Below are 288,358 nucleotides of genomic sequence, written 5' to 3'. Positions count from 1 at the left end.
GGATATTAACACCTTATCAGATATTTCATTGATGATTATCTCCTCCCATCATTTTAGTAAGTTAGTCGTGATTGTTGGGAGTAAACTACAAAAATTTATAGTGTTTTCAGTTCCATAAAGCATCTACTATGCTTCCTAGCCACGTGATATGGAGTCTTTGCTTCAGGGGATCTTACAAATTCTTTTTGTAAGATCGGCAGTCCAACATAAATGATACTAGCCACATAATTGTTTAAATTAAACTTAATTTTAAGATAATTGTAGATGCACATGCAGTGGTAAGAAATAATACAGAGAGAACCCATGTACCTTTCACCATACTCCCCACATGGTAGCATCTTGCCAAACTGTAGTACAATATCACAACCAGGGTACTGAGACTGATGCAGTCAAGATTCAAAATATTTCCATCACTGCAAGGATCAGTTATGTTGTCCTTTTGCAGTTAAGACCACTCCTCTTCTGCCCCCACCCCGCTCTTTAACCCTGGCAACCACCAATGTCATCTTAATTCTGTGTTTTTGTCATTTCAAGAATGTTAAATAAATGGGATCATACAATGTCTAACTTTTGATGATTGCCTTTTTTTCAGTTAGCTTAATTCTGTAGAGATTCATCCAGGTTGCATGTATCAGTAGTTTGTTCCTTTTTATTGCTCAGTAGTATTCCATGGTATGGGTATATCCCAGTTTAACTATTCCCTCCTTGAAAGACATCTGGATTGTTCCCTTCCTTCTTCCCTTCTTCCACCCCTCCCTCCCTCCCTTTCAGGTTTCAGCTATTATGAAAGCTGCTAAAACATTCATATGCAAGTTTCTGTGTAAATATGTTTTGGGGTTTTTTTTTAGAAGATTTTATTGGGGAAGGGGAACAGGACTTTATTGGGGAACAGTGTGTACTTCCAGGACTTTTTTTTCCCAAGTCAAGTTGTTGTTCTTTCAATCTTAGTTGTGGAGGGCGCAGCTCAGCTCCAGGTCCAGTTGCAGTTGTTAGTTGCAGGGGGCACAGCCCACCATCCCTTGCAGGAGTCAAACCGGCAACCTTGTGGTTGAGAGCCCACTGGCCCATGTGGGAATCAAACCGTCAGCCTTCAGTGTTAGGAGCACGGAGCTCCAACCGCCTGAGCCACTGGGCCAGCCCTTGTGTAAATATGTTATGATTTCTCTTTGATTAATGCCCAGAAGTACAGTGGGCTGTATGGTAATTGCATGTTTACTTTTATATCTAACTGCCAAAAAGTTTTCCAGAGAGGCTGTACTTTTTACATTTAACATTGTATGAGTGATCCCATTTTTCCACATTCTCACCAATATGTGCATATCACTATTTTTTATTTTAGCCATTCTTATAGGTGTGTAGTGATATTTCATTGTGGTTTCAGTTTGCATATCTCTAATGGCTAATGATGTTGAATATCAGCCATCTATATGTCCTCTTCAGTAAAATGTCTTTGCTTATATTCTAATTGGATTATTTGCTTTTTTATTGTTGAGTTTTGAGAATTCTTTATATATTCTAGATCCTAGTCCTTTGTTATAAATGTGCTTTGTAAATGTTTTCTCCCAGGACTTTTCATGCTTTTAATAGGGTATTTTGCAGAGAAAAGGTTTTAAATTTTGATGAAGTCCAATTTGTTTTAAAAAATATTTTATGAAGTGCTTTTGGTATCAAGTGTAAGAACTCTTTGCTGAGCCCTAGATCTTGAAAGTTTTCTCCAATTTTTTTCTAAAAGCTTTATAGATTTATATTTTACATGTAAGTCCATGAACCATTTTGGGTTTACTTTCGTATAAGGTATAAGACCTAGGTTGAGGTTCATTTTTTTTTGTGTGTTTATGGATGTCCAGTTGCTTCAGCATCATTTATTGAAAATGTTGTCTTTCCTCTGTGATGGGCAGAAATGGGCTGTGGAAGCAGTATCACTGCATCTGTGTTCTCTCAGTTGCTGGGCCAAATTATGGCTTTCATGGGCCCGAAGCACTTTTTCCTTCATAGGTCCCTTCCTCCATAAAAATTATGAAAAATTAGATCTTACAACTGCATTTTTATAAAGACAAATATAACACAGCTGGGCTCATTATTGTATATTCATTATTGTCACATTCATTTTTTTTTCAGCTCTAAAAGAAACTAAAATTGAAACATTTTTGTCATGTGCCTAACGGAGAAGACATTTCTGTTGCCCTCTTCCTTCGCTTCTAAGGGACCAATCTCCTCTCTCAGAATGTTACTCTAGCCACCTGATTGTTGTGGGAAACTTAGCCTCTAAATTTTTCACAGTTAAAATGAAGTTTACTACTTTATTTCCAAGAAATTGGTACTGTTCTCAGATGCTGAAAACATTTGCAAGTACTACACCCAAGAATGTTATTTTAAAAAGGCTAGAGGTCTAAAATATTTGCTGATAATAATTTCAGTAAACTTAATAGGGAAATGTGAGTGACTGGCACAGCCGTGCAATTAAAAAAGGATGAAGAATCTCACCAGAGATTACCACCACACCAGAGTGAAATTTAATATTCAAGACTTTAAGATTTCTTATTTGACTTCTATTGTATTGAATATATATAAGCAAGATTACATGTAGCAAAATATATATAAGCAAAAGATTACATGTAGATTACTGATAGTTTAAATGATAAAATCATTAGTTTACAGATCATAGCGAGCTTTCTCGACCTTCAGTCATCCTGATGTCCCTGTGAGATAGCTAATACGTAGGATTTCTGTTTCACTGAGAAAACTGAGATTCCAAAGGACTGAATAACTTGCCCAGAGTCATACAGTTTCTGATAGATCTATGATCCCAACCCTGGTTTTATGACTCCCAGTTATATTATCCTTTCTGCCACTTTATCCATAACTGCCATTCTACTATCCTAATGATGATAATGACATTGACAATAAGAATAAATAGTAGTTGTAGCTATCCCTACAACTACCCTCTGAGATAGAGAAGTGACTTAGTAAGCCTTTCCTCTTAGGTTTCCTGGGTCCAAATCCTGACCATGGCGCTTGCTAGTTGTATAACTTTGAGCACATTTTATAAACCTCTTTTTGCCTCAGTTTTGTTATCTCTAACATGGTACTACTAATTGTACCTCCTTCCAGGATTGTTCTGAATATTGAATAAGTTAACACTAAAGCACTTGGAAAAGTAGCTAAACATAGCAGACCTACGTAGGTATTTATTGTTGTTTTATTATTATTACCCCCATTCTCTTGTATGATCCTCGTATCCTTCTGATACATAAGTATTGTCATTGGTTCCTAATGGTTAATAAGGCCCAATACATCTGCCTTAAAAAGATGATTTCAGAAATACAATTTTTACTTTTTAAGGACAAGTGATTGCTATCAATAAAGAGGTTGAGATGCTTTGTAGCAGTGGTTCTCAAAGTGTGGTCCCTGAACCTACGCATCAACCTCACTGGGAACTTCTTAGAACAGCAAATTTTCAGACTTACTTGATTTCCTCATTTGTAAAATGAGGATGATTAATGGGAAACTTTGTTGAGAGAATTGATACGATGCATGTAATGTACTTAGCATAGTGCTGACACGCAGTACGTGCTCAATAAACAGTCATGGTTCCTATGCCGATTCTTACCTATAGCCATACTTCTTTTATTGTTTTATCATTATAATTTCCTCATCTTATTTCTTTTAGATGGAGCCTATTTGTTATGGCATCCTAGACTTAATGGGCCTCCTAATTCATATACAGTTGACCCTTGAACAATGTGGGTTTGAACTGGGTGAGTCCACTTATATGTCAATTCTTTTCAAAAAATACTGTAAATGTATCTTCTTTTCCTTATGATTTTCTTAATAACATTTTCTTTTGTCAAGCTTCCTTCAATAGTAGGCTATTAGTTGGTAAGTTTTGGGGGAGTCAAAAGTTATACTTGGATTTTCAACTGTGCCAGTGGTTGGTGCCCCCAGCCTCTGCGTTGTTCAAGGGTCATCTGTATAAAATTTAAGAAGTTCCATGAGTTTTGCTTTTTTTTCCCCTTCAAAATATCTCTAATTGTTCTTTTGTTTTTCAAAAGCTTTTAAAACATTTATTTTTTTCTGTACAGGATGAATCCGTTGCACTTCATAGATAAATAGTTTCTTAGATTTACATTTTAGCACCAAACTTAATAATGATACAGAGAGGCCTGTGTCCTAGTAGCCTTTTATTTTTTATAACCAGGAACAGGCCGCTGAGTGTTCCACAATTGCTAGAAGAAGAAATGAAAATAAAACATGAATCTTTTGTCAGTAGTTCTCATGTGGAAGGGGAGTTCTTATAACAAAAGCTTAAAGGCAATCTTTTAATAAATCAAGAAATTGTGCAGAGGAAATTTTGATTTAAAAAGCTGATTTTAATTACCAGAGCAAATGAAAATATTTCATGGGTGATTTTGGGTGCTTATGGAAAATTTTACTAATGTCTTGGTGAAAATATGAAAATATGACAATTTTCTGTTGATGATTATCTGGCAAAATGTTCTTTTTCTTCACCTTCCCCTCCGCTCATCTTCCTTCTTCCTTTTTTCCTAGCTCTTATCAGCCAAAACCAATGTTCCCAGGTCTCCCAGGATAGCAGTTTACTTGTTATCTTCCACTTCTCACTGTCATCCAGGACCTGTTTAGAAAATGGTAAGATCCCTTTACCCACCCAAATCAGAGTTGACTTTGATGAGCAACCAAAGTGAGAATCACTTCCATTCCCTGCATTTGAAACCTTTCTCCCTGTCATCCTCTTAGTACAGCCGCAGTCAGAGACAGACATTTAAGTTCATGGATTCCAAGTCAAACTTTTGAAAGGTATCCCCCTCTAACTCATCTCTCCTGGTTTCTCCACTCTTGTACCCTGGGAGTTTTTTCTTCATGGTTTTGAGAAACCAACTTGGGTAACAGTGACATGCATGTTTCTAGAAAATCACCCCAGGGCCTGTCTATCACAAAAACATACCACCTAGACTGAAAAGCAAGGCTTCTGTGTTAAAAAGCAAAAATAGATTCTTAAACTGTTTACATATTATAAAGGAGAACTCCCAGGGAAGATTATGATTGCACAAATCTAGAAAGAATACTGTCTATCTCTGAAGGAAGTTGTAAAAGGGAAAAGGTATGGATTGTTAGGAAAAGGGAACCTTGTCATTCCTTGGGACACGGACATAATGTAGTTAACTGGTGTGTGACTCAGAGAATGAGGAGGACATGGGCTGACGGCTGTGTGTCTCATATATTTGCTTTTCATGACCTTTTCATCATAGTCTTAACAACCTTAAAAACTGTTGAAAGGTTCTGCTTTTCGAGAATGTGCTTAGGGGTCAAGTGTTCCTTCCACATCTCCCTGTTCCCTGCATATTCTGCTGAATTTGATGTATTGAGGGATCAAAATTTAGGATTGGAATGGTAGGACAGATACTGAGGAAATAAACCTGGGTGCACATTCTAAGAACAAGCTCAGGAAGTACGGCAAAACAACAAATAGGAATAAAGTAAATCATAAGGTAACAAGAGAGTTCAGCATGAACATGTCCCAGAATCCAAATGGTTGGGTCAAGTCCAGTGACAGGAAATCTCTCAGCAAACAATTGACTGGCAACCAGGTGGTCAGCCAACTAGATGGTCTGTGAGCAAGGAGCAGGGCCTTGGTCGTTGAAGGGCAGGACTGAAATCCCAAGCTGGGAGGGTGGAGCCAAGTAAAACATTATCTAATCCTAAGTAAACTGAGATGGAGTTTGTTCAGTCCTTCCACTCTAAAGTTAGGATGGTTCTCAAGATCCAACGGGGGCGAGCCTGAATGTGATTATGTTAGTAAGAAACCTTTCGATAGTAAGCAACAACTCACAGTAGCTTAAGCAACAAGAGAATTATCTGCTCATATCCTGGAGGGTAGCTCACAAGATTAAAGGAAAACCTGAAGGAACAATGTACCAGGCAGGATGTGGGTTCACCATAGCAGGGACTTTTATTTTCCCATTTCTGCTTGACTGAATTCTACAGTTAGTCTCATTCCACATGGTGAAGATGGTCACTGCCAGCCCTAGATTCACCTGCTCCCTGCTTAGGAAAAGAGTGGCCCAATCATGGTTGCCTGGGAGATGGAGTAATATTATTGATGAAACCTGAGTCATTGGCTTATGGGTGGCAAGGAAGTATAATTGTCGGCCCATCTTGAGTCACACGGGATAGGAGAGGGATGATACCTCAAAGGAAGGGCAGTCAAGTAGTTCCATAGTTTTGGAATAGAAGGTAAAGCCTATCTTAAACCTATGGCTAGGGTGGGGATTGGAGGTGAAAAAAAAAATGGAGAGAAGCCACAATGCCCTAATTCAAAGTTTCACCTGGAATTATGGCCAAATGAAGAGCTAATGGCTAAGGCAAAAGACCTAGATTTAGAATAAATAGTAGACCCATTCTCATAACAGCTAATGTTTTAAAACACTTATACATAGGGAAACAATTCTGGAAGAAGCTATGCCCAACTGGTAACAGTGTTTGTGTGGTAAGAGTCCATGTCCTCCTTCCCCTCTTTCACATCTTTATTTTCCAAATTTTCTTCTGTATGTAATTTACTGGTTTACTGGTGTGGGGGCAGAGCCCCAGAAAGTAGTTTGCAGGCTCTCAGCCTCACATAGACAGGTGCTGGCTCAGGTAGTAAATGGCCAACTGTGATTGCATGGCCATCAGCTGTGGCTAGTTGGCCGTCAGCTGTAACCAGTGAGCCATTGGCCATATAACTGCTGTGGCTACGCTAGCAGAGAGAGAGAGGGAGAGACAGAAAGAATGGGGGCCAGCAAGAAGATGGCGGCTGGGCTGGCAAGCCTGGATGGCGGTTTGCGGACAGTGTGGATCCAGCCTCCAGTGAGAGTATAGTGCCGCCAGAAAGAATATACTGGTATGACTCCCCTACCTATGGCTCCTTGTGTGTTCCTTTTTGGCCTCACCATATCCTGCGTTATGTGGGGAGCGGGACCAGAGACCCTACAGGTCGCCCGGCACGACAAATGGCGCAGCGAGCAGGGTCCCCCGCACGACACTGGTTTACTGTTAAATGGACTAGACTTGGTAGGATGGAATAAAGAAATGGTCCTTGAGCTTCTGTGGACCTTTCCACATGTGCACTACACGGGTAGAATTTTACAAGGGAAGAATGTTAGAACTGAGAGGCCTTAGAGATGATCTCATTCAGTGCTCTCATTTTGTAGATGCAAACCTGAAGCCCAGAGATGCTAAGTACACAAACTGGTTGGTGGGAGAGTTGGGAACAGGACCCAAGTTTATAGACTGCTGATATGGGGGATGGTGAAGAATGTGGCCTGTAGGGGTACAGAGTGTGTAGGGATTCTTAAAAGGCCTCTAATACTTCAGATGTCATCATAGGGGTTTAATTCCTTGGGGTTGAAGACTTGATCCCATTTCAGAGCAAATCTCTTTAAAGAGAGGTAATTCTTAAGCTGATAATTACTTAGATTTGAATATGAATCGAATTTGCTGCCTTTTTCAAGTAGACTTTGGTAGACTGATGGTTTGATAGGATTTACCCAGTGAGTACTGACTCTGTAAATTTTGAAATATCCCTTTTGTGTTGATATATGTCCTATTTTTTTAAGGTTGGATCTTTCAACATCCTTCCTCAAAATCGGAAATTCTGAAATGGGAGACAGTCCTCAGTATTGCTGTGAAGAAACTACAGGGAGCCATAATTCAAATGTAGGGAATTCTGTGCAGTCTTCAGAATCATATACTTTTATGAAGCATATGATACGGTAGATAATACAAGAAGAGAGGCAGAGCCTATGGGATCCTGGACTAGTCCTATCACCTTGCCTATTGTATCTGTAATATGAAAAATACATACACACACAAACCCTTCTTCTCCCGGTAACTCATGGAAAAGTCACTTTATGATACATGATTTATCAATCAGCTTTGTCATACGATCAGTCCAGGATCATGTGTGATGACGCTGGGGAGGAGGGAGAGAAGAAAAGTAGTCAGGGAAAGAAAAGCCAGCTGTAAGCAAAGTACTATTCTAAAGAAACATAAAACCAGTCCTTGGGTTCAAGGAGCTTGTCACCTAAAATGGGAAACTAAACATCTCAGCAAGTGAACAACCAACCGAGGATAGATCAAACACTCAGGAGGCGATAACAACAATAGCATTAAACAAGTAAAAAGTATTTTTAATAATAGCATAATACTATCAGAAGTAGTTTCTTCAAACAAATGGGTTTAGAACCAAGAAGAGATGGCTTGGCAGAGTTGATGGCAGAGGAGAATTTAGCTGGCACAGGGCAACAGGGTAAGTAAGGTGTAATTATACATGACCCATAGTAATAAACTGTGTCAGGGGAGTGGTTCTTTTTAACAATCAGAATTGCTAAAGTTGGTAGAATTAGTTCCCAAGAGATCTGTCATATACAGAATCCAGCTTTAAAAAGAGCACAGGTAATTTTATAATATGTGCATTATAAAACATTTCTGTAAGAAAAGCAGCCAAATCTTAACATCCCCTGGTTACCGGGGATAGAAATACCATGGAGATTACATGAATGCTTGTTAGATGAAATGCAGTTTTAGGCAAATCTGAATTATCAGCCTTTTTACCCTCCCTAATTTCTACCACACTCACTAAACATAACATTATAGAAGTTTAATATCAAGTTAGACCCAAGAAAATTTAGGGCAGGAAGAAAGAACTCTTTGTGACCCCAGTGGCAGGTCCATGGTCTAGACTTTGGCTTTATCCCAGGAAGTCTCATCTGACAAATGCAGTAAACCCTCCCATCCTAGACCAGATCCCAAGGCACTCCTTAGAGCAGAGCATATTCTCCACACTGTGTTGACCTAGCCTTTTGTTTCAGTTTGAATCAGACCTCTGGGCCACAGCTGGTGAAGCTCTAGTCCTCTGATTTTACTCAAAATCACGTGTAGACCATGGTGGTGCAAAAGCACTAGCCTGGAAATCCTGGCCTTCTAATTCTAATCCTGACCCTGCCATTCCTGAGTTGTGTGACCAGGGGTACAAGGGTCAATGTCATGTAAATGTCTAGAGCCCAAGCTTTGGAGTCCACACAACTCTCATGCTCCCATTTGCCCACTATGGGATTTGGGGTATTTACTCAGCTTCTCAAAGCCTTACTTTCTTCATATAAAATGGGTCCCTACTAGTATCTATCACATAGGGTTGTTGAAAACATTAAATGAAATAATGCAGCTAAATAACTTAGCACAATCTGTAGAATACTTTAGTAAATGCTCGATAAACAGTAACTATTATTTAGCCATTATTGTTTCCTTTTCTGTACGTGGGCTCCTTCATCTGTAAAATGGGATTAGATATTGTACAAGCATCCTTCCATTCCTACAGTTAGTGGATGCCCCCACCATAAGGAAGTTAGCTTAGTACTAGATTCTTAGGCCTATTTGACTTGAGGTGATTTGAGGTATAGTTCCCTTTCTATTCCACCCTCTGTTGTAGAGTGTTCTGGATATCAGAGGGCTGGCATAATTGGGTAACTTCTGACTTAGAGAAGGACTGTATCCTTAAGTCCTGGCAATGACTTTTCCTGGAAATCACCACACACCTGAAACTTCCAAGAGACCATCTTGTGCAAGTATTAGGGCTGCTTTGTTGAACTAATCAACTTGGTGATAATCAGCACCTGTTGGAGAAACCCGAGGTCTACTTCTGGTCCTTCAGCAAGAGGGGAGTAAGGCCACTGCCACTGCCAACACTTTGAGAAAAGACAGAGAAGAGGCGGTGGGTCTTTACTGGCATGGGAGGCTGATTATTCTTAAAACAATGACTAAAAACTCTTTGTCTAGGAGCCTGTCAAAGGGATGAGAAAAGGAAGCACTGCTTTTAAAAGGGTAATGGAGAATTTTCCCGAATTACAGCTGTCTACTCTGACTATTTAAATAATGTGGCATTTATATAATGTAAGAGATTTTGCACTGGAGATTTTTTTGCACTAGAGCTTTTGTATCTTTAATTGTTGGCCTTATTGGTAAAGAGGTGGAGTGTGCCTTTTTTCTCCCAATGATTATAGGTATTTACACTTTAGAGGTATACTTACCTTTCTTTTTAAGAATAATCCAAAAGGTCCATTTGTGGAAAGTCACAGAAAAATAGAATCATGTCTAGGCATTGAATGAAAGGGCCAAGGTGTAGGCTTGGAGAATGGTAATTAGACTCGCATTTCCAGTTGGTTTATAAATATGTGGTTTTAAGCTGATATTCTGCCAGCCTTTCATGCTTATAAACGGAGAGGCATGCATGTGTTTTGGTGTGGGGAAGAGTGGCAATCTATAAATGCATTGCTTTTGTCACATTGTTCAAAAATTTTGCCCACCTCATTTTTGACAGTGGGATACAGCTTTATGAGAATATGAGAAAAAAAGGAAGGAGCAGCAGGAGGAGGGAAAGCAAGAAAAGACACAAAGGGGAACAGAGAGAAAGCTGTTAATCAAACATTTCCATTTTCCACTAATGGGTGGCCAATTTGTCTCTTGCCCACACTCCTGGCTCTAGTTCCTTCCTCCACAAGATTAACTGAGAAGTGCCCCCTCCTGCCTCTCTGAGAGGGGGCAGGGACGCTCGCTGCTGACTAGGGACTCCTGCCCCCAGTAGCTCCCATGCCAACAATGGTGTGGCTATTATACCTCTCCCACCTTTCATTAATCAGCTGTACTTTTTTCAGTTACTTATTTTTAATCCTTTAAAAATTTTCCTTTCAACATGGCTCTTTCCACACCCCAAATCCTGCACTCAACCAATAAATGCACGTGCATGTGCACACATACATGTGTGCGCACAAACACACACACATCACATCTTCCAAATCGTCCAAGACCCTCCTTGAGATATGCCAGCTCAATTTTAGGAATTTTCAAGTGCACCTTAAAATGATAAACATTGAGGAATCTGTTTGAATCTGCTCTGAATCTGAACAGACTTGCTGAGGGCAGCCTTAGTCATTCGTTGTTGCTGTTGCTGAGATTTGCTTGTTTGTTTGTTTTGAGTCCCATTCTATGTCCCTGTTGGGAATGCCCAAACTGCTAACTTCTCTGAGAAGGTGGCTTCTGCTTCCCCTCGTTACAGTCCTGACACTTCTGATTATTCTCAAATATTGGTCGTGGATCTGCCCAATTCCATGTCCACATTCTGTCTTAATAACCAAGAAGCCCAGCAGCCCCGCGTTGGTAGCTGGGATCACAGAGTAAAAGCAGCCAGGTGGTATTATGCAGGTGATGTTGATCTCCAAGAGAGCTGAGACTGTCTCTTTAATGTATGACCTCTTCTTTGCCAGCTGCCGTGGAGGCTTCTCATGGCCTGTTGCCAATAGCTATTACTTGGCATCCTTGGGTACATGAGTGTGTGCACGTGTGTGTGTTGGGGGGGAAGCTGGGCAACAAATAGAAAGGTCTGCTTCTTGGCTGACTCTCAGATACAGAAATCTGGTGGGTCTGCATTTCACACTATGCCCATAGCTCCTGTAGCACCCAACACTAGGAATGTGGGGAGCAGTATTTGAGGTGGAGAGAGCAGAGTTAGGAGTGGATTTGCATGACATTGAAGCCTGGCTTTACCATGTAGCTGCATAAGTCGGGCACTCTCTTTAGAATGGAAATAGATAGCACCTTTCTCATGAGTTTTGCCTGTGTAAGACACCTAGTGGATATTTGTGAATGGTTAAATGAATGTTCTAAGAGACTACCTTAATTTCAGGGTCTCAGTCTAAATCCTAGAAGCTTGGTTGTTTCATATTCACCTACCCTTCCCCTTTACTACCCTATTATTAATGAATGTTTAGGGGTGTGCTCCCCCACCAAAATGTAATGAAAACAACTAGCATTTATAGGGTTGTCCTGCAGGGCGGCTTGCAGTGTCTCAGCTCCTGCTCCCCACATAGACAGGGGAATCACTATATTCGCGCTGGCGGCTGGGTTGGAGACACAGGAAGCAGGAGCCACACTATCCACCACACTGTCCACAGCCCACCATCCTAACTGCAATCCGCGCTTGCTAGCCCAGCCACCATCTTCTTGCTAGCCCCCATTTTCTGCTAGCGTAGCCACAGCAGTTATATTAGTGGCCAGTGGCTCACTGGTTACAGCTGATGGCCATCCAATCACAGTTGGTGGCCATTACTACCTGAGTGAGCACCTTTCTATGTGAGGCCGAGAGCCTGGACACTGCACTCCTGGCTCTGTCTCCACAAGGGTGCATGCTAAATACGGGGTCCATGTCCCAAGGTCTGTGTGCATTAACTAGAGATGCTTTACATTTCTGTGAGGTATTGTTATCCCCATTTTACAGATAAAGAACCCAAAGCTCAGAGGAGTTTACTACTTTGACTACTTTCTACAGTCCCGAGTGGTAGTGCCAGGATTCATATCAGTTCTTGTCCAAAGCCTGTGCTGTGTCTTACTGTTCCTGTGGGGACAGGGCTACTTATCAGTCCTGCAGCCCCTGGAACAGTGCTTCACACACTGTAGGGGCTCAGTAACTATTTAAGAATGGCAGACACTCAGTAAATGCTTGGCTAAGGCTTTCAAAATCCAGCTGTCCTGATTTAAAGAAAGCCTGTTAGGTGGGTGGTAAAGGTGAGATTACAGAGACCCTGAACAGCTGTTTGTGCTCCTCCAGTCCTTGCTAAGACCAGGAAAGTATCCAAGTCTTGAATTCTTTTCTTTTGAACAGAAAAACAGAAAAAGCGAACCTGAAAAAAGAGAGATTCAACAAATGACTTATCCTGCGTCACTATAACGATCCTAAAGAGGAGGTGAAGGTAAGTCACAGTCCCCAAGGTGCCCGATGTTTCTGGCTGGAGCTGCTGAAGAGGAAGCCTCAGATGCCAGCAGTCAAGCAGGCTGATCCAGAGATGAAAAAGTTCCCTTACGCCCTGATAGAGGGTCCCTCTGTGATCTAATATCCTTGGGAAATTCCAAAGGGAAAGAAGGATGTGATGGAAGGGGTGACAGGCAGAGCAGGGTGGAAGTCAACCCGAAACAGAGGTTGCGACATTCTCCAGTTTACAAACCTTACTTTCTTTAAGGGAGCCTCTGCTTAGAGCCAATATTTGTGTTGAGCCCCTGAGTGCTCATGTGGTTCAGAGAAAATGAGCTCTTCTTGGTTTGCTTTCCTGATGGTAGAGAGGACACATGGGGCTTTCGCATCTAGAGAATCTAGTTTAGAGAGAAGAAAGATTTTGTAATAAATGACAAATTCCTATAAATCCGAAATGAAAATGACTTCAAGAGTCTATCATAGTTTTGTGGAGGTTGGTACAGGGAGGTTTTGTGAAATTGGTCACACATCCATACTTACCTCTTAGCCCTCCTTTGCCCCTGTCTGTCCCGTGTACTGGAATGACCTTCTCAGGCAATGCTGAGTACCAATGGGTGACTTTCGTGTCCAGTGATTCTGCCATTAACAGGATCAGTCTGACCAGACTTCCCTGTTATTATTCACATGATTGGTTTCAGAGAATTTTGGGCTGAAATGAGGGGGCAGATAATGTGAAAGTATGGGAAGAACATGCAAGTAGGAGTCAGGGAACCCATGTGCTGGCCTGGCGCTGTCATTATTGCGCTCAGTGATGTGGGAAATCAACTCTCTGGACTTCTGGTATGTTATTTGTAAAGAGCTGATTAATTAAATAGACTACAAGTTAACGGCATTCTATATAAGAATTATTATTAGCGTTATTGTTATTTTTATCAGTATCGGTTCCTTGACCTTGATTTTATCTATCCTTCTGGCCGTCTAGCTGTCTGCCAGAGTTCTTCTGCCCTCTCTTGGGGTGGTGTGTATACCAACATATTCAGTGACGTACCAAATCAAGTTATTCTCGGAACCTTTACACCTTTTGGATGTGGTAGCGTTTCTTTTCCTAGTGGGTACGTGAGATTCCAGAGAAACTCAAATTTATGGGTAAGCTAAGAGGTGGAGGAAGAGCTAAATCCTGACAAAGGGAAGGATGGGAAAGCAATCTTAAATGGTCAATCTAATTGGGAAATCAGGTAAGGAAAATGAAACATACATGTTGTGTTCATAACTGTTCCATGTACAGACTTGCAAATCAGAACAGGCAAAAAGACCATGGGTCTCAAAGAACCCAGTTGTGCCAGAAGATATGGAGATTCATATAGGTCCATGAGGGACCTATATGAAGGCAAGGCCCCAAGAATGCACAAGGTGGGAACTGAACGAAGGAGACTGTTATTAAGATGAGTCAGGTGTCCACTGGGCCAACCTAACCCCTTAAGAACGAGATACACTGGCAGGACCCCCATTTCACATCCCATGAGGAGTCTCATGTCCTTCTAAAGATGGCTTCAAAGTTCTTAGGGGTTATAATCTCATGGTTTCCTCTAGCTTTGACACCCCACCTTCTCTGAATCTTGTTCTCCACTCTGTCTTGTATCTGTGGGGTTATTTTGGCTATCTCTTTCTTGATTTGAGCCACATGGGGAATTTTCTCCGTGTTTTTTTTTTTTTTCCCCACACTTTAAACACTGTTCACCAGAGGTCTCTGTGAGAGTAGTAGAATTTCTTCATGATTAGAGTCACATAACTTGGTTTGAGTTACATAACATTCCCATTAAGCATGACAAGTACATGAACAATATAAATACTTGGAAATTATGTATTTATATTATATTACATATAAACAGTGAAGAACACACAGCAGTCGACATAGTCATTTAACAAGGAGTATATAGGTATCATTTTTATAATTGGAAAAACAAATATTTTTAAAATTCATACATATACATTTTATTTACCCCATAGTATGGTTGTGAGACCTAAATAAGAAAAATTACCATGGACGTTGTTAATGTTTTTTAAGATACATTAATAAGATATAGATAGGTAAGTTCTAGAGGGGATGGAGATATTTATGGCATAGAATGTAGTGATGGTTTTACAGATGCATACTTATCTCCAGTCATCAAGTTTTATACAATAAATATGTAACAGATTTTTGTGTGTCAGTCATAACTCAATAAAGTGGCTTTTTGAAAAGATAGATGATAGATGGAGAGAGAGGAAGGAAGGGAAGCAAGGAAGGAGAAGGAAGAGGAAGGAAGGAAAAAAGAAAAGGAAGGAAAGAGGGAAGGAGGGAGGGAGGAAGAGAAGGAAGGAAAGAAAGAGAGAAAGATACAGAGATCGGCGGGTAGGTAAAGAGCTGAAAAGTTCCTACGAAGCAGTGATTCTGAGTGGCAGAAGAGGGGCAGAGGCTATGTGGGGTGGGGAATTTTGAGAATCCCTGAGTATAATGGGAAATACCAAGGTTTAGAATGTGTGCACATGGGACAATGTACAGGCAGGAGCAGATTGAGAAATACGGTCATAGGGAGCATGAAGGCTGGGGTTTTATAGGATTACTGCTCTATACTGCTTTAAGAAACGTGCTACCGCATAAATATTTCTTTGTAAAGTCAGAGATAGTTAAGTATAGAGATGTAACACTTCCCAAGAATGGGGCCTGACTGGGAAGACCTATCCTGTTCTCTGTAATACCAGTGATTTCTCTTCCTCCTTGGGAGTTGCTCATGAGGATCTTAACCTCATCCTCTTAACCCAGTGCATTCCCTGAACCTAATCCATGCTTGATCTAAAGTTCTTCCTGATTTCCACCATAACCCACAGCCTCCCCCGACTCCAGTTGCTTCCGTCTCACACCTCAGAAGCTCAGGAGGAGGATGGTTAGGGATGCAATTAAGTGTCAGTGAGGGTGAGGGGAAGGCTGAAGGAATCAGGTGAGAATGTCAAAGTGTCTACCGCCAACCAAGCAGAGCCTGGAGGTCTCTTCAAGACCACCTGATAGGGGCTGGCCCGGTGGCTCGGGCAGTTAGAGCTCCATGCTCCTAACTCCAAAGGCTGCCAGTTCGATTCCGACATGGGCCAGTGGGCTCTCAACCACAAGGTTGCCAGTTCGATTCCTTGAGTCCCAAAAGGGATGGTGGGCAGCGCCCCCTGCAACTAAAATTGAACATGGCACCTTGAGCTGAGGGGCTGCTGAGCTCCTGGATGGCTCAGTTGGTTGGAGCGCATCCTCTCAACCACAAGGTTGCCGGTTCGACTCCTGCAAGGGATGGTGGGCTGCGCCCCCTGCAACTAGCAATGGCAACTGGACCTGGAGCTGAGCTGCGCCCTCCACAACTAAGAATGAAAGGACAACTTGAAGCTGAACAGCACCCTCTACAACTAAGATTGAAAGGACAACAACTCGACTTGGAAAAAAGTCCTGGAAGTGCACACTGTCCCCCAATAAAGTCCTGTACCCCTTCCCCAATAAAAAAATCTAAAAATGAAAAAATACCACCTGTTAGTTTCCTAAGGCTGCCATTACAAACTACCATACATTGGGTGGCTTAAAACAACAGATATTTATTACCTCATAGTTCAGAAGGCCAGAAGTCAGAAATCAAGGTGTTGGCAGAGTTGATTCCTTCTGGTGTCTCTGAGGGAGTGTCCATTCCATGCCACTCTCCTAGCTTCTGGTGGTTTCCGGCAATCCCTGGTGTTCCTTGGCTTGTAGACACGTCACTCCAATCTCTGCCTCCAACTTCACATTGTCACCTTCTCTGTGTGTCTCTCTGTGACCTCTCCTCTTATAAGGACACCAGACATTGGATTTAGGACCGACCCTAAATCTAGGATGATTTCATCTTGAGATCCTTAACTAATTACATCTTTATTTCCAAATATGGTCATATTCTGAGGTTCAGGTAGACATAAATTTTGGGGGGGGGGATACTCTTCAACTCACTATAATTACTATTCTTCTGTTTTAACCCTCCTTTGTGACATTACTGACCCCCATACCTCTTCCTGCTCTTCCATGTGCTCAATTTCAATTTAGGTGGTGACTTATATTTAAAGCACCTTAGATGGAAAATTTGAACCAAAGACACATTGAATATATAAATGTAACAAATTAAAATGCATGAAATGTGGACTTAGAAAAACATTTTCTGGCCCTTGGATCTTTAGGGCGAGATGGACGTTGTAACTTATTCATAAGGCAGTTTCTCAGTAAACGAAACCAGCATGTGGGTAAACTTACCCTCTAGATTTGCTGAATTTGGACTTTTTGAATGAGCCCCAATCACATATTTCCCCATATCCTATATTTTGACTTCTCTTGATTTTAAGACCATGGGAGTTTAGAGTTAGGTCATCCGAAGAGCAAGGAACTCCCCCCCCATCCCCCACCCCCGCTCTTTTTTAAAAATCAGTACCTAAATATGCTTTTGTGTGTTTCTGCCATATTTAGCATTTCTGATGAAGCACCCACCTTCTCACTGTTTCCTTTTGTTGGCTGTTTTTATGACCCAAATCACCTGTCAAAATGTGTCAGCAGCTTGCCAGCTAAGAGAATGCAGGTCAGCAAAAAGCTAAAAGAACTGAAAGACTAATGCTTGATTGTAAAGATTCAAATAGATTAATGGGGACAGCAGAGTGCCTCTGTGAGTGGCATGTAAACACCTGCCCTTGAAGTGGAAGAGCCTTTCCCAACTTTGATGTTGAGATGAAAAGAAGATGACAGAATCTGGAAGCATTTCAAAGGTTGAGAAAGAACATACTTTCCTCTCCCAGCCCTAGTAGTTGAACAGTTTCGAAAGGAAGATTCAGAAACACTGTGTAATTCTGTGGCATTTTAATTTGAACATCTTTTCTGTGACACTACAGACAAGGTAGTGTCAAAAGTAGCAATTGCTTTTATGAAGAACAAATATATTTTTACTTGATTTTCCAGGGATTGCTGAAGTGAGGTTCTTTGGAAACAATTTCTGGTGAGCTTGCTGAAAACATCTACCCTTACTAATCCTAGTATGTGTCACTTTAAGCCGAGAGAGCACTTTTCCATGTTACTTAATAGGAACCCTATGTTTAGCTGTAATCCCCAACTGAAGAAATGGAGGCTCAAAGAAGATACATACCTTTTCTAAGGCCACATGATAGAGAAAAACATTCCAGACTAATTACCATGGGTTTTGTTTGTTGTTTTTTCTCTTTCCAACCTTTAACACATTGAGAGAAAAAGATGTCTGAAGCTGAGTACACACTTTGTGAGTATGAGTAGTTGTTACGATGATGATGGTGGCAGTGTGGTTATGAGCTTGGGCTTTGGGGTTTGATGTGTCTGGCAGTTCGATGTATGCTGGAGCAACAGGGCAACTGGGCCATGTGTCTCCAGTATCTAGCAGGCTTGCTCAGGCTTCTTCACATAGTGGCTGGGTTCCAAAAGCAGTAAGAGTGAAGACGAATCCCAGTGCCTAAGCACTTTTCAAGCTTCCTCTACCATCATGTTTGCTAATGACTTGTTGATCAAACCAAGTCACATGGCCAAACCTAGATTTAGGGGATGGAGAAATAAGACTCTTACTCTTCTTGGGATAGGCTGCAAAATATTGCAGCCATTTTTTTGCATTTGATCACAAGGGCAACACCTGACACTAAATTATTACTTCTCTCTCTACCTCTCAACTGCCTCCAATTCTATTTTGATCAATCATGTATAGTAGAATTTGAGAAGTGTAAATATACATAAGCTGAAGGAAAATGCCAGTTTTAGTCTGTTAACCACAGATACCCCCTCTCAAGGGTATTTATGAGAACTTGCAAGGCTTGATGGTCTTCTTTCTCCTGGTTTTGGTCCAGATATTCTTATATTCTCACCTGGAATTCTGTGTCATCCTCTGAATCTTTTCTACATCCTGTGTTGGTCCAGCTGGATTATTCCCTCCCTTTTATCTTAGGTCTCAGGTACGTCACCTACAACTATCGTGAAGTTCAGACCCTATGAAGTCTGTATTTATATTGCTTTAGTGATTTCTGTTCCTGTTTGGTATTCTGTATGATCCCTCACTTCCAGTACCTTCTGCAGATGTGAATTCTTCATGTGCACATTAAAATGTCTGTAAAATATCTCCTAGAAAGTAATCCTTATGACATGGTGGGAGTAATTTCATGGACTTCCTCAGATACACGCCAAGTGCTTTGAAGACGTTTCCCTTTTAAAACTTGATGATGCTTCTTTTCTTCACCATAAAGTGTTTTGTAGCTATAGCATTTGGAATTAATAGCTTTCTACTTGCTGCCTTATCCATGGGTTTCCCTATTAAATAGTCATGCTGACTTCCACATAAATGGTACTGCCCAATGAGAGTGTGTGTCAGAATAGAACGTGGTGACTTGGAGAGTTTCAGAAGATACTTCCTGTTCAGGCCCCTTTCCAACGTCATCTCCTGTGACTCACCCCCTTGTTTACTGGCCTTCTGCCTCTTTTCATGTCCTCTTTGTACATGTTGCTCCCTGTGACTGAAAGCTTTTGTCCCAAGTCTTTATACATGATTGCCTTCCCCTTATCTTTCATTCTCAGTTTAAATGTCACCTCCTAGAAGACACCTTTTGTTTTGTTTTACATAGCTTTATTGAGAAAAAATCATATTCCATAGAATTCACCCATTTAAAGCATACTATTCAATGGCTTTTAATATATTTACAGAGTTTTGCAACCATCACCAAAATCTAAAGTTAGGACATTTTCACCACCCTAAAAAGAAACCTTGTACCAATTAAAGTCACTCACCATTCCCACACCCTCACCTCCAACACTAGAAAACCACTGATTTACTTTCTGTCTCTATAGATTTGTCTATGCCAGACATTTAATAGAGATGAAATAATACAACCTCTGGTCTTTCATGACTGGCTTTTTTCACTTAGCATAAAGCTTTCGAGTTTCATCCATGTTGTAGTATGTATTAGTACTTCATTCTTTTTTATGGCCAAATAATATTCTACTATGTGGCTATACCATCTTTTGTTTCTCCATTCATCAGTTAATGGACATTTCATTTGTGTTGTTTTCACTTTTTGGCTACTATGAATAAGGTTACTGCGAACATTCATGTAGAAGTTTTGTGTGGACATAACGTTTTTATTTCTCTTGAATAACTACCTAAGAGTGGAATTGCTGGGTCATATCGTAACTCTATTTTTAACTTTTTGAGGAATTTCCAGACTGTTTTCCAAAAAAAACCTTTTTTGACTACCCATGTTAAGAAGCTCTGTTCTTCCCTTTTCATTATTTTAGTGATGACTTTATTTATTTCTTAGTACTAATCATAATGTGACATTACATTTTCATTTACTGGGCCTGTGCAACTAGAATGTAAGCTCATTTATGGGAGAGACCATGTCTGCCTTCTTCATTGCTTTATCCCTGATACTGAGTATATGCCTAGTATATAGTGAGTGCTTAATAAATATTTCAATGAATGAACAAGACTTTGGGAATATTTGTGTCAGGCTATTGGTGGTGGGGATGGGGAGGCTGGGACAGACAGGATTCTAAGAGAGCTAACCATAGATATTTAATAAAAGGGGTTGCAATAGATTATTTTTTGCTAAAAGTGGAGTTAGCATGCTTTATATCAAGTAACAGAAAAATCCCATTCCAAATTGGAGATAGAATGGGCTCTAAATATAGTACAAGTTATGATTCAGTGATATCATCAAGGACCAAGGCTCTTTTCATCTCTACCTTTGGCTATCTTGGCATTCTTTCTTTCAAGGTGGTACCCCTGGTTGTTACTAGAGACACTCACTACATGCTCCTTTTCATGTCTAGCAGGGAGAAAAAATCCTGTTTTTCAATAATAAACTATATGTCCTTCCTTATAGTCTCTTTAAGCCAATTTATTCACAGGCCCACTCCTGAACCAAAAACAGCTATCAAGGGCATGCTATGCACCTATGGGCTTAAACTATTCAGTATCTACCCCTGTAAATTGGGATGGATTCAGTGAAGGGTGAAGAGCTGAATGAACAGGAATTTGTTAGAAAGGAAGGAAGGGATAGAGAATGGATGCTGGGTAGGTAACAAATAGAGTAAATAGAACTTGATTCGCGTCAGCAGCAATCTCTCAGGATATGATCAGATGGGAAGCAGCAGCTTTTCCAATGCTGTGGTGATGTTCAGTGGAGGAAATGAGGGAGAATTATCTAGACAAGCGCCTGGCAAACTTTTTCTCTAAAAGGCCAGAAAGCAAGTATTTTAGGCTTTGCAGTGCATACAGTCTCTGTTGTAACTATTCAACTCTGCCATTATAGCATGAAAGCAGCCATAGCCAACATATAAACAAATTGGCATGGCAGTGTTCTAATAAAATTTTATTTACAAAAACAAGCAGCAGGCCAAATTTGGCCTGCAGGTTGTAGTTTGCCTATTTCTAGCCTAGACTATGGACAATATCACACAATTTATCCTCACTATTGGAAAAACAGCTCAGGACCCATGTTTTCCTGAAGTTGGGTTGGCATTTTCGTTCTTGTATGTACCCTTCTAGAAGGATACTAGTTGATTCTCTTGTAAGCCTGAAGATTCAGTTCATAGACACTTAACATTTATTGAGCACTTACTATGTGTCAGGCCCATTTGCACTTCATTTTTTATATAATTGTTCTCTTGTTGCTTTCAAGATTTTTGGTATGTCATTGGCTTCTAACAGTTTGACTATGATGTGTGTAGGTGTGGATCTCTTTGAGTTTATCCAATTGGAGTTTGTTGTTGTTGCGCTTTTTTAGATGTGTAGATAAATGTTTTTCATCAAATTTGGAAAGTTTTAGGCCATTATTTTCTTAAATATTTGTTATGCCCATTTCTCTCTACCTCTTCTGGTACTCCCGTTGTATTTATGTTGGTGGCCTATAGGACTCTGAGACTTTATCCATTTTTCTTCACTCTTTCCTTTATGTTCTGCAAATTAGATAATCTCTATTGAGCTATCTGCAAGTTTACTGATTCTTTATTTTGCCAGATCAAATAGGCCTTAGGGTCCCTCTAGTGAATTTTTCATTTCCATTATTGTACTTTGCAATTACAGAATATCCATTTTTTAAATTTCTATCTCATTGTTGACCTTCCCTGTCTGATGAGACATTGTCATCATACTTTCCTTTCATTAAAAAAACATGATTTCCTTTAGTTTTTAAGAAACATATTTATAATAGCTGCTTTAAAGTTGTTGCCTGGTAAGTCCAGTATCTGGGCCCAATAAATACAGCTTCTATTTCTTGCTTTTTTTGTTTGTTTGTTTCTGTATAGAGGATACATTTTCCTGTTTCTTTGCATGTCTTTTAATTTTTACTGAAAACTAGACATTTTAGATAATATAACATTTATGGATTCTGATTTTCTCCCCATTACATTAGTATATCTTGTCTAATTTTGTCTCATAAATACCCTTATTATGTGATATAATGTGTAACTTATCCAGACAAAAATAATTTCCTTTGGGAGCTAGATTTCCCTAGTGTTAGTACCTAATAGTCTGACTCTAATAGTCTGATAGGGTCCACCTAATTAAGGTGTCAATATGTAATGACACTTGGGACAGTGTGAAGATAACAAAGAACTGGTAGAGAGGGTGTAAGCTTATAGTCTATAGTGATAAACTCCATATCCTCCTCTACAATGTACTGATACAAAGTCAACTGCCAAAGATGTTCTGAGGCATCTGAGATCAGTGTTCAGTTTTATCTAAGAAGGTGAAAACATCTAACCTGAAGGACTGAGGGCTGAGTTCAGTGCAGGCTGGATCCTACTGCACCTGACTCTGGAGTACCAGATTCTGCTGAGATGTCCACTTCTTTTTTTTTTTTTTAAGATTTTATTGGGGAAGGGGAACAGGACTTTATTGGGGAACAGTGTGTACTTCCAGGATTTTTTTCCAAGTCAAGTTGTTGTCCTTTCAGCTTTAGTTGTGGAGGGCTCAGCTCAGTTCCAGGTCCAGTTGCCATTGCTAGTTGCCCACCATCCCTTGCGGGACTCCATCCCTTGTGGGTCTCAAGGAATCAAACTGGCAACCTTGTGGTTGAGAGCCTGCACTCCAACCAACTGAGCCATCCGGGAGGCAGCTCAGCTCAAGGTGCCGTGTTCAATCTTGTCGCAGGGGGCGGAGCCCACCATCACTTGCAGAACTTGAAGAGTTGAACCAGCAACCTTGTGTTTGAGACCCACTGACCCATGTGGGAATCGAACCGGCAGCCTTCGGAGTTAGGAGCATGGAGCTCCAACCGCCTGAGCCACTGGGCCTGCCCCTGAGCTGTCTACTTCTTATATCAGAGTCCTTATAACTGGGTCTGTCTTTGCTTAAGTACAATTTATTAATGTTGAATCCTTATCAATTGATCCTTTTTTCTTAATTAAAACTTTTTTTGTTGCATTTTAAGATTTTTATTAAAATATAGCTAACATACAATATTATATTAGTTTCAAGGATACACATATGTCTCCCTGTCTTGGCTGGGTGGTCTCATGTAGTAGGTGTCCTGTGGGGCCCAGTGGCACAGTCTCCCTTGTCACCTGCTCCAGGTACTCCAGGAGTGTCCCCTGTGTGGGTTGCGGGTGCTCTCCTGTTATAGTTGAAACTTTATTGCCGGGAGACATAGCAGATCTATCTAATACATAGGAATAAACACAGAGAGGCAGTCAAGAAGAGAAAAGAAAGAAGTACGTCCCAAATGAAAGAACAGGAGAAAACTCCAGAAAAAGAACCAATTGAAATGGAGACAAGCAACCTACCAGAGACAGAGTTCAAAACAATGGTTGTAAGGATGCTCAAGGAACTTAGTGAGAACTTCAACAAAGAGATAGCAGCATAAAAAAGGACATAGAAACCATAAAAAATAACCAGTCAGAAGTAAAGAATACAATAACTGAAATAAAGAATCCACCAGCAGACTAGATGAAGCAGAGGATCGAATCAGTGATTTAGAAGACAAGATAGCAGAAAACACCCAATCAGAACAGCAAAAAGAAAAAAAGAAAAAATGAGGATAGTTTAAGAGACCTCTGGGACAGCATCAAGTGCACCAACATTCACATCATAGGGGCACCAGAAGGAGAACAGAAAGCAAGGGATTGAGAACCTAGTTGAAGAAATAATGACTAAAAATTTCCTAACCTAGCGAAGGAAATAAGCACTTAGTGGGTGGGATTGACCCCCAGGCTGACTGGCTGTGGGGTTTGGCCATGTCCACAGCGTATGGGCTGCTGTACGGGAGACTTACCCCACTGAGTGGGATTCGCCCCAGCAGGTTCTGGTGCCTATTGAGACCACCCTTTGTGTGTGCCACTTTGGGACTAATTGGGTAGTGTTTGCTGTAGTCTGAAGCCAACCTCCAAGTATGTTGGTTCTGGAGCCTCTTGGGAGGGGCTCCTGTGCAGGCCATGTCAGCCACCACCTGTGACTGGTCGAGGGCTACCTGGTAGGAGCTACAAAGCGATCCTCAGTGGTTTGCTGCCTGTGCTACACCTGGAGGTGCGTGGAAGAGGCCATGCTGTGAACCAGGGATGGCTGCCACTAGTACCAGGGTTGGGGTAACTTTGCAAAAAGCCAGGGCACCTGGAGGCCTGCTGTCACCTGCCAGCTCACTTGCGGTTCAGCTGCTGAAAGAACCTTGTGCGGTATGCAAGTTTGGTGAGGCAGGATGGGGTCTCAGGGAGTCACTAGAGTGGGAAGAGTTGTGGTCACCAGGTTAATATAGACTCTGGTTTGGTGCCAGTGCTGGGCCTGGAGCAATTCAACAAAAGTCAGAGCACATTGAGGCCAGTCCCTGCCCACCTGGGGCCCATGGATTCTGATAGTTTTCCTAGAAAGAGAGCAATGAGGAAGGGGCTAGCTGCTCAAGAAAGTGCCTCTGATGGTGCGTGAGTTGGGTGGGGTGGGGTCCCAGCTGAGGCAATAAGGCAGAGCAGTGGATCTCACCAGGCCAATCAGATACAGATTTGGCCTGTGGGGGTGGGCTCAACATAGGAAAAATGGCTCCTGCCTGCTGGCTGCACAGGAGGAGGACTTCTCACCAGAAAAATGCCAACTGTCCTCCAGTCTTCCCCCTAAAGCCACACTCCTCAATCTGCCCCATATGTCTCTGAGGCTGCCAAGTCACCATCCCTTGGCTGGAGCCCAAGGTGAGTGCCTGCGAGCGAGTGAGTCTGTGTGCGGCCGTTTAAGAGGGCATCTCGGTTTCCCACAACCTTCTATCCCACCCGAACAGTTGGAATCCCCATTGTTTTTCACAGCCAGATGTTTCAGGAGCTCCTCTTCCCAGCACCAATACTCTGGGCTGGGGAGCCTGATGTGTGGGGCTGGGGTCTCTCACTCCTCTGGGAAAACTCCACGGCTGAGGTATCCTTCCTGATTCTCTACCACCACAGGAAGGTTTGGGGCCTGTTCCGCATCTCTGCCCCTCCTACCAGTCTCGATGTGGCTTCTTTATGTTTTTAGTTATAAGACTTCTGTTTGACTAGACTTCAGATGGTTCTCCAGGTTGAGTGTTCTATAATTTAGTTGCAGTTTTAATGTATTCATGGAAGGATGCAGGCATGGTGTTTATCTACTCTGCCATCTTGGATCTCCCCTTATTAATTCATTCTTATGTGAGCCTTTACTTTCCTCCAACACTCTGCAAATGTTGGCTCTAGCTAAGGGTTGCTGAAGAGCTCTGCAACTTTAACCAGAGAATTTACTGTTAAATATACATATACATACATATATATATAATATAATATACATACATATAATATATATATATATATATATATATATATATATATATATATATATATATATATATGATAAAAGTAATTCATACATGTGGCAAAATTTTTTTTTGGAAAAAAGTTCCATTTTTTCCAAGTAAAATTACAATTGTGTTACATGGAAATTAAAAATTTCCTTTCCTCTCAACCTCTTATCCCTTCTGCCAATGTATCCAAGACAAAGTATTTTTTAAATTCTTCAAAATAGAGTTCACATTCACATATACATGCATATATACACGTTTGCTTACCTTTCTTTCTTTTTATGGCAGGCATTTTGAATTCCTAGTGAAAAAAGTACTTCTTGTCCTGAAGTCAGCTAAAAATAGAGTCCCCATTTGTTAGGCCCTATGATAATTCCATTGCAACACCATTTACACATCCTCAAAAAGGAAATAAGCACTCAGCTAACAGAAAACTGATAACTGATAAATAAAATGTGATATATCCATACAATGGAATATTCCTCAGTCATAAAACAATGAATGTTATAACATGGATTAACCTTGAATGAATTATGAAAAAAACCAGTCACAAAAGACTGTATATTGTCTGATTCAATTTATATGAAATATCCAGAACAGGCAAATCTATATCCACAGAAAGTAGATAAGTTGTTGCCAAGGTGCCAACGGGAGAGAATGGGGAGTCGCTGCTAATGGGTTTGTGATTTCTTTTTGGGGTGATGAAAATGTTCTAAAATTGATTGTGATGATAGTTGCACAATTCTATAAATATACTAGAAATCACTAAATTATATACACTTTAACTGGTGAATAGTATGACATGTGAATTGTAGCTCAATAAAAGCTGTTATATTTAAAAAAAAGACAGAGCTCAAAGTATTAATATATAATTTGCTGTCTTGCGTGGTTAAAGTAGATGTCATTATTTCCATTCTGCCTATAAGAAAATTGCACCTAAACGTGATATTCTTTGTTTACAAATTTATGAAATATTTTTAAAATTCCCCTGGTAATTGAAATAATATTAAAAATAAAAGCTTTAAATAAAAATTGTAAATAAAAACAATAATAGGGCCACATGATTTTTGAGATCTTCTTTAGTACTAACTTACAGACAGATTTACAGAATTACAAGTCAACAAAATTAAAGTTGAAATAAAATTACATCCCAAGTCTTTACTTTCTGGGTAGAAGCCAGATGTTCAGTGCCCTGGTCAGACTTTATTACAGTATTGCCCAAGAGTATAGTTTACACTGGGAAATTGTCCCCTTGATTATTTGTTACATAAAATTAAATGTCCAAGATGAGAAATCCATGAAACAAACAGGAGATGACAAATTTTCTTCCGACTTGTGGTTGCCTTCCTCGTCTTCTCCCTGTGTTCTTTGATAATAGTAACTAAGTAGATGAATACAACACCATCTGCTGATGATATTTTGGGAACTTCACAGAAGCCCAAAATGCTAAGCCTCACAGTTAAGTCCTGCCCCTGTGTAATTTCATCCTGGGCACCACAGACCATTTCTTGGCAGAGGGTACTGTCTGCTTTCAGCAGAAGTCTCAGAAAGAGAAGGCAAAAAAACAACAAAAAACTGCTTCCAAAGGGATTTCATTATATTACTGTTAATGATCTTTTAAACCAATCTTTTTGTGCATCTGTTGTCCCACCAAAGGGAAGTCTTGGTGAGAAGGCTCAGCAACTAGCACCAGCAGGAAGATGAATAAAAGGGGTGTGTGGCCTGGGACCCTTGTTGCCAAAATCCAGTGTATAGGGAAAGCCACGCAGGCAGGAGGCAGCTGCTGTAGCTCAAGCTCCTACTGCAGTGTGCGGGTGCGTGGTTAGGGTTTTCCCTGAGGTTCCTCACAGGAATGAGAACAGCTGAAGGCTGGACACCCAGGGTGAGTGAAAGGGCAGGCTGTTCAGGAAAGGAATGTGCCCTGGGTGTCCAAGAGTTGGGACTTCTATTTCTGCTTTTTTCACTGGTTTGGTCGCTTTGCTCCTGCAGCCTGTTAGACTGCAGTCTCCTCAAGCCAAAAGCACCCCTTTTATACTGTGAAGTGTTATTGTTCCATTAAATGGTATGCCCCTTGTTGAACTTTACATTAGGCTGCAGGTACTAACCTCCCTTAGCCTGTTTTCTCATCTGGGAAATGGGACTCATAATGCCTATAGATGGAGTTAATAATAAAAGTCATTACCTTCAGAGAACTTATAAGGTTCCTGGCTCTGTTCAAACTGCTTTACAGGTATTAACTCAGTAAGTCCTCACAACAGCTCTGTGAGGTAGATGCTGTTGTTAACGCCATTTTTAAGATAAAGAAACGGAGCCACAGAAAAGTTAAATATATTCCACACAATTAAGAAATGGAAGAGTCAGGTTCAATACCATTAACTGTCTGGCTCTACAGTGTTTGTTACCATCGAGCAACACTGCCTATTTAAAACATGTATTTAAGACTTCGCACATACTGTGTTTCCCTGAAAATAAGACCTAGCTGGACCATCAGCTCTAACGCATCTTTTGGAGTGAATGCTCCAAAATGCTCCAAAAGACGCGTTAGAGCTGATGGTCCGGCTAGGTCTTATTTTCAGGGAAACACAGTAGTAGGCTACCAACAAATGTTATCTATCAAAGTAATTATTAGCATTGGACTGAAAATGTTCTGTGTGCAGAGAGAACACCTCACTCTGGGCATCCCAAGATATTTAACAGTGTCTTGCATCTAATAATTACCCAATATGTATTTATTTAATTGAATCCATTTCGTCAGTGCAATTCAGACTTTTATTATGCCCCTTCCGTGTGCCAGGTGCTGTGCTGAGAAGAGAGAAGACCTAAAGATGATTTAGACATGAATACATAGTGTGATGCTACTGAGCCGAAAAAACTAATAAAATACTAAGTTGCATTAACAGACATATAAAGGATAGGGCAGATAAAATGGACACATGCTTGTTCTTCACCACCCAGAGCCCATCTATCCAGACTTAGATGGTTCTTGAATCCCATTGTGTGTCTCCATCTCGCTCACCTCTGCCCTAGCCCAAGCTATCATCCTCTCTCCTGGAGCACTGCCATGACCTCTTTTCTCCAGCATTTACTTTGGTTCCTTTGACCATGTCACCTCTTTGCTTTGTTATTGAACCCTTCCATGACTTTTTGCTTTAAAATACATGATACGCCTTAGGAAACCCTGCCCATCTGGCCCCTGCCTGCCAATCACTGCAACCTCATTTGCACCACTCTGGACTCTAGCCACACTGGCTTTCTTTCAGTCTCTTGAATGCAATGCGCCAACCACCTTCCTCATTGCCCTTTGTATATGTTGTTGCATCCATTGGGAACACAGTTCTGGGTCAAATTTCCACCCCTGATTCAATGAACTGCAGCCAAGGCAGCCTGGTATATAATCATGGCTGGTAGGACCCATTCCTATGATTCTAGGTGAGGGGTGGTGAAGTGGGAGGCGATGTATCTCCGAGAAGGGAAATATTGATCAGCTGAGAGGTATATACTCACCTTCCCTTCAAGGAAGATATTCAGGTATAGGCAAGGTGACCATCCTCTAAGAATGTGATAGGAGGAAGTCCTGTTCTTGTAAAGGCTGTGAGCTGGTGACTTCCATCGCCTCTGCCATGTCAGAGTCCCTGAATTTTTCTTCTGAAGGAGTCATGTTTTTGTCTTTTTTATAGCCAAATAATATCAATGATGTTTAATCAAGATGGAGGCAGGGTGATCAGCAAAAAAGGAAACATTGTACAGGAATGGACGTGGCCTCCAAAGGGAAAACTTGATGATCCAGTTGAAATTTGGGTATCATTTTACAATTTATCATTCTTCTAATCATTTCTTAAGCTGTGTTAATAATTTATTTTGAGTTTCTAAAATATGCTATTGGGGAAAAGAGGATTGAGAGGACTAAATTATTCAGTTTGGCTGTCTACACCACCCAATTGATCTGATAAATATTTCAGTTCTTCATTTCACTTGGCACTTTGCTTATTTGGTCCCTTTCTTGATAGATTCGGCTTTGCTAAGCAGCAGTTACTTTAAACAGTGGCTTTAAAAAATTATTAGAGAAGCATTTTGTGCCCACTATAAAAGCATTTTAAAAATATGAAAGTATACAATGTTCAAAGTAACAGTCTTCTCAATCTCACTGTGCATTAATTACCTCTGTTAATATCTTGGTGTGTAGCTCTGTAGGATCGAGGATCAGAAATTCAGATAATGTAAGAGTGAGCTTGCCAGGTGGCACTACTGTGAATCAGGAAGTGTGTGTCCCCTGAAGGGGACAGCCTCTATCCAGGGCCTGAAGGCTGTTGCCACATAGGAATATAGGCTTGGGCTTGCTATATTTTATGATTTTTAAAAAGCCATAAGTTCAGATTTTTTTGGTGAAATAGCCTGATATGTAAAAGTTGGCAATTAATTCATACTCTGAGAAGACTAAACCAAATACTGTGAGTGGCCACTCTGTAACCTCTGTGGTGGGCTTTGTCAGTTCATATATAGTTACTGTGTGTGTGTGGTGTGTGCATGCTGCATTTATATCCAGGGCCACTGTTGTGCAGGAGACCCTGCTTGCTGCGCCATGTGTCATGCAGAGTGTCAGGCGGGGTTTCTGGTCCTGCTCCCCACATAAGAACACAGGATACGGTGAGGCCAAAAAGGAACACCCATGGAGCCATAGGTAGGGGAGTCACACCACTATAGTCTCATTGGAGGCTGGATTCACACGACATGCGGCCTGCTGTCCTCTTTTCCGCCAACCGACCGACTCCCCTCGACTCCGCCGTGCAATCCGCGCTTGCCAGCCACCATCTTCTTGCTAGCCCCCATTTGCTGCTAGTGTAGCCACAGCAGTTATATTAGTGGCCAATGGCTCACTGGTTACAGCAGACGGCCAACTAGCCACAGCTGATGGCCATCCAATCATAGTTGATGGCCATTTACTACCTGAGCCAGCACCCTTTAGCGTGAGGCCGAGAGCCTGGAAACCATCCCTGGCTCTGTTCCCACAGCCACTTTATGTGATACACTGCACAACCAACCTGGGCACCATTTATATAGAGCTGTGCTGTTCAATATGAAAGCCACTAGCCACATGTGGTTATGGAACACTTAAAATACACTGTGGATGTAAATACCAGATTTTAAATACACCGGATTTTAAAAACTTAGTACACAAAATGAGAATGTAGGGGTGGCCCGTTAGCTCTGTTGGAGCGTGGTGCTGATGGCACCACGGTTGCTGGTTCGATCCCCACATGGGCCACTGTGAGCTGCGCCCTCCTTACAAAAAAAAAAGAGACTGTAAAATAATAATGATTTTTATAGTGGTTATATGTTAATATTTGGATATATTTAGTTATAAAATGTTAAAATTAATTTCACCTGCTTTTTACTCTATTTAATGTGGCAACTACAAAATTTAAAGTTACTTATGTGGCTCACGTTATATTTCTACTGGAAGGCTCCTGTGTGAAGAGTACCTCCAGGTCTCTGTTCTATACAATTTACCAAAATTATCTATGGTGGCCTTGTGTACTACATAAACTATTTAGATTGCCATTTTAAGAGAAGTATTGCTTAGTTCTGGAGGGTTAGGGAAGTAAAAAACAGGTAAAGAAACTGTACCAGGCAAGCCTGCATGTGCAAGTTTCCTGTCACTCAGGAGTCAGGATTGCCTTACCCTTTATCTAAAAAAAAAAAATCAGGAGTTGTTCATGAGGTAGATTACTTAGTTCAGATTACCTCACCTGGCAGCCTTCAGGAAGCAAGGGAATGTAACTTGTAATCAAACAAAAGTCCTTGCAGGCTTATAGCAGCTGACTTAATTAGGACAATTCATCTCCACAGCCTTTTATTTAATTTATTTATTTGTTTGTTTGTTTTTAAGGAGGGCGCAGCTCACAGTGGCCCATGCAGGGATTGAACCACCAACCCCCCACAAACCTTTTAAATAAGCTGTACAAAGCTGCAGATGTCCACTTAAGCTTAAGAAGTTGTTCGTTTATCATTACTTTTCCATACTTGTCATTTATAAGATCTCTCTAATAAGTTTCACAGTAATACTATGACTTGTAAAACTTCTAAGCTCTTGGCAGCCCCATAAATGACATCAAGGGAATCAGATGTTGATCAGATGTTATCAACGGTATTTTACAGGAGAGAAGGACTGTGCCTCAGGGCTAGAGTTAGGACTCAGAAGTACCTGTAAATAGGCCCAGAATTTTCTCAATCTAAAATGAATCTGACTTTCTTTATAAGACAGGACCACATTAATTGCAAAGAGTTTCTCCACACTCCTCTTCTTTCCCTCAATAAATTGTGACAACAAATGAATCTGCAGCACAAAACTGAAAATCCATTCCTGACCTAATGGAATTAGACTGAAGCTGTCGGTTAATGTTGGACCCAAATATCCTTACAGGCTATGTAAATGTCTGATTTCCACCTGAATTATGAGTATGATGTGAGAATTCTGTGCAGGAAATGACAATTCTTTCTGTTGCCCCCAGGTGAATAAGTTCATTACTGTGAAGATTTCTGGGCATTTTGCCATCACCTTGGTCTACAAATGGCATCCCCAAAGTCTAAGGCTATCTCTGGCACCTGTAAAATGCAAATCTTTTCCTTTATGCTTCCCTGAGGCGGTAGGTCCGAGGTTTCTTGAATCATCTTCATGATAGCACCTCTGCACAGACCATAGCAGGAACAATGCTGACTAATTTTAGATTCTTAACTTTTAGTATTTCCTGGTAATTTCTACAATACGGATGCTACCATAGCAGTTTATGGACCTTACCTGAAAAATAACTGAGTTTGGGATGAGGAGAGGTTAGAAGGTAAAGATAGAGTTGAGAGAAAAAAATGAACACCTAGTTTTTTCTAAAGGCGTAATTCCTAAACTTTGGGAAATTGATTTCCTGTGTCTTAACTGATTGAATTATTTGCATTTACATAATCTATGATTTCATAAAAATAGTGTGGGGTTCATATATAGTTTTTCTAAAGTGAAATTAAATCAGTATATGGTTATTTTTTTTAAAGGATAAGTAATGTTCCAAAGAAACTTGGAAATACTAGAGGATTGTTAAAACTATGGCTCAGAATAACTTCTCTTAATCATTTCACTCTTGCACTAAATCTCTGTTGAGGAATTTTAGGCTAGAAGTTTTGTCGAGGTATCTCTAAAATTAGTATCTCTAAATTTCATATAGTTAAGTAATGAGCTAGCTTGATTGATTTTGATCAAACTTTTGAAGCTTTTAAAATTTTGAGTGCATGTATGTAAATGGTACTCATATTACAGAATGTGTATGAGCACATATAAAAGATCTTTATTTTTAGGGACAGGCATCAGAACTGTGTTACTCTAGACTTACCATGGTTATTTCACATATGCTGAAGTGCAGGGTCTTCTGAAAAGCAGTGAGACCCTGCTTTCAAAAAATATATTTTTTTGCCGTAAAAAGTGCCTTTATATCATGCTATCTTACCTCCCTGGGTTTATATGAGCCATGTCACCTGAGTTTAAATCTTTCTCAGTCACTCCCTGATGTCAATCCCATCTCCAAAGAAGCAAGGGAGTTATTCAAGGCCTACAAAATGAAGTGCAAGCAAGTGAATTCTACAACACAAGTCAAAGACGAAAGTGTGAAATAGTCACTCTTTTGATATTACAGGCAAAGGTGGATTTTAGTTTTCATGTTATTTTAGACATTGGTTTCTCTTTTGAGATAGGTTGGATTTGTTTTAGAAAAAGAACCAAAGAGTCAAACTATTAAACACACATAGGCCCATTTATATAATTACCAGAAGGAGCATGTGCTGACTTCTGTTTGTTTAACATCTTAACCATTTTTACTCGTAAGTGCATGGTTCAGTGGCAGAAGTACACTCACATTGTTGTGTAATCATCACCACCATCCATCTCCAGACTTTTTCATTTTGCAAAACTAAAACTCTGTACCCATTAAACAGCAATTTCTCATTCTCCCCACCCCACAAGTCTCTGGCAACTGCCATTCTACTTTCTGTCTTTATGAATTTGATTATTCTGGATACCTTATGTAAGTGGAATCATACAGTATTTTTCCTTTTGTAACTGGCTAATTTCACTTAGCATAATGTCTTCAGAGTCCATTCATGTTGTTTCATGTGTCAGAATTACCTTCCTTTATAAGGGTAATATTCCATTGTATTTCTATACCATGTTTTGTTTATCCATCTGTTGATGGATGCTTGGATGGCTTCCATATTTTTGCTACTGTGAATAATGTTGCTGTGAACATGGGTGTACAGATATCTCTTTGAGACCCTGCTTTCAATTCTTTTGAATATATTCCCACAGGTCATACCCGTGAATGTCTCATCTCGTCAACTCCATTTACTGTCTCTCTGCTAGCAAATTGTGTTTTTTAGCAATTCTTAGAGAATTTTCTCTCAATTTCATTCTATTAAAAAAAAAACAGTAAAGAAATTCACTTCGGTTTGATTAATCAACTTAGTAAATATGTCATGGGGAGAGGCTTTGAAAATCGAGGAATCAGTATGGGTTTTTTGATGTCCAAGAGATTTTTGTGACTAGAAAAATGTAATCACTTTAGTTTTAAAATAAAAAATCATTTTATTGGAGTGACTCATTAAACACCCAATTTTCGTTAAGTTTTAAGGCCATTAAAAATCTACTTATTCTATCTATAAATTCTACTAAGATAACAATAGTCTTTATTATTTTGTTGATTAATGTTTGATTAACTCAGTTGAACTGATTGATCTTTAACAGTTAGACTCAGTACAACTTAATGAATAACAATCCCTTATATATTTTAAAGCACATTTATATTTTAATATATTTTACTCCCCTTTAAATACCTCAAATGCATGTTTATAAACCTAACAAGCAAAATATTCTCAAGTTCTTAATTTTTGTGAAGCAAATAAATTAAATTTAGGGGAATCTCAAGTTCTCTTAAATATTCCAACTATATTTTTGAAATTAGTCAAATTATTTTAAACTTTTAAACAAGTCTAAAATCAGTTAACTCAATTTAAATAGAAAATCCAAGGGTAATTTCTCAGATTCTCTAGTTTACCAAAATATCTTTACTATTTCAATGATAATAAATACACGAGATTATCCCAATGATTCAAAATTCATACATACACATTAAAGTTTTAATTTACTTGATCTCTCTATTTAAATTCTAAACTGTTCTGGGGGGTTATTTATCCAGCGGCTTTTTGAGGCTGAGACTCAGAATCTAAGACATACATTTTCAGGTGATTTTTATCAACATTTCAGATAGTTCTCTAAGTCCTTTTTAGAGTCATTATGAAAAGAGGGTTCAAGTTTGCACCCTTCAGACAGGGTGTATTCCCAGGTTCAACTTTTATTGCCTGACTTCTGTAGACCAAATTCTCAAAACCCTCTTCATCCTCTTTGTTAATCTTTTCATGGGTCATTGAATTCTGTACTCTCTTCACATTCTTCCTCTCATAGCTTCATCTGGCTCTGTTGTAACAACTAAAATTATGTAAACGACACATGGAGAATGAGTTAAGGATACAGTTGTGCATATGTTTTATATGTAAATATGTAAGTGTCCATGTAATTATGTATACTTAACGAATACATGTAAAACTGAATTATCAACAATTTTTCTAGTCACATAAGCCCATCCAAAGTGAACTACTTTATATACCCAATTTACTATGAAAAGTTCACACATACTGTTCATTATAACTATATATTTTATAGTATAATGTCCTCATGATGTACTTTTTTGAAACTTTCTTCTGCTAAACAGAAACTCAATATTACAAACATAAATTTTCCATTTATGCTCCGTAATACTCTGTGCCTATAAATAACATAACCCTCAGGCTGTATCATGTTTACCCATCTAGTTCTTCCATTGACGATGAGCACCTGAGCATAGGAAACGTAGCTTATTCTTCCTCCATTTTTGTTGTGGTAAAATATACATGACATAAAATTTGCCATTTTAACTATTTTTAAATGTATAATTCAGTGTCATTAAGTACATTTACAAGGGAACATGATTTTTATATATTATATCTTTAGTATTAGTTTCCGGCACAATGCCTGGCCCATAAATGACACTCAAACATTTGTTGGACAACCTACTGAATAAGAGAATGAGTAAATGAATGAATTGATGTTTTATAATCGTATAGTAAATAGTGTCTCTGTCTCTGTCTCTCTCTGTCTCTCTGTCTCTCAGACTTCCTGTTTTGAAGCCTTCATGTTTAACAAGCCCAGTGGATACAGCTACATTTGATCCAGTAATGGACATGGACATAAGACCTATGTCTGACATTGCGATGGTTATTAACTTAAGACTGCAGAGAAAGGCCAAGCACATCCTGTTTAACTGGCTGGATCACTACAGATTTGCTTTGGGTCAGTTATGGAATCCATTGTGTTGCTCCACATAACCTGTTCCCATTGTTCAGACTTCCAGAGTACCAACATTTAAATGCCTCTTCCTCCCAAGGTTCCCAAGGTGATGAGTTTGTAAACTGTGAAGTGCTATCCATATAAATTCTTACCATGGATCCAGGTGATTGGCCATAGCAAGCAAATGAAAGGAGCCAACCTTAATTTTATTTCCTTTCTCTTTTTGGAGAGTTAATCTATTTGGCCACTTCTGTGTTTTTATAAGAGGAGGTATTTTCATACTCATTTTTTGGATCAGAAAATACTCTTACCCCCCTTAACCACCACCACTCAGCCTTGTAACCAGAACCTCAGTCCTTGCTAAGGTCTTTTGTTCAAATGCTGTGTTGAGAAGGGGCCTGTGTCCTCACATTTAAATGTGCTATTGTAATGTCAACTCAGAGTTGGTGTTTGATCACAGTCTATCAACAGTTTCAGTTCCTGACTGGTGATATAACACCCTGAAGTCTCATTATTCATGGTGGATAGGTTCTATAGTATCTCTGCAAACACTGAATGAGTGAATATTGGACCATTGCTCCTAGGGGAAATACAGGGTGAGGTTCCTGTGAGCCTCTGGTCACAATATTTTTGTTAGACAACCAGTACATAACCTTTTATTACATAGCCAACCATACATAACCTTGTGTTTCTGGCTAAAGACACCTTATTTAACAAAAATTGTTGATACTGCTGAAGTAGTTGGTTGCCGGTCTTGGCCGCTCACAGCCACTCACTGCCGGCCACCGGCCCCTCCTGGCAGCTCATGGCAGCTCACAACCTCCGGCTGCTCACCGCAGCCCAGCTTCAGGGAGAGCCGTTGTTCACAATCTTAGCCGTAGAGGGCACAGCTCACTGGCCCATGTGGGAATCAAACCAGCGACCTTGGTGTTAGGAATGCAGCACTCCAACTGCCTGAGCCACTGGGCCAGCCCAGACTCAAGCATTTGAGCGTCTTCACCCTGCTTCCTAAGAGGCTACCCATTTAGCAGAGGAATTTAAATCAAGGCTCAGTTTGTTTTCATCACTTCAGTGAACACATGTTTCAAACCTGACCCTAGGCCAAAAATGCTTGACTCTGTTTGGTGATGATAGACAAGGGTCAGGAGTTACTGCTTCCCCTGGCTTCTTGCACAATTCTGAGATAATGTGTCCTTTTTTCTTCATCAGCATAAAAAGCCAAGTCCTCTATGCATCTGTATCTCTGGGAATAGCTGCCAGACAAGGATACTTCCTACCTCAGGCAGAGAAGGCCCGGGTGTCATCTCTGTCCAGGTCTAAGTGGCCTGGGGGAGGGAGGTGTCATTAGAGGAGTGGGTTGATTTCTACAGTGGAATCTACACTGAGTGGCAGCGTTCAGAAGCCATAGGAAAAGCCTTGCCTCCTCCCACCACATGTAGTACAAACCAGCTGGGCAGACATCTGCCAAGACCCCCAGGAGCTCAGAATCCCTAGAGCTCCCAATCCTATTATTGTTTCTGTAACATTTGGTGGAGACGATAAATTTAAAGAAAAGTGGTAAATGCCACAGGGGGAAATATTTCCTGTATTTGAAGCATCGTCAGTAGACTTCACTAATGCCACTAAACAAACAGTGCGACCAGACACTTGGCCATGGAATGAATTCATTCAACCAGTAACTGTCATCTGCCACCTAGGGGCGTGCAGGCGCAGTCAGCAGTACAAAGACTTGGTCCCTGTCCTCCAAGGACTTCAACGTCTGCAGAGAGAGATAAGAAGGTATACCATTGATTAATGGAAAATAGGGAAGCAAGTGCTATCAGAGCAGTATAGCTACCATGTTGAAGAAGTTTTTGTGAAATGAGAAACGTCTAAGTTTTGCTTTGTCTTGTGCACCTGAAACTAATAAAATAAAATTAAAAAAAAAAAAAAAGAATTTGGATTTACACCTACAAGCCTAAAAAAAAAAAAAAAAGAAGTTTTTGTGGAGGGACAGATTTCTTAAAACAGGATTTTTTTTTTCAAGAGCCTTTGAATAGGATCTTGAGTGACAGGGAGAATTTGGATATGCAGGTAGGGAGGGAAGGGTACCCCAGGTGGGGCGATGCATAAGAACAGTGATGATTCAATGTCAGGGATGGTTAACATTTACTGAGCTCTTACTGTACACTGGGCACCATGCTAAACGCTGTACTTGCAGGATTCCATTTAACATTCCTGACACACCTAAGGGATAGTGACTATAATTAATCCCATGCTGCCCTCCCTACCTCAGAGGCACAGGGAGTGAGCAGCAGGACTGGGATTTGAGCAAAGGGACGGTGCAGGCAAATCAAAAGAGTGATGAGCAGTCTGGTTTGGCTAATGCTTAGAATGTGGAAGATAGGAAAAGTGGGTCTGGGATTAGATCAAGGGTGGCCTTGACCCCAGACTAGAGCTGGAGGCAAATAACAAAATTAATCAAATCCTTTAAAATCTGCAGTGAGGAAGAAATCAGGAACTGTGGGAGGCAGCTTTAAAATGTTTATTCAGACTTTCAGATTTGCCCAGAGAACTCAAAACCCAATTGTTTCACATTTAAATGTAGAATTATTTTTATTCCTCAGCTACACAAGTTACAGTGATATTTGAAGAAATTAATATCAATTCAATAAAGGCTTCCTTTATTTCTGCAAAAACCTAAGTGAAACTTTTAAATGTACGATTGAACTCTAAATCTTGAAATAAAGCATAAAGGCCTCACCTAACCCAGTATTTACCTAATCCAGTATTCACTTAACCCTTATTAAAAATAAGCACTATGGGGCTGGCCCGGTGGCTAAGGTGGTTGGAGCTCTGTGCTCATTACTCTGAAGGCTGCTGGTTCGATTCCCACATGGGCCAGTGGGCTCCTGCAACTAAGATTGAACACGGCACCTTGAGCTGAGCTGCCGCTGAGCTCTTGGATGGCTCAGTTGGTTGGAGCGCGTCCTCTCAACCACAAGGTTGCTGGTTCAACTCCCACAAGGGATGGTGGGCTGCGCCCCTGCAACTAGCAGCGGCAACTGGATCTGGAGCTGAGCTGTACTCTCCACAACTAAGATTGAAAGGACAACTTGACTTGGAAAATAGTCCTGGAAGTACACACTGTTCCCCAATAAAATCCTGTTCCCCTTCCCCAATAAAATATTTAAAAATACTATGTAATTTTACTAACAATTGTGACCCCAATAAATTTAAATTAAAAAAATCTTTAAAAATAAATAATGCATGATAAAACCCATCTTATGATAAGCACTATACATGATAAAACCCATCTTATGAGAGGTCACTTCTCCATATAGTTTCCATGTTCTAGTTCAATTTCCAGCCAAAACCTATGCATGGAGGACAGGTTGACACCTGGTAGAGGGACAACAGCATAACGTCCTGATAACACACTGCAGAGTATACTAGCTATGCAACGTGCAGCAATCATGTACCTCCTAAACTTCTGTTTCTTTGTAGAATGGGAGTAATAATACCAACTTCCCAAGATTGTGAAAGAATTAAATGTGATAAAGCATGTCAAGTTTTTAGCACCATGTCTACCACCCTATGACTCCCCAATACAAGACAGTAAAGGTTATATTCAGCCTGTTAGTGAGAGACATACACTGTTTTATTGTGTGCTTAGAAATTCTGATTGACTCTCTCTACCTGTCATGGTGCACATTTGAAGTTAATATTGTCAATGCAACCCACAAAATGCAAGTTATTGAATACAGCTGAGAAGAGCAATAAACAGACAAAAAATGCATCCACATAAATTTAAAACCAAAATGTTTTAATAAAGTTCAGTAACTGCTGAGTTTTTACACGCAGAGGTTATGCATAAGAAAATGCGGATTATATAGTAATGTTTGGATATCTTGAAATACCGAAAGAAATGAACAGATGCACAAACATATTTACATTTAGCTTGAGGTCAATTAACAAACCTATGAAGTCCCTACATAGTACACATTCTAGTTCCAATTTCTCCTTTTTTAGGCACAAGTTGCCACATTCTTTGTAATGGTTCTCAGTCACCACTGGTGGTGTTGAACAGAAACAAGTTTAAATATCCCTTTATTTACAGAACCACCCAGCCTATCAGAGAAGTATGCAACTTGCTTCCAAGAATGAGAACAGAATTTTGAAAGCCCAGATTCTTACTCATAAAATGTGAGTGGAGAAAAACAAATAGTGTCTGTTCAACACAGTGCACTGTTTCATACAGAATACTGTTAAGGCTAAAGCAGTCTATAAATTAAAATGAATATTCAGTTCCAGGGTTTACTTTGAGCACTGTCTGCATAAATGCTGTTTCGCAAAGGAAACAAAATCAGCCCAGCGTGAGACAACACGTAAACAGTGTATTTACAGTTTTACCTACTATAGCGTCTATATGATGGCAGTTTACAGGTGAGGTAGTATTAATATGTCCTTTCTCTAATGTTTTATGCTTTGTTTCTAAATTTTGCAGAAAGTACTTTTTTAAAAAAATTTTTTATTGGGGAATATTGGGGAACAGTGTTTTTCTAGGGCCCATCAGCTCCAAGTAAAGTCGTTTTCAATCTAGTTGTGGAAGGCGTGGCTCACTGGCCCATGTGGGAATCAAACCAGTGACCTTGGTGTTATGAGCACCATGCTCTAACCAACTGAGCCAACCAGCCACCCCCAGAAAGTACATATTTTAAATCATAACATTTGTGGTCCACATTGGTGAACATTTTTTTTAGCTGAATACCAGGAGTCATTTCCATTTTCACCCTTCCCCAAGTGAATTTAGTATATGCCTGTCCCTTCCATAGCTCAGGTGCCTCAGGGGTTGGCCCTGGGTGGTTTAAGGGAATGGAATTTCTCATTTATTTGGCCAGTCATTGGTACATGTGGGGAGGGGAGGAAGTGACGCGAGACATTTTTAATCCTAGGCTTTTTATTTGGAATGCTAGGGACAAAAACCCCTACTCTTTCTTGGTAGTTGCTCTGAATAGATGGGAGGCCCAGAACTATCTGAGCATCTGTTTCTGGCTCAACAGATGAAACTGATGCATAAAGAATGAGGGAGATGGATGCACATGAAGTCACTGGGTGGCGCCTCCCCTGAGGTCCTACCTCTAGATTTCCAACTGTGGGAGCCAACAGGTGTCCTTATTAAGCCAGAGTTGCATTTTCTGTTAACTTGCATCCAAAGAAAAGTATCTTAATTAATATAACATGTGATATAATAGGGCTTATAGGGCTTTTTTTTTTTTTAGTATTTGTGTTGCCAACGCCAGCATGGCTTTACAGGTTTTTACCTTTATTATCCTTTTATGCTCATTTTAGTAAGGTTTTACTGTGTTGAAGTAAACCTGAATGTGTTCAGTCTACCATATCTTAACTAAATGTATTTAATTCTTTTTTTCAGAGTTTTTTATTCCATCATTAGTCACCTTAATGATTCTAAACATACCTATTTTTTAAATACGTTTTAGGTTTGTCCTATTATTTTTATTTTGTCTATATTGAATCCATCTTTTGATTTTGTGGATTGTCTTTCTTAGAATTAGCTTTCTCATGTATTTTGGAATTTTGGATTCTAGACTCATCTTGAGTAGAAGGTTTCTCTCTCGATTTCTCTCTCTCACTCTCACTCTGAGTGTGTGTGTGTGTGTGTGTGTGTGTGTGTGTTTACCCCTCCCTCTGGTGGGTTTTCAGTTGCTGCCATCCAAAACCTTGAGGTCTCACATTCAGAACCAGTCAAATAATGGTGGGGAGCTGTCCTGCCCCATTAATATTAGGAATGCTGCAGACCCAGATCCCAAGCCAGCAAGCAGCGTGGCTTAGCCCTGGTTGGGAGGCTCTGTTTGTATTCTCTAACCTGCCTGGGCATGAAGCGTCCTGGGAGCCAAGCCAGAGGAGACAGCAGCTGTTCTAGCCTCGTGCAGAGTGGTGGGAGCCCTACCCTGGTCCTTGGTTTCAGTAAGTGAGCCAGGCAGCATCCCTCAACACCTCATCACCCTGCTTTGGGAGGAACATTTTATTCTGTTTTCCTAAAGAGCCAAATTCTTGCCCACTTTTGCTGTTTCTAGCCCCGGAGCCAAGCAAGCCTATGGCGTTAGCCCCACTAACATATTCAGTTTCTATCCACAGAGGTGCTCATCTTGGTTTAGATGCTGCTTTGTCCTTTTAAATTGCTTTTTTTTTTTTTTTTACCATTATTGCAATATGTTTGAGGCAGGAGGTTGGAGGGAATGCTCAAGGCAACAACTTGAAATGTCTTTTTGAGCAGAAATCTGTACAGAGGGTTGTAGCTTGAAACCTGACTTTCTGTGACTTTACAGCACACTAGCTCACACGTTAGTATTACCCAGGGAAGCTCAGAATGCCTCTCCAAGGGCTCTGATATTGGTACACTGTGTTCACCTGAGATAGGCCCCTGGGAAGGCGAAGGTGGGGTGAAAGAGTAAGTGGTCACAGGAAAACAAGAGAGTGTCACTGAGGCTGCCATTCCTGGCAGCCTGTTCTTTCCAGGGTGGAGATCAGAGCTGTCATTCAAAACACACGATTTCTTTGATGCTAGCCCCCTGCCTCCCGCTCTCAGAGCTCTCTGACACTGCCCAGCCCCTGGCAAAGGTGGTGTTGTTAATGCTTTTGCTGCTCTTTATGGCTCATATTGTAGAGCAAACTATATGTGCCAGAAGTTCTTTGATTTGATCATTGTGCTCTTTGGGGTGTAAGATAGCGAATTCTGGAAATGGTATTAATATATCTGAAGAAGAAAAACAAAATGGGAGAACTTTTAAAACCTTTTATGAAGTGATCATAGGTAAGATATTGTGGTATTGGCACCAGGCTAGTTAGACCAATGGAACAGAATAGAGAGCCCCAACCAGACCCATGAACATATGGAAACTTGATATGCTCATACAATAGGGACAGCATTACAAACCAGTGAGGAAAGAATGGCTTACCCAATCAATGGTAATGAGAAAATTGGTTATCTATATCTATCTATCTATCTGTCTGTCTGTCTGTCTATCTATCTATCTTTCTATCTATATTAGATTGCTACTTCTCATCATAAACTCAAAGTAGATTAAAGAGCTATATATGAAAAGCCAAATAATAAAACATTTGGAAACCAAAAGGAGAATATTTTTGTAAACTTGAGGTAGAAAATAAATTCCTAAACCAAACACACAAAAAACAGAGAGGGTTGATAAGTTTAACTACATTAAAATAAAAGTATTCTGTACAAAAATTTCATTGCAGCAGTTCGTAATAGAAAATTGGAAACTACCTCAATGTCCATTAACAAGAGAATGCCTAAGTTGTTGTGGACAACTGTCATTTGTTTTGACCATCAACCTCTGAACCAACTGTCTTTCTTTGGGGACTCCCTTACCTGCTGAGACAGAGTGCCTTCCACTATAGATGCCCCAAATGCCAGATTCTTGCTTTCCCAGTGCCCTCTGAAGCCAGGGCCCAGGCAAGTAATCCAGGCTCCTCCAATCCAAGCTTGCCCCAGACTTCCAGGCAGCTGCCGGGGCTGCCCCGACCCTAGGCGGGAAGGGGCAGCCACTCCGCGTGGCTTCCAGAGTTCTTGCACCCGTGTCCTGGGCCAGCAGGGCCAGCGGCAGAGCAAGCTGTAGTCTGCTCAGCAGCTGTGGCTGTGGCATCCCCACTGGACATTTTCCCTGGTAGTGGAGGCTGCAAATCCTATTCCACCTTTCCAAAGATTTTCTGAGTTCTTCAACAAAGTCCTTCGTTTTTGTTTGTTTGCTTAAATTAGCCAGAATTTATTTCTGTTGCTTGCAGGTAAAAGACCTAACCTGATAGATTACGGATTATGATATATTTATATAACATATGTAAGAATGGCATTTAACTCTTTAGTGCACTGACAAGTATTTTAATGTGTTGGCAAATAAAATTCTGTCCAAAATTAAATTTCAATGCTTTACTAAAGTAGCCACTTTGGGATATACAGTGTGAAATGCTATTTTTCTCTTTGTCTGTATTTGCAACAAAAAAAAGAATTTAATCAAATTCTAAAATAATAATAATAGTAAAGTAGCCACTTTCTTTTTTGGTATTTTTTTCAATGATGTCTTTCTGTCCTTTCAGTTCTTCAAATATGATTTCTATCATTATATTCCTAGGCTTCCTCTTCCCATTGAAAGCAAGGATGCACAGTTTGCCTCCCAGCTGGTTTGTCCTGCGGTCCTGAGGAGGACTCTGTGTGGGAAGGAAGGGGACATGTGCCGATGCAGCGTGGATAACATTCCTGAAGTGACAGACCTGGAGTGTGATTACCTAATAAGCCACCAGCGGTCCTCTGTGGATCAGATCGTTATAGTCTATGTGTTATCAGCTAAGAAGAAGGACAAGACTATAAAAGAAGTAGCCAAAGTGTGTAGGAAACAGAATAGAACTAGAAGCATGCCTTGCATTCAGGTGAGTGTCACGTGTATAAAGACAGACTGTGGAATAATGTTTACTTGCATGTCATAATACATTTCCTCAGCCACACAAAGATCATGGAAGGAACCCCACCCTTTTAACTGAGTTATGACCTTCATATAATAAAGGTCACAAATCTTAAAGGTATATAGTTTAATGAAATTTTATGTACGTGTACACCTGTACAATTACCACCCAGTTCAAGATATAGAATATTCCAGGCCCCAAAAAGCTGCTCCTTGCTCCTTCTCAGTCAATAATCCACCCACCTAGGTAACCACTATTCTTTTTTTTTTAATTGGGGAACAGTGTGTACTTCCAGGACTTTTTTCCAAGTCAAGTTGTTGTTCTTTCAGTCTTAGTTGTGGAGGGCTCAGGTCCAGTTGCCGTTGCTAGTTGCAGGGGGCACAGCCCACCATCTTTTGCAGGAGTCAAACCGTTAACCTTGTGGTCAAGAGCCCACTGGCCCATGTGGGAATCGAACCAGCAGCCTTCAGAGTTAGGAGCACAGAGCTCCAACCGCCTGAGCCACTGGGTCGGCCCCGGTAACCACTATTCTGACTTTTATCACCATAAATTAGTTTTGTCTGTTTAATCTTCTTATATGTGGAATGACACAGTGTGCACATTTCAAAACACACAGTACATTTTTATGCTTCCTCTGCCAGAGAGCAGGAATGGTAAATACCAGTCATGCCCACATCCTGTGGTTCTGCATCCATGGCAGACATTACATCCATCACTCTTTTCAACTGAGCCTAGACGGGGCCCTAAATTCTTTTTTTCTGATTGCACTCCAAGTAGCCACTCCCAGTTGATCTGAGTAAGCACTCATGAAACCTACATGACAGCCTTTACCCTCAACACATTTAATAAGTCTCGCTGTCTTATCGATTCTATCACAGTGACATTTTTTCCCTATTTGTCCCTTTTCAATCCCATTGCTTCTGCTTATTTTAGGCCTTCATCACCTCCCACCTGATTTTCTCCAACAGCTTCTCTGACTAATTTTCGTGCTTCTGGTCTTGGCCCCAATATTTCCTACACATTGCAGGGTGTTCTTTTTAATATCCCATCATGATAGCATCATTCTGCTTACAACTCTCTCAGGACTTCTCTTCAGGTCATGTCCAAGTTCCTTACCTGACATTGAGGGCCCACTCCCATTGAAGCAATCCCCACCCTGCCTGTTCAGTTCCATACCCCAACCCCAGCGATAGCCCCAGAATGATTGCAGAGCCCACGTCTTATTCTTCAGCAGATTGAAGAATGTGAAAGCCAAGGGCTTGGGCCACATTATCCCTTGTAGAACTGCTTTCAATAAGTTGCCTTTTAGGATGTTGCCTTGAATATTCCCTGAGCTTCTTCTGAGGGATGTTACATTATTTGCCACAGGCCTGGTGTCCCCTGTATGAAGCTCAATGTGAAAATTGTCTCTGAATGACAGGCTAGAAAGCTTTACTTCCCATGGGGATCTGGTATGTGTCCTCTTCCCTGGTAATGAGATTTTGGGTGCCCAGATGGGTTTCTCTTTTCACTTTGCCTTAAAGTATAGAGCAAAGTTTTAGACTGAATTTTAACAATAGGGTAGGAATGTATGGACCACTCATCTGAAATCCATTTCTTCTTTTGGATTCAGAGCTTCTGTTTATATTGAAATTTTCTCATCATAACTTGTATAATTTATAATTTTTCTCTTATACTATACTTACTTCCTGTAAACCACCTCAGTTCTTTTGCTAGAAAGGCAGAGTATAAACAAACAAATTTAAGATGTAAGTTTTCACTAAGGAAATATTATTTTGTCCAGCAGAGCTGCAAGCAACCTTGCAGGGAGGTGACATGTCATTTTGTAACTCTGAATAGTAAAGAAAGAAAATCTGGACATAACTAGGTACCCTACGCTTCCAAAAAGTAGATTCTTTTTTAGATCATAAAAAGAAAAGAACAATCCTGTACCAGAGACCTTATAGGGGATACAAAAAAGAATGGGGAAGGTTATAAAACACAGAAAACTCACCCAAGAACTTCAGAATTTTCCAGAATGGTTGTCTGGCCTTCATTCTCACTCATTCCACCTCACCAGGGAACGGTGGCCTCCTGTGTGGTGCTGAAACTGTTGAGCTGTAATTGAAAGCGGAACAGCAGCGGGAGTTCTTTGGATTCTCGGGTGGAAGCTTCAAGGGTATAGACAAAGGTCCTAAAAAGGTGGCCTGAGCCACAGAGGATATGTGGTGGGTTCTGGGAGCACCAATTCTGGGAGTAGCAGCCCCACTCTCCCACCCTGTTTTGAAGCTGGATTCCTCTGCCAACAGGCTGGAAGTTTCTTGATGACAAGACAATGTCTCGTTCACCATAGAGCCCCAGTGCCTATCATGGGCCTAGCACATGGCTAATACTTAAGACATATTTTTCAAATGAGTAAATGAACCAGTGAATGAGTGAGTGATTCTTCATCCTGAGGGCCAGATATGGGGGTGTATGGTCACTGCTGATTCTTTCTTGGTCTCATGGGAGGTGCTTCTGGGACCATCGGCTTGTGAACTGAGCTAAGTCTCCCCTGAAGAGACACACAAGCTGAATGGATGAGAGACCAAGACTTCAGTCAAGATTTCAACTCCTGACTGGAACAGCAACAATGTACATCAAATCCCAAGGGCTCTAACATCCTCAGTGTAGACAGTGCCTGCTCCCCCCATGCCTGGCATCCAGTAGACACTCAGAAAATATTTGATGAACTGATCAGAAATGGCAAAGTCAGAATCAAATCCAGAGAGCAAATATTTATTGAGTGCTCACTGTGTTACAACCACTGTTTACCTGGAATGGCATTTAATTCTCAGAAGCACCTAAATGACTGGCTCTCTGCATGTGCGTCCATTGCACACAGGTCAATACTTGAGACACAGGATAGTCCGTCACTTGTCCAAGGCTACTCAGGAAGTGATTGGGGTTAGCCCAGGGAGTCTTACTCTGGGACCCACACTTGTAAGCACCACACTAGGCCATGTAGCAGTGTGGAGTGGGCACAGCAGCAGCTTATAAGCACCACACTAGGCCACGTAGCAGTGTGGAGTGGGCACAGCAGCAGCTTACGGGAGCAAGAGTAGAATCGAATGAGGTGACTGGATGGGGAGGAAAGTGCGCTCAGGTACGTGGGGGCAGGAGGTGTGGAAGGGGCTTCCTATGTATTTGGTAGACATAAAAGTAATTAAAATGATGGGTTACTCAAGGAGTGTACAGAGAGTGAATGGCACGGGGCAAGATTGGAGATATTAGTACAGTAGGTGTTTAGAAATCTAATATAGAAAAAGTTGTATATGACAAAAACTAGGATGGAAGACAGAGAAATAGGAAGGAAAAAGACAGTGGGGCCATAGAAGCTCAGGAGAGAGTTTGAGTAGGGGGACTGTTCAGTAATTTCAAATGCCATAAAGAGGTCAAGTGGTCTAAGAAACATGAACACGCTCACTGGCCTTGGCAATATAGACGACTCTGGGGAACTTATTAAAGCATTTCTAATGGAGTGGTGGGGATCGAGTCCAGACATTCTCATTCAAAGATGCAAGCCCTGCTGAATAGAGCAAAAGATTTGTTACCTGGCATTTAATAATGTCTTTACAACTTTTTCTTTTTTGTAGAGTCATTCGGATCCCTTTCGATTTCTCAACTACATCATCTCTTCATCCAAATTTACTGGCACCAGTTGTCCACTTCTGGTTCAAAGGCACAATGTCATTCCAGGAATTTTTTTGGTATGTGCTTTGAGGCATATGACTCTTTTAACCTACTATTGTATATGACGCTTGCATAGCTTAGAGACCATCCACAGAAGTGCACAAAGGCTAGAGAGAATGCAGGAACAGATCAGCTCTAATCACAACCTTCTCCACTACAGGTCTTCTTATAACTGCAGGTTGTAACTGCAGGTCTCATAACTGTTAGATTATCCATACAGTTAACACTGATTTGGTCACATCATCCGCCTCATGAGTTGATACGGGTTATAAATGCTAAACTTTAATTCTTGTATTTAAGAAGCTTATAACCTAACTGAGGAGATAAGACACATAACATCCACAATTTAAGACTGAATGTAATAACTACCATAAGCGAGAGGCTGGTCAGGTAGGGGAAGCATGAACTTTGAAAGACTGAGTCCAAACCTTGGTTCCCGACTTGCTTCCTGTGTGACCTTGGGCAAATTACTGAGCCTCTCTGAGCCTGTTTGTTTCTTACAAAAGGAGGAAATGATAACTAATTCATAAAATTGTAAAAATTCAGTAAGATAATGTGCATAAAGTGCTTGTTTCAATTCTTGGCACATTGTGGACACTTAATAAATGTTAATTCCCTTCCACCAATTTTTCAGTTCAACAAATGTTTATTGAATGTCTGCTCTGCGCCAAGCACAGCACAGGGTACAAAGATACAAAAATAAAAAAGCCACAATCCCTACTGACAAGGAAGTCCTAGTACAGTGGGGAGAGCTGCCACCTGAGGCTTCCTGAGAACTGTGGAATGGGGGCTGGGCTGTGAAGGTGAGAGGGATTTTGATAGAAAGAAGTAGGAAGGAGGAGGAGAAAGAAGCTCCATGGAGAGGGACTACTATTAGTAAAGTTAAAGGTTTGGAGCACAAGGTACCTGGAGACCTGGTTTTCAGTCCTGCACCTTCCACTGTAACCAGCTGTACGTGTTTGGGTTAACTTCGTCTGGAAGAGGAGAGGACTGGATTAGATCAGTGGCTCCCAACCCTGGCTGATGCCTTAGGTGCATGAAACAATAATGATTTCTGGGCCTCATCCTAGAACAATTAAATCAGAATTTCTATGGATGGGACCCAGCATTCTCTTTACATCAACTTTATTATGATTCATTTTACATGCAATGTAATGCACTCACTTATAAATGCACAGTTCCAATGACTTTTGACAAATGCATATACTCATATAACCACCCCCACAATCAAGATAGAAAACATTGCCATCACCTCAAAAAGTTTCTTTCACCCTTTAGCTGTAAGTCCTTCCAACTTCATCCCCAGGCAATCACTGATCTGCTTTATGTCCTTATCGATTAAGTTTGCCTTTTCTAGAATTTCATCTAAAAGGATTCATACAATGAGCATGCTTTTGTCTGGCTGTGTGAGATAGCAGTGTTCTTTAAAAACTTCCCTGGATGATTTTAATGAGAAGCAATGGACTGGATGATCTCTTAGGACCCTTGCAGCCTAAAAACTACGATGATTTATTTCCTCTGCTAGTCTAGAGGTACTTTATAGAAGTTGCATTTTAGGAATAGCAAATACAACTGCTGTCGTTGTAACAATTATGATAATGATGTCGTTCTAATATTTTTGGAGCTTTTTTCTATGTGCCCAGGTACTGTGCTAACTTATTCATATGTGTTTTCTTGTCTAAATCCCCACGGCCACCCAGGGGATAGGTACTAATAGTATCCCTGATAATACAGGTGGAAACTGAAACTTTAGAGAGATTAAGTAACCTGTGGAAGGTCAAGAAGCTAGCAAGCAGTGGGGCCAGCACTCAAACCCAAATTTTCTCACCATAAACAGAGCCTTTGCTTCTAATCGTAAGACTACTAGAGCTTCTACAAGGTGAAGTCTCAGCCCCGCTACTGCAGACATTCTTAGGAAGGGTAAAGTGATACCAGATGAATGCTTTCAGCTTGTGGATGAGTTCCAGCTGGGAAGAAAAAACTAAGGCATAAAGCAAAGGGCCTCTTACCATATTATGAAAAGTAAGCTAGTTTGCTGCAAGTGGCAAATTACATTTTAGACAAGAAAAAGAGAGTCAGGACAAGGGAGATGGGGCAGAGGTCACATATGGACATGTCTTTTGAGATATATACTAAATAGAGAAAGCAAGAGTAGCTCATCCACTGGTTTCGCTGTAGTAAACTGAGTAACTTCCTCAGATTTCAATCCACATACACACAAAAATCTATTTTCAGATTTCAGTATACACATCACTGTCACTATGAACAATGAACAATGAGCCTTACTCTGCGGTGAGGAAGTCGTCCCACAGTACCTGGCAGGTGATCAAATATCACCCTGTTCCTGCAAGCCTGTTTGATCCTGTGCATCTTGGCAGACTCACTTGGCTGGTTTACAGTCTGTGCTTCCTATAAATTTACTGGTGGTTTAAAGAAAAAAAAAGAAAAACCCATCAGCACAATGGCAATGTTTGTCCTCCTTAAACTGCACTCACCCATGACAACCAAATCAAAGGCTTGTCAGCTGAGGTCCTCCCAGTTCCCTGTAAGAGAATATTAACAATTATTTGTGATCACTGAAAACAAACAGGTTCCCTGGCTGTCAATGTCTGGCTGTCCAGCCAAAAGCAAGGCTAAGGCCTCAGCCCACCCAGTTGTCTGTCCACTGGGTGACAGTGTTGATCCATCTGAAATAAATGTGCTTTTTCCCTGGGCCAGCAAACTCTGGGAAAGATTGCAGCCCGGTGCTGTTGTGAGGGCCCTAGGGACTGGCTCTGCCCTTCTTCCCAGAACGAGGCAGAATGATTCTGCTTCCTGTATCTTTCCAGGGAAAATGTGGGGTGAAGAATTGTTCTGATGTTACCATGTTGAGCTGGGTTTCTTTGGGCAAAGCAGTACAGACAGTGGATGTGATTGTCCATAATAAATGAACCTGCATTTTCCTGATAATTTAACAAAGGCAAAAAGCTTGTAAAGAGCGTTGTGAAAACTAAGCTTAGATGCATCAGGATGTATTGCTTCTTTAACAAAGGTGTTCATGCTTATCCAGAAGTGGTAGTCAGTGCACAGGATGTGCATTACCCAGGGCTCTGAGGAGGGACAAGACTGTCTTTGGGGAATGTTATTTCCAAAGTACCAGGGCATTTTTATTAAGTTGGTGCAAAAGTAATTGTGGTTTAAAAGGTTAAAAATAACTGCAAAAACCATAATTATTTTTGCACCAACCTAATATATTATCCTGTCTGTTCTAACGTGTTCTCTTGTCTTCAAGAGGAGAAATAGAGAAGCAAGAACAAATACTGTAGTAAGATTTCATGTGGTCAGTGGAAACGATGGAGGTGTGTTATAATGCAGTACAGGAGAGGGAATGATGGCACCAGCCACATTCCCATTTTAAAAGGACTTCTGGAACGGATTATGTTAGAAAACCGAGGTACCACTGTATTTTATTACACTTACCATAACAAAGGTTTTAGTTTGATATATATATATATTTATTTATATATATGCATATATGTAAATATATACTAATATTCTATATTTTATATATATATATATAAAAGTATACTAAAAACTAAAGTAGAATTTTCTTATGGAGTTCTACCTGAGTTCTGAGGTTAGAAATATGAATAAGTTGTCTGGCTGCAGGCGGATGGAATCAGGTTCTCACTCCCTGGGACTCACGATGACAGTGAGCAGCAAAGAACAAAGGGCTATAGAGGAGAGAAGGTGAAGCCCTTGAGCTGTAAGTGACTTCCCTGTCTGCTCTTTGGTCCTTATCTACCACACCTAGACAGCCTATTTAGAGCAAACTGTAACCACAAACATTTTGCTTTTCTCTTTAGTGCATACTAAGGACATTTTATCAGACAGAGTTTTGGTGTTCTCTACTCAGCAGGGATCAAACATTGTATGAGCAGAGAGGCCCTGGGCAGGGCAAGTTGACAGCTTTCTGGGATTCAGGAGGGCAGACCAGATTCTCCTGGGAAGCAGACCCAACCTGGCCTCTGTGATGTGTCTGCTATCTTCACCAAAGAGTCACAATGAAAGCAAAACTAAAAAGAGAATGGGGTAGAGGTGTGTGCACCCACAGGGGCTCCAGGTACACTCTTACCCGTGTATCGCTGTAGAGGTGTGCACACATGCATTCATCTTCCTATTAATCTACCCTCTTAGTTTTCTAATCATCGTGTCTTGGGAGGGTTACATGGCTGTTCCATGAGAAGTCACACAGCAGATTCAGGGGACAGTGGGGCGGGGGCGGGATTCTATGCTGTAACCCAATTTTTGGAAATGCAGAAAAAAGCGTAGAGAGATAAACATCACCCACACTCCTACTACTCAGAAATGAACACTGTTAATGGTTCCATTATATCCTTCCAATGTTTATACATACACACGTGCATACACACACACACACACACCCTGAATTAGGGTCTTGAGGTACATATAACATTATGTATTGTTTCTACCTCCTTTTACAGCAGTATCATGTATGTTGGCTGAATAATATTTCATTATATGGTGGTACCATGCCTTATTATTTAATTTATCTTTTATTGCTGGGTATTAAATTATTTTAAAGAACATTTGAAAATTAGAGCTGTCTGATGTTGGAATGCATAGCCTTGCAAAGCAGAGAGCTCTCCTTTTCAGTGTCTAGAATATCACTTTTTAGAGGATATGTCAGAAGGAATGCCTACCCCAAGGGGATGCCTCCTTTCTATTCTCTGACCCCATTTCTCTTGGCAATTATTTTCCTTCCTAGGATTCACCCTCTTTCCCTGTGCTTCACAATCTCAACCTTGTCGATGCTGGCCATCTCCTCCCCTCTCATTAGGATGCCAGATTCAGAAAGCACTGATTTTGAATCTGCCATAGGACTTCGGAGCCAAGGAAGAGAGTCCCTTTTCTGGCCACTATGACCAGAGATTCTCCAGGCCCAATAACCTTTTGTGTTTAATAACCGAATAGCTTGGCATCACATCATAAAAATATCCTAGACCTTTAATGTTCTTAAAAATGGGATACTATTTAGGATGAGCACAAAAAAGAGCAGCAGAAGTTTAAGTGTGTTTAAAAACAAGGAAAAAGTCTCTAACGGGGATGCCCTGTATGTACAATAGTATTAGTATGTGTAAGTAACGAGTGAAAATAATTCTGTTCTGTCATTAGCCATAAAGTTTAGCAGCACTGGATTACTCTCTTGAGATGCTCAGGTCTAAATTGGACCACACTGGGGCAGGGGCTCTGCTTTCCTCTTTTCATTGCATCGTTTACCGTTGTAGCTACAAAGTCAGTATTTATACAGTTGATTTGTGACAAAAGGGTAAATTTAATATTTAGGACCTCATATCAAAAGACACCCCTAACTTTATCCAAAAGCCAGCATGTAGCTTTCATTTCCTATTTATAGACCACTGTTTAATCTGTATAAGTAAATGTAGGCCTGTGATTTAAGTTCAGACAAAAAGATTTGTTGGACATATTTGAGCAACTCTTAACATCAATCAAAGGGAATAACCCACATTGTCCCGCAATGATGTGTTTATGGAGAATTATAAACACAATTCTAAATGCTTCTAATAAACCACTGACTTGCAGAGCAGCTGACTGACCCACTGCTGCTTTCTAAAGTACTGATTTGCCCTTTTCTCAGCTTCTCCCAAGCTGACTGTAACTTTGCTCTTGCGCTGAGAAACAATGTTCTTTATTTAGAGTCACACTGTCTAGATTTTAGGGGGAAAGAGACCTTTAGATCAAAGTCTTTGTTGGATATTAAATTTCTTTAATGAGCCCTTTCCCTCCATGGTTTTCTGCTTTGGCATTGGATTTGACTCAAATTTAGTACAAATGACCAATAATAACTTCGATTAAGCAGCTTATTTTCATTTATAAAGCATTCAGTAGATCTCATTTTGTTGAATTCTTATAACAGTTCTGTGAGGCTCTCAAATCAAAGGGTATTTATCTCTTTCTGCCTGAGGAAGTTGAGTTTGAGTGGTGAAGTGGTTTACAAAGGTTACACAGCTAACCAGTCCTGTGGCTGTGTCGGCAACTTCCAATCGACCACTCTTTCTACTGCACATCAGAAATAAGAAGAGGGAATGTAAAGTGATGCCGACATTGTGGGAAACAGTATGTGGTTTCTCAGAATATTAAAAACAGAGTTATATGATCCAGCAATTTTACTTCTGGGTATATACTCAAAAGAACTGAAAGTGGGGACTTGAACATATGTTTGTTTCATAGCAGCATTATTCACAATGACCAAAAGGTGGAAACAACCTAAATATCCATCTATGGATGAATGGATAAACCAAATGTGGAATTTACATATAGTGAAATATTATTCAGCTTTAAAAAGGAATGAAATTCTGATACGTGCTATAACATGGATGAACCTCGAAGACATTATGCTATTTGAAAGAAGTGAGACACAAAAGGACAAATACTCTATGCACTCATGTGAGGTACCTAGAATAATCAAACATGTGGAGACAGAAAATAGAAGCATGGTTACCCGGGGCTAGCTGATGGGAGAATGTGGAGTTCTTGCTTAGAGGGTACAGAGCGTTGGTTTGTGACGATGAAAATGTTCTGGAGACAGATGGTGGTGAGGGTGGCACAACAATGTGAATGTAGTTAATTCCACTGAACTGTACACTTAAAAATGGCTAAAATGGTCACTATTGTTATGTATATTCTACCACGTAACAAAAAAAAGCAGGGGGGGTGAGGCGGTGTAGGAAAAGCAGCAAACCTTGATTCTAGTCCTGTTTCTACCTCTGACTTTTGGGGTGACCATAGATAATCAACCTTTCTAGTCTTCAATTTCTTTATCTGTAAATCAAGGGGGATTGAATAGGTAATCTTTAGGTACCCTTCCAACTCTAACAGCCATCAGAAAACTGTGTGTCCTGAGGACAGAGCCGTATTGGGGTTCCACCTGAGTGTTGAACTCTGGTGGAAAAGCGATCTCTCAAACAAGATAGAGAAAAACTGCACATGCTTTTCAGAAATGAATGCTAGATTCGCCAGGCTTATTAAAATACAGGCCTGTAGGAAGTCTAGACAAAAGGTCTGGGTGCTTTCTGACTGACATACATACTTACATACATATATACATAAATTCAGGCACCAGGTAGAGTCTAGAGAAGCTATGAAGTTGGTGAAGCTAATTATCTCAAATTTGGTGGGTAAAAATCAATCTCGTATACAAATATAGTTTATAATTTTAAGTAAACAAAGATCGTTTTAGCAAATGTAATTTCCGATTACAAATATTTATCATCTCAAGAATACAAGTCAGTAAGTAGTCTTTCTTTGGAACCTTCACCGCAAACCTCTGTATGTTACCAGAAACCTCTTTGCCCTTTGTATCCTGAGAAACTCAACTTCACAATAACAAGTTACACAATAAGTATAAACTTTGTGGTAGCTTATATATAAATATTCATAATATCCTTCCATCTTTTTTTTAAATTTATTTTTCCATCTTTAAGAGACCTGTTTAACTTTGTTCAAATTAATTTTGTTCATATTCTCTATTGTTTAGCTGCAGAACCCTTTTTAGTATACATCTTAACATTCCACAGATGTAGTGTTCGAAATAACATCATCTAGGATTCTGCTTGATAGGAGAGTGCTGCAAGCATGGAGTGGAGGTGGTTTTCATGCCCCCGACCCCAGTCCCAATCCCCACTTGCCTTTCCAGTCCTTGCACAGCCCTGGGCCATCTTACGTGCAACACGAGAGCACCCTAGGCAGTGACGAGCCATCCAGGTGGGCTATGTCCATGTCAGGGGAGGTTTAGGCTAGGGACATAGATGGGTTCACGTGGGGATCTGTGCTGCTGCCTGGGCAGAGTGACGCGGGTGTGGGGAATCCTTTTTCTGAAATCTCTCTGTGATGTCCTGGCTTGCTAAGTATTTGCCTTGTCACATACTTTGCTTTGTGGTTTGCTTCCATAATAATTTGTAGCCAGTGTTGAATTAAGGAACAGAGGGCTTAGAATTTTGTCTCCTCACTGAAAACCAGAAAGGGGAAGGATGAACTGCGAATAGGAAAATTAATTCTTTGATCTGGATTACGAAGGGTTCAAGATATTTCAGAGAGCATGTCTGGCCGAGGCCCCTTCCTGGAATGTTGGCAATTCTTCAGTGTGCTGCCTCGAGTCCTCTGTGAGCTCTCTACACATTCACTCTTTCTCACAGATCTCCGCAACTATCCCTGTATGCTAGTGACACCTAAATCTCCATCACCAGTTCAGACTTCTCACCTGAGGCCATGGATCCATAGAACCCAAGTGCTTACTGGACCTCTCCACTTAGAGGTAGGGGCAACCAGTCAGCCTATTGTCACATGTCCAGGTTCTGATCTTAGAGGCATATTTGAACAGTAGCGTACATAGCTTCTGCCTGCATCCCTCACAAAACACTTTTCTTGTAAAAGACTCTGGGAGCAAAACCAGTATCTACCAAGGAAGTATAAACATCTGATTGAGATTGATATTTCTTATCCTTTCTGGAAAATGGTAATGGTTTTGTGTTTTAAAAGCTAACCTACTTTACTAATCATTTTAAAAAAATGAAGCAGCACAGTGATGAATTTTTTTATATTTGATGAAATGAGAGCGTAGGCTTTGAGGTCGGAAACTTGAGTTTGAATCTCAGGTCTGCCAGTTATTTTTGTGGCTTGCCTCAGTGTTGTCATCTGTAAATTGGGGAGAAAATCATCACCTCTACTGTTGGGATGTTGTGAGGATTTAATGAGTTAGCACATCAATAGGACCTGAATTGAATGGCTGGATTTAATTTCAGTAAAGTCAGTCTTGACCTGTTGCTCACAGAGATGACGTGAGAGTGTGTGTTCAAATGAAAATGGGTGTTCTGATGAGAATGTATGTTCAAATAAGAAAATGTATACAAATACTATTGGTAAACCAAAAACTACTGTGTAAGTTATTATTTTTTTGAGGAATGGGAGTCACACTGTCACATGGGTTTGGAGCTCAGTCTTTAAGACTGTGACCATGATGGTGGTGGTAGAGTAGTGGTGGCGGGGATGGCGTGTGTGTGTGTGTGTGTGTGTGTGTGTGTGTGTGTAGAAATGAAGGCTTCAAAGCACTCTTTATGGAGCCCCTGGCCAATTTTTTTAGTACTATCTGAGCCACAGCCTTTCCCTCCATTGTGACCTTACTTTTTCCTAGGGCAGTAGTTCTCAAAGCTGACTGTCCACCTGTGGAGCTCTTTAAGAAATACCCCCTAGAGGTTCTCATTCAGCAGATCTGGATGGACCCTAAGTATCTATATTTTAGTAGACCCTGGAGTGATTTTTTTATATGCAACCAGAGTTAAGAGTGGGTCATGGCACTTGGCCTCTAGGAAGAGATAAGAGCAGCTTATCTCAGGTCTGTTTTCTTTTTCCTCCACACTTGCTCTAGATACTCTCCCCCAATCCTGGGGCCATAAAAACCCTTGGTATGCTGATGACTCCCACAGCAGTACCTGTATGTGCGATGTTTTCCCTGAACTGCAGGTTCCTCTTACCTCCAACTCTCTATTCAATATTTCCCTCAGACATTTAATAAATAGGCATCTTGACTTTCCCACATAGAACTCTTTATTTTCCCCTACCAGCTGCTCCTCTCCATGTCTTCCTCATTTCAGGAAATGGTTCTCACCCAGTTTACTCAGACCAAAAATACTGAAATCAATCTTTTTTTTTTTTTTTTTTTTTTTAAAGATTTTATTGGGGAAGGGGAACAGGACTTTATTGGGGAACAGTGTGCACTTTCAGGACTTTTCTCCAAGTCAAGTTGTTGTCTTTTAATCTTAATTGTGGAGGGTTCTGTTCAGCTTCAAGTTGTTGTTCTTTCAGTCTTAGTTGTGGAGGGCACAGCTCAGCTCCAGGTCCAGTTGCCATTTGTAGTTGCAGGGGGCACAGCCCACCATCCCTTGCGGGAGTCGAACAGGCAACCTTGTGGTTGAGAGGACGCACTCCAACCAACTGAGCCATCCGGGAGCTCAGCGGCAGCTCAGCTCAAGGTGCCGTGTTCAATTTTAGTTGTAGGGGGTGCTGCCCACCATCCTTTGCGGGAGTCCAGGAATTGAACTGGCAACCTTGTGGTTGAGAGCCCACTGGGCCATGTGGGAATCGAACCGGTAGCCTTCGGCGTTAGGAGCACGGAGCTCTAACCGCCTGAGCCACCGGGCCGGCCCCTGAAATCAATCTTGACTTTTCTTTTTTCATACCCTCCTTGCAATCTATCTGCCAGTCCTGAAACCTCTGCCATCCTAACATATCCAGAATCTGACTATTGGCATTATCTTACTACCACCGGGCATCATCTTATTTATTGCCCTGTTTCTGCCCTTGTCCCCTCTACTGTTTGTCGTCTACGTAGCGACCAGTCAGCTTTATAAAACCTGAATCAGATTATGGCTCTGCCTGCTCGGAACCCTCTGATGAGTCCTCATCACACTTGAAATAAAGTCCCAGATCCTTTCTAGGGACGATGTAATCTGGACCCTGGCTATTTCTCTCTGCCCACCCATCGGCCCCAGCGTCTCTGGCCTCCTCGTTGCCCCCTCAAGGCCTTTATACGCAGTGCTCGCTTTGCTGGCTATTCTGCAGATAGTCGCATGGTTTATTCTCACATAATCAGGCCTCTAACAGAGGTCACCCCCTTTCTGTTCTAAGAGTGTCCTGGTCCTTTTCACTCTCCATTCCTTACCCTGCTCTATTTGATTCATGGCGCTCATCCCTATTTGACATTTTATCCATATCTACTGGTTTATTATCTGAACCCGCCCACCGAGGGCAGGGACTTTTTCCATTTTGTTCATTTCTGCATCCCAGTGCTTAGAAAAGGGCCTGGAAAAATAGTAGACTTTCAATAAACATTTCTTTGACTGAGTGAATAAACACTCACCATTCGTCCCAACCGAAATGCCAAACCCATTTTTACTTTGCTTTGTCCCTTTCAGTCATCACCCAAGTCTTTGTCCCTGCCTTTGACAAGACCCCAAGCTTTTCTACAAGGCAGGGATTTCTCAACAAAAAGATAAATATTGGAGACCCCAAAGGAAAAGGCTATCTGCTGAGAATCATACCTTTTCACTGAACTAATGCCCTGAATCCTGGCAACAATCCTCTGAGGTGATGTTGTGTTTTCATTTTACATACAAGGAAACCCAGGCTTCAAGATCACACCGTTATAGCGAAATTTGAACCCAGGTATCCTGACTCATAGTCCCAAACGGGGAAAATGAATTCTCTGTTGGCAACACTGGGGTGTAGTTCATGGGTATGTAGGATAGGAAATTGTCTCCTCTTTGTTTTTCTATAAAGGAGACTTTTCAGGATTCCTGGGAGAGTGTGGGAGATCTCTACTTGGTCTACTAACACGTATCCCTTTTCTAGTCTCTACTTAACTGAAAGAGTTGCTGCCTGGAAGTGTCTGGGGAGCTTTCATTAGGTTAAGTGGTAAGTGCTTTAGAGGGTAGTCGGGATTGCTTTGCTTTCATTTTAGTCATTGGGTCAATATTAGGCCACACGAGGCTAATATATTTTGTTTGAGAGAGCAAATCAGGGACTGTTTGCTTGATTTGAGTTGTTTGGAAAAGTCTTTCAATTACACTCAATTCAGTTCCTAGAACAATGGTATATAACTGGTGTTATTTTTAATATTTAACCTCTCACCATAGTCGACCAGATGAAGTTGGACAGACGATCCCACAACTAGAAAAACCAGAATATCTTTTCAGTGTACAACGTGCTTTTGCAAAAATATTCTCGCACCAACTTCCTGAATCGTAAGGAATTTAAACACCGAGGACAGTGGTGTGTGTGAGGGAAGTGTCTAAAAAATGAGATTATAGAAGTTTTAATATTTGAGTGAACAGTGCACAGAAGAATTAATTGCCCATTTAATTGACTTTTATAGGAATCCTGTGATAAAACTAAATGCAGACTGGGGGGATTGTACTTCTTAAAGTGCTAATTAGGATTCTTCTGTGTGTGTGTGTGTGTGTGTGTGTGAATGTGGTGACTTATGCAGGAAAATAAGAGAAAACTGACAAATACATAGAACACCTAATTTGAAGTCAAATAGACTTTTTGGAGAAACTAATGATTTTTTCATGCTAAGAGACTTGGGCTCTTGGGCTAAATATTTAATTTATTTAAGAGCTAGTTTTTCTCATCTATAAAATGGGATTACTTACCGCACAGGGTGATTGTCATGTCTAATACAAAGAAGATATTCTTTATAAAATGTATTCTTGTATTTTCAAAATATATTCATTTCTAAGGTATCTTGGGATACCTTATTTTGGTCTCTGTATTTTGACCAACTTATTTCTGCAAGAACAGAACACTGCAGCCTTGCCTCCTTTTCTCTAAACCCTAGGTTTAGCCTAAGGGTTGATGGCTAGCATATACGCAGAATGAAAAGCTTCTTTAGTATCTGAATATAAACCCAAAATAACAATGAAACCCTGCAACTTCTCAACTTCTTAAATTACACTTTTTCCCCTATTACACAAGTATTTCATGTTTATTGTGAAGAAGAAAATGGCTACATCACCCATATGACGTAGAGATTATCACTATAAATTCTTCAGATCTTATAAAATATTCACATCATAGACTGTGTAATCTTGTCATTGGCTATTATTACCCATGTATCATAGCTTAATCTTGCAAGTTCAGGCAAGGTAAGTGGCCTCATGGCTGACAGCCAGGCATGGATGCTAAATAAAGCCAAAAAATAGTGTTTAAGAGCAAAGAAACACACAGAATTGCATTTCAGCCAGCGTTGGCTATGGATTGCCCTAGATAGGAAACAAGAGATAGGTTCTTTTGTTACTGAAATGAAGCCAGAAAATTCTATTCACACAGAGAACGTTGTAATAGGACATCTCTTCATGATGAGATTATTGCTATCTAAGGGGAAAGGAGTAACATATAATCATAGGCAACTGTTCCTTTTGAATTCTTGTACTCCTCTTAAGTACTTTTATTGGATTGCTTTAAGATAGAAGGTATTCTTAGTTCTTAGGTCAAGTTCTGTGCTGGAACCAGATACACTGCCCTCCCACCCCCCACGCCTGCCACCTTTTATCCTTTCTAATCTCTAAAAGTTGAATTATTTCTCAAACTCCATCTGCTTCTATATATAAGGTCTCCTGCATTCTGGAACAGAATGACAAACTTGGCTTTACCTACTCATGTTGTATTTCTTTATTAAAAATATAGAGAATTTGAAAATGTTAGTGGTGGAAGATTTTAGAGATCTAGTCCAATTCATAAATCATAATTAATGTTAGTTTTTCTTATAAACTGTGGCTTAATATACTTAAATGATTTGCCTGAGTTTTAGAGTAGTTTTGTCCATAAACCAAGTCTACTGATTTCGAAATTCAAGAGCGCTCTACTCTCTCCTAGAGGTTAGCTGCAAAATGAAATATATCCACAAGCAGCCTATCATAATGACGAAGAACAGATGTTGGTATCTTTTAGAAGTGGTTGGGATAGTGCTTCTGCCATTTCTTGTAGGACTGAGTGAGAAATCTACTGAGCCTGTTTCTTTATCTTCAAACAAAATATTCAGGTTCTAGGAACATGTTTGATGCCTAATATTATTTTGCATATACAAATAAACATTTTCTCATAGGGATACAAGATCACCCTTCAAATAAATAGGACCAATTTTCACGTGATCGGACACTAAAAATATTCTAGTAATTTTTACAGATGTACATTCGGGGAAAATTACTATTTGCCAACTTTATTTTCAATGGTTATAGCACATCTGCTGAAGACCTTCAAAAGCAAATTGTGAAGACAAGGAGTGATTATCATATGGGCTATTTCCTACGCAGTGACTTCAGAATCTGGTAGAGTAACTACCCACATTCTACCTTATCTCACATGTTTAATTAATAAATCCCAGACAAGGGCCAAATTTCAAGAATTGCCTTTATGAGTATTTATTCCTCAAACTTTTCTGGAGTTAGTTTATTTATTTAAAAGTTCAGTTCAAAAAATAAATAAATAAATAAAAATTCAGTTCAAGGAATGCCACTTTCTCTTTCACCAGCAAATATTCCCAAGACTGTAAACTAAGGTTACAAAGATTCATACCAATAATTCAATTAATTACACAGGACAAAGTATTATACAATTAATGTTAACATCTTTCTTAGTTCAGTATGTCTTGTGTCATGAAAGTCATATTAAGTCAACAAATATGATTAGAATATATCCAATGGCTGACAGTCACTTTGAATGGTGAAAATGGAGCTTTTAAACTTAAGCTGCTGTTTTCATTCTGATAAATTATGTGAGGCACTTGAATGATTAAACAAACAAAACTTAGACTAATGAATCCAAAGCTTTCTTAGAAAACCGCTGTCTTCTGTGGGTACATTATTAACAGATTCTGAAGAAAAATAGCGCCAGAAGAGAAAAAGAGTATTTACCTTTGGCAAGTTGATGCATGTTGCAAACACCAGAATAAAAAGGGTACACACAAAAAGATACAAAGTACAGATTTTATTAGACTTCCTAAGCTTAGAGGAACAACAACATAGATATACACAAACCTGCTATTGGGTTCTTATAAAACCTTTAAAAGTTGACAAAAATTCAATATAATAAAGTATGTAAAGCTATCAAAGAAAGTACTGTGTTAGAAAAGGTCATAACCTCAAGTATTCAAGAAGGGTAAGAAATGTGCAGTTCTACTATATAAGACATAAGTAGTCAAAAAGTAAGAATTAAAATATCTCTGAAAGAATATTCTCAAATGATATTTAAAAACATACAGCTTAATACTCCAAAAGTATCTGAAGTGAAGGCAGACTTTAGAAACTATGTAAACAAGCCTGAAGTCCGGAAGACAGTTCATAAATTCCTATCTTCAGTGTTCATATTTAACAATGTTAAGAGTGTGCAAAGGCCCTCCAAATACTGAGAATACTTATTGTACATAAACATAACATGGGTTCACGCATTTCAGGCTATGTCAAGAAATACAGTTTACTATGGTCACCGATTAGTTCACTGATACAAGATTATGATGTTAGAATATCTTCAGATTTGGGTGAATACAAAATTCCATAAATTCTGGAAGAAACAGAATACAAGCCTCACTTATTTAATTCTATATAGTTCATTAAAGGAAAATGAATGAGAAGAATTGAAGCATAAATTAACACTGAATTTCCAAAACAAAAATTGCACTTAATCATTTGGCTTTAAAAGGAATCAAAATCCAAAGGTCATTAGATCCAGTCTACTGTTTTATTGAAAGAAATATTATATACACATAGTAACATGTATAGTGTTTTGATTTATACAAACAGAAAACATTGTGCCAAAAGGAAAACAATGAGAGAGAAAACATAAGATTTAAAAGGCAAAAATAATAGAACCCGTGGGATGAACCACCTCTGTAATGTAGTACAGAACTAATCCCCGGACTGATTTCTGCAGAATGAGCTCATAGTCCTATTTTAAAGGCTAACCCACCGACCCATTTTTTCTGGTGTAACAAGGCTTGGAGGAATGTGTTTTGGGCTCCTTTCACATGTAGAGTCCCTGATTAGTCTGCAGTTATTTCAAACAGGGCCTAAACCTATTGAAATGCCAGTATTACCAAAAGTATACATTCTTCATTGTATATCATAACCTTTGGATTTGGGGTCTTTTCATGCCTTTTCACAAATCCTTTCCTCAAAATGAAACAAAAACATGTACGTGGCCATAGCAGTGTTAATAGCTTTGGTGTTAGGTCATGTGATGAATCAACTGGAAAGAATATTTAAAAAATCAAGAGCAGCAGGGAATGCAAAGAAACTTACTGAAAACTTAATTTTGCAAAATATTTGTAAAGATGTGAGCAGTCGTGGCCTATTTCCACTCTATCATCCTAGCTTGTTTTCATCAGCCATAGCAGATTCTAAAATGTCGCCTACAATGAGTCTAACAAGGGATGGTATGTCTACAAATGATGCTAAGGTTCTTTACAGATCTGAACCTCGAAAAGCAAGCTCAAAGCAATGTGATGGCTTCAGTAACAGATTAAAAGAAAAAGGCAGTCTCCAGAAACAAGAATTTAAAATCACGTAGCAATGGAGCCCTGCAAGGAGCAAACACCAATATCTTTCAGAAACTATGAACGATTGGTTAAATGAGATGGACACAACACTGTTGAGTAGAAAGTCTTTGAGAAAAACAAAAACAGAAATCATTAATTTGGGGAGAATGTTTTTTGGTGGCTAAATTGTTTAACCTAAAAATAGAGATCAGATAATAAAAGTTACAAGTACTGTTCTCCTCACTGGCAGTTAATAATAACCATATTATATATCACATTTCTGTTGTAATAAATTACTATAATGTCAACGTCTAGTAAGACTTTATCTTGTTATCTAGAGTCATCCCTCTAATTTTAGAAGCATTAACTAACCAATTCTTGTTAAAAATGTAGACACACATACAAAAAAAGTGAGTCTTCGTGAACATATGATGTCTAATAAGCCTCAGGTTATCTTCAGTCTTCACACTCTTGACGTTCCAGGAATGATGCGCGAGTTTAGGTTGGTTCTAGGATAGGCCCAGGGGCCTGGTTTGATCTGGGATCCCTGGGACCATACCTAGAACAAACCCAAACAAAACCAAACTCCTTGGGAGTGCTTTCAGTTCAGGTAGACTTCTGGACTTTTCACTCATATGGACCTCCACGGCTGTACCAGGACCATACGCCAGTCTTTAAAGAATGGGAGTAACATTTCTGGAGCTCTCTGTACATTGCCAGATACTAGTCCTGTGCCTGAGTAAACATTATTTAAGTCATAGTATGAACAGAAGGTACTACATGTTGGTGTGATAAGTACAGAAAATACTTTGATTTAAAAATGGAGTTAATTTAAGAATTTACTTGGGAGACAAAAAAAGAATATGTAATTTATTAGAATATTATAACAATAAACTTATAAAAGACATGTTTTAGTTTTAGGAAAAAAACTGTTCAATGATAAACTCATTTATAGGTACCCAACCTTTAGGAAATTAAATACTACAAAAGTGAAAAATCTCAAGTAAAAAATACTAAAATTATCCCTTATTTTGAAAAACTCTTAAGATATAACTATGAGCGGAAATACATATTTCTACAATAGTGCATGGAATATACCCACTTTTAAAGTGTATTCAGAAGTATACACAACTTAAATACTGTTCTATTGCAATAACATGTTTGATATGTGCCAAGTGAAATTCAGTAAACAGGTATGAAACAAAGTAATTTAATTGCTGACAGTTAAAATACAGATAAAAATACCATACGCGTTTTAATTTACTACACATTTTAGGAGAGCCATAAAATCAACTCCTTATTCATGTCCTGCTTTTGTAGAAGTGAATCCTGGAATCAGTTGGTCCTCTTTTGGGTTTGTAGCAATTACAATGAGTAGAATCACTTTCCTCCTACAACTACACTTAAAGAGAAGTTTTCTCCTTGTATCACCAGCCCAAGTTTGGCATCATGACTATCTTTTCTGTAATGGCAGTCTCGACTCAAGAAACTTGTTTTGATTATCTATTTTTTAATGAATATTGTATCATAATGCCCTTCCAGTAGCACGAATGACCAAAAGCTGGTTATGATGCACGGTCATAAAAGAAGTAGACTGATTTTCCAATTACCCTGTTTATGACGGAGGGATGAATCAACATATGGTGACTAAAACACAGTCAGCTTGTTGGGAAAACTAAGTTGTTAAATGCTAGGATATCCCCTTGTAGACAGATTTGGATTTTACTTACAAACATTATAACATGCAAATTTCATATTTATTTTTCATTCAAGAGAGAAAAATCATCATGCTTGATTACTTAACACATAATCTAAACATGCAAAATATAGAATGACAGCAGGAATTTAGTCCTTCAAATATCTGTCAGTATCATTAGATCTAACACTGATAACGTCTGGCAAGCTTTTAACATACAATTAATTAAATAAAAATAAAGATATTGTTTTAAAAACTTTCAGAGTAAATTATTTGTGGTTAAATTAATTGCCTAGAGTCTAAAACCTTATTACTTTCCAGTTCTCTTGTGATATCAATAATAAAAATTTTCTTATTTTCCAGGTCTCAACCTACTTCATGCTTTAAAACTGAAGATACATTTCTCTAAAAACAAAACCAGAACAACAAAAAACCAGCTCACCTAAGAAATTCTTAGCAGCATGTGGTATCCAATTCAAATAGTAAGTACTATAGAAAATGCTCATTGAGTGGACTGGTTTTAATTGGAGCCAAAAAATTAGAGGATAGAAATATAGAGAAGGTTAAGTATGAAAAAATGGTTCCTTTTGTACAATAACTGCTCTTCTATTTTGAGAACAGGTATCTATTCTAGTAATTTCACTTTCAAGATAGCAATGAAACAGGTACTGAAGTAATGTCACAAAATCCATGCACTTAAGTATAATCCAATTTTGGGGTGTTCACTAAGTCAATTTTACTCTTACTTTATACATTAGTCTAGCTGTGTTAGTCACCTTGTCTCTAAAAACCAAAACAGACTAAGGAGCATTATGAAGACAGAGAAAGGCTATTGCTACAGGCACACTTAGGCAAGCAATAATATAAATCAAAGGAATTGGAACTATTAGAAAACAAAAACAAAAAATGCATTGCAGAATGGAGCCATTTAGTAACGGGGCATATAGCTCTCAATGCCTAATTATTCTATCATAGTATAACGATTGTAAATAACCATTTTGACATCAAAAGTTTAAAATGTATTTCGTATTTTGTTTAAAACAGCAATGCACATTAAGTTTTTAAAATATCTGCTTCAGAAATTATTCCAAAAAATTTTAATGCTGAAAGAGACTTAAGCTCTATAGAAAAATGGGATATTTAGAATGACTCATTCCCCAAATATTCAGTCTACCAATTCTTACTAAATTAACCATGCATGTTTAGTCTCAAACCAATAGTTCTAGAATATAAATCTTGGTGAACAGAGTTGATGTCACATTTATAGTGCTCTAACTTCTTAAGTCTGTATACTCTACTAGGAAAAATTAAGAAGTAAAAATTAGTTTTCCTAAACTATACACAATGATTAAACAAAGATGATAATCAAATTTTCTTTTATAGCTGAATTCATTAAAGGAGAATCCTAGAAACATCAATATATAAAAACTGAATTAATACTTCAAATATATGACAATCACCTATTCCACCAAGTGTTTTCTTTGGCAATTTATTAGTAAAGAGGCAAAGCAAAAGTATTCTAAGTAGCCAAACAGATACCACAACGTCCATGCACTTCACTGACGGAAAACCCCCTTGGCCTTCTTTTCAGTCTACTTACTCTTATTTTAGACACAATTCTAGCAAGCTTGGCAATCTGGTTTCTCAGTCCACAGCAGATTAGAAGCAGCAAATTAGGGGCCTAGTGCAGGAGGCAGGCATACAAGACAGCAACAAAAAGTGACAGCTGATTACAAGGGAAGACAGAGAAACTGTGAAGAACCGACATAACTCAAAAAGCATAGCAATGCAGTATCACATAGTAAAGGGGCATTATTACATATCTCAGTAGCCCCTGAGGGTGAATTTCTGATTATCACCCTATGATAGAAACTGATGTTCTTCAAGATAACAAAGAAAAAGTTAAAATTATATTCTAAACACTCTAGAAAAAGTGGAGAAGTAGAAAGTACATTTTAGAAAATTTCCTGTTATACTGTTAAAAAATTTAATGCTTAAATGGATTTGTCTCAGTTACCTGAAAAATTAACTTATGCAAGTTAGTCACTCATCAAGTACAGATAAATGAATTGCTACTTAGGGCATTTTTCCATATGTTCTCTTCTAAAATGTCTGTAGTTTCATTTTCTAATATAAGGGTGACTTGCAGAGATATATTCTTATAAATATAATTGAAAGAATAAACCAATCTTCATGCTTTGTCTGGTTGTCATTCATGGCATGATACCTACTTTAGTTCAAATAAAAGTTTACTTAGCTGAGTCATACCACAGTCTTATGGTATTTAGTTGTCTCCTTTTGTTTAAGTATAGAAATAATATACTATGATTAAACCAAATCAACTGAATGTTTCTTCCCACATGATTTCTAATAATTTTTTCAAAGTATTTCATATTTTACATTACTGATGGTGTGTAAGTAAAAGTCTGTTACCAGAGTGAAATGACCTCCAGGGTCCCTACTGTTTAACACTCCATTGATTTATAATTTTGTGAAATGTGTCAGAACTTGATTCTTTTTATGCTTTAACATTAAAAGCTTTACGCCTTTTATTATGTGAATCAGACTATTACTTTTTTTTAAGAAATTGAGTTTTTAATATTTGACCTATTTTACGAACATATTTATAACCAGATCTTGTTTTTCAGCTTCAAATGTTTTATTTTAAAGTACTTCTAAGAAGTCAGAAATCTCAAATATCATTTAGTAATCTGGAGAATTTGGATTTGCTGGAAAAATTCCCCGTGAAGTTATTACGTCAGCTGCACCCATAGTTTTCAAAGGATGGAACTGGGATTTAAACTAGTGCCTATCCTTCTGTATTAGACCATTCAGCCCATATTCTTAAATTTCCTGTGGTGGCCTGTTAGCTCAGTTGCTTAGAGCGTGGTGCTGATAGCACCAAGGTTGCTGGTTTATTCCCCACATGGGCCAGTGAGCTGTGCTCTCCTTTAAAAGAAAAAAAGCAAAGCCATATTCTTAAATTTCCTTAGTAATTTGCCTTAAATGTTTCTCCTGACTTGCTTGTCTCCAATAACTTCAGAAATCAAACGAATCAATGCCTCAGTTCCTAATAAAATATCTTTAGATGCTGTTAAGTACAATTAGATTTAATAAGGACTTAACGTATGAAGTCAGATAATAGAGACACTTGTGAAAACAAGCAGAGGACTGCAAATCAAAGACCAGCAAGAGTCTGGCACTAGATAGGCCAGATGGTATGTAGAGTTTTTAATGAAAGCTGAAAAAAAAAATGGATTTAAGATATGATAACTGTCACCAGATCATTTATTGCTATGACTTTCTTAACTGTAGGCAAAGGGTAAAAACCCTGTCTTCAAGACTAACCTAAATAAATAGCCTCTTCCATGCATTCTTACATTAAGTACTAGGTTTAAAACAACTATGGAAATGTTCATATTAAAAACCTGTCAGGATATTACTCCTAACAGTAATTATCCTGTCAAAATACCATTGTAAAATTTGGAAAGCAGTTACAAGATTTCCCCACAAAATATTTTTCCCAGAGAGCTTCTTTTGGATGTGGGATGGCAGATATTAAAACTAGTCAAAAGCCTGATAAGGCAAAGAGAAATATTCTTAGAAAAGTAACAAACAAGAATACCTACTTATGTTACATTGGCCTATATGTTTTATTTTCTAAGGTATTCATGGCAAGAAGCATAAAGTCCTAGACAGACGTCCTTAGATTTTACTGGGTATAAACATCACCAAGGTCTCAATCCAAAATGACCAATTAAGAATGATTGGGAGATGGCTCTAAATATGCATTTAAAAAACATAACACCTCCATTTTATTTTAAAATAAGTGCCCTATGAAAAAAACAGAGAAACACTGACTTTCAGACTATTATGAGAGAAAATTAGGAATTTTCACAGAGAAGATACTATTTTATCTTGGAAATATTTTAAAAGATGGAAGAAATTTTGAAAACCACACACACCAAAAAAACAATTAAAGTCCAAGATCCTTGTATCATGATTGCACCAAGTAGAATTTTTACTGAACTAAGTGACAACTAGTGAATAAAACAGGTCAGACTGAAAGATTAGAAATTCACCTTAGAGAGCATTGAATAAAACTGATACAATATTATGAAGATATTTTCCCCAAACTGGTGTGACAAAAATAAAATATAATACAAAAAATTAAAAATTATTAAACTAATTCTTCCTGTGTAATGTTATAGATGAAGAGAAAGATTACCAAGTTTTTCCATAATTACTTCTTTTAAGTCCAAGGAAAAAAGGAGTTGACAAACTAATTTAAAAAGAAAGTAAACTCAGAAAATCATTTAAGAACATAGTAGTCAGTTACAACACAAGATTTTTTTCCTTGAAATTTAGCTAACTATTTTAAGTGGTAAATTAGGCCCACTCTTAGGTATTGCTACTAAAAGCTTAATTACAGATAAGTTTCAGAATTTTTGGTAACTGGCGGAATCACTTATAGTGCGTACAAAGGATCACTATTTATATAAAGCAGAAACAAGTTTTTCCTCGGAATAATAAATAAACTTCTTTTGATTACTGAAAAAAAACCACCCCTTTGGTATACAAAAATTTACTCACTTGAAGTACTAAGTTATAGGAATTCCAATGTTGTTGTTAACTCTCAAGATGATCTAGATTTATCACGTCATTTTCTTTCTAGGGCACCAGCATAAATTGAGTTATTTATTCCTACATTTTCCCCAAATAACATCTATAAACTATGTCAGTGCATAGGAGGTATAGGTTTCAGAAAACAACATACTCCTAAAAATATCACTCCTTGAAAATGTAATCACAACATAAAACGAAACAGATAAAACTGGACAATTTGGAAAGCAACCTCTTTCAAGAGGTAGTTTGTAAATGAAATATTAAGGAGACAAGGATGCTTTCCAGGAAGCTGACAGGATGTTTCCAGAGTCTTATTCAGGTGGAGACGGGATAGCCTCAGGCTAGAAATCAGCAGGTGGTGACCTGTTTGTGTTAATGGCACCCATTATCTCTTAGGCAAACTGATAAAAAGAACTTTCTGCAAAGTTGGAGATGAGGCATTGGACCACAGGGATCCCACTTCATCTCTTTTAGTTGCAACAAGAACAGAAAAAGATAAACACAAAAAATTAAAAGGGTAATTCTTAAAATGGTATAATGTTCTTTAAAAGATTAGGAAATCTTAAAATTAACTACTAAATAAACATATGAACAAGGAAACATAAGAAACGTGTCATAACCCAAGTACTTTTGAAACTACTTTTTAGTACCAAACCCCAGTACACGTTAATTGCACAAACTCATTTTTTTATTCAGAACCTGTGTCTTTGTTTTAAGACTTGATATAAACAAAAATAAAATACAAACAACTTGTTATTAACATAATAGTTGCAGTTATTAACTGCGAGAATACAGTAGAAAGGAGTCATATTAAATGTTAATGTTCTTGCAACAGAATTATCCCAGTCATTTTATGGCAGCAAATTCTGGCAAGAAATGATTAATTCATTTGTTATTAAAAGTACTTAAAGAATTTCCAAGATCGATCAATTGTGCTGCAAATAAAACAGCAATTTATTCAAGAGCCCTTACCTTTCACTTATTTTCCTAAAAGATCTGCCATACAGGTTAACTACTATTTCAGATCAGTTGTTCAAACCAGGGTTCTTCCTGTAAATTCACATCTTAACTTTATATAGAGTAAACTCACACTCATTTTCCCTTTCCAGTGGAATATCTAGTCTTGAAGCTAAAACACTGTCATAAAAGAACAATTTAAAATCCTTCATGTAAATCTTGGTTCTTACTTTTCTTCTAGCTCATCTTTATTTTCTTGTATGAGGTGTTCATCCTCCTCATCACCGAAAGTCTGTTCCTGCATAGTGGTAAAGGAGAGAGATCTAGCAGCCACTTCAGCAGCGAGGCCAGCAGTGAAGGTAAAATCTGGTGACAGCTGCAGCCGCGCCAGCCTCTGCCTAATGAAGGGCTGCGGTGTGTCCCTGGGAGCTGGATGGGCAGCAGCCAGGCCACCAACACCTGCCTGCTGAGAGTCATCCTCACTGTCACATGGGTGACACACGCTTTCTTCAGCTCCTTGCAGGTAGACTTCATTTGCAGAATTGTCGTTCTTTTTACCATCTAGAGGGTTTTCACATAAATACTCAGTCCTACTACTTATTTCATTGTCAGCTGTGGAGAGTTTACTATTTTCTTCTTCAGTATCATTTTTACCAACTTGCCCCGTATCTGAATCCATTGATGGTTCTGAATTACTTATGGGTTCCACTGGGTCTACAGGAGACAAGGATTTCAACACAGCTTCAAAGGAAAAAAAAAGAAAGAAAAATAATAACTAAGGACGATGATTTAAACTTTAAACTCCCAGTTTTTTTTCTTATAAAGAATAAATAAAGGCTAAATAAAACTTTCTAGCAAAATCAATGTAAATCCAGAGAACTTTGTAAGAGATAAAATGCCTAAGAAATGAAATGAGATGGGGTTTTAATGAAGATTTAAAAACACCTCACATATTCTGTCCTTCAAAATATTATAGCAGTGGTTCTCCAAGTGTGACCCCTAGCATCACCTAGGAATTTGGCAGAAATGAACATTCTCAGGGCCCAACCCCAGACCTACTGAGTCAGAAACTGGGAGTGGGGACCAGTTATGTTTTACAAGCCTTCCACTTTGTTCTGATGTATACTAAGTTTTGAGGACCACTGCATTAAAGAATAAGCAGCATGGTTTTCACGGATAATGTGTCAGATAAAAGGCCTAAAAGTAATTCAGATAATCCTATTTTCGACACATATATTTGTAAGTAAAACAGCATAGAAAACAAAGGCAACATACAATTCAACCTACTTGCCAAACACCTAACAAGACCCCGATGAAAGTAAAGCCATTAACTTCTACACATTTTGTAATGTCACAGGAAAACATAAAATGAAACAAAATCTGCATTCAAGATCAACTACTGTACAAAGCATAATACATAAATATAACACATATCCATACGGCAGAAGTTGTCCTCTCAAGGAAAATGAAGTTTTATTTAGCCCCTCTTGATGTTAGTAGGCAGTGGGTTGCTTGCTAGGCAGTCTCTCCTCCCAGTATGAGGGGTTAGTACAATACAATACATTATGAAGCATGGCGGAAGAAAAAAAAGTGCGTCTTGAAGATCTGGCGTTTATTAAAAAATAATTTTGTAAAACATGTCCATTTTCAAGAAACAGATCCCTATGCTGCAGTATCTCCACTAGAGAAGCAGCAACAACAGAAAAAAAAATGGCCACAGCAGGTTCCAGTGTAGAATTTCCCTCTCTAATTCCATTCGGACTTTACCCCTGTAGGCAGAGATGAAAACAACTCTGGAAGATGTACTGAACATTTTCATGGGAAAAGCATTTCACGGTATCAGCAGCTCTTTACTTATTTTCACAAACTAAATCAGCATTACTGCTCTTTCAAATGCAAACTATCAAAAGCACATACCTGAAAAAGAGACACATTTCTCTCTTCGTTCTATCTTTGCCCATACTGTCAATAGGGTAATTTTAAAACTACATGAAGAAATACTAAATAATAAAGGATACAAGTTTATATACAATGCTATTTTCAGTCTTCATGTGCAGTTTTAATCTATAAATCAGCTAGTTCGTAAAGAACGTAACATATTAGAAGTTGACTGATATTCATGATTATTGCTAATGAAATGGGAGATCCAGTCTGTGTAATGTGACACACAATCTGACAAGTTTGTTAACACTGTACTTAGAATATAAGGAATGTAGGGATTATTGTTTCTTGATCTACATGCTAGGGATACAGCAGTAAACTTGTTGAATGAATAATTTGCTGAATGAATATTGTGGAGGATAATAAAGCCCTTATTTAAGGAGACTAATTTAATTACAGAGATTAAAAAGTCAAATGCATAGAAAAATAATAGTGCCTAAAACATAGCACTCTTAATCTCTGATTTATGTAGGCCTAATAGATAAACAAGCAAGTCACAGGAACTCTGTTTTTACTACTGTTTCTAGGAAGTTCCTAACCTATTATACACTTCGCTGCTCAAGACTTCCCTTCATTTCACTACAGTGTCCCTCTGGTGTGAGGGTCTGTGTGGTAGGAAGGCTGGCAGGGCTCGAGTTGTCAGAGGAGGATTCAGAGAGAGAGACTGGCAGAGAGGACAGCTTGGTGGAAAAGACAGAATTCTTGGTAAAGGAATCAGCATGAATGTTTTTCATGAATAACAACCGCAAGTTTTTGGAACTATAGTCTAAATGGATAAATGTAACTAGAGGAAGGTATCTATATCAGAAATTGTGGGAAATACAAAACTGATGGACTCATATGATGGAAAGGCTGGACTTGAAACCAGGAAAAGGAGTTTAGATTTAATACAATAAAAAAGGGGCCACCACTATAGGTTTTTAGGATATAGAACCATTATCAATATGCTGTACGAGAAAAATCTGGAAGGCGTATGCAAGGATAGAAGCTATCTTAGAAGCCTAGAAGCTATCTTCTAAGGATAACTTAGAAGAAAAAGGTATTGAAAATGGAAGTCAGCTAAGAGGCTACTATAATACATGAGCATAATCTAATGAGGACTTGGGCTCTAAAGGACGTCAGTGGGAAGAAACGGGAACAATAAAATCAAGAAATGTACATCTAGACAAGGGAGAATGGTAGGGCTCCTAAGAGAAGAAAAGAGAAATCCTAAGGAACTTTCCAGAAGTATAGGTAATGTATAAATTCTAGTGAAAAAGAGAAAAGGAAAAGAAGGCAGTGGTTTTGAGGCTCCATATAGATACTCTAAAATGGAAGGGAAGTCCCACTCTACCTTCTTAGAAATCTGTAAGAATTAATTCCTCAACTAGGAATTAACTAGTTTGTTATTGTCAAGTACTAAGCTTCCCCTCCTCCCATGAAGTTCAAAGAAGGGTGGGAAACATAAAGGAGGTGCAGGATAGTCTTCAGTATTACCCATCATCCCCCTTGGTCCAAATCCAGTATGGTGACAGTGCACTGAAGCACCTTCTGTGCTCCCATCTACTAAAGCGCTCCAATCAATTAAGTAACCTTAATGATGCAGCGAAGCAGCCTACCTCTTAATTCGTTTGTTTCAGTAGTGAACACAGTCATTAACTGTGTTTCACTGAGGTGTACTTATAATATCAACAAAAAGAGAACAGAGTTTAGAATCTTAAATTCATTAAATTTGAAAACAATCTGATTTATTCAACTCACTGCCCATTCTAAACCAAATTTAGTAAAAAAACAAATAACTGATGAAACGTGTGATTTCATATTCCCAGTTTGATTATATACCTACTCTTATTGATCAAATTTATTTTGTGTCTAGAACGAAAAGTGCTATACTTACCGATGGATCCCTAAAATTATAGCCATAAGAAACCTATACTAAAATAAGATTCTCAAGAAAACAGAATCCTACATTGAAATAACCTTTTACTCTGAAGTCAGTGCTTACCATGGTCACTAAATAGAAGTTGCTTCCACTTTTGCCTCTCTGCCTCCGATGCTTTGAATCCTAGCACAGATTTTAATTCTTGGAGTACCCGCTTGGACTCTTCATGCTCACGCTTCTCTCTCTCTCTGTCCTCTTGAGACAAGTAATAAAAATCATCCTTTCTGAAATCACTGTCCATATCTATATCATCTACATAAGCTTCTAATTCCTAAAAATGAATAAAAGAAAAAGCACTTTACTTCGAGCAATTTCCTAGTAGTATTATTCATTGACTTGCACCTACCCATCACCAAGATTTAAAAAGCAGGGCTGTTGGCACAGGTCATTGAAGCACAGTTGGGCAAACAAAGCAAATATATACATAAATCGAAATCTTAAAAAATCTTCACAGTTGATACTAAAAAGGGTTTTGGATAAGAAAGTTTAATAACATCAATCATTACTTTCCTACTGGGATACCATTCTGTAAAATAGTCAAGATTACAGTTATTCACTGTCAAAACCAATCAAAATTGGCAGGGCTGGCGGTTTGGGAAGGTGGTCAGGCATGTTAGTCTTCTTGTGGTAGACATTTCTGGCTTCCCAGGAAGTCTGAACACTGTTCCGTGGATTGAGGACCACCTCATCTATGGCTCTCCCTATCACCAAGGCAGAGGGCAGGATCCTTGCTTACCCAGCCTCCCTCGTAGTTACGGTTCAGGCAAATGACTTGGGATGCTCTAATCACAGGTACCTGGATCAAATCTGATTCAGAAGTGGTGGTTCCATAGTGTAATGGTTAGCACTCTGGACTCTGAAATCTGATTCAGAAGTTTGTTATATAAGAAGCAGGCAACTTGAGGAACCCATTCTGGTAAGGATGGTGGCAGGTCAAGTTTCCAGAGGCAGAGGTTCTGAAGGTAGCATTGATGGAGCAAATGGTAATGTCTGAGCCCAGTGAATTGGCAGTTACGTTGCCACTGGAACAGTTCTTTTGAGTGATTGGAGCTCTTTACCCCAGCGTGGTTCCAGCCTGGTTATCTGGCTGTTTGAAATACTCTGTCAGCTATCTAATATTCTTTAAAAAATTTTCTTGTTTGTTAAACTAAGTAAGGTTGGTCTTCCTTTGCAATTAAAAATACTGAATAGACTATATGACCTCAAGAAAAGAAGTTTTCCTTAGGATGAACAAAATACTCTTTGTTAATATCTAATACAATCATTAAAAAATTGTTTTTGAAAGTGAGGTATAACATACATTCAGTGAAATGCACAAGATAAGTGTACAAGATTTTTACATATGTATACATGCTGGTAATCACTGGTCAGATCAAGATATAAACACATTTCCAGCATCCCAGAAGGTACGTTTCCTATGGCAATAACTTTTAATGTGTTGAATCACTTTTAAGTGTCTAATGAATGGACAATTAGATATAAATAACAGGAAAATCTGCTGGTAGATTCAATGGATTAAAAGTCAAGGCACTAAGAACTAATAATTTGATATATATTCAATACATTACCTTGTGATTTTGAAGCTCATTAGAAATATACATTCAACACTTCTTCAACAATTAACCATGTCACTTACAGAGAAAGGTAGGTAAGCTCTGTATGTGAAACTCTTCTTTAGGGGAACAAAAAGCAATTTGCACCCTTACCTGCTCCTCAGGGATTGGATCTTTGTCTGCAATGTGTAGAGTAGGCTGCAGCAAAGGTACCACAGTACAGCGTGGGTTTTCACATGCTATTTCAGGCTTGCCTTAAAAAGAAACAGGCCACACAAAAAGAAGTAAACATCTAATTAACAACCAAGATATAAAACAGTCCATCACCTCAAAACGTTTGTTTATGTTGCCTCTTTATACCCTATTCCTCCCCCCATATTCAACTCCTAGTAACCACTGATGTTTTCTGTTTCTATTAAATTTTACTCTTTTAAGAATGACATATAACGGGAATCATACAGTAAGTATGTAGTGATTAAAGTCTGGTTTTTTTCGATTAACATAGTACATTAGAGGTTTCTCCATCTTATTGATATATCAGTACTTTATTTCTTATGAAAGACAAAACTAGAGAATAAAGAGCATGAAAACTAAATGCCATGTGTGATCTGGATCTGGACATTAAAAAATATTATTGGATCAATCAGTGAAATTAGAATGGGGTCTGTGGATTAGACAGCAATATGGTATTCCTGATTTAGATGGTATACTGTAGTTATGTAGGGGAATGTCCAGGTTTTTTTTAAAAACAAGCTAACAGAAGTATTTACAGGTAATGGGATTTCATGTCTGTAGCTTACTCTCAAATGGTTCAAAATAGTACCACCAAAGGAATTTATAGACAGATACACAGAGAGAGAAGGCAAATATGATAGAATATCAACAACTGGGGAATCTGGATGAAGGGTACTTATAACTACTCTTGCGATATTCCTGTAATTTTGAAATAACAACAAAACAAAATATGGTTAACTGAAGCACTTGCTTAAAAAATTCAACATTTAAAGTTGTGTAGCCATGGCCACTATGAGTGTTTTAGTGAGAAAAGTTTGTAAATTATTTCTATCTTAATTCATACCATTATCACGTATGAGCAAACACCACATATACAGAGTAGAATTAAGAAATGGCTTATCCCCTACCCAATGATTTGGAGACAATTTTAACAATCATATTTAAGTGACTGACTAAAATTCAACATCTCAGAATATGCTAAGGGGTGGGGTGAGGGTATCTTTTAACACCCAGTGGTTTTCTGAGTGTTTCTATTTACAGAAAATGAACTCAGAAGCTCCAGACTGAAGTCATTTCAAAAAGTTTAATATGCATAAATATTTGTACCAAGTAAAAGTTTTATTTCAGATTTATCCTTTGGAGAAAAAATTACTCACTATTTACATTTGAAATATAAAGAAATCTATTGGTAACATATGAGTAATTAGCATGTTAACATTTCATTTGAAAAAAGTTAATGCTTTTACTATCTAAGGACTTAGCTTGTTTAAGACATTAAACAAAGTATTACATATCTAGCTGTAAACAAAACAATGATTAACAGAATGATAAAGCATTAATAAACATCTTTGGCAGCACTACAATTTCTATACATAAATCTGATTAACCTCATCATAAAGGTCCAAGGGATGAACATGGTAGTGGTCTATGGCACAAGTTTAAAAATTGATATATCAAACATTTACAGTGAAATTAGTAAAAACAAGTATAAAATCTGGGTCAATGAAAGCAGTATTGTGGAAAATTTCAAGATTGCCTTTTTACCCAGCAGTACAAGGCACTCTGACGTTACCATTAAGTAATGGCACTTAGACATTGTAGACCCCTAAAAACAAATATGCAATGCCACCTCTTTGTACACTATTTGATAGCAATTGTACACTATTTTGGAATGACTGAGTATTTTACTTAAAAGCAAAACTCAATTTCTGGCTCCTGAACATCAAACTCATTACTACTCTAACTGGAAAAGAGATTCTGGAAGTTCTAAAAATAAATACTACTATTAAAATCTATCCCTTCATTTAAGTTTTTAAAAAATGAGGTACATGTGCATATTTTGGCAACATGTAGAGTAAAAGTGGAACAATACAGAGATTAGCATGTTTCCTGTGCAAGGATGACATGCAAATTCATGAAGCATTTCATATTTAAAATTAATAAAAATAACAACGATACGATTCAGGAAATTTTCATATCATATTCATTTTCTATTAATAGAATAAGAGCCAAGACTATATTCAATGTCAATGTGTACATGTAAGTTCAACTTTTTCTTTAGTAAACTAAGGAATTTTGTCAAGTCAGTTTCATGAGGACAAGAAATACACCTAATAAAATCCTACAAGAGGGAACAAGCGTGTCTGATAAGAGTATACAAAAGACCGGAAGGGTGATGTGGCTGAGGCTTCGCCAGCCTCACTATGTCTGCCATTTTCAATTTTCAGAGTCTGTTGACTGTAACCTTGCTGCTTATATGTACCCGTGCTTATATCCAATCCTTGGCACCCAGCCTCCCGGACAGAAATAAAACTGGATTATGGGGTATATTTTGGAAGTGTGCCAGAATTGGTGAACGGCAGAGTCCTTATGTGGCAGTATGCTATATAGTTAGTGATGGCCTTCAGCATCCACTTCGTACAGTAGCTTGGAAAAATGCCCGAATTTAATTGCCATCAGATTTCAATAGGAAAAGGGGAATATCTTCAGAAAATGATGGAAAGAATGGTTAACTCTTTTATTTCTGAACATTGGATGAGATAAATTTCCAGCTGCTGTTCTCTGTTTTTGTTATTGGACCAATGTTCTATATAAATAATTAGGATGTAACCATTTAATAATCAAAGAGTTTGTAACAATCAATCTCAGTACTGTTACTACAATATTACATTCTGTAAATGTCATTCTGTCTTGTCAGCTGCCTGTTTTTAGTGAGGTGTCTGTAAGGCACATAGCAGAAAACAAAATTGGTAAATTATTCGAGTTCTTTTCACTGTGAATTGGAAATGATGTATCTTTATAGAATGAGACCTTATATTGGACTAGCTTTTTATTGAAAAAAAGGTTCAATTTGTGTTGGTAAGGATTGCATTCATATTTAATAATGAATGCTTTTCCTCTGGCCACACCATTTTGAGCATTAACCGGAGTACCTCTACTCTTAGCAAACTCTAGTGCATTACAGGTTTTTAAACTATTTAAAATAAGTCTATGCAGTTCTTAACAAAGAAGACAAATGAGATGTAATTTAAAAGTGATATTGAGAAAATGTTCATATTTAGCATAAAAGACTTTAGAATAGCTGACTGGTGTTGTAGCCACTGTAACCTCTCTGGTTAAGTATGTATAAATGTCATAATCATAAATTTGACCAACTAATTGTCATTCTCTAAATAAAACTGCATTCTTAGAATGAAAAGAGCAAAATAGAACAAAAAAAGTATACAAAAGAAATCTCATAGGTACCTTTCTTACCTGTATTTCTTCGTAGCAGTTTGTCCACCTGAGAAATGGCCTCTTCCCAGCAATTGTTGCTTGCTTGAACATGGGGCTGAATTAACTTTAATTTCTGTTCTAGGACTTGATAAGCTTCTGACAATAGTTCTTGGGTTTCTTTCGTACAAACAAGCTTTTCAAGTTCATCTTCAAGAATTATTACCCTGAGTAATAAAGAAAAACAGTGTTATCATGGAGGTTTCTAAAATACAAAATGGAAATTTTTTAAGTTGCAAGGCTTATTTAAGAAATAAGTTTACAAGACAAAAAAAGTTTTGGAGATGCAAGGTGGTGATGATTATACAACTACACACACACACACACACACACACACTTAATGCCACTGAATTGTATATTTAAAAATGTTAAATGGTGAATTGTTTGTTATGTATATTTTACCACAATTTGAAAAGCTTATAAACAATATCCTAAATTTATTCAACAAATATTTCTTGCATACATACTAGGCATTTTATGAATTGAAAGATAAATTTGTCTCCTACTTATAAGAAACTTATAACTGAATCAGGGAAATTATACATACAGAGGGTGCCAAAAAAAATGTATACACATTTTAAGAAAGGAAAAAACTGTATTAAAATTGTAATACTCAATATATACCGTTAACAAAAGATGAACACAAGTCATGTATAGACATTTTTTGGCACCCCTGTTATATAAATATAATACAATATCATAAAAAGTTATAACTAACATTATATTTCCAATTTACAGATGAGGAATTAGGCCCAGAGAGCTGAAGGAACTTGCCCAGAGTCATCCGGCTGGTAAGCTATAAAGTGGGTTAAACCCAGGCACAAAAGTATAAATACCAGAGAGATAAAGACAGTGTTATAAGAATTCAGAAGAGGGGGAATTTACTACCAGCAATGGGTACAGATGGAATCACTAAGAAAGAGATACTTTCGAGGTAGCACTGAAGGATGGATAAAATTTCAGCATGTAGAAAAGACGAGGAAGGTTGTTCTAGATGGAACATGGGAAAGCCAATTTATACAGTCCGGCTTGAAGGAAAAGAGCGAGAAATAAAGACAGAAAAGCAGACTGCAATCAGGTCACAGCAAACTCTTCCTACAGAATGATTTGTATAGACTTTAGTCTAAGCTGCTATGAAACCAGTGCAGATTTACCTCCCTTTAAGTGAGAAAGCAAACATATGCCTCCGAAACCATCAGGCAGTGAGCACTTTGGAGGCGGGAAGAACAGTTAAAGGGTTAATGCCCTAGTTAGGCAAGAGGGAACAGCAAAGGGGCCAAGCTAGGGATAGGAGTGAAACGCAAAACAATTTTTTAGGTAACACTTTTAAAAGTTGTGTGTGGCAGTGCTCTAGAGCAAATCAGATATAATGGTTAGTGACTGGTATACTCCCTAGTTAAGGTATTTTAAAAGGTGATGTTTAGTATATTTCATTTTGGAACAGGAAACATCCCATCATAATCCACAATCCCTGCCCAAGGCACAAAGCTCCGCTTTTTCATTTTCATGTCCATCCAGTGTAGCCCTCTCCCTTGTCTGAGCCACCTTCCCTCATTCTAATGTATTCCAATTATGCTCTGGACATTTCTTATTCTATTGCCAAAAGTTAATTCTTTAGAGATTCTGGCTTTGCCTAATAAACTGTGCCACTGGAGTCTGGTTCTCCTCTGATGATGATCGAACCTTTGCCGCCCACTCAAGTAGAGACTGCCTTACCTCCCACATTCTTGTGGGCAACAGGGCTGAGTCAGGTAAGCGTTCACCTGCTTTCTTAGAAGCAGCTACTGACCACTGGAACATCCTTGCCTTATAGTTTCTTAATTTCTTCCTTTGCCCTCACCTTTACACCAGCCTTATATACCTATGTCAGCCCTTGAACTGATGGGCAAAAACTTGTATCTTCTCAAAATGTCTTTATGATCTTAATTTCCTATCCTTGCACAACACATCCTTCTTCACTCCAATAAACTACTAGCCTTTTGATTTTACTGAGACTTCAAGTCCTTTGGACCCATTTTTTTTTTTTTAAATCTTACAAAATTGATTGTTGCCCTCTCCCTTCTACTTCTTGCCTGGCATCCAGCGTCAAGTAGATAAACTACAGTCTTATCAACTCATTAAATTCCTATGACCTACCTGATTACCAGCACAGCAAGAACCCAACCATTAGATCCAGTCCTCCACTACGAGTGTCTGTTACAGGCAAATCTCACTGGAATGACGGGACGCTAGATTTTACCGAGGCAGAGGACCAACAGTATCATGCAAAGTAGAAGATCAACAATATAAACAATGGACCTTACATTTTACTATTCAACTTGGGCCAAAAACCTTATCCTATGTTACAGAAAAAAGTCCACATCTGCTATAACTTATTTAGAAAAATAGCAATATATTATTCTTCAACTCTATATAATAATACCTCTTAGAATTTCCTGTTCCAATGCTGGCAGATGTTTCTCTTAGATTGCAGGTTGCAGTTTAAGCACCTACTTAAAGAGAGTTAGAACAAGCTCATTCTTCCTACATTTCTCCATTGCAGCTTGCAAATAGAATAAACATCTGCTTTTGTCCTATCAGCCTAGGTTTTCTGTTGAGATCAGGAAAAGTAAAACTATAAATAACTCCCCCAAATTATAGTTCTTACAAATTGTTATTTCTCTGCTACCTTCGTAGCTATAAACCATCCTTCACTCTGCATGCCTGTTTTGCTGCTTCTCTCTAGCTAGGACACAAGCCAACAACCACACTGGCACAAGAATGAAGCTTGCTAATCATGGGGGCATTTCCTTACATGGCTTCTGAACTTACTCATTCAGTAATGCTTTCAGATGGAGCTGCAAGCTGCGTACTGCTGTGTGAACGTTATTCAGTTCTCTTGACTTCTGTTGCGTTTTGGATAAACGCTGGGGTACTGACTGGTGCTGAGTTTCAAAGTACCGATAGAACTCATAGCTGCGCTTAAGCTCGTCCAAGCAGGCAGCATGAGCATGAGGCAGACCCTGAGTCACATCGGATAAAATACGGTGAGGCAGAAGTGCTGGAGTAAGTAAGGGTCCGGGAGGTGCATTCACTGTAGAAAGTAATAGGGCTAACCGTCGGAAGAACTCTGAACTCTGTGCCACCCAGAGTTGGAATAAAACCTAAAAAAAAAAAAAAAAAGAAAAAAGGACTAGATCAATGAAAAATATTGGCCAACAGAAATTTAACTTCTGGTTTACATTTTCCACTTTATCCTAAGTAATGAATAGAGCTGAGCTTGAACTAGCTCTATTAGCCACGCATTTTATATCAAATTATGTAGTCATGGCACATGGGAACTTCTGATCCCAACATAGTAGGAAATACCAGTATATGATTTAGTACAGTTCTACCCTAGCAAGGAAGTGTTGACGGAATGAGACACTCTATTAGGAGTGAATGTGGATGAATTATTTAAAAATGAACCCAGAGGAGAAGACAGTAGGAATATGGACCTATGTAAGTCCAAAGAAATGAGTTATTGATGGATCAAGAAATAGCATAAAAATCAGTTCCGGAGTGTTCATGCCTAGAGATGTCTGGCACGAGAAACTACAAAACCCATTCCTGAGATACACCCTGAATCCAGGCAGCAAAGCATTTTCCAGATACAGTCCTGTTCAAGAGGACAGTATCTTCAAGGGACTCGTGCTTTGGGGAGGTGCCCACCCCCCCGCCTTGCCTGGCCTCATCCTTGTATTTAATTAAACAAGCCCTTTTTTAACCCCCCCCCCAAAGGACAATATCTTCAAAGCAAACACACACACACACACACACACACACACACACACACACACACGAGGAAACAATCTAATATGAACAGGAGTTAGCAGACAACAAAGAAGACTGAACCAAATTAGATTCCAGTTTTTCATAACCAGGAAAATGGACATTATTTAGACTGTTTTAGTAAATGAATTTTAAAATTATGCAAATAATGAATTAAGATAATTTAATGTAAACTTATTTCACCATTGATGTACTTTTTAAAAATGAACAAGGCCAAAGACATCCTTATTTAGGAATTCTTGAATATAAACAAGCTTACCTCATAAATCTTAAATTTCGTGACTACAATGACTTTATTTATTCTTTTATTTGTTCATTCAACAAATATTTCTTGAGCACCTATGATGTGCCTGGCAGAGTTCTAGGTGCTGATAATACAGTAGTGGAAAAAACAAAACACAAAACAAAACCCCAACCTGATGGAGCTTAGATTAAGTAGAGGGGTACTAGATAATAACAAGAAAAAGACAGTTTCTTGTCTGATGGACTATGGGGAAAAGTACAGCAGAGAAGAGGAATAGTGAGTATGTGTTTATGTGGGTATGCATGGGGCCAGGGAGGATGGCGTGGCCAGGAAGTCTCTAAAAGAACTGTAATCTAAAGGAATTGAGCCAGGAGACTATCATCAGGGGAGAGCGGTCAAGGGAGCTGGAGCTTCAATTGCAAAGTTTTGTAGTAGGAGTGTATCTGCCACATCTGAGGAACAAGAAGGTCCATGTGGCTGACAGTAAGCGAGGGGGTGGGGGAGGTGTCGTAAGTGGTGAAGTCACCGAAGTACCTCTGGCTTTTCCTCTAAGAGCAGTGGGAGCCACTGAAGGGTTCTGCGCTGCAGGTGTAAGATCTGAGTTGTGCTTTACTGGGCTCATTCTGGCTGCTGTGTTGAGACGACAGGGAGGTGAGAGTAGAAGTGAAGAACAGTTAGGTTACTGTGATAACCCAGGTGGGAGTCAACGGTAGCTTGGACCACAGGGGTTAGTGGTAAGAGGTGAGCAGTGGTCAGACTGGATATATTGTGAAAGTAGTAGAACCGAGAATCTCTTGATGGATTTTTTAATGAAAGAAAAAGTGGTATCAAGGATGATTCCAGAGTTTTGGGCCACAGCCATCAAAAGAATCATGTTGGCATAGCTATTGCCACTTTAAAAAAGATGAATTTATTATTTAATCACTACCACATTACCCAATCAAACCCAAACTCAAAAATACACATTTTTGTTTGTTTGTTCTTTTGATAGAGAAGCTGCTCTAGATTAGGGGGTAACATCATTTAGGGGCAAATAGGAAACTTTGATGTACAGCATTTTTACAAATTGTGGACTTACTTTGTTTAAGCAGGAAACATATTACTTTATAATAATTTTAAAAACTAGTTAAAATTTTAAACAAAGAAAAAAGAGGAATAAGAACTCTGTCCTAAATATTTTATATATGTCTTCTCAGGATAGTCGCTCTCCTAAGTTTTCCTGAGGGAAGATATAGGAACAATAAAAATAAGTCCAAAATGTATTTTCTTTATGGGACAATGAAGATTATAAAGGAAAACAAAAGGCTCTGATTTACTTGTAAACCATCTTTCTCTACATTAAAAAAATATATTTAATTAATGTCACTCATTTGAGAGAAAATTTTCTTTTAAAATTTAACTTACAAAATCCATTTTAAAATATTTTTTCTGGGTACAATGGCAAATGTACAAGGGGACAAACCACAGTTTTTGGATATCACAGGGGTTTTCAGCAATTTAGAAACTACTGATCTCAAGGCTTCTTTCAAAGGCTGACATTCCTGGTAACAATGCAACACAATCATCAAGTCTGATTATAGATTAGTTATATGTCAAAATAAAGCAAAAAATCAAAATACTCAAGTTAGTCTGATTTGTAAAACAACATGGGTAAGCAAAGGATCCAGCTACAACCAGCAGCAGGGGTGGGGAGAAAACAGAACAAGCCTCACATTTTAGAGTGGGTCACGTAAGATGCAATTTTAAAAATCTGCTAACTTTTATTATCACTTGCTCTGTCCCAGGCATTGGACTAGCAAATATTTAATCCTTTGGAGGTAAGCATTATAATTATCCCATTTTTATAGACACAGAAACAATGATTTACTTGAGACCCCATCAGCAGTTAAGTGATGGAGCTGGAGTCAAACCTGCAAAATCTGACTCCAGGGGCTTTACTTTCTCTCTTTGCTGCCTATACTTAAGCAGAAAATAAAATTCAGGATCTAACAAGCTTTTAAAACAGTATATCAAAAGCATAAAGAAATAGGGAAATCACTGAGAAATCTTGATGAGTAAACAAAAAATAATTTTAAAGGGAAATGAAGAAATTGGACCATAATTTTCTCCAAATCCTTCTTCAAGAATAATAGCTATTACCACTTTTGGTACTCATTATACGACAAGCCCTGCTGTAGGTCTTTTGTATGTCTTCTCATTTAATCTAACACCTTGAGGGCAGGTATGGTAACCCCTTTTTACAGATGAGGTAAGTTCAAAGAATAACTTATTCAAGGTCAAATGGCTAGTCAGTGTCAGGGCTAAAAATTAAAGCCTAGTTCTGCTCAATTCCAAAGTCCCTGCTTTTTCTTCATTAAGAATCTCTCAAATTGTCCTTTGAAAATAACTTTTCCCATTACAGAGTAAAGCATGGTCATGGTATTGAATCTGGAAGTAAATGGAATTACTTATCTACACTGCTACCACCCTAAAGAGTAGCTATCAGTATCTTGGTATTTTCTTCCAGTCTTTTTTTCAAAACAGAATTGTGGCTATACTGTATATGCATTTATGTATCCTGATTGTTTCACTGCTTTTAACAGACATTTCTCCAAGTATTTATAAAATCTTCACAAGCAAGTTGTACGGTAGCTGCTACACAATGGTTCACCAAGTGGATTTACCATAATTCATCAACCATTCCTTTATTGCTGCACATTAGGCTGTGTTCTATTTTTCATTATAAACAAAGGTAATAAGCAACCCGATACATAAAGCTTTACTATATTTGGAGTCATTGCCTTAAGAAGGATTTGCAGAAGTGGAATTACTGATTCAAAGCATGTATCATTTCTAAGGTTCTTTGTAAGTTAAACTGCATTCTGCAACAACTTAGGGAACCAAGGAAACCTATAAGAAAATAATTGTAGCTTAGGCAAGAGATGATGGCAGCTAGGACCAGGATGGTAGGAAAGGTCATGGAAAAAAAGTAAATGAGTTTAAAATATATTTTGAACGTAGAACTGATACAAAAATCTGACAGACTGGATGTGAGGGGTAAAAAGAGGGTAAGATGGATGGTACCTAGGTTTCTAGCTTAAGAAGTTGTGTGTTGCCATTTATTGAGATGGGTTAGAATGAGGGTAAGAATAAGCCAAGGCAAATTTCAAGTAATAGGAAAGAGAAATAAACAAACAAGAGAATCAAAACATTTATGTGGATCTGAAAATTTTAAAGACATTACAGTTTATACAGTCTCAAAACAAAATGGATCTTGATAAATATGCTGTCAACTACACTTGTACTGATTTTCATGGTATCAAGTGAAGTTTTAAAGACTAGAAACAAAGAAATATCTAAGTGCAGTTTGCTAAATACTGAAAAGAAATTTAAAGATATCAAAAATACTACTGGAATCTTAGTGCACACACTTGTTTTTATAATATGCTCTCACTTTTGTTTTAGTTTTATTTTTTTCCTACTACTAATTCCAAAACAGTTTACTAAATGAATGTACCATAAATCATCACCAATCTCATTATTACTGACCTTTTATTTGCTGCCGTAGTATCATGAGCATACTTTGAGTATGAGTATATCTTTGGTTACTTGAGGGGATGGATCTGTAAGCTTAAAATTGCTGCAGTAAAGGGGACACAACTTTGTGAATACTGACTGGTATTCACTGTTATAGTGAAGCAGTTTATATTTTCACTAGTGTGTGAGGTCTCTCTGAATCTTCATTGATAATATCCACTTTCAATATCCTTGGCGAAATGTTTACTTATTATTTTTATTTGCATTTCTTTTATTACTAATAAGTTTGAAAGTTTTATCAGTCATTGGTCATTCCTATTCTTTTGTGAACTGGCAGTTCACGCATCTATCTTCTGTAGGTTTTACATACCTTAGTGCTCTTTACATAGAAAGAATTCAAACGCTTTGTTATAAATAATTGCATATTTTCCTGAGCCTGTTTACATTTAAAGTATGTAGCACTTGAAGTTTAGAAGTTTAATTCTTATGTAGTCAAATATATTCTTTTCTGTGGCTATTAATGTATGAAAAAATTCTTGTTCTGAACAAGAATTTTAAAGATTTTCCAAAGGAAGATGTAGATCTTGTAAGTTCTTCACCCATGTTTGTTGAAACCTGGCTAGTAAATAAAATCACTCATATTAGTTTCCTATTAGAGTAAACTCACTTATCTCTAAACTCTAAGAATTTTAAGTATTTTAATATCAAACTGTAAGTATCTTCTTATCCAATCTTTATGATGCTCTCCGCTTTTAAAGGCAGCTTCACAAACATCAGTAAGGCTATCACAGTGATGGAAGGCACCAAACAATGGCAGGTGAATTTACGGTGCACCGTTTATGGTCAGAAAGTACAGGCACTATCCAAGTCCATCTACCTTCTCTTAGCCCTTCCTTCCCTTCCACAAATGGCTTACCTTCAGTGCAGGCAGGCTGAAGCCATCAGTCAGGTTATGCGCTTCCTCTTCAGAAATCTGCTCTTCACTAAGTCCCAGCCCCAGCTCCTTAAAAGGCACCACACAGATGTAGTTGGTTACATTGTCACTCTCAGAGTTCAGGGGGTAGGTTAAATTAGGTTAAGGCAATCAACAAAGCCTCTGCATTAAAGCTTAATAATGGGCACAGTAAAACTGGCCAAAGTTGTCTTTTCTAATCTTTATTCTGAATTTTGACTAGAGGAGATTGACATCACTTTAAAAGAAACTAACCTTAAAATCCAATACATTAACATATTCAGATATCTTACAAATACTTGTCAATATTTTTATATCTAAACAATTAAAACTTCAGTTTTTTATAAGTGCTAAAGGGCCAATTTAGTTACTTTTGACAACTATCTTTTGAAACTGTATTGTGCGCTTTATTGTTTCCTGGCTCAGCCCTTACCACCCGCAGTATGTATTTCGCTTTTCCGCCCACCCTGCATACTGCAGGGCATCATTAGCGGGCCATCATCTGAAAATACAGAACTACTGATATAAGTAACAGCCTGCTCTATCTATCTACGTTGTTTGCCCTAGATAAACCCAGTTCTGTTTGACCCAGTTCTGGTTCTGATTTCCTCTTCCTCATGGGCTACTATCAATATTACTATGTGATTTCCCCCCTTTAATTGTTTGTTTTTTTAAAGAATTATATCCATATAATTCTTGATATTCAACTATTCTTAGATTTCTACCATATTCCTATTTGGTCATGTTATAATAATCTTTTGATATAGTGTCAGATTGAATCTATAAATATTCTGTTTAAATATTTTGTATCTCCATTTATGAGACTGGTCTATAGTTTTTCTTTGTAATATACATCATGTTTTGGTATTGAGATTATATAGTTATCATCATAAATAAAAGATGTAGGGGAGGTTTTCTAACCTTTTCTATGGTCTGAAATAGTTTTTCCAAAAAAACTATAAAACCATCTGGACCTGGTAGTTACATTTTTTTATTCATTTAATTTTTGAATAAGTAATATACTCACAGGATTTAAAATTCATAAGGTATTAAGGAATACAGTAAAAACTGCTTCCTACCCGTCCCTTAGCCACCTAGTTCCTCTACCTAAAGGCAAAAGCCACCGTTACCAGTATCTTCTGTATCCTTCAGATAGTTTATGTATACATACATAAAAGCAAGTACAAACATAAATGTGTATGTATATGGGGTTTTATATATATAGACACACACACATGTATCCCCTCATACACACATATACACAATCCTGGCTACACACAAATGGAAGGGTAATATAAGGTAGTATAAATACTGCTCTCTGCACTTGGCTTTGTTTTTCATTTAATGATATAACTTGGAGATCATTCCACAGTAATGCATCAAGAACGTTATCATTTTTTATAGATGCATATTTTCCCTTGTTTACATATAACCAGGTGCTTTCTTTTTTAAATGGAGTGTTTTTTTTTTTGCTTTTTTTAAAATCACCTCTAAACCCTTCGGTTTTTAAAATTCTTTTTAGGTCAGTTTTAGAGATTTTTGATAAGAAATAATCCATCTCCCCCTACATTTTCAAAGTTGTATATACCAGCCCCATATAATTATTTAAATTTCTTCTACATCTATGGTTATAGGTCTGTTACTACTAGTTTTATATGACACTCAGGCATGCGAGGGTTTATGTATCTTACTGGTCTTTTCAAAGAAATAGTTGGTGGCTTCTTTCCAATTCTAATTCCTTAAGGTTTCTTATATAGAGAATTTGACCTGGCCCTTGCCTACCTCTTCATCTCACCTCACTTCACCTCCCAGCTTACTGTGCTCCAGGCATGTTGGTGTTATTTCTGTACTCCCATCATGCTGAATTCACTCCTGCCACCAGATCTTTATACTGGCTGGTCCATCGAACAACTGAAACTCGATCTTGCTCCTCATTCGATAGCAGTTTAAATGTCAGCTCCTCAGAGAGGCCTACCCCTACCATTCAATCAAAAGCAGCAACTTACCAAGCACTCTCTATCTTATTCCCCTGGGGTTATTTTTTTCTTTTATAGCAAATATCTGAAAATCTTGTCTGTCCACTTTCTTTTCATTACCTCATCCACTAGAAGGCAAGCTCCATGAGAACAAGGATGTTGTCTGTCTTGTTCATTGCTAGGTCCCCAGTGTCTAGATAAGTGACTGGCACAGGGAACTCATGCAATGTGAGGTCTTTGTTCGGCTACCCCTCTTTGTTCGCCGCCCCTCACTAAACTATAAGCTCCCTGAGGCAGGAAGCATGTCTATTAAGTTTACCACTGTATGTCTAGTGAGCAGCATATTGCTTGGCACTGAGCTTATACTCAATAAATATTCACTGAATGAATAACTACTTGCAGTTCACATGCCACGCTGTCATTAGTTCTTTCAGTATCTTTGCCTCCTTCTACTTGTAATGCAGACTCTTACATCCTCAGGCCGACTCCCACTCATTCCTTGGGGTAAACTCAGGTGTCACTTCACTGAAAGCCTTCTCTGACCCCACAGGCCAAGCAGACTGTCTTCCTATGTTGGAAGGCAAACTGGGCACTCACACTGTGTTATGAACACTGGCTTATGTATTGACTACACTTAAAAAATCCTTAGAAGTAAATAGTACAAAGTTTTCTCTCTGTCTTCCTAGCCCGTAACAGGCATGTATTTATTTAGGCCTGGGTGAACTAAATGGACCAATTCTTGACTAAAATTGAAATGCTTTCTCTCAATTTCCAAAGAGGTAGTACAGTATAGTAAATATACATATACATACATACATGTATATATAGAAAGAAAAGGTTTTATATAAGTCCTACAGTCAAGACACAATTTTACCTCTTACTAGTTGTGTAACACTGAGCAAATCACAACAAATGGAGATTGTAGTTTTCTCATAAAGTGGAATATAAGAAAATTTAGCTGGAAAGGTTTATATAAGATAATGATAGAATATAAAGCACTCTATAAACTTTCAGCATTATGTAATATATTTTATTTTATTACAGGTGTAGTCTTTGCATTCCATTTACTCATAATTCACTTATTAATCTTAACTAAAATAAAGATCTTATGTACTTTTATTTCCTGACTAACAAGACTAATTTTCTGATTTAGAAAATTTAAGTTGTCAATTTATTTGTCATAAGTCTTTGACTACTTATTATAAGCCAGACACTGTCTAAGCACGTTATATGCACTAATCTATTTGATCTCAACAAAAAAACAGATTAAGTTATTGCTGCCATTTTAAAAATGAATAAAGTGAGATAGAAAGAGTTAAGAAACTTGCTTAAAGTTACCTACGCAGTAACTGATACAGCCAAAATTTAAACATAGATGATCTGACTCAAGAGCCTCTATTTTTTGAAAGGGGAAGGATTTCCTGTTGCTAGTTTATTTCCATGTCATGACACAAATTTACCACATTCAGTAATTGAAAAAAAAAGTCAGAGTTAGCAAAGTCAAGTTCTTTTGACTTTATTCTTTGGACCAGTAAAGGGAGGGACTTCAAATTTTTTACTTGTTAAGATAAGCCACATGAAAGCAGAAGAACTATCTTCCTGTCTGTTATTGTCATTCCCCGAGGAATGCATTTCCAGTTTTAAAATAGAAGTGATAATGGAAATTAGCTTCACAAGAGGCAATCACAGTTCATAGTTAACTTTTACAGGATGCAACTATAATATCTATATTCAGGACTATGGAAATATTGCTTATTCTTGCATATTGACATAAAAGGATATTTTTTCAGCATATATAGGGTTGCGAGCCTTGCTGCTTGAAAGTTGGCTCTTACAGTTCTGTAGACAGCTTTCCGAAGCCCGAGGAGATGCTGACTGGGATGCTGTCCAGCTTTATTAAATGGGCAAGCAGCACTGACCCTGTCAAGCAAACTTGAAAAGTAAAATGTGATACAACTGTACAGGTGTCCTAAAGTTTTTGTTTCCTAAATCCACAATTCTATTAAACTTAGAAAAAAATTCCTTTTCCATGATTTTCATTAGAAAGTGATTATAAATATCCCAACTCATAAATAGCCAATCCCTTTTACATATATAGCCACCAGGAAAAAAAGCAAATGAAAAATTAAAATCCCAGAGTAAAGGCTTCCTCATATATGGGGAAATAAAGAATTTTAGCTGAAATATAGTAAAAATGTAGGAATATTTATGTAAGAAATTGCAACTTTTTTATATAGATTCTCTACTTGGTAAAATATACTAAAGTGGTACTACTTTACATTTATTTTTCAAAACCTGTATGTACAGTAAATATGAAAGCCTTAATTATAAACACTTTCACATTTCTTAATATGCGTTTACATATGTTCATCAGTCATATTTTTGGTCACTTGTACAGAACAATCAAATACTGTACAGAAATGCATTCTGTACATTCATAAAAGTAGGGTAAAATGACTTACCCACCTGCTGCCACTGGCACTTACCTACTCAAAATGAAGTAGGGGATGCAGAAAGATAACAGGACCAGTGGCCAACAGGGGAATGCGAGTAGAAAGGCAAAGTAAGGGTTACTATGTAGTAGCGTAGCTACTCTCAAAACTGTTGAAGAGGAAGCACATTCCAAAAGATAAATGGGGAATACCTATTTACAACAATGACATATAATCAAACTACAAATGATTAAATATTACATAGTTATCAGATAATAGTTTTTTTCACCTAACCAGTAACCTCTCCCAATAGCAAAACAAAATATTGGAATTTATAATTTTTACACTATAACCACAAATTTGTAAAACAAGACATCAAACACAAAACTTTAAAAATGATAAGCCAATCTATTTTAAAATACATCCAGGCATTAAAAATCTATTAAAAAAACAATAAACAATGACTGATAGGCTTATTTTAAAATAAGGGAATGAGGCAAAGAAAGGTTAAATTATTTGCTAGAGAGGACAAATTGAGGCAGAAGGAAACAGCACTCACATTTTCAACATATGGCTGTTGTTTGTGCTCTCTTCTATTTACTAAATAAGTTTTAAAAACTAAAAATATTATGACTCAAGATTTATTATTCCTCATAATTTTTTTTCCAATCAATTCTGTTAGATGACAAGTAAAGCGCAATTTGTTCCAACATTTCTTCTGCCTGTCTGCATCTGAGCAGACAGAAGTCATAATCGAGGTAAGTCATGTCTATGCAGCCCACTTTCGCTCTTTATGCCTATTCATGCGTAAAAGCTGGACAATGATAAAAGGCACAGAATCCTCCAACGTGCCTGAGCATTAACTGGACATGTAGCCACTTTACTTAACCAGTCAGTCCTCTCAATAAACTACTGTGCAAGTCAAGAATGAAATGCAGCTCTTTCAGATTCTTGGCTTGATTTTTAACTTTTAAAACTTGTCATTCAAACAACTTAATATTTGCTAAGCTCTATCATCAAGAAGTGGAATTTAACTACAATGGAAGGACAAAAATTAAGAGACAGTGAGGACTGTTACATTTTCAATTGAGCAGAAAGAGACGTAATAAAATCTCTCCTGTGTCTCAGAATTGTTTAAATACTGTTCTGGAACACAACAGAGTGAAGAATGAAATGACTACTGGAGATTCTTCCACTTCCCTGTTGCATGATTTTTCAGATACAGCTTTTATGTTAAGACTGTTTCAGTAACATTCTAGAGCAGAGCAGTGAAGGATATGGTGACTACCAAAGAGTCTCCACTTCCCCTTTTCATGATTTTCCAGATACAACTAATTAAGAACAATAATTACTCTTCACCATATACTTACTTTCTCCCACCTATAGATTTCAAAGGTTACGTAAGTTACATAAATTATTAAATACAGTAAAACTGTCATCTGTTAAGTGTTTAGCAGGCAGCTTTGCGCTGGAAACAGGCTTTAGCATCAGATGGAATGGATGTGAACATTTGCTCTTCCATTTATAATTGTATGCCTTTAGTTGTATGCAAAATTACCTAGGATAGTACATGGGACATAATTGGTGCTCAGTAAATATAACTTTCCCTTAATTAATAGAATAAATAGTCTATCCTGTAGCTTAATACAATTACAGCTAAACTGGTGAATATTTAATTTCCCATTTGCATGATATTGTGAGAGTATCAATGCCGTAATAGCCAACATTTACCTAAAAAGTATTATTCTTATTGCAGTGATTACTTTCTAAGTTGTATAAATATCTAATTACCATGTTGTACACCTGCAACTAATGTCAACTGTAATTGAAAAATAAAAAGATAAAATTTAAAAGAATAAAAAAAGTATTATTAATACATGGCAAGATTTTTCAAAATGAATGTCAGATATATCTACATTTAAACAGAGGAAAGAGAGCATCTGACAGGCAATAAAGGGAACAAGCATTTACTGGGTAACTTTGTATGGTAAATTCAATGTTAGAATCTATTTATAATCTCATATAATCACATGGTAACACAGAAATAATCATGATTCTCAAAGCACTTGGTTTCTCAAAGCAGATAAGCAGAATCATACTACATATTAAACCTAGCATATAATACATTTATTTCTTCACTTAGCAGTTAGTTGACTTTAATAAGTACTAAAGAGAAGCCTACTTTTTTCTGTAAATGCAACACAGAAATGAAAATAGATAATAAATATTCTAATTTAACTATGTAGTAGAAAAGAATTATTTAAAAATAACATGAAAAATGAACTCACAGTGTAAATCCTCTGGAAATGACTTCAGTTTCTTGAATGAGACGTAACGCTTTTCTCACAAGGTTAGTAAAAGCTCGACTATTTGTTGCTGTATCTTCCAAACGGACATTGTATTTTTTTAGGGTTACTTGTAGTTTGGCTGTCCTCCATAATCTCAGAGCTCTTATGATCAGATAAACAAATAGAATCACTCCCCATAGCAGCCAGGAAGATACAATCCACCAAGTGGGAAGCATAATGAGCAAACTAATGAAGGCAAACAGCACTGAGACATCCCTATAACACAGAAACCAAGAAAATGATATCCATAAGACTAGAGAAAGATGAGTTACTTTACCAGTAATTTAGGTTTACTACAATAGATAAAATGCTAGCTTCTTTGTAACGCATGCCTTAAAAAATATGATGTTTAAAAAACTCATGTGAAATAATTAAAAAATATCTAGCAAACAGACATTAGTGCTTAGGTACTAAAATCTGAACTAATAAGTTTAGGTAAAGGACATAAGAAATAGGTACCTTCTGAAATGACCTTTTTTTTTTTGCTTTTTTAGGTTTGGATTCTTTAACCTAAAAATAAATTATAGATTTAAAAATTCAATTTTACAAATTTAAAGGTAAAAATAATTTTTACTAATTTTAATATTAAAATACTTTAATATTCAAATATAGTATAAATTCCTTTTCCCTAAAATCAGACTTTAATCATTTGAACAGCAATGTATAATATCAAGAAAATATAAGGATTTTTCCAATTAGAAATAACATATACTTGATGAGTAATTGTTTTGAATAAAGTCATCTAATTTTAAATAATCATCATTACAAATTTGGAATATATATTGTAGATCATAATACGGACAAGCTTTGTACTTTTATGCTGCTTTAACTAAATTATGAAATTTTTTAACCATTACAAATCTACAGATTAAAATACATCTTTTAAGCAATGAAGGCTTTGATGAGAATGTGTATATATAAGAAAGAGGTGAACACAAGGGAGGTGTGTCTGAAAAACAACATCAACAATACCTGAAGACAGTTACAGTCAAACTACAAAGAAAATCACATGTAAGAATGCTTCTTAATAAATATTTTCCTGCCTTAATTTCTCTTGGAATTCGTTACTTTTAAACAATGCTAGTAATATCATAAAGCAAAATCTCACCAGATACTTGTATGCTTAATCACATTTGTGGCTAAAGAAAACTTGAAAGTTGTAAAATTCTTAAAACCTATGGTTCCTTCTAGCAGCTCAAGTTCTTGTATTTTGAAAGGATAAGATGCTTTACTTCATCAAGATGGTATGAGTGACACAGATTTGGAAAACAACATACTTTGCTGTCTGTTACACTATGAGGCAGAAGTCAGTGCAACAGGAAGACAGATAAATTCAGAATACTAAGGGCAATGAATGTAATTGCCTGTATAAGTTGAACCGTCTGAGCATTGATTTAACTCATTTAATAGACTAACTTTAACGGGAAGAGGACATTAACAGTTCTGGATATATAATCACTTCTTACTATTCTTTTTTTCTTAAACAGATGATGGCTTCGGACTTCTTCATTAGACCCACATATTTGAAGTGGTCGAAAAGTTTTAGGATAGTTTGAATCATCAGACTAGGATCTCTTCTCAGCCAACAAAGCAAGAGGTAACCATTTATGTCCATGTCCCTTCCTAACCTTGTTTTCTCTACAATGTGATTATGATATAATCTATTAATTATAAAGAAAAATAAAGAACTAGCTAGGCCTGCGTGCACACAGGTATATTTACGGGTAAGAGCAATTCTTTTGGCACATGTTATACCTGTTTATTGGGCTGTTAAACACAGAACTAATTATACTGAGTTGAAAGTATATAATAAACAAATTGGATTTTTTTTCCAGTTTCACTTTAAATAGTATGTACTTCTGGAAGGTACTTTTTTTTAAACCTGTGGTATGTCATCACATTAATTACAATCCTAAAATGTATGGAAGTTTGTAATGCCTTTGCAGTGGAGAGCACGACGATGGATTTCCTCTGCTGATACTCTGTATGTAAGCAAAGGATAGATGTTTTTTGGACAGTACCAAATATTAGGGGTTGCCAGGGAGCGAAGTGTTGGAAGGTGTCCATTTTCCTGTTGTTGAGGTTGCCCTGCAGACAGGATACTGGGATCAAGTAGCTCAATTAACTCCACATCCTCTTGTAACAGGACTTCCTGTTGCAGGATGGTATGTAGTGAGTCGAGTCGGAATCCAATATCCTTGCCATTAAAAGACCGGAAGAGAAGTATTAATACATACATAACTTTTTTATTAAATGCTAAACTCCTAATGCACTAATAAAATTTAGAGGTGTTTATTTTCAGTACACACTCCAAGAAGAAGAAGTAACAGTCCAATCTATCTTTTTATTTCTTTCCTTTAAAAAAAAATAATCTTTTTATCTTTCCTTCCTTTTTTTCAGTCCAATCTATCTTCAGTATGTTGTGTGGGGCTTTCTTTTCACTGTAAATATGAAATAGTACAGATTAAGGTGGATATTATTGAGCTACCAATATACTACTAATATAAAATTTTGATAGAGATGTATAGTAATTACAGATTAACAAATCTGCCTAGGTAGGCTTAACTGATTAAATTGTTGAAACACAACATGGAAAAGGTAATCCTGTAACACAGATGCTGTCCCTGGATACTGTAACAATATGTCTAATATCTCAGAATTACATCAGCAGGATCGAGGTCTTCTAAAGCTGGACCTTTAGATTCTAAAAATACATCATTAAGGAATGAAAGGCAAAACCACACTAATACGTGCGTGGCATTTATAGTTTACAAAATGCTTTCACGTGTACCAGCTCACTTATTCCTCCCTCTTTTCTTTCTATCCATCTATCAAAAAATATCTTATACATACCAGGGACCATGCTTGACACCAAGGACACAAAAAAAAGAACAAGACACACAAGTCTCTACACTTACAGAGTTCACAGTTTAATGAAGAAGACTTTAAAGTAAACAGTTACTACATAATGCCCAAAGAAGTGCCATGAGATATTATGAAAAGGACATAGAGGGGCCAAAATTTGCAATGAAGTCAGAGAGAGCAAAAGAAGTGATGCCTGAGCTGCGTCAAAGTATGAACAAGAACTGAGCTGATGAAAGAGTTGCAAGAGTGGGCTGACACAGAATAAAGCTTCTCTAGAACTGCCAGTCATCAATATTCGTTTTGTGCAGAGTGTATGTGCGGGAGGTCAGAGGCGAGGTAGCAACGTTAGAGCAGATCGTTTAGTTCTCACAGGAACCCTGTGACATATGTTATCCTGCCCTCCATTCTTATAACGTAGGAAACTGAAGCCCAAAGAGACGAAATAGTCCAGAATTCTGATTTCAAATCCTAAGTGTATACAGTCTGCTCCATCAGAAATTTAAAGTTTTACTTCGTATTAAATTTAGGAATAGAGTGATCCTATTGTAACATAAAAATAAAGAGAACTTTTAAAGTTCTTTAGCAATTAAAGTAGAAGAATCAGGCGCAGGGTTTGAAAGCAGTGGGTTTGCTCTCCCTAGTTGGGGAATCCTTCCCACACCAGAGTCCAGCCCTAGCTGATCATAATGGGGACTTAAGTAGGAACGCAGTGATCCATACATCAAACTACAAGTACACATCCGGTTGACTGTGGGTTTTATGGCACTGTTAGAGAAGAGCGTTTTTAATATTAGGTCTCTTTTGGTACATATATATTTATTTTCACTGATCCAAAACAGAACGCCACCTGAATGGAATATCGATCTTCCTTTTAGCCTGGTGTGGCTTTCTCACCATCTACTGACACACTGTGCATGTACCTCTCAGCCCTTTTCTGTCTCATATGTGAGCAATCACCTCTCTCTTCTTACAATCCTGATTCTAACATTAAGAACCACTTAATTATTTGATGTCCCACCCACTTTCATAAAGAGATAAAAGCACAGCTCACTTTATAGTACTGTTGGGTGGAGGGGGGAAGCAAAAGGGGCAGGAGTGGAGCAGGGTAGATTTTCAAGTAATCTTTAAAATAGATCTTCACATATTGGTATTGTTATTTGGTTTGGAACCCCAAAGCAGACATAAACATACGCAAATACAAGTATTAAAAACCAAGCTTTTGCTGCAAAAGCTTTAAATCATACCTTTTACGAGACCTCTCTACACCTATATATATATGGGTAAATTTAAAGAAGCCTAAATAAATGAAGGCTGAGGCTCACAGAGACAGGAAAGCTATTAAGGCAATGGGAGCTTTCCCTCTGCACAGACCATGATAAAGACATGTACTCACTTTCTTCAGCACCACTCCTTAGCATTAGACCTGTCTCCAAAATGGGGATAATGTTTTCCCCAAACAAATGTGCTTTGAGGCAGTATTAATAGCTTTGGAAATATTTGATTAAAGAATGTGACAAACTAACAACCTACAATCATCTACACATAAAAATAAACTTGAAAGGGACCAAGATACTCCAGATAACTAAAGCAGTATTATCTTAATTGTTAGATTGCCTCTACAAAGGAGTAACTTGAACTACAGTCTGATAATTATAGCTATAAAATTGAATTAGATTAATGAATTAATTTTCTTAAGGATAAATTATAAAAGATTACTCTTTAATTACAAAACTAAGAACTGTAGAAACTATGGAAACTGTACAATGTGGCAAACAAAATACTGGAGAAACAGATACCTACTAAATGAAGACACATGTCACAACAGCTCTATTTGGACTCAGGGCCAAGTCTCAAACATATGAAGACATTTAAAAGGTACTAATTTGATGGACGTAACTATTAGTAGGCATGATCTACCTAGCTCTGTGCTTCAGGGAGGTGGACCCTGCGATCTCTGGCTCCCCCTCAACAGGTTTGAATGCAAGACCTAGTTAGTACCTAGGTTTATATCCTGGTTCCACAACTTAAGCAGGTTAATAACCTCTCTGTTCCGGTTTCCTCACCTGCAAAATAAATGGTATCTTCTTCATAAGGTTGTTTTAAGGTTTAAGTAAGTCAATATTGTAAAATACTAAGAGTATCTGGTACACAGTAAGCAGTATGTGTTAGCTGCTAGTGTCAGTACACACGAAATAATTAAAATACAATAAAGTAAAGCACACATAATATAATACAAAGCATAGCATAGATAATTATTACGAGATTGTTGTAGAAAATAAGAGATCTGGCGAGCTGAAGTTTCTGGGAAAGGCCATGAGGAAGAGTTAGGACTGCTTATTGAAAAGATTCCAATAATAGCAAAATGGAAGGAACTGCACCACAGTATAATAGCACAGACATAGACAAACAGAATAGGGGTGGAACAAAGGAAAAGAAAGATGGGGTTGGCTGATGAAAATATCGGTGGTTAAGGCTGGAAAGGTAGCTTAGGGCCAAATTATGTAGACTCTTTTATGGCGAAGTGATGTATTGGATTTGATAGGATAGATAATGAGAATCTTTTTAGGATCTAATCAGAGAAATGGCATCAGAAGGTAACTTAAGAAAATTTCTGCCTGGATGGATGCAAAGTGTATGAAAAGCACAGCTAAAGAATAAAGAGATTTCTATTTTTTCCCCTAGGGATGCAGAAAGGAACTTATTTATGTGCTGATACACTTCAATGATCTTATACATTTTTTAACATATATAGTGCTGTTTGATAAAGCTGATGACGATCTAGTGAGATAATGTGTGAAAGCACTTTACAGACTAAAAAGTGCTTAAAAAGTGCTAATACCACTAAACTACCAATATAGTTGCTATAAGTGATTTCTAATCTTTAAGGACTACCTTAATAAAAATGAACAATGGCAAAGTGTTCAGATATCATGGAGCAATTGCCAGTATTTATATAAAATGAAAGAGGGATTGGTTCAATATCTGTATAGTTAATAAAAATTTAAATATGTCACAATCCAGGGGAAAAAGTCAAGCAACCTCATGCCAGAAGCCAACTGGGTAATTCCTTGTCCCATTACCCATAAACTATTCCTTAGGTATGCACGTCTTACAATTTTCCATAATTTAGGCACAAAAGGAATACATACAGAAGCTCACACTTACAGTGAAGCATCACACGAAACATAGCCAATGACAAAGAACCAAGAATGGAAATATTGGGACTATGCAGACTATGATAAAAACCACAGAAAAATGTATATGGGTCCATACACCTTACCACAGTCCTAGTATCACTGAAGAATGAGAATAGCTCCACCTGGACAGAGATGATATTCTATGTAGATGACAAGACACTTCATTGACCTTCTCAACATACCTACAAAGATGAAACCCTGAACGGAGAACTGGCCCTTTTGGATTGCTAAAAAAGTAATTTTAGTCAGTCAAAACATAATAATATTCAAGCTAGAGATGTACTGCATTTTAACGGAAAGAGCCTTGGGCTTTGAAACCAGTACACCTGGTTTCAAATTCTGACTCTATCACTCTCTACCTGAACATTCTTGAACAATTTATTTAATAAGTATTCTTAAACCAAACTAAGCTGTCTGAACCTCAGGCCCTCCGACTGGTAAAATGCACTCAACCTCATAGTGTCTGATTTCAAAATCAAAATGTGAAAGCACTTTGTAAACATTTCTTTATGAATGATAATTTACAGGAATGATAATTATCATCTTAAGGTCACAGGCCAGCAGAGGATCCTGAAAACCTCCTTACCTGTAACCTGATTACCCTATTAAGACTCACGAGAACATCATAATTCAATTTTTTAGCTATACTACCTGGATTTTGTATTGTTAGGATGTAAAAACTTGAAGTACTCCTTCTTGGGATTCAGGGGGTCAAGCAACAGATACATTACAGCAGAGAGAGAGAGAGAAAAAAAGCAAGCCTCACTGCAGTCACAAAGACTCTCGATGCTGACTATTCCAAGTCTTTGGGAAATTCTGTGATTTATCAGTCCTGGGAGACTAATAAAAGTTAGATTATTGAATCACCCCAAAAGTCAATATACCTTAATAGCCCATTTCCTCTGATATGAAGTTATCAGAGAATGGTAGATTAATGATAAATATATTAGGGAAGAACCACTTTCGATTTTGCCCAGACTTGGTAAATCATAGGCTATGGGATAAGGATAGAGACAGCCCAGTTCCTAATAAAAAGGGAGAAGATCCCACTTATAGGTAGATTTTCCCAGGTACTGAAAAAGGGTCATGTGAACAAAGAGGAATACACACAACTGTTGTCAAGAACTTAGTACAGAAGAGACCTTACAAATAATTACAAACCAATACAAGAGGAATAACTGTCAATGGAGGAAAATGGCAGCAGGAAATTAGTAATCTAACAAATATGGTTTTGATAACTACCAGAATATTTTATTCTAAGTGGCTAATAACCTCTTAGAACAACTATGAAACAATACTAATAAGTACAAATTCAAAGATTTCTAAAAATTGAAGAATTTTTTTTTTTTTTAGGTGATACAAACAACTTTATTTAATACTTCATGAAGTAGACAGTCTCCTTTTGGAAAACTGCCCAGAATATCTAATCAAAACCAATCACTGCCCAAATCAGTAGCAAAACAAATTCTGATTCATTGATTCTCTAAGAAACTGGAGCCCTGAAAATTGACAAAAAAAGTACAAAGGACACTTACCAACTTGTGAAGTAAGTCATCTTTCTTATTGCACTGAGAAAAAATCCAACTTTTGATGGTTTTAGCCACTTTTACCAGGATGCCCTGCTGAAATGAATTACATTGTATAGGATTATTAAACCACACCTAAACAGCAGAAAAATTTCGAATAATTTACATCTACTTAATCAAATTTTTTATCAGGAAAAGGGAGAAAACAATCATCCAGGTTATGTGTTTTGTCAGTATGTCTCAGCCTCCTTATTAGCGCCCAAATTTACTCCCACATCAGAATCACCCTTATTCTATTTTAGTTAGAAACATATTCCCGGGCCCCCAAAGAAAGGTTCAGACTCAGTACGTTTGGAATGAGGCCTGGAAATATGATTTTTAATGAGCAGTCAGAAGTCATCCTGAAGCAGCCCGTTTATCTTAGGTACACTATAATCGATGGCAAGATGATGGTGGTATATATCTCAAAAGGAAAACCATAAGGTACGCTAACTTCTCAAATATTAAGAACATTTCACTCTACAATACTAAGGTACAAAGATTATTTTTATCAATTTTAGAAAAACTGCCTCACTGAAATAAAAGTTAGATTATTGAATCACCCCAAAAGTCACTATACCTTAATAGCCCATTTCCTGAGCATGCCAGTAAATGGAACTTAAATTCACTGAGTGATTACTATATCCCAGGTACTGAAAAAGGGGCATGTGAACAAAGAGGAATACACACAACTGTTGTCAAGAACTTAGTACAGAAGAGACAGTACAAATAATTACAAACCAACACAAAATAAGAAAAGGTGTGGGAAAAGAAGAGGTCAAGAGGAACTAACACTGGAACTAAGCCCTGACAGATGAGTAGGAATTTAACAACAAAGGAGGTTAGAACAGGCAAGGGAATGGGATAATTAAAGGAGAGAGCCACGGGAAAGCATGCCACAGGGCTGGTGGCCTAGTCTGGGACAGCTAAATCCCAAGGGAAGGAGGGAATAGTAATCAAGTTAAAAAGGTACACTGAGATGAGTTTTAAAGGACTTTGGTCTTATATGCCACAATAGTGTAGATTTTATCCTCCAGGCTGAGAGGAGCCACCAAAGATTTTTATGCAAGAGAATGAAACAATAAAAATCAGCTTTTTAGAAAAATAACTGGCAATAGTGCAGAGGCTGTACTGGCAGAGAATGACCAGTCCAGAAGCATGATTAGAAGGATATTAGTCCAGCGAAATAATGGCATAGGCCTGAAACTAGGATAGCAAAAATGGTAATGAATAAGGGGTAGATTTTTAAAGACATAGAAGTTGACTTGATACATCATTTAGTGACCAAATCAGTATGGGAGTGATGGGAAATCGTAAGATAACTAAAAGGGTGGTAATTTGGGAATACATGAAAAAATATTTTGTTTGTAGGGTGCCGAGGAAAGACACTATTTTAGATATGTTGAAGCTGAGTTTCCTGGGGCACACGCAGGTGGAAATGTCTCACAAGCACCTGGAACTCCACAAATAGAAAGGACATAAGTATCCAATGAGGGCAAGAAAGTAGATGAGATTGCTCTAAGAAAACAGACTAAGCAGAGAAGAGGCCTGATGCTCAAATTTATGGAAGGAATGTTTAAGAGTAGTTACCAGAAATGCTTATGTATTTGACAGACATGGAGCAGTTATTGTCTGTTGCTAAGGTTCCAGTGCAGATACAAGAAAAAGGGGTCCTCGTGCTTTCTGTCTGTCTGACTGTGGTAGCCAAGACTGAATGGGGGAATCTAGGGAAAAAACATGGAGATAGTTTTTGCAAGTCAGAAATCACGTTGTAAAAAGTGAAGAGCCTGTTTTACTCCAAAGAGGAATCTTAAATATGAGTTTACAAGAGAAATGTTGGAAAATGATTCTCCTACACCCTTGCCTTCTGATTGATTCCACTTTTAAAAGCCTAAGGGTTAAAAGTAATTAAAAGCAAGCCAGTGATTCCTAAAAGAAAAAAAAAATCATGGGAAAAGAAACCAGAAAAGTATACAGAAAATGAATATTCATGGTGAGAATACCAGTACAGATACTCAGTAAGTGCTTTCACAGTAAAAAAAAAGTTTTAAAAAAGGTGATTAGTGTTAATGACTGTTTCATCATGAACTCATACAAAAATCTGCTTTCCAAAGAAAATAATTTGTACTTCACTGCTTGAACAGAATTTTGAGGGCAATTCTAAAAATATATCCACCAAGAAGGAACTAAATAGTACAAGTCTCTAAAATTTAGCTGCCTCAGATTTAGTAAAACTCCATTTTAGAAAAATATATAGCTCATACAGTTGAAATGTGTTAAGACTAAGACCACACAAACTTTCTAGACATGTGGTAATTTTGAAAAACATCCTCTGGCTATGCTTTTTACTGTTCCTCAATTTCTGAAGAAATGACATTTTAAACTCTCATTTTATTTATTATAAATTAATAATAACATTTCTACATGTAAAAATACCTGTCCTAAATGAAAAGGATTGAAAAACCCAAGAGATCAATGCTCACCTCCTGCCCCAAGATTATCCCTTGACCCTTTCTTTGTCTTTTGTGGCCAAGTAATCTCAAATCCAAGTTTTAATCTATAAATAACCAATTAGATATAATCTAGGTTTTCCTTTCAAAACCCTTCCTGGGAACATTCATATTTGAAAGGGGCAAGAAGAAAGGCTTTAAGTAGAGAGAACTAGCAAAACTGGTTCTGATCTCTGTGAGCTTTCACTTCCCTATCTCCTGTCTTGTGGGTATTAGTCAGAAAACAAAACAAAATATTTCCGTGGGATTTACTTTGCTGTTGTAAATGGGCCCAGCTTGGTTACCTCACACTTTAGGGGTTTTCTAAGAACAGGAGAAAAGACTTCTATTACCGTAGAGTAAATGAGCAAAACTTTAAAAGCCTCCTCCTGAAAGTAATTGAGTCTTGTAATAAAACATTGATTAAACCAAGAAATTAGGTAACCTGGTTATATTTTTTCTATTAAATTAGAATTCGGTGTGTTAAAACTGAAACATACTGGAATATTTTCTTTAGTAAATATGTCTAATAGGACATAAATGAATTCATTAGTTAATTCATTTTGTAGAACACAGTCAATGGAGATTCTTCTGATATCTCAGCCTCGTAATGCTGTACATCAACTCTGAGATATTTACTGCATAAAAATATGTAATACTGCAGATATTAAGGGCATCAGAAATTGAGGTATTATCGACTCCATTGCATATCCTTGAAAATGTTATAAAATATCTTACTAAATTGCTTTCTTATAGTTTGTGCTCTTTTTAAAAAATATATTTAAAGGAAAAAAAAATTCCAGTTAACATAGGAGTCCTAATAGGGTTCTCATTAAGGTTTTTTTTTCTGATCCCTTCCAGATAATGTCAATATTTAAATAAATATTTTAATCCTCAACCATATTCATTTCCATTCATTATACAAATTACCCATGAGATTGTCCAAATCAGCAAGGATTCACGTGTATCTAAACAGACAATTTTATACTACTGATGAAATATAAAATAAATTATTTCCAGTGTTGGGGAGGACATGGAGGCACTTACAAGGTGTTTTCTTATTTTTGTTTTTTTGTAAAGAACAAAAGATTAAGTCATAGCGGATGAGCATGCTTTCTTACTTTTGGCAGGGCTCTTGTAGGAGGCTTTTGTTGTCCCTCTGTGCATTTTTCTGGTTTTGGTGACAGAGAAGAACATATTTCAAAGTCTGTGTGTCCCAGATCCTGTAAGTACTGGTAAAGTGGAGAATTCTGAAAAAGACATTTTAAATAAAGCAAATTTTAAGATCATTACTATTTCAAAAGTTTTAGAGGCCAAACGCAATACCAAACTTCACTATTATGACTAGTATACTCAAATTCTTTAAGGCTTAATCTATAAAGAATTTAATGCCATTTAACATTAAAAAAAAAAAAAAAAGCCTCAATAATTCAACAGAGGGGCCCCAAACAGGGAAAACTCTAAATAAAATACACAGATTTTTTTGAGTGAGGACCAGCAAGGAAAAATGAATTTAGGAATATAAATAGATTTGTTGAGCAATAGCTCTGCCCACATTTTTGTAGTATTAGATTGCTTCATAACAGCCAATCCTGGCTATAGATAGCTCCTAAGAGGACCTAGAGTGAAAAACAGTTATTACTTGAAGCCAAGTAGAATTAGGCAGTGATTATACTGTATTAATTGTAATTTTATCATACAATCATATTAATTTATTCAAGCACAAATATGTATTATCTACTTTAGATAATACATACAGTGCCCGGCATGGTAAACAAACTTAAAACTTCAAGAAAGTTACCTAAGATAAGCTTATATACAAGTATATGGCAAATAAGACAGTGTTGCTAACAAAAGCATTAGAACAGTGGTTAAAAACAAACTCTGGAGTCAGAAAACATAGGTTCAAATTCCAACTTTTGCCGCTTACTAGCTGTGTAACCTATGGCAATTTATAGTCTTCATGCTTCAGCTGTCTCATCTAAAAATCAGAACAACAATACCTACTTCATAGGGTTCTTATGAGGACTAAACAAAGCACTTAGAACAGTTCCTGGCACATACATGGTCTGACACTTAAATTCGCAAACTTGTAGCAACGATGTTGCTAACCTTTTTTGGTATCAGAGGGATTATTCATTATGAATTTGTACCAACTCGACAAACAGTTAACCAAGTTTATTATTTGGAAGTGCTGAAAAGGCTGCGTGAAAAAGTTAGAAGTCCTGAACTTTTCACCAACAATACACGGCTCTTGCATCACAACAATGCACCAGCTCACACGGCACTGTCTGTGAGGGAGTTTTTAGCCAGTAAACAAATAACTGTATTGGAACACCTTCCCTACTCACCTGATCTGGCCCCCAAAGACTTCTTTCTTTACCCAAAGATAAAGGAAATATTGAAAGGAAGACATTTTGATGACATTCAGGATATCAAGGGTAATATTATGACAGCTCTGATGGCCATTCCAGAAAAAGTTCCAAAATTCTTTTGAAGTGTGGACTAGGTGCTGGCATCGGTGCATAGCTTCCCTAGGGGAATACTTTGAAGGTGACCATAGTGATATTCAGCAATGAGGTATGTAGCACTTTTTCTAGGATGAGTTCACGAACTTAATTGTCAGACCTCGAAATAAGCACTCAATTTATACTTCAGCTTCAGCTAAGCTATGTGAAAAGAGCATAGGTTTTGGAACAGATTAAAAAAAAAAAAATCACCTCAATCCCCCAAACAAAAATACCATCATCACTATTGAGACCACTCTTTCTGGGTGAATAGCAAGTTGGTGACATTTAAAAACAAATGTTGATTCCATTCAACAAAAATGTAATACTTTAAAAAGACTTTATGTTAGGTGTTAGAGATACAACCACGCTAAAAGAACAACAAAAAAACCAGCAACATAGATGACATAGTACATACCATGTGGCAAAAGCTTAACTAGCATTTTCAAGCATCATCTGTTAAGGTTCACAACAAACTCTGAAAGGTATCATCATCACCACTATTGTTATTCCCATTTCATACATGAGGGAACAGTCACTCAACTAGAGAAAGTAGGCTAGATCTAACTCCAAAGCCAGCAGTGAAATATTATACTCTACTACCTAAAATTATAAACAGTACCACCTATGTCGAGAGGAAGACACTAAAGACGCTTACTTATAGCTTAGTACAGAGACACCAAGCAAATTAGTAATTACAGGAATGTGGAGGCCACGGACTTTCCATCCTAGAACCATGGCCGTTTGTCCATAATCTCGCAGAGACGGCCCCGGTGCTGGTAAACACTGTTGTGATTTACTCGAAGCCTCAACTGGCCATATGCCAAGGTTGAGCTGGTTTCTCCAACCCCTGCTAAGATCCCTACAGCTACTTATAACTTGAAAAAAATAGTCAGTAGTGCTTAAACTGGAAGCTTCAAATAGCTCACAGGTAAGGAAGCTCTGCTAAATGGTTTGGCGGCCAGAGGTGTGGATGTGGTTTTATGTGGGCGAGATCATAGGCAACGGTGGCATCTTGGTTATGTTTGAAGACCAATCGTTAACATCCGTTTCTTTTGGGTTTATTATTTGAATGTTCTTGGACATGTGTGATCAGACTGATATTTGAATCAAATATGTCAAAATCAATATCTTCTATATCAAACACTGCATGGAAGGTCACATTTTCTCTTGACACTAATTTGGATTGTCTTTTGATTTAATAGCATTAATATAGTGCTAAATGCATGTCTTTGCTTAGCCTGAAATTGGAAAGGATATATGTGAATATACCAACCTGGTATATGTATGTGTATTTATGAGGATAACATTTTAATTTGAGGATTGGAAATAATATATTTGACTTCCAGAAAAGTTGGGGAAAAGGCCTTGAGAAAACTAGAACTTGCTACAGTAGGAGAAATAGTAATATCATGTACCAAAGTTAAATCATGTCAGTAGTATAAAGAATAAAATCAGAGAAAGAACTTTGACAACATCTATGTCTGTAAGATGTTGGGATACTTGCTGGTATTCTGAGTATCTTTATAACATCTTTAATGCCAGGACAGAGTGAATGAGAGCCATGACTAAATTTTTAATCTAATTCTGATATGTGCATTATTATTAGTCTATCTGGTTTTATGATTTTTAGAACCTATCTTTGCAAAAATAAAATGCCCTATGGATATTTAAACAGGGTTATAACTCAGTATCATTCATGGGTCTAAAAATTATATTATGTCCTGAAATAAATAGAAGTGATTGGTTATCAAAAAAATAATTACAGGAACGTATTGGTTGCTATGGAAACAGAGGAGTGACAGCTAAATTAGACCAACACTTTTAGGTAATATATCCTTGAGTTTGAAAAAATGAGGACGAGTGGGAATTTGCTGGACTGGTAGCAATTTGCTGGCTATCAATTTAAGAGAACGTGAATGAGTCAAATGACCTTCTTTTAAACTGTTTAATCTCTTTTGCGAAAAACATGCAAAAAATTATAAAATAAGGAGGAATGTTTCTTATCCCTCTACCATATTTAAAATCTCTGGTGGCACAAATGGTTAATCTTTTTATCACCCACAATGGATCTTCAGATATTGCCCTGAATTACTCAATCTGTATTTTCAGACTGAACTGTGAACCCCCAAGTGGCAAATGAACAAGAATGCTAGTTCATTCCGGCTGACCTTTTGAAAAGTTTACATACTTTAAAAAAAAAGAAAAAAAACAACAACTTGTTTTTAAGGCAGAATACTTTCTTCAAATGAACTCCCATGGGGAAGAACAATAAATTAGATGGATCAAAGTGGAATTACTCTAATTCAAGAATCATCAAACTTTTTGTATAACAGGCCAGACAGTAAATATTACTATAGGCTCTGTAGGCCATATGGTCTCTGTCTCTGCTAATCAACACTGCTGCTATAGTGCAAAAGCAGCCGCAGATTAATTAATTAATTAATTAATACATAAACCAATGAGTATGGCTATGTTCCAATTAAACTTTATTTATGGAAAAATTGAACTTCTTATAATTTTCATGTGTCATAAAATATCATTCTTTTGATATTTTCCCAACCATTAAAAAGTGTAAAAACTATGGTTGGGACAAATATGGCCCAACAATCTCATTTGCTGACGCTTGTTCTAATTGAAGATGCAGTCGAGATCATGAGGCACACTCTTGCCGGCTAACTGTTCTCTGGGAAGAGGCTTGGGGGTGGGGTGGGCATGGGGCCAAACTTCTTTTGATTCCAATTGTATGTCCTTTCTTACTGTACACTTAGGTGATGCTGTGATAGCACTGACTTGAGTCCCTTTCTTTTCCAGTTTATGTCACAGCTCACAAAATAACAAAATGGAAGATCTGTAGCAGATTTTTTTTTAAGTGACTAAACAGAAGAGAAAAAATGAATACTTTGTTCTCCATATATGTTCTGTACATCGACTAAGAGCGTATATACTCAGGATCACCATTATCAGGAACACTTACTATTTCGTATTTCACAAAAATAGTAGCATTCATTGTTTACCTTGTATACTACTGATAATGTCCAACAGTCTCATTTGACACAGTAATTCTACCAGTAGCACATTCTGCCATTTTCCCAAATATAGACCTTTTGGTGGGTTTTACAAGCTTCTTGTCAAAGGTGTGATATATCCACTTGTGTTCTGCAACTCTACATGCCTTTCTTTCTTCCCCATCTTCAGGTGACAGAATTAATCACTTTCATCCTAGAATGCAGTTTTACAGTTCTGGGAAATTCTGGCTTGCCAAGACCATCACTGTGCTTTGTTTCATGGCTCTATGTAACTAAGTATTTGACAGAATTTCAGAAAAGACAACCTTTGGAGACTACGAATGAAAGTACTGCAGGTCTGATAAACTATCATTCCAGTAATCGTATTTCTTATTTTCACTTTTGTCTTTTTGTCTGTTAATGAAAATCATATCACTTTCTAACATATAAACTTGAACTGTATGAACACTAAAACTTTATTTATTATGCTTATGATGGTATTCTGAGTTGCAGCATTTTACTGTTTTATTTATACTTTTATGCTTCAATCACTTTTGAGCCAAAGAAAATTTAAAATTCAACCAATGATAACACAAATGAAAAACAAACATCCCTTGGTTAACAAGCCAAGATGAACTAACTGACCGAGATAGACCTTGAAGCACATAAGCAATTTTTAAGAATGCAAAGGGATTTTTAGTAAAATTATTATTTTATGTTAATTATAAAACATTTGGGGGGATAAAATTACTATCACTGTTTTCTCTGAAACTGCCAAATAACGTGTGTACTATGTGATAGATCTCAAAAAAACCACACCATGACCAGTGGTTCTTCAATTTTTTTTTTTGGTCTCCAAGCCTCCCTGTAGTCTTAAAAATTATTGAGGGTCACAAATAACTTTTGTTGATGTGGCAGTGTAACAATATTTATCATATTAGAAATTAAAACGGAAAAATTTTAAGTTATTAATTTACTTAAAATAACAAACCCATTATAACACTAATGTAAGGAACATAAATTTTAATGAAAACTTTCTTTTTTCCAAAATGAAAAATAAAAGAATTGAGAAGAGTGGATTGTTTTACATTTTTACAAATCTCTTAACTGTGTGGTTTAATAGGAGATAACTGGATTCTTATATCTGTTTCTGCATTCAATCTGTTGACATTTATTGTTTTGGATGAAGTATATAAAGAAAACCAGACCTTAAACAGATGTATAGTTGGAAAGGGTGGAGTATTTTAATAGTCTTTTCTAATAATTGCATTATCAAAGAATAGCCATAACAAAACTCTACAAGTGATACCGTGTTTCTCTGAAAATAAGACCTAGCCAATCAGCTCTAATTCGTCTTTTGGAGCAAAAATTAATATAAGACCCGGTCTTATTTTACTATATTATAAGACCGGGTCTTATATAATATGATGTAATATAAAAAAAGTTAATTTTAATATGGAATATCAAACCATTTGATGAGCCCTATGTACTCTACATGCATGAGAGAATGAGAGTGAAAAAAGCAAATCCTGTCTTAGTATTAAAACCTGATCACCCAACATAAAGTAATTTCTTTTTCTTTTTTTCTTTTACAGCAAGATGAGGCTTCCTACTGCAACAGTTCTAACCACTATATTTGAAGGTTTGGGCCTATTAGGCCTATAAACTAATGCACAGAAATGTTTATGTTTCATATAGTGAGTATCACTATAAGTTGATGGCAGCTTCAGAAGGGGACTTTATTTGTGGAGCATAAGGCAGAGTAGGTGGTGATAGTTAATTTTCTCTGTTATAACTTTTTCCCTTGGTTTAAGCAAAATAGAACCACAAGTGTTTCAGTTAAGTTGTTTTATTGAAGAGATATTATCAGCACTGAACTCAAACTATAATTTTGTAGTATTGGAGAATGTCACTGCTGCCAAAAGAAATAGGAGAAACCTCAGACACAGCATGTGGGAGCTTCTCCTCAGGAAATCCTTGTGGCTCACAATTCCTGTAAATTTTAGCTGACAGAAAACACACATCACAGTACCAGAAAGAATTTTGCTAAATGAAAGATAGCCAAGAGTCTTCGGTTGTACTAAGATTGTTCGGATGGCCGAAACATAGTTTTGTAAGAAAAATAAACAAAAATAGACAGGAAACCCCAATGTTTTTGCTGAACAAGCACTTCAAGAAAATAACTCATTTAAATCCTATACTACCTACACTTCATGCCCCTGCTCCCCATTAAAGATATCAGAACCCACACTAATGGATATATATAAATAACTCTAGCCTCTGCACAAATGGCATCTTAGTGGTTTCCTTTGGCTATTGACACACCTCTGTCATTGCTATCGGCCCACGACCAAACACCTGCACCAGGCTAAGTGAACAGCTAGCAGAACCCTAGATGCCCTTTTCACACTAACCCTCATGCACCCTTTGGACTCTCTCCTCTTTCCCAGAAGAGCTGCTCTCAGAGTTGGGTACTCTTTTAGAAATGTAATTTGTACACTGCAGTAACGACTGGCCAAATTCTGATTCAGGTTCCTCACAAGCTATACACTCTGTCTTCCAGATGCCAATGACTCAGTGCTAACAGCATTCCACTGGAAAAATCATTTAGCTACAAAAAGCGAAACTTAAATGGCAGTCATCATTTGTTCATTTATCTCTAATCAAATATTTATTGAGCACCTACTATACATCAGGCACTAGAGTTACAGTAGTTTTCTGCCATTAACTTCTCTCTGGGGATATTCAGGAAAAAGTTAACTTTTTTCTACTTATAGAAGGAAGCCAAGTTCAACTGTTCAACTTCACAGATTTCAATTTTTTTATTGTTTCGCTATTTTTAAATTAAAAATTCAAACAGTACAAAAAGACATAAAATGCAAAATAACTTTCTTTAACCTACCCAACCCCTATTCCCTCTCCCAAAATATAATAAACATTCTGTAGTTTATGAATCCTTCCCCCCAATTTAGTACATTTATGACTGAAAGTGGTTGATAGTGGAAGGGCCAAAATGACTGCTATATTTCTGGTTTGAACAATTAGATGGTACTATATACTGAAATATAAAATCATGGCAGAGCAACAAATCTGAAGAGGAAGGCAGTGAGTAGGAGCTGCCTGTGAGATATTCAGATGTGAATAACTTAGACCTAAAGTATCTGGAGACCAAGAGTTGCCTTGTTTGAAGGTATAGGTTTGAGTTTGTAGCGGACAGGTATGGCGGCAAACCCATGGTAGCACATAGGTATGGAGACATGACAAGCTCAGCTAGAGACAATGCTGAGTGGGAGAAGACAAGAGGGCCCTAAGAGAGATCAGTATTTTGAAAAAGTCGAGCAAAAGTGGAAAATAATAAGTAATAGCAAAAATAGTTAACATTTGTTGAGTTGCATACATGCTAGGCATTAAGCACGTTTTATAATACTTACTTTACTCCTAACAACAAACTTCTAAAAAGATATTAGTACTATTACTCCTGTTATACAAGGAAATGGGGCCTGTGGAGGTTATATAACTTGTCCAAGGTCACCCAGCAGGATGTGAAACTAGCTGGTCTGAGTCCAAAGCCTACACCCGTAACCATAACACAAAATTGCCTTTTTGAGGAAAAAAGAGATCTAGAAGGAATAACCAAGTCTTCTCTCTCAAGTTCATTTTATTGTATAGGATTATTCAGGTGTGGTGAAGCCAACAGATTAGGAGACAACTGTCACTGAAAAGATAGTTTGCTGTAGTCACAAATCCCAAGAGAAGGGAGCAAACGATGTCACAGGGAGGGGAGGGCACATGGGGCAGCACCAGGGTTGGTCAGGAGGGAGGAGAGGAAATTATGGGCAAGAGCCTTTACTGTGGTTTCTGAGGGAAGGAATGGGCAAGGCAAGGTAAGCCGGTTTAAGACTGGCTAGTTTGAAGAATGTCAGCAGTCTCTGGAGCACAGGGGCCGTCCCTAGCAGGGAACCTGGCCTTGGAACGACTAAATCAGGTAAATGGTGGCCAGGTGAGAAGCACCTATCCAGGTGAGTAGCTAACTCCTCTTAGGAATTTGCTACCTCTGGGAGAGGCAGTCCCTGCAGGTTCAGCAAGGCCCCAAGCTGATCACCAGAAAACAGGAAGTAAGACATGGCTAATTACTTATAAATCAGACTTTACATTCTGTAAGGTCCAAATGCTGACCTGCATGGTACAATTTTTAATTCAAGCATTTTTTTCTCTCTTCAGGTTGTCCTCATCTCAAATTACTCCCCTTTCACTAGCGGCTTTAAGTTTCATAGAACTATAGTCTCTTGAATTGAAAAACACAAACCTGGAATTCTTTTTTATTTCTGTGAATATATTTTGGAAAGTGGTAACTCCTCCAAACCTCCACAGAACTGGCATTCTTATGATTTACAGGCTCTATGATTTTTCTGTTCACTCATCCTTAAGTGAGTTCTATATTTATTAGCCTAGGGTTAACAAAGTATCAATTGGGAATAACTCAGGAAAAAACCAGAGGAAAATTTTCAGGTATAACATGCAAAGAAGAAAAATAATCAAAAGGCAAATAGATCAATTTAGAAGTCTAGTTATCAAAGGTGATAGAGCCATAGCAGGCATCGTTATGAACAAGATCACACAAAATAAAGCAAGTATTCCAGTGCTGCAGTTTCCCACAGGCTATGGGGTAGACATCCGGAAATGGCCCTTGACCTGCTCCCTCTGCCCATTTCTTAGGCCACAGCAGTGTTTACCTCTGGTTTGGAGAAGACCACAGTGGAGGCTGCTAATTCTGTTTGCTACTACATAGGTGCACTCTTTTCTCACAAGAGGATAATCAGTGTAGGTTCTCACCTGCTTTGGTTAATTCCTCCCCCACCACAGCCTCCCCAAACAACAGCAGCACCAAACACTACTTAAGTATCCGCCCTGTACTAGGCACTGTTCTAAACATTTTTACATACTAACTCATCTCATCTTTAAAATAACCTTGTAAGCCATAGCTCATTTAAGGTAAGAGGAAACTAAGGCATAGACCAAATAACTTTGCCAAGGTCATGTATGTAAATGAGCCAGGATTTGAATATAGGCAGCCAGACAATAGCCAAATCTGTTATCTACTCTGCTACACTGCAAGTAACTTAGAGTAAATAAGTTCATTAACTTGGTCTAATATAGTATTTTGCATAATTTGTATATTTTTTTAACCAGAAACTAGACTTGTAATTTTAAAATTACTTAACAGATTATTAGAAAATTCACATGGTCAACATAAATCTTCTGGTAATACCTACATTTATTCCCAATCTGTTCTTTTTCAGATGAGCTATAATCCATATGTATTTGCCTCAGATTACACAAGCCTAAAAATTGGCTGCAAAGGATACTGGGACTATAAAAACAATAGTATTTTATCCTTACAAATTACTTTGAAGTCCAGCTCATTTGGTTGAAAAAATAACTCTTATGACACTGGAGAGAAAATATGGCCAATATATGATAAAACTAATTTCTTCAATTTACAATAAACCCATACAAACCAATAAGAAAAAGATTTTAAAAACTGCAAAAAATGGGCAAAGGGTATAAAAAAGCAGTTCAAAGGAAAAAAAACCCATACAAACGGTAAATACAAATGAAAACATGTTAGACTTTTACCTTTTTTGAAGAAGTGCAAGTTAAAACAAAGATATAATTTTTATCTGGTAGTTGGTAACAATAAAGAAGTTTGATCATATTTAATGGCGTCGAGGGTATGAGAAAACAAATATTTCATATACTATTAGTGGGAGTATGTCTATAAAAATATAAATGTATGTATCCATTGACCTAGCAATTCCACTAGACATCTATTTTATGGATATACCTATAAAAGTATCTTTCAATGTACATATGAGAATACTGATGACTATAAGCTTTTAAGAACTCCCTTTATATTTAAAAAGTCAAATTATACAATATTTCTGTGTATTAGACATATATTTGCATATGTTTATATATGAATATAATTACACTGAAAACTGATTACAGTGGTTACTTCTGAGGAGAAAAGCAGAAGTGGGGAAGAAAAGGATTAAGGGAGGGCTGATGTTTTTCCTGCATTTGATTTTTTTACAATGAGAATATATTCATGCTATTTATGTGGGAAAAGGTGCCTAGCATAAGGCCTGATTAAAAAAAAAAGGTGTTGATTGTTAGTTTAGCAAATGACTAGAATGATCCTGTATACTTTTCTATATTAAAGCTAACAACATACTCAACTATTACATAGTTCATTTATTTAAGATATCAGTACTGTATTGAAGCCATACTATTAGGTCTCATAAAATGCTAATTATTGTCAGATGATATTTTACCTCTGCAAGTCTATATTAAACACAAAAAGCATTAGGGAAATACAGTGAGCTACTAACAGACGGCAGTAGGAGGCAGGAAGCATTGGCACAGAAACCTGAAATTGTGTAATGCAGAAGTAACTTTGTTAATGAAGACTTCACACCTGTACAGATCTGTGCCTCTTTAGAAGCCTTTGATCTCCATTCCCCTGTTAATAGAATGTATCAGATTTCTTACAGGTAAAATTCTTTAAAAAATTGTATAAATTTTTAATTTCTTCAAAAATAGTACTCTAATGTAAGTTATATATTTTAAAAGTTTCCACAATGCCAGTAGAATCTCTACAAGATTTCTTATACAAAACAAAATCTTTAAGGAACAAGATATCTGTAATTAAAGGGGTTTGATTGGGGACTATTTACATGAAAACATTTGTTAGCTACTGAAAATATTTTTAAAATATTTTACCTTTGAATATAGGTTAAGGCTATAGATCTAAATATGATTATTGCATATAGAACAGCATTATAAAACTATATTACTGAAAAGAATGAACTGCAGTTGCTCTGATTTCCTTATTTCTTTCCAGACTAACTGCAGAATACCACAGAATAAGCTGACGAGGAAGACTGTCATTATCAAATAACACAAGGTAGCTATTTTCTCTATTTTTAAGGAAGAAGCTTTTGGTATATAAAGTGCTAAAACTGTCATAATTAACAAAACTCTACAATGGAAAATAAATTTCCCCATTACTATTAATTATACTGCCAATATACTGTTTCTGTAGACTTTTCATTTATCTTTAATCAGTATACAATCAGAAAATATAATCTGAAAATAATCACTTATTGTCTTCCACCCTCCCCACCTTAAACCTTGAATATTATAGAATAGTACCTTGCAAAATTAAAGATATTATAAAATAACAGGAAATACTTCATTTGGAGTCTACACATTTCAACATAATTTCTAAACAATTATTCCAAAAGCCCCAAATCCAAGTATTAATTTAATTATTCCTCAATATCAGCAAAGCAAACTCTAATCATAGAACTCAAAAGATTAAGTAGGCTAAAAGAGTCTACAAAAATTAGTTCAACTAATTAGATTACTCACAGACATCATAGTTCTAATTTCTCCAGTTGACCTAGATGAAAAATTTAGTACCTCTTGCCCATATTCTTTTGTTCCGTACACTTCTTTCTTTGATGGTTCCCACTTGTTCTCCATAAGAACTACACTACAAAATGGCCACTGACCTGGAGGGCGTGTCTTCATCATTACTAAGCATTTTCTTATTAGAAGCAGCTCTTTGAAAAAAACCTGAATATAATTTCTTCAGTGCCACTCAGTATTACTCAGTAACTGCAGAAGTAACAGGGAGAGTGGGATTTTTTTAAATGCCTTTAGAGGGTATTACTTAATATTTTTGTTACTTAAAAGTTTTTTCAACTAGCAGCAGGTAAGACATATAACTCATACATTTTCCTTCCTTCTAATATTATCCAACAGAAATGTATCCCATCCAATTAATATTACATGAAACAGTCTAAACAACAAATAGTTTTAAAAAGAGTAAAGAGTAACTTTAAATTTTTTTATATACAGTAGTACAAATGTATTCAAGTACAATACAATCTAGTCCAAAACAAAACATCCATCAAAAGAAAGATGAAGAGATGCAATGGGAGGAAAATGACTTTCACAGCTTATACACTCAACCAACTAAAACTAAAGAGCAACAGTGACTTGGTCTTAACTCAGGGATGAGAAGAGAGCAATGGTGGTTTGAGTTCTCCGTACCTTTAATATTACTCAGTATCTGCTTAATTAACTGGCATATATTGAGCACTTACTAAACGCAGAGCAGAAGCAAGGTGAAGAATTAAAACTATCATTTTAAACTACTTTTGAAAAAAAAAAAAGACCTAGGTCTGATACCTTGGCAAAATACTGGGTATGAGAAGAGCATGCAATAAACATTAGAATGAGGTTTGGATATTATATCACATTCAACCTTTTCTCTTTCTTCCTTATCAATAATAACTGGAGACGGAATTTGTGGATCTGTTAAGAGAAAAAGGACAGATCTTTCAATTTGATTCATTCTTTCCTTTCATCAGAAAGGGAGAATCTGTAAGGAAAAGTAAAACAAAAAGGACAGGGCAGGACAGATATACACTGAAGTAGAAAATCCACTTTAATAAAGGTGTTAAAGACACAAGGTTAATGGTTGTGGATTAATCAGCAAAATCCCAACAAGATATATAAGTGGCCAGATTCTTTTAGCTAAAAAAATTACAAAGTGGATTTAAAAATAAAAGATGTCCTCAAATATATTATTTCAAATAAATACTAATGGGCATTTTGATCTGCTGCAGTGGGAATACGAAGTCCCAATAGATACATAAGCAATACTCTAAATATCCAGAGGCAATAGAATCAATACACTCTCTTAACATGATGCCCTATGGAGCACATTGAGCTTTGGGTCTTTTCTCCTAAATCTTTAAGGCATCATTTGCTTTTGGGAACACCTGGGAGAGAACCAGGAAAACTAAAATTAAATCAGAGTTTCTGATCGAAAAATAGACTGGAAATGAGCTGTACTTCTTCCTGTATTTCCTAATTAATGGAAGCCTCTAAGAGCCTACTCTCACTCAACTTACCAGATTTGAAAATAATGTAATACTAAGAGATTATCTGGTATAACGCCTTCATATAAGAAATGGGAAGCAAGCTTTAAAGAAGTTAAATGATTCATTCAAGATATCATTAATGTCATTCTTGACTACTAGTCTCCTCCTGTTTCTATGAGGCTTTTTAAAAATGAATGTCTTTAACTATATAAGATAACAATACAACCATAAAAAGTAATTTAAGCCCTGTGTATAATAGCTTGAGACAAAGAAACTTGCATTTTATTAAATGCTTTCAAAATACACAAATGAGAGACTTCCCACCTTTTGGAATGTTTATATATATTGTTTAAAATGTTAAATACGAGGCAATGTGAAGACAAAATGGAAGAACATGACCCAGACAAAAAAATGAAAAGTCTATAGAAACAATTCTTGTTCCCCAAGAAGAATTTTTATAATTCATATTAAATAAATGTATGCTTGCATATCTGCTGATAAACTAGCTCTGGTCTTCTTAACGGTCAATCTTTTTGTCAATATGATTAAAATTTAATAACTCCATTAATAAATATTCTAGTACAGGTAGTGATAAAAGCATTAATTTTGCTATGCTTCCTATCTCAGTTACTATTTAGAAGATTATTTTATATAATACAATTGTAGAGCTTCTTATACTATTGGAAACTGAAGATACATTTTAAGGAAGGATAAAAATGATACAATAATATCTTAAATTTTGTATTTATAATTATTCCGGACAGCAAGCTCCATTATCAAAATAGCAACTACTGTCAATGTATATACTCACAGACAAAAACAGTTTCCTTCCATTTGTCAAATCAACAATGCAAGTAGAAAAGAATCTACAAATGATACCTGTAAAAAAATACCTTAATGTTCTTTAGAGATGTATGATAACCTTTAAAAATATAAAGGAGAATCTCTCAAGCAAGAGAGGATTTAAAAAAACACACAAATTTTAACATCGTAAATTGTGTGAGAGCCATCTCACTTTTTGATTGATTTAGTGCTGGGGTGGGGGTAGCTAAACCTGAACACATTGCCAACAAAAGGTTAACATTTCATAATTGACTGAGAAGTATAAAGGAGGGAAAGAGATCAAGGTAAGAGGGGCAAATATTAGCTTTCTCAGTCACGAACAAAGGAAAAGAGACTGAATTTTAACAAACACCAAAACGAGTTGAACTACAGAAAATAAGGTTACAAAGGACAGAGATTTAAAAGAATAAAAAGGTCCATTAAGGACAATGTTGTCTCTATAATGAAGTACAAAGAAACAGTTTAGATGCACTACAACTAAATCAAAGAGGTAGAAATATTAGTCCTTATAAAAAGTTCTCATTTTCATACTTTTCCCTCAAAAGTAGGATTCAAGATCTGATGAATGACTCAAAGTTTCTGCAACTTAACAATGAAAACACCTGAAAGCTATGAAAGAGCAACATCAGAACTTGAACACCTAAGGTGACTCAAACATGTTAACTAGATTATAGTAACAGAATAAAACGACAATATTGACATTTCAGTATTGATTCTGTTTAACATCGATGTTAGATACAGTGTCCATCATTTCCTAAACTTTGTCCTGTTGTTCAGCCTGAGGTCCAAATCTGAGGTTACGCTGTCTTTCCCACTTCAGCCTCTTGGAGTCATTAGGCTCCAAGAGAACAGAATTAACTGGGAAGGTACACAGGGACTCCAGCCCTGATGCAATGAAGGTGGTCAGATGTCTCGGGCAAGGCCTGGGAACTGGGCCTGAGAACTTCCCTCTTCCTTCCTTTTCTTGATTCCTCCACCACACCACCCTTCAGTCCACCCCTAGTCTTCCCAGAGTAGGACTCAAAAGCTAACCTCTGGAAGGAGATACAAAAGACCAAAATTAGAAGAAAAGATAGTCGAATTAACTAATAACCCAAGAAATTGTATTATACTTCAAAGGAGTTTTATTATATAGGGAAAGAATGTGGTTGGAACACTTTCCAAAACTGATTGATTTAAAATTTTTAATTTTAATGCAGCATATAACTCTGAGTAAGTCTTAAGACATGAGTCTGATTTCTGACTCTGAAAATCATTACAGTAACTGTGTTATACCAAATATACCAAAAATATGCCAGTTACATTTTCTTAGGGGAGGAGAGGTTAGGTACAATGATGGATGTGGTGGACTGGTTTGTTCAACATCCATTCTACCTTCTTTCCTTCTAGTGTACTTCTTGTATTAAAGAAATGGGAAAGCTAAATGTGGCATTTCCCAGATTATCTTCCAGCTAGGGCTCCCCCAATTAGGTACACTCATGAGAGATCTAGAAGGTGGGGGAAAAAAGCTGAGGTTCACTTCTTGCTGCTTTTTTTTGAGGGGGAGGGAGTGCTATTGAATACAGCTGTGGAGGCAAAATGTTTCAAAAGCAGTATTCCAATACATATTCTCCGCTTCCTGATAAAGCAGAGGCAGTTGTGGTAGAGACACTGGCTCGATTCTGAGTATCATCTTCGTAGGTTATTGAGAGGCAGATGTGACGACTTCCTGTTTCTTGGGCTATAGCTATGCTCATGATCATGTGTTTTTGGCTTCATGAGCATTAACATCTTTGATAGAGCTTGATCTTCTAGCCCTTCCAACAATATTCTTACCAGTTAATTCCCTGTATTAAATCTTTTCCTGTTTATAGTAGATAGAGGGGTTTCTGTTTTCTGTACTAGGATCTATGGCTGATATAGGCCTTGGTACCCGTTAGTAGGACTGACTCAACAAAACTGTAATATGTTGCACTGGCTTAGTAATGGAGTAGTGAATAGGAAGGAAACCACATTGCAGGCTAAAAGTTGGTGACCTACGACAGCCACATGGATAAGATTAGATGTCCCAGCCTCTAGAACTGTGAAAAATAAATGTTTGTTGTTTATAGGCTACCCAGTCGATGGTATTTTTGTTATAGCAGCCTGAGCTGACTAAGATACCTTGGATTTGCAGGTTCTTCTCATTGGCTGAACCCAAATGGTATCCATAGGACAAGGGAATACAGGTGATGCATTCCATAATGATCAGGGTGGAATTATGGGTCTGGAAGGGCACATGGAGAAAAATCATTACTGATAGTAACATTGATCCCTTACGCATACACCGGATATTAAATAAATCAAGGACTAAAGAAATCAAAATGGAAATTACGAACTGCATTTTAAAACTCATGATACAGCCAATACAGTACTCATAGGAAAATTTATAACCTTACAAGTTATTTTCAGTATTTAAGTTTTTCACTCAAGAAGCTAGGAAAAAAAACAGTAAAATAAACACAAAGAAAGCAGAAGGAAATTAAAGAAAGTAAAAAATTTTTAATTAAAAAAAATTTAAACCATAAACACCCTCAACAGAGCTGACCAAACAAAACCAGTAACTGGTTCTTTGAAAAATCTATCTGGTAAGTCAATACTATGGCCAACTCTATGTAACATAAACAGAGAGGGCATAAATAAACGTAAGTAATAAGATCTAATTAGTGTTATGAAACTAAAAACTGAGAAACAACTAAGAATACTTGATACAAATAGTTTTGAAAACGTAGATAAAAAGCAATTTTCTGGGAAAATTTGATAATAGCTAACATTTACTGAATGCTTACAATGTGCCAGGCACTCACCTAGTAAGTACTTCACTTACATTAAATCATTTAATACAACTGCTCTATGCGATAGGTACTGTTATTTCTATTTAATTATTGAGAAAACTAAAACATAGAGAAGTAAACTACTCAAAGTCACATTAACTAATAAATATTGTAAATAGGATTTTCATGCTGTGTAGCTCCAGATTCTACTACTTTAACAACTATACTACATTGCCTTTCAGAATAAAAATTAAAAAAAAAAAAACACTATTAAAGTATCCCCCAAAATAGAAAACTAGAACTGAGCAATCACCATAAAAGAAATGGAATTGGTAGACCAGCATCCATTCCCCTTACCCACAGCAAAGGCCAAGACAGTTTAAGGGCCAATTTAGCTATACCTTCAAGATACAGATCATTCCTGAAGGGTAGCAGAATATACCACCCCCAAATATGCCTTTTGGCGTATTATTTTGAGCTATGGGCACTTGAAAAACAGCAAATGGAGGGAGAGGATTTCTCTGAACTCCCCTTATCTGCCTAAAGACAAATCTTCCCAAAAGGAACTCAATTGTCATAAATAATCTTTTGCAGGAGTTTCATCAACCAGACAAGATTGACTTTTATCACAGGAGAGGCTGGAAGCCTACACACTCAGACCAACTGTCACAAACCTATATTCCATCTAGTCTTCTAAGGACCCATTCACTCCCCTTTTCTAAAAATAATTTACTCTCCCTGAAGAGGTTTATATTTTCCCCAACCTGCAAATGAGATAGTCTTTAAGCCTGAATTCTAAGCCACTTAGAATTTTTCCCTGGTTATTGACAAAGAGTCTTTGCTTGACTAAACTTTAGTCAAACTCCAGAACCATCTCCTAAGCCCATCTGTGCACTTTCTTGCAAAATCTAGTATTAGTAAGAACTCTGCTAATTCCCAGCCTCCACATCTGATCACCCTCAGTATTTGGTTCCTCATCTTCTACCATCTTCCAAGTGATGTCTGACCACACTGGTCTGTCTTCAGCAAGAATCTCTTAATAGTGTCTTTCAGTGAAGAGAAGCTCTTACCTTTATTATAATACAATTAAACCTTTTTCTTTTATGGTTAGGGATTTTAAAGAAATACTTGCCTAGTCCAAGGGCACAAAGATATTTTCTCTAAAAGATTTATTTTACCTTTTGCGTTTAGATCTCTCATCCATCTGAAACTTGTTTTTGTATCAAAGTCAACATATTTTTCCTCCACATGGATGTCCAGTTAACCTGGCATTTACTGAACTACCATATTGCCTTTGTAATAAATCTTTGCTCTCTTTTCCACTGGTCATTTTGACCATTCTTGTGCCAATACATTATTTTAATTACTATAACTTTATAATAGGTCTTAGTAGCTGATAGACTAAAACCCTCCAGCTGTATTTTCCTTTAAGATTACTTTCCCTACAAGATTTCCTTTAAGAATACTTGGTTGGTTGTATTTCTGAATGAATTTTAGAATCAGCCTGTCAATTTCAGTTAAAAAATAACCTCCTGAGATTTTGATTGGGATTGCTTTGAATCTATAGATTAATTTGGGGAGATCTGACATCTTTATAGTGAATCGTCCAACTCAGGAACATTTTTTTTTTGGGGGGGGAAGAGGAACAGGACTTTATTGGGGAACACTGTGTACTTCCAGGCCTTTTTTTTCCCAAGTCAAGTTGTTGTCCTTTCAATCTCAGTTGTGGAGGGTGCTGTTCAGCTTCACGTTGTTGTTCTTTCAGTCTTAGTTGTGGAGGGCACAGCTCAGCTCCAGGTCCAGTTGCCGTTGCTAGTTGCAGGGGGCACAGCCCACCATCCCTTGCGGGAGTCGAACCGGCAACCTTATGGTTGAGAGGATGCGCTCCAACCAACTGAGCCATCTGGGAGCTCAGCTGCAGCTCAGCTCAAGGTGCCATGTTCAATTTTAGTTGCAGGGGGCGCTGCACACCATCCCTTGCGGGACTCGAGGAGTTGAACTGGCAACCTTGTGGTTGAGAGCCCACTGGCCCATGTGGGAATCGAACCGGCAGCCTTCGGAGTTAGGAGCATGGCGCTCTAACCGCCTGAGCCACCGGTCCGGCCCAGGAACATTTTTATTGCTTGCCTTTTAAACGAATCCGGCAGCTTCCGATCTCTTTCTATATCCTGAGATAAGATATTTGAAGTACATATATTCAACAAAGGAATTTGTATCCAGCACATGTAAAGAACTCCTTCAAATCAGTAAGAGAAAGAGATAACCCAATAGAAAAACATGCTAAAAAACTTGCATTATTGTATTTACAAAAGAGGATACATGGGTTCACAAACACATAAAAAGATTTAATTTCCGTATCAGGGAAATGCAAATTAAAGTCAAGAGGAGATACCAGTACACACCCACCAGAATGATAAAAAGAAAGACTAAAATTAGCAAATGTTGGTGAGGATGGACAGCAACCGGACTTCATAAACACTGCTCGTAGGAGTATAAATTGATACGACCATGTTGGAATAACACTTGGCAATATCTACAAAAGGTGAACCTATGCATTTCCCACGACTCAGCAATTCTAAGTACATACCCAACACATGTTCAACAAAACACATACACTAAGAGGTCTGCAGTAGCCCTATTCATAATAGTCTCAAAGTGGAAACTACCCAAACCATCAACAGTAGAATGGATTTTTAAAATTGTCGTATGTTCACGTGGAATACTACGGAGAAATTAAAAAGAATGTTTACATGGGGGCATCCGGTTAGCTCAGTTGGTAAGAGCGCAGCGCTCTTAACAACAAGGTTGCCAGTTCGATCCCCACATGGGCCACTGTGAGCTGCACCCTCCACAGCTAGACTGAAACAACTACCTGACTTGGAGCTGATGGGTCCTGGAAAACACACTTAAATAAATGAAAGTTTAAAAAAAAAAAATGTTTACATGACAATATGGATGAATCTAACAAAACCAGAGAGCAAAAAAATCAGACAAAAAAAGGGCATACAGAAATGGAATTGCACAGTGTGTACACTATAAAAATAGACAAAACTCATGTTAAGTTATTATACGTCTGAATAGTGGTTATCCTTGGAGTGGGCAGAAGTGACTGGAAGAGAGCAAGAGACAGCTTCTGGTATACTGGTGATGCTCAGTTTCTTGATCTGGATGCTGTTACATGGGTGTGTTCATATGTGAAAATTCACCAATATGCATATTTATGACTTGTGCCTTTTTCATAGACTATTCTGCTGAAATAAAATTAATGCACATGACACGAGCAAATAAATCAAATCTAAAAATAACATGAATAAATCATGTATCAATTTTTAAGAAGCTAGCATCCAATAGGAAAATGGGTAAAAACCATGAAATGTTCAAGCAAAGAAATAAAAATGGCTCCAATAAACACACAAAAGGTAAATTTGAACAATGGAATGCTATTTTTTCCCTAGCAAATTAGCAAAGAGTAAAGGACTAATAATGCTGTTGCTGAGGATGTAGTGAAACTAATACTCTTATTCCTAATGGAAATGTGAATTGGTACAACCTTTCTGCATAAGTCTTAAAAAAAATGTTCACCCTTTCACCCACTATTTTCCCTTCTAGAAATTATTCTAAGGAAAATTCAGAGTTGCAATTAAAGATGGACTTATCTCAATGTTGATTACAATAGTATCTTGAAACAATATAATCATTCCATAAAGGGAAAATAGTTATATTATGATACATATTCATAAGGGGATATTATGTTATGAATAATGTTTTCAAAGGATAATGAATAGGAAAGACTCATGATAAATGTAAGTGAAAAATTCATACAAAATTCTATGTGGTATGATATCTTTTGTGTTAATAATATCACACACAGACATGTATTTGCATAGAAAAGTCTGTAAGAACACATACTATAATGTTAACAGTGGCCGTCTTTGGATGGTACCATAGGAGATAACGAATGATTTAAATTTTGTGGCTTATTTTCTACAATTAAGTGTTCTTTGAGCATTTATTACTACTATATTCAGATCTCCAAGAAAATAATAGGGCAAAAAAATAACACCCATCCAGTTTCCTTCCTTTAGAAATCCAAGCCACCCAGATTTTTGTCTCTTCTTTAGCTCCCACATTGAATCTGTAACTGTCTCTGATTTTACCTTATAAGTACGTGTCCAAGCTATTACAATATTCCATTATTTCTTCTCATTTCCAAAATGCAGGCGGTTGTCTTCCCTTTGAGTGAGCTCCTCGAATCCAGACTTCATTTTGGTAAAACAGCCCTACCTTCAACTACTTCTACCTTCTAGCCACATCAAACCACTTTATGTAACGACACTCCCATACTCAAACCCCTGAAAACTCCACACCAGGTACTTTCACCCCTCCCAGCGTTGGCATACTCAGTTCTCTCTCCCTGTGAGGATGCATTTTCTCCCTCCTTCCTAATCCGATTCATAATTCAAGATTCACTTCGGATATCATTTACTGGGCGTAGCTTCTCGGAGGCTAACAAGAACCGACGGCGGTTTCCAAATCAACCCTCCAATGACAGTTTGTACCTATTTCAACATTTATCATTCTTTACTGTTTAGTGCCTAGCTCTCCCATTGTACGGAATGGGCCATATCATTTAAATTTTTCTTAAAATATAATTAGATGTGTGAACGTAAAACATACACATACTCAACACATCTATATAGGGGTAGCGAGTTTTCACCTGTGCCTGATAGACAAACAGCAACAAAAACACTCGCCTGATTTTTTTTTTTTTCGTTCAAGATGGCAGAGAACGTCTTAAAAATAGTCCCACACAAAAGCACTCACACCCGGAGCCTTGAATCAAACTGGCTACACTTAGCGAAACAGCAAAGGACAAAAGAATTGAACCTACATGCTGAGACGGCCCGGCCCCAATCACCCACAGTAGGTCCCCCACATATTTAAAACCGTGTTAGAAAACTGGCACCTGCTGCGTTCTTTCCGAGAGCCACGCCTCGACCAGGAACAGGGACCTGAGGCACTTCTAGATAATGATCCAAAAAATCGAGGACGAAAAAGGGAGAAGCTAAGCTGTATCGGTGAGTATCCAAAAATGCACGATTGGGCCCCGCCCCAGCCAGGCGTGTCGGTCCTCGGGGAAGAAACAGGCAGGGCTCTAATCCACCGGCCTGGCTGGGAATTCTGAGCCAGCCGGAGACTGAGGCCGGCTGCGGGAGGGCGTCTCGGGCTACACCTGTCAGGCTGCAGCCAACACTAGGCCCAGAAATCGCCGAGATTCGGTGACTTAGGCTGGCAGGAGCGTCACCCGATCCTTCGCCCCGGGATCGGCCCTTCGCCTTCCCTCTCATCCTTCTCAAACAAAGGCAATCCACATCCACCGCCATTTTCCCCTTACCTCAAAAACCACCTCTTCGTCAAACTCCGGTGTCATCCTTCTCCGCCATGCCACCCGCTTCAGCACGATGGGAAATGAAGGCGGGGGAACAGGCGGCACCCAGGCGTCTGCTTTTGCTGGTCCCGTGTGTCTAGAAAACTACAATTCCCAGCATGCCTCGCAGCCCACGCCCCCTTTCTAGACCTATTTATTGGAGCAGAGGATGAGCGTGTGGGCGGGAGGGGCAGGAGCGAGATGAAGCTCGAGCCCTCTGATTGGAGGAGCCTAGGGCCTTTGTCCGCCTTTTACTGCTACGACTGGCAGGGGGCGCCTGGAGCACTGATTTTTTTTTTTAGAGCTCGAGAGGGGCACGCGCCGGCTGAGTCGCGGTGAACACTGCTCGTGCCCGCCGCCTGCGGCTCGCGCTCGGGAAAGCCGCCGGGTCCGTAGACCCGGCTACATCCTTTGTGCCGCGCTTCGGTTGCGCCGCGGGGCCGCGGGACGAAATGTGGGCGCTGCGGGGGCTTTTCTTTTCTGCCCAAACTCTTGAAACAATGGACTGTAAGGGAAGCATGGATTGAGGGGGGCGAGCGGGGAAGCAAGCTGCTGGGGGAATCATGACTTCTGCCGCCGGTAAGTGACGGCACTCGCGCTGCCGCAGGAAAGTTTGTAACGAGCGCTGCTACTCTTGGGCTGTGGAACAACTTTTCCCTCTGGGGTGGGTTGGCGGTGTTCCTTCTACCTTTCCCGAGGACGGTGGCAAGTGCGGAGCAGACTGCGTTTGCTGCCGCATTTTGTCGTCCCTTCCTGCCAAGAGAGGCTGTTTGGAAATCGTGGATCTCTTGGGACCTGCCTTTAAAAGGAGACCCGCGTTGGGAGCTCTTTGCACCAGGTGAAACGCGAAATGTAAAGAGGGCGTTTGCTTGTCTCTCCTAAAATTTGAGTGACTTCGACTTTGCGTGTGAAAATAGTTTAGATTCCCATGTTAAGAAATCGGTTATTCTGGGAAAGGGCAGTGTTCCCGGAGCGTTGAACTCGACTGTGCTGAGTCGCTTTCAACCCAGTATCGACTGGAAATCCTGACTCTTGTTACTTCCTAGATAAAGAGGTTTAGACATTGTTACTCCTATCCTGGTGGATTTCCCCGTTACCTGAGGAGAGGAATAGAATTACCTATGGCAATTTTTTTGCTCGTCTTCACCCAATTATTACGGATTTTTAAAATTTTTGTTCCTACCTGGTTAGTGTAAACAGCCTTATTTTCCGTCTACCTCCCATAGTCCTTTCCCTTCATCCAAATGACAGTCTATGTTTACCTTTGTGTGATATTTTGAGCAATTCTGGACATTATATTTCCAAACATTCTTTAAGGAACAGTTCCTATTTTCCATAATAATTACTAAAGTTTTGTTAAATTCACTTCATAAGAGCATAGGTTAATTTGTAAACCACAGCTTGATAATGTATTAAGGTTTTTTTTCTTTGTTTTGTCCACATTGAAAGAAATAAACTTGCATTAGAAACTTTACAGTAAAATAGTGTAAAGTTAACCCTCAAAGTTACTTCTAGAATCAGCACTTAAGTATCAGATTAAATTTTCTTTGCTTTTCTTGGCATTTGTTTTAAATTCCTGCAACTTGAAACTGTCAAGCAGCACTCGAAATGTGCCGATTTGTATTATTTCTAAAGCTTAGATATATTGGAGTGTGGCATTGCTACATGGATGTAATCAGATTACAACTAACTAGGAAAAAAGTTAACCAATAGGAATAAGAAAGCAAAGGGTGAAGTATTCCTGTACTAGTATTCCTGAAGAAGTTGTGGATCTTTTCTTTTGGATGTTGTATGTCTATATTGGAGGTATGTCCCGTACAACTGTTGAAGTTATGTTATTTATAAACTCTTTTCCTTACCAAGGGGAAGCTTTCTACTTGAAGTGAATTATCTTCATCCTAAATTTATGTGCCTCAGCTTTGTTCAAGTTTTCTTTGTTACTGAACTAGGTTAATTAATTTAAATGTAAAGTGTTTGGAAATTTTTAAATTCTTCCAGCCAATTTTAGCTCTCCCCTCTTTTGGAGTGTCAAGCACAAAGTAGAAAAAATACATTATATGTATCAGTTTTCAATTCCAGTCCTAACAGTTTATAATGAACAGATACAGAAGCATTTAATTTGTCATTTAAATATGTAAACCTGATTTAGGGCTCAGTCTGGAAATTTATGATTCTTTCATTTGAATTACCCTAAAATAATGCAAGCTATTTTTATATTTTATCAACTTTACAATTAAAGAAGTCCACAGACATTTTTGTGGTGTTTTAAAAAAGGGACATTTCCTGTGTTTAGCTGAGTTAGTTGGTTTTTAACATGGCTTGCTAAGAAGCATTAACTACTTTTTTGTTCACCCATCTGTTAAGATTTATTTTAATTTTCTCATGTCTACATGGAGAATATGGAAAAGAACTGGGTTTTATTTCCACCGTATTATGAAATTATGTGTTCATCATTCTTACAAGCTCTTTATGCTTTTTGGAACAATAATCAAATTCGTTAAAACTTTAGGAAAGTTATTTGCAATTTGGGGAGGGGATGTTTGTTTATAAAAAAACTGATGAGTGGTATTGGGGTGGTTGGCTTAATTTAAGGGTGTAAGAGAAATGTTGTAGAACACTAAGTTCTACTACTCCTGAAGTATAGAGCTTGCTTTATTTTTTTTGCACCTGTGAAAGTAGGCCCATACTAGAGATTTTAGAATTATTCTAACCATTTTATTTAAAGGGAGAGATAATAATAGGTGTATGTTGTCTGTCTTTTTGAACTTGTACAGCTCACTGTCTCATTAATGCCTGTGCTTTGCTTTATGGCTGGTCCAATAAGGAAGAAAGTGTACACGTGAACTGCAGCCATCTGTGTGTAACAGATGACAGTATGTTTGTAATAGTAAAATGGTACTAGTGCTTTACTTTCTTACCTTATTTTTCCCTGGAGCCAAACAGCTGTGTAAATAACAGATTTGCTGCTTTGCTCTAAAAAGCTTTGGGTCTGACTGTTGATACAGTATTAAGATCCAAAGGTGCTGGATTCATTTCCAAATGTCGTGTACTTATTTCAAGAGTTTGACATTGGAGCAGACCATAATATAACAGCTTGTTATTTTTTGAGTTGTGTTTCTTTCAAAATAGAGCCATGAAAAAATAATGATAATAATAATGAAAGAATTCAGATATTGCTGTACCAGTGACTTAGTTGAACACTTGTTCCTTCTAATAATTAAGAACTTATTCAGTAATCCTATTGAAGTTGATTCCTGCTAACTTTTCAAAATATTATTCTACATTAAAGTGGATATTTTTTTTAAAGAAATTTCCTGTTACTGAGACATATTAAAGAGTATGTGTATGTTGGCAGCTCTGACTATTCGCAGAGCCCTATATTCACCATTGGTGACATTGCAAAGAGACAAAGTGCTTGCCCTCTTGGAGCTTGCCTTCCAGTGGTGGAGACAAACTTGGATTGAAGAAAAATCATGCAGGGCAAAGAGGCTGGAGAATATAAGTGTTCTCCTGAAGCAAGTATCTAAGAATCATATATGGGCTTTAGAGTTCGGTTCAACTCCCTCATTTACAAGTAGAGAAACTGAGGCAGCCACATCTGCACACAGGTTAGCCAGCTCTTCAAATTATGTTTTGACTTCCTCCAATACATGGTTAACCAGCAGTGGTGAGCCAAAGTTCACCATTTATTTCTTTAATTCAATGATGGCATTAGGTACATAATGCTGGGTTACATTTGTTGGGAATCAACCACTGCTCCGTTGGAAGCAGATTCATGTACAAACCACATTTAAAGAAAAGGCTAAAATCAGGAGCAGAGCGTAAAAAACAATTTAACCAAAAAGCAAAAATTGAGTGGTTAAATGACCCAGAAGCCTCTGACAAAGCTGCAAGATTCAAAAAGTAAAGATTAATTTGATGAAATGGGTTCTATTTTTTATTTTTTTAGTTGTGGTAAAATACAAAAATATAAATTTATTCTCTTTACCATTTTTAAGTGTACAGTTAAGTAGTGTTAAGTACATTCACATTGCTGTGTAGTCAATCTCCAGAACTCTTTCCATCTTGCAAAACGGATTTTTTTTATTCCTTCAAAATTCCCAGCGGTATGATGCTTAAAGAATGGTTACAGAAATGAAATCAACATGACAGTCTGTCAGTTTTCATTATCTTTAGTAAGATGGGAGGTTAGGAAGAAGCCTAGGGCATTCATCCTTTCTTTTAAGACTTAATAGATCAGGAGTTGAATTTAGTAGACCATTACACCAGTTTTATCATTAGGCTTTGAAGGTCTTACAGTTTTTTTCTGCCCCCACCCCCCAAAAAAAAACAAACTAATATGCTTATTGGATAGATAACTAAAATTGTATAGCTTTGGGAATTTGTATTAAGTTGTTTTAAAGATATTTCATTGTCTTCTTTATTACAACCTTATATTTAGTGAGAAGGCATCTGCTATGTGATCTTTATCGAACGCATAATGTTAGGGATTTGGGAAATTCTTCGTTGGTTTGTAAAAGAGCACCCTACTCTTTTTTTTTTAAACTCAGTTCCATGTAATATCTTCCCAAATGTGACTAATTTCCTTTGTTGAAAAGAAATTAATCACCAAATGAAGTGTCAAAGCCTCTGTGTATTCAAATAATTAAACAATGTTCCGAACATATTTTGAGAGGTTTCTTTTTATGTTTTTCAGTAAATTAAGTTTTTATTAAGCATTAGATCTTATTGGAGGAACAAACTATAAGTATACGAGTAAGAAGTGTAAGATAAAATATTTTATCGCAAGTCTCCTTGGGAAGTATGACTGTGATAAAGTGACAGTATAGGTGGAAAAACTTACACAGAACTAAAAAGAACCTGATGTTCAGGCTCTGTATAGACCATTTTATAGGTCTTTTGTGTAAAGCTTTCATTAGGTTTCTGTAGGCTAGGAGCAGGCCTGTACAAATCTAGCTCCTTAAGTACTTTTTATGTCAAGGAAGAATTGCTACACTAGAAGTTGTGGTCATCTTTTAAATGTACTAGAAAGGTGGTTATTAATAAAGAGTACAGAGCATAATTACCTGTGAAACCTAAAAGAAATACAGACGTCTAGGCTCTATCCCCAGAAAGTGAATGATTAGACCTGGGGTACAGCCTAGATATGTGAATTTTTAAAAAATAAAATTCTGTGAAGGATTACAATGAAAATTCCCAATTGACAACGCCTGCACAGAGAAATATCAACTTTATTATGAGCCTCAAGTAATACAGAAGAATTACTTTTTAGTTTTAAGTTTGGAAATTTTCTGATTTCTTTCTTTCCTTTTAAGATTGTTTTGCGGTGTTAGTGACATAGATTATTGATAAAAGGCTTTTATACACCTCTACTGTATATCACTGAGGAAGAAGAATACTGCTTATTCTTATGAGAAGCTTAAAGAGTTGTGTCTTACATATAACTTAGGCAAATTCAATTCTTAGCACTTAGCAAATGAGCTGGCATATTTTCTCCTGCTATTCAGGCTCTAAGCAGAGGCCAATTACTTCATTTAATGTTGTCTGAAGATATGGTAATTTGTTTCCAAAGTTAGAAGAAAAACTGTATTGGATTTATTAAGAAATGTACAACATATCCAAAGCTTTGTATACTGGAATTGAAGGGCAATTTAAGGAATTTTATAAGACGAATATTGACTCTATCTAATGTAACGGTATCTAGTAAAATGGAAGTTCACCATATTGTCAAAAGTTAGTTATCTAATTTAATCGTTTATCATCTTGTACTTTGGTTTGTCATCAAATTATTTTTTTTCTTTCTAGAGATTAAGAAGCCACCAGTGGCCCCCAAACCAAAGTTTGTGGTGGCAAATAATAAGCCAGCTCCACCTCCTATTGCACCCAAACCCGATATTGTGATTTCTAGTGTTCCACAGTCAACAAAGAAAACCAAACCAGCAATAGCCCCGAAGCCAAAAGTTCTGAAGGGCTTACCTGTTCGCGACATCGGGCAGTCACCATCAAAGAAAATCATTGTGAACCTGGAAGAGCATAAACAAGAATTACCTGAAAGCACTGACAACTCTACTTGTAAAAATGTGGGGCATCAGAGCAATGATTGTATTTTACCAGTGTGTTCCTGCAATTCTGAGTGTATCCATAGACTTGGGAATAGAGAGAATTTATGTGTAAAGCAGCTTGTCTTAGAGCCCTTAGAAATGCCTCAAAATTTAGAAAATAGTAAAATTGATGACTCTTCTTCTGCTATAAAAACAAGGAGTAAATGTGATTCTAACGGTGAAACTGGTAAGAGCCAGAGTGGAGTCGTTTTAAAGGCAAGCATCCTAGAAGATAAGCTCAAGGACGTTTTAACACAACGAGCGTCACCTTTTATTTCCCCACAGAAACACAGATCCACAGACAACCCAGAAATGAATGATGGCTGTAATCCCAGCAGACAGTTCAGACTTGACTTTGCAGACGTGTCACCTTCCCTGTCCAACTTCGAAAAAGTTCCTGATCACCACTGCCATCTACAACATCCTACCGGTGAATTTCAGAATTTTGAAACTTGTCAGGACCACAGAGAAAAAAGCAATATTTGCTTTCATTCATCTGAACAAGAAGCTCTGGCAAATGGTAAAAGAAATATGTTTTTCTCTTCAGATGGAATTAGTAAATCAAACATCAAAGATCTCGGTCCCTTAGAAATTCACTTAGTACCATATAGCCCCAAATTTCCAACTCCCAAGCCCAGGAAGACACGCGCTGCTCGCCTGTTACGCCAGAAGCATGTAGATGCTCCTAGTGAAACTACTGAAGAACCAGAGAATTTAGACAGTAACTCTTCTTGTCTTTATGAAGATAGTTTGAAAAACAATGAAATCAGTGTTCTTTGTCAGAATGATTTGTGTAACCAGGAACAGGTGGGCAAAGTGAAGCCAGGAAGTAAAACTGAATTGAATGCGGACTCCAACAGCGACAGACAAAACTTCGTTGGTTCAGAGAAAGCCATGTGTCATGAAACATATTCTTCTGGAAAAGTGACACCTCCTTTAGAAATAGACTCTAATTTGAGTTCTGACAGCAGGATAGTAGGTGGTTCTAGTATGTCACTTGCTGTAGACAAAGCGGCCAGTTTTCTAAGATGCAGTTCTCTATCTATGAGCCTGCCTAAGCAGGTGAAATTTACTTGCAACAAGCATTTGCCTACTGCCTGTAACCTGGGAGTGTCTGTCCCTCACATGCAAAAGGAATCTACAATAAAAGATGAAAGTTCCTCAAAAATTGTCCCCAAAAAACCTCAAAGACACAGCTTGCCTGCTGCAGGAGTGCTTAAAAAGGCTGCCTCAGAAGAGCTTGTGGAGAAAAGTTCATATCCCTCAAACGAAGAAAAAAATTCAGAAAATGATCCCAAAAGACACCGCCTCGGACCATTGTGTGCCCAAAACCATGGTATATCATCCTCCTTTGATATGCCCAAACGGACTTCAGAAAAGCCAGTGTGGAAATTACCTCATCCCATTTTACCTTTTTCAGGGAACCCAGAATCCTTAAAGTCTGTCACCATAACCTCTAATAGTGAGCCTTCCCCTCCCCTAAACAAGCCTAGAGCAAAATCACTATCTGCTGTGGATGTCGAAAGGTGCACCAAGCCTTGCAAAGACACGCAAAAGAAAAACTCTTTGAAGAAGTTGCTCAACATGAAGCTGTCCATCTGTTTCATGAAGAGTGACTTCCAGAAATTCTGGTCCAAGAGTAACCAACTTGGAGACGCAACTGCAGGCAACCTCTCAGGTGGGGGTCGACAAGGGATTGAAAGTGATTGGCATGGCTTGTTGGTAGGAGAAGAAAAGAGAAATAAACCCATCAAAGCGTATTCTGCAGATAACTACAGCTTGGAATCCCAGAAGAAGAGGAAGAAGTCTCGAGGCCAGACCAGTGCGACTCATGGACCAAGAGCTGAGTCTCTGGATGACCAAATGCTCTCCAGGGAGGCAACGTCTCAGGTGCTTTGCAAATCTGTTACAAGTGACTGTGCACCTGAGTATGAAAATATACAACATTATGAGGAAATACCAGAGTATGAGAACTTGCCATTTATTACGGCTGAAGGGAACATTCCAGACTTGGAATGGCAGAATTCCAGCAGCATGGAGGACACCGATGCCAACGTGTACGAGGTAGAAGAGCCATATGAAGCTCCAGATGGTCAGCGGCAACTTGGGCCTGCACATCAGCATTCCAGGTAACACTTAGGGGCCAGACAGACATTACTTGTACACTAAAGGTTTGTCATTTTCTCTAATGCAAGTGGTAAACTGCTGGAACTTGTGCTTTATTTGATAGGCTTCTTATACAATTAGGGGCTTCGCTGCTCGGTTGGGGGAAACCAGGTTGGAATGGGTTAATGTAGGCAGCCAGCGCCGCTGGGTGGCGTTCATAAGGAAGGTTCTTTTTCAAGGGCACAGGTTGCAGGCCATCAAGTAAGGTGGCTGAGCTCTGCTTTTGAATTTAGCTTTCCACAGAGATTTTTCTTTAGGCCTGGAGCAGGAAACCCTAATCAGGCTTGAGACTCCTAAAATGTGCCCGCTGAATCAAAAGCCTGCAGTCATAGGACCAGATAAACAGTTTTGCCCGGGAGGTTGTATTTTTTGTAAACAACATTGAATAGATGGAGAAAGCAAAATCCAGGCCTTCATGAGGAGGGTAGCTGGACATCCTAAAATAAGGTAAATGAGAAGTGGGGCATACATTTCAAAAACCTTTTTGGTAGTCTGGCTGTTGAAACTATAGACCTGTTCCTTGGAGTAATTAATTCAAAAACTAAGCCTAGGGTCCTAAAATGATAAGAAAAAATGCAAACGAACCATGTTTAAGGTTTTTCTGCTCGAGTGAGTCGGAAGAGTGTCTAACAGTTTCTCAGCCCTCAGAGAAGAGTCTGGATCTTACCTAGGGGACTGGTTTATAGGGTCTCACTAGTTTACAGGGTCTACATAGTTTAACCAACTAGATTCTGGATCAGACATTTGGCGAGCTTGGGGGCAGTCCATATGGTCACCTTTTTTAGAATGTAGATGTTTCATGAACTAGCTTAAGATTTAAAAATTTATAACGTGTTTATAGTTTATCAGAAAATAATTGTAGGCAGTCCCCAATTCCAAATAGGGTTGTGTTTTCCATAAGTTCATGATAATTTGAAACTCAGAGTGTATTTCCCAAAGAAACAGTTTTGGTAATGGTGGTAAGGGTCCCAGTTTAGCCCCCAAATTATATTAACCATTACTATCCTGGCCTCTCCTTCCCAGGTGAATTCTTCTCAGCACTTCTTTGGGCTGAGGCAGGAGAGTTGACCAGGGTGGGGTTGAGCACCAGGATGTCAGAGATTCAAAGCTACTGGGTCTGAGGCAGCAGGGTTTGTGGAAAGGGTGAGCTGACTAAAGAAGAATGGGAAAGTGGGGGCTTGCTGTGAGAAAATCGGAAGCTTCGGGAATGGTAAGGAGAAAGGAAAGGTTGATGGTTGGGATTTCATATGCAGTGGATTTTCTTTCCCTCCCTTTCTCTTTATTATTCCGGTCCCTTTCCTCTTACCCTCCCCATTCTCCTTTGCTAACCGCGTGATACTGCTAATTGAGCTTCTGATCCCTAGGAAAAGTGAGTAAAAGAAATTGGGGGCGGGCTGGATGGGTTAAGGAGCGGCATTGGGAAACCCCCGAGTGAGGAAGGAAGACCTGCCCAAATCTGTAGATGAAGGAGGGTAAAAGGGAGTTCCATGGCCATAGAAACAGTAACTTTTAAGTGTCCTACTTAGGTCATCACTGGGTCCCTGCTCTGGGTTCCCAAAAGCACTTTTGATGGAAGTAAGATTGTGAGCCACTCTGGATTATTCTGGTGCGTTTTGGGTACAGTTATGAGCTCTCTTTCCCCAAAGATTCCAGGCATAGTAAATCTAAAACAACTAGGGGGCAGTGGGCCTTTCTTTCTCATTGTATGCAGGTGATAAGTGCTCAGTTACTACTGTTAAGAAGTTTGATTTCCATAAGGAAATTCTGAAAATATAGGCCTTTATTAAAGAGTTATGGACAGGTCAGCAAAATAGTATCCAAATGTTGGATTTTTTTCTCTTGAAATTGTAGCAGATTTCTTGATTCTATAACCAAGAAAAAATTTCTCCGGAATCATTCCAGGTTTTTCCTCTGTTTTAGTTTCTTCTTACTGGAAGCACTTCCAAGAAAACGTATGATAATTGGGTTTTCCTAGGTAACATAGCACACCCTCCGTTTATTTATTCCAAAATATATTGACCATCTGTGAAGCAGTGTGCATTCAGAGGTGAAAGGGGGTGCCTACTCCAGAGGAGCTTCTGTTCGGCGAGGCGGCAGACAATGATAAGACAACGTGGTTTTATGAAGCCACGCTTTGGCCGAGTTACACCCCAAGTGGGGTCATAAAGATGCCTAGAGGTGGTGACATTTGACTCACCGCTGGATTTTGCCTTTAGAGGTCATTTTCTCACCTTGATAAGAGCAGTTTCTTTGGTGTTCTGGGTGATGAAGCCAGATTGCAGGATGAGGAGGAGTGAGAAGACTGGAAGTGGAGTCAGCAAATGTGAAGCGCTGTCCCTTGAAACTTTGCCCAGAAGTCCCTGTCGCTTAACAGGTTCAAATTTATCTTTTGGTTTTCCTCAAGCACCAGAATTCAAAGTAAAATAAACTTCAAAATCATTTCTTTTTAATTAGTAGGCCCTCATCTCTGATGAAGGAAAGTACTAAATTTTTTATGTTTGCCATTTTAAACACAAAACTGGGCTTAAAGAGCTGTCAAATGAAATGGCATTACAAGTTGTCTTATACCCCATTTATAGCAGTTGTGTTCTAAATCATCAGACCTGGTCTAGAAGATAGCTCTCTTGGGTTGCATTTACCATCTGGTGGTATTGTTGAATTTTAATAATGATTGAAGTGTAAATTAATAGCCCTAATGAGCACTTCCATGTTGTCATAGCACCGATAAGATTATGCACAGAGGGTGGGGGTTGGGGCTCCTAGATCTTAACAGCAGCCCTTTCCTGTGAGTTATTTTCAGCATCAGCTCAGGAAATATCAAATATTTGTACAACTCTTTAATTTTGTGTTTCTTGTGTTGGAATCATAGCCACACAATTTTGGCAAATGTCTTCATATGCTGAGCCTACATTTGAAACTGCAGCTAGAAGCATTCAATTTTATTTCTTGGCAATAAAGCTTTTTTTCCTTTTCGTATTAATACTTTTAAACAAGTATTAGTAAGTGGTTTAATTGCAATACTTTGTCCAGTTCTATTGCTTTGGTCTTATTTTCTGCCAAAACATACAAGTGATATTTTAGCAAATATATATGCTTTAATATGGTAGAATGTCCATTTATACTTTTAGAGGTGTATTTTTTAGTCAGAGATGAAAGAACAAATATCCTGTGCTGGGATTGTGCGTGCGTGCGTTCCCACCCACACACGCACATCCTTTCTTGCTTGGTAAACTACGTTTTTTTGGGAAAGCTGATATTTGCACATTTTGAGGGAAACAGGTAGCATTATTTTTAGTGATAATAGATTTGTTTTCCATTGCTGGGTTTTTGTTAAATTTTCAAATAGTAAAAACCTAAACATTTTATAATTTAGCCAAGAATATGATGATGATGTTTTCATAAAATTGCAATTAATTATGCCAGCAAGACAGAAATTGCTTTGCAAAATGAGCTTCTGACTTATTTCCTGAAGAAAATTCCCAGTGTGAACCTTTTGGGAAAGGGCAGATGTGGGGCAGATGACAAGGAGGGCCTGATTCTTTCCTTAAGCATTTTTAATTCCTACAAGGACCTGGTAGGTTAAGATAATCAGACAATCCAATCAGTCTGTGGATATTTTAAATGTATTAGTAGAATGTTTGGAACTCAGTGCATTTTTGCAATAGAAGTAACTGTGAGTAGGAGTTAGGTTCCCAGCCAGCCCAGGAGAACATATTTAGTTTCTAATATATGAAAAATGCAACGGAAAGTAATAGAAAATGAGACTGTGGCAAGACTGAAACAGAGCAATAAACTTAAATCGTTTTTATGACTCTTAAATGCTGTGCATTCAAAGAGGAAAAGGTTAGTGTGTTGAGGAAAATATTATGGGGAAAGGGAACAGGATGAAGTGTAGAAGGTGAACTTTGGCTCCCAGTTCTTCAGGTGGTTCAGGGGGATTCCAGATGTGCGCTCATGTTCAGACATAAGGGGAGGAGTATGTTCTTATTTCAAGTATTCATAAGTAATGCCTGTGCCTGCATGTTACTTTTGTAAGCTTTCAGTGGTCTTCCAGACATTTCTTTCAAATGTATCATCTTTTCCTGGAATTGCATAGATTAATTTGGTATTTAGGTAAAGCCCTTTCTTTAAAAAGTAGACATGTTTATTATATGAGTATATTTATTGTAATACTTTCTTAAAACTATATTAGGTACAAAGAACAGTTTGAGTTGTAACACATTTAGGTGTGGGAAGCTACAAAGAAGTGCTGACCTTTTTATTACATACGTGCTGAGTTTAAAAGTTAAGTTCAAGAATGGAACTGCTTGGTATTCTTCTGGGTGGTATGGAAGAATCTACTTTGGTGGTTTAGTCTGAGTCTGGTAATTGTATGTGTTTGTGGATCTCTGAAGAAGAAAAAACGTTTTTGCAAGTAGTTTTGACATCAGGCAGAGATAATCTATCATTGGAGCTATACAAATTGGGTCGGCCAAATAGACTATCAGTGGAGTAAAGTACTGTAATAGTGTTTCCAGGAAGAACAGCTGTCTTCTGCAGTTGTCTTTCATATTTCTCAGCCCTTCTTGTTGTGTGTATTATAAATACGTTTTAGTTCCATCTAAGTGTGAATTGGAGTAAGATTGTATTTGGTGTTATCATACCCTTTTACACATAAAGAAATTGAATCATGGTGGCCACGACTTCAGAAAAAATGGACAAAGATAAAAATGCAACTGGTTCTGAGTTCTGGTTCTGGTTTAGTGGTTCTGATCCCTAATGTTCAAGAGTCTGTTTACTAGACTCTCTCATTCATTGAAGTCTTTTGGTTTCTGATTCAGGAAAGGTAAAATAATAAACACTGAACAAAGAAAGTCAGTTTGTCTTGAATGTTTGGATAAAAATAAAACGGAAAACAAACACATTTAGCCTTTTTATATTTGAGATGGTGTGACTGCTTGTTCCTTTAGCTCCTGTGGATCCTGTTGAAAACTGTTTTACTTAGATCATATATTTTTTTGAAGTCAGTTTCTTGGTAACATATTTATAACAGTTGGTATCCTTTGGCATATGTTAGTATCATTTGAAATGTTAGGAATTAAAGGATAGATTTGGGTTTTGAGAAACTTTGAATAATATAATAGCTTTTTTTTTCTTAATCTGAAAAGCATTTCTGATTTGAATTGTTTGGCAACTAATTTCAAGTCCAGGAAAGTAGATATAATACTCGTATATAAAGAAGGAATAATTGGTAACTTTTTTTCTATCTTTCAATTGGTCTTTAGATGTACTGACAGTCACATTGTCAGGTTGTAAACAGATTTCAATTTAAATGAGTACTTTCCAGAGCCTCAGTTGTAGAAACATAAGGATAAAGCACAGTTCCTCCCTACTGCCCTGTTAGGTTGTGAAAAGGACTTGGGAGGAGGCGGGGAGGAATAAATAGTGAAATCATTCACGAATCCAGGTCTGATTTGTTTGATAGCAAAAGTTTGGGGAAGGAGCCCTCAACCGGCATTTTGAGTAGTTTGAAAAATTTGGAAATTCAAGTATGTGTTTTAATGGTTTTAGGTTAAATGTAGTCATAGAATCATTAAATTTTAAAACTAAAGGAGCCGTTACAAATTATCCAATCCAGCCTCCTCGGATGAAACCAAGCCCAGCAGGACTTGACGTTCCCCACACCACAGAGATGGGAAATTGCAAAACCAAGGCTTTCTCCAACCTGGTGCTTTGGAATACCACTAAGGTTATTGCGGAAGCATTACAGAGGAAGTCAGCACAGCTTAGAAAACTCAAGTGATCTCAGTTGTTCCAAAAAGATTCAGATTTGCTTGTACCACGCCTGGTTTTCTCCTGTTATAACAGATATTGTTACCCCGCCCAGGAAGGCGGGCTGCACACAGCTGCATGTGAACGCAGGATAATACGGCTCTGCTTTTTTAAAAGGTGATTTCAGGGAGGTGGGTACTCAAATGAAGCAGAAACTTTTAGCCAAAAACTATCTGATCCTACCATATGTTAACCAAACTTTCTTCTCTCTGGCTGTCTGACTCCCTATCAATCCATTTTCCCCCCACTTCACCAAAAGTGTATAAACCAGACAATATCAAGGATAAGAAATGCTGTTAACACCAAATAGCATGAATGCAATGCTTAATAGGAATGGCCACTATTTACTCAACACTTCTGACAGGCCAAGCATTAAGCTAAGAACTCTCACGTGTATCTCATGCAATCCTATGAGATAGATATTACCGTCTTTTACAGATGAGGAAACCAAGGCTTAATGAGGATAAGTAACTTGCCCAAGGACACAGAGCTAATATGGAGGTAACCTGAGTGTGGAACCCAGTTTTCTGATCTTGAGACATACCAATTTTAATTCAGCACGTTTCATATTGTTCTGGGCTGTAAAGCATTTGTTTTGCCATTACTTTATTTTTTATGTTCAATATTGGTAGAGGTCTGTAAATTTTCTACCCAGGGGACCAAATATTACTGACCGTAATTTGTTCATGGTTTAGAGGGGAAAACACAGGGACACCTGCGCTGACATTAATGAGCATTTTGGAGGCCCCAGACCTTTCGTGCAAGAAGAGCTATTGACTGGAAAGCTTTTATGGTTAGGAAATAGGTATTTCAGTGGTTGGAAACTGAGCAAATCATGCCATGTTTGCATTTGGTCAAGTTAGTGGTGGCCGCTATTCAAAACAAGTTAAAATTGTTTCTGTCATTTGGACATTAACCACTTGCATATATATGGACATGAACGACGCAAAGGATCATGCACGTCTCGTATTTCCCCACTGATTTACATGAGAGTTGCTTTTTCATCTCATCTCCGTTCCTCATTTCATTCTCTCTCAAGTACCTTCTGACATCTAAAGCACTGTGGTTTAATAGTTAATTACTATCTGTGGCTCCCCCAAATAAATAACTTTGTAAGGCTGAAATATCTTTTATAATAACATAATATCCTTATTACCTTAATGAAAAAAATAGATCTAAATGAATGGTAGGGTTTTTTTCCTCCAACGAGGCAGGTGATATAGTCTCGCTAGTTAAAGATGAGAGGAGATAGGATTTCTGCAGCCTTTTGAATTATGGACAGGGCAAGACCTGGAATCGGGGCCAGGGAGCACGTTCAGCTGGGCTGAAGGTTGAGAGAATTCTTCGATCCAGCACCATTGTCCGGGCGGTTGACACGAGTCACCGTCACTGAGCCTGTCCATCAAGGTGCTCGCAGAACCTGCCTCCAGGCTGAAACGGACGGAGGGGCCTCTCTGAGACTGTTTAATTTGGCATCTGTGTTCACCCTGCCTATGCTTCTTAGCAAGGCTCGTTGTAAGCAAGTAAATGCTGCAAATCATGTTACAGAAAACATTTAAAGTCCTTCCGCGCACACCCTGCTGGGCATTCTAACACTTAGCATAAAATAATTACAGTGCTAATTATAACAGGCTCTAAAGCAAGCCTCATAAGACCTCTGTACTTGGCTGTTAAAGGTAGACACGTGTATATAAAAGGACTCCAACTATTTAAAACTTCCTGTAATTCAGACTTTTAATGAATTTGTAGTTTTTTGTCTCAGTTTAACCCAAATTAAAGTCTACCCAGAAATAGCTACACAATGGGCTTCCTTTTCAGGATGGATGTTTCATTATCAAACATGTAAGTACATGCTTCCAGCTTTTAGTGTACAGGTGTAGATACATATAAGTTTCATTGCCCTGCATCACTTGTTTCCTGCCTCCCCTCTTCCCCATGTTTTATGCTAAAACAGAGGATGGAAAAGGGACAGTGGGGTGACACTGCTCTGATGGCTTTTGTTGTAGGAGCCTGCTGAAATTCCATGGCCTCAATCTGCCAGTTCTCCATGGCTGCTGCCCAGACTCTTACCTAATGACACTTGATTTCAAAGGTGTCTTGTTCTCATGTAAACGTGGTGACATTTTAACTGCTAGTGGGGATATTTTCAAGTCATTTTATTCCCTAGTAACTAATCAGCTACTTCAGAGAGTAAGATTTTTAGGTTTTATTGTACAGAATTGATATAGAAAATTTTAGTGAAATATAGATACTACTTTTGTAGAAATTAATAAACTTAATTTCACCTTGATAAACCAAAAACTTACCTCTTATTTTTCTTCAAGCTGGTCTCAACATTTGGAAATGTGGGGGCAGGATTTAGACTAGAAGTCAGAGAAATTAAGGACAGTTCCTACTCACAAGGGATTTACAATCTGGTTTATTATTTTTTTTAATCGAAATTGTTACTGATATAGCTGTATTCACATGCATTTGTAAGAAGTAGTACAGAGAAAAACTAGTATACTTTAGCTAGTTTCACTTAATGGTAACATTTTGTAAAACTGTAATAAAATACTGCAATCAGGAAATTAACGTTGATACAATCCACTGATTTTATTTAGATTTCCCCGGTTTTGCTTATCCTCATTGTGTATGTGTGTTTAGTTCTATGTAACTTTATCATATGTATAGGTTTGTGTATTCACCATCATAGTCAGAATACTGAACAATCCCATCCCCACAAAGATTCCTTTGTTGCCCTTTTCGAACCACACCCACTCCCCAATCTTTGACAGCCATAATGCATTTCAATTTTTTTGTTATTTCAAAAAATGTTATATATTATATTATGGAATCTTATAATATGTAACCCTTTGGGATTGGCTTTTTTCATTCAGCATAATTCCCTGGAGATTATACATGACCCAGCTGTCACGTACATGAATCGTTCTTTCCTTTTTATTGCTGAGTAATATGCCAGTTAAAGGATACCCAGTTAAACGGCCGTTTCTACTTTTTGGCTCTTACAAACAAAGCTATAATGAACATTCATGTACAAGTTTTTATGTGAACATATCTTTTCATTTAAAATGCCCACATGTGCAATTGTGGGTTACGTGGTAATTGCATGTTTAGTTTTGTAAGAAGCTGCCAAACTTTTTCAGAGTAGCTGTACCATTTTACTTTCCTACCACCAATGTCTGAGTGATCCAGTGTGTCTGTATCCTCACCAATCCATGGTGTTTGTCACTTTTAAATTTGCTATTCTGATAGGTGTGTAGTGACATCCCATTGTGGTGTAATTTGCATTTCCTTGATGACTAAGAATGTTAAACATCTTTTCATGTGCATATTTGCCCTGTATATCCTCTAAAGTGAAATTTCTTGGTTTTTTTCGCCCATTTTCTAATGAGAATTCTCGTGTTGTTGTTTTTTTTTCTTTAAAGAATTACATATTTTGTAACTAAACATCATTTGGTGCCCCAGTCCCTAGAGAATAAAATTCAAACTCCATAGCTTAGTATACAAGACTTTTTGTGGTCTAGCCCCAGTTGACCTTTATAATGTCATGATCTTACCCACCTACCGTGTTTCCCCGAAAATAAGACCTAGCCAGACAATCAGCTCTAATGCGTCTTTTGGAGCAAAAATTAATACTATAAGACCTGGTCTTATTTTACTATAAGACCGGGTATAGTATAATATAATAAATATAATATAATACCGGGTCTTACTTTTTTTTTTTTTTTTGCTCCAAAAGATGCATTAGAGCTGATTGTCCAGCTAGGTCTTATTTTCAGGGAAACACGGTATATAAGACTAATGTTCCTAAACACCCCATTCCCTTTCATAGGTTTGTTCCACTACCTTTCCCCCAGACGGATTGCCTGTCATCCTTTTAGACCTAACTCAAATGTTACCTTTTGTGGAAATCTCCCTTTGCAATATAGGAAAGGTAACAAAATACCCCTACCTCCACCTATTTACTTATCACTTATCCAGTTCTATTGTTTTCCTAACACTTCCTATTCCTGGCAGTATGTTATCTATTTATTTATTTGCTCTTCTGTCTCCCCTACAATGAATGAGAGGCACTTAATTTTCCTACATTGCTTTATCCCCAGTGCCTAGAACAGTGCCTGACATACAGTGGGCACATAGTAAATTTTTAATGAAAGAATGAATGAGGAAGTGCATTTGTGGATACGTGTGTTGCCACTCCCTTCCATAGCATATTGCCTGGCATGTCCTGTTTGTAGTATAACGGAAGCAATAGCTAATGTTTACTGTAATGATTGTATTAGGTTGGTGCTAAAGTAATTGTGGTTTAAAGGTTAAAAATAAATGCAAAAATTGCAATTACTTTTGCACCAACCTAATATAGCAAGCGGTACAAGGCATCCCTTTCCTTCTATTGTACAGCACTAGCTCATCATTTTATCGTAACACGTTAACCTCTCCCTACCATCTCCTCCAAAAAAGAAGCATAAGATATATGAAATATAAGAATAAGAATAAATATTATAAGAGATTATAAAACCTTTGTATCACTGGCAGCAGTACATACCTGGCACAAAATAGGTGGTCACATCTGAGTAAACAGTTGTCAGGTTGTATATTGCTTTTACTTGTGTGAGGTCAGAAATCCAGCTGTATTTTGAGTAAACTGGTATCCCACTGACCAGGCTTCCAGAATGCACAGGAAACATCTGTTAATTTTGGAAAGCAATTACACTGATTTGGACAATTATTGCTATTCACTGAAACAGCTCCCTTGGAGAAGACACACATCTGTCTTTATTAGATATACAGTGAGCATCCTTCAGTGTTACAGACTGGTTACGCAGGAAACATTCCGTTCCTCCCATTCCACGGGTCCTCTCACCAAACCCGCAGAAAGAAGCCCTGGGGTTAATTCCCATGCCAATCAAAAGCAGTTTTCAACGGTTTCTTAAGTAGTTCAGGTCTTAAGATAGCTTCATGTGCTGTTCAGAAAACACAGACAATTGTATCATTTAAAACAAGTCAAAGTTTTATAAAACTCTTCTTAAATGAAAGAACCACCCCTCGGTTTAATATGTAGTAAGACTGAAAGGAAGTCTGGGCAGTCTGTAGGAACCTTTCGAGTTAGAAAAATTTGCTGAGATGTCCCAAAGCCAAGAGCCTGGTGAAGGGCCGGGTGCAGTTTATATATATATGGAAATGATCAGAATGATTTAATTACAGAAAACACGTTTTCCCATATAGGGTGAAATATCCATCTAATTATTTCAGGATTTGAACACGTATCAGTATTCCAAAATACATTATTTTAGACCCTTTGCTCTGTTGTCTCCAAATAAAGTATGTTGTGAACTCCAGTAGCCTGGACCCGTTGGATATCCGGATTGGAGAGATGTAAGAGTCTTACCTAAGAACGTTATGAAATCTTTTAGAAAAATGTTAACTTAAGAAACTTCTGACCTTTTATCTTTTAGTAGTCTCACTGTACAACTGATAAAATCCCATGTCTTAGCTGTTGAGAAGCCAGGTAAAGTATGCTCTGGGTTTACACAGATAACCTGTGCAAGCTCTTTAAGAGATTACATCTTTCCTCTTAACATCTTTAAATGCTCTTCCTCGTTAACAGGTATTTACTGCACTTTGACCATGAGCGGAGAAATATATTTGGGGAATTATAAAAGGAGCTTTTCAAATGAAAAATGGTACTGAGGCTTTCATGAAGAATGTAAAATAAAGATTGGAAGGGTGAAAGTTTTCTATGACTGTTAAAGAAATGGGTTTTGGTCTCATTAAAATATCTGAAGTCTTTTTGTAGGACAAAATGTAAATACCTCAGAAATAAGCAAATACATTAGTTCGAATAAGTTCAGGATCTTTTTTGACAGTAAAATGAGTTTAGGTCTGTTTTTGTAACCAGTGGTTATAACTTGAGTAACTTGATGCTTTCATACAGCAGGCTACAGTGAAATCTTAGCCATTTTCTTGAATGTGGCCTTACTATTAGATTGACTTTTTAAAAAAAATTTTTTTTATTAGTTTCAGGTGTATAAAACAGTATAATAGTTAGACATTTATACAACTCACAAAGTGATAACCCCACATTCTACTACCCCTCTGACATCATATATAGCTGTTACAATTCCATTGACTCTATTCCCTATGCTGTGCTCCACATCCTATGACCGTACATATTTAATTACAGTGGACATTCGCTATTATTCAACTTCAGCTGCAGGTATATAGCGCAGTGGTAGGCATCTACATAGATTGACTCTTTTTTTTTTTTTTAAGATCTTATTGGGGAAGGGGAACAGGACTTTATTGGGGAACAGTGTGTACTTCCAGGACTTTTTTCCAAGTCAAGTTGTTGTCCTTTCAGTCTTAGTTGTGGAGGGCGCAGTTCAGCTCCAGGTCCAGTTGCCATTGCTAATTGCAGGAGGCGCAGCCCACCATCCCTTGCGGGAGTCGAAACCGGCAACCTTGGGGTTGAGAGGACGCGCTCCAACCAACTGAGCCATCCGGGAGCTCAGCGACAGCTCAGCTCAAGGTGCCATGTTCAATTTTAGTTGCAGTGGGCGCTGCCCACCATCCCTTGCGGGACTCGAGGAATCGAACTGGCAACCTTGTGGTTGAGAGCCCACTGGCCCATGTGGGAATCGAACCGGCAGCCTTCAGAGTTAGGAACATGGAGCTCTAACTGCCTGAGCCACCGGGCCGGCCCCCATAGATTGACTCTTGATGGTGGTAATTCTAAGCATCATCCTTATTGAGCCTGCTTACTGTTAAGAGGCAAAGTATTTTTGTTTGCTCTTCTGTACTCTACAAATTCATGCCTCTTTACCTGCTCATTGAAATTTTAGCCCTAGTACATATTTCTGCTGGTCGTTCTGCTAATGCCCTGTGGACAGATTCCATAAGTAAAATCTGTGACTATGAACAGAGGTGTTGGAGTTTATAGAAACCTCTATTTCACTATACTTAACCCGATGTTAGGGTGAAAACATTCCTTCTTCCTTGGGTTTACCTTACGGGGAATGCATCATTTTCCCTGACTGGGGTAGACAGTCTGGAGGGTTAGAAGTGTGTGCATTTATATGTTGTCTACAGGAAGTGTACTGAAACCACTGCTGTAATTCGCATGTCAACGTAATGTGATTTTCTTGGCATTTGGGGGGAGTCCAGGTGAGGCGGCAGTCTCCAGCCCCTCCTTTCCCTTGCCTTTGATCTTTCCTCCCCAAGTATCAAAAAAATAACTGTTCATGAGGAATGCTTGAAATAATTGAGATTAGCAAACTTGGAGAAGGGAGAATGGGGATTTTCAATTCTTTTTATTAATTTATAAAAGTTACATAGAAGTCTTCTTTCTTTTTTTTAACTTAAATGTGCGTGAAGTGAAAAGTTAATGCTTCCTCCTTTCCCTCTCATCCTCCTCCATTCCAGTTGAGAGAAGAGTTTAGGGGTGTTTTGTTTGTTTTGTTTTTTAATATGGAAAGTTTTAGAATAAATGGAAAGTTTAGGAGTAGTTAATCTCTGTCCCTAGGAGGCCATTGTTATCTTGGAGGTACTTGAGGAAGGCAGAGGCTGTCAGCACTGTTCCCCTCCCCTCCCCAGCAGGAACAGCCTCCCTTGTTGTGTGTCACCTCAGTGCCTAACCAAGTCTAACCCACCAGGAGCTCAGGGACAGGCCAAGGTCACACGTGCCCACATCACAGGTAGATAAAAATTGACAACGCTTTGTCTTTCTCCCTGCTCCTTATTTCTCTCCTCTTTCCCTCTTTCCTTACTGTTTTCTGGTATCTCAATTTCTCCTTCTCTCCTCCTTGTTGTGTGCCTTTAGCTAGTGACAAGAGATCAGTGTTTTGAAGTGCTGTCTACTGGGCGCTTTCCACTTTGCTCCAGTGCGAAAACTTGTGTTTAGAAAAGAAATACAGGTACTTTGCTTTACATTATTGCAAGATGATGTTCTTAGTACCAGAGGCACCAGCAGCTTTTTTGCATAAGTGACCTGTGCTTCTTATGTCACTCACAGTCCTTTTCAGCTTGTCCCTCATCGAGGTTGCCATTGTGATCATTATCTACCAGAGGGACAAAGCTAGGTTTTAGAAAGTTGTTTTAAAAAGTACTTTGAGATGTAGTGGGATACCTCTGAATTAGTCATTTGTGTTGGTGAATGAAATTCATTTAGAAATAGGAAACAGTATTGTGATATGTGTGGAACTGATTCTTCTGAGCTTCAGGATATTACTGTACAAGTAGTAAGCCACCCAAAAGAAACAGCGAAATTAAACATGGAAAACAAGCCCAGGAGGGACCTGCTGTAAAACCACGGCTCACATGACCTCATCACAGGAGTTCCTTACTCAGACTTGTACGCTGGTGATGAGCTGTTTCACATGACTGATAATGCAGAAGCTTCTCTCTGAGGTCATCTTTTATACAGGTCTAGACTCTTAAGTATCTACAGTAATATTTTGTTTCATATTAGAGATGACACTCTAAATATACATATACATACATATGTATATATGGAGAAAGAGTGCACAAAAGCAAGTGAGCTTTCTATGTATCAGGCATTGTTGTTAGTGAGTTATTTGTATTAATTCATTTAATCCTCATAAAGCCCTGTCAGGTAGGCACTATTATTGTCCCCATGAGGCACCGCGAGGCTAAGAGCTTACTCAGTTTTACTTAGTAAGTGGTAGAGCTAAGATTCAAACACAGGCAGTTTGGCTCCAAAGTAGATATACTGCTTCTTCTGGGTAATCTATAATACTGTAGCAAGGGTCAGCAAACATTTTCCATAAAGGGTCTGATGGTAAATACTTTAGACTATACAGGCCATATGGCCTCTGTTGCGACTTTTCAACTCTGTAGCTATAGTGCAAAAGCAGCCACAAACAGTATAAAAATGAATATACGTGGTTGCATAGTTTAAAACTTTATTTGTGGACACTGAAATTTGAGTTTTATGTAATTTTCACATATCACAAAATATTATTTTTGATTTTTCCCCCCGCCATTTAAAAACATAAAAACCATTCTTAGCTCACAGGCCTTACAAAAGGGGTCACCAGGCTAGCTTTGCCTACTCATACGATACTATTTTTTATAAGATTAGGATAAAGTCCATTCATTTATTCATTTGTCCACGCAAGAAGTAGAGAAATCAGGCATCACACTAATTTTGGGATTAGCAGGGGTGAACAAGAACAGAAACTTCCAGTTCCTCTTGCCATTCTGTTTACTTAATGGACCCCCGATATTCTCCCTCTTTTCATGCCTGCTTTTAAAAAGTTAGTCTTTATTTCTTGTCCATTGTGTGTACCAAGAATGCTCACATGACCTCATTTAACTTCATAGCTGTGGCATTATCTCAATTTTATAGTTTAGGGAAGTACAGAATTAAAGAGCCTAAATAGCTAGCTAGTTATACACAGCCAGGTGAGTGGTGAAGCCTAGATTTAAATGCAGTTTTGTCTTAGGCTGAAACCGGTGTTTTTTCTTCTCTACCGCCTTTGCTCTCCCCTAGGAAATGTATGAAACTATGATGAAATATTTGTGACCCTGTCCAAAGTGAATCTGTTTATCTCACTTCTTGAATGCATGTTTATTTTCACTTCCCTTCCATAATCCTTGATTCTAGCTTTCAAAGATGTTACCCAAGTTTGACAGAAATGTTATGATTTTTCTTGGTTTTCCAATTACGGAAGCTAAAAATAAACGCGGAGCTAGTTAGCAGTGTAATTCGTGGAAAGATATGCTGAAGGGTGGAGGAAGAAAAAAAGTAAAAAAAAAGACAAAACAAACAAATGAAAAAAAGAGTGAAGGAAGGAACCCAGGCCCTTTCCTGATGCTCTCTACCGCCTCTCAGTCTTGAAAACATGGACCTGTATACCCAGGGTGCTCTGAGAGAGAAATGGGTTCCATATGGGTCTTGGGGATTATCTGTGATACATAGTTGGTCTAGAGTAGACCTTTAAGACAGTTCTTTTGTGGCAGGTACCCAAGGAAGAAAAATGGTAAGTAGAATTGTTCATACATAGTTTTCAATAAGGAAGTGAACTGATTTATTCATGAGTGACAATTTAACCTCCCCTTTTTGGCTCCTTATGGGCTCTCAAGAAGCCTACTGTCCTTTCCCCCATGACAGCGGGAACTCCCAGTTACAGACTGTGGTTCCTGTTAGAAAATGGGAACATTCAAGTAGGGTTGGATCTAGACCGAAAGCAGATGTCCTTTAGGGTGATCTACTGATTTCCTTGTAATTTCCCATTGTGTTATTATACTGGGGTTTGTGTTTAATGTAACATTTAATATTTTGAAACATGGAATATGTCATATTTCTGTAGCACATAACATTAATACCTTTAACTTGAAAATTGCTTGAGTTTATCATGGGAGAGTCTGTTGGGATGTATTTGCAAAATGTCATTAGGTATCTGTGTAGCTAACATTTTACACCATTCTATTTAATTTCTGAGAATAATCCTATTAGAAACCACCAGTGTGCCTGCTTTATGCCTAAGGATCCTAGAAAAATGGCACCGTCTTTGATGGTTGTCTAAATTACCTCCTATTCACACTGTTGGTGAGGGAGAGATTCCTGCCCTACGGTCCTGGGGATGGCCAAACACATGACACGGGACAGATGAGATTGACAGCAGTTTATCAGTCACATATACTCACAGCCTGAGGGGAGAAGGGCATAGCATGCCACTCCGGGTCACACTGGAGTTTTACTTGGGGACAGTGTGAACCACCAAGGACTGTGGGTGGCAGTCTCTGGAGTATCAAGAGGGTAGGGTGCCCCCTGCTTCCCATGGGAGGACGTGATTGGCTAGTTTGAATAGTTCCACCCATTGGCAAGCAACTATAATCCTCTACTAAGCCAGAATTGTCTCCGATAAAGAAGGTTGCTTGGCTAGGGGACCTTATCTGAGGGAACAGAATGGGAAGAGCAACTTGTAGTTAGTCCATTTTCGGGCCCTCTCGGTTTTCCCCAGATGTCAAGGCAGAACACAGTATTAGAGCTTACACCATAGTGATTTCGTACTGAGTCACAATCAAGAGCATAGCATGGGCAGAGGGTCATATTTTCCACAAGTCTCACCACCTTTTCTGTGGCTTTAGGATTATGATGAAAAGACATTAGCAGAGGCAATATGGCATGTACAACTGACACAGAAAAGACATGGTCACCCTGGTAGAGAGGCAGTCAAAGGGTGAGCTGTTTATTTTCACTTAGTCACCAACCAGTCTCACTCCCCTGGCCCTGCTCCCTACTAGTGTTTCCTACTCTAGTGTTAGAACCTAGTGAAGCCAAGGGGAGGGGTTGGATTTGGATCCCTGTTTCCCATCGTGGATGGATGTCTCTTTTGCCTTGGCTGCTTGGCAGCCGTGGTAGCAGTAGGGCCCTCTCTCTAACTTGGTGGACTCTAGCTTATCACATAGAAATGCTCCCCACATCACTTCCAAGCCTTTGAAAACCATTCCCACCCCCGTGCCTTTGCTACTCCTTTCATTTGCTGGAGTCTGTTTTCTCAAGTGCTGTCCGCACCTCAAATCTCTGACTGCGCCAGCCTGCGTAGGGTACTTACTTTTCTGGCTCTGTAGCCCCTAGTGGCTGTGCAGTGCCTGTAACATTTAGTATGCACAACCTTAGTTGTCTTTTTAGAAAATAGTCCCTGTCTGTAATCCTAATTACTGTAGTTATTTCAGTTCCTTTTGCCTTTATCTGTTTAGGAAAGTTTCACTCAGCAGGTAAAAAGCGAAGCAATCAATAGAATTTAAGGTTTGAATGTTATACCTAATTCTATTAGATTATCATCATCCAGCCCCTAAAATAATATATGATACATAATAAGCCCACAGTGTGTATTAAAATAAATGGCATAGCAGTTTTATATATTTTAAGTAGTATAAAATATATAAGTGAAAATATATGTGTATAAATATACAAAGGGTGCCAAAATAATGTATACACATTTTAGGAAAGGAAAATTGTATTAAGATTGTAATATTCAATATATACCGATAGCAAAAGATAAATACAAGTGACATTTGACTTCTGCAATTACAAGAGGTGCTCAGAGTGGTTACCATCAGGGTCCAGACTCTTCTGATTACAGTGAACTACTGCTTGAGCAACGCTGAACAAGATGTCCACTTGTATATATATTTTTTGGCACCCCCGGTATGTGCATAAATGTGTGTATGTGTGTGTCTGTCTGTCTGTCTAAATATGTATCTAAATATACCAGCCACATTATTTCTAGTGGCCTTTATTTGGTCTGGTACTAATGAGTTACATATTACATAATGAGAAGGTAAAGGGAAAAAATGATGTTGGGTCAACCCTAACTTTATTTAAATGTTTTAATTTTTTTGAAAATAAACACCATCTCTGCTACAATGACAAACTGGATTGGTATCCTGCTCTATTTTATTTGGAGGCAATTCTAAACTCAATAGAATGCTTTTCTATTTGTATTAACAAAAAGATTTCTGTCCACATTTCTTGAAGAGCATTTTAAAGAATTATTTCTGAAACCCCTCCAAATTCTAAGAAAGCAAAATTGCTGGTAATTAAATGTTTGCTATTTATTTTAGCTACTGTTTGTGTCAGGAAACATTTCTATAACAATTTTTTTCCTCTCTAGGTAGGAACAGCCAGGCTTAAACCAGCTGCCTCTCAGCTAAGCTAGAGGGTCAGGCGTATCTGTTGGGCTGTGATCAGTCCTGAGCTGCTGTGTCATTAAGATTGGACCAGGAAACCGGGAGGGCATGATCCTCCTTACTCACAGGCCAGATCTCCTAGCAGCCAGAGGAGCATTGTGGCAGAGGCCTGATAATATGGTGCTGTTCCCCGTGGCATAGTCACAAGTTGTGTCGTTACTCTGTGGCCCCTGCAGACTGTGAACAATCTCTCTGCAACCTCTGGGTCTTTTTTAAAGCCATCAACTGGCTGGCCAGAAGGTCTCTTCACTTACTTACTCTCTTGACTCATGTTACTGATTTTCCCAAATATGTCCCTATGGGCTGTAAGACGAAAGGCATAATGGTCTATATTACCTTTCCCACCTAAGTAGTGGTTAAAGGAATAACATAAAGACAATCTTGAAAATGGGCGGAGCTCCAAAGCTGGAGGGGGTGGGGAGTGAAGGGGAGGCACAGGAATCAGTTTCTCATTTCCCTTCCCTTCCTCATCACCCTGGGAAGGAATAAGCTACTCCTAAAGAGTTGGTGCTCTGATGAACCATCTTTTATAAACTTTCCATATTTTCTAGTTCTGTGTGTGTGTACACGCATGTGCTGTCTTTGAAAAAGTAATAATATGCATAATAAAAATGTTTGTAAAAAGCAGCAAAGGGTAAATTATGAAGTATCTTTCTTACCTCAGACTTTAGTCCCCAGAGGCAATCATTGTTACCAGCTTCTTCTGAATCTTTGCAGAGCGAGCTATCTACCAGCATAGTATTTGTATGTGTGTTTGTGTGTGTGTATACATTTATATATTCACATATGTGTATACATATATGCACATACTCGTGTATACATATGTATGTGTGTTTGCGTTCTTTTGTTTTGCGTTTCACACAAATGAGTGCATACTGCTCTGTACCTTGATTTCTTTTTAACGAAGCAATATTTCTTGGAGAGCAATCTATCATCGTGCATAGATCTACCTCAGTTTCAAAATAGCTGTTTATTAATTCATTGTATGGACTTGCCCCAATTTATTTTATTAGTCTCCTTTTAATGGCCATTGCTGAAATCTTCTTTTAAAACAGTTTTTTTTTGAGGTTAAGCCTTAATAACTCTAAAACTACTTACATAAAGGGGGTGTAAATATCTGGGTAGGTTCTCTTCTACTTTAAAGAGTTTTGAATTCCATTTGTTTTGTAACCCATTTTCAGAGTTGTCCTAGAGGGCTGTGCTTTAGATAGCAGCCTCAGGGTACTGATCCTGACTTTGTGTTTACTCTGTAGGGTGCAACTTTAAGGATCCTAAGAGTAAATGCATTTCTGGGGAGAGGGGTGGTAATGGTATTTATAAGAGTAGAGGTTGCCCCTGGAAAAGGATGCAGGCCTGTTTTTCAGAGTCCATCACTGAAGCCTGGTATTCCTTCCTATAACAGTCACCCAAAGCCAGTTTTCAAACAGTCCTCCAGTTTATATTTCAGGGAAGCTGGATATTTCTCTGTGGTTTCTTTTCTGAAGCCACAGAACCCCAGCTTGCTAGTTTTAAAGGCTTGGTTAACACCTCTAAATTCCATGAACCAAAGAATAAAACACTAATCATGTATATTTCATACTGCAATTTTTTCTTGTTTTTTTTTGTAACAAACTCCTGTTGTGCTATCTCTTATTTTAGTAATTTTATTTATTTGTATTCTGTGGTTATTAATCAAAGCGTTTAACTCAAAAATAGTTAATACACTCATCATACATGTTAAATTATAGATTTTTAAAACTGAACTCAAGATAATAAATTCATTAATTTTAGAAATAAAATTAAGTTTGCCCTAACCTTTAGGCAGTCTCAAAAGAAGATTAACAATTCATGTATATTAATTAAGAAACTAATATATATATACCTTTCTTTGAGGGGAAGGATTTCTACTGTTACACTGTGATAATATCAGCTATCCACCGCCTTACGTATTTTTGAAGCATCAGTGTTTCTTTTTAGTCAAAGCTGTTAGTAATGGAGAAGACCTAGCAGATGATCTGGTTTACTTCTCAGCACAGAGAGGTCACACTTGTTGAACCTGATATTTTCTCAGGTCAGATAAGTTTGCTTCAGACTCTGTTATCTCTTTCCTTTTATGTTTTGTCACTCTGGCTCTGCACATACTTAAAATAATTGTGCAAGATCCTGTGTTTGGAAAACCTAAAAACATGACATAAATATATGAATCTTGTTTATTAGAGGATGAAAATGGCCACGTATGACTACTTCACAAGTTGTGCCCTGTTTCCTAAAAGAAGTAGAGAGATAACTTACTTAGGGGTAGTTCCCATGATAATCCTCTGAGTGGGGCATGAAGAAAATTCTACAAGTACTGTGTAATTGAGAAGAGGACCCAAAAATGAGAATAAGAATGATTTTTAAATTGTTTTGTGTTGATTTGATTCATAGTTTTCAATCTGACCCTGGAATCTGCAATTCCATAATGGAATGGAAATAACAGAGTAAAAAATTTTCTGATGAAATTAAATAGAAACCACTTTCTGGTGAAAATTGTGAAATTTTACATAGTTGGCATGTATATGATATATAACATTCAATTTTTTTGGCTAATTTTTCCATGTAATGTTTATCCTTGAAGTTCTTAATAGTAGTTTTTTCCACTCAATCTGTGATAAATATGAAAGCAGCCAAAGGAAACACATGATCACCAAGTCATAATGAGACAGCATTTGAAACAAAATGATAACAACATCCTGAGGACGAGCAGGTTCTGTTCAGTTTGGGCCAGGAGCAGAAAGAAGAGGAAGAGACAGATCACAGAAGTTCATATTTACATGTTGTGACTTGGAAATGAGAAACTTCTGAAGGTGAGGGGATTGGAATGAACTTCTTTGACTTTGGGAGGAATGACATACTACATTCTTTGTTTAAGAGGCTGAGAATAAAATCACAGGCAAGAGAGGAAAAAGAAACTGGATTTGTCAACAACAAAGGCGGGATTCAGTGCTTAGAAAGCCTTCTTCAGTTAACGCTTTTTCTCTTCCTTTTTCTGCCATCTTATCCCCTCCCCTCGCTGGAATTGTTAAGTTAATGGCGGTTCACACGGATGTTTTCGGGGTGATGCCTGGCTCGGTATTGAGTAGGTTTTACATTCCTGAAAACTTTTAGGGGAAATAGATTGAATAATTATTTTTTAAAAGACAGTTCCTCCGAAAAGATCATTGTTGATGTGCCGTCTTACCGGAAAGAGAAAGTCGATGTACTCCCACTAGAGGATGTGTTGTCCATATGTAGAAAATAACATAAAAATTAAGTAATTAAAAAAAAAAGCAATAGCATTAAATAATCATCACTCCAAATGTATGAGATCCTTGGCATGTGGAATTGAAGGAGTAGTTGCCTAATGGGTGGGAAGTGACTTTTGGCTTTACTTTTCTCTGTCTTTATTCCTCCAGTGTATTTGAAAAAAATTATTTTCTAGAAACAAGAGTCCTTCCAAAAGCAAACCTGACTGGGAAAGGATGGCCTGGGGAAATAGTCTTGACTCTGTTCTGGTTGTTGTTGCAGCTTACTTTCCCTTTACTTCGATTATCAAATTATGATATAATTAGGCAGGAAAGTGTAGAGGAAACACTATGTCCTATTCCTTTCACCCCAGTGCAGAGGGTGTTAGGATGTTATCTTCCTGACAGTGGAAAGGAAATGTGAAGAATGAGGGCCCCAAACTCAATGACTGGCATCAGTGAAGAATCCGTATTTCATTATTCGAAATCTAAAATTACCTAAATGGATTTGAAATCTGTTAACAATATGTGGGGAAACAGACTAATTAAAAGTTTTCTCTATTTAATCACGTGGAGATGAACATACGAGGTGTAAATACTAGATGTGCATACTAGGTGCCATCTTCCTGATTATGCTGCTCAACTCCTCTTTCCTTTAAAATCAGTCCCCTTTTAACGCTTCCCTTTCAATTGATGTCACCCTCATTTTGCTGGTGACTATTCATGAAACCTTGAAGGAAGATGAGTTTTCACACCATCTCTTTAGCTTTGATTTTTCTTGGCTCTGACATCCCTCCCTCCCTCTCAATTCCTGATGGAGCCGCCCTGGTTCAGGCTGCCTGCACCATTGAAATTACTTGTGGCTCTCCTGCCACTTCTGTCATTGTGCCCACACCCCAGTCCACCCCCAGTTAGTTCATTGGCATCAGGGTACAAGATTAATCTTCCAAAAACCCCACTTGGCTCACGTCTCTCCTGAGCTTCAGAAACCGTCAGTGGTCTCTGCTGTTTGCTATCCCGGTGTGTGGGAAACACCTTTAACTTCAGCTTCGAGATCATCAAGGGGATCTCAGCGATGCTGTTAAAAAGGGATGTGCTTTCCCTGGTTAGGTGTGTGTGTGTGTGGGGGGGTGGTGTGTGAAGCAGGGACTGTGCTTACAAAGTTTGATTGACTGAAGAGGTGCCAGCCCTCTTCCCTACTGGCACTGACAAGAAAGAAGTATGGTAGTGACATCCAGCTTGGAGGTCTATTAGGGAAATCGTAGAGGTCTCCTGGGAGATGTGAGTGTGCTTGTTGAAGGCCTGCAGGATGAGTATAAACTCTTTAGCTGTTTTTCATGCGCCTTGACAGCCTGGCACCTGTCGTCTTCTCCAAGCTTGTTTTCCATTAATTATTTATAGGAGACTCCTGCTGTAGCCACAGTGTTCTTTTTGTTTTCTGAAAACAAACATTCCCACTCCCACACCATTGATCGTGATGCCCAGGTTGCCCCTTCTCTTTTAAACCATGTACTCTTTTTAGTACTCCCCCCCCAAACATTTCTTTGTGATCCCCACTACCACAAATATGCACTATCTGAACATCTCCTGAAATTGAACACCTATTGCTTTCTAATACCATTTTTGTTTATAGTAAAAAGTGATTGAAGGCCTGTTATGTGTCAAGCAGTATGCTGGGAATTCAAGTGAAAACAACAATTTCCTTGTCCTTGGGAGTTTACATTTTAATGAGAGAAACAAATTTACCACCAAGTGCAGTTGAGTGAGATCGTATTGGATTCAGAAGAGACACGTAAACTAATTTAGGTTAGGGTGGGCAGTCAGTCAGAGGTTTTCTGTAGGAAAGCAATTTTCGGAACTAAAATCTTCCAAATGTTTTATTGTAATATGTTTTGATCCATGTCATTTTAATATTTAAAATTCTTTTATATTTAAAACTCTTTTTTTCTTGTTCTTAAATGTTAATTTTTGTAAACATTTATATCTCTAATCGATGTGGTAACCAACTGGTTACTATCTTCTTAATAATAGTTTCCCAGATGTTGGATCAAGAAACACCTCTCAGCTCTCCTTTTAGACAAAATAAACTCAATTTTCTCACAGTTGCCATAGCCTATTACTGATTATTTGAAATTTTCATACTGTTGAATCCTAAAGAGCGCTTAACTAGGCTGATCCAAACAAACCCAAATTACTACGATTTTGTTACAACCGGATTTGATTCAGTGGGGAGGGTTGGGGTCTGAGGTTTTGTATTTCTAAGAAGCTCCCTCGTGATGCAGACACTGCTCATAAATTGTGTCTGAGTGACAGGGTTTTGTGGGATGTAAAGAGACAAAGACTTAAAACAAAAACAAGTGAAGGTATATGTGTTTCTTCTATTTATTTGAATGAATCCTACAGTCTGTACATCCTGTTAACTCTCCTTTACTCTTGCTAATCTAAATATCAACTGATGACCCAGCTGGAGTGGGCTCATCTCCCTGCATGGAGAGACAGTGAATCTTGTCAGTGATCTGATGAGAAAGCTTCAGCTCTTCACCCCCACCCCGTCCTGGGGAGTGAGTCTCCTCCATGTCATGGGGCACTATGCTAAGGTGTGCACCCACCTATTTGAGGCTGTGATATGATTCCCTAAGGCCTTCCAGCCACTGAGTAATAAGAAACCCCATCTTTGGCAGAGGGAAGTGTTCCTTTTGGCATTCTGCCTCTATCCAACTGGTTTGTTTAACAGTTGGGCTCCAGGAATGGCATCTGAGGCAAGTCTGCATCCTACAGGAAGTGGCAGAAAATTCATCTTTAGCTTTTAAGATTCCCGTTAGAAATTCTCATGACTTATGGAAGCCTTGGCCGTTGCGTGACCCGCTAAAAGGGCTTGCCAGAGTGAAATTCAACTGTCTCTTTATTCTGCCTGAGTGTGTCTCCTGATTTGCTGTGGATTTTTTACTGACTTCTGTTCTGCAGATATCCTTGTAGACTGCAGACAGGAAAGCAGTTGTTACAGGCAGTGTGTTCCTGAATCTTTACAAGCAAAGTTATAAAGTATTATTTCTGTCATCTTCCTGGGGAACTTTGCTGTGGAATTCCCCCCTCAGATTGGATTGCAACAATGGCAGTTAGGTTCAAGAGATCTGTCTCAATACAAAGTGGGAGATGACGATGTCAGGCTGGTGAGGAGGAGTTGAAAATGGCTGGCAGAGTGGTTTTCAGACCTTAGCATGCATCCCCTAGGGGCCCTGCACCCCTAGAGTTTCTGATTCAGCAGGTCTGGAGCAGAGCCCGAGAATTTGTAACATCCTCTTTCCTTCCTATGGCTTATGATGTGGTTACATAAAAGGCAGTGAGTTATAACCAGGGAGGCAAGCACATGTTCACAGTAGCACACGCATTGTTGATTGCCGTGACCATCATTAGCTCCCAATCCTTGTCAATTTGTTAGCTAAAAAGTAATGAAACACTGAGACCCAAGGAAGCAGCACCCCTCCGAATGTTCCTGCGTACACAGCCAATGCCCTTTGGTGGCAGCCCTGCCCACATCCTATGAGGCTTCTTGGTTTACAGGAGTAGACACCAGATCTTCTAGAGTAAGGATGCATTGAAGCATAGGATGGAGGCAGCTGGAAACTTGCTTCTCACCCACCTTCTTATCACAAAAATACATGTTTTTTAAAGTGATTATTTTAAACCCAGAATGTATTTGGTTTTTTGACAGCTGATTTGGGGAAAGGAAAGTCTGATCTGGCTATTTCCATCCCTTTAAATCCCTTAGATGTACCTGACTTACATCACATAAATCACATGGTTGATTTTGTTTGTTTCTTGTAGTGTTGCTTGTTTTTAAAGGTTGCTTGTTTTTAAATGCTGTCCTTTCTCCTGAAGCAGTTCTGGAGCATCCCAGGAGGGACACAGTGATCTGGATCTCTGTCTTGGTGACCTGCCTTCGGATGAGGAGGAAGTCATCAACAGTTCTGACGAAGACGATGTCAGCTCTGGTTCTAGCAAAGGGGAGCCTGACCTGCTGGGAGATAAACAGGTAGGTGTTGGTATTTTTGTGTTTATTGCCCTCTCATGACATTCAGAAATATTTATCAGCATGATCGGCACAAAATCACCAGCTGGTTGTCTTAAAACTTATAAAACATTTTTCTAATTTAAATGTAATGCCTGCTATAGTGCCTAAGATGTTATATTTCCAAGCGCATATCACTTAGAGATTATTTAGTAATTTTTGAGGAATTAGTTTCGGTAATGTCCATTGGTTTTCTTTTGATAACAAAAACCCCTCTTAGTATTGTTCCTTATACTGCTAGTGATTCTACTTGAAAGAAAGGAATTAGATGCATTTCAGAGTCAGCCAAATCCCCTAAAAAGGGATCGGATAAAGATTGCTGGTCATCGCACATTAAGATTTCCTTTGAAATAATCCAGTATGTGTGTATTATCAGTATACATGAAATAAGACTCGCTATGCATTGATAGTTATTTAAAATGTGTCACAGGTACAAGGGGGTCATAGTTTCTCTAGATTGACATGAATATCTATTTCATTTAAAATCACATTTGTTTGATTGAAAACATAATTACAGTGGAAGAGCAGTATATCATCAGAAACCCCAGAAAGTATTGGGATGTTACAGTACGATGGGATTTGAAAGGACCCACATATGCACAAGAGTATCAAGCCATGGATACTCCTATGCCATAAATTTCCAATCTGTTACACTTCCTGTTTAATATATTTTCATATCGTTTAACACGTTGTGTACGGATCACAAGAATCTTCGTTTTTTCTGAGCGGATTTTTATGAGGGATTTAAACCCCGCCGTACGCAATGTGTTAAATTCATTTTCAGCCTTAAATGAATGGGACAGGTGGTGTCATTGTCTGGATTTAAATTCCAGCTCTCCTACATAGGACCTGGGCATTCTTGGGCTAATTATTTAACCTCTTTAGGCAAAAGAGCCCCATTTTGTGAAGAAGAGAATAGTGCTTATCGCATACAATTCTGAGGACTACATGATTTGATACGTGTAAAGACTTAGAACACTGTCCAGTGTGTGGTAAGAACTCAGTATTTATTTCTTGCAAGACTTCATTTCTTCATTGAATCATAGAGTTGGGAGTAACCACTAGAAATTACTTAGCCTTAAGGCAGATGAGTTTGCAAGACACCTAAGACAGATGAATGACTGTTCCTAAACCGTCCTTCAGCAGTATGGGATTTGACTATCAAGTACTTCCTCTGTGTTTTATTGGTATCTGTCTTGCTCTGGTTGAAAAGCTCATTTTCCTTGTTGTTTCTTCACAGATGTAGATTCTACAAATACTTACAGGATACCCATTCAGTCCCAAGTACTGTCAGAATGTTCTAGACATAAAGCAGAGCTCACGGTCCCTGCTCTTGAAGAGCTTACATACTAAGCAGGAAGGACCATAAATGCATAAACAGTAACAGCGTCAGAGAATTTCATGCTAGAAAGGGTGTAAAACAGAGTGAGGTGCTAGAAACTAAGGAGGCTACTTAGGATGAAGGCTGTTCAAGAAAGTGGTATTTAACTGAGGTATAAATGATGGGCAGGAGCCAAAGCCTGCAGAGTTTGGGGAAGAGCCTTCAAATGGTCTTCCTGTCTAAGGTCTGTAATTAAATCAGCCTTTACTCTAATCAATTACAAGTTCTTTCTTTTCCTACCAAATAAAACTGTTTTCTCTCATTTTGTTTATTTGTTTCTCTTGCTTAAACCCTGTCCATTCCCCCCTTCTCCCCCCACTTCTTATAGTATGGTGACCAAAATTGGTGTCCACGTTCTACTAGGATCTCACCTACACGTGGCATAGAGGAAGGATTAATCTGTAACCTTTCTGTGTTATGCATCTTCCCAGCACATCCTGTCATAGCACTGCCTGGTTGACTCATCTGTTTTGTGGTCATTGGAGACTTCAGGGTTCCTTCCTCTGTATTCATGCCTGCTTATCCCTTCCCTTTTAGTATTTATATTGTTGGGTTTTTTTGTCTTTGGTTGCACCATGTTGCAATATCTCTGTTAAATCTTTTTCTGTTTTTAAAATGACATTACTTCTTCAGTTACTCATCGACATTTAATATTTTTGCACCTGAATCCAGTGTATTAATAATTTCCCTTCTGTCGAATCATTACCCACTCTGATGAGCTTCATCTGAGACAGCAATGGCAATAATAAATATTATAGACTAACTCTCCCTTTTTGGACAGTTATTGATCCATCTAAGCACAGCCTGGTGAACACTTTTAAGTAATTTGCTTTCATAGTGGTTAAGAACACAGTCTTTGGAGCCAGATTACCTGGGTTCTCACCACTTACCAGCTCTGTGATCTTGAGCAATTTACTTCTCTGTGTCTTAGTTTTCCCATCTGTAAAAAGAAGACGGATAGAGTGGACACTTGTCCGTATTTTCTGAGTTTGTTGTGATGATTAAATTATTAAACACTGTTTAAAACACTATCTGACAAAGTGAATGCTCAATAGATTTTAGCTATTATTATTGATCTATATGAAAAGAATTGCTTGCTTCTGAAATCAAGCTTTACATATTTATTTAGCATATTTACCAAATAAATATATATTGTTGCAAGTTTGCCTAAATTATTTTTAAAAGTCAGTTAGTTTATTTACACCAATCTCATTTCACAGTGGATTTTGCATGACAGCAAAAAAAAAAAAATAATAATGTAATACAAAAAGTCACACTATATAGTTAAAGAAATCAAGATGTTAATAAATAGCACTGGAATTACTGGATATGCACATGCAACAATGAAATTAGACCTCTTCCTTTCACCATAGACAAAAACTAACTTCTAATGGATCATAGACCTCAATATAAGAGCTGAAACTATAAAACTCTTAGAAGAAGATGTAGTAATAATTCTTTATGACCTTAGGTGAGGCAAAGGCTTCTTAGCTACAATAAAAGTATAAGTGGTAAGAGGAAAAACAGATAAATTGGACTTCATCAAAGTTAAAAACTTTGGTGCCACACACAGTACCAACAAGAAAATTAAAAGACAACCTACAGAATAGGAGAAAATATTAGCAAATATCCTGGTAAAGGATTTGTATACAGAATATATAAAGAACTCTTACAACTCAACAATAAAAAAATAAATGACCCAATTTTAAAATGGGCTAAGGATCTGAATAGACATTTCTCCAAAGAAGATAACACAAATGACTATAATAAGGTGCTCAACATCCTTAGCTATCGGGGAAAATGCAAAGCAAAACTTCAGTGAGCTACCACTTCACACCTACTAGGATGATTATAAAATAAAAAAGACAGACAATAATAAATGTTGGTGAGCATGTGGAAAAGTTGGAACTCTTATACACTGCTGGTAAACATGTAAAATGGTGTAGCCACTTTGGAAAACAATCTTGCAGTTCCTTAAAAGGTTAAATACACAGTTAGCATACAACCAAGCAATTCTCCTCCTGGGTGTCTACCCATGAGAAATGCAAACATATGTACATATAAAAATTTGTACAGGAATGTTCATAGCAGAATTATTCATAATTGCCCAAAAGTGGAAAGAATCCAATGCCCATCAATTGATAAATGGATCCATCACCTGATGAATGGAATATCACTCAGCAATGAAAAATGTGTTGATACAAGCTGCAACATGGATGAACCTTAAAAACAGGCTAAGTGAAAGAAGTCAGTCACAAAAGTTCACGTTATATGATTCCATTTATATGAAATGTCCAAAATAAGCTTTTCCATGGGGACAGAAAGTGGATTAGTGGTTGCCAGGGGCTGTTTAAAAATGAGATCTATTCATTCTGCTTTATTATGGTTGGAATACTCACTACTATTCACCTTTCCTGCATATTTACTTCCCTGCCTCTTTCCTTTTCAAAAAAATGTTTTAAACAGCTCATATAATATATAATATATAATATGAAGAGGGGTAAAAACCTAAGAGGATTTTGTCCTTTAGTGGTTATCATGGTGTCACCTCATTTTTGGCATAACAATGATGAGATGTTTCTCAGTCAGGTCTGGTTGTTAAGTTTTTTTGCTTTTTAGTAGAACTCCTGATTAGCAGAGGCCTTTTAAAAATTCTGTTAAAAAGTAACAGATACATTTCACTGAACTTTATTTGCAGTAAACAAATATGAAAAGAGGAGAACACAGTTCAGAACTCACAAAGCTGGGCTGTTATCAAGAGATCGGAACATAAAACTGGGTTTCAGATCAAAGGCTCTGTTTGGGAATTTGACTTATTTTATGACTATGACCAAGTAATTTCATTTGTAGCTCTTGTTTCAACTTCCACAGCAGTGCACTTGTGGGAGATGCAGGCCGTGTGCTTTGAAATGTAATTTAAGTGAGGACTTTTCATTCACTGACAAGTTGAGATGCCAAATACAGCCTATCTTGAGGTTATATAGTGATGGATGTATTCCTCCATCATTGTTTGACTTGGGTCGGAATCAGCATTGTTCTTAAAAGTTACAGATAATATAGAACTTTTTATTTTGTTTTGTTTTTTTAGCTTTGACTTTGTTTACTTTGAAAATGATTGTAATCCGTTGAATCATTTTGTAATAATTGCTTTTTTTTAACTTCTGTAGTTTTTCTACTTTAAAAGGTAAAATAGACAATACAGAGACTTCTAGAATTTTAGAATTCCAAAAGGCCTTAGTCATCTAGTCTGACTCCCTACCTTTTCACATGATGAAATATCTATAACGAGCTTTTAGTTGTATGAGTTTACATCTTCATGTTGCTCAACCACGTACTCAAAAGCAGTGCTCTGCTCTTAGATTCTGAGAACGTGGTAGCCACCCTGATACACATTGGCTTCTTCGTACATACTGATTGCACAGTGGACCAGGCACCGTGTTATACACAGAAGGATACAGGAGTGAATAAGATCAAAGACTAGAGGGAATTCGGACATGTCAGCAAATAAACGTGATCCTCTGGGTTAAGTCCTATAAATACTATACGAATAAGAGAATAATTTTATAATTGGGAATGGTGGGGAGAGGCTATCAAGGCAGCCATCGTAAAGGAGACATCTTTCGAGGGCTGTCATGCAGGATGAGTTGGAATATGACAGGCATACATCTTTGGGGCGAGGGGGAGGTGATGAAGAGGGAAGGACGGGTATGGTATGCTGGGACAGACATGTACGAGCAGAGCTCACTTAGGAGTTGCAGGGTAGTTCCAGTCTGGCTGGAGTTGGGAGAACACAGTTTGGAGGAGTAGGAATGAGACGCGTAAAGACAACTTGACACATTGTGGAGTGTCTTATATACATGGCAAAGGAAAGTTTAGTTTTTTGCCACTAAGTGATAGGGAGCTACTAATGTGATTATATTTGCATTTAGAACTATTGTTCTGGTGGCAGTGTAGAGAATGCATGCCGTGGGCTAGATCTAGAGCTAAGGAAACCACTTAGGTTACTGTAACAGTGTCGGCAAGAAATAAGGAGGCAACACTGGGGGAAAGGAGCAATTCAGCTTTAAAGAAATAGTAAGAAGGACAAATCAACAGGACTTGATGACTCAGCTGTGATGAGAGAAGGTGGAGGAGTCCAGGTTTCTGGCTTTGATGAGTCGGTATCTGTAGTATCTAGCATGCAGGTACTTGATGGCTTCTTTAAAGAGTAAAGGTCATCAAATGCTTGCTTTATTCTTTGTGAATCCTTTCCTGAATCACACACCACTGTCTGATTATGCTCTTTACTGTCCTTCAAGATGTCAGCATGCTTCAGTAGGTGTCCTTGTAAATAGTTATTTGTATGTTTGGATCATTCCCATTATTCACTTCTGGAAGGCTAGGGCTGTTTCTTACTTATCTTTAATTCCCTCTTCTAACACCCACTTCCATGCGCCATCTCAGACCGACAGAATCTGAATTTCCAAGTTACCTGAGAATCTGGAACTTAAGAGCTGTCCGATGGTTCTAATGATCAGTGTGTTTGCAGACTTAGCTGTAGAGCAGTGAATCAGCCAACAGTGGAGCTGTTTCCTCCTACTAACTTTGCTATCAAATGATGAAGTAAAGATGCTCCAGACTCCTTCCGCTTGGAAATGATCTCAGAATAAGAAGGGGGATAAGAAATACAAATTGTGCCTTTAGTGGTATTAGGAGAGAGCCAAAACCCCAAATCACAGCATTTGAGTAAGGGCTACCATTCCCACCAGGAATGTATAAGATGTCCCAGTTTCTCCACATCTTTACCAACACTGGCTTTTTCCTGACTTTTGATTATAGATAGCCATTGTGTGGGTGTGAAGTGCTAGCTCAGTGGCATTTTAATTTGCATTTCCTGATGACTAATTATATTGAGCATCTTTTCATATACTTACTGGCTGTTCTTTATCTTCTTTAGTGAGATGCATATACATATTCATATCTTTTATGCATTTTTTCACTAAATTGATTACTAGAGTTATTTATGTATTCTGGATACAGAATCATGATTTGTAAATATTTCCTCCCCACCTGTGGCTTATCTATTTATTTTCTTTATGGTGACTTTTTAAGCATAACAGTTTTAAATTTATGAAGTTCAGTTTATCAATTTTTGTTTTTCTTTTATGGCTCATGCTTTTGGTGTTGTATCTAAGAACTGTTAGCCCATACCAAGGTCACAAGGATTTTCTTCTATGTTTTTTTCTAGAAGCTTTATCGGTTTAGCTCTTACATTTAAGCCTATGATGGATTCTTAGTTAATTTTTGTAAATGTTATCAGGTAGAGTATTAGTTCATCTGTTTGCTTGTGGATATCCAATTGATCCAGCAATTTTTAACTATTTGTTGGAGAAAAAAACAAAACTGTCCTTTCTCCCATTGAATTACCTTGACAATTTTGTCAAAAATTCATTGATCATAAATTTAATTGTGTACTTCTCTCAATTTCTTCTTGTTGATCTGCTTGTCTTCTACCATTTTCCCCCCAGAATTTACAATCTCAGTTGAAAAACACACATACTTCATAGTCACCAGCCCCGGTGCTGTCCCTGAATCTCTGCCACACTCTGTCTCACTGACTTGCTATCCCACACCTGACATCTGATATACTTAATGTTTAAATCTTAGGATTTTAAAGTTGAAAGCTCAACACTAATTTTACAGGTAACGAATGTCAGGCCCACTATAGTTGTTCTTCTGGTTAATGTATTTTTGTCCCTGGCTATAACAGAAGCATAACTGCCTGGGGATAACATATTTATTACCATGGAGTCACTGCACAATTCTTTCTAACCCAGGCCCTGGCAGAACAAGGTCCTGAGGAGTTTAAAAAACAAACAAACAAACAAACAAAAAAACGTTCAGAGTAGAGATGGAAAACAGGACAGTGATAAAAAGAAGAAAGGAAATAAATGGTAGATGCCAAAAATAAAGTACACCTACTTGAAATTTTTGTGTAGAGCTGGTACACGTTTTAGGTGACTCTATTAAATAAATTCTTCAGCATCTATGGTATGCTTCAGTTTCTTTATAGCTACTGCTGAAACCACCTCTTGACTATTAAGGGACCTCACATCACTTGAAAATGGAGCATGCAGAGTCCAGGCTGCAGTTCTGTCAATAGTTTAGGTTTGTTTTTCATTTTTAATGCATTTCTTTTGGCTTTATAATTTTAAAAAGATGTATTTTATAAATCTTAAACTTTCTAGGTACAGATAATATAGAGAAATCCATTATAATATTTAGAAAAGCATTGATTTGCTAAAATATTTTTCAAAACAACAATTACGTGTGTGTGTGTGTGTGTGTGTGTGTGTGTGTGTGTGTGTGTGTGTACACATACATACCTACGTAGTCCTAATTAGGAGTGCATGTCTGATACTTGGTCTGCGAGATCAGGCTGTCCTTAAGACTGCTTCCTGAGGAATGTTAGCTATGTGTAGTTTAAAAGATGAGTGAATGGAGTTGAGTATGTTTTGCCTCATCCTGTTCAGTTGAGCAACACTTATCCAACCTGTTAGTCGCAGTTACCGAACAACCTTAGAAAAAAAGAATTATAACGAGGATAGAGATCGAAGTCATCTATCTAATTGTCCCTTTAAAGATAGTTTGGGATCTAAGGTTAAGTAACAAGGAAAAGTATTCTAGGCTAACTAAACTAGACCATTGTGCACTGTGAATTAATCAATTGCTCTTTAAAGCTGATTTTCATAAGTCATTCGTTTTATAGCCTACTCTGAATATTTTTTGCATAATAATATTTCTGATGAAAGGGTTAGGATTTCTAGATATTCTATGTAAATTGTTCTGTAGTAAAATATGAAAGCATCGAAGGGACAAATACACACTGCAAGATTAGTGGTTGCTCCTAGAGGAGAGGAGAACTTTAATAGTACATGTAACAATGTTTCACAAAACAAATTTAAACCAAATATCAGTCTGTTTGGATTTGTTAAATCTTGAGGAGATTGGAGGAGAGATATATGTGGGTATATGTTTAGCAGTGAATGTTTGTGAGGTTATGATTGATTACCAGCAAATAGTGAAGAATTTTTTAAGCCTATGATAGATTCTTAGTTAATTTTTGTAAATGTTGTCAGGTAGAGTATTAGTTCTTCTGTTTGCTTGTGGATATAATATTATAGAAGAATTTCTAGGTTAAATATTGGGAAATATGGGTTCTCTTCTCAACTCTGCTAATAATCAACTCTGAATCTTGACAGATCCTTGTTTTAAGTGGATCTTCTTTGGGATTCTTCTCTTGGTCCAATTCTTACTTGATATATTCTTTGCATTTGAGCTCATTCGCTTCTATGACTTCAACTACCATTTATGAACCAGTGGTTTTAAATATACTAAAAAAAATGAATCTAAAGATAGAGGTCTCCCTTATATTTACTATAACTGGCTGACTTCTTATAAGAATATAAATGACTGTAATAAAAAAACCTAAATCTTAACATGTTACAAAACTTTGAGGAATCCTCTCCCTCTTTACTCACTTGAATGTCACCAGTGCTTTAAGGGTTTTCATGTATGTATATAGAACATCAGCAGGCATACTCTTTAAAAATCATTAAAATGAAATTGTCTGAAGAGCTTTATTCATCATTAAACTGAATCTATTTTTATACTTTAATTCTAACACTGAAATTCTGGAAGCATGTAAAAACATTTTTGTCCAAATAAGGAACTAAGATAGTCCTGTGGACCCATCACAGTGACGCTCAAGTAAACAGACATGCTAGGATAATCCATGATTTCAGTTTAGCAAAGAAGACTGCTTCGCTGCTGTGTATGTTTTTAAATAATGAGAAGTCACTACCATGATTTTTTTTTCCTGTCATTTCATTAGTGACTGACTACTGGACTGTCACAGTCACTTTTTATCCGTATTGTGACATTGCCGTGTTCAGCTGCACTCTGCGTCCTGGTATTGCCAGTGTCGGCATGAATTCGAAGGGACCTCTCTTTCTAAAACAAGATCTGACATTTCTTCAAGAGAAGCTTCAGCATATTTTCCTTTTAATGGCAACACTCATAATTTTCACTTAAGATGTAATATCTAAAATGTTACAATTGCTTGTTCCTTGTTTACTTTCTTTTGCCCTTCACTGTGGAATAGTGTGCAGATCTCTCACCAGAATAGAAATGGAGAGAAACTTCTCCTTTTTGCTAATGCCCTAGAGTCAAAGCCAGCCCTATCAGTTTTTAAGTGAAAACAACTACAGCGATCTAAATCCCTAAATATTGAGTGCTCATTCCTAATCACCTTTTTTTTTCAGAAGTGTACATTTTTTTCCCCATTAGAGTATTTAATTTGCACACAAAGCAGTACATATTTGAAGAATTTCATTTTGACTCCTTAGAATAAAACTGCCTTGACTATAAGAGCATATTTCTAAAAGGAATTTTAGGTAAATTGAAGGGAGCCTGTGGCTGCAATGTTGGGAATGTGTTTGGTATACACTGAAAAAGAGCCCTTTTCAGACTGCACTTGTCTGACTTGGAGTGGCTTTACTTAGGGTGAAGTTCTCTTATACGTTTCTATTGGATATTCACTAATCTCACGTTACTTGTGTGTACCCCAAGCACTCATGTTCAGGTGATATCTGTAGGGGTCATTTCCCTTGCAGAATGTGACTTTGCAGTTTTGAACTCCTGGCAGCTGTGCCTCCCCAAGGCTCTGGGGCTTCTCAGGGAAGTCCATCAGTCCCGCGCTGATGATGGGAGAGGATTTCCGATTGCTCTCAGCTTCTCCTGTATCGTGGTTTAATGACCGTATCTAATTCTCCACGTTTGTCATTTGAGATGTTATATAGTATGAAATGTGTTCTAGTCGGGAACTTGTAAGTATCAGAGCTTGAATTTATATCTGACTAATTCAAAGATGGTCTTCATTATCCTTTTATGAGTTCATGCTTTCTTAATGCACTCTAATCCACAGGATGAAGATACTGGGATAAAAAGTAAAGTCCATTATATTGCCAAGGAGATCATGAGCTCAGAGAAAGTGTAGGTATCTAGTTTATAATTCAGAAGACTATTTGTTTCCTTATTGGCTCATTTAAAACATTTCTTTCATTGCTATGTTTTACAGGTTTGTGGATGTGTTAAAACTTTTGCATATTGTAAGTATCTGCTAATATTTTATTGAAATCTAAGATTGTCCTTTTTACATCTTTCCCTATCCCTCAAAATTTTCAACATAATATTTAAATTAACATGTATAGATATATATGTATGTGCTTTCTAATACGTGGTTATGTTTTAAAATTCACACATATATGTGAATATAGAAGTTTTCTAAAATGTATGTATCTCATATACGTGTAGTATACCCAGATGATTTCTGAAAAATAGAGAGCCTTTATATCTGTATCTCCAAAGTCTTCAAACTTTCTCACTTCATAATAAAGAGCTTTTAAAGTGATAATATTTCTTCTTGGGCATTTGCAGAAGTCAGCTATCAGCAGAATTTTGCACTAATATAAAGAATGTCATGATCAGTGTTAAATTCTGCTTTTCTATCTGAATAAGCTCCCAGAGAGACATTTAAAATAGACATTTTTACAACTAACTTTTTATAGTTCTATTTTCAATTTTTATAATTTCCAACTAGAACGAACCTGTTAGGAAACAATTATGATATGCGTCTGGCTGCATATTCATTTTTCTCATACACTTCTTTGTACCTGCACGTTTTTACAAGTTTCATTACGCACTGGCAGTTAAAGTGTTTTTAGTATTACTTTTCCAGTTGTATTTTGGTACAAGATATTAAGACTTAGCAAAAAGAAGGGGTGAGGTAGAGGAAACAATGAAAAAAGAAATTGAAATGAAAATGTACTTAGGTGGTGTAATTATTAACGTTATCCTTCACTTAATTGCTAAGAAATGGTAGGTTCACAAAATATACACCCATTTATGTCTCTGCAAAGAGTATCATTATCATCTGAACATTAAAACTGGGTTCCACTTAAGGGTGATTCATATTCATAAAATGATTCTTTTGTGCTGTATACTTGGTATGACAGAAACACGGAGGCCTAATTCCTGTGTGAAAAATCTCTAGTTTTGGAAGCATTTTCTAAAATAATTCTTAACAATACTAATTTGTTTTGTGAAATTATTTTCCTGTGAATAGTTTCTCACATAACTCTTGATTATATTGGTAAGTTCTCTTTTGTAATTCATTTTTAAAGACTATAGCACAATATTTGATCACCCAAATTTGTGAGTTTCAAAGGACAGTAAGCTTGATAAATAAATCACTTTTCAAAGTAAATTCTATGTACATTTGCTGCTATGCCCTGAACCTCTCTATTGTATAAACAATTAAAGGGATAAAAGAAAAAGCTAAACTACTGGAAAACTCAGAACGTATCTCTAGGATGAGCAAATTGTGTGCATTTGACATTATTTTATGATAGATATACTTAAACAGAAAGACCTCTCCAAGGAAATTTTAATCATCTACAAGTTAATCGGGAAGCTCTATTGTTAACAGAGACAAAAGGTGCTATGGAGTCAGAAAGACCTGAGTTTGAACTTCCGTGCACTATTTCAGCAAACCTTGCATGGGACAGGCGTGGCGGGTTCTGCTGTGAACGGGGTCCCTGCCCTCACCGTGCTCAGTCTAGTGTAGTGCTTCTTACACCGCTGTGGAGAGGGACTGCATTTTAAAATTTCCAATCTATCTGGGCCAGAACAAATGTAAAATACAATAAAAATGTCATGGTCATGTCAGATTGACATAAAAGTTTTTGGTCTTTTAGTCTCTTCCTGACCAATGTCTTCACAGACCAATAATAATTTGTAGACCATACATTGAGAAGCTTTGGCTTAGTAGGTTCTGTTTCTTAACCAGAATTGTAGAAAGTAGTTTAACCTTTTGGGCCTTGCTTTTCCTCATACGTAAAATGGGGATAAAAATACCCATTTCTCAGGTTGTGAGGATTCAGTGGAATAAGGTGTGCGAAGGAGCCTAGTATTGCACATGATACACAGTAGATTCTCAAATTGCCTTTCCATTACCGTCTTCTCCATCTTTTAGGTCATCAGTGAATGGGAAGCATTCGTTCTATTATTACCAGGCAGTTGACTTTTCACTTTTTCTAATGTGTGTTTTTGTTGTTTTTTTTTGTACTGAACTTTCATTTTAATGAAGGAAATTTTGATTCTAATAGGTAGGGAAGCATTTAAAAGCTTTACCAGTTTCTTTATTTGGTTATTTAAAAATAGATGTCCTGTTCTTACCTCTTTATTTTTGGAACAAATTATAAGCACTGTAAGAATGGACAATCAGATCAAAGTATTTCCCAAATAATCTCAGATCCAGTCGGATAGATGGCCTTGGGCTCTTCCCAGTTGCTTTTAAACAGAGTGAATCATCTATAACCCACCTTGACTTGTACATTCTCAAAACCTCCTAAGCCTTTAATGTAGGAGTGCGAGAAGATCATCTGCCAACCTAATGTTAACATCCTGTCTGGTATGTGCAAATGTTAACTCAGCAGAGCCCAACTCTAAACAACAGCGCATTAACCGGAATGAGCCATTCCTAGGAGTGGCTCGGTACCAGGATAACGTGGGTGAAGCCAAAAGAGTCTCCTGCTTCATTCCAACACCCCACCATACTTTGAAGCTCATATTTATTCCTCTACCAAAAGTACCCAAAAAAGATAGCACGTGGATCATTTTAATTCTGAGCACTGCTGCTATCTGATTTCATCTAAATAAATTCTGTGTTATGTGATAGACTATGTCTGCTTTAAAATATATAAACAATACACTTCAGATAATCCAGTGGGTGTTTTTTGGAAATCAACCAGCTATCCAAGTGGCTTGGGAGAAGCTATTGTTTCAGTTATACATAATTTCCGATGAATAGTTATCCATGTTAGAGACTCTAGAATAGCGTTAATAGATCTTTCTGTGGTAACAGAAATGTTCAATATTTGCACTGTTCAATATGATAGTCATATTTTAAAATGTTAATACATCATTGTAGTGTACTAACATTTCTTTGTTTTAGAATGTGATAAATAACTAGGTGAAATAGCTCATAGACAAAAATTTTTAAATCTAAACTAATGAATTTCATCTTTTAAGTTATTACATTGGGAGGAAATAGACTTGGGTGGAGGGCACACAGTTGAAGAGCCAGTGGACTCCATTGAGGGCTTGGATTCATCTGCCTGATGTTTGTGAGAAAAAACTGGTCCTGCAGAGGCGGTGGCAAGACTTTACAACAGTGGTTTCTGTGGTACATACTCTATAGTATCTGCCATGAGCTCCTGGACTTTTTAAAAATGTCCAGTGTGCACATTGTCTCTAAGTCAATACTCTAATGAGTCCAAAGAGAAAGGAGATTCCTAAAAGTCAGTCTTTCCCTTTTCAAAATGGTAGTGCCATCCATATAGCTGCAGAAGCCAGAAGAGTAGAATTTGTTCTTCATTCCTCCCTCTCACTCACTTCTCCAGCCAACCCACCAGCAAAACTGCTCATTCTACTTCCTCTTTACTGCCACCAACCTGTCATCTCTTACTCAACCATACCAGCCTCCTAACTGGGCTTCCTATTTCCATTCTTGCCCCCATTCCGATCCGTTCCTTATACAATTTTTTTTCTTATAAAAATTTGAGAGTGATGTTCTTAAAATATATGTTAGAGCATGTCACTCCCCTGCTTAAAACTCTTTAAGTGATTCCCATTGCATTAAGAATTAAGTCCAAGCTACTTACCAAGGCCAGTAAGTAGGATGACCGTATGTCCATGCCTGCTTTGGACAGTCCTGGTTATGTCTTGGCATAATATTATTAATAGAGCTCCTTTCGCTGTCAAAAATGATCCACTTTGGACAATAAATTATGGTCCCAGCCTCTAAGGTGCTCTGTGATTTGCCTCTGGTAATGAGATGAGACATTGTAGGAAGGTGGTATTTGCTCACTCACTTACCATGTTCTGACCATACTCACCACCTTTCAGTTCTTAGTTTAGTGCTCAGGTTGTTCCTGCTCAGAGCTCTTGCTACTGCAGTTTCCTGGAATGAATGTTCGTTTTTCCTTCATTTTGATCATAGCTACTTCTTTCTTTATCCTTCCAGTCTGGGTTTAATATGGCCTCCTCCGAGAGCTCTTCTTTGACCATCCTTTTCTCTTTGACTTTCCTTGTTTGTTTTCTTCTTAGCAGTTAATATAATTTGGATATTTGTTCGTTTACTTGTTTATTTTTGGTCTTCTCTACTAAAATGTAAGCTACATAAAGATAGGGATCATATATTTTTAGCACCTACCATTGTTCCTGTTCCCTGGAAGGCCCTCAGTAAAGTTTGTTGAATGACCGAATGTGACTAATTGGTTAGTGGTTAAGACTATGTGCTCTTAGACAAATTAGCCAAGCCTTGATTTTTTTCTTCTGGAAAATGAGAATAACAATAATAGTTAAATAAAGTTGGTGTGACGATTAAATGAGATCCTGCAAAATAAATGGTCAGCACTTAATTGGTTTTAGACTAAGTGAAGGGCCTTCAATATCAAGTGCTCTCTTATTCAGAATGTCTTTATATAGGTTTTATAAAATCAGTACTATTTACTTTTGATATTATCAAGTAAGCTTTTAATCAAATCAATCAAAATAGTCTTTGTTCATGAAATATACTTTACTAGGTTTCTTTCTCCACTAGAAAGTAAGCTCCATGAAGGCAAAGATTTTTATCTGGTGTGTTTCTTGTTATCACAGTAAATATCTGTTGAAAGAATGATAGAAAACTTATGAGTAATACTTGGTTTGGTAATACTCTAGTTATTTATATTTGTTTTCCCCTTTTGTGGCAGAAGTTGTCCAATCCAGAGATTGCTATTATATTGTATATACATGCACATTTTAAAGATAAAATACCTTAGACAGCTAATATAATTAAGTATAAATGAAACAGTATTTTGGGGTTTTGTTTTTGTTATCTAATTTACTCTCTGATTGGTCTATAAACAGCTCCATAAATTTATTTCATAAATGTCTAAATAGCATGATTTAAAAAAATACTTTCAAAGGGAATGATCAGAGACTGAGGTCTTTTGGACAAAGATGTACTTGTTAAATAGTAGTTAAGTGGTTCTAGTAATTAAACATCTTTGTTCCACTAATTTCTTTAGGTTGGGGCATACATTACCTTGAAAATTTGAGAGGCTCTCAATAAAATCTATAGAGTGAGACGCAAAGCTTCTTGGACTTCCAGATGTGTATTAGTAAATAGAATATCTCTTTTATTTTATTAAAAAAATTATAAAACAAATAGAAGACTTCTTCATAGATGCCTCCAGTCATTCCCACCTTAAAATCACTTCACCCTGTTCTACTGAATACTCTCTGTCTTTTGAGTCTTGTGAACTGTTTATCATTTATTCTTTGGTTGTAGAGTCCTCCTTAAGCGTCTATTGACATGGCTACCAAACCTTCACTTTGGAGCGGCTTCCTTCCTGTGAGGACTGTCCTTCACTGAATGAGGTGCCTTGCTCAGAGCACCTTTGTCTTGTTGCTATGTTTGTTTTCCCCACCTTGGTTTGGTATTTCCTTCACTTTATAGGCCTTTGTTTCAGAGCTCTCTTTCCCCAAGCTTCCAGGGACCTACAGATTTTAAATGATGTTCATGTGATCAGGTAAATTAACCTTTCATTAAATCAATGCCATTTTATTGAGCATCTTTATGTGCTATCCAACATGCTAACTATGTTATGTAAATTACCTGTTTTAATCCTTATAGCAACCCTATCAAGTAGATATTTCTATTTTTCTAAATGACAAAAGGGAGCTAACTGCCAAAAGTAACCCACTATTGAATGGCAAGGCCAGACGTGAACGCTTCTCTGTCTGAACCCTTGTGCTTAGTGGATTGTTCAGACTTGATGAAAATTGGTTTCTTGAGATCTCCAGCATGCTGGATAGGGTATAGTGTATCTTTCGGTATATTAGTTTGTTTTCAGATTTCTTTCCGTTGACCCACGAAACCAGAGAAATTCTAGTTTTTCATCTTCTAAAGATGAGAATGAAGGTAGGTATTGGTCCTTTAAGATATATTATGATGATTACTTGTTATTGAGGGAGTTGGAGACTTGAGATAAAGGGTTGGTTTCAGTGATGTTTTATACAGTTTTGCATTGATGATCATGTACAATATCACTAGGTCTGAGCATATAGAGAAGTAGAAATACTTTCACTGGACAAATATTTTCATTTTAAAACAAACTCCAATTGTTAAAATGGGGACTTTCCCCGTCTCCTTTAACTTCATAGTTTCACACTCACTTCTGCATATTTATCAGAGCCCTTTGACCTTAGCAGCTGCTTTGCTTTTGCTTAATCTGCAGTGATTTTTAATGTCCTTCATGAAGGCAGGGAGCCCTGCAGAACCCCCATCTCTCCATGTGTCCTTTGGTCTTTGTAATTCACTGTGTCAGGCAATGGTTAAGTAACGCCCCGAGGTCAGGAAGCCCAGTCAGGACAGCTGCTAATTAAGTCACTTACTTCTCTTTGGCACTGAAGATACAAAGCCGGACTGAGGAACAAGGCCATCTGTTTTGTGCTTCGTTGCCTTAGATGTTCGTACTTGATTTTGTTTCCATTGATTTTGCTTAGGTCTCACCCAAGTAATCAGAGCTGGTAAAGCTAGTGTGTTCATACCTCAAAGGACCTGACTTTTTAAAAGTTGGTCTGGTTCTTAATTTGTGGTTTTCTGGGAATTATTAAGAACAATGTGATTCTATGCTTTGTAATTCAGAAGCCCATGTCTATTTCTAAAAATGCCAAGTTGAACATGCATTTGGTTACTGGGACCAGAAGCTAGAATGTAGGTGGGTCAGTTTTGCATAGCGACTCTGGTGGATTTGCGTTAGAAGAACAGACTGAAGTGTATGTATTTGACATCAGTACATTTTGATACCTAACAGTTTCACACTCTAACCCCTTTAACCCCTTTTAATTACCCAGCTTTCCCAGTGTGAAAAAGTATATTCTAGATCTAATTTTTGAAGTGCCAGTCCTACGATCTTTTGTCCTCACTGATTTAGTCAAAGAGGTGTTAGTGAATTTAGATTCTTCTGCCCCAAAATAGCTTTACTTCTGGCTCTTAAGTGTCATCACACTTTCCCAAATTATCCCGGATGTCAGCATTTAGAAAAACAACCAGACATGTGTTGTAATAATCCTTTTTATTAAATTTAAAAAAAAAAAATGTTTCCCCATTTCAGTGGCACCAGGTCTAGGAATGGTAGAGGTTCATGAAGAGCTGAGAAGTTAAAATTCTGTGTGTCATTCCTGTGTGAGCACCTGGCCCTGGGACCATTACACATTCCTTTCAAGGGATGGTGGCCCTGAGGTGAAGGAATGAGATTGGGGCCATGGCTGTCATGTGTGGTTCTGAAGGCCGTGAGTTGTGAGTAGTGCCTTTGGTGTGAGTTGGATTGGCCTGGAATAAGGGGCGCTGTGCCCTTTTCTGTTTTCAAAAAGGCACCATGAAGACCAGCGATTGCCCTGGTAGCTTGCTAAGAATAAATACCTTTCTGAGTCTCAGGAATAATTCGTAATAGGTAGCTGGATATAAATTCTCTAAATCCCTATAGTCTTTATTAAATATTCTTCTTTTGTTTATTTAATTACTAAATTTCTATTTTACTCTGACTTGCTAGTGATAATTTTTATTTTATTTATTTTTATTAGTTTCAAGTGTACAAAACAATGTATTAGTTAGACATTTACACCCCCCTCCCCCCATCTACTACCCCTCTGATATCGTATATAGCTGTCACAATTTCATTGACTATTCCTTATGCTGTACTCCACCTCCTGTAACTACTCATAATTTTTAAAAAGACATTATGGTCTATTGGTTCATCCAGAGTTGCCTCTGGTATGCGACAGGGGCCTTCTGTTAGAGGTGGCCATCCCACAGGTCAACCCAGTGTGGATTTGGCTGGTTCCTGTAAAATGTGTCTTAAATAAACAAGCTTCCTTTTTGGCAATGGTGACAGACGTATGGAATGCAGAGTTTAACAAAAGCTATGCCAAACAGGGTTCTTAAGCTACGTAGCAGCTTCATGTCTACTTTCACTGGTGTGACTGAGGAAATACCTTCCAACTGGAAAATGAAAGTGAACCTGCTGCCAAGGGACAAACAAATTGATCATTTATTCTACCAGAAGAAAGGCCAGTACTTACTGCTTTGTTGAACATGGAACTCTTGTGTCTAAATTACATTAATCATTAAACTGGTAAAAAAAAAAATACTATAGAAGATGTTTAACTGTTGTGATTTGAATACATTTACAATTGAGGAAATTATTCATGATATATAAGTACATTCTATAGTGCTGCATGATGGAAAATCTATTATGACTTTCAAAGTGTTAAGTAGCCCTATTTTCTCCTAGTAAATGTGAGTGCTGATAGAAACAAGCTGTTGGGATGTGGAATTTGGCTGTTATCCATTTGGTTTCTGGAGATGTTTTGTGTAGTTTTCTGGATTAGAGCTTATGCAAGTTACAAATTCTTATTTTATATTACAGTAATTAGTTGTAAAAGTAGTTCTTTGGTTACTGTAAGTGGATGGCTCCTTTTTGGCTAATGTGATTATTGGGTAGATAAAGTTAGTCTCAAATACTGAGGCCTAAGTGAAGGGTTTTTGTGTGTGTATGTGGCGGGGGAGGTTAGCATTTGTTGAGTGTAAGGGGATTTGACTTGTCAAAAATAGCCATACCTTAGAAAAGGAATCCTTTCATGTATTTTTAAATTGTATATGAGCTTTTCGTCTTTCACAAGAAGCATAAGAAATACAGTTAATGTATGTATGTTGGAGGCAGGTGTTGAAGGGCTTGGGAGAAGCAGTATCTTTTTTCATTTCTGTTTATTTGATTTGCCAAGTGAATCCCTGAAGGGAAAGCAGTTGGAAATAAAGGTAAAGGAAGATAAAACCTGGTAGAGTCTGTTTTACCAACCTTACTTTAAGCTTTTAATTAAACTTACCATTTCTATAAAGGAACCTTTTTTGTTTTTGAATCCTTAGGATTGTGGAATAGATTCCACTATTGTTTTACTTATATCTTGAGGCCTACCCTCAGGGGATAGTATAATCTAGACAAATACCAGTCTCCTACCACACCCTCTCCAAGTCTTTGGAATGATAGGGCAGGGTGGTGTGGACCTGTCTGAAAACATGTTCTAAATAGTCTTCTAGGAAAAGTCAATGAAAAAGAGTATGTGAAAAGAAAATGTTTTGTTTGTAAAAAATGTAAATCCTGGTGAATTAGTGGGAAGGTTGGATAGAAGGAGGGGAGAGTTAAGGTCCAGAGTTAAAATGTTTTGTTGATTCTATTTGCCAAACACATTGTAGAAAGCTTTAGGTGCAATATCTAAAGTCTTATAATCCATTTAACAGATGAGAGAGAGAAATGTGTGAATGGGGTCAAAAGGAAAAAATAAATACTGAGCAATGGTAGAAAAATTGCTTACTATTTACCTATTAATTTGTGACCACCTCCCCCCAAAAAATACAAACCTGTTTTAAAGAAGAAAAACAAACTCAATTTAGTTGTAAATATGGCATACAGTATACTAAAACTATACAGTGGCAGTGACAACAAGGCCAGACTTTAAATTCTAAAGGTTATCTGTTAGATAATACACAATTTATACCTAGACAAAGTACTTCACAATTCAACAAATTATCTATAATCCTAAATATGACAGAGTTTAGAATGTTAAAAAAAATAATATTTCTATTAAAAAGATATTCCTGAAGGAATCTGAAGAGAAAGCAGTTTTTACTTAGGCATATTGCCCTTCCCTCCCTGAAGGGGGAAAAAAAAAAAAACAGACCTAGAAGTAACATAACAATCATTGTTAAGAGAATGTCACTGGTTTTCTTCAGAAACTTTATTTTTCTGCCTCAACCATATTTAGGTTTCCTTCTTACATACTTTTCTGGACAGTTTTCTTTTAACCAATGAATGAGTACTGTGCAGTAAAATAAAACCTTTCTACAGGAAAATCATTTTGTTCAAATGACTTGGTACAAGCGAAATGCATTATTATTTGGCTTTACTTTTAGTATTAAACAAAAAGATAAGGAAAGCGAGGCTAGCTCAAGGAAACAGTTAATCAGGAGTGAGGGCGGGATCCAGTTTTCTCTGGGTATCAAGAATGTGCCACCCTCCACATACCTCACCTAGAATGTTCCAGTTGTTGGGAAATGATTACTGACAAAGTGCACAAAGGGACTTTTCCAGAATAAAATTAGTTAAGATGGCCCAGGGACTTTTAAAATAAATGGATTGTCTTCATATAGCAGTATTGGAATAATTTTAGCGACTATTTAGAGTTGCAGTACGATTTCTAGACTCCCCCTTGGTAATTGCTAAGTTTGGAGATCACACTAAAAGATTTAAGAAAAATATCACACAGTCTGTTTTAAAAACAAATATCTACCCTGAGTACTTTTTTTTTTTTTTTCCAATTTCCTGTGTTCGTAAGTGGGATAGGAGGAAGTGGGTACTTTTCAATTTGTAATTCTACAACAGAAATACAGTTTTGCCATTTATATTGTTTTAGGGTAGAAGGTGACTAGGGAAAACTGTTTATCAAGTTATATGTGTATCCATGTTATTTTTCCTCCTCTGGATTGTAATAGGATTTCCGGGATGCTGTAGCACATGCTTCCAGGCAACTTGGAAAACCAGTGATTGAGGACCGGATCCTGAATCAGATCCTGTACTACTTGCCTCAGCTGTATGAGCTCAACCGGGATCTCCTGAAGGAGCTGGAGGAAAGAATGTTGAACTGGTAAAAAGGGACTGTTCAGCTTTCCCAGGGTTTCCAATTTTCTATGAAGCCATAAGGTCTCTGCGTGAAACTGAGAGGTGTTATTCCTTACATGGAGTTGTTTCAGTATATTGAATTTTCTTAGCATTTACCTATAGACTGATCATTTTAGATGGCTCAAATCTACAGTCTTTGAGCACTGTTTGGTGCTATAAAAGTTAAAATTCTTTGGTAATGCTGCCTTCAATGCAAGAAGGGCCCATAATCAGCCTATTTAACTTTTAAAGTGACTTTTGGTAATCAAGATTTTTTAAATTGAGAGAGTTTAGTTGATATTTTCACATTGGAAAAAATTTTTAATGTTTTTGATCTATCTTTTCTGGAGCTTCAAGTCATGAAACTCTCTTTGCATTTTGGAAAAGAGGCCATACATTGAGATCATTTGATGATTTGGTTGGTTGGTTTAGAAAATTTACATGTGTCTGACATCATTGTAGATGCTGTAGATTTCAGAACAGGAAAAGCATACCAAAAGGTTAACAGCTTCCACTGGGCTGTAAAAAGTAAGTAGAAAGTTTGGTGACAACTTTGGAAATATGTAGAAAGTTTGGTCTAGGGGATTGAATTAACTGTTAAACTCCATGGGGAATCCAAAAAAGTTTTGAATGACAAAACAGTATCATATATTTTCATTATCACTGCTTCCCTCTAAGCTTTCTTTTTATATAATCCACGGCTTGTTTTGGAAATATCATGCCTTTGCTTGTTGGGAAAGTATGCTAGATAAGCAATTCATATGTAGTTGCAGTTTAAGTATAAAATAATCCAGAGTTAAGGACTGAGGAATGACTAAAAGGTAGTTTTTAAAGTCATGGTAGAAGTAAAATATATTTACAAAGAATTCCTATACATACTTTATCATCATTATAAAAAGTTATCTTAAAAATTAATCGGAATTGGCTTTAACAATGTGCATATTTACTCAAGCAAGTGGAGACTTACATATATTTTTGCTTGTACTAAAAGTTTTCTCAAGTTTAGATCTATAGATGTTCTGTGTTAAAATATTAAGCATTCCCAAGAGACAGACTAACTTAAGGGACAGTTAAAACAATTATGGGAAAAGTTATGCTTGTTATATACTAACAAATTTTTTCTAATCCTTGGAAAATATATTTTCTATTCAAATAGTTTTCTCTCAGTGGTCTTTCAGTTAGTACATTCTTTGGTTTTAGTAGACTTTCTGAAGCAATAATTATGTTTACATTGGCTTTTGATAACAATTTATCAGATCTTTGATTTCTGTATTCAACTAGGTTTTGAATACCTACTGTGTACGAGTCAGCACTCTAAGCATGTAAGCAGTATCACAGCACACAAAACAGACAATTCTCTTGCTCTCATGGAGCAGACATGTTAGTGGGAGAAGCACCAGACAAACATACACACAAAAAAGCAGTTTCTGATCTGCACAGACATAGAATAGAGTGCCGTGCTAGTGAATGAAGATTGTTTGGCTAAGAAAGGCTCTCTAAGAATGCAGAGCATTTAAACTGATACCTGAACAAAAAGAAGGGGCCAGCCTGGGTTTCAAATTTCCAGGCATGTGGAACCATTCGTAAAAGTTTCAAAAGTGGTAATGGACTCTGTATGTCAAAAGAATATGAACAAGGCCAGTGTCTTTGGAGAGTAATGAGAAAGAGGGAGTGAAGGGTGGGATGGGTCAGAAAGGTAGGAGCAGTAGCACCTGTGGGTCTTTGTAAGCCCAGGTAAGGCGTTTGATCTGATACACGTTCTTCTGGCTGCACAGAAGAATGAGATGGTAGAAGGAGGGAGACCATCTTTCTGGCAGAGTCCAGGAAAGATGTGATGGTGGTTATGGAAATGGTGAAAAAATAGGCATTTTGGGATATGTCTCACAAGAAGAGAAAAAAAGATGGTTTGGATATGTGAATTGGCTCATTGGATATATTTTGGATACATTAATGACTCTCTTTTTATATTCTTGCATATCACTTCTCTATCCTTAGGACGGAACAACAAAAAATTGCTGATATTTTTGTAAAGAAAGGACCATATCTGAAAATGTATTCCACATACATCAAAGAATTTGATAAGAATATAGCTTTGCTGGATGAGCAGTGCAAGAAAAACCCAGGTTTTGCTGCTGTTGTTAGAGAATTTGAGGTATTTTTGTTACCATCTAATGTTGAACTTTTTGGGGGGGGGTGGTTTGCTTTTAAAACTTTAATAATTTGTAGTCATTGAAAATAAACCTTGCAAACAAAAAGATATTAAAATATAATCCCTTCAAAATCAAAGTGGGAATTGAACAAATTAAATAGTGAGAAATCAGTGTCTACAAGATTTAATTTTGAAAATGTTACACATTGGAATAATATAATGGGTCTCTCTTTTTTTTTAAATTTGTGGTAAAATACACATAAAATAAAACTTAAGCATCCTCACTATTTTTAAGTGTACATGCATTAGTGTTAAATACATTCACTTTGTTATGCAACCAGTCTCCAGAACTGTTTTCGCCATGCAAAACTGAAGCTATACCCATTGAACAACTTCCCATTCTCTGCTTCCCCCAGCCCCTGGCACCCACCATTCTACTTTCTGTCTCTATGAATTTGACTGCTCCAGGGGCCATTTCTTTTTTTTAGCTGAAACTTTCCTTTTATTCTTCTAACAACTAATCTACAATCATAGATGGGAAATATAATTTCTTCCCCTTAAGATGAATAAATAACAAGTTTTAGTGTGAAAGTTAAGAAAAATTAATAATATGTTTATTGCCAAAGCTTTGTGTTTTGACTCAAAGCTATGAGGGTACAAGCCGGATTTGATTCATGATAAAATGACATAACGTGTCTTTTTAAAAAATTAGTTTTTAATCAGAATTTTACCTAAGTCCCCTCCCCAATTTTGGGTAAAATGTGGGTTAATATATATGTTAGTGATTATTTCTGTTTTGAAACAAAAAATATGAGTGAATTCCAGTCACACAAATCTAGAAAAGTTTTAGGCATATTGAGATATTGCTTATTTCTAATTTACACAGTAGACAAATAATTAAACTTTTAAATTGTTTGTAGTCTCTTTTTCTTCTTTACCTCTCTGCTGATGTCCTCATGCTATTAAGAAAGGAAGTGTGAAATATATAGCTATGGCATGGATACTTGACCCAGGTTTTCTTCAGTGTCCAAGGAGTTCTGTTGCCTTGGCAGCGAAAGAGAACATAAGACAGGAAAGTTAGATGCTTTCTTAACATGTATTATCGTTATAATTTCGTAATTATTCTGTGTACCAGACCTGGAGCTGGCTAAGAAGCGCAAGACATCTTAGCACGAGGGACATTTTCATTTGGCTATTTTGATGCTACCTCACAGTAATTTCCTGTGATAGACAATGGGGTGAAGCTCAGAAATGGGCATATGAAGAACAAGAGCTTTAAAGGCAGAATCAAATTTCCTTGTGGTCAAGCCAAAATGGTTCCAGATCAAATGTACCTATATACACTGTGGTTTGGGGACTGTCTTTTATAGCTAGTCACCTGAGAAAAAATTTTGCATTCTGCAGGCTTATTAGAGAACAGATGCAAAGCTGCTTTTCAGGTTATCTTTAATTTCTGCAATTCTCCCCAGAACTACCTGTTGTTACGAGTATATTGATAGGCTGTGCCTATTATTTGAATCCGATTCCCAGTAGTTCTATTTCTGCCACCTTATTTTGAAGACCATGCATTTCCTTCTTGGTCGAGGGGTGTTTATGTTTATGAATACATTAGCAAATGCTCTTCTAAGTGGCAGCTGCTGAGTAGGATGGGCTCTAATTGGCTTAGAATGTAGACTGCAGCTGCCACCCTCTGTGAGAGGGCTGTGAACAAGTCTTCCCAAAGAGTCAGTGATATGGGAAACCTACCCTGTTTCCCCGAAAATAAGACCTAGCCGGACCATCAGCTCTAATGCATCTTTTGGAGCAAAAACTAATATAAGACTTGGTCTCGTTTTAATATACTATAAGACCGGGTATAATATAATGAATATAATATACTACCAGATATAACATAATATAATATAATATAATTAATATAATATAGTATCGGGTCTTATAATATAACTTAATATAAGACTGCGTCTTATGTTAATTTTTACTCCAAAAGACACAACAGAGCTCATGGTCTGTCTAGGTCTTATTTTTGGGGAAACACGGTACCTACATGAGAGGGTGAGCTACGTGTGAATTGGCCCTGGTTTTACTCGCAGCATCGCAGCTGTGCCTTAAAATAAAGGGAGCCTCCATGAATCTCCTTCCAGAGCTGCTGGCTATTTAAAGTTTGGCTTGCTGGGTCCCTGAATCTGGGACTCTTGCTTCTTAGAAAAACGTTTGTGTTTTACATCATCAGATTTCTTTTCCTTTCAGATGAGCCCACGCTGTGCTAATCTGGCCCTCAAGCACTACCTGCTCAAGCCAGTTCAGAGGATCCCCCAGTACAGGCTGCTGCTGACAGGTGGGCGTCTCTGGCAGTTTGCCTTTTTCTATCACTCCAGTCACACCTTTACCTACTATATGGATTTATAGGTTGCTTAGAGCCTCGGATACACATTGCCCGAACTGAACTTCTTTCAGTTCTTTTGTCATCCCCATGCGAATTCTCTGCTCTGGGCATTCATACCCATTAATTCCTTTTGCTCAGAACTTCTTTAACCATCCCAACCCCACAACCCTGCATCATTTTACTTGATTAATATTATTAACTCCAAGAGGGTGCTTTCCCAGCCACTCAAGAATGAGGTTTATAATATGACAATTATAGTACTCTCTACAAATGCGGTCAAGGAGAAGGGGAATTAGAGGCTTTATATTTGTAAATAAAAAAGAAACTTTTTATCAAAAAAATAAATAAAAGAGGTTTAGAGGGTCACCACGCTCACATAGATGTATATCAACTATCATGGCCCTAGTCACTTCAGAGTGTTGTTACAGGGATTACCTAATGAGCTGTGAACGTGGAATACTGTGTGGTCACAGTATATATATACTAAGTAAGTACAGCTGCTGTTAGTAGTAGCGTGGCCATATCGTTATCATCATCATCCTTAGGCCTAGTCAGTGTTTTCTATGTCTTCTCCTTGACAGTGAGCTTCAAGATTACAGGGCTGTAGGTGTCTAGTTTCCACTGTAATTATAAAAAGGGACCAAAAAAAAAAAAGGGAAGAAAATACATTTTTAAGAAACTTATGATTTGAGTGAAGGCACACATTGAGCTCAGGACTTTTATTATATTCATTGGCTCTCTAAATCTTCACCATAGCCATGCGTGTTTCACAACATTTACATAGATGAAATAACAGGCTTTTAGAGATTACGTGCTTTTGCATCACAAAAAAAGAAAAAGCTAGTATAGTCTCAGTACCAAGCATAGTACTGAGCTCCTATGGGGTGTTTGCTGAAATGTGTTGGATGTGCAGTGACAATACACATACATAATGGGCATTAAGAATTTGGTCAAAATGGACAAGAACATTGAAATGCCACTACAACTCTAAATTCAATCTGTTGTAGTTTTATGTACTTAGATTTTAAGGTACTTAGTTCTTGTTAGTGTTCTTAAGAAATGGTGTGCATGCTTTTATTTTTAACTTAATCCCTTTCTCTCCAACCAAGAGCTATATTGAATGAAGTAGGTAAATCCTGGAAAGCCAGGATTTCCTGATTTCCCTTCAGGCAAAAGCTTCATGCCTTCCAAGCTTGCCAAGTTGAAAGACAAACTGCTTTCAGCCCCAGGTCTGGCTATACTAGGTGTTTCTACTTAATTTGAATTTCTAACTGGGAATCAGGCACTGATTTCTCTCTGGAATGACATAGGCAAACCAGATAATTTGAGGATATCCTGTCCATCTGTACTTTCTTTCCTCTGCTTTTGGCTGAGATTTAGAATACACAGGACAAAAGGAAGTACCCATGCATGCATTGTGTTTTGAGAGATAAATTCAATGCTGTATCATAAATGAGCTATTGAATGGCTTAGGCTATTTCTACAGCTGTCAAATGAAGTACTGTTTTTAGTGGCAAAAGACAACTGTGGTTTTAAAAGCTATGGTTTTGTCAGGATGGAACAAGGTGCGATTTTCATGTAAAAATATTATTTTCCCACACTGGTCTAAGTAAAAAAAGTTACACATTTATTGAATTTAGGTTTCATGCTGAGTTTGATTTTAATTGATTAATGGTGAAATAGCAAAAGTTATTCTCTTTAAAAGAACAGATTTTATTTGTTTTATAATGAATATAATGTGAGCTTGGGGTTATTTTTAGTTTTGAGTTATTTTCTTGTTTAGTCTTAAAGCCATTTTCCCCTTTCTTAAATTGGAAACTCTTCATTATTTAAATGATCCACAGTATTATATATAGTAAAACCCTCAGTAATTGTGGATTTATTGAAGGGTAGAGATGACAGCTGTCTTGTTCAAGGTTGAAAACTCAGGACTAAAGTTAAAGAAAGAACATACTTTGTAAATAAATAACATAGACTGCGTATTCTTTGTCTGTCCTGTACCTTTTCTTCCATTTATTCACATTCTCCCTCCAAGCCTGACCTGATGTCCTCCATTCCCTTTGAAGCCATCTCTGATTAGTCCAGTTCTCTTAGACCCTTGATATCAGTGCAATGTGACGTAGTAAATATTTATCTGATGCTTTGTGAATGTGCTAATATTTATATGATTTTGAATACTGGTTCCTTAATTTGATTATAAGGTCAAATTCCTTAATTTTTAAGGTCAAGAAGTGAGTCTTTTACTAATAATTTAGTGAACCCCAATATATGTGGGTCAGTTTTGGATACCTTAGAAGCTGTTCAGGAAATAATTTTGGTTGGTTTTAAGCTAGGTTTGAAACATCTCTTTAATCAAAACATCTTTAGCCTAAAGGAAACATTGAGATGGAGAGTTTCAAAGATGTTCTCTTCTCAATGAAAGACCACATTCAGAGAGGTGAAATGGCCTGCCCAAGGCAACACAATTAGTGTTAGTTAAAGTACCTGTGGTCATATAATCCTAAGGAAATACAGGATTTGATCCTAAGAGTTGGTTTTATTTTTATTTAAAATTCTCACTTCCAGTATTTATCTTTTGTGATGTTCTAATTGCTCCCTACTTTTGCAAGGTATTTCTACTGTTGCTATAGAAGTACTTCTGTCTAGTCACTTAAATTTTTAGAAATTGGATTTTAAATCTTAAATTGGCATCTATTCAAACATGTTAATTAACTGCATCCTCATCTTTGGATAAACAAGCTCAATGATTTAATCCTTGGAACAACCTTGTGAAGTAAGTACTCTTATTTCCATTTTAGAATTTGGAGTAAATCCAAGTACTGGAGCAGAGAGGATTGAAGACTATTTGAGGCAACTCCTAACAACTCTGATTTATTAATGAGTTTCAGGCAGAGAAAGGGAAGGATTCCTGCCTGACTCAGTGTAGTAAATTTGTGCCTGCTTGGTTTCTTGGGAGGAGAAGATTGAGAAATGCAGAGATGAAGCAGATAAGACAGCTTCTTTTGGAATCTTTTCTTATACAAAGGTGAATGGAAATTCCCAGATACTGCAGTCCCGGCCCCTGCTATTCAAACAACCATCCTATTGTCTTGCGTGTGTTCTTCAGGACATAATTTGGGTTTTGTATTGGGTATTTTACTTAGGCTAGCTCTTCCTTCATTGTAATAAAAAACTTCCAACTAAATTAAGTGATTTTTTTTTTAAATTTAAACGGAAAAACTTGTAAATTTTACCTTTATATTGGCTACTCAAGGCCAATTGATCAAGCCAGATTTTTGAAATGTGTGGGTCCCAGAACCTATGTGGAATTAAGAGAAATGGGAATCTTGGGGCAGCAGTGAGGAAGCAATGAAAGTAAAGAGGCAGACACTGCTAGGAGCAGCATTGTTTTTGTACTGCTGCTTATTTCCTTCTTCCTCATCTCTTCAGGGTAAAGACTATCTTTATTATCCTAACTCAGCATCCGACATAGATTCTGGCACATAACAGGGACTCAATAAACTCAAAGGCTTAGGGAAATAAATGTTGATTTTTTTTTTTTTTTTTTTTACAAGGTTCAGAAGCCCTATGCAGTGGTGCCAATGGATGTTTGGTGGATAGATGGGTGGGTGGGTGGGTGGGTGGGTGGATGGATGGATCAATAAATTGCTTTTCAGAATAAAAATAATCCAGTTACCCAGGCACAAAGTTGTGGAAAGGACTCTGAAATACTTCCCTTTCCTCATCTTTCGTCCCTGACCAGTTTTCCTCTGCCTGTGCTTCCTGCTCATTCCATCTCCCTTGTTAGGCCCCAGGCCAGGCCTTTCTAAATTCACACCAAATTGTGGCACTATCTTACTACTGGTCATGCCACTTCTGATCACGTGCGCAGGTAGCCTGGCACATCATCACTTCATTTCTTTCCCAAGTACACCATAAAGGAGAAACATACTCCTGTCTTCCCTTTACTCTCATCATTCTAGCTACCCGGAGATAGCATCAAATCCTACAGATTAAGGGCTCAGTTTCACAAATCTGCCCCTTCCCCCCAAACTTCAGCTGTCAATCACAAGTTCCAGGTTGTCACCTGTATTTCTGACTGACCAGCTGTAAATCTGAGTTCCCATGATCCCCTCCTTGGGTTCGATAATTTGCTAGAATAGTCCACAGAACTCAGGGAAACACTTACTTACATTTACCAGTTTATTATAAAAGCATATGATAAAGGATACGGGTGAACATGCAGATGGAAGAAAGACCGAGGACAAGGTGTGTGGGAAGGGCCAAAGAACTCCCGTGTCCTCTCCGTGCCCGTCCCTCTCCCAGCACCACCTCGTGTTCAGGAAACAAGAAGCTCACCAAACCCTGTACTTCTCGATTTTTATGGAGGGTGCATCATGCAGGCACGATCTGTCATTGACGCCTCTTCGACCTCCCTCGCCCCTTTTTGTAGAATGGAGAGGGGCTGAAAGTTCCCAGCTTCTAATCATGGCTTTGTCTTTCCGGTGACTAGACTCATCTAAGAGCTATTCGAGATCCCACCAAGAGTCACCTCATTAGGTCAAAAGACACTCCTATCACCTAGGAAAGTCCAAGGGATTTAGGAGCTCTGTGTCAAAATTAGGATCAAAGACCTAATATTAGAAAAAAAAGACATTCCCAATGCTCTTATCACGCAGAAAATTACAAGGGTTTTAGGAGCTCTGTGCATGTGTGGGGGCAGGATGCATATGGAAATCTCTGTTTTGCTGTGGACGAAAAACTGCTCTGAAAAATAGAAAACCAAAACCAAAAAGCTTATCCACATGATAAAGACTACAGTCTATAACCCCAAATTGCCCAAACCTTATTTTCCTTTTCTCTAGCTGCAGTGGTTTTCTTACTTTCCCCTGAAATCTGTACTTCAAGGCCAGAGTCTCTCCTCTGTTAATCCATCACTAACTCACTCCACAAATACTTGTATGGCTGGCCCTGAGCTGACACCTGTGCACCCTGGCGGATAACCCGCGGAGCTTACAGTCCTTCCCTTCGGGGCCAGGCCCAATCACTCAGGCTCCCACCACGCCCGGCTCTTCGCAAGTCCTAAGAAATTATATTGATCTTCTCACTTGTTTGAGTGAGTGTATATCCTGAGGATTTAGTTTTGTAAGGGTCACCTTTTTTCTTTGAAGGGGTCTTTTGTGCCTATTAAAAATATGTAAGTGTTATAAAAAAATTTTTTTAAGTCCCTCTTCATCTTCTACCATCCAGATATGACTATCACATATCTTTTTTAGATTTTTGTGTGTGTCTGTTATATGTGATATAATTTTTTTTTTCAATAAAAAGCCTTTTATTTATGGAATGTTACTACATTGGTATTGAAACAGGTTGAATCATGGAGGATCACAGTGGAGAAAATATAATGAAAAATATAATTTAAAAATTCCTCTGAAATACCTTTTCTGCTTACACATTTAGTGAAAAAACAGTCCTTTGAACTTTGATTAAATTTGGTCAGGTAGTTTCTTTGATCTTGCTCAAAATATTTGTTATATTATAAGTGACTTTAATAACATATTATATTACTTTTCCTGTAATCTTTGCCTTTAGTCTGGGATGGTATTAAGTCCCTCTAGGTTTTAGAAATCCAGGATTTCCCATGTTGGTAGAAAATACGATATTAAAAACATCTGTTTTAATGTTCTGAAGTTATAAATTTGAGCCATGAATAGGCTAATAAGCAGATCCATAAAAAGATCACAAATTAATGCATGACTTTTAAAACACCCTTACTGAAAAACAAAACTTCTGCTTGGCAAGTATTTGTTTTAAAATCCAGGGCTAATTGTTTACATAAAAAGTCATTCTAACACTTTTTGTGGTACAGAACTTGATGAAAGGTGGGGTTATCCTGGACACTAGCCAAGGAATTTAGTTTCTGAGGAACCCAAAGGCCCTGATATAAAGCAGTTCCATCCATGTGAAATGAGGTTCGGGGGGTTATGTGTGATAATATTCAGGGATTCTTGTAATTGGCTCAGTTCTTGTTCTCTTGCAATTCATTTTTAATTATAGTTGTGAACAAGGTATTTTGAGAGATGGTATTTAATAAATTATATCCATGAACTATTTTAATACTGTGGAAAAACTTTAGGATATAAGAGGTAAGCACATTTTATCTGCCTGTTCTATTAAATCAGTTTTTAAATGTAATCTCTCTTTCTCTATAGAACAGGAATTCTTAACCTTTTTTGTGCCTGGGTCCCTTTGGCAATCTAGTGAAGCCTATGGATCTCTTCTCAGAATAATTTTTTAACTTACAGAATAAAACACAAGATTAAAAGGAAACCAGTTGGGCTGCAATAGTTATTAACATAGTCTTGAAGTGTGACACAGTAATACACGTGTTTCTTTGGCAATGCATTAAATAAGAGGATCTAGTGATGGATCTTGTGACTGCCCTGATTTTGAAGTAGTGGTGGGAGTAAACAGTGGTTTGATATGTCTGCAACAACTGTCATGTGATATAAAAAATACATGACTTCTATGGTGACAAAATCACTGCTGTCATTGATAATACTGTGATTTGTTGCCTCCTACATAATGGAAGGAGATTCTGTATTTCGCTTGGAGGTTAGTGAAATTGTTTTTGCCCATCCTAGGTTGTAGATCCCCTTAATTCTACCTGTAGACATTACTACAAACCCATTCTTTTTCCGATTCTCAGTATAGATTTGACTCAGATTCCCTGCAAGTAACCAAATGCTTCTGTTGCTGAGACTTGCCTTTCCAAAGATCTAACAAGCTAACTCTTGCTAAAGAGTTTCCCTCTTAGTGTTACTCAGAATCATGGGCTCACGTCAGGCTATAAAATCCTATATATTACTAAAATTAAGTAAAATCAGCATTTATAAAAACAGATGGACATACTTTAAAATCATAATTTTAGAGTGATAATCATGGTTTGAGTTTTCTCCATTATTTAATTTTCCAAATTTCCTAATGCATCTTAGAATTTTTTTAAAAAATATGCTTCAAAATACTTTAGAATGAAGTATTTTACAGTTTTTCAGTCTGGTTCAGCCTACTTATTTTATGTGTGAGGATACTGACACACAGAAATGCTACCAGGCATGGCCAAAGTCACGTGCCTCTGCTAGACATGCTTGGACTAAGAGAGTAAGAATCTTATCTTCTCACTCCAACAAGGGCACTTGACCAACTTCACCAAGCTGCCTTGAAGATGGCAGCAGTATGTCTTATAGCTTGACACTCAGTCTTTATCTTTGGTATTTAAAGTAATTGGTACTTCGTTTTACCAGTCAGGATAATTTTAGGTTGCTGCTTTTAAAAATTGAAACTTTGGTAAACAGGCTTATTGATTAGACTTACTTTTCTTTGGATTCCATAGTTCAGTAGGTGTGGCTGATATTATTACATATTTAGGGAGGAAAGAAGAAATCAATAATACAAAGCATGACGTCCTCAAATCAAAACACTGGACTTTGGAACGTTACTTGTCCTATATGCTCATTTCCTCTGTTCTTTGCCATCACCATTTCTCAGCACAGTCTAGGAACCTGACTGGGTGTTGTTGAATGAAAAAGTCCCAGATTCCCATAGATGACTCATTTTAAGGAAAGGTTAACTGTACTTCTGAATAGTTTTCTGCTTTAAGTTATTAATTACTCATTAATTATGTAATCATGGGTGGTGAGGCGTAGTAGAAGCAAATGTATAGAAAACTTAGACCTCTAACAAGATACAGTATTTGTTGCGTCCTCATTCTTTCTTTCTCTTTGGGCCTCATGTGAGAACAAAATTCTCGCATGTCCCATGAGGTTGCACACGGTGATGATAAGGTTTAATGATCTTTTATTAATCAATGATGCCACCTGGTGGCCAGAAAGTACATTTTGTGGTGCCCATGCTTGCTGCACCAACCTGTTTTCCTTTGATAGAAAGAACCTCGGTAGCATTTAAGGTATTTTTTATTAGTGAGGTTTTGAAACATGCTTCATTTAGTTTAGCAGAAGCACAAAAGTCGTAGAATACTGTAAGTCTAACATAGCAAATTGAATTGACTACTCTGCTCTCCTCATTTTTTAAAAAGTGAAGCTCTTGCAGGATACGAGATCCCAAATGGTTCATAGTAAACAATTCCCTATGACCAATGCAGGTGTGTCTGTCTGGTCTCCTTTCCTGGGTTTCACCTGGGTTCTAACAGTCACTGGGGCACCTGGTAGTTTCAGTGCTCCTCCCTTCTGACTCAGAGGACGATCAATCATGTCCTTCTCATACTGCAGTTAAGGCTGTGAGTCATTCTCAACTGAGGGGATGGTGGTCTTGTCTTCCTTGAAAAAGTAAGTTCTCAAAAGGTTGTGCTACAACAAGATGCCCTGAAAATATGGATGGATGGAAATGTTGGAAAGTTGAATTTCTAAAATTTAATTTTGAAAAGTTGAATTTTAAGATTTTTTTTAACAGGAAAGGAAAATAAACCTAACTTCATTACCTCCTTGATTAATAGCATGATTTTGCAGTGTCTTAATGGTAGGTTTTCTGCTCAGCCAGTTTGTTTATTTCCACTCTGTTCCTGAAAGTTCAGGTTGGCAGGCAGCAGCTGAGCTTGAATACAAGGAGAGGAAATGCAACTCAGAAGCTTATCAGGTTCGGCACAATGGTTCTGAGGTCAGGATTTCCTAATACGTACATCTTCCTGTGAGCTCTCTGGGTTTAGAGAAAGTCTCAGTTGGTATGGGTGTACTTCTGTGTTAATGAGCAAGAATGGAAGACAAAATAGGAACTTGGCATTAATCTGGTACTTAGGTAAATCTGCTGTCCTTTCCTTACGCTTCAGCAACGCAGAGGCTCTAAGGAACATTGCTTTGATTAATGAGGTAGCCTGGACATGGAGCGTATCGAAGAAGATGACCAAGTTTTTCCCCCCAACTCTGTCACTCTCATGGAAAAGTGAAATGTTTGGACTCACCAAACATGGCTTACATATGGAATACATTCTGAGTGGGGTCAGAGTGAGATTAGGTTAATTTTTCATCTCCAGGTAAAGCTAAGTGGAATGTATAATTAGTGTATTTTGTTAATTTTTGTGGTTTTATTACCTATTTGATTGGAAACATACTGTCCAACTTCTGTGTTCACGTTACTTGAAGCTCTAAATTGCTAGTGACGGTCTTTGACAAGATTAAACATATGTTGTGGTGCATGGACGCTTAATGTCATCATATACAGTGTCTCACTGGCTTCCTGCCAGGGCTGGATATTTATAATGTGCGTGTCTAGACTCACACAGGTTCTTGAATCACTGTCTTAAAGATGTCCCGAGTTTCAGCACTTGGGTGTATGTGTTTGTGTCATCTATTAAGTTTGGAAAGCCTTTGCTCTTTTCATTTTCTCAACTCCCACTGGCATTACAATTGGTTTCAGCCTTCATTACTTTTTATGTAAACTAAGACACAATCGTGTGTTTAAAAATCATTTATTATTGTTTTATTCTAAGCATTTCTCGTCCCCTGTATGCAAAGGCACTGGCTCAGTCCAATGAGAGAGAAAGATGAATCAGATGTGGGTCCTGCCCACAAGGAGCTTTGAGTCAAATGAAAAAGAAAATAATAGAAGGCATGAAGTGAGTGGCTGTTGTGGCCTGTATTATTCAAAGGGAGAGACTGTTTCTTTCAAATGACAAGTTTGGTAGGAGAGGAGGGATTTGAAAGGAGCCTCGAAGAATGTGAGAATTTTTATATGCGGAGTCAGAGAAAGGATTCAAAAAAAGGGAACATTGGGCACAAAGTAAGGAGCCGGCGAACACATGGGAAGTGTTTAAGGAATTGTGCAGACTCGGACTTTGGTCAGAACAAAGGGCCTGTGTTAGGCGGTAGCAAGAGAGAACATCAGAAAGTCAATAGGGACCATGTAGTGGGGGACTTTAAATTCCAGGGAATGGAATTTGTTATAATTTGATAGGTAACAGGAAGCCATCCAACATTTCTCAACAGAGAAGAAATTGTTGAGGATTGCCTTCAAATCCTATGACATTCCTCGGATTTATTAACTGTAACCTAGTGCCTATGTTTTCCCCATGTTATAAGAACCACTATATACCACATTGCTCATTGATAGACCATCTTCACCTAGATCAGGCTTTTCAACCGTAGTTCTATAGACATTTTGGGTCAGATAACTCTGTGTTATAGGGCCGTCCGGTGCATTTGTAGGATGTGTAGCAGCATCCCTGGCCTCTGCCCACTAGACGCCAGTAGCCCCCTTTCCCCCTGTTGTAATAGAAATATCTCCAGACATTTCCACATAACCCCTAGGGGGGAAATTTGCCCCCATGTGAGAATCATTGGTCGAGTGTATTGCGTTCCTCTGGTGTTCTGGGCATTGTTAGACTTAGATTGACAAATCTTAGAGTCCCTTAGGCATTCAGTCTGTTAATGTTTGGAGTTTTGTACTACATGGACATCTGATCTAGAGAGTAAGGTATTTCACATGTGTTCAAGTAAAAAGAGCTGAACTGGGCATCAAGAGACCTGGTTCTAGTCCTGGCCCTGCCACAAAGATGTCACGTGACTTGGCTGAGACCTTGGACTCAGTAACCTAAGTCCTTGTATCTCAAATGACCAGTCTGACCTCTAGGCTCTTCCCAGCTCTCATTCTGTGTCCTGATTTCAAATTGATCTCAGGGCTTTATTTTTTCACATTTTCAGAAAGTTAGCACAAATTGAACAATCATGTATATTAAATAACAAGAACGACTGAAGTATTGAATAAGAAAGACAAGTGTTTTTTTTCCTTACTACTTTGTTGTACTAAATGCTATCATTTTTTTTCCTTTTCTAGATTATTTGAAAAATCTTCTAGAAGACTCTGGAGATTACAGAGACACTCAAGGTATGTAACTTTTGTGGTCTCATATATTGCAGAAGTTTTTATATTATGTTTATGTGGACCTTAAAAGTAAAAGTATAATAAACCCATATACAAAACTCTGTTTTATTCATAAGAAGCCTTTTTTTTTTAATTAATAACTCGATTTTGGGCAGATTAAAATAGAACTAGATAAAGTGGTACAATGGTGCTGGATGCAGACGAAATTATAGGGACAAGAGTGGCCCATGGTCAGCAGGCCATGGGAGCCCGCCTCCAGAGAGACGCTGGTCTGGGGTCAGGAAGCTTCTCCAGTGTTGTCACCCCTGCCTGTGGTAAGTCCACCTTCTCTAGGTGGTCATTGTTTTGAAAGAAGGGATTGAACTAGCTGATCTACAAGGTCCTTTCAGACTTTAAAATCATGAGGCCACGAAGTGACAAAACTAAACAAATCAGTGATAACGTCTAACATAGCATATTATCCTAGGAATGTTTAATGATGGGCATTAGCCTTACTACCCTCCACCACTCATACCCAGTCGTACTTAAAGGGAATATAGTCCATTACAATACAAGGGATTCTTCGATATTCATGGGATGTCCACTGTGTGCGTGTGTGTGTGTGTGTGTGTGTGTGTGTGTGTAAGTAACAAGTCCATTTCCAGCCCATTAATTTTATGAGTTTTCATCACATTCTTATGCATTCTTCACATTTTCCAATTATAAAGCTAAACACGTTTTTTAATACGTTTTGTAGAGATTCTCATTTATTCTCTTAGTCATTTTACTTCTTTCTGTAACATCTTCTATTTGCAAGTGTTATCCTTTTTAAAGGTGCTTTTTTTAAAAGGAAAACTGTGGCATGGGGAATATGACATGCTTCTTAAGAAGTCTTTGGTGAACATATAATCTAGTTGAGGAAAAAGATCTGCCCAGCAGGCAAAGAACAAAGCAGGTAGCGTTAAAGAATCATTTGGAAGAGGGAAAGCTTTGCTTAGAGAGAAGTGGGACTGGAGATAAGTTGAAGGATGGATGAAAGTAAGGGTGGGCATTCCAGATCAGAATTTGTCTTGTAAAAATAAAAGTTTTAGACAGATCTTAGCGCATAGGGCCTCAAGGAAACATCTGTGCCAGGGGTTTCTGCCTTTTAGGACAGTGAATTCTGAGCTCCATTTTACAGACAAAGCAAATGCAAGGCCAGAGATTAAGGAGCTTGTTTGAAGGAAATTACATACTTCAGCAAAGACTGGATGAGAATAAGCAGTGAACAGTGGGATGCACTGGATGGCCGGAGACACGGCAGTAAACTGGTGAGCAGTTGTGCAGGAGATGGCCCGAAGCTGAGGGAAAATGAGATAAATACACCTTCGGAAGGTAGGCAGAAGAGTTCAAGGAACAGAGTCACACACCAGGGCCTCTAAAAGGGATGGCTTGGGGAGAGCAGAATTACCGAATGGATAGGAGAAGAGGGATTGGAATCCCAGTGACCAAACAGCAGCAGCTTTTTCATTTCATCCATTCATTAAATACTAAAGCTTTTCACCATGTGCACTGGGAATTCAAGCAGGCCAGGAAAGCGGGAAATAGGCTCAGGGTCACCTCTCGAATATCTTCCATGATGAGTGTCAACGTACAGTAAATTCTGACACATGGTTGGGGACTCTATAAGGAAATACTGTTTTCCTTTAATAATGGTGATAATAATACATTTATGTTTAAAGACTATAGAAACTTCCAGAGCTGTTACTAGACAGAGAATTTCTTGGTAGGTTATAGTAGCTGGACCAAAAATTCTCAACCCCTTTCCAGAAATTGACCCTTTTTTTTGTTCAATTGTCCTTTCACTGATGATTTCTGTCATTGCTACACCAGCCTCAGGAGGGCATGTTCCCTCTTGAACACTCGACCAGGTTTTCTCAGTGGGAGTGCTTCTGCCGTATCTTGTGGGCTTCTAATTAATATTGCAGGAGGTTTAGCATCCCTGGTTCCTACCCACTAAAGACCAGTGGACCCTCCCAGTCGTGTGACAACCAAAAATTTCCTTTACACATGTCCAAATGTCCCTTTGGAAGCACTACTGCCTTGGGTTGAGAACAACTAGCCCAAAAGGAGAAAAAGTGTAGACTTTTCTTTTTTTTAATATAGCTGTTTACAAAGATGATAAGACTGGTGCATTCAAAAACACTTTGCTGAAGGCAAGGGGTTAATAAAAAGAATAAAATACAGATGAAGCCACATAACCCAGCTTATAAAATAAGGCATGTAATTTCCTAAGGTCTAGTAGGTATGTGGCATTTCCTCCTTCTTGGGATCAGGCTAAAAGAAGGCAGCTCAGCCCTGAGCCTCTTACATAATCTCTCCTTGTAGTTCTGGTTTCCTATCCCGGGATGCTTTCTCGCAAGGCAGTTGGTACTGGAATGGTCGTTAGCTTCCAGGTGAAATGCTGTCCTTACTAGTATGCTTGTATATTTCAACAGGCTAATCAGATCTCAGCATAAAACAGCCCTGACATTCATACTACTGATACATACAGCCTGTAATGTCTCGGTAGAGCCTTTCTTTGGCCTGTTTTTTTCCTTCAAGTTCTGTTTTGGACTGTTTTTCTTTGGTTTTGCCCTCTGAACCTCGTCATCCATATTTCTGCCTACGCAGTTAACCAAACTCTTCCAGTGGTCGGTTGCTGTGAAGTAGCCCTCTCGTCGCCTGGAATTGCTTCATGTTGCAGTTCATTGGTAATGACCAAATGCCCCTTCTGTTCCTATATACTGTAGATGCCCTTGCTGTTGTTATAGAGGTGGCCAACCACGCTAATGACACGATGAAGCAAGGAGTAAGTATCGGATCTCGGTAGAGGGTGTACTCTTGAACCTGGGAGCCCAGGCCTTCATATGCTCTGCATTCTCTTTCTGTAGGATAATTTCCAGAAACTTATGCAAATTCAGTACAGCTTAAGTGGACACCATGAAATAGTACAGCCTGGACGGGTAAGTGTTTTAGACTGCCTTTTACAAATTTAATACAATGCAGTTAGGCACAGATTGTCGCTATTTTTTATTTCAGTTATGAAAATAGGTTATTTGTTACTGTTTCTCTTCACTGACTCAGTCGTGATCAACTAAGCTATTCTATCTATTCAAAACATTCATGACTTAAGTCACTGTGACAAGAAGTCCAGTTCAATTAGGATAATGGCAAGGACCCCACAGGGTATCTGATGAAATAGGATCATTTTCTTGTGTAGTACTAGCTGACCTCATACAGTTTTAAAGACAATTTCATTTAAAATCTTTAATGTAAGAGAGGATTATGAGAGGAGGAAGAAAATTGGTATTTTGATGCTCCTCATAAAGCACAAAAGTGGCCTAGGGAATGAATTCAGGAACATTACAAAATGCAATTGTCAGGATGTGGGCTATGCCTCAGGATGAAGTACACGCTGGGGCAGTTACATTTCAGACCACATAGCGCCCCTGGGGCCAGTATTGGATTTATGAAACTGCAGCCTTATCAAATTCCTAAATGACTTAAAGGGTGTAAAAAGAAACCATGACTGTAAAAAGTCACAAGGAAACTACGTCTACCCAACCCCCACCCAAAAAAAATTCTAGGGAAAGAAAGTTGAAAAGCAAATTATATGTATACTGTAGTTGTGTTATGGTGGTAGAACTAAATGGGTGTTTGTTTGCATCAATCAGGTGTTTCTCAAAGAAGGCACTCTGATGAAGCTATCTCGGAAAGTCATGCAGCCCCGAGTGTTTTTCCTGGTAAGTGGCCAGGTCTCTTCTGATGAGCCCAAGGAGGCAGGGACCCGTGCTTAATGAAAGGAGACATTTGTACATTAGCACATTCAAATAGTGGTTTTAGTGGGATTTTTGACTGGCTTTATTGCTTCTTTCCATTTCAAGTATAGGAAACCAAGTCTTTTATGATGTGTGACCGGAAAATTGCTTCCTTTTCTAATTTAGTTTATTTCATTTCTAATTTGGAAAATTTGATTCAATCGATTATTTATTTAGGCAAATTGTAATACTTTAGTGGGATTTAGAATTCAGAAACCATTAATTCTGTCTACAGAAGAAAGCACATATTTTAGAAATTGTCTTTTTAATAATATATATTCTAATAAAACCTCGGTGGTTCTAGTTTCTATAAGCGGAACATAAGTATTTTATTCAGAGAGCTTTTACGAAAGAGGTAATATTTTTCCTTTATTCTTGTGTCTTATCAATAACTTTGCAGCTGAAATTTGTTCCTTTACCTCATCCTATGAAATGTTTCTACTTTCAGTTTAACGATGCCCTATTGTATACAACACCAGTGCAGTCTGGGATGTATAAACTGAACAATATGCTCTCATTGACTGGAATGAAGGTCTGTGCATCTTCCATTTTTTTTTTTTAACCTAAATATATTTAGAGAAAAAGCCCTAAGGCTTTCTCACATCTTTAACTTTCTCTCACCATCTATTACTGTTTCTGTGTTCATTTATTCACTCGTGTCATCAGTTGTTCACTCATACACTAATTTATTCATAAGATGTTTATTGAGAATTATTATAAATAAAGCATGGCAACAAGTTTGGTGGAAAATACAAAGATAGATGGAAGCGTAATTATTTTTGTCTCCACCCCATACCAGTCTCCCCGGGAGCTTAGCAACTAGTTGGTAAGATAGTATGCTACACATAGATATTTATAAAATAGACAGTAATAAGCATTACTATAAAGGCACAGTTAGAGTTTTTGGTTGGGAGTTCAGAAAGTAAAGAACGTGCAGTTTTTAGTGGGATGTGGTGGAGGGATTGATGGCGGCTAGGAAAGAGGGAGAACTAGGAAGTCTTTTTGGAGGAAGAGCCAGAATAGATCACATTTGGTCATGCTGAGATGTGGGGAAAGGCATTCCAAGAGAAAGGCTTGAAGGTGGGAAAGTTGGGCCTGTGTGTATGTAGGTATTTAAATTCATCTGGAGCAGAGAGTAGATGAGGGAGAGTAATGGTAGATAAAGCTGGATACGAAGGGTGGTGGTGGTGGTGGTGGTGGTGGTGGAGGTGGTGATGGAGGAGGATGTCAGCAGTCAAAACATTGGGCAACTAGCTGTGTTTCAGAAATGAGATTTTCAACAGGGTGAGTTTGCTCAAGTTGTTTTGCTTTCTTCCAGGTTAAAAAACCCACCCAAGAAGCATATCAGAATGAACTAAAGATTGAGAGTGTAGAACGTTCCTTCATTCTCTCAGCCAGGTAAATTAAACAAATATGTATAGATGAGCATTTGCCAGTATTACAGGGTCAGACATTTCCAGCATTTTTTTTACATTTAGGTTACCTACTAGACTTATCTTTTCTCCCTTCTTTTCTTTCTGGATACCGTGCATTTTTCTCTTGATTCACCATGTAGGTAAAATGTCTGAGAGCTGCTGCAATAGTGTGCTAGAAGCACAATGATAAAAATGTTTCTCTGAATAGAATAATAATGCTGAAAAATGCTTTGGTCATCATTTTTTAAAAGTGAGTATTTCAAATCTTTTTACAACACTGAATGTTTTTAAAAACATCTAGTGCTTTATCGTTTACTAGGAAGTTTTCACATAACACTGAAGGGATATAAATTTACGAGGTACGTGTCATCTCATTAAAAATAAGGAAGACTAAGTTATAGAAAAATTGAGTTGCTGTCTTAAGGATACCTAGCTGGCAAAGTCAAGATACAAGTAGAAGTTTTTCGCTTTTAAATCTATTGTTTACGATACCGCATTGCCTCAAACTGGAACCTGCAGTGATTTATGTGTAAATCAAACCACCTTACTGTAATGTAAATAAAATCCTTAAAAAACCCTGAAGCTGTATGAGTCATAAACATACATTATTGAGTTATTGGCTGAGTGGCAGAAGTGGGTGTTTGGCAGGATTTGACTGGTGAAGGGGGTGACGCCAATAGCCATAGCATGCTCTCCACTTCTGGGACTGGGTAACGAGTCTAGATGGCTCTCAGATCTAACCTTTGATGTAATAAAAATAGTAGCAAATACTTTTGTAGCACTTACTTTGTGCTGTGCACTATTCTAAGTACCCTCTGTGTATTAATTCATTAAATCTTCACAACAACCTTTTAAGGTAAGTTATTATTACACCCATTTTATGGTGAGAGAAGCCACCCAGCTATTAAGTAGCAGGGCCAGGAGTTGGACCCACGCACCCTGCCTATAGCTCTGTCCAAACCACGAAAATCAAGTACGGTCTGGGAGTAGCTAGAGTCGTAACTGGAACCATTTATTTCTCTGCATGGTGCTAAATGTTTTATATTTATTTTCTCTTTTATTTTCCATGATAGCTAGTGGAGTAGGTATTGTCTTGACCCTTCCACATGAGAAAAATGGAGGCTCAGAGGGGTTAAAAAAAAAGTCCAAGGTTATACAACTAGTAAGTAGTGGAGCTGAAATTTGAACCCAGATGTATCTGACACTAAATTTATGTTTTCAATCATAATAATACTGCCTTTGTCCATGGACGTTAAGGACTCAGACCAAATGTCTGACTTCCCCAAATCAGAGGACCACAGAACAGCTAGCTCCCTGGGTCACGTCACTCTTCTGAAATGGAATGGCCACTGCTGCCTGACGCCCGATCTCAGGATGGCGGGAGAAGACAAATACCTGTTTTCAGGGTTTGTCAGATGCTTCCCAGCTCCCAGCCAGAGCGCTGACCTTTTTTTTCTTTTCCTTTTTTTGAGTTTGAACAAAAGTGCAAAGAACACCAAGTCCCTGTACATCAGGCTCCTGGCAAATACTTAAACTTGGTTCTTAAAATCAAGAAAGTTATTTTTCAAAGATCCAAAGAGGAAATGCCTATAGGAAAGTCAAGTTTGCAATGGTACTTACGCTTCCTAACTAAAAATGTACTTTGGTAAAAACAGAATTCTATTTCATTAAAAATTAAACAACTCAGCAAATGATGGTAAATCTTTCTTTCTTTGGTTGCCAATTGGTGGATACCTGGATGTCCCTGTTTTTCCAGATTGGCTTCTTAGATTTCAGTAAGGTCATTGGATTTTCAGGTGTGATGGGAAACATTGAGGTTTTTAAGCAAAAGATTGATGCGGTCAATTTATATTTTTAAAAGAGCACACTGTCTGCTTTGTAGAAGATAGGTCACCAGAGACTAGAGTAGAAGTTGGGAGATCAGATTGGAGGCCACAGATGATTGTGTCTTGGACGAAAGAGGTGGGAAGTGGTCAGAATCAGGAATAGCCAATAGGATTGCTGATGGACTGAATGTGGGGTCTACAGGAGAAATGATAATAAAACTGGAAAGTCCTTGATAAAGGAAAAGGGAATTGCCAAGGGAGGATTAAGGTGGCCCAGGGGAAAGGGAACTAACACAATTGAATGCCGCAGCGACCCACGCTCTCCTTCTGCGTTTCCCCAGCCACAGTAAGGCAAGTACTGTATAACATGTGAAAAGGGGATAAGAAGGCCTCTTATGATCTGGTTCTCATCTGCCTCCCCAGCCTGATTGATCTCCATTCACTCTCCCTGTCTCCACCCCCATGAAAGCATGGATCTGCTTGTGATTCTCCATGCACACCAGCCTACTTTACATCCTTCTGCCTTGCACAGGCAGCTACCTCTGCCTGGAATTCATTCATTGTTCAATAAATAATATGAAGTCTCTATTCCGGGCCAGGCATCGGGATACAGTGGGGAATTAAAAAGGCCCTGCTTGCCTGAGTTTACAGTCCATTAGGAAAGACACACACTTAGCAAATATTAATACAACCAATTACTATTATGATTTAGTAGTATATAGGAAAACTACCAGGTACTATGAGGCTGTAAAACAAAGGACCTTGAACTAGATTTGGTGGAGAAAGGGCAGTCAGGGATAGCTTCCCCAAAGACCTGCTGTGTCTACTGAATTATGGAGGCTAAATAGGAGTTGGATAGCTAGGCAGAGGAAAGGAAGAGGCTTCTGGTCATTAGGAACAATGTGTCTGAAGGTCCTGAGGTGGAAAGAGACATGGTGTATTCAAAGAGCTGAAAGGCTGGTGTGGCATGAACACAGAATGAGAGGGAAAGTGACCCAGGATAAGCCTGGAGGGACAGAGAGATAGATTTTGCAGAACCATCTTGTGGATTTTGGTTTTTAGCCTAAGAGCCACAGGAAACCACTGGAAGGTTTATACAAAGGAATGATGTAATCAGACTGGCATTTAAAAAAAAAATAATCTGGTTGCTTTGTAAAGAATGGTTTGGGAGGGGAACTAAAGGAGAAGGCTAATAAGGGATAAGAGAGGCATCGAGAGTGAGTCTCCAGCTTGTATAATGTATTGGATAATGGTGTCATTCGTTGTGATACGAAACACTGGGAGAGGAGCAGCTTTGGGGGAGAAATCAGGAATTTAGTTTCAGATGTCCGTATTGAAAGTGAGGTACCTCTGAGTCATCCAAATGGAGCCATCATGGAGGCAGTTTATGTAAGGATCTGAATGTCAGGAGGAATCCTGGACTAGAGGCATGTATTTGGGAGTCCTCAGCTTAGAGATGCTAACTAACCAAAGCTCGGAGACTGAAGGAGGGTGCACAGAGAGACTAAAGAGTTCCCTGTCAAACTCCTATAATGCTAATCTTCTCTTAGTCGTCACTCTGCAAAGCCTTCCCTCCTATCTACATAAGGTAATTGACTACTTCTTTGTTACCTATCTACCTTGCATTTATTATACCATATGGTAACTACTTGGTTCTATGTCTCACCTCAATTAGATGTACGCCCTTACAAGTAAGGTGTATTTTGTGTGCTCAGTTCGTGACTTAGTACTTGGCCCTTCGTAGGCTCCCAGTAAATGTTACTCAAATAAATTGAATTAAAGCAATGTGGCCTTTGAACCTCAGAGTAGCGTGTTAAACACAAGTAGTAAATGGTGTGACGATGTCTAACACACCAGAAATCCTTCTTTTGGAGAGTTTTTCCCCTTGAAATTCATCCCAAGCAATGGAACAGTGGTGCTTATTGAATACAAATTTGCTTTCTGGTAATGTGTACATTCCATAAAGAAAAGGATACTTGGTTTAACTGTTTTTTGATCCGAGGAAGATGCTAATTTCTTCTGCTAACCATGTTTAAAAAAAGGAGAGCTAGAATGTCTCCACTCAGTGCTGTGGGCAAATGTGTGTGGTATGTGAGAAATGTGTTATCAAGAGCTGGTAAACATTGTTTTGGCAGAACCCCACACAAGAGAGCGCCAGGAATGATTAAATGAAAGAACAGCATATGTGACATGATTTGCACAGTCGAATCACATTCCACATACTCTCAGTGCTCCAGAAAAATCAGACAGCAATTCTCAAATTAGCCATCTGCCTCTCTGCTTTCTGTTACTTCTTCCAGTGAAAAGTTAGGGAGGGAGAAAGGAAGGGATAGACAGTAATATTTTATGAATGTTTACTTGGAAGCCTGAGCATATGTTCCCGTAGTGCAGTTCTTCAGAGAACATGGACAGAGGCCAGAGCTGACGTGGTGGTGAAAGGTTCAACCCTTAGCCACACTTGGTCTGATACCAACTCATCATATAGTAGTCAGTTATCTAAGACAAATTATCTAACATTTCAAATCCTCACTTTCCTTATCTGTAAATGGTGATGGTGGTGATGTTGGGATGGGGGTGTGTAAGATCCAATATATATTCCATGGAGTAGCTCTAGGATGAGATATGATGACATTTGCAAAGCATTTAGCACAGTTGGCTGACGTGTAGGAATTGTTAAGTAAATGTCAGCTATTGTGACAGTAATGGTAGAATAGTGGAGGTAAACTGAGGCAGGTTTTATTTGTTTTGGAGAGATAGGAACTGTTTCTATTTTATTTAGTTTTAGTAGATAATGCAAATTTGAGAAACATACTAGTTTTAAATTTTCATTTGTAAACTGGATTTCTACCTTTTAATATCCCTGAGTGCAAATTTGAAATGGCATTTAAGTCATTTAGTAAGAAGGTACGTTCTAAGAATGATTATTGTGAGGAAGATATGTAGTTTTTTAGTATCTCCTTGACCTTTTCTGGGTTCATCGAAATGCAACAAAATAGGCCTATTTGAACCATTATTTATGATACAATTTTTCATTTTAAAAATATCATTTAGGAGTTCAAAAACCACAGCCATACACATGCTTTCAGTGTCTTATTCAGTGTTGCATAACTTTCTTCTATTTGCTTTTGTATATAAACTTTTATTAATAAAATATTTTGGAATGAAAGTTCAAATAGACTTAAAATTAGAAACTGCATATTCAGTTACCCAGACTCAAAAATCATCAAGAATATTCTGCCACAAATTTTCCTATTTTCTAAAGTAATTTAAAACAAATTGCAGATATGAGGTCGTTTCACTCCTATATACTTCAGTACGCCTCTCTAAGAAAAATACACAATTTCTTACACAATCACATTCCCATTATTATGATGGATTTTATTTTATTATGATAGAGTTTTCTTTTTTTTTAATTTATTGGGGTGACAATTGTTATTATGATAGAGTTTTAAATTGATAAATTCCCCTCTTTCTCTCTCCTCCCTCCCCCCCCCCACATTAAATTGTGCCTCTCCCCCTTGGGTGTGCAAAGCAAAATGTGCTGATACCAGTGACAATCTGGACTTACCACAGAGGCGTTTTGGGAAGAGGTGTGGTTGTACAAAAGCAGAACAAGAATGCCTTTTTCTAAACAGGCTTTCCCCCTACTTGGCCCATTTCCATTTAGGTTTGAATCATAGCCCCTAAGGAACTGAGGGTAGGAACAGAAAATGTGATGAGCTGAATAGGTAGAGGCACCCTAATAACTACAGGTTATTTCCCTTAAATATCTGTTTATGATCACCAAAAATATGTTTCCTTAACCCACCGCCCATTCTACAAAATTTTAGTAGTAGTTAGTAACCTAAAAATATTTAGTAGTCTGTGCATTGGGTTTGAAACTTTATTCCTTGGAATATTTTTAAATTCTAGGATTATATCTCAGGGAAACTTCTTGGCTATATAAATAATCATGATTATTAATTGTGTGAATAGCCCGTAAAGCACACAAAAATACTTTCAAAGGAGACTTCAAACGCCATTCAGTCAAAAGCGGTACTTTTGGAAAGGAAAGAAAGCATTGTGTTTACTAACAAGCCCTGTGTTCCCTACTGTCTGCTCTGACTGTGCACATAAACCTCCGAGTTGCTGCCTGACATCAGCTTTGTTGGAGGATGGTGGATTCTGTTGCCATGGGAGAAGTAAAAGAAGGGAGAAAACGGCCAAGAATAAAAGCTGACATCTGGTTGATGGAAACTTCTTTTGCCCCCAACAGTTCTGCCACAGAAAGGGATGAATGGCTAGGAGCGATTTCCAGGTCAATAGAAGAGTACGCCAAGAAAAGAATCACATTCTGTCCTAGTAGGAGTCTTGATGAGGTACTGTCTTTTCCTTTTCTTTTTTTTTTCTCAATGCATTTCACTTTTTTCCTTAACGAAACTTTTCCCAGGGATTTAGAAAAGCAACCCGTGTTTTACAGAAGGATTGGAGGTGTGTATGCAATTTCAGAGCTAAAATATTTATCCAATGAATATGTCACTGCAGGTCTATGATAGTATGTAGCATATTCATATTTTTTTCTAGTTATCAAAACTTATTGTAGAAAACTTAGAAAATGCAGCATAATTTAAGGAAACATGTCAGCTGTCATTGCACTGCCACAGGCATCTTTTTAAGTTAATGTCACATTAGAGGATTGTTAAGACTGTAGCTCATCTTAATATCCTGAGAACATGAAACAGATAACGGCGCATATTTCATCCCATATCCTTAGTGACACCCTCAGCATTGTGAGCCGCCACTGCTAAAGAAAAGACTTGATTCTGTAGCAGTTAGTGTGCATGGAGATAATCAGAAGTCCTTCTTCCACAGGCTGACTCAGAAAATAAAGAGGAAGTTAGTCCCCTTGGATCAAAGGCTCCCATCTGGGTTCCTGATACCAGAGCCACGATGTGTATGATCTGCACAAGTGAATTTACTCTGACGTGGAGACGACACCACTGCCGGGCCTGCGGAAAGGTTGGACAGGATAACACCCATCTCCATTGTGATTTTTAATAGCTCCAGGCAGTACCTAGTGAGGAAATGTATTTCTCCTTGTAAACCATTGTAAGGGGGTTAAAAAAAAAAAAAAAAAAAAGATACTGAATCCTGGATGGTAGTTTCTCTAAATATTTAGGCATGGAACAATCTTGTTGGAGAACTTAACCCCTCCTACCTTAAGGTTACTTGAGAATGTCAATAATAGACAATTTTCATTAAAAAAAAAATCACAATTAAATAGACCTTCAAATTTACTGATAATTATTTAAACTGCTTTTATCTAGATAGTAAGTACAGAAGTCCTCACTTATCTTCACGGATAGGTTCTGCAACTTTAAGGGAAATGACATAATGAAACCAATTTTACCATAGGCTAATTGATATGGTATCTCTTCGATGTCATAATGAAATGACGTTATTCAAGGACCTGCTGAATTTAATAGAGGAACTTTCAATGTTGAAGTTGTCACTAGTGATGTTTCTAAGTCTTCATGACCTCATTAGTAAGATGAGCATAGTAACCATGACATCGGCGAGTCACTGTAAAGGTTAAATGAGGTCTTATTCAGAGAGCATTTAGTACAGGGCCAGACCCTTGGTATTGGGGAGCAGAGGTGGTTGTCGTGACAGCAATGGTGATGACCATGACAGCAATGATAATACAGCTGACCCAGGACTTCCTGTACGCCAGGCACTGTCCAAACATTTCGCACACATTAATTCTTTAGTATTATTTCATGTAGTAAGCACTCCATAGTAATCTGTGGCCTCTACATCTTCAGGTGTGATATGGAACTCGTAAGAGTTGTTATTGAGATTCAGTGACTGTAAAAAGGTTTTGAAAAGTAGCACTATAAATTGTAACATACCTGGTGGTTTGGATACAAAGGTTATTCTAAATTAAATAATTCCAATGTGTTTTCAGATTGTATGCCAAGCTTGTTCATCAAATAAGTATGGCTTAGATTACCTGAAAAATCAACCAGCAAGAGTATGTGAACATTGTTTCCAAGAACTGCAGAAATTAGGTAATATATAAGTAAAGATTTAACCAAAACTTCCTTTATTCCCCAGATGTTTTCAAACAACCTTCTGAAAGAATCATCTTAGACACATTAGCAATATGATTGGTGATACTCATCTCAAAACACTGAGTATTTTGCTTTCTTAATTTAGTTAAGCTCTCTTAACTCATATTTTATGGTATTCCCAAGAGAGGTTGGATGGAAATTTATTTTTACTCTGAAAACACTTTTGCTAAGAATAGTAATTATAGAAATGTAATTATAGGATGAAATGTTTCAGACAGTTAAAAGGGAACTTTAACTTTTAAGTAATTTTGAAATTCCTAGTTTTACAACTGTGTGCTCATCACAAATCATTTTATCTATTTGTAAAGTAATTCTCTATGGAAATATATTGGGTGGCACTCTGTTAGCCTAATTCTAATCACTTGGACTGATTTAGTGAGGTTCTAGTGTATATCTAAATGTGCAGCTTTTCACCAAATACAAAATGATAAATCTATTTGCCTACTCGTTATTTGCAGGTATCCATCTCTGCAGTTAAGATGAATGCAGCTAGCAGTACTGCTCAGGTCTCTATTTTGGGAAGAGATCTTTAGTTAGATTCCTGAAACTTACAGGATCTGAATTTTAAAAAGATTATCCTTCATTTCCACGAAGAATAGCTTTTCATTAGCAAATGAAAATATCTCAAGTGAATAAAACTAAAGAACATGCTATTTCAGAATCTGTATATTTAGTTGGTTATTGTCTATGTACATTTTCCAAAAAGACACTCCCATCTCATCCTTTGCCAGCCTTTGTGTTCCTTCACTTCTTCTCTGGGTATATAATATAGGCTGCAAACATTCAAAATTCATTTTTGAATCCTCCTGCATCATCAACACCCATTTGGTCAGTAAATCTTGTCAAATTTATCTTTAAAAACGTTTCTCTTGATTTCATCTCAGCCCTAATAAGGCCTTCATTACCTTTCATCTGGACTGCTGTAGTAATTTCCTAACAGGTTTTCCCACAGCAAATCCTTCCTCCTTCCTACTATCAGATTTATTTTTCTAAATTCATCTGCTCATGTCACTCCCCAGCTTAAAAGGCCTTTGATTTCCCACTGCCTGAACAACAGCCCAGGTTCCTTAGAACAGGCCTTTTTCCCCCAATCTCATTATTCTCCAAATAGATGATCTAATTTAATACCTCTGCTTTTGCTTATACTGACCTCTCTTCATGGAGCCTTCTTCCTCCTGTTTTTGCTTGGCAAACTCTTACTTATACTTTAATGGCCAACTCAAACAGCTCATTCTCTTTCAAGCTTTTCCTGAACGTCTATAGTCCAAATTAATTGCTTCCTCATCTTGACTTACAGCTCATTTTCTAGCACTTTGTTCACTGTAATATTGTTTGGTCATGTATCTAGATATTAAACGATGTTATTAAATTTTTTTTTAAGTCGGGGGGAAGTTTTTTTAATTTATTTTTTTAAGTTGGCAGTACAGTAACGTGTTTCAGAATTCTAAAGGCACAAAAGGGTAATCCTTTCACATGGCTTAGTGTTGGTAAAAGTATAATATCATAGACAGTGGAAAGTCTTTCTCCCACTCAGCTTCTGGCCATCTGGAGGCCTGTGTCACCAGTTTCTTCAGTATTCTTCCATGGATGTTTTATGCAGTCATGTTTATTGACTTGAATTAAATTGAATTGCAGAATGGTTACCATTCGCTACATAAATGTACCTGGTTTCTTTTAGCTCACCAGCACTCTCCTAAGATCGGATCTCCCGGAAATCACAAATCACCTACAAGTGCCTTATCCTCAGTCTTACACAGTATTCCATCAGGGAGGAAACAGAAAAAAATTCCAGCTGCTCTCAAAGAAGTAAGTGTTTCCATTAAACTTGCAACCTGATAGAGGCTGAATTATTCATATGCATATAATGCAGTTTTTCTTCCATAAAGGAAGATGTCATTTCCCACTATTAAGACCCGAATTTTAATACTGGTGATGGGTGTGGCTGATGCCTCATTATCTTGCTTGGTCTCCCATATGACCTGAGTCATTTAGAAAATGGCTGTTGAAAGGTTGAGAGAATATTTTATAGCAATATTCTCTAGAAAATAAAGATAACTTGGACACACAGGAATTTTTAAAATTACTTTGAGGAGACACCAAAGGGAAGAAGTCTATGGAATATTTACTAATAGTAGGTTGTCTTTCCTTTAAACTGAAAAGAAAATTTTAAAAAGTGATAATAAATAGCCTGCACAGTTAGACCTGCCATGGGCGTAATCCACAGACTTCACTGATATCCTAGTGCAGTTCCTCAAATTCAAGTGTTCATAAAGCCAGTGTCAGAGGTCAGACGGCACTGCCTTTCTGGTCACTCCCACTTGGATTAGTTGTTAATTAGTTCTACCTGTGCTAGTTTTAGGGCCAGCAGAGTAGAGTTTTAAGTTTTGTTCTCTTGCTTGGTTACTGTGGAAGTGTTCTACCATGGAGTGTGGAAGCAAACAATTCTAAAAACTTCACCAAGATCATGTTTCTTATGGCAATTGAAATACTACGAAGTTATCAATAGCCAATCTCGTGAAATAGTAAGTTTCAGATGAAACTGGTTAAGCCAGTTTAATACTTCTAAACTCTCTCTTCCATCACTCAGCTCCTGAATCTAATTTGATTGACATTAGGAACTTCAAGGTTCTTCGTCAACTGAGTTCTCTGTAATGTTTCTCCTCTCCATGCGGATGTCACAGTTTGTAAATGTAATTCTTACATTTGCTCCTCTCTTCAGTCTATATCCCACAGCATTGGTTGCAGAACTCTTTATAGTCTGGACTGTCCTCAGCCTAACTCCAGTCCCATTTCATACACCTTTCCACCCACCTACACAAACAGGCCTTCACTTTCAAACCTTTGCTTCCTAACGGCAGCCCTTTCTCCCTCTACTGCACTGGTTTCCAAAGCGTCCTCCAGAACAGCAGCTGCACCATCACGTGGGAGCTGATTAGAAATTCAGGTTCTTAGGCCCCACCCAGTGTCTGCAGAATCAGAAACTTGAATAGGCCGTCTTGGTGATTCACATGTATGCTAAATCTTGAGAACCACTTCTTTGCAGTCAGACTGGGGAAATTAATTTATTCAGTTAAATGCTATAAAAGTCAAAGGATTCTCCTTGGGAAGCTGAGTTTTTTGTCTGTTGTTTTTTTTTTTTAATTGAGGTGAAGTTCACATAGCATTTAATTAACCAATTTAAAGTATATAATTCACTGGTGTTTATTGTATTCACAATGTTGTGCAACCGCCATATTGTTCTAATTTCAAAACTTTTTCATCACCCCATAAAAACACCCTGTACCCATTAAGCAATCAGTCTCCCTCCACCCCATTCTCCACTCCCTGGGAACCACTAATCTGCTTTCTGTCTCTGTATTTTCCTATCCTGGATATATCATATAAAAGGACTCATACAATATGTGATCTTTTGTGTCTAGCTTCTTTTACTTAGCACAGTGTTTTCAAGGTTCATTAAAGTTACAGCATGTATCAGGATTTTGTTTCCCTTTGTGTCTGAATACTGTCCTTGGTATGTATATACCACAATTTATCCATTCATCTGTTGATGGACATTTGGGTTGTTTCTACCTTTTGGCTGTTATGAATAATGCTGCTGTAAACATTTATGTACCAATTTCCGTGTGGACATATGTTTTCATTTGTCTTGGTTATGTACCTAGGAGTGGAATTGTTTGTCATACGGTAATTCTATGTTTAACTTTTTGAGGAATTGGGACATTGTGTTCTTATTCTAACAGTGTTCAATACATTTTTAGAAATTCCTCTTAGAATTAAATTCAGAGCCTCAAACCCTTAGTAATGGCAGGCTATTATCTCTTGAGTTGGATTTGATTTATTTTTTAAATCAGATCATTGGAAGGAAACTTTTGTGAGTCAGGTGATTTTATTTAAAAAAAATAATAGAGGACTACGCATGACTATTCAATATTGTGATTGATCTTGTATGGTTAATAAACTAATTCTAAAATATTCCAGAAGAGTAACATATAAAATATATATTTTTAATTTTTTATTAGTTTCAGGTGTACAAAACAACATAATGGTTAGACATTTACACCCCTCACAAAGTGATAACCCCCCTCCCAGTCTCCTACTCTTCTGACATCATACGTAGCTGTTACAATTCCATTGACTATATTTCCTATGCTGTACTTTACATCCTGTGACTTTATTTATTTATTTATTTATATTTAATTATAGTTGATATTCAATATTATTCTACTTCAGCTTCAGGGGCAAAATATTTTGAGCAATATAGTAACATTTAATCTAAGTACTTAGTAGTATCCCAATGTAACCACATTTTAAGCAAAATTCTCATTTGAACATAAACATTCTAATTTTAAAAAAATTATTTGGTAATCTTTTACAAGGATGTTATTTCTTTATACAAATTTACTTGCACTTGGGGCCGGCCCGGTGGCTCAGGCTGTTAGAGCTCCATGCTCCTAATGCCAAAGGCTGCCAGTTCAATTCCCACATGGGCCAGTGGGCTCTCAACCACAAGGTTGCCGGTTCGACCTCTCGACTCCCGCAATGGATGGTGGTCTCTGCCCCCTGCAACTAAGATTGAACATGGCACCCTGAGCTGAGCTGCCGCTGAGCTCCCAGATGGCTCAGTTGGTGAGCATCCTCTCAACCACAAGGTTGCCAGTTCGACTCCCACCAAGGGATGGCGGGCTGCGCCCCCTGCAACTAACAACGGCAACTGGACCTGGAGCTGTACTGCGCCCTCCACAACTAAGATTGAAAGGACAACAAGTTGACTTGGAAAAAAATCCTGGAAGTACACACTGTTCCCCAATAAAGTCCTGTTCCTCATCCCCAATTAAAAAAAAAATAATAATCTTAAAAAAAAAATTTACTTGCCCTTAGCAAACATTTCTAATTTAACATTAGATATTAAATTTTCCATGAAATACAAAAAAAGAAAATTTTTTTTTCCATGAAACAATAATATATCCTTTTCATGAAGTTTATATGAAATGAATAGTTACTACATGATTAAAGATATACTTTTAAAATCCATAGAGCCCACCTGTATTAGTTTTCTAATGCGATGTAATAAATTACCATAAACTTAGTGGCTTAAAACAAATAAATTACCATAAACTTAGTGGCTTAAAACAACATACATTTATTATCTCAGGAGTCCAGGCATAGTTTAGCTGGGATCTCTGCAGGGCCATAATTGGCCAGTGTTGAGTTCTTTCCTGGAGACTGACTAGGGAAGGGTCTACTTTCATCCTCCTCCAGGTAGTTGGCAGAATTCATTTCCGTACAGTTGTAAGACTGAAGACCCTGGCCTCTTAATTTGTTTTTACCTGGAGGGTGTCCTCAGCTCCTTGGTACACAGACCTCCCAAGATGGCTGCTTGCTTCTTCAAAGCCAGCGTGGGAGAAAGTCTAGAGCTATCGAATAGCAAGATGGAGCCTTATATAATGTAACAATCATGGGAGTGACATCCCATCACCTTCACCATATTCTGTTGGTTAGGAACAAGTCATAGGTCCTGCCCACACTCAAGGGGAAGAGATGGTGCAATGTGGGACTATCAGGCAGTAGTCATGGGAGCCATTTAAGAGTCTGTTCACCATACCACTAATAAGGCAATTCCTGACCTTGGCTTTTTTTTAATTGGGGAACTGTGTTTCTCCAGGGCCCCCCATCAGCTCTAAGTTGTTGTCCTTCAGTTTAGTTGTGGAAGGTGCAGCTCAGCTCCAAGTCTAGTTGCCATTTTCAATCTTTAGTTGCAGTGGGCGCAGCCCACTATCCCATGCATGGGAACTGAACCTTGTTGTTGAGAGCTCACGCTCTAACCAACTGAGCCATCTGGCTGCCTTTGAACTTCTAATAGCTCTATTGTTAACTGTATTCAAAAAAAAAGAAAAAAGTTTTAAATGCTGGGTTATAAACACTAAAAGTTTATCTTTGTGCCTAGAGATTAAAACATTTTCAGTCTTTTATGAAGTAAAACAGGCTTATTTTCTTTCAGACCAAAATTCAGGCAGCAGAAACGGATCCTTAAAATTACCATTAAAAAAATTACCATTAATAATAGAATTTTCTATTTACTTTTCTGCTGGTACAGTTTTTAGAAGTCCAAAACATTATTTCAGTGACAAAGTTTTACGTCATTGTCGCTAACACCTCAGAATAAGAAGAGCAATAAACAACACATAGTCCTCAAAATACAGCTTTAAAAACAAAACATTTTTGACCTTTGGAATTATTTTTCTTCTGGCAACCCAGAAAACAAAGGCAATCCCACAAAGAAACACATACATGCAAACCAGGTACAACTCCAGAACTGCTTCTAAAAGGACGCGTTTTTATGCTCATGGTAATGGCAACTATTAAATTTGTACCAGAGCAGATTTTGAAAATAAACAATTTCATTCTGAAACATTATTATTATGGTTATTACTTTCAGAACCAATGATCAAAAGCAATTTTGTTATTTTAAATTGTTTTTGTCTGAAAATCATTAACTATACATGGGGTTTTCTTATCTAGGTCTCAGCAAATACAGAAGATTCTTCTATGAGTGGCTATTTGTACAGATCAAAGGGCAGTAAAAAACCTTGGAAACACTTGTGGTTTGTCATAAAAAATAAAGTGCTATATACATATGCTGCAAGTGAGGTAAGATCTGAAATCTAAAGATGAGTAATTTGGGGGGTCTTGTTTTATAATGCCAACTAGAAACTATTACAGTATTTATTTGTTTTGTGTATTTTTTTGTTTTGTTTTTGGAGAGAGATGTTGTTGCTGTTACTTTTAATGTGAACAGTGTGTTTTTCCTAGAGCTCTTACCCAAAAATAATAGGAATTTTCCGTAGTATTAAGATGTTAAGTTTTTTTGGTGTCATGTGATTACTATCTACCTCATTAAAGGCAGAGGTTCTTATCCTTTCTGCCAATCTCTCTTGGATGACACTCCCTTGACTATCCCTAGATTGTATTGATCAAGCATCAGCACAAATAAGCTAGACCTCCTTTGGGTTATAAACAGTTTCTGGCTGTTTGCTCCGAAACTACCCATCTCTCCCATCTGCTCACCTTGTGTTCCAACATCCTATGAGCTCTATTTTCTGCATCCATAAAATGAAAGTAGTATAGTAACCTCCTGTGGTTGTAGGGAAATAAAATGTGAAATTCAATGGATATGAACGCATTGAAAACTGTCCAGCATAGTGTCTGGCTCCTGGGGTAAGTGGGGGAGGCGGACAGCACAATAAATATTGTTGAATAAGTGAAAAATGAATTAAGTTGCTGGAAGTACTGTTTTATATATGTGTATAATGTGTATATGAAATTAAATTAGGGCTATAGAGATCAAGAGTTTGCAAACCTGAATTTTGTATCAGTTTTAGAAACCATCACCCTTTGTGTCTTTTTAAATTAGGACGTGGCGGCTTTGGAAAGTCAGCCTTTACTAGGATTCACTGTAACTCAAGTCAAAGATGAGAATTCAGAGTCTAGAGTATTTCAATTACTGCACAAAAACATGGTATTTTATGTATTCAAAGCAGATGATTCTCACTCGGCTCAGAAGTAAGTAATTTAGAGGTATTTTTCTTTTATGCATGCAAGTTTGAGGTGTTGACTTAAAATGATTGATTTTTAAGATAACCTGCTTTCATCGATGGGGACAACCAAAAATTTAAATCAGAGATCCAGGTTATTCAGATATTATTCAAACTCTTTAGAATTGTTTCTAAAGACAGGCAAGAGTATCTGGAGTATTTTCAGGAGGCAGAGGGGGAAAGAAAATAGGTAGTTTGTCCAAAATATTTTGTGTACACATGACCTCCGAGGAAGCAGCGTGGTGCTGCTCTGCTGAAAAGAAGGGAAGCTGAGGTATTTGACCTCTCCTTCATTGAGGGTAAGAATCTTCTCTTGAAACATTCCAGGATTTGGCAATCCAATGATTCTATTATGCCGGGGAACAGCAGGGCGTTTGAACAGCTGCTTGCTAACTTGCTTCTTTGGGAAAAAGGTCAAACACATTAAGAGGCTCCCATGCTGTTTCCAATGACTGAGTTGAAGGAAATGGATATCATTTTAGATGGTAAAGACTGAAACCATCTCTTCAAAATTCCAACAAGCATATTTATTTAGATGTCATGAGGTTGCTTAACACAGGGCAACTTTATCTCTGAAATGGAGGTCCTTTCTGAATAAAACAGTTCAGTTCACCTCTCTTTCATTTGATTTTTATTTTGGCCTCACAAAATAACACATTTTTTATTTGTATTAAGAGGTGCTCATATTTTTTGAATAGGCTTTAAAAGTGCATGCTGATAAGAAAGAGTGTTTTAAATAAGCAAGGTTTGTCATTGCTTAAGGCAGTTAGAATTCCCAGAATTACATATGTTCCTGAAAATTAATCTGGTACAATGTTACAAATACTTTTTTGTTTTCCAGTCTATGTTAGAGTATCCAGTCCTGTATAGTCGTTACTCCAAATCATTCCTTTTGGGTACTGAAGAATATTTTAAAATTATGTCACTTACCTATTTTTTCTATAAAAATTACTCAGATAAAATAGTAATCGCCCTAATACTCTTAGATATGGTTCTCATCATTTTCATCTGTATGCTTTTGAATATACACCTTTTGCTTTTATCTTTAAGCTGACAAGATAGAAATCACTGCAAGACAGGATTGATTGTAGTTAGGTGAAGGGAATCATCGAACTTGTAACTTACTTGAATTTAGAATTCACAAAGGCTAAATTATAAGTTTCTCTCTGAGGTTATTAACATCATATGGGGTTTCTTTCCACATTATAGAATATTCAAATGTGTTAATTTCAATGGAAAATTTTGGCTTTCTAAAAGCCTTCTTTATGGTATGATTTATATGCCATTTGCATTTAAAATGTAAATTTTTGAAAATTCTGTCCTTCATATTTGAATTGAATCTATTATATATCGGCTGCTTTTACTGATTAAATTGAGTGATTTCAAATGTTCCTAGTAAGTTCAGAAGTAATTACACTACTAGGGAAGTACAAAGAGACTACTTCCAAATGTCTTCTGAATAATTGTAGCTGTGTGTATTGTCAGATAAAACTTTCAGACTAAAGGATTTTGGAGAGACTTCTGTGAAACTGAGACACTTTTATATTGCATGCAAATTTTTGATCACCTGAAAATAGACTTGATGCTAGATTCCCTTTCATTGAAAATTTTAGAACAGGTCTAAACTGGATGCCCAAGAAATCTATAGATAAAGGAGAAGGCGACAGGGACACAGCTAGAGTTCCTAAAAGCAGAATGAGGGTTGAAATAAAGGCCTTTGCAGATATACCCATTTCCAAAACCAATTAAATGGAATCGTCAGGGCTTCACAGAGCTTTTACATGAAATGGCCTTTTCTTCATTCCTTACAGAAATAAGCAGTACACTTTTCAGGCCAAATTTCTTGGCCAAATTACCAAATAAAGGATAGTGTCATATATAAAGAATTCTAGTTTGCTATAGGAGAGAGCTTAAATATACTGTTAGGGTAATTGGAGTCACAGGCACAGCTATTATCTATATTGTCTTAACATATATTGGATAATTGCATTTTATAAATCTAACGAATTTCTCTTATTAATAGGTGGATAGAAGCATTTCAGGAAGGCACAATATTGTAGCAGTATTGGTTTCATCTCTTCTGTGATTCCAAAAGGGTTGAATTTCATCATAAAGGAGTAAATGCAGTACAGAAAATTTATATAAATGAACAATGCCAAGATAAATCCAACTAAAATCTTCATCGAATATATAAGAAATTATAATTTTTTTAAATGTTTGTTTTTTCATGTATGTTATTTATTAAAATTTTGATGTTTACTTAATGGTCAGAGTTACTTCTGAAATTCACACTGAATTCTAAAGTACCTTTTCTTTAGAAACCAGAAAGCTTATCTTAATACTGTACACTATGTTAAATGTTTGTGACACAGTCCACAGTTTTCTCAATGTGGTTTACAGTGTTACATTGTAATAACATTCTTACTAGTGGTAAGTCTTTGCAAATAAAAAACACACATCAAGGAGCAAGTTCCCATGCAGTGTTTGGTTTAGAAATTATAAAACTGCCAATGACAAAAATGCATGTCTTTGAATCAATAAACTAAGATGATTTTTTTTGTATCTTTTAATAGAAAAACAAATGGCCAACTTCTACCTCAGTAATTGTGAAATGAAATTCCATTAAATTATCTAAAGTATTTCTACTGTGATGTATCTCTTTTGGCATGAGATAATGTTGCATCATCAAGGAATTAGAGCAAAGGGATAGAACCTGAATTTTTATTTAACTGAACTACGAGTAGGCAAGAGGCTTTCATTTGAAGAGGAACACAATCAACTCTATAGCCTTTACATTAAGTCTAATGTTTTCTTAAAAGCTACCAGTTCAACACAAGTGTATTATTTCTTTTTAAAGTAAAATACGGCATTATATTAGATAATATCTCTTGCTATTGTAAGTGTTAATGGGCCCAAGTCATTGGTGGTATTTGTATCTAGAGTGTTACATTTCCTATAATATTGTGCTTTAAAAAATGAACTGGAATTACCATATCAAAAAAGCACAAATTCTAAGCCAGTATTAAGTGAAATTGTATTCTTTTTAAAGGGTTTTTAATACCACTTTGTGTTATGTCTTCCCTAGTAATTTTTTAAAAAGGCCTTCATTTCCTTAACCAATTGTCAGTGTATATCTCATTAGGAAATACTTAATTTCATAATTCTGGTGCACTTATTGTTTATCATAGAAACTACGTTGTAAATAAAATTGATTCGCAAAAGAAAAATGAAACACTATGATTAAGGTCATTCCTGATGTTCATAATATACATTTATTGAACGAGATTAAGCTAAATATAAATTGTCTTAAAAGGTAAGGTTATCCATAGAATATTTCATTAAAGAGCACAAGAATTTTCCTTTCTTTTACACAAAGGATTTCCTAATTAACTGTGATATTTGTGACTGCCAAGAGCATTAGAGTGCCTTTCTGAAGCCTTTTGAATGTTGTTTGTTGCAGCACCAGAGTCTCTTAAATCTCGAGTTGGCTGCTGTGGTTTTTCTCTCGATGTTGGTTTTGATGGACTCATTTTAAACCCTGTTGCACCCTCACATGCTACGTATCTCTCTCGTCTTTCTGCTGCTGTAGGTAAACTAGTACTTCTTTGCAGCTCATTAATTTTAATCAAGGTGGTGTAAATAAGGCTTCCATGTTAATATCCCTGCAATTTTCAATATATCCTTTTTGGAGACCCAAGGTTACACCTTATAAAGTATTTCCTTCTGCTTCATTGGGTCTAGCACTTTGCAAAACAGTTATCTGGCCCCCTCCTCTTGAGCTCTTAACCTTACTACAAGATTTTGCTTAAACCTCAAAATCTTAAAAAACATCAGCCAGGCTATTCTATTTTCCAACAGGTGGCTGAATCAAGAACCAGTTATAAATCTAAATAAAAGAAACACTGCATAGACTTCTAGTAATTTGCCTAATTACATGTGAAACTCATGTATGATCGTACTAGCTATTGGCTTAGCCCCGTGGAGGGTGTTTTATAAATAACCTTTGGGGACGTATCAGATTACCACCCCCCATACTCTACATAAAGATGTTTTAAATGTGGAATTGTATTACATTCCCTTTCCCCTTATCAATCCTCATAACTTACTAAAGCTGATCAATTATTTATTTAACCTGGCTCATTCAATGTTAACTAAGAAACCTAATTATATACATTTTGTTATAAAGCTACTTTGAAAAATATCTCTTGATAGCTAACAGTTTAAAGGAAAAAAAATGGTATTATTGGGTGCATTCTATAAATGAGAAAATATAATACCTAGATCCCAAGAATACTGTATGTGCTTCCGTCAAACCCTTTCAGTATCTCCTTTTATTCATAAGGAGAAAGAAGAGCAGTTATAAAACTAAGCCAAAAAGGAGGCTGGAAATAACCCAGACAAGAGGCCAGGTTATACCAGGGGAACCGCTGGCATTCTGAGTGTGTGTCCCCACCCAGGGTTCCTCCTTTCTCTATGGCAGCTATCAATGTAGAGTACCCACCAGAGTCCTAGGAAAATGAAAAAGGTTATCTTTGGCGTCACCCCACATTTCTGAACCTCTCCAACCTCTCTTACCCTGTGCCCTAATATACCCGGTGTCCTATTGTTCTTTGCCAAGATACTTATTTCTTCCATCCAAAAGCTTGATTCTGACTATGTAGTGGCATTTCTGAAAAAGATCATCAGAACAACCTTTGTTTAATATAAAGCTACAATGAAACAAATGAAGACAATGTGGAAAGTTTTGTTAGGCAAATTTGTTTTTATATTTGGTTGGTAGACTATATCCAGAAATAGGGAAAGCCTGCTATTTAGTAACTTAGTTAAAATGTAAATAGTATTGCAGCGTACATTGATGTCTTGGGGTGTGCTCTCATTGTACTCAGTTTTTAAAGTTTGAGATCCTTTGTAGTCAATGGGATTTCCAAAGAGGTAAATCCTATTTCTCTTACTATACTCTATGCTCCTTGAGGGCAGATACTATGTCTAATAGATCAGTTTCTCATAGAACACCTACCCTGTGTTTTAAGAAAATATATTTGTTGAATATTGTTTGAATCTGTTTCTTCTACAAGTGAAAACAGGATTCTTGTCATCTACACCAGAAACACAGACCCCAAAATGCCCTCATTATACCTCAATCTTTGACCTACTCTTTCCATCGCCTTGCAAAGCCCTGTTTGCAACTAAGAGGGGCATCTACACGAGTCCTTCTTAAGCATTTTAAACTTTACATTACTAAAACAACTCACTTTTCATTCAAATCTGTTTATTTTCTTCTGTACTGGAAAAACACCATTTTGGGCTCCAGAATCTGCCTCCAGGTCTCAGCAGGACCCTCTGCAATTGCTCTCGGGTCCTTTCCATCTTTGTTGCCCTTCTGTTACTGCATAGACCCTGGCTCAAGTCCTTGTTACCTCTTCCTAATGATTGGAATAACGTTTCTTCCAATTCAATGCCTTCTTTACATGGTCCCATTTTAAACACTGCCAGAGTCATCTTCTAAAGCAGGGGTGTCCAAACTGCAGCCCACGGGCCAACTGCGGCCCGCAATCCATTTTTTTATTGGCCCGCAGCAAATTCCAAAAATACATTTAGTTTACTTAAATAAACCAGGTGAGGCAATACGTACTTCACCTCGAGTGAGTGGCCTGGCTGTTTGTGTATTTTACCGCATGTGGCCCTTGGTAAAAAACGTTGAAAACAGTTTGGACACACCTGTTCTAAAGCATTGCCCTAGTTTCATCCCTGCTCTTTACAACCTTCACTGGCTTCCCAGTGGCTTGGCATGGAACACTTTCCGTCAGGTATCATAACCCCAACCCAGCCTGTCTCTGTTCAATTTGCTTTCTTCTCACACTCTCCTCTACCCCGTTACTGCTATTTATGCAAGACTTCGTGAAGTTGATCCTAGTCCTTTTCTACCCTATCCCTTCAGACTAGATCTAGTCTTTCCTTCCTCCATGCCCCATAGCCTTTTACCTCCTAAACAAACGTTCTTAGGTGCTTATCACATTCTAGCCTTAAGAACAGCAACTGTATCTTGTTCACTTGAGATTCCCACACAGCACATGGCAGAATGTCTTGCATGCACTGGACACAGTATTTGTGTGAATTAAATTACTTTAATTTTGATTTCTTTTTTCGTCAGTGCATCCAATACACAAATATTCTCGAGCCTATGCCACTTTTAATTTTCTAAAGAAAAACCTTATGATCTATAACTTTTCCCTTTAAAAGAGATACGTAATTTCAATTTTTTTTTAAAGGTAAAGGTGGTAGTAAATTTTCAAAAAGGCTCAATATATCAAATTCCCCTTTTTTGTGGGGAGGGGAAGGGATGAAGGTGGGCAGCCTTTTATGAGCCAGTCATGCCATGTTAACCAATCTTGAAATGCTGTTGTTTTTTTTTAATTTCTAGAAACGTTTTACTTAAAGTGGTAAGTTTTTATCTTATTGTCCATATAGAGCTATAGATCCTTTATAAATAAAATGTTAGCATTGTAAATAATATTATGCAAAATAAATTTCTATCTACTTTTGGTGTGATGTCTTTTAAACCATAATTTTTTCAAGTGTCACATTTAAAGATGAACCACATGGGCCTGTTTTCCTGAAGCATAATTAGGGGATGCTCTGTTTCACCAACAAATGATGTTCCCAAAACAGCTTCTACTTCCAAATTTTACTAAGTTGGCATATGGTGACTTGCATGAATTGGATAAGCAGTCACCACGAGCATCACTATAAGCATGCATATTATGCACTGAGAGTAAAGGTCTGACTGCCTTTGTTCTGTTGGACCTACAGTATATGTTCTCAGCTTTCACCTTTGGGACCACCTTAAGGATTTGGGGGGTTGGAAAGAGGGGCTGCCTTAAAACCACCAAACAGCATAACTGATGCTAAAACCACAGCAGCCAACTTTTAGAGGATATGGCAGAAAGCATATTTCCACTTGTTAAGGATTGCTGCATGCCCTTTTCCTGTGCCCAGTTGCCTCCTTCCAGAGGGAAATGACAGATGCAATGTGCTTCCCAGTGCACCTTTGCTTTTCCTCACTTGGGTTGCTGGCCTGAATCTGTGACTTTCTAGTGCTGATCAATACGAAAGAAATTTCCAGGACCCCTTCTCTTAAAGTCCAAACCACACAGTGCTTTGCACACAGGGCAGCTCTTCCTGCCCCACCTCGGTGCCACAGGCAGTCACTGTCAGAATGTGATGTTCCGTCAGAGCCTTTTCATTTCACAAATCTTTACTGACCATCAGGCACCATCCTATAGGCTTGGGAATACACTGCTGAACAAAACCAACACCACCCTTCTGTAAGCTTGCATTGTACGTGATTATATTCTTGCTCCATTTAGCCATTATATCTATTTACTTCCAAGAGTTGAGAAGTAAAACTGCCTTTCTATACAAGATTCTACCCCAGCTTGTCGTTTTACTGAAAGCGATTTTAAATACTGGGATCTACCCAGGCTTGTTAGTCCTCTCATAAACCTACGAGTCTAACGTAAGACCTATAATACAGCCCAGTTTTCCAGTTAGAAACCGAACGGTCCAAAATTGATGAGGTTATTATTTCTTAGATCTGAAACGTCTCAAAACTTAAACGACCACCTTTGGCAAATAGGATGCAAAGCGCACGTGACTTCTCCAAGGCCCTGACCGTGACGTGCAGCGACGGCGGGGCAGTCTCCCTCCTCGCCGATAGGGGACAGTCAACTCGGAAAGGCTCGGTTCTCTCATCCCTCCATCCAGGGAACGTCACGACCTCCTCCCGTCGCTTCTCCACACCACTGGTGCGCAGGCGCGACCGAGAGCGCGCACCGCAGAGCCGAGAGAGAGGTCACGAACTCTGACCCCCCCAAATACACAAACCCCCAAAGCTCCGCGCCCCCACTTTTCTTTACCCTCCCCCTCCAGCTTTTCCCAACCTGTCTTATTCCGGAGCCGCCCAAGAGCCGCCTCAGCGGGACCGTCCGGTCCACGCCCGGCGCAGAACGCAGCTCGGCGGAGAAGCACCGGTAAGAAGTGCCAGGTGTGGAGACAAGCGGCCGCGGCCGGGGCGGGGGGCGGGGGTGTACTTTCCTCCCAACTGCCACCCGACGCACCCCCTGGCCTCCCAACAACCTGCGGGCTTTGGCCGGCGGGGCCGACCCGCCTGGCTGCGCCGCGGCGAGCTGCTCGGGTTGGGCTGGGAGCGCCGAGAGTGGCCGAAGCGGCGGGGCCGAATGCGCGGGGCTCCGAGAGAGGCCGAGGCCGGAGCCGGGCCGCGGAGCGCGGAGCCCGGAGCCCGGAGCCCGCAGCCGGGCCGCGCGGCGGGGCCCTGGAGGGAAGTCGGCGAGCTGCTCGGCGCGGACTGCAGTCTCTCCTGCGGCGCCTCCCGCGGCGCCTCTGACCTTTCACCTACAGGAAAAGCTTCCGTCCGGGCGCCGCCGCCGCTTCCCAGTCCCGGGGAGCCGCACTCGGTGGGCTCGATTGCTGGCGGCGTGCGGGAAAGGCCGGCCGTCGCCTCGAGTGGCCGCGAGCCGAGGCCTCATTTCCCTGACGAGTCTCGTGTTTACACGGGACGGATGGAATAATGCCCTCAGCTTGCACGACAAATGGGGCGAGAGTAGCTGCTGGCCTCGCACCAGTGTCTTTTGAGAAAGTGGACCAGCCAGGGTCCTAGCTGCACTGGGCATGGCTAAGCGTCCAGCAGCTCTTTTGTTAAGACACTGTCTCCAACGCCTGCAGATACCGTTTTATGAACTAACAAATGTCGCCAGGTTGTCTCATAACCTTCACTAAGTAGGTCAGCCTGTTTTGTAAAAAAAATAACTGGAAAGGAAAAGCAAAAAGATTTGAAAGTAAGGCCTTTAGGGCTTTTGTGCCCCTGGAAGTTAGTTGTAAGTAGGCCTTTGACTCAGGGGTTGTTGAACAGTGTTGTGTGGTTGATTGATACACGATGACTGTTTTAAATTTTTGCTTGTAGGTCCAATTGGTAGATGTAAAAGATATTTCTATTCTTATTAAAAAAACTGGATCACATGAAATACAATTAATGTCATTCTTTGTAGGGGTAGTTCAGTCTCTTAAGAAGGGTTGTAAGGGAAACAAAGGCAGCAGACATTCCCCAAATAACTACTGTTGGTGTGTCTGCACACAAAGAATGTATTCCTATCCTTGGGGAATAGAAAAGACAAAAGAAAAGCATAGGATAAAGAACTAGTATTATAAATATAATTATTTACCTTTTTGCATTATGGGACCCTCTGCAACCTCCAAATCTTTTATGAAAACCATGGACCAGCCTTCTGCAAAAATGCACCTTTACCTAAAATTTGGCGTACAATATTAGAAGTTAACAGAAGTCTTTGAATCCTAGTTAATAACCTTAGTATACACAGATAACTGCTGGACCTACCTAGAAAGATTGGATTAAAAAAATCCTTTGAACTGAGTCTTAAAGGTCAGGTGCAATTTAAATGAGGGTGGAGGAGCTTGGAATGGTGTATTAGGGCATAAAGAACATCCCAGTTTGACCTGAAGAGAGACCCATCTTGGGAGTGAAAGGAGATAAAATGAGAAGATGAGGAAGTCAGACTATAAAGGAACTGCTTTGTATTCACAGTGCCAAGCATGTTATAGGGGCTTAATGAATATTGAAAACAATACCAGGAAAAGGGCTGAAACTTTATTCTTTGACCATTCAAGAGACACTGATGGTTCTGAAGCAGGAGAAAAAGGATGTGGTTCAGTTCTGTGAGCATTCTGAGATACTGCTACTTGTCAAAGCTGCTGACTTTAAAAAGATGGTTTTTGCCTTCCTGGGACTTCGAATATGTGCAAAGATGGTTCTTGCCTTTTAGGGGCCTTTCATATACACAAAGTTGTACATCAAATATACATTCAGAAATTCAATCCTGAAAAGTAGCTGAAAACTTACCTGAAAAGGTCTTAGCTTGAAGGCCTTGGGCTAGCCACAGGAGGTTTTATGAACCCCTTGAAATTCAGCATATACCATCATTTATAAATGAATGTGAACTTGTGTTTTCTGGTGAGAGAAATCTTATCTTCCATCAGATTTTCAGAGACTTTTACCCAGCCCACCAGAAAAAAAAATTACTGTTTTATATCATATTTTCAAACTGTTTTTGACTATACAGCACAGAAAACGATACATTTTGCATCATGAGTCAGCACACTCATACAGATTAAATTGAAATCAAGTCTTCGTGAGACTATTCTAACCCTCTCTATGCCTGATACACTGTTTTCTATTTTTTCAAAATTCTGACTTAAGTTTCACCATCCATAAGCGGCTCACAACACAAAGTTTGCAAAATATTGCTTAGATGACAACACCTATATTCAGTTGATGGGAGTGGGACTAGTAGGGAAAGCGGGAGAGCAGATGTGAGAAAAGAAAATGAACTGTATCTGATGTGGTCAAAGAGCACAGACTTAAAATTTTCACTCTGAATGGAAGAAGGATGGCACCATTGACACTGCTTTTCCTGGAAGGAGGTGTGTAGAAATGAGATCAAGGCCAAAAATATGTACTGTGTGTCTTCTGTGTCGTAAAGACGTCCTCATGCTTTTTGCTTTGTCCCTCAGGCTGGTCAAAATACTTAACCTTCAATGTGAAGCTCAGATGTCTCTTCTATAAGGTTTTCTCAGACTCTCTCCAGTGTGGTGGTTCCTCTGAGCTCCTCTGAGCTCATTTATTGAGCACTTTGTTCATTCAGGTAACTTTCAGGTGCTACTACCTCTTACCTATAAGAGATTGTTAGCCATAGGTATACGTATCTTCACTTACATTGAATTTTCACGGCAACTTTTTGAAGTAGATTTTATTGAATCCATTTCCTTTTTGAGGAAACTGAGCCTCAGATTGTGTGACTGACATGTAGTCTTGTAGTAAGCAGTAAAAATGGATTGAAACTCTGATTTGTTGACATGAGGTCTAGGACACACTACACTCTGCTACCTACATAAACTCCCTCCCTCTAATTCTTTTTCTCTTTATCACTCCTTCCTAGTTTGCTTCATAGCATTTAGCACATGCAAATTTTTTAAAAAATCTGTTTCCTCATTAAAATGTAAGTTCCATGGGGTAGGATCTTATCTGTCTTGTTCACTGTCAAGTCCCAGAATCTCCCAGGGCCTGGTAAGTATGTTTCAGGAAATACTTGTGTTCAGATTCGAATACTGGGCACTGTTCAGCACTAGAGGTTCACTGAAAAAATGAGTTTATTAAAAAAACTACACAGTTCTTTTCTTTAGAAGTCTGTTATCGGAGATGGTCATCTATGCAAATGAGGGCAAAGTGCTTTAGAAGATAAATGGGCGCACAATACCATGAGCCACAGATAAGGGGATGCTTACTTTTCTGATTACAATAGTGGGTATCCAATCCATTCAAAAGGCATGAAGAAGAAAATAAGTGGCCTGTAAATCTCTACCTAGAAAATCACCGTTAACATTTGAGAATGTTTATTTTTAGTCCTTGTGTGTTTTGCAAGTAAAATTGATTTTTGATCTTTGCATTTAGTTTGTCATAAGCATTTTCTCTTCATCATTAAACATTTTTCCTTTTTTTTAATTAAAGTTTATTGGGGTGACAATTGTTAGTAAAGTTACATAGATTTCAGGTGTACAGTTCTGTATTACATCATCTATAAATCCCATTGTGTGTTCACCACCCAGAGTCAGTTCTCCTTCCATCACCATATATTTGATCCCCTTTACCCTAAACATTTTTCTTATACATGACTTTAATGAGAATATGTTTTGCAGGAGTCTTTGTACTTTGTGTTTGCTAAAATGTCACCTTCACAGTAAGTCTATCTCTGATCTCTTATTAAAAATTGCAGTTCGCCCCCAACCATCCACATTTTCTGTTGCCAGTCCCTCCTTTATACTCTATTTTTCTTCATTCCACTTTTCACCAATTTGTTGATATTGTATGTTTTATTTACTTGTTTGTTGTCTGTTTCACCCCACCAAAATATAAACTTCACAAGGGGAAGTTTGTTTTAATACTCCCTGCTGTATCTCTAGCACTTAGAAAAATGCCTGGCCCAAAGTAAGCACTTAAGTGTTTGTTGAATGGAAAAATATTGAATGAATTATTGGGTCAACAAGTATGAACATTTTTAATGCTCTTGGTACACATTGGCAAATTATTTTTCTGGGAAGGTTATAACATTTTAGACTTCAGTTAACAATGCGTAAAGAACGCCTTTTTTGGCTCAGTTATAATTTGGGTTTTCCTCATGGGCACTAAACTCACCCATGTTGATTGATGGCAGTAAAGGGACAATATGGTCAAATTTGTCAATGAAAATGGTATTGGGACAGAAATTAATGACTGACAATAATAAAGTCATTAGAAACTATGGTGTAAAATTGGCTTACATGAATCTGAAAGGAAGAGTTTTGGGTGCGGAATAAGCAGCCCTCTTCCAGAGGACCACAGCTGTAGCAGAATCCTTGAGAGCTGTATGTATTAGTGTATCATAGCTATGTATAACATATCGTGTGTGTGTGAGAGTTTCACGCTCATTTACCTATTTTTTAAAATACTTTATTGTCTTTGTTAAGAATAATGATTCTTTTAAAATTTAGTTTTATTTAGAAAACATGTAAAACTATATATCTTGTTTTCCTGTTATTGAATTTTCCTTCATGAGCCTCCTCATTTCGTAAATTTTTGTTTAAATCTGGGAATAAACTCTGGACTGGTAACCCAAAACTTTGATTCTTTTCAAAACTGTCAGTAGTCTCCCCCCCCCCCCCATTGATAAGACTCTATATCAGTACATGAGGGTAACTGGTAACCCCTAATGTCTTGTTTCATGAGAAAGTGTAAGAGCCTCCAGTGCTTAAGACGCCAGGCCTCAAGTTTTTAATACTGAGTATTGCAAGGCTGCCTTGCCCTCCTCACTCCTTATGCCTATTTTTACCAATTTAAAAAAATGAAAATGTTTTTGGTATGTGTATGGTATGCTTGAAAAAAATTCATCACACTTAATTCTGTTTTATGAATTCTCTAGTTTCCACTACATAGAATATACAGCATAGCTGTAAAACTAAATTTGTCATTTATTAAAGAACACACAAAGCAAGAAATTAGAAGGACCTTGATTTGGAAGTAGCCAAAAGTAGACCTCTAGATATAGTATCTTGTAAGAAGAAGGTTTTCTTCTTCCTCCTCCTCCTCCCCCTTCCCCTCCTCCTCCTCCTGACAGCAGAAAATTGGACTCAACACTGAATTACATTGTTTGAGTGGCTTAGTAGTTAGTGTTCAGTGGACTTCTGCTTGAAGAGTTCTGTGTATCAGTGGTAGAAACAAATTGGAGGAGTTGCCTGTCCCATGCTGATAATATCAGTAGGCAAGTCTGTGCTAGTCCCCATCTTTTGGTAAATAGGCTTTCCAAAAAAATCAAACTGCCAATCATTAACCTTCCTTTCTCTCTTCCTGTCCCGCCTACAGTGATTAATCCAGAAGATGAGCACACAACCTAAACTAGGCCAATCACAATCCATTGCCAAGATTTTAAAATGGGAATTCAAGAAGACTACTTTTCCTTTCCTGGTGCTTTACTACGCAGTTGAAAATAAGAAGTCACATAGGGAGAAGCTGAGAATAGAGATAGATCCTGACAGCATCAGAAACCCTAGTTCGTTTTTCCCAAGGTCAGGTCTGCTGTAGTCCTAGCGGTGTATGTATATTCATTCCCCTGTCCCCCGCACCCCCTCTTTTTTTGCTTAAACTAGCAGCAGTTGAGCTTTTTATCTCAACCAAAGTGACTAACACACTTTCTTAAATACCTGCTTTCATGCCAGATACCTATTTTATTACCAGTATTCCTTTCCTGCTTGCTAATATTTTTATCTATCAAAGCGAATAATACCTTGTGGGAATGTCTGAATTCTGGTAAAATTTAATAAATTTGTATAGGACTTGTAATTAATTAAGATAGTCTCCCTCGTTCTTATAAATGGTAATGGTTTTTTTAAATGAACAAGATTGTATAATATATTTTAATTATTTCATGGATCTATTTACATCTAAATATGTATTATATTCTGGATAGTTTGATGAGAAGTAGGTAATAATGAAAGTAGGATTATAGATTTGACTTTATGTCACTGCATCTGTGCTTTCCTAGACTTGAATCTTAAAATACGAGGTCTGACAATTACATTCGCGAACTTGTACCAATGTTGCTAACCTTTTTTGATATCAGAGAGATTATTCATTATGAATTTGTATCAACTGGACAAACAGTTAACTAAGTTTACTCGTTGGAAGTGCTGAAAAGGCTGTGTGAAAAAGTTAGATGAAAACGACCTGAGCTTTTCACCAACAATTCATGGCTCTCGCATCACAACAACGCACCAGCTCACATGGCACTGTCTGTGACGGAGTTTTTAGCCAGGAAACAAATAACTGTGTTGGAACGCCCTCCCTACTCACCTGATCTGGCCCCCAATGACTTCTTTCTTTACCTAAAGATAAAGGAAATATTGAAAGGAAGACATTTTGATGACATTTAGGACATGAAGGGTAATACGACAGCTCTGATGGCAACTGCAGAAAAAGAATTCCAATTGCTTTGAAGGGTGGACTAGGTGCTGGCATCGGTGCATAGCTTCCCAAGGGGAGTGCTTTGAAGGTGACTGTAGTGATATTCAGCAGTGAGGTATGTAGCACTTTTTCTAAGATGAGTTCATGAACTTAATTGTCCCACCTCGGAGGTTAATGAGCTGGCTTGACAGACATCTGACAGGCTTTACAAGTAGGATGTGATAGTTTAAGGTTGCAGTGGAAAATATATTTGGTTGTTGAGGGATCCAAAGGGGAAAAGTTGTTCTTAGTCTGCCTTTTTTGGTCAAATGTGTTTTCCAGATTCATCTCATGACAGTTTTGCTCACCACAAATTGAGATATATGATCACTGAAGTAAAAACTCCAGAAACTTTCCCTGAGCATTCTTTTGCTGAACAGTTTGGATTATATGGATCTATAAAACAGTATGAGATAAGAGCGCTAGACTACTGTAGTAGGGCAGAGGGTTTATATAGAGAGAAGTAGAAAATTGATGTGTTGGATCAAAGTGGAACCCACCAAATATATGTAAGTGTATGTATTTTTGAGGAGCTTTAGTCAGATTCTCTAAGGAGTTTGCACCTCTAAAACAGGTTAAGAATCCATTACTGTTTCCTGCTCTTTTTAAACGAGGGGCGGGGAGGGGGATTTGAATATCCCTGAGTTCATTACTCAAGAATACCATCCCAGGACATTAACATTCAGATCCATTTAGCATTGTGTTACCTGTAGCTTCGCTAATGACAAAATGTACAGTTAAGCACGAGCAGGCGACGCGTGCACACACACACACCGCAGAGTATACCCTCATGCTCTTTGGTCTCTTCGGCTAAAATAATAGTTGATCTTAGAATAAATGTTAGCTTGTCTAATAGTGCTTAGAGTTGAATTCAGGCCTTCCTATTCATATACTTTTAAGTAATCAAACAATAATATAGAGAAATAGTTTATCTACCTGAGTTTTCATTATGAAGTAGCTTCTTGGAGTCTAATGTGCTGGAACAACTAGTGTTGATTTTAGGATTTCTGGAAAAGATTCCTTTAAACTGTTTTTGTTACTGTTAATTACTTTTTTGTGGTGATACTTATCATTAAAATTTTAAAGGAACAAGCACTCAGTGAAAAATAAGTCTCTGTCCCATTTCTGTTTCCAAATTTCCAGTTTTCCCTGAAGATAGTCACTATAACCCTTTTCTTATGTGTCCTTCCAGGTGGTTTTCCCTCTTTCTAGGTAGCATTTTAAAGCTTTCTTTACATAGATCTTGCACATTTATTATTAGATTTATGCTTAAATATTTACTGAATTTTCTCCACCCAAAATTCATTTGTTGAAGTCCTTGCCCCCAGTGCCTCGGAATGTGACTGCATTTGCAGATGAAGCTTTAAAGAGGTAACTAAATTAATATGAAGTCAGTAGGGTGGGCCCTAATCCAATATGACTGGATTATAATTATAACTCAAATACAGAGTAGACTTGTGAAGATACAGAGAGAAGACGGCCATCTACAAACCAAGGTAATAGGCCTCAGAAGAAACCAATCCTACCTACAGCTTCTCTCCAACATCTAGCCTCCAGAATTGTGAGAAAATTAATTTTTGTTGTTTTAACTACTGAGCTGTGCTACTTTGTTATGTCAGCGCTGGTAAAAAAAATACTGATTTTGGTAGTGGGATGTGGGTGGTGCTGGTGGTGCTGTAACAAATACCTAAAAATTTGGAACAAGGAAATGAGTAGAGGCTGGGAGAGTTCGGGTATGCATGCTAGAAAAAACCTGGATTGCCTTGAAGAAACTGTTGGTAAAAATAAGGATGTCAAAGGCAATTTCGGTAAGCGTTCAGAAAGAAAGCTGTGGAAAAAGCTGCTGTCATCTAAGAGATATACACATATCATCATCATAAACAGAATGTTGGTAGACATATGAACACTAAAGGTGCTTCTGCTGAGGTCTTGGATGGAAATGAAGAACATGTTATTGGAAACTGGAGGAAAGGAGAACCAAGTTAGAAAATAGCAAAGAACATGACTAGTCATGTTGTGTTCTAGTGTTTTGTGTAAAGTACTGAACTTGGATATTTAGCTGAGGAGATGTTTAAGCAAAGTGTTGAAGATACAGCCTGATTTCTCCGTGATACTTACAGTAAAATGTGAGAGGAGAGAGTAAATTGAAGAAGGAATTGTTAAGAGATATAGAATCAGGATTTGGAGATTTGGAAAATACTCAGCCTATCCATATTGCAAAACAAAAGCAAAAGCATGTTCTGGAGAGACTACCCAGGATGTGACTGGACAACTATTTCCTGAAGAGATTATGGACACGTGATTTATGGATCCAATCAGCCGTCTCAACAGAAGCCAGGAATAGAGATGGGTTATCCAGAAGAAATCTGTAGGGGACTCTTCTTGTCTGATGGCTTGCATCACTATGCATTGCATGGAAGGCAACAAGATTTTTGAGAATTTTATACCAGCAGAAATGCTGCCAGCTTGAACTGAAGGGGACATAGATGAGATGAAACAAAGGAAGGCTCTTATACTTGTGGGATTCTACTGGATGGGCCAATAGAGTTACTCAGTTTCAAACATGGGTTATCTTTCAAGAAAGGGGAAGAATGACCCTGAAGATGGGTCAGAAGTTGGCAGGGCTGTCACTGCACCAGGAGCCCAGAGCACATAGGTCCGGGAGCAGCACTCTCTCCTTGGTTGGTTCCAGAGAGATTGAGACCACTGTTTTTCAACTTAGTGAGTGATAGTTGAACAATCAAGCTAAATATTGAATATTGCTGTTAGCATAACTAACTGAATCATTAAATTTTAATGAAAATAATAGAAGGAAAAACAATTCAGGTAATCTGGCAACTAATGTTAATTATAATTATAGAATACTATGGAATTTATGACAGTCTATAAAGTCAGAAGTAAATTTTGTATTCTTGACTACCTCACGTAGAGAAAAAGCAAAGTCAGAGTCCACTCATTAATCTTACAGCCTCTCAAATCCATTTGGAGACAGCGTTACATTAAATTCAAATAAACATTAATATATAAGACATTGTCACTAATGAAGAACCATTGTAAAATTCTAGAGAAATCTATCCTTCCAAATGCATGTAATTATTTTATCAGTTTTTATAATGTATTGATAAAAGTGTGTTAAATGGCTACAGTGATATGTTTATTTACAGATAGGATTGCCCTTGTTTAAATTATTGAAGTACTCCTGGTCTGTATCAGAGCTGTCCTGTTTAGGCTTCCGTATCTTTGAAAAGTAAAATTGCTTGAGTAGTTTTTTTAAGTAGACATTTTCAAAATATATAAAAGCAGAGAGAATAATTTTTTGAACTCCTGTATAAACTTCACTAGTTTTCAGTAATTGTCAGTGCTTGGCCAATTTTGTTTTATTTATTCCCTCCCACTCCCACCCATCTAACTGGGTTACTTTGAAGAAAATCCTAACTATCATAATTTCATTTCTAAATTCTTCAATAAATATGTCTTTGTGGGTTTGATTATGAAAAGGCATCTTTTTATTTTTGGCAGGACATTTTTGCAATTAGATCATGGCAACCATAGAAGAAATTGCACATCAAATTATTGAACAGCAGATGGGAGAGGTATGTCTAGTTTTCAGTTCATTCATTGATTCACCAAACTTAATTACACCAAATGTATATGCTAGGTTCTGGAGTATAGAAATAATAGATACCCTCTACTTCAAGGTAGCTTTAATCTAGTGACAGACAGCAGGATAAATAGACTATCACGATAGAATATGGTGATATAATAGATGATTGTATAGGGTGCTAAAGGAGCACAGAAGAAAAACAGCTAATAAAGAGTTGTGGACGAGTGTGGGGACCTGGTCAGGCAACATCTTTGGCCCAGTGGGAGGAGACCCATGTCAGTAGACAGATCTTAGTTTTTTAAAGTTATGTCCTATTCCTTAGTAAGACAGGTACCGTAATCCAGAGGTTTTCAAAGTGTCATCTAGGGGCTCTTTCAGAGAATCAGCAAGGTCAAAACTATTTTCATAATAATACTAAAATGTCATTTTCCTTTTCACTATCATTCTTTCGCAAGTGTACAGCAGAATTTTGCAGAGGTTATATGACATGAAATGTGTTAACATTTATAAGGTGAACATAACTCAGTGAACTAATGTTTCCCAAGTGACCAATGCATGATGTTATAAAATCACTCATGAGTAAAGGATCCATTCAAATTGCAGGGTCGACCAATGGATTTTAGTTTCTAATTCTGCATTGAAACAAACCTTTGAAAAGTCAAGTTTGGGTATAGCATCAAAGAACAGTTTCCACAGTAAAGAGGCTATTAAGATATTCTTCCCCCTTACCAATAAATGTAAGGCTGGATTTTCTTTTTATATTTTAACCAAAACGATGTATTGCAACAGATTGAATGCAGAGGCAGATTCTATTAAGCCAGACAATAAAACAATTTGCAAAAACGTAAATCAGTGCCACTCTCCCCACTAAATTTTTGTTTGGAAAATATACTTATATTTCATAAATGTTATTTAACATTTAATAAGTTAATTATTAATATAAATTTTTAAAATTTCTCTCCTTGAATTTCTAATACCGTGTTTCCCCCAAAATAAGACCTAGCCAGACAATCCACTGTCGTGTGTCTTTTGGAGCAACAATTAATATAAGCAAAATTTTGGAGCAAAAATTTAATATAAGACCCGTTCTTATATAAGACCCGGTCTTAAAGTAAAATAAGACCAGGTCTTATATTATAGTAAAGTAAGACCGGGTCTTATATTAATTTTTGCTCCAAAAGACGCATTAGAGCTGTTTGTCCGGCTAGGTCTTCTTTTTGGGGAAACATGGTATGGTAAAATATCGTGTATATAACCCACATAGGCAAAAGCCCTTTGAGACTCTCAGTAATTTTTAGAGTGTAACAGGATCATGAGACCTGAGAACTATTTCTGTAATCTATTTAATGTTATTTATTGAAGACCATTTGGATTGCTTCAGTTTCCAGTTATAATTATTATGCTGCAATAAGCATCATTTTACTCATCTAAGCAAAATGTTTCAACCCAATGAAAGTTGCACTGTGCATGCACCTAAGTGCTCTTTTCTGTAAGAAATAAGCGTCAGCCATTAGACTTCAATTCACAATGAATATTACTGATAGAAATAATCCAAAAAAACCCTTAAGATAGCTTAAAATTTACATAGTAAAATTTGTTATATATGAACTCATTCAATGTCTCATAGGTATCATCGAAAATTTTAGAAATTTTAGGGAGGATGGAGACTGGATTTAGTAGAAATAATTCATGTAAAATGAAACTGATAACAGTTAAAACTGTACCCACAAAAATAAGACATGGTAGAAATAAAGGTCAATAAAGAAAACTAAAATTGGCAGCAGCTATAATCAATACAATCTGCTCTAGATAAAAACTGATTAATGATTCAGAATTTTGTTGTAAATTTTGCATAGAAAATAATCTTGATGAAAATAATTTCAGGGAAATGGAAAAAGTTGGAAACACACCAACTTTGCCATTTAAAAATTGAATCAAGGCATTAAATTGGCTTAGTGAGTTTACTCTGTAAAATATTTGCTCAAAAACAACACAATTTCTCATGCTGGGTTAGTTCTGTTTGTTCATGAACTTGCTTTTCCCTGGACTACTCCATCTAAGTAGATGGCAATTCTGTCTTCCCAATGCCTCAGGCCAAAATTTTATAGTTACCCTTGACTCTTCTTATGTTCCACATCCAGTCCATCAGCTCATGTTGTCACCATTTCCTTCATAAAATATCCCAAATTGTCTTCACCCTAGCATGGCTGCTGCCCGGTTCTCAGCCAGTATTTCTGCCCATGTGTGATGATACCCAGATAGCGCCAGTATCTACAGTAGCATCCTCGTCTCCCTTAATTCTACTCTTGAACATTCACAGTCTAGTCTTCACCCTAAATCCAGAATGGTCCTCTTTGAAAAAGATCCGGGCACTCTTCTGCTTTATGAACCCTCCAGTGTCTCTCCATTTCACACAGTAGGAAATCCAGACTTTGTGTGGCCTAGGAAGCCTTATACCATCTGGCCTCTGCTGTCACTCAGATCCCATCTTCTACCCACTCTTCCACTTGGTTGCACTCACATAGCTCTCTCTTGCTGTGCCTCTTGCCTCACGTGTAGAACACACTTCTCCTGCTTCATGACCCTTTATGTTCTGTTTCTTCTTCCTGGGATGCACTCCCCCAGCTAGTCCCAAGCCTTGGTCTGTTGCTTCACTCAGGTCTGTGCAAAAATGTTACCTTCTCATCGCTCTCATTTCATCAGTGACTCACCTTACCCTGCTTTGTTTTTCTTTATAAAACTCAATACCACCTGATAATATTATTTGCTTATTTGGTTTTATCTGCCTTTCCTCACTAAAATAAAAGCTTTATGAAAACAAAGATTTTGTTTTGTTTATTGCTCTATCCCAGAACAAACTGCTTCACAAATAGAATATACTCTGTATATGTTTGTCTAAGTGGAAGGTGGGAGGGAAGTGGAAGGAATCAAAATAGTGAGGTCTAAATGTTCTCACTATTGTACCTTTATTTGCACATTTGTTTATTTCTGTAAGATAAGATTTTATGGAAGTAGAATTGCCAGTTGAAAAGATGTTTATGTATTATATTGAATTGTATATGTAATGGTATGTTTTTCTAGCTTTGTCTGAATGTATGGCAAAACTGTGTTCTTTGAGGAAAAAAAAACTGAGTTGAATTGATTACTAATTTTACGTGATTGTGTTAGATTGTTACAGAGCAGCAAACTGGCCAGAAAATCCAGATCGTGACAGCGCTTGATCATAATACACAAGGCAAGCAATTCATTCTGACAAATCACGATGGATCCACTCCAAGCAAAGTCGTCCTGGCCAGGCAAGATTCCACTCCAGGGAAAGTTTTCCTCACAACTCCAGATGCAGCAGGTGTCAATCAGTTATTTTTCACAACTCCTGATCTGTCTGCACAACACCTCCAGGTAAATAACTGTAGTGTCTTTTCATCTTCTACTTGAAAACATTAAAAAGCATGTCATAAGTATAAATCCTGACATTAAGACTTCAGGTTTTGCATGTTTGGTAAGGAAAAAACAGTCTTGCCTAAATGCATGGGCTGTGCAGATTACCTATGCTGACTGCCCTCTCCGACGGGCCACTGTACTTTTCCTCACGCACCCTCACACCCGTATATTTTGGGGGTTCTTAGTTGCATATGGTAAGATCTACTAAGGCTGGTTTGGTCAGGAAAGGATTTAGTAAAGAACACAGAGAGCTCAGAATTGTTCGGAAGGCTGTAGAAATAGTTCTAGGTCAGGCTTCCAAAAATAACTAGTGGAGCATGCTTCAGAAGTTGCTTCGAAGAGACCTGCTGCTTCTGCACAGTTAGGAAACTGCCAGATCAGAAGCATCTTCTGTAGCTGCATTTTCTAGGACCAAGCTTCCTGTGCCTCAAACAAGCAGCTGCCAAATCAAGAAGTTGGTATGAACGCTGCCGGCTTTGTCACTTTGCTCTTCTGTTATCTACCTACATCTTCGTTGATATAGCAAGCAGTCTACTCCATGGTCTGCTTTAGCATTGGAACTCTAGTGTAGATTAACTTGACTTCGTGTTAGTGGTAGTTTTTGCTAGTTATACATTGTTCTTCAAGAGCCAGTTAAGGCTTTTACACACTACACGCCTGTGGTTATGTAGATATTTTTACTGCCGGTTGCTATAATTGAATACAAATACAATGAACCCTTAAGTTTGCCTTTAGAGATATTTTAGAGGTATGCCCACTTAAAATTGGAGTCCATATTTTGTGATGAAAACCTAATCAAAGAAAATTCCTTTTAGGATTGAAAAACTAATTCATAAAATACAGAATTTTACCTATATATCCTGATAGATTCTGTTATTATTTCAAATTACATCACTTTTATTATCTTTAGAAGCTGTTAAGGTGAGAAAATGGATAGATTTTATAAAAAGTTATCAAGACAGACATCACTAAAAAATGTGTAATATTCATACCTTAATTTGTTTTTTAACAAACTCGAATTTTTTAGAACAGCTTTACATTTACAGAAATATTGAGCAGTTAGTACGCATAGTTCCCATATAACCTCTGAACACAAAGTTTTTCCTGTTATTAACATTTCACATTAGTATGATACATTTGTTATAATTAATGAGCTAATATTAATACATTATTAACTAAAATCAATATTTTTAGCTTTTCCTAATTTCTACCTAATACCCTTTTTTGTTTTAGGATACCATATTACATTTAGTTGCCATGTCTCCTTAGACTCCTCTTACCTATGACAGTTTCTCTTACTTTCCTTATATTTTGATGACCTTGAGGTGTAGGGATATTGTAGGTTGCCCACTATGAGACTTTGGCTGATGTTTTTCTCGTGATTAGACTAGAGTTGTGGGTTTCGGGGAGGAAGATCATAGAGGTTAAGTGCTACTTTCATCACATCCTATCAAGGGTATTTACTGTCATCATGGTTTATGACTGCTGACAATGACCTTGACCACCTGGCTAAAGAAATGTGTGTTAGATTTCTGCACTGTAAAGTTACTCTTTTTTAGAAAAAATTTCTGTATTTTAAAAGTAAAGGTAGTATTGGTACTTTGACTACTTTATGGATCGTTGCTAAGGGCGATGAAAGAGAAACAGGTATAGGATGGAATGCCCCTGGGCCAAGAAGATGTGATTTCTGGCCTGGTGACCAACGATGTGTGGTGGCCAAGTCCCTTAACCTCTCACTATCTCTTCTACCCTTAGAAACAAATAGCAAATAAGAGATTAGTACCGTTTGCAATAAATATGCTATTCAGGAAGAGTGATACTTGTCTTTGATGCTTTCAAAGGACATATGATACCAGAATTTGGTTTTTTAAGTTTTTTTTAAAGACTGATTTTTATGGTGATAGAAAAAGAAACATTTTATTTTTATAAAATAAAAAGTACAGCTATTTTAAGGACTGTTTAAAGTTTGTAAAATCAGAATTGCTCCTGAAGGCATTCTCACCTCTAAGAGAAGAGAAAGAGTCAAAGCAGTGGATTACTTTGTGGGTTGTTTTAAAAATGCTAGATCACATTTTTTTGGATTTAATTTGGTTATTTTTCAAAAGATTGAAAGAAATGATGAAAAAGTTGAAGGACAAACCTGAGAGTAGTATTTCTTTACCAGCATTATGTTAGCTGTACTTAGTGATGAGCCCTTTTTATAATCTAAAAAAGAGGCTTAGTAATTTCCCTAGACCACCCCATCTAGTCCCACTAACTTGCTACCATTTATCAGACTCCAGAGTTGGTGGTCTCAACCACTTACACCTAACTCTAACCTGAGACAACCTGTTAATGGAAAGTTTACACCTTTGTGTATCAATTATATTTCCATAATTATAAGTAACGACATCAACAAAATTTTTTTTCTTTATAATTCCTTTTCTATTTGAAAAATTCAGAGTTATCTTTTATGCTGGTATAGTATATTTTAATCATGTCATTCCATGTGGAAAGGTTCTAAGCTGTTCAAAGACAAATATCATGATACAACTGATGACTGCTGCAATAATTTGATGTGTTCCATATGAAAAATAAGGGCTTACTGGATGAGATGCATTAAAAAATACTCACGTATTTGTGTGTCTAACAGTTTGTTTACTTTGAAATTGTGGAACAAATTAAGAAGGTATTCTTACTGTCACATTGAAATTTTTACCTATGTGTTAAGAAAATTACAAATAGTTTAATTGCTATATGCATAATAATAGTTCAAAGTTGTAGAATAACTAATGAAAAAGAAAGCAAAAAGTAAGACTGACTGAATGTTTTTTTAATTTTTTACATGAAAGCATTATTGAGTAATAACAAATTATTATTTCTTTAGCTTTTAACAGATAATTCTTCCCCAGACCAAGGACCAAATAAAATTTTTGATCTTTGTGTAGTATGTGGAGACAAAGCATCAGGTAACATTAAAAATAACTTATGTGTGTTGTGTTGTTAAAATAAGTACCACACGATCGTGTTTCTTCTACTGAAAGTAAAAAGAAAAATGAGCGTGTGGTTTTTATGGTTCATATTTGTAGCCTGCCAAATTTAACTGATTTTTCTCCAAAGCGTTTTATTCACATAGATTTTTCACTTCAGTGTACTTTAACTTGATCCTTGCAATGACATAAAATGCATACTTCAAAGAATTATAAAAGATAGTTCGTCTTTTGAAAGTAAACTGAACTTGTGAGAATTTTTTGAATGTGACACAAGTTTTGTCAAAGGAATTGCTTAAAAATGAGTTGCGATCCTTAATAATATATAACATTATTTTGTAAACCTACTTATTGAACCCTTTTCTCATTCTAGGAATACAGAGTGCCTTAAATTACTGAGGTGGAAAAAGCTCTGGTAACCTTTTTTTAATGCTTTGCATACCTGAGCAGGCATTTCTCCAAACCTATTACTAGTACTCAGGGTTATGTCATTTTAGTTCTGGCCATTGTTAACTTCACATCAGAAATACAAATCTATGTTCACAAGTGCCAGTGGGATATAGTTTAAAGGCCCAGTTTGTTTTCTTTAATTTTTTCCATAGCCTAATTACAAAAATGTCCACTAGAGTTTTTCCCTTAATTGATGTTGTGCCAAAGAAATGGTTTGTGAAATGATAGGTTAATCAAAGTGCAGCAGATTTCTCCAGAGATTTAAAAAGTGGAACCCACAGTGAGGCAGGATTATGACAGTTCAAATATTAACTGACATTATAGCCTTATTTTGGAGCATAGTTTTCAGAATAATATATATTTCTGTAGTATATTACAGAATTGTAATTTGTAAGTGATCTCAGAATTGAAAATAGTTATTATGTTAAATCAAAGGGTTGTGGTGATTTTGTTCTTCTCTTTTCCAAGTTTTCCAGACCATTGTTAAGGTTACTTTACAAAATTAAAATCTCATATTGTTCAATAATATTTTATCAGAGAATATGGTTGTTTCATTCTCTGTTTAGTTACTCCTGAAACATTTTTTTCAGGTCATAAACTTAGAAATCTCAATTTCATCTCATATATTGTTTAAAGAGAAGAAATAGGCTTATTTTATTTCTGTTCTAAAATGTGACTTTTGTGTTTTCCTAAACATTTTGTCTCTAGGGCGTCATTATGGAGCAGTAACTTGTGAAGGCTGCAAAGGATTTTTTAAAAGAAGTATCCGAAAAAATTTAGTTTACTCATGTCGAGGATCAAAGGACTGTATTATCAATAAACATCATCGAAATCGCTGTCAATACTGCAGGTTACAGAGATGTATTGCCTTTGGAATGAAGCAAGACTGTATGTATTAGCTTTAAAGGAGAAAATACTTTTAAGGATTCAGGCAAACTCTAGAAGTATGTTAAAATTAACACATTACAATGTCAAATATGTATGCTTTTTAATTTACAGTTTTCCAACTATAAATATAGAAATATGTGCATAGGTATGTATTTTTTATTCACTCAACAAATATTTATTGAGTGCCTGTATGCAACTTGTGTATTTGTAGTTTGAACATGGTAAAAATAAAATAAGCACAACTAACTAGAAAACAGTTTAGTTTTCAATTAATGACAATAGCTAATATTGATTGAGCTCTCACTATGCCTACCTGTGTATAGCATATGATTAACTTTCTTATTCTCACAGCAAAATTCTATGCAGTAGATACTGCTGTTCTTATTTTACACTTGAGTAAACAGATTTAGTAACTTGTCTAAGGTCACCCAACTAATAAGTGGAAAAACTTGGATTTGAATCTTGACAGCTTTTTTCCTCAGAAAATGTACATTAACAACTATACTGTGTTATCTTAAGTATCATGAAATAAAATTTCAATAAAATAAGTGAAATATATCACCTATATTTTATAAATGAAGACTAAACAGTTGAATTACTTCTCAAAAATCCCCCTGCCCTTAACTGAAAAAAAAAATTTTTAACTTTGGTCTTTTTGTGTCTCTCTATTAATATTGTTTTCAAATGGTTAAATATTATTTCTTTTTTTTTTATAACTCTCATATAGTTAGTTAAGGGACTCCTAACTTCAGTTTTTCTTTCTTGATAGTGAACTTTTAAAAAATAAAAGTATCCCTACATTTCAACCTCAGCTCAGGCAGGGAGGAAAAGAGAATGAGAGATGCAAAATGGCCAGTTTTATTATTTACTGTTACAGTTTACTAAAGCAACTTTGTTGAACTTACAAATAATTTCTAAAGATTGAGGGTTATCTTTGGAGTTCTGTTATGGTAACCATGTCTCTCATTAGCACCACTGCTGACCTAGAACTTACATTTATAATTGCCTATAAATTCTACATTGTGATGTAATAGTCTAATGCATTTTTTTTTGTAGCTGTTCAGTGTGAAAGAAAACCCATTGAAGTATCACGAGAAAAATCTTCCAACTGTGCCGCTTCAACAGAAAAAATCTATATTCGAAAAGACCTTCGAAGCCCATTAGCTGCAACTCCAACTTTTGTAACAGAGAGTGAAACTGCAAGGTATAGTAAAAACATAGAAAACATCTGTTAAGTAGCTGGTCATTTGTTTTTCTTCCAGAATGAAACTAAGGCTAAAATTTGTTCTTATTTGTTACAGGTCAGCAGGACTGTTAGATTCAGGAATGTTTGTGAATATTCATCAGTCTGGAATAAAAACTGAGTCAGCTGTGCTGATGGCACCAGATAAGGTGTGTTTAGTGCAATTATTCTAAAGTTTAAATATTTTTAAGCTTTTAAAATGGTTTTATCTTCTCCATCAATGTGATTAATTGATTTGGTCCTAAATATTCCTTATTACAAGTTCTTTTTCATTAAACATAAATTATCAACTGGTAGTGTGGAATGACAAAACTAAAACAATTAGAAATGAGTTTGATGTCCTTTATTCAAGGGAAAAGAGCCCATGGATTGGGGGAGTACAGCGCCTTACAAGCAGGGGAACACTTTCCCTGAGGGATTTTGGGCAAGAGAGAGTTTTATGGATCATTAGGAGCAGCAGCTGATGAAACCGCCTGATTGGCTGCGAAGTTAGGGATTTCCCTGTCAAGCTGGCAGGTTCGGCTTTCCTAGGGTGAGGTAAGCTAGCTACAGATGAGTTGCAGGATTACGGTTGGTGTATGTTGGGCTTCCTTGATAGGTGCTTCCTGTGAATACAGGCTGACTTAGGTTCAGCTTTGTGACATGGGTGGGGCTACTCTGATGGCCTCCATTTTGTGGATCCCAGTGCTATAGGAATTAACTTTATCATTAGATATGTTTATTATTCCACTAGGACAATTATAGCTTCAAGGTGAAAGTGACAAGCATTTAAAAGTCTTCCAGGTTTCTTGCATCTTGAAATCAAAGTCCTCATAAATCGATATTTCTATATAATACATGAAAACTTTTGAATAGTCCTTTTATGTTCCCCTATAGATTTCATAGTACTAAATACTTAAAATATTTCAGATGGAGAGAAATTCCTCACACAGCTGACTCAAAACATTGACTTGAGTTAAGAGTAGGAATAGAATTGCAAGAGCTCTCATGTATCCAGGTTATCTGGGTTCTCTTAGAGATTTGGAGCAGCATTTTATTGAGCAAAGGGTCTAAAGGGAAAAAAGGTTTGTGTATTTAGATTGCGCATATATGGTTTCTGTAGTCTTCAAAAACCCCTTATGAGAACAAAAAGCAAAAATTTCACCTGAAGATTCGTTGAAAACAGAATTTTAGGGAGCCTATGACTATTGTTTCTCTTGACGTGTACTATGAACTGGTTTTATATGCCCTGTGACATTATTCATCCTATTCATGGCCACATTTGTTATATATTGTTGCTTGACACTAAGGCACTCTACATAGTTGTGCTTTGGAGTCAATTTTAGCTGCTCCTTACTAGCTGCGTGTACCATTCGGCAAGTTATTTGACCACTCAGTAGTTCGGTTTCCTTCCTCATCTGTAAAATAGGGATGATGAGAGGTTGGGTTTTAGCACATACTACTAAGTGAGGAGATTTGACCTATTAACCATATATTTTGGAATTAAAAGATTTCACTTAGCCTTGCCTATGTGTTTCAAGGTTGGATTGCTTGTCACAATTTCATTGACGTATTAACTCCCTTAAGAAAGGAAGAGAACTAAGTTTTGTTGAGAAATTACTATTTGTCCAGACACTGTGCATTTCTGTATATCTTTATATTAAATTGTAATAACTATGTGTGGTAAGTTGCTGACAAATGGTCCCAAAACCGTCAAGTCACAGGATGAGGTCTTTCCACGTGCCTAAAAGTTCTCAGTGGCAAAACTTAAAAATCTAGTTGCATAGACATGTTATGAAAACGAAGAGAATATATTAGGTTGGTGTGCAAAAGTAATTGTGGTTTTTGCAATTATTTTTAACCTTTTAAACTGCAGTTACTTTTGCACCAACCTAATATGTGTTTAAGTCTCAGTTGAAAATTAAAACACGTGAAAACGTTAACTTCTTTTACTCATATATAAGAAGGCTGGAGCAGTGAGTGGTAAGGAGTGTGGGCTTTCCTGCCAGACCTGACTTCCATCCTGCTTCCCCTATTTATTGGGGAGTTATGACAGATAATTCTTGTCAGTAATAAAGGGATGATAATTGCTATTTCACAAGGTTTTTGTGAGGATTAAATAAAATGCATATATAAGAACTAATCATGTAAGAACTCAGGAACTGGTGGGTTACTCAGTAAATGATTCTGGAACACATTATTTTGGGAGCGCACAAAAATTGTTTCATTCTCCCTATTCACCAAAATTAATTTCACACAAACTAAAGACTTAACGTAACAAATGAAACCTCAAGGAAGCGTAATGTACTCTCTTAGGATTGAGAACACTAAAAACAAAAATCATAAAGGAAGAATCAAAAATACCATTAAGGGATCCTGTCGATAAACCATAAAAGGCAACTGAAGGGCTTTTCATTAGGTTAGGATGGGATAATATGAGCATTTAAAAAAGGGATGACTAATGGATTGAAACACATCAAATATATAAAAATCTATGAACTTAAAATGATACTCAGAATTCATCTGTCACTATTAGAGGTTGCTAGGGCATTGACTCATTGCTCTGAAAATTGATAAATAAAAGGAAGAAGAATCACGTGTCTGCTTTTCCTGTATAAATTACATTTCTGGATAGTCAGAGTTAAGGAAAGTTCTTTTTCATGAAAGAATTGTAATTAATGCATAAATAATATACAAATACATATTAAAAATAAAAGCTGAAGACAAGTGGGAAAATATGCATTGTGTAATAAAAGCCCAGTATCTTAAATATGTAGAGATTTTTCTTTTCCTGAAAAGGTTTGATTACATACTTTGGGGATGGGGCTCAGTCCTTGGGCTGCTGCCTGCCTCGTGGCTGCAAGGACATTGCTCAGCTCCTCTCTTCCTCTTGGCACTGATGTGTGTCCCCGCCCTTTTCTTGATGAGCTTCAGGGCCGGCTTTGCCTTAGAGACCTTGAGCAGCCCCATGGTGCATGCACATCTGGGCAAAGCTTCGCACCTCTCGGATTGCATCCCTTAGGAAGTTGGTGTGCTTGGTGAGGCCCCCAAGGCGGCGTCTGTGCCTCGGCTTGCTCATGTTCTTGGTCACCTTGTGGCCCTTGTTGAGGCCCAAGGCCATGGGGTAGCCATGGCTGCTGCTGCTCAGTGGTGTCACGGCGCAAGGAGTAAAGAGGTTTCTTGAAGTACACATTTCCTGATATGTAGCACTTTTGACACAGTGGCTGGTAAAAGTTGGCATCCTATGAAGTTTGTTCAATGATACATTTACTTTTTTCCCCTCTTTTCATTAATAATTCTATATAACTATAATTCATATATATGTTTTGGAAATTATCATAACATATTATCAGAAATGTAATGCTGAAAAAAGATCATCTAATATCCTTTTACAGAGGAAAGACTGTGACATGGATAAATGAACCATTAAGTGCCATTTTTGATTTAAAGTAACTTGTACAAACATTTCCTAAGAAAGGTACCTGATGTTTTTAAATGTATATTTTCCTCAAGAAGTTTCTAAATGCTCAGAGCTCTTTGATTTTACCTTCTAGGTTTCATCTTAATTAGAGTACTTTTCTTTTGGCATTTCATAATCTAGAACTGGATATTTCAGATTTTAAAGTTTACTGATAGCAACTTGCAGGATTTTAATACTTTTTTTTTTTTTTTTTTTTTTTTAAAGGCTGAATCATGTCAGGGAGATTTAAGTACATTGGCCAGTGTGGTTACATCATTAGCAAATCTTGGAAAAACTAAAGATCTTTCTCAAAATAGTAATGAAATATCCATGATTGAAAACTTAAGCAATGGTGATACCTCTTTGTGTGAATTTAATCAAGAAATGCAGACCAATGGTGATGTTTCAAGGTAAGGTCTGTTTTGATCTTAAGTATCCTTTAACTTAAGTGTCCTTTAGTATTAAAATATTTTTATGTTAAATACTATTGACAGAAGTTTGAGAAAACAAGTGTTTCTATTAGACTTAGAAAATTTAAGGCATAATAAGTTTTAACTGAAAAACTGCATTCGATGTAAAATGTGCAATAGGTTACATTCTAAATAATGAGCAATAAGTGAATATTACAAGTTAGAAATGTCATAAAATTCAAGAATTTTTTTTTCCCATTAAAAATGACAATTTGGGTCTGAAATTTCAGATATTTTAGTTGCCAAATTTTATCTTCTGTGTATTTAGAGTTAAATGTTTGTCTTATTAGGCAGTCATGTTCATTTTCCCCACCAATTTTTAGTGATAAAATAGATTTAAAAGACTTAGTTGAATCAACTGTAATTTTAAATTATACTTCAGGAAACTCATGTCAGAATTCTATTTTTCATTCTCTCAATATTAATACTTAGGATGTAGAAACCAGATTTGTTCAGGCTAGGCTTTTTTCACACTTTGTTCATCATCTAAAATATTGACAAAACTGCATGTAAGAGTTGCAGTAAGTACTTTGTTGAACATGAGCATTTAAGAAACTCTAGAACGCATCTCATTGAAAAAAGGGGGAGCTGTTTTGAATAATTATTTGCTAATACTAGTTAATTATTTGCCATCGTAATCGCAAATACAGTTTAGATGTAGCTTTGTTGCCACCAGTTTAAAAATATTCTCTGAATTTTTAAATAAAATGAAAACCTAACTTTGTGTTGTGTAGAATACAGTAAACTTCTTTCCCTTGTTCTTTCTCAGTAACTGCTATATATAGAATAAATGGGCCGATATCTTGTAATACCAAATGTATAACTTGTAAACGTATATTTTCATACCAAAGTATAAGGATTTTTCTCTCCCTTAACTACATAAGATGTTTCTTAAAGACTAGTTCTCTGGTAATACATTAATATAATAATACAGTTTTTCATACTATACATATGAAGGTTAATTTGTTGCTTTTGGGGAGAGTCATAGATATCACTGAAATAGAGTGTTCAGTGATACACTGACGTTCTATTTTCTAAACAGTTTTTTAGGCCTAAATTTTCATTCCAGAATTTTATATAGCATTTTCATTTTATTGTGGAGATGGGCCAAGCTCACAGCTTCTGATGTCTCCTTATAGGGCATTTGATACTCTTGCAAAAGCATTGAATCCTGGAGAGAGCACAGCCTGTCAGAGCTCAGTAGAGGGCATGGAAGGAAGCGTACACCTAATTGCTGGAGACTCGAGCATAAATTACATCGAAAAAGAGGGGCCACTTCTCAGCGATTCACATGTAGCTTTCAGGGTATTTCCATATATATATTTTATAATTTTTATGTTGTATTATCCATTTTGATTTTAATTCTTCCTTTCAAAAATCAAAGTATATTTGTTGTGCTTTTAAAACAGAAATATCCCTGATAGAATTCAAAACGGCAGCTAAAACATATACATCTGGCTATATAAAATAATGGCTTAATAAAGCATCCTGTTTATAAATCATAGTTATAATATCAATGGGTTTAAGTCTATAAAAGTCAGCTTTTAGAACATTTAGACATAATTTTTTTTAAACTTTAAGTATTGGCATTCATTATGTGTCAAATCCACTGGTTTTGTTCAATGCCTAGCTGCTATTACTTTACTGTAAACCAGTATCTAAGACCCAGATATTCTGCTCTTACCATAGTAATTAAAGAAATCTCCCATTTATTATGGGTTGTCCCAGTTAGCTAGCTCTCAGAATTATTTTAAAAATGTAAAAATTATTGAATAAATTCATTTTAACTTTTGGTTTTTAACTTTTTATACTTTAACCACTTTGGAGAGAGTACATTTGTAATTTATTTTTTGCTCCCCTAAATACATTAATTTATAGTGGAAACAATACATGTAGAAAACTAGAAACAGTTCATGTAGAATATTAGAAAATAACTTTCTAACATTTGATTGTCATTCAAATAATGTTTGGATCACAGCTGTAAATATGCTGTCCATGTGGCCCTAATTAAGACCGTGTTGTTTTGACCCCTCCACGTTAACCCTCTGTTTCTTTGCCAGCTATGAGTACTGTTACCAAATCGTATGAAAAGTGATTGGAAGTACGTAGGACATTTCAGTTAGCAGTACATAGTCCTGGAATACCTGAGTGTAATTGCTCATAACTTTAGGTTATACATTTTCATGGGTTTCTTATTAAAATACACAGTTATCAAATAGATATGTGTGTTAACTGGTAGAAATAATGAACACAAAATAAATATAACACTGGCCAAAACAGCATATGACAAAATTTGTATTTGCAAAATTTGACTTGGTGGAAAGCCACAAAGAAAACTCACAGTGACTTAAACAATAATTGCTGTGATTTGATAATCAATAAAACATATCAGTGAAACCAATCTTCATGTAAAATTTTACCAAAGATAACTTATATGGAAAAAATTAGAAACGTTTTATTTGTACTGTACAAGAAAACTTGATGAGGGCTATAAGAAAAGGTAAAGGGAATAATCAATGTCATCCTTAAAAACTATGGAAGGAACTATGGAGAAGCGTGGAGCAAAGGGTGGAACAAAAGCAAAACTGATTTTTCCCATTGTTCTTTCTTATTCTAAATAAAAGACATTCTTTTGTTTTCTTAGTTTTATTTTCCACCTTTGGGTTTAAATGGAAAGGAAGGGTAAAAGACAGGTATAGGAAGAGGGCTCATTGCAAGGAAAAAGGACTTTGGAGTACTTCTGTAGAAAGTAGTGGTCCACCTTTTTTTATTGTTGATGTTGGTCCTCAGAGTTTTTTAGTCTTTCAAATACTTGTTTTGGACAGGTGAATTTGGCAATTAGAACTTTTTATTTTTTCCATTCCATCTCAACGACTTCCCTACCTGGTACTTTCCTGGTTCTTTCATTGAGGTTTTGTGTCATGAATTTTAACACGACATCTGTAATCAAAAGCTCAATCCTCTCTCAATTGCTGAGCTAAATAGCATTTTGTTTCTCTCTTGCATTTTTATGTATGGTGTAGTTTGCAGCATGCTTTCATGTACATTCTTTCTATTTGAACCTCACCATAGTCTGTTGAGAAGGTTTGGATTATTGTCATTTCATGAAGGAGAAAAGAGATTTGGAGGTTTTCAGTGCCTCTTGTTCAAAGCAATCCAGACAGTAAGGAGAAATAGTCTAATAATGCAACTTACCATTTTGATTCTGAAGAATCTAAGACAATGGAAATATGTAGTATTTCGACTGAGCTTCAGAGTTTCTGGTGTGATTTCATATACTTTATCTCACTTGATTCTTACAATTTCCTTATACAAATAATCAAGGCAGATGCTATTTCCATTTAGAAACGTGTATGAGACAGAGAGGTAGGTGATTTCCAAACCAGTTCTTCTCTGATGTTTATCATCTCAGTATTAGAATCACAATCCTTCTTGTCACCATGTTTGATGTTTGGGAATCTTCATCATTCTCCCCACGCCTGACTGAATCCTCACTATTCCATTGTTTGCATTTCTCCCTTTCTCTTCATTTTCATTGCCTACTGCAAGCCTTTTAAAATTTGTTGAACTATTATAGTATTATCTTTGTTTCTTGTCTGTCTTCTCCATTTTGTTTGTGCACTGGTAACAGAATAATTGTTAAAAACCAAGCCAATTATGTTACTCTGCTGCCTTAAAGCCTTCAGTAGCATCCCATTGCCCGTGGGAGATAAAGTCCATGACCGTTTAGGACCCTTCACAGTCTGAGCCAGTCACCATCATTTCCCCAATACGCCATTCCCTTTTTCAGCTTTTATAGCTCATTCAGTTTCCATTTTATTCCTGTATTGAGACTACAGCACTTAGCTTAGTGGCTCACAATGAACTCGCAATGAATTGTTGCTGAATTAATGTGTGATCCAGGGCCACACAACTAATGACAAGTTGGGAGTACAATCCAGGTCTCAAGTCAGATGATTTTTTATAAGTGGTATCATTCAGCCTATTATCAGAATTATATACAGAAACTGCTAGAAAGATAATTGCAGACAATAACTTGTAAAATAGGTAGCCTAGTTTAGTTCATGTGAACACTTTTTTTTAAAAAAAGCTCAATATATTAAATGTATATAATTTGAAAAATATGTGTAATTCAATGTATAATCCTAAAAGTCCATAGGCATTTGGAGGAAGCTTTAACATCTTTTCAGTAGAAGCTTACCTACTCTGTATAGGGGAAGAAACCTAATATAAAAGACTTGTTTTGTTAGCCAGCATTGGCTCTCTTGATTCATAATGCTAGAGGTATGTCTTGCCTAAAGAAAATTAAGTATGTAAAATATAAATTAGGACATTCCCGCTCTTTATAAAATACTAAACATGGTAGTCTTTTAAAGAATGAGTTCCTGTATGTGGCAAATAATTTGAATTTTATGACTAAAACAACAAAGTTTTCAATGTTACCATCACTGTTTGTAAATCAAGGTGCATCTTTTAGCTCTTATATCCAATTTTTACATACTTTATTTTTTTAAACTGTTTAGCTAGCAAAGGGTATTTTTGTTGCTGTTTTGCATCTTACTTATTCATCCCCCCAAAGCTAGTAATCTTTGGTAATTCCCCTAATTTTTGCTCTATTCACCTTGGACAGTTCTGAAAAGGTCTGAGAGTTTCCAGTTTGTTTTTATATGTGTGTATGTGTGTGTGTGTGTGTGTGTGTGTGTGTGTGTGTATATGTATGTATGTATGTATGTATGTATATCTATATATACTTATGTGTAGAAATAGTTGCATCCTAATGATTACACTTAAGATGTTTAATATCTGCTTGCCTATATTTCTCTTAAGAATTATCTTAAATAATGGTATTTTAATTTACTGCTCCAGTAAACATTTCTCAAACATTTAAAAAATTATCTTCTAATAAATGGAATTTCAATTGTTAATTGCCTTGTTGTTTTGTTACTTGGCACCATTTATAAAGAGGTAAATCATTTGTGGCTAATATTGAACAAAGGCAGTTATTTTTATCTAACATTTCTGGAGAACTTTTATATGATTTTGATGAAAACCTTTTGATCTGTTTAGCATCATAGACACCTTTGAGAATCTGATGAAAGCTATATACCCATTCCCCAAAAAAACACATGTGGGTACATCACCTAGCCCACCCAAGGGGTAGCTACGGCTGTTAACTGTGTGGTGCGTGTCCTGTTTTCATATCTGTATTCTCTCTCACACAGAAATTGGATCATCTATATAATTGTTTTGCAGTTTTTTTCCACTTAGGTGTCTCTGAGATGTTTTGTTAATGCCATTACATCTCAATTTACCTTACTAATTTTAATACCTATCAGGTACTCTATAGCATGGATTATTCTTTTCCTTAGTGATGGAAATTTGGGTTATTGCCAGCATTTAATTTCTCTGTTAGGAGTAAATGGACATTTTTATACGTGCTTTTTTTCTGTGTGCAGGTATACAATATTTTTGTGGAATAGAGATTTAGAAGTATCATTATTAGGTCGCAGGGTATATTTTAAAGGTTTGATAGATACAGCCAAATTGCCCATCATTTTGCCTACATTCAGTAGTATGTGAGTACTTGTTTCCCTGTATCATCACCTACACTTGATATTATCGATCATTTTAATAATTTCTAAATAGGAAAAAATATTTCCTTTGGGTGAAATTACATTTCACTTATAGCAATAAAAGTTCTCTTTAACAAGATTTTCAAAAATGCTTTTAAAAGTGTTTGGATGTAGGATATTTATTTTCAACAATGGTCATACATTTAAAATAACTGCCTAAAGTCAGCAGTACAAACTGACAGCCTGTGAGTGTTACAATCACAGACACGTTGCTGTTTTACCTATAGATTAAACAGGGAGATTTGACACACAACCTTGGAAAAACTGAAGGAGCAGGCAGTGCTGAGCCCAAATTCCCATATGTTCTCAGTGTGTAGAATTCAAGTCACAGCTATGCCCTTTCTCTGGGAATATGTACTGCCCAGATGGCACCAGCAGGCATATTTCACTGATCACTCTCCTCCCCCTGTAAGCATTTGAATTTGTTAACTCAGTAGCCTAAATGAAAGGCACATTTTACATACAGTATTGCTTCTTAAACTGAATTTGTTGTATACCTTTGTGGATAAAGAAAGGGAAGAAAGCAAAAAACACATTGTTAAACTAAGACAAAAAGTAACTTTTAAAAGCACAACCGGATAATATCATGGTTGGTATTTATTGAGTAGGATTCTGCTTGTCTGAATATATTGCTTCGTTAGAAACTATAATCTACTCATAGATTCTAAATCCTATTTTTAGCTGTAAAATCCAGTGACTTAGATTATTTCAAGATTTGCCTTTTGGTAAATGTATGAGACTTATTCGAAAGATTTACATTTAGCTTCTCCAAAGAAATGATTTAGAGCTGTCCATTGGAAGATAATTGACCTCTGTCCCTGTTCACCTAGCTCACCATGCCTTCCCCTATGCCCGAGTACCTGAACGTGCACTACATTGGGGAGTCCGCCTCCAGGCTGCTGTTCTTATCAATGCACTGGGCACTTTCCATCCCTTCCTTCCAGGCTTTGGGGTAAGTGTTTTAAAGTCTTTACCTATGAATGTGATTTGGTTTTTTGTTTTGTTTTTTTATAGCACAGATGTACATTACGCAAGCACTTTTGTTTGGGGAGGATCTGCATTAAAGGAAAAAAAAATGGTATAACATTAGAACTTTTAAGTTTTGTCATTTACATTATAAATCATGGCAACTCGTATTTTTCTGTGTATTTTTTTTTATGTGGAAAGTTTCCATATTTGATAACTTGACTAGTTAACAATTTGAATGGGATGTATATGATGCTGATAAATCACGGCCGGAATTTGTCATAGGCCATCTTTGAGTGACTTAAAGACGGAGGATGTAGGGATACCCTAGGTGGTGGTTTTCCTCCCAGCACCACAGTTTCAGGGTTCACCTCAAGCATTTTAACGTGAAGCTTGCAAAATGGAATATGTTTAAAAATAGAAGGAATTGTTTTCCAGTTGTGTGGTTGAAAAAAAGAAAAAGGAAGAAAATGTAAACCGCGTAGTACCACTGTGGTCATTTAGAAGTTTGGTCCTTCCACTGAATAGCACATCTGTATTCTGTTCTGAAGTAATCAGATGATAATGGACATGGTCTACTATAAGAAACCCAGGATTTACCTAAAGTGTGCCAAATTTATTTAGATTACTTTAACTGGTATGAAGAGGCAGAGACACCATGGAAAAAGTTAAGCCCTTGAAGTCAAATTCATAAAACCCTCTTGGAACCTAAGGTCCATAAGTTTAGTACCTATGGTTTCTTCTACGCAGTTTATTGTTTCAGATCTTACATTTAGGAACACACAATGTGATATATAGATGATGTATTACAGAATTGTACATCTGAAACCTATGTAACTTTACTAACAATTGTCACCCCAATAAACTTTAATTTAAAAAAAAAAAAGAAAAAGTTAAGCCCGTAGTTAAAAAGGTATTATTTTAGTTATAGTACCCTACTCACCAACATGATTTCGTAAACAGTTCACTTTCGTAGCCTACACATCTGTTACCCCATTTGCCAAGTAGGAATAACTGCCCATCCTTTATCCTTAGAGAATATTTTGAATATAACTAAGAAGCATATCTGAATCATGACTTTAAAAGGCATATATAGAACCCCCCTGTAATTTGGTTTATTAGTGTTGGATATACCATGCATTAAATAATGTACTTAAGTAATACAATTACACAGACCAAAAGCCTGATTTATAATGGGTAACCTTTAAAACAATTGTTGGCTCTTTCTCTCAAAATAACGTTTAACTTTCAGAATTTCTCCAAATAAAGTATTTTTTATTAAGAAAAAATAAATGTAAATTTACACATTAGCAGTTTATTTATTTTAAAGCATTAAACATAGTTCCCTAAACTTGTAAATGGCATACTTAAGCCTTGAAAAGTAACCTGGTGGTATTTTTTATAATAGGCTATCAATTACAGTAAAACAACAAAAGGAAGGATTGGGGGTGGGTAATAGTTTGAACTCCTTGAATTATTTGTAACACCACTACTGATCTTCAGTACTTCTGTTAAATTAAATGTGATTATCCTGTGGAAATAGTCCAAATGTTAAAGAAACCAAAAATAAAGCCTGAGGTTTCTGATTATAATTTAGTATAATTTTATCGTGGCAGCCACATTTCCCTGTAACCTGTATTGAAAACTGGTTTGAATGTAACAGCCACAGGATTCTTTGCAATTAGAAGTAACTATTAGTATAGTGTTCAAGGCCATTAACAGCTATGTAAGCTCTTATTTATTAGCACTATCTAAATTATAGTTTGAATTAATCAAATGGATGAGAACTAAGTATTAATGATGGAAATTCTGTTACATGGTAAGAAAAGCTATTCTAAGTCTCCTAGAGACTGGCATTGGTTGCATTTTTATCTCTAGATACAAAACTGAAAACAAGCTTTAATTTTATAGAGAGAAACATAAATATTAATCATTTTCTAAAAATCGAGTTTTTTTGATCACTTACTTTATTAATAGAGGGGAACAATAGCTTAAAGAATCTTAAAGGGTGGTTAATACTATTTGTATTTTACAAGACTTCTGTGTTTTACAAGGATGTTGCTTTTCTGTTTAAGATTTGTGGTTTCAATACTTAACAGTAATTCAGTTGTTTTTCAGTTTACATAATTAGATAAGTGATTACACAATAGTATCGATGCCATTGGGAGTGAGGGGCACTTAGCATGATTTGGCTGGAGTAAAGGCAGCAGTTCTCTACCTACATTCTTCTTATAACCAAAAGATACAAGCTGTATCACCGTTTGCTACAGGAGACTTTATTTATTGAATAACTTAAAAACACCTTCCATTAAATGTTAAGTCTGAAAGTTAAATCTTTTAAAACCCCACTGAAACAAAGTAATGTTTACTCTAACTGTGGGTTCCAGCTCTGTTGCCAAATAACTATTTTTTCCCTAAGGGACATGCCTACATTTCAAACAGATGCTGCCAGGTAAAGTATAATGCCTTGGATTTAATTGTGTAGAAGCCAAGTGGTTAGGTCATCCCCAGATATAGATGACTTCAAAAGTCATATCCCTTTATCCCAATAGTATAAACAATGATCTGATCTCTAATTATGAGTGCTACATGCATATTTTAATGAACATTAACAATATATATATAGTAGTTAGAAAAAAGTGACTCTGCTGTCAGGCCCTTAGAAAGACTTTTTCTAACCATCTTACCTGAACCCCATTCCGCCTCCCCCATTTTCTAGTGTATTATCCTAGTTGTAGTAACGTGGAATTTTTATTATCTGAAACTAACAATGTATATACAACCATATGTATATGTGTAATATTTATATAAAATATTTGAAATGATACATTTATTATGTTTCCCTTCTGTTTCATGAAGGCAGACTTAATCCATCTTGTTTGTTGCTATTCCTCCTGTGCTTAGAACAGTGCCCGACTTAGATGTCATGGCCTGTTCACATAATTTATATCCTATACCTATTTCAGTTATTAATTGTCTCATAATAACTGTAATAGGTATAGGATATAAAGTGTCTCTTCATTTTATATAGTTAAGCAGCCTAAGACTTGGGAAGCTTAGTTTGCCTAATTTCAAATCGATAATGAGATGATCTAAGTTTTAAAACTTTGGTCTCTTGATTCCTATTTTAATATTTTTTCTACTTACTCATGCTGCTGAGATGTCTTATTTAGAACTTCAGGAAAGGACTTTTGAGCTTTCCTATCTTCATTACTCCTAGTAAAATCCTTGGTATCTCATTTATAGGGATACTGATAGCTCATCTGAAACATAATTTAAAAGAAACCATTTCTCCAAGGTTATTGGTTGCTTACCATCAAATAATTCTAATTGCCTTGTTTAAAAAAGTATTTACCTGCATTTAAAGCAAAAGAAAACTTGGGAAATATTTTTTAAATGTATGCTTTTATTTTCAATTTTTTAAAAACAAACTTTAAGCTATCTCTTGCCATGAAATGTGGGATTAATGCCCCAACTTCTGTAGTTTGTAACTGTTCTTATAAACTGTCTGATTGATTAATGAGCTAGCTAATGTTTAAATTTCTAAGCCTTCCTCATCAATTGCTATCAGGTATATAAAACACAAGAATTGATTGAGTCCATGCCCAGTTGGTCTTTCTAGAGTAATTGTACTTCAGTAGTATTTTGTGTTTAAATATATGAGTCAGATGTAAACTTTCTAAAATATATTTTAATAATATCTGATTTGTGTGTGTGTGTGTTTTAATAGGCAAGAAAACAGCATATCGTTGGTGAAAGCTTATTGGAATGAACTTTTTACCCTTGGTCTTGCCCAATGCTGGCAAGTAATGAATGTGGCAACTATATTAGCAACATTTGTCAATTGTCTTCACAGTAGTCTTCAACAAGGTAAAAAGCACTATATTTCCTTTTTCAGAGTATAAGAGGGGATGTCAGTTTTATAAAGTGTTATTATTAAAGTTAGATATCTGATGATAATGTCTTAGATACTAACATCCTTTTTACTTAGATAATATTTACATGTTTATAATTTCATTGATCACCCAAAAATAATTTCAAATGAGAGTACAACAAAATTAAAGCAAGTATATTTAAGTCTGGCTGGCTATTTCTGACCAGGCCTTGTGAATTTTTGTACTTTTATATAGGTACCAAGGAATCCAGGGTGAGCTTGTGTAGAAGTTCAAATATTTTAAATATTTTTTAAAAGAAGATCAAATATTTTAAAATGTATTCTTCCGGCCAATTTTTAAACTAATTTTCCTCACTGTAACCATTTGAATCCCAGGATAGGCTGATTTTTAAAAGTACTGAAGAGTCACAGAACTCCCTTTTTCCTTTTCTTGATGCCAAGGTAATTACAACTCTCATTCATATGAGGAGACAGGTAGTCACTGATTTATACATATTTAACTTTAGAATGGCATATGACTAAGAGGGTGCCCACTCCTCAAATAGAAAATGCCTTTTGAGTTCAGAAATTATTTATAGATTGGGAATTATGTTTTATTTCCTTACCGTATTCTGTTTCCCATTGTATTGTATCATTTTTAAATTATCTGCTTCCTCCTCTTTAGGGGCAGAGAAATCACCTGAAAATCTTATCAACAGTAGATCTATTAGAAAGCAGCACTACATTCCCATTTTATTTGTGGACTCCTATTCTTGATTCATTTCTCTTAACTTTGTCTTGCATTATATAGCCTACCTTCACTAAAGCTATAGTTGACAAATCAGATGTGTTTTAAATGCAATAAATTCACATGTTTATCATTAACGTTTATTTTACTCAATTTTTCTTTGGTCTTAGTGTTTTTTGTGAAATATTTTTATTTTCGTAGTGTTGGTAACATAAAAATCTAAATGATTTTGCTCATTTTTAAAAATCAATATAAGCTTAAATAAAAACCTGTTACCAAAATTTGAATCTTTTGTGCTTTGATTGGCCAGTTTTTCAGATGGTTGTCTTTACAGCTGATCTTCTTAAAGGTATATCTTGCAAGGAAACATTACACTTAGGGTTTTTTATACTAAGAGCTTATTTTGTTTTTTCTTGAATGAACAGCATCTGAAGATCATTAATTAGTTTCATCTATACTTGCAGAAATACTGAATTTTAAACATTTATAGGTTGGTTATAGTTAAAGCTGGAAATTAGTAAGATAGGAATATGTTTGATAAAAATAGTCATACATTTTAGCCAAAAACTTTATTTGCTTGTTTGTTTATTTTTAATTACAGATAAAATGTCAACAGAAAGAAGAAAATTATTGATGGAGCACATCTTCAAACTACAGGAGTTTTGTAACAGCATGGTTAAACTCTGCATTGATGGATATGAATATGCCTACCTGAAGGCTATAGTACTCTTCAGTCCAGGTATGTAAATATTGACTTCTTATTTAAAATATAATTTTTGAGGGCGTGAAGAAATTGGAACCCTCATACATTGCTGGTGGTAATATACGATGATGCAGTTAAAGTGGAAACAACCCAAGTAAATGTAATATACGCATACAGTGGAATATCATTCAGCCATAAAATGAAATTCTGATACGTGCTACAACATGGAGGAACCTTGGAAACAGTATGCTAAGTACCCTCTTACCTAACAATAGTAGGTTTTTTAATAAATATAAATATAATATAGAATATAGTCAACAAATATTTCATTGGATTAAAAATGTCTTTTTAACTAAGCTGAGTCATTTCATTTTTTATTCCTGTTAAAAACAAAATGAGCAAAATCTCTCCTACCACTTTTGTAATAGAGAAAGCTATTTATTTTAGTAGAACCCATTGGTCTCATTTTTTTATTATATGTTAGAATATGTGTATGAGATCAAATAGTTTTAAAGGTTTGAAGTGTAATGAGTGGTATTTAGTAGTATTTGTGGAGAGAGCCACACATAAGATGGGGCTTCATTTTTGATCAAAATGTTCTTCTCACCCCCTTCCACCTCCTCTCTACTAGGTGTCTTATTACTGTTTCCCCAAAAATAAGATCTAGCCGGACAATCAGCTCTAATGTGTCTTTTGGAGCACAAATTAATAAAAGACCCGGTATTAGATTAGATTAGACTAGATTATGTTTATTATATTATGTGATATATGATACTATATGATATAAGACCGGGTCTTATTTTACTATAAGTAAAATAAGACCCGGTCTTATATTAACTTTTGCTCCAAAAGACACATTAGAGTTGATTGTCTGGCAGGTCTTATTTTCCGGGAAACACAATAAGTGAACATTCAGAAGTAGGGTAACATTGTATTCTTTACTGTTTCAGATCATCCAGGCCTAGAAAACATGGAACAGATTGAGAAATTTCAGGAAAAGGCTTATGTGGAATTTCAAGATTATATAACCAAAACATATCCAGATGACACCTACAGGTATCTAGAAGTTAAATACTGTTTATTTAAATTCATCTTAAAATTTTTTTGTGAATCTATTATTATTTTCCATTCCAAGAGTAATTAAATATTCTAGTCAACCTTGACCTTTCAAATAACTAATGCTATTAAAAGCAGTATACATTGTTACAAATCCTTTACATGTAATATTTCATTCAGTGCTTACATTTTATATAGAGGAGACGTTAGCACAGAGAGGTTAAGTAATTTGCCCACGGTCACACAGGAAATGGCAGGGCCTGACTGTGAACGTAGGTAGTCTGACTATAATCCCCAAACTCTTTTATTTTCTTCAGATGAAATGAATTTTATTAAAAAAGGGGAGGGGGGAGTGACTGAACAAACAAATACCATTAGGCTATTTTGATAATTAATTTTGAAATTTGGTTTATATTTCTACCAAGGTATTTCTTACTAACGTCTTTTGAAAAAGAAAAAAATTGTAAGAGCAATTCAGTATTTGAAGAGGGACAGTATCATAGTGAAGCACATGGCCATCAGAGCCAGAGTACCTAGGTTGGATTCCTGACCATACCTTTACTAGATGTATGACCTTGGGCAAGTTATTTAACGTCTGTTTCAGTTTCTTTACTGTAAAAGGGAAATAATAGTATCCACATTTTACAATTAGTTTAACAACTACATCAGTTTATGTAAAGAGCTTGTAACAGTGTCCGTTATATAGCAAGAGTTATATAAATGTGTTTACTAACATTATTATTTAACATACTTCAAGCTAGTAAAAGAACATTTCACATACAATAATGTTTTGCATATATTGAAAAATAAATTCATACGCCAGTTTCATCATGAAAATCAGCCTTAGTTTATGTAACCAGTGTCTTACCCTACTTTCCACCAGTTCTGTGGATGCTGCTCAGCTGATGGGAACAAAATGAACTGAGCAATTTCAGTAGAACACGTGGCTATAGGAAGATCACTTAATCATGGGGCTGCTGGCTTCATTTGGTCTCAGGTGTTGGAGTGCAAGGCCTTAAACTAGAGGAAGAAAGTTTCTAATGTTGTTTTCTACCTCATTATACAAATAAATACAGCATTTAATTTTTTTCTCTTTTAGACAGACAGCTGTTTGCTGACCTCTGTTCTGTTGGGTTCCAGGTGCTTTGACTGATCTCTGGGATTCTTTCTCAGTTTCTTACCTTCCTATTTACTTAGAAATAATAAATTATTTTTGGATAGCAGTTTTCAATTTATAATGTACTTTCACATTACCCTGCCAAAATTTAAGAATCTCGCTAGCACAGAAACTGCCAGAGATCATTTCGTTCATTTTCACAACACTGTGAGAGAGACACAGAGTAAGTAGTGGCTTACACACATTCACATAGCTGGGGGGCAATTGAATCAAGGTTTGAATCCAGTGATCTCGATTCCATATTCTGTGCTCTTCACAGTGATAACATCTATTTCTTGTTTTACCATTCCCAATAGTTTTTTGTAAAACAAAACTAAGAAACTATTATCAGGGAGCTTTGTGTTTCCTTAAAACACAAAATATCGTTGTTCTTACGAGCTCAGATGAGCTCCTACACCATCCTTAAATATGTAATTTGCTCCATGGTTTAGCAGCTTAGCTCCCTGGCCCGTCCAGCCAACTGGACACAGCACAGCATCGCAGTTAGCAAGGCTTTCCAAGAGTCTGCCAGACTGCGCGTATGTCCAGTTGGCTGTTGTACACTCTAAGGCTGAAAATACTAAGGCTTTTCTTGTATTAAATTAGGCCACAAACAGTACACATGCAGAAATTACTTGTATTTGTCTACTAAATCTCTCTTTGATTTATGACCTTATGTCTCCCTTTCCACTTTTTTCTTTTTAGGTTGTCTAGACTGCTACTCAGATTGCCGGCTTTGAGATTGATGAATGCCACCATCACTGAAGAGTTGTTTTTCAAAGGTCTCATTGGCAATGTACGAATTGACAGTGTCATCCCACATATTTTAAAAATGGAACCTGCAGATTATAACTCACAAATAATTGGTCACAGCATTTGAAAGCTAAAAGCTCAGTATAAACTTACTGCTCTTTCTCAGAACAGAAGAAGACACCAAATTGAACTCTTGCTTCCAGGGCATCTAGAAATTTTACCTTTCAGTAATAACCAAAAACCAAGGTATTTTTATTTTAACTTCCTTAAGAAGAATTTTGACTGGGCAGGCAGCAGGAATTAGAATTCCCCTTCCTGTCTTATTTAAGTGAAAAAGAAATACTACGAATTTATCCTTAAGATGACATCTAAAGTCGTCACCTCTTAACTATCTAAACTACAATGTATCATTATATCTTATTTCATTTTGTAAAAGAAATAAATTAGTCCTTTTTTTTTCAGAATTGTGTTTTATTCATGTTTAACTTCATTATGAGCTAGTATAAACTCACAGTCATCAGCTGTCTCTGAGAATGTCCTTGTATTTCGCTCTTCTATAATATAACCTGTTTCAATTACTATGTCAAAAGGTTATTTTATGCCCAGTGGTGTAATAACATTAGAACCAGAGGAAATAATAATTGAATATATATATATATTTTTTCATTTGTGAATATCATGGCACCCTTAGCATATACCGCTCTCATTGCTGGCAATGAGACATAGGTCATTCATGATTTTAAGAGTTGACTTTTTTAGTGTTGTGTATTATTAGTTACAAGCACTTTTTATTTATGTATGTAGCAGAAAGTTATTTCTGAGAATAAGATAGGGTTCATGTTTTAATATTTTTGGTTTACTGCTGTGTTTTAAAAGTAGTAGAGACTGATTGGGCCCAAAATGTTTCAGTATTGAAAAATAGATATTAAAAGTGTCCATTCCATAAAAAGCATCTGTCCTTTCCCTCTTTTCTGATCTGCATTATAACTTTCTGACCCTTCCATGGGTTTTGGCCAATTTCTTTTAGATCATTAGAAATACATAATTTGTTAAGTAATGGATTTATCATAGTCAATCTTTGTTTTCAAGGTGAGTGAAACAATTATTTTCAAGCAGTTGATAATTTTTTTAAATTTAAAATTTTAATATACAAAGGAATATGCACTGATTTTTCACTGTAAAGAGGGGAGGGCTGTTTTAATATGAGCATCAGCCTGAAGCCTTGTTATTGCCACAACAAAAGCATTTTAGACTCCTTGGATGTCTACCACGATAATGTTTTCCTTAGCAAACCTAATACTGTTAAATATTTCTTTGCTCTGATTTCATGATGAATTGTTTTGGTACGTTTATTTGTTGATTTAAAAAAAACAAATACGGAGATTTTATTGCACTCAGTACATTTTTTATAAAGATTTTTGCAGTGGAAGAGAAGCTGAATTTGGGAGGAGGCTGTGGGTTTTACTAATTACTACTTTATAGAAAAGCTCATTTTTAAAAATACCAACTTACAGTCTTTACCAACTCATTAAGGGAAACTTTTTTCCTTATTTAAAACACGATTTTTGTCAACAGGTTTACTTATAATTACCAGCTGGGAGAAACTACATTTACTACAAAATACTCAAATGAAAAAACCAGTAGATTTATACCTTTATAAATCCAAAGAAGTAAGCCAAAGATTTAGGAAAATGATTCTTTAAAATAATGTACTATTGGTCAATTAAGACACGTGTCTTTCAGGTATTTTTCCTAATTAAATTTGTAGTTATATTTGGAAGTGTTTTTAAAACTATATTAAAATGTGACCTGCATTACAAACTTCTGTTTCCTGACAGTATATTTGATTTCAGAGTCCTATTTGTTCAGTAGTCATCCATTTGTTTGTTTGTTTGTTACACTGTTAAGAAATCTCTAGTGAGATTTATTGAAGTATTTCCAGGAAGAGAAAATTGTGGAAAACATTTCCATACCCAATATGTTAGGATTATTACAATTCAGTTTGAAGACTTCCAGCTAAGTACTACAGACTGACTATTAATTTATTTTCTTTCCTAAGATATCAGTAAAATGACAGTAAAGGGTAACTACACAATGGCAAAATAGAAGAAATCAAACGATAAGAGAGTTCAATAAATTTTTGGAAAGCAAAATACAGTAGAGAAAAACTGACTTAGCAGAGCCAGAATCAAAGAAACTCTAATCTGAATGTCTGCAAAAGGCAGTGCAGTGAGAAAGAAGCCAGTATACCTGGCAGTATCCAGAAAAGATGTTCAGTACCCAGAGGAACCAGGTGCTCATATTCAAAGTTGGTGCTTGGGACATAGAAAAGGGAAGGATTGGTTACAAGTCTACAGAATCAGTGAACTACATGTCTTTCTCTACCCTTAAGTTGGGTGACTACTTTCTGTTTTTCTACCTTTTTGAGCAGGAGGCCAGAGGTAAATTCTCAGAGAAACTAACTGAAGATCATAGGATTTACAGGATACCAAGGATAACAGAAGGCTTGGATTAGATACAGGATTAAAAATGTGGATTAAGTGAAAATCTTCATTCTGAATGTGGGTTCCCTAACGGTGATCCTAGAATGCTGGCCAATCAGGTATAGGCTTCTGTTAGGAATTTTTTCTTCAGAGAAACTAACTGCCTCCAGAGAAAAGATCTCTAGACAATCACTTTTGGTTGTGCCTCAATAAGAAGCTCGACTGCCACTTAATCACTTCAGTAAAGCCCACTAATTTCCTAATCATATCTATACCTGGTGTTTCCATTCAACTCCCTAGAACCTACTGTTAAATATGAGGTTAAAGCCAGGATCACCAGACATTGGAGGAAAATATCTTAATACTTAAGAGATCAGACATGGCTGGGGCCGGGGAGGGGGGAGAGCAGATATAATGCAGGGATCAGAAAAATATCCATCCCCCAATATAGTTAATATTTTGAAAGCAACTAGATGTATCCATTAAATGAAAACAGGAAGCTTTAAAGGAAAACTTGGAGCAAGGAACTACCCCTGGAAATAAAAAATGATAGCCAAAGCATTTCATTAGGAGGATTGGAAAATAAAAGTTGTTGAGGAACTCACCCTGAAAATATAACAAAAGACAAAAAAATAGTAAGAAAAGATAAAATTAGGGAATCAAATCTGGAGGTCTTTAATAGAGTTTAAGAAAAGACGGAGGGGGTTGAGGGGAGGAACATGTATGGTTATAAAATGGTAATAGAGATCATTGTGATAGAACTGCAGTATCTTGACTGGTGACAGATACAGGAATTTACATGTGATAAAATTGTATAGAACTAAACACAAATGAGTAAAAGTAAAACGGAGATCTGAATAAGGTCAGTGAATTGTGTTGTCAGTACCCTGGAGGAGATGATGATATATTGTAGTTTGCAAAATGTTATGTTACACCATTAAGAGAAACTGAGAAAAGTATAAACAGGATCTCTCACTCTATTACCTTACACCTGCATGTGAATCTATAACTATCTCAATTTAAAATTTCAAGGAAAAAAACAAAACTTGAAGATAAGGAAATTATTATTTAGGTAATGGTCATCATTGGCTGCTAAAATTACAAAAAGTGAAACAAGCAGACACACCATGTGTGCTTTCTGATGGAATGATACCATCACATGAAATATACTTAACAAACCCCACATCTGGTCAAATACCTAGGTTTAATTACTAATGTATAGGAAATACAGGGAATAGAGGAACACAAAGACAATCGACAAAATACAGACTGGAAAACTACAAGAGAAACTGCCAGTTCATCAAATAAATTGGAAGGACAAAAAAGGCAGAGTGGAGAATGGGAGAACCTTACAGGTTAAAAGAAATTTAAATGAAAATCAGTTACAATCTATGGACCTTATTTGGGAAACAAAATATTATGAAACAATTGGAATTTGAACCCTCTGAATATTTGATTATATTAAGGAATTACTAACTTTAATGTGAGATAGGGGTATATGGTTATGTTTTTAGAAGTTCTTATATAGAATTATTTCAGATAAAAATTTTTTTTGAATAGGAAAAAAGTTTCATGAAAGTCACAGTTCAACATAAATTCAAATGTGACATGATTTTGAGCAATTATTGACAGAGTAAAAATTTGACCCTGATATTTTGAAGTTTTTCCTTTGGGGTTGAAAATTTAGTAGCATAAAATTAAATCCCTTTTCTGGATCTAGTCATATTACTGGATCCTTTCAATAAATAATATTGTGTTTCAGTTTTTAAACTCTTAAACAATTATGGAAACTTGAAGTTATGAATCGAATGTAAATCTTACAAACCTTGACCTTTTAAAGAAATGATATGGTGACTGGAGCCTAGAAGAGCACAGGATGAGAAGAGGTGAAGGAAGTGTGTTAAATTTCTCATCTCAAATAGTTGAGAATCAAGAGAGAATGTTCCAAATTGATGGGTCAAGGAAAATAGGTTTTAAAGCGTATTATTTAAAATCATAAAATAACCACTGGAAAATTAGAAATAATGTTCATTCATATCCTTTATTTAAAATTTAAAATATGCAGAAATTTTCTAATTTTAAATGTTTAAATTTTGAATTTTAACCTTGCAACTAAAGCACCAAATCTTTGAGAGCAGATACTTAATATTCTTCCTCGCTCCCCTACCTACACAGCACTGGTTATGCAATATCATTATGTGCTCAATATTAAATTCCTTACTACTATCTTGTTTCCAAAGAATTTTGAAGTAGTCTCCGCCAGTCATTTGAGATGAGGAAACAGGTCCCCAAAGGAGGAACCTTCACCTGGGGAAGCCTAGTCTAGGTGAGTTTTCCACCACGTGCTCCTAGGAAAGTGGCCGCTCAGGGGAAGCTCCAGCTCTGCGCACGCGCAGAACCACCGCGTATCGCGCACGCGCCGGTGGGAACCTCCGCTGCCTGCCGCAGAGTGTTTCCTCCCGGTGCGTTTTCAGCGGCGCACCCGGGAGGCCGGGCCTGCGGAAGAAGATGGAGTTGTTGCAGGTTCTGAAGCGCGGGCTGCAGCAGGTCAGCGGCCACGGCGGCCTCCGAGGCTATCTACGAATTTTCTTCAGGTAGGTGGCCAGAGCCATGCTCTTGGCCTCTGGGCTGGATTTGCGCTGGCTGGGTTCTTGGAAAGGGGTGCGGGCTTGGGGTCACCTTGGGGAAATCGCAGCTCTGGTCAAGGACAACCGGCCCAGTCTCTGCCATTCTTTCCCCAGGCCGAAGTCTCAGTCCAGGGTTCTCCCAGAAACAAGACCAAAGCCAGCTCTAGAGACAGAGCTGTGATATTGAGACAAGGGCATCTGGGCTGCACGCGCCCCTACCCTGCCTGCCTTGCTTCCCGGAGAGTAATGAGCATTACCAAACACTCAGTGTGTGACCTTGGAATGTTTTTTTCCCGTTACTGGCCTTCAGTTAACTCCTTGTACAGCAAGGCGTTGAACAAGGTGATCATAATGGTCCCTACTAGTCCTGACATTTGTTGAATCAGACGAGCAGCATCGTCCGCGGAAGCCGAATTGGAGACCAAGAGTCGAGGGAAAGCCAGGGCACTCGTATCATTTTGAGATGAAATAATTTGGCTTCGTGGTTTCCTGAAGGTTTTTGCTAACTCCAGTGCCTCATGGACTGGGGATAGTTGATAACAGTAGTCTTGTAATTTGAAGATACTACATCCGTATGTTTACTGTAATTTAAGTATATCAGTTGGATCCATTTATCTTGCGCTGCCTACTTGGTCCTGGTGACAAGGTGAGCAGGTATTCTAGAGCTCGTACTTGAAAGCTGACTCTTCGATAGTGGGTGGTGTGAGCCTGGAGATGAAGGCTAGAAGTGTACGTCTGGTGACCATTACTAAGCATCTTCTCATTTTTCTCCTTGAAGCAGCAGCCTTTATTTCTGAAAGCTGATATTGTCACTTTGTTTACGTTGTGTTTTGAACAAAGAATCATTCTAAAATGTCTGTTTTCTTTTGGATATTCACAGGACAAATGATGTGAGGGTTGGTACATTAGTGGGGGAAGACAAACATGGAAACAAATACTATGAAGACAACAAGCAGTTTTTTGGTGAGTGCAGTGTGTTTGGGGTATGAATAATGGGAGTGAGATTGAGACTTGATTTGACTGTTTTCCGTAATATACAAGGAGCTTCTTCGATGAATGTATAAACCTACATATACTTTTTTATTTAATGAGATTTTGTTATGATGTTTGTAAATTGAAATATTTTTACTGAAAATAATGGACCATTTTTCCATATGAATAAGTTGGATGTATCTGCAGCATTCTTTTTTGTTTGGATATTTGTGTTTTCGTATTCAATTTTTTAAAATAGCAACAAAGTATTCCACCGTATGGAAGAATCATTCCTTTTTCAACCACGTCACTAGTGATAGACATTTAGATGGCCTTCAACTTTTTGCTGTTAGAAACAATGCAGTGAACTTGCCTGTAACTATATCCACATTTATTTGTTTGAATATTCCAAGAGTAAATTTCTGGAAGTGGAATTGCTGAGTCTGAATATGCATATTTAAAATTTTAATACACGTATAGTGAGATTGTTAAGGCTCAGCTCCATCATGGTCTAACTCAATGCAGCCTTTCCCAAGGTTTCCTCCGTCTGTCTTCATGTTCCTTTGCCTCCTTAGATGATAGTTTACTTTTAGTTACTTATTCTCTAATAGAAGAAGTAAATCCTGACTGAAATCTGTATAACTGTCATTGATAATATTTGCTTACTATGTATCATCACCAATTTCCCAAAGGTTTTCTGGTGGTCGTTTAAAAATATTTATATGGAAACATATAACTCAAGTATGACTGCTGTGAATACATTTCTCCTGCCCCAGTCACAGGAGGAGCACTTTCTCTCCTGAATACCCTGACTGGCGGGGAATATATTCATCTACCCTCCTCGCCCCTCCCTTGGCAGGTGGGCTGAGGGAGAAGCAAGGATTCACCACTGTGGGAAAGGCCTGAGCCCCACCCACAGAGTGAGTTGTGTGGCAGCCACCAGGATGTTGATAAAGCTTGCCATACATTTCTTGGAGCTTGCTCTCACTAATATACCCAGGGTACTGTTCCTCTAACATTTCTCTTAAGTAAAAGCACATTAAAGTCTTATCTTAATAAAAGGGTTGTCTTCTTTGATATTATGCAATTGTGCTTTTTTAAAAGTGGTGTTTATTTTCTCCACATCTTTCTAAATGTTAATCTTTCTACCCAGGCCGTCATCGGTGGGTTGTATATACTACTGAAATGAATGGCAGAAACACATTCTGGGATGTGGATGGAAGCATGGTGCCCCCTGAATGGTAAGCTAAGTCAACATTTTTTTTTATTTGGCTGGTCAATATTTGTTTCATTACACAAATATTTGTTGAACATCTATTTATAAGGTAGTCAGTGGTGTTCTGAACGCATCTTTCCCAGTCATAATGACTGTGTAACAAGTTACCCTAAAACAACAGTAGTGTTTATCTCTCATAGTTTTTCTGGGTCAAGAGTTCAGACAAAACACACTCAGGGTGGCTTGTCTGTGCTCCAGGATGTCAGGCCTCAGTGAAAGATTCAAAGGCTGAATACTGGAATCATCTGAAGACTTGTTCACTTGATATCTGGCATTTGATGCTGGCTGTCAGCTAGCTGGGGCGCAGCTGGGGCATTGGGTTGGAATACCCTCTTGTAGCCTGGGCTTCCTCTGGAAAGTGCTCTGAGAGAGAGAGAGAGAAAGAACTTTGTCTGACTTAGTCTTGGAAATCATCCAGTATCAGTTCCGCATTCCATTTCCCATTGGTTGAGGCAATTAGAAAACTGCCCACATTTAATGAGACAGACCTAGACCCTATTTCTTGATGGAGATTTGTCATCATCACATTATATGTTGTGATATATAGGGGTATGGCTGTCTTTGGGGGGAAAACACTGTGTCACAGTACCATTTGGCTGTGGGTGAAGGGAAAGGCAAAAAGGGCTCTGGTTCTGATCTTATTTGGCCGTTTGACCTTAAGCACGTTCCGTAATCTCTCTGGGGCTTAGTTTTTCTCACCTGTGAAATGAGAGCCCCCAAATTTCTTGGATCTCTAAAAACTATGATTTTATAATATATCCATTTTAAAATTAAATCCTAAAAGCTGTTACTTGAATTACCAATTTTATATAAAATGTTTCAAAGCAAAATACTGATAGCTATTCTATAGATTGCTGATAATAATACCATTTGTGTAAGCTAAGCAAACGTGTTTGTGAGATTTCATCTACAGCCAGTTTTCAGCGTCTGATATAACTACTGGATTAATTAGGAGTGTTGTAGTTTGAAAACATGATACTGGATTTTGTCTTAAATAAAATTCCTTGGCTTTCAGCAGCACTGATGGTACATTTGAGGCTGGATTTTGTGTTCTTTTTAATGGGAAATAATAACCTATGGTTCTGTTAAGCTCTGAGGAACTGTGATTTTAGGTTTAGTGTATCTACCTTCTCAGAAGAGGCATTCTGTATGTCAGGGGCACAATTTGAGACCAAGGTCTCAAAGCAGAATGTTGGCTTTAGGAGGTGAAGTGTCCTAGTTTTTATTTGTTTAGTTGATTGTTTTTTCGGAGGAGTGGAATTGGTCCTGGGAAGATGTGGAAGGCTGGTGGGCTGTCTTGTTCATATTAAAATCTATCTCCTTCAAAGAAGTCATCTAACATCGGTGCTCAGGGTCTGTATTTTGGGAGATGGAGGAATGGGGGGTGGGGGAGGGAACTGACTTAAATTATGAGAGATGAAACATTTAAAATTATAAAATAGTAAAAAATCGGAAAAGATACAAGTACTATTCAGCCCAGCAAATCCTTTTATATAATCTGACACCACATGAAAATGAAGCTGAAAGTTGTGGAAGACATCACTCTGGCAGGTGCCTGAGGGCCGCTGAAGATTCAGAGCTGAATTTATCCGTGGAGTGGAGCCTCCTGAGGGCTGAGCACCTTTACTGACTCTTGTGTGAAAGGGAAGCTTGAAGGCCTGTGACCAGTCATTGTAGGGAGAGGTGAGGATGGACAAGCTCGGCTGTTTGTTTCTCAGAATCCCTTTTGCTGTCCTACATTGTACAATTCTAAATCTGGATTCTTACCTTTGGATTGACTCACGAATAAATTTGAACTGAGTTGATTTATCTTCAATTAGAGATCCAAGTATTATCTTACACATAGAGTAATGAATAACAAATGCAATTTATATCTTTATTCATTCAAATAACTATTTTTTGTGTTTTTACCAGGTGCTTAGAACTATTGTAGGCACAGAGGATACAACAGTGAATAAAACACAGTTGTTGCTCTTATGGGAAGAAGTAGAAAAACAAATATGTTCTATATTTTAGGCGACAATAAACACAGGCAGATAATATGAAGGTGGCATTCATAAAGACACAGAGCATGGGTGGGTCAGGGGGCTGTTTTTATACTGGGGTGAGGAACGACTTCTTTGAGGAAATACCATTTGAAGAGGAGAGGGAGGAGGAGTGGGGTGGGGAATGAAGAGCTCCGGGCGGCCGGAACCACAGGTGCAAGAGCCCTGTGTGTTTGAGATGTGTCGCTTGTATCAAAGAACGGCCTTATGGCCAGTTTGCCTGAAATGGAATGAGTGAGGGGAAAATGTTAGGAAATGAGGTAGGAGAAATACGTGGGGCCCAGATCATGTAGATCTCATAAGTCATGTAAACACTTAGGCTTTTTTCCTAAATTTCTTCCAAAGTCATTGGAAAGTAAGGTAGGATATAATCTGTTTTACAGTTGTTGTTTTTAAATTGGAAATAATCCCAAACTTTCTGAAAAGTTACAAGTATTTGAATCATTTCAAAGTTAGGAAATTACTGATGATATACCACTACTGTCTAATCTTTAGACCCCGTTGAAATTTCATCAATTGTCCCACAATGTCTTTTACAGTAAGATCTATCATGTATTTTATGTGCATCTCATTTCTCTAGGCTCTTACACACTGGATTGGTTCCTCAGCTTTCCTAGATTTTTATGACCTTGACACTTTTGAAAATTACAGGCCAGTTATGTTGTAGAACATCCCTCAATGTGGGTTCGTCCAGTGTTTCCCTATGACTAGATTCAGGCTTTGCATCTTTGGCAGAAATGTCACAGAAGCAATGTGAGGTTCTTGTTGCCTTCTGTTAAATTTGTCCCATTACACTTCTGTCACTTTATCAGTCTGCGGGTTTCTCCACTCTGAAGTTACTTATTTTCTCTTTGCAATTAATTAGCGTTTTTGTGGGGAGATACTTTGAGGTTATATATCTCATTGCTCATCAAACTTTCAATTTATTCATTTAGTTATATCAGTACGAACTCTTATTTTAGTCAGTGGGTTATAGTAAGTTACCATACTGGTTCTTTTATTGATCACGTTGAACTCACTTGGACTAGTGGGAACCCATTCAACCCATTTCGCTGCATTTGGAGTCCTTTGGAAATGTCTCCATCATTCTTAGAGCACCTTTTTGCTTTCTGACAAAAGATGTTGCAGGTTCATCTTATATTTTCTCTGCCCCACCCATGGAAACAGCCATTTCTGTGAGGAGCCCTGTGTTTGTTTGGTTTTCTTCCTGCTGTTTTCTAGTGGAGAATGGTATTTAAAAACTAAGATCTGAGTGTACGCAATTGCTCATTGTAATGGGGGGTCACTGCTCCCAGGCCCTCTCAGTGGACAAGCCAGGGAATATATGTAATAACCGTGTGTGTGTCCATTTCTATTATGTCTTTTTCTGTATGTATATTGAAAACTATAGTTTCATGGCAATGCCACTCATTCCAGTCCAACACTGGTTACATTCTAGTTTTCTCCCTTTCCATATTTGTATTATTTTTTCCTTAATATAGTTACTTATTTGATCAATTCCACTGTATGTAACTAAGTTCCCATGGCTGCCTCCCTGCCTTCCTCGCTGGACTTCCTCCTTACCCCACTTTGCCTCCGACACCCTGCACCTGTCAGCATCCTCACTGTGTGGACACCCTCGTCTCCCCGGAAGGCCCTGACACCTTACTGGGCTGCTGCAGCACCCCTCCTCCCCAGCTCCCCACCCAACGCCAAGCACACAGGCCTGGCTTGCTGGGCCCCACCTCGTGGTTTTTGGACTCCGATATTTTCAAAGCATCTTTGTGGTTGCTGTGAATAGAGGAAGGGAGCTAAGTGGAAGTAGGCTAATGACTTGTGAGACTAGATTTAAAAAAACTGGCTTCCCTCTTGCATGTTCTCTTTCATTCACTCTCAGATTGCCTGCTCTGAGGAAGCCAGCTGCCATGTTACGAGGTGGCCTTGTGAGAGGCCCACGTGAGTGAGATTGAAAGCAAATCTGAGGTCTGTCTACAGCCTTGTGAGTGAGTTTGGCAGTGGGCCCTTCCCAAGGCAAACCTTGAAATGACTGCAGCCCCAGATGATACCTTGATTGTAACCTTGTGAGACACCCTAAGCCGGTGGCATCCAGCTAAGCTGCACTCAAATTCCTTACCCACAGAAATTGTGAGACAATGTTTACTGTTTTAAACTAAATTGGGGATAATCTGTTACACAGTAATAGTAACAGATAATGATACAATCCCAAATCTCACAACCTGCATCACTAACACCTTATCTCCGGCCTAGACAACTACACAAATAGTCCTCCGTGGTCGTGGAGGCCGTGGTAGAGGCTGCCTACCACAGGGGTGCCTTCTGAGTAAGATGGAGGGAACAGGATCTGCTGACAGATCGGGCTTTGAGAGAAAAAGGAGTCAAGGATGACGTCAAGAGTTTTGGCCTGAACTACTTAGTGGTATGTTTACTGAGATGAGGAAGACAGGGTAGGATGGGGACGGGGGCGGGAAGCGGAATTGGAAATCAGGAGTGCTTCTTTGTTCACCTGAAGGTCAGGGTAGAGGCTGGTGCTGGAGAGAGGGCGTCAGTGTGATTTCACCTGGTGTAGGGTACAGCTGAACTTCATAAATTATGGTAAAGCGTTACAAGACTCTGACCTTCAGTTAAATACTCTGTTACCCCGGAAATCACATTAGATTGTACCAACCATATTGCTCAATTCAATTGCTCCTTGATTGGTCAATTGCATTTGGACTGAGAGGAATTAGAACTGCCTGCTGAGTTAGCTATGTGTGGGCTTCCCTGGGTTGCTGCTCCTTCCTAGAACTGGCGTGTGCCTGTGGGGGAGGGAATCCTGAAGCTGTGCCTCAGGAGCTGTTACTAGAGATGTGAGCTCCTGTGCGGCATGAAGCTTCTAAGTTGGGCAGCTCCTGCACTGCCTGAGGTCGCGCCCGTCTCCCTGGAGCCTGTGCTGTGTCATTTAAGGAGTCCAAGAAAATCACTCCTGGATGGCTGGGTGAGCTGTCATCTGCATGAACTGCTGCAAAGACTCCGGTGAGAGGGACACCTGCTGCTGCCCAGCTGGCGAGCGGTGGTTCCCGTCCTCGGCCCTTCTGAGTCACCTGATGCCAAGGGTGGGATAGTCTGTGAGTCTGCTCAGTAGCTGCACAATCTCACCTAGAGAAGGAGTTCCTCCAGAAGCATCAGTGTTTAGGGTAGAATCAGGGAATATCTTTAATGAACTTCTGTGATTCACTCAGTGTTCCCTAATCTTGTGGGAACCTTAGAAATCCTGTGGGAAATGAGTTCATTTGATCTGTCTTGTATATAGGCCTTCATTTCTTTGAATCTGTCAGCAGCCATAAGGCTGCTAGGTCTACCAATAGATGAACAAAAGATGTGCATGGAGGTACAGAAGTCTGGGCCGGGCAGTGGAGCTACACATACCTTGAAAATAAAAAACTTATTGCCTAGAACCTAACACAGCACTCAGCTTACAAAAGGGTATCATTCAGCAAATATTTATTGAGCATCACACTGCATGTGAGGCACCAATGTGTATCCACATTCATAGTAGTGAGCAAACTATGGTGTCTGCTCCCTTGGAGTTATCGTCACTTAATGACTACTAGCTGGTAGACTAATACTGTGCTATAACTGTCAGTTTTCTTTGTTACAGCACCTTCATTTTCTTATCTAAGTTTTATAGTACTTAATGGGATCAGTGATGAGATTTTTAATTCCCTCAGGAATTTATATTAGTTTAACTTGATTGAATAGAATACTCAGGAGTATTTCAGTTTGTTGCAAATACCTGCTAAATACCACTTTTGATTGCCCTTAATCTTACCTTTAAGTTACCTAATTGGCCCCATCTATACAGTAACACACAAAAGTCTTTATTTTCATTTTTATTGTAGTAACCCAAATAAGTAATAAATGTCTACATGAAATTTGACCAAGTAAAATATTGTTGGTAAAAAGGTAGAAAGTTTGGGCTATTTTATGCATAATAGTATAAAATTATTGTTTTTGATTACATCCGGAGAAACAAAGATGCCTTTTTGTGGTTTGAAGTATTGGAACTCTGAAATCCTTTGAACCAAGTTTTAAAAAATCATGGCTTGGCTAGATTTTTCTCTGTGTATTTACTTTTTTCCCCACTGGGTGGCACCTTCTGTTCATTTCTAGGTAAGATAACTTGTCTTCTTCCTCCATGTAGTACATCAGTCTCTCCTCCTTATATATTGATTTTTCTTTTTACAATTAATGATTAAATTACTCAAGTAACAAATACATTCTTTGTAAAATAGTAGTGTATGTTAAAAGGTTTCCTTTTTTAACACAAAATAACTTTGTCCTCGAAGATTTTTCCAGTGCCATGGTGAAGTTAACAGATATTTTTGCTCTTGTAATGTTAATTTATTTATACCCTTAGCATTATTGTGGCAAGCTTTTTTTCAATTGGCATAAGTTCTAGAAGCTTTTGTAGAGAAACAAGGTGGCAGGTGGGGGTATTACTCAGAAATGATAGAGAGGAATCAAGGATAATTCATAGGTTTGGATAATTATCTGGTGGTATCGTTCGTTCAGATGGGAAGACTGGGAGAAGGGTACGTTGCGGGGTGTGAAGGATTGGAATCAAGCCTCTTTTTTGGATGTAGTGAGTTTGAGATACCTGTCGAAAATCCAAGTGAATAGATACGTTAAGTAAACAACGATATATGAATGTGGAGCTCAGGATAGAGGACAGCAAAGAAGAGTGAGAAGTCGCTAACAAGGTAAAAGGAAAGGCAAGAGAGAGTAGCATTTCAACATGGGAAGGCTAGCTGTAACTGTTGCCACGAGGTTGAATAAGATAAGGACAGAGCAGTCTCCTGTTGATTTGGCAAGATGAACGTCATTAAATCTAAGTGGAATCTGTTCTTGACAAAAATGAAAGGATCAGAGAAGTTTAGAGAATCTGGCAGGGGTCAAGGATAATCTACGTAGCCCCTTAAGAGACAACCACTGTCAACATTTGGCATATTTCCTTTCACATAATTTTTTATGTAGTTGTTTGTGTACATAATCATACTCAGTTTTTCTGTTTTATTATGGGACAGGTGGTGTTTTAATAGTCTGTTTTATTATTGTACTTACTACCATTCTAATGTTTGAGACTTTACTGCCTGGTAATGTCAGCCTTCCTGATTGTTGTGAGTTTACAAAATAATTTTCTTAGACTTTCAGCTGATCCTTAGAGTTATAATTGCCAAACCCTACTGGGATTTTGATTCGAATTGCATTTCATTAAAAATTATAGTTACTGAGCTAACAAAGTTTGAGTTGGCTATCTTGTAATGAACTATCTTTGTTTTTTAAATTTGTTAAATCCTATCCTGGGGTTAGATTGGCTCTCAGGATTTGGGCAGATACTTAGCTACTGTCATAATCCTAACCCTGTTTTCATCTGTTGATTGTAATTTTAATTTCTGACCAAGGGTTATCTTCAGCAATTGAGAAGCTGTGTTCAAGCCTCAGCTCTGTAATATCTGTGCTATGGGACCTTGTGAAAGTCATTTTAATTCTGTTTTCTCAGTTTTTAAATATGGACTATTAAATAAGTGACTAAGTGATATGTGTGAGAATATTTCATAAACTAAAGTGGAATAGAGTCATAATAGTTTTAGTATGATGAATATTTTTACTTAAAAAAAAAATCAGGACTCTTTCTTTAGTCTTTCTTTTTTTTTATAGAAGGCGTCGCATATTTATCACTGAACCAACCTACTAGTGCAGAAACACATTAAGAGAAAACTCATTTTTCCCATAATTTCCCAGTAAAACACACCCAACTTGCAGTGCCATGGTTAAGATCCAAGCAACCCCGACACAGCATAAGTATGTGGTGCCATCCCTTTGCGATTTCTTATGGACCCAGCTTCGTTCTACTCCAGTTCTCTTCTTGGAGTTGTACCTGATTTTATTAGTGGTTTTCATTTGAATCCATTGGGGAATGGGCCGATCCTGCTTTTGTTTCTTGGCCAGGAACCACTCCATCCTGAAAGTCTTGTGAGAGGACATGGCGAGGAAGAGTCAACCGCACGCCCTACAATGGCAGCAAAAAAGAGAGCTTACATTTATTTTTTGAAAAACTGAAAAATCTGCGGTATCTCTAGGCTAGTGATGTTAAGTGAAAACATCTGAAACATGAACATTATGGCCAGAAACCAGCCTTGATTCCCAAAATTAATAATGTATATTATCCAAGGAGAAGAAAGATTCGAAACTGCCTGTGTTTTTGTTGTTCATTGTTATTTGGTAATGTTTTATTTCTGAGAATTTTCTGAAAGGCAAAATTAAACTTTTTTATCCTTGTTATTAATACCAATCTTAAAGACAGTTTTCATTTGCAATGATTTTTTAAAATCTTTATATGGTATATATTTTATTTTTCTTAAATTTCCTGTTAGGCTGTTTTATTCTTTCATCACAAATAAATCCCTTCATTTTGCACTTAAAGTGAAGTAGTATATTTTCAAAGAGGGGAAAAGTTTTCCTTCTCTGTTCCTTGATACACTTTTTCCTCTTATACAACTGAAAATAGTATCAACCACTTATGGGACTGCTTTCCATTTGAGTTGTGTTGTAATTTTGATTTCATGTTTTTGTTTCCAGTTATTTTGATACAACTTTCATATATTTGATTACTGAATTTTTCCCAAAATATCGTGTATTTTCTGTTAGGCACAGCTAGAGGAATGAGTCACAGGAGACCAAAACTGGTGTATTAGAATTTATTTGGCGTGTTTGAGCAGTGGGAGGTCAGGTTAGAAAAGACCATAACCTCCCCGAGCAGGAGGGGTATGGAGGTTTACAAGGGGAGGTAAACACGGCTGTTACTCTTCTATGCTTCAGAGCTTTTCGTTGCATTGTTCATCGCAACTGAGGGTTTCGAGGTGTGACCATGTCCTCTCGGTCCATATCCTGGTTCCCATGCCGTTGTCCAGGAGTGTTCAGGTCTGTTGATCCTGGGCTCCTGTGAGAAAAATACGAGCCAGCAGGTGCACTCAAGCCGGGAGCAAGACAAGATGGGTTCTGAGATAAGATGGTTTCTATTCAGCACATTCCAGGTGGTTTCTCCAGCCCTGGGGCGGTTTCTAGAAGCTCCTGGCCTAACATTTTCATTATGTTTCTCTTGTATTTATAACTTTCCGCCTTTCTGCCAGTCTTCTTATTTGTAGTCTCACTGGCTTTATCATCAAGTTTAAGTTATTTTATATTTTGCACTTTAAGATAATAACAGTGGTAATAAAATTGCAGTGGCACTAATGCCAGCTCTAACAGTTTTCTAGACACTGCTGTTAGTCCACTGACATCTTTCATTAATTGGAATAAAAATGAACCAGCTGAAAACCTGTTTCAAAATCTCGCTGGTACGGAAATCTAAAAAGTATGACTTATTTAACCTTTATTTAATAATAATTATAACAGAAGGGTTGTATTAGCCTAGCAGATAATAACGTTTTCTTGTTTCTTATAGTTCTTCCACTGCCACAATGAGAATAAATTGTTTACTTATCCCAAGTCTTGCTAGTAGCCTTACTGGTTAAACGTTGTCAGATTTTAGGTTAAAAAAAATCTTTTCATTTTCTTGAGCATTTTCTTTTTCTCTGTGAGATCTTCAGTTCCTCATTTAAGGAACTGAAAGAGACACAGAAAAGCTTTGAACCTTAGTTCTGTAAATATTTTAAACTTCAGGAGTATGACAACAATTCTTTGAATAAAATTTTTCTTTACTTAGGCTGACTCAACAAAGTAAAATATTTCTGCTGTGCCTTAAGTTTGCATAAAGCCCCTGGGTTTTTGTTTTCTTTTTTAAAGATTTTATTGGGGAAGGGGAACAGGACTTTATTGGGGAACAGTGTGTACTTCCAGGACTTTTTTTTCCAAGTCAAGTTGTTGTCCTTTTAGTCTTAGTTGTGGAGGGCGCAGCTCAGCTCCAGGTCCAGTTGCCCTTGCTAGTTGCAGGGGGCACAGCCCACCATCCCTTGCGGGAGTTGAGGAGTTGAACCGGCAACCTTGTGGTTGAGAGGACGCGCTCCAACCAACTGAACCATCCGGTAGCTCAGCGGCAGCTCAGCTCAAGATGCCAAGTTCAATCTTAGTTGCAGGGGGCGCTGCCCCCCATCCATTCCAGGATTCCAGGAATCAAACTGGCAACCTTGTGGTTGAGAGCCCACTGGCCCATGTGGGAATCGAACCGGCAGCCTTCGGAGTTAGGAGCTCAGAGCTCTAACCGCCTGAGCCACCGGCCGGCCCAAGCCCCTGGGTTTTGACAGCCTGTCCGTCCTTTGAGTGGCCAGTGGAGCCTGTCTCGCCAGCAACATCTGACGGCTTCAGAGCTCATGTTAGTCGTGGTGGTTTGGGTCCAGGTCACTTTCACTAATCCCCTGTTTTCTTTGGAGGACGTAACAGAGACATCGGCCCAGTGTGTACAGACTTCTTCATTCTTCAGTGTTAGCTGATCATGATACAATAATCTGTAGCCACAAATATAACAACAGCAATAGTATTTTATCTCTGTACTTAATGATTTTAGTCACCTAGCTATATCTATAAATTACTGCTGGCGAATTTTTTTTTTTTTTTAATAAATTTCATAGGGGAATGTTGGGAAACAGTGTTTTTTCCCAGGGTCCATCAGCTCCAAGTCAAGTCGTTGTCCTTCAATCTAGTTGTGGAGGACGCAGCTCAGCTCCAAGTCCAGTCGCTGTTTTCAATCTTAGTTGCAGGGAGCGCAGCCCACCATCCCATGCCGGAATTGAACCTGCAATCTTGTTGAGAGCTCGGCTCTAACCAACTGAGCCTCCGGAAGCTGCTGGCGAATATTCTTGTACTTACATAGCATCATAATTTTTCTTACTAACTTTAGTCTTAATTTTACTGAAACCTCATCCACTTGCCCTTTTCTGTGTAGCTGGGCAATCTTTTTTCTTTCTTGGAGCTGCAGTTCTATGCCCGTCCCCTTATTCCCTTTTTCTCAGTGTAATCTCTGTCGTGTGAGCTCCGAGCCGTCAGGGATCCCGAGTGAATTCTCTCTCCTCTTCCTTTCCCATATAAGCTCATCTTGGCTTCCTGCTCACTTCTACCCTTTGTCCCTTGGATATTGATTCTTCCTGTCTCTCATTAGAGAGACATTCCTCTGTGTACCTCAAGGAAGCACCAGCTTTGTTCTTTAGGCCAGATTTCTGGCACCTCCCTTTCAAAGGCAGATATCCTTTGAAATTAAACGTTTAAACACTTAAAACTGATAGACTTGTGAACTTTGGGCTGTGATTTAAAAATTTTAATATAACAAATTGTATGTTCTCCAGTGTTACAGACTTGAATTTAAGATGCATGCAGAATGCAGAGACCCTCTTCTTCAGCATTGGGTTTCAGACTATAGCTTCATGAACCAGAGCAACCTGAGCACACGGAAACTCCAGAATCAGCTTCTAGCATCTCATAGAAATACTGTATTTCATCGATTTTGAAACATTTTTATTTCTAAAATTAAGATACATATTTTAATCAATAGTGTCATAATTTAGTTGGCAGCATTTTCTTTCTGAGACATACATAAAATAATGGTGCATCTAAAAATTGACCGTGTCCTAAATTTGATGAAATACAGTAATGATAATAGCGGTAACTAACATCTGTTGAGTACCTACTATGCATGGAAACTTTTCTAGGTGTTTTATCATTGAATCCTTATACCATCCTTAAGAAGTAAGGATGTTCAGATGAAAAAACGAAGGCATAGAAAAGTTGAGCTAGTAAGTGATGGAGCTAAGATTTGAGTTCAATGAACAAAATAGCTGCAGAGCTGCCCTCTTAACCCTCCTGCCACTGTGCTACCGTCTCTTCATAACTGTCTTTTTTCCCCTCTTTAAGGCATCGTTGGCTTCACTGTATGACTGATGATCCTCCAACAACAAAACCGCCTACTGCTCGTAAATTCATTTGGACAAACCATAAATTCAATGTGAGTGGCACTCCAGAACAATATGTACCTTATTCCACCACTAGAAAGAAGATTCAAGAGTGGGTCCCACCTTCAACACCTTACAAGTAAAGAAAATGGAAAATAATTTAAACATGTAAAATACGGGGCTTTTCATGTAATTGCACTTTTACTGCTTACTGTTAACTTGATTAAAATTGTTTAAGTGATGTCTTTTGTGTCTTTTTGCCCTTTGTCATTTATCAATTGCAAAATAGAACCTTACAAACAAGGGTAACTGAAGTAGACTTCTGTTGGGGTGGCTGCCTGGTTCCTGGGTCCTCCTTGCCCCATCTTTATGACCCTGCCTCACTACCATAGCTGATGGATAGGGGAAGACCTACAGCTGAGCTGAGCCCAGCAGATTTTCTCGTGGGAATTTGAGATAGAAGTTAAGAGTCATCAGAGCTGGATGGCTTTTATGTTAGTTCTCTCTAAGGAGAAGGTTATCAGAGATTTCCTGTTTCCTGAGCTTTGATTCTTTCATAGTTTATTTGGATCTGTGAACTGTCCCAGGATCCATCCAATGTATTCTTATTTCTTTAAGTTAACTAGGGTCACTGATTTGTTGTTACTGTTGTTGCAACAACAGTACTTTAATATTCAGATTGGTCCCAGAGAATGGGTTGTAGGCAAAAGACGTGCAGGGAAATGAGGGATTTTTGGAATTGGTTGTGTTTGGGTAGGATGAAAGGCAGCGCCACATCCCTCTGTATTCTGGATAGAAAGCTAACAGCTTCAGTAATCAAACAGCTTATCAGGTTGCCAGGATCTATAACCCCCCTGAGGGTAAGTTCCTTGGATACTGGTTAGTAGCCACCGTAGAACAATATGAGGGTGATGGGAGCAAAATGTGAGGATTGTGCAGGATAGTTGCTTCCAGGGCACTGGACAACTAAGGGAGAGAGTGAACCTCTTTTCCCAAACCTCAAGTCATGGAGGGAAACTGGGCAATTATATGACCTAGCTACCTAACCTCAGGTTTCCTACATGAAAGGTAAGGGATAGAGTGGGATCCTGGTTGTTGGTGAGGGATATCTGGAAGGAGACAGAATGTCCTTGATTGCACATTAGTCACCCAGGGCGATTTTTAATCTCTAGAGGCCCCCGTTATTAAACCAGCATCTCTGAGGGTTCTACCCCCCCCCCCCACCCACCACCACCACCTGATGACCAGTGCTGCTAAGGCTGGGAACTACTGAGCTAAAGAAAACACCAAACTAGTTCTTCTGAAACTTGCTTAATCATAAAAAACTAAAGTTTTCTCACAGCCTCATCGCTGAGTATCCCTTACTCAGCTGGATCAGGTTGAATTTGGTGCCCTCTGGAGATACTGTATTCAATGTGCTATTTGGGCAACTGTCTGTAGTTTGCTGATTGACCGCTGCAGGGCAGGGCCTGCGAGAGACAGATTTTACATGCTCTACCCCCCTGCCAGTTCACTGCATTTTCTGTCAGGCCTAAAACATTGCTTTCTAAGGTCCTTAGGAATAGGCTGGCAAGGGAAGCTAGTGAGCAACTACAAGTTCGGTCCTGGCTTGCTGTTCTTTCTGGATCAGGTATGTTGGACGTTCACCTGGTAGGAGAAAAATGGGTGTGGTCTTTAGGGGAAGGGAACAGGTGGAAAGAAGTGGTAACTAGGAAATGTCTGATCTGCGCAATCTCCGACTGGTAAGTAACCTTCGGGTCTCCGGTAACGAAAGCAACAGGCTACCTTAGGTTTTAACCCGATTTTTTTTTTTTTTTATGCCAACTTTATAGGTCTAGGAACAGACACTTGAATCAGGCTGGAAGATCACGGCTTCTATCTTAATTCCTAGACCTGAGGTGGTTCTCAGGCTAAGAATGCTTGATTTAAGGGCCGTGCTATCATAATAGAAAAGTATATTATGAACCTTCCACCCAACTACCTCTTTAGGTGATGTGTACTTGGAAAAGAGAAATACCCAAAGTTTTTAGGGATCAG

General features: G+C 37.6%; 4 protein-coding genes and 4 pseudogenes across 24 annotated transcripts; 5 read left to right on the top strand and 3 right to left on the bottom strand.

The window, feature by feature from the left end:
• Positions 1-63,519: 63,519 nt before the first annotated feature.
• On the bottom strand, positions 63,520-129,556 carry VEZT (vezatin, adherens junctions transmembrane protein). Of its 13 annotated transcripts, none has more exons than XM_019732159.2 (13): positions 129,427-129,556; positions 123,382-123,484; positions 107,046-107,174; positions 103,406-103,492; positions 97,830-98,005; positions 95,749-96,024; positions 92,811-92,960; positions 89,017-89,164; positions 83,342-83,673; positions 80,504-80,697; positions 77,177-77,277; positions 75,534-75,741; positions 63,520-72,349 (listed from the first exon to the last, which is right to left on the bottom strand). In XM_019732159.2, exons 2-13 carry the CDS (start codon positions 123,427-123,429, stop codon positions 71,835-71,837), a joined length of 2,364 nt encoding a protein of 787 aa, XP_019587718.2. In that variant the 5' UTR covers positions 123,430-123,484; positions 129,427-129,556; the 3' UTR covers positions 63,520-71,834. The 13 variants fall into 13 exon arrangements, with proteins under 13 accessions (XP_019587718.2, XP_019587720.2, XP_019587722.2 ...); XM_019732161.2 differs by having other exon boundaries at positions 80,513-80,697; XM_019732163.2 differs by having other exon boundaries at positions 92,811-92,948.
• On the top strand, positions 78,386-79,941 carry LOC141570152 (protein kish-A pseudogene; annotated as a pseudogene).
• LOC141570247 (U6 spliceosomal RNA) lies at positions 79,093-79,192 on the top strand (annotated as a pseudogene).
• A 93-nt stretch (positions 129,557-129,649) lies between the features above and the next one.
• Positions 129,650-223,582, top strand: FGD6 (FYVE, RhoGEF and PH domain containing 6). Of its 5 annotated transcripts, none has more exons than XM_019732167.2 (21): positions 129,650-130,038; positions 135,265-137,689; positions 163,382-163,532; positions 173,915-173,982; positions 174,068-174,098; positions 184,649-184,800; positions 186,810-186,966; positions 189,211-189,298; positions 200,171-200,221; positions 202,969-203,027; positions 203,110-203,181; positions 203,893-203,961; positions 204,485-204,568; positions 205,355-205,434; positions 211,533-211,635; positions 212,129-212,275; positions 213,225-213,327; positions 215,069-215,196; positions 219,910-220,038; positions 220,802-220,950; positions 223,006-223,582. In XM_019732167.2, the coding sequence occupies exons 1-21, from the start codon at positions 130,023-130,025 to the stop codon at positions 223,040-223,042; spliced, it is 4,299 nt and encodes a 1,432-aa protein (XP_019587726.2). In that variant the 5' UTR covers positions 129,650-130,022; the 3' UTR covers positions 223,043-223,582. The 5 variants fall into 5 exon arrangements, 4 of the variants coding, with proteins under 4 accessions (XP_019587726.2, XP_019587725.2, XP_074182262.1 ...); XM_019732166.2 differs by having other exon boundaries at positions 163,379-163,532; XM_074326162.1 differs by having other exon boundaries at positions 129,749-130,297; positions 163,379-163,532.
• A 5,292-nt stretch (positions 223,583-228,874) lies between these two features.
• NR2C1 (nuclear receptor subfamily 2 group C member 1) lies at positions 228,875-267,457 on the top strand. 5 transcript variants are annotated; one of them, XM_019732170.2, is made up of 15 exons: positions 228,888-229,012; positions 234,469-234,671; positions 239,125-239,198; positions 242,378-242,608; positions 245,517-245,598; positions 246,778-246,957; positions 248,014-248,161; positions 248,259-248,349; positions 251,865-252,049; positions 253,249-253,414; positions 258,573-258,694; positions 262,439-262,578; positions 263,932-264,069; positions 264,984-265,089; positions 266,951-267,457. In XM_019732170.2, the coding sequence occupies exons 3-15, from the start codon at positions 239,145-239,147 to the stop codon at positions 267,123-267,125; spliced, it is 1,818 nt and encodes a 605-aa protein (XP_019587729.1). In that variant the 5' UTR covers positions 228,888-229,012; positions 234,469-234,671; positions 239,125-239,144; the 3' UTR covers positions 267,126-267,457. The 5 variants fall into 5 exon arrangements, with proteins under 5 accessions (XP_019587727.1, XP_019587729.1, XP_074182264.1 ...); XM_019732168.2 differs by lacking the exon at positions 234,469-234,671 and having other exon boundaries at positions 228,875-229,012; XM_074326163.1 differs by lacking the exon at positions 234,469-234,671 and having other exon boundaries at positions 228,890-229,026.
• Positions 250,945-251,420, bottom strand: LOC109447583 (large ribosomal subunit protein eL36; annotated as a pseudogene).
• A 4,460-nt stretch (positions 267,458-271,917) lies between the features above and the next one.
• Positions 271,918-286,562, top strand: NDUFA12 (NADH:ubiquinone oxidoreductase subunit A12). The gene is made up of 4 exons (XM_019732191.2): positions 271,918-272,075; positions 272,989-273,071; positions 274,234-274,321; positions 286,284-286,562. Exons 1-4 carry the CDS (start codon positions 271,990-271,992, stop codon positions 286,462-286,464), a joined length of 438 nt encoding a protein of 145 aa, XP_019587750.1. The 5' UTR covers positions 271,918-271,989; the 3' UTR covers positions 286,465-286,562.
• LOC141568795 (large ribosomal subunit protein eL39-like) lies at positions 282,271-282,425 on the bottom strand (annotated as a pseudogene).
• Positions 286,563-288,358: the final 1,796 nt, after the last annotated feature.

The sequence above is a fragment of the Rhinolophus sinicus genome, linkage group LG02, assembly GCF_036562045.2.
Source record: "Rhinolophus sinicus isolate RSC01 linkage group LG02, ASM3656204v1, whole genome shotgun sequence".
In the NCBI taxonomy this organism is placed as follows: domain Eukaryota; kingdom Metazoa; phylum Chordata; class Mammalia; order Chiroptera; family Rhinolophidae; genus Rhinolophus; species Rhinolophus sinicus.
The sequence above is the reverse complement of the archived record's forward strand: the minus strand, read 5'-3'. Positions and strand labels throughout refer to the sequence as shown.

Coding starts and splice junctions, on each gene's coding strand:
- VEZT (XM_019732159.2), bottom strand. CDS start 123,429: ATGGATACCATTTGGGTTCAGCCAATGAGAAGAACCTGCAAATCCAAG. Junction 98,006..103,405: donor ATGACTTACTTCACAAGTTG/GTAAGTGTCCTT, acceptor TTTAATGGCAAG/GATATTGGATTCCGACTCGA. Junction 89,165..92,810: donor ACCCTATATATGCTGAAAAA/ATATCCTTTTAT, acceptor ACCTAATTTAAC/CTACCCCCTGAACTCTGAGA.
- FGD6 (XM_019732166.2), top strand. Junction 174,099..184,648: donor TGTTAAAACTTTTGCATATT/GTAAGTATCTGC, acceptor GGATTGTAATAG/GATTTCCGGGATGCTGTAGC. Junction 215,197..219,909: donor TTCCAGCTGCTCTCAAAGAA/GTAAGTGTTTCC, acceptor TTTCTTATCTAG/GTCTCAGCAAATACAGAAGA.
- NR2C1 (XM_019732168.2), top strand. CDS start 239,145: ATGGCAACCATAGAAGAAATTGCACATCAAATTATTGAACAGCAGATG. Junction 239,199..242,377: donor TTGAACAGCAGATGGGAGAG/GTATGTCTAGTT, acceptor TGATTGTGTTAG/ATTGTTACAGAGCAGCAAAC. Junction 253,415..258,572: donor ATTCACATGTAGCTTTCAGG/GTATTTCCATAT, acceptor CTGTTCACCTAG/CTCACCATGCCTTCCCCTAT.
- NDUFA12 (XM_019732191.2), top strand. CDS start 271,990: ATGGAGTTGTTGCAGGTTCTGAAGCGCGGGCTGCAGCAGGTCAGCGGC. Junction 273,072..274,233: donor AGACAACAAGCAGTTTTTTG/GTGAGTGCAGTG, acceptor CTTTCTACCCAG/GCCGTCATCGGTGGGTTGTA. Junction 274,322..286,283: donor AGCATGGTGCCCCCTGAATG/GTAAGCTAAGTC, acceptor CCCCTCTTTAAG/GCATCGTTGGCTTCACTGTA.